We start from the raw sequence: 246,960 nt of genomic DNA on the forward strand, positions 1-246,960 counted from the left end.
CAAAGTAAATCACTGATTTCATGAAATGTTAGCTGTTGACACTTGGTACTTACACAAAAATCAAGCTGGTCATAAAAGGGCTTTACTAACACACGATTCATACACTCATTTTACTTTAAATCTGAAAATTATAGTGCACTATGTAAAGATAAAGAAGAACGAGGAACCAAATCATTTCTTATGATGTCAGAAATAAAATACTTTAAAAGGTCTAGACCTTGTTTTCAATCAAAGGCACTATCTGGAGAGTAACAAGCTGCATTACATTCCAGAGCTAAGAAAAAGTTGTTTTTTCCTTCCCCAAATAGCCAACCAGTTAGTTAGGACTTGATGTCTCAATTAGTCATCAAACATTGAATGCTTAATATCGATCAATAAAAAGGGTAGAAATTGTGTAAAGTTACATCTTTGACTTATTTTTCCAGGAAGAAAAAATTTACCACTAATTTTTTAAAAGGCTGTTGAAATATTTTCTTGATCTTTAAGGCCTCTGTTTCATCACCTCAACGCAATTTCCATTTTATTCAGGTGACCTGTAGCCTCTCTCAGCATTTCAACCCAGGATGGCAATGACACCAGAGAGTAACTATCCCAAGGGAGTAAGTTATCCTATTACATCCTAGAGGCCAGGAAGATTTTAAACCCTTCTAAGGAGTATTTGAATCAAAGATCTTGAATGAGAAGATTGTCGTTTCTAGTTTTTCATTATCCAAATTACAAGAGTCTCAACAGAGTAAGGTTTACTTACCATGATTCTTTTAACAACTCATTCCTAACCAGAAACAGTACTTAGGAAATTCTTTAAGAATATCTTTCAAAGTTTAGAATTGAAACATGGTTCTAGAAAGATGTTCTTACTTTTAAAGTCAAATTATAACACTGACTCAGTGAAGCATAAAGCATAAACCTAAAGGTCAATCAATGATGCATGCTTTCAAGAACAGTGCTAGGATTCTGGTATTCTTTCCTTTCTTTCTCCATTTCCAAAGGCACAGATACCCTTCCAAATTTGTCTATGGCTTCGAAGACTTTGTAATCTAAAATAGCTGGCACACTCTCCATGTTGAATAGTTATAAGTACAGGATCCACCAGGAAATTTTAGGTTTCCAAACCATTAGCTCAACAGCAAAAGCAAATGGTTCAGTCTTCTACTTGAGACAAACTGAAGAGGTAAACCTACATTTTAGAGTATCTAAATTAAGGTCTGCAAACTTTCTCTAAAGGGACAGATAATAGATATTTTAAGCTACTCAACTTTGCTACTGTGGCACAAAAGCAGCCACAGACAAAATGCAAGTGAATAAGCATGGGTATGCGCCAATAAAACTTAGACACTGAAATTTGAATGTCATGATTTTCATGTGACACAAAATATTATTATTTTGATTTTTTCCTCAACTCTTTAAAAAGGTAAAAATCATTCTTAGCTTGTGGGTCATGTGAAAACAGGATGTTGGCTGGAACTGGCTCATGGGCTGGATCATTCGGATTTCTTGATGTGGGGGGTCAAAGCAATCATGTGGCCATGAATCACCTCATTTCACTTGGGCATCAACAGCCTCTAGACTGACAGCAATGAACCCCAAGAGAGAATCTCAAAGGCACCAGTCAGACAATTCTAGGAGTAGTATCTATGTTCATGAGCTGCGTAAAGCTTATGAGTGTTGATACTTGCATATCTATACATATAGATACATATCTATATAATATATTCAGGAAACAATTTAAATCAAACTTATTTAAATCACATTAACTGTCAGAAAAGCAGGGAATTGAGAAATTCATTAGCTGAGCCTTTTCAAATGCTTTGGTGTCAGAGCAATTTGGATTAAAATCTTGGCTCTGATCACTTACTAACTTGTGACCACAGGTAAATTACTTAACCACTAGAATTTAGCCTGGAGCTATGGAGACAATAGGCATGTTTTCAATCTTGTTTCTCAAGCAAAACGGCTATAAAGGGTTTGCTGGGAAACTCTGGTCTACAATGCACCGTAAGCCTTAACTCCTTGGTTTAGACAGAAAACTATTTTTGTCTCTTCTGTTCCATTGTGTCATGTAATTTTTTTTTTCTCTGCATGCAACATATCGTGCAAAACTGTACCTCCATATTTATTGAATTCTACCTTCCTCTTATTCTTGAAGGTTATTTTTTTTTTTCCGTAGGCTGCTGTTGAAAATGAGAGTAGAAAGCATCCAGTCAACACATTTTTGTAGTCTTTCCATAGTACAAGTGTAGTTTGGGTGTTTCCTCTAATTTATCAATGAGAGGCATTCAGTTTTCTAGGGAAAAAAAGTCTAGATAATAAAGAATTGGTAGGAAAGGATTCTTATGGCTTGCTTTATCTATAGATTAGTAACTAGAGAATCTGAAGATAATGTTCATAGATTATTTGCAGATACAATTGCTGTGTATTGTGGACCTCAGTCCATTGATTAAATTATATTAAGTAGAATATTAGCACTAAGTAATGTGTGCTATTACCTCTCTAATCATGAAAAATTTATTAGTTACATACATATGAAGTAAAAGATTTCATCAATAGTGTCTTTGAACAAGCATCAGTTATGAATCTGCTAGTGTTGAATGCTAAGCAAAATTCTAAAGCTATTAAAATATTAGTGTTTGGTTTTATTTTCAATTTTCTTTTAACCTTTTACAGAGGTCCTTTTATAATGCTGAAGGCAGTCATCTTGCAACAGATACATTCTCCACATAAAATGTTCAATGTTGCATGGTGCAGATTTATAAATATGTACAAAAACCCACTATATTTGTAGTTAACTTACTACTCTGACTGGTAGGCAACATACAGAAGCATCAGGTGCACATAAAAATCTGAAATTAAAACAAAATTTAGAATTCTCAAGACAGATATAAAATGTTTATAAAATTATGTGAAAAAAAGGCTTTGCGTTTGGGAATTTTCAATGACCCATTAATAAAGCAATAATTTTAGTTGAAAAAAAAAATTCCCCAAACACAAAAAACCCAAGATAAATCTGATGTAAATCAGTCTTGGTCAAATGTGTGTAGACAGCCACCCTGAAAACAAACTGATAAACATAAATATACAATTTGTTCACTGAGCATAAAATATTGCACAAGAACAGTTTTGTCTGAAGAAAATTCAATTTTCCACAGTTCTGAACTTCAAAATGGTTCCCACATATAGATATAATTGCATTTTCTAAACAAGAAACATTAATATTTAGTAATACTGCTAGAACCTTATTTTTCCCATTAACCATATTCCACTCTACTTTATAGCAATGGTAAGTCAGTGGTGAAGATTTGGCAAAGATAAAAAGGCAGTTAAGATTGTAAAATATATATATTTATATATATATACATATGAAACAGATGTGTTCCAAAAACCCTTAGTCATGATAACTGATCCCTTAAAAAAATCCACAGTCTAGGTCACAGTGATGGTCAGACAGTGGTTGAGTACGACTCGCTTCTCAGGGGCCGCTCCTTTTGAACCACTTCACTGCTCTCTCTGGTCTTCAGCGCACTGTCTTCTGCTTCGCTTTCACTACCATCTGCCACAGTAGGGTCCAAAGACATCAGGCCAGATTTTCTGTGCAAAGGAAAACCAATGCCACTTTCCTGTAAGGAATTACCTATGAACTCTTCATCAGAGGAATGGAATGATTCATCATCTCCTATTAAATGGCTGACGATGTGGATTCCATCAAAAGGGGGTTGGCCGGAGAAGCCCCTCTGGCCTTTTAGGCACCTGAGCTGTTGAAACAAAATCCAAGTTAATATACTCAACTTGGGGAAATATACACACTCCAAGAAAGCAAACATTTCATGTTTAAGTAAGAAGATACCCTGATCTTTTTCCATTTATGGATATAAATAGTAACTACCAATTTTTTAGTGACTCTCACCTGTTATGCAATGAGCAGATAACTTATTTTAATTGAATCACCACAACAGTCCTGTGTGGTTGATTTTATTATCTTCATTTTAGACATTAGGAAATAGAGACTCAAGTAGTGTAGCTTGCTGAGGACACATAGCTAATACCCAAGTTTAGATTCAAACGGAACCTTTGTTATACTAGAGATAACATGAACTCCATGTGCCCATCACTTAATTTCAACATCTAACACATCATGGACAATCTTGTTACAATATGCCTCTCTTGTTCCTGGATTATTTTGAGGTAAATCCCAGCCATCCTATCAGTTCACCTGCAAATATTTCAATGTACATCTGTAGAAGATATGGACTTAATAAAGACAATACTCTGAACTATCACACACACTGTCTTAGAGCATGTCTCCATAATTTTGTGAACGATGATAATGGTTTACAAATCAATAAAATTTGCTAGGAGTCTCCATCCTGTTACAATATCCTAAAGACCACCATACCACTATCACTCAATTAGGGCAGAAATGCTTCTTCCCACTATTGATATGTCCTTCTGTGTAGAGGGAAGGCCAGGGATGTATAACATTTTTGCCTTCTCTCCCCTATTCCTCCCAGGGAGAAGGAGTGACTTCTTTCACCAGGGTTAGGGAAGAGGAATGGCACATATTGCTCAGCTCTTTTCCCTCTCTTTCCATCTTTGGGAACCAGGTTCTGTTTCTCTATCCCTGGAATTTTATAGGGCCATACCCTTGTGTGGGAAGGGCTATGCAGATCAAATGCCACCTATTACTCGGGGTGGGGGGGCAAGTCTGACAAATTCTAGAGTTCAGTATTGAAAAACCCATTGTTGCACACATCAAAACTACATTCTCCCAAACCAGTTTTATCAGTATTAAGGGTAATTTCTTTTCATCATCTGCCACTTCTTTGCCTAAATTCCCACAAATTCCCAAACCCACCACCATAGATACTACCACATCCACTATCATATAATTAAGACATCAGCTTCTCCTCAAGGGCTTATGTTTTAAATATAAAATTTAATTTTGATATCACCTGTTTAATTTCTCTCATACACCATGAATTTTCTCCTACGATAAAGTAGAAGAGTTAAAAAAAAAATCCAAAACAATAAAAACCATTAACTATCAAAATCTACCTTTATTATCAAGAATTTGCTAAAAATATACTCCATGTCTCTTGTCCTTATCATTACTATCAACCTGCAATTTTGTTTCTCCAGGACAAATTCCTGGTCACTATCTTTCGAATCTTGAGATAAAGACAATGTGAAATATTCAGGAAATATTACATACACTTTCAAAACTAACGGTTCTGAGAGTAAAGACATTACAGCTTTGCCATAACACCTCCTAGCTTTCCTGATAGACTTCCAGGAAGAAGTGAAGAAACGCTAGTACTTCCCTGTTGGTACGTGACAATGGGAAACAAGAGGGATGCTAGGACTCAACACAATGATGTCTGCCTCAGGTAAACCTTCAGCCACTAGGAAATTCCTGTGCCCTAGGCTAAGAGAACATCATAGTGAGGTACAATGTAACTTAAGTAAAACCTTCCTCTTTGGCATAGCAGAAGGGATACAAACTTGGATATAAACTTGGAGTTGAATCTTTAGGGAAAGGGCACAGAGCACCACAAAGACCTCTCTGTGGTTGTGATACACACTGCATTACTACAACTGCCACACTCTGATGCAACATCCTATCACCATATTGCAACACATGATTTAAAGCTCCAAGTGTAAAATTAAGTCAGTTGATTTCTTCCTTTTTCTTGTCCCCAAACCCTTTTTGAAGAAATAATATAGAGCACGTGTCTTCCTTCTTCCTGGCTATAAAGGAGGAGTATGGCAGAGGAACCACAGCTTCCCAATTGTTTGGAAAGCTACAGCTTTTCTTTGCTCTACCAAAATTTATTGCAATTAAAACATTGTACCCTCATAACAAATGTAATAATCGACCTCAAATATTATATAAAGTGGATTACAGATTGAAGGGTCATTTATTCAATGTCAAAGGAGATGCAATTATTGCTTCTTTGAGAACTGCTAATGTAGAACAACGAAGACATCGAGAAATTTTTTGGTGGAAAGAAGAAAACTGTGAAGGTAAGGGACGGTAAAACTGAAGCTATATCCTAGTTATCCCCTGGACCTAGGAGTGTGCATACTGGTTCTGAAAGGGAAGAGGCCTGTGGTAGGCCCTGAAGGTAGACATCTGGGCAAGGAATTCCAGGGTACTGAGTACGTAGAGTACGGTCTCAGAGGGGTTAGACTTCAGGTGCGATGTCCTCTGGGAGGGCATCCTGTGAAAAGGGGTTTGGCTGGGAGAGGACCAGAGCTGGGCCCTCTAAAGTGCTGTCTTGGTTGCCTGCATCTAAGAGCTGTACTGCTTACCCTTATTACTAGACTCTTGGGAACTAATTATATTTAAACAACAACAGAGACTTCCCTGGTGGTCCAGTGGTTAAGACGCTGTGCTTCCACTGCAGGGGGCATGGGTTTGATCCCTGGTTGGGGGGGAACTAGGATCCCGCATGCCGCATGGTGTGGCCAAATAAAAAGAAAGAAAGAAAAAAGAAAGAAAACAACAACAACAAAAAGCAGACAAGTAACCTTAACCCAACCCCCCTAGAAAAACTTTCAGGGATATTACCAATAACAAACTTAGATTAACATATCTCAAAACATGGCCCACTGATCATTAGCATTAGGATAACCAAGTATGCCTATTAAAAATGTAGAATCGCTCCCCAGATTTAAGGATCCCAAATATGGGGAGTAAAACCCCAGAAACTATATTTTTTACAAGCATCTCAGGAGACTTTGATGTATTCAGAGAATCACTGTGGCAGATCCTATGTTCAAACCAAATGGGGCTGACTCAAGAAAGGAGTTGATTTACCTGAAATGCAACTATCAATTATGCAGGACGAAAGTGCTCCTGAACTATGAACATCTACCTGTTTGTGCCTGGTATACACAAATGGACACCATCTTTCAGCAGTACAACCAAGCTGTTCTGGGCCAATTCTACTACCTGGTGGTTGAAACAAGGAGCGGTCTGTTGAAACCTCTTTTCCTGAAACTTTCTTCTGGTCTAAGGGTAGAGTCTACAAATGTGTATGTTCAAAAAAGCTGAGTAATTTTGATGTACATCCTAGGATAAGGACCACTCTTTAGGCAATGTTTTTTTGTTTGGTTTTGTTTGACATCTTTTTTGGGTCAATCACAGGATAAAGAATCTGACAAAAGCTACTGCCTTTTGTCTTGAAAAGTATACATACATACTAGATGGAGCATACCCTTTTGAGGCTCACTGTCTTTCTAATTTTAGGTTAAAGACTATAGGAATATCTTCGTGACACTGGGAACAGCAATGACAAAAACTTCAATTGTGAAATACACTCATATCGTGGAAAAGAAAAAAATGTATTATTTTTCTGGGTGAAATTAGACATAGGTTTTTAAAGTCAATGAATGTGCCTAGAAGTACTTTTGAGATTCACCAAGGAAAAAGAGGTACCAGGAGTCTCTGAATTGTATGTAAAGGGATTCAGGAATCTCTGGATTCCCCAAAGAAGAATATCAGCAGGACCATCCTACAATGATGGTCATAGTCAATGAATCCTACCCAGGCATTCAGAACTTCCTGTCAGATTTTTAAGTTCTTTAGTCTTTTTTATTTTTTTTATTTTTGGCTGCGTTGGGTCTTCGTTGCTGCGCGCCGGCTTTCTCTAGCTGTTGTGAGCAGGGGCTACTCTTCGTTGTGGTGCGCGGGCTTCTCATTTCAGTGGCTTCCCTTGTTGCGGAGCATGGGCTCCAGGCATGTGGGCTCAGTAGTTGTGGCCCATGGGCTCTAGAGCACAGGCTCAGTAGTCGTGGCACACGGGCTTAGTTGCTCCGCGGCATGTGGGATCTTCCGGGGCCAGGGCTCGAACCCGTGTACCCTGCATTGGCAGGCAGATTCTTAACCACTGTGCCACCAAGGAAGTCCTTAAGTTCTTTAGTCTTAAAGTTTGAGTAGAGAGTAAAGTATTATCAGACATTTGAGGAAAGCATCTAAGAGAAACCAGAAAAAAAGAAACTAGAAGTTAACAGACTATCTGTGGAGAAGAAAACTTGATGCTGCATCCATGTAAAAAAAAAAAAAAAAGTGATATTCTAAAAAAGGGTCTTAGACATAAATTTCTCTGACCTGAAAGACATGTGCTTTGAAATTGAAAAAGCTGTCAAGTGCCCAGGACAATGGATAAAAGTAGACCTATACTACAGTACATCACAATGAAATTTCAGGACACTGGGAACAAAGAAAAGATAAAGTAGCCAGCCCAAAACAACAAGTTTTACATAAAAGATTAAGAATCAGAATGGTATCAGACAATTACAGCAATGCCTTCAAAATTCTGAGAAAAACATTTCTAACCTATATTTTTTAAAGTTGTAATTACCTTAAAATTTTTTTTTATACCCATACAAACTATCAATTAAATGTGAGGCTAAAAAATGAGTTAAAAGCTTAAAGGACTTGAACCGGAATCAGATAAATCCTTTTTATAGTTTATATTCCATCGTTTTTCTCCCCCTCCCCCACACCGAAAGGTAGGTGATATGCTCCACCAAAATGAAGTACACCAAGAAAGACATCCTTTTGTTTTTGATCCAGGAAAAAGGAAGTCTAATACAAAAGTGAGGCAAAAGGAATTCCTAGAATAATAAAAAAAGCTCCCAAGATGACATCTGTGCAGGAGGCCTCCAGGCAGTCAGACCTCTTTGAAGAAGAACAGCAGGCCAGAGGAAAGATTTCTTCAAGAAGGTGAAATTAGTAGTACACGTAAATTGTTCGAAAAGAAAAGATTAATACATAACAGGAGATTTACACTGTATTAGAGGAGAGTTACGCATAAGAGACCACACCAAGAAAATGAAAAAACTAAGACAATCATTTGAATAAATGTACGCAGATAAAATGATCACAATAAGACACTATTTCCATACAACTGAATGCTATTTGGCAATAAAAAGGAATGAAGTAGTGATATATGAACGAACCTCAAAAACATTAAGCTGAGTCAAAGAAGCCAAATATAAAAGACGACATATTGCATGATTCCATTTATATGAAATGTCCAGAACAGGCAAGTCTACAGAGACAGAAAGTAGATTAGTGGCTGCCTGCGACTAGGGAAGTGGGGGGAGGACAAAGGGAATGGCTGAAAATGGACATGAGGTTTCTTTCTGGGGTGATAGAAATATTCCAAAATTAGATTGTGGTTATGGTCACACAACTCTATAAATATACTAAGAGCTACTGAATTTTTCACTTAAAATGGAAGAACTTTATGATATGTAAATTATATCTCAATAAACCTGCTTAAAATAACTAGAGCCAGAAAAACAAACTCTCCCCAAAACATTATTTTTCAAACTTCCCTGATAAGACCATCTTGGAAATTTGTTAAAAATAAGATTTTCCAGGCCTGTCTTTGGTCTACACTCTAGAGGAGAGGCCTCTAGGGAAACAACTCAGGAGCTTTAACACACACACACACACACACACACACACACACGAAATGTACCTTTCTTAGGAGTGGACCCCTTCCAAATCTTTGAGTAGGGTCCTGGTTTCTCTCCAAATGACTGAGCCTGTACCAGTAATTCTTTCTGGTTAGAAAATATCGCATGGTGTCACACACATTGGAAAGGTCCCATTAAAGAGATGAAGCGTGTACTAAAAGTATGGAGGCAAGAGAGAGGTCTGAAGAACTGTTAAACAGTTTAATATTAGGCTGCTAGGGGTGTTGGGCAGTGCAAATTGCTAAGTCAAAGAAGTCAATCTGAAAAGGCTAAATACTGTATGATTTCACCCATATAACATTTTGGAAAAGGCAAAATGATGGAGACAGTAAGTAGACCAGTGGTTGCTAGAGGTTCAAAGAGAGAGAAGGAAGAATAAATAGGTAGAGCACAAGAGATTGTTTGGCAGTGCAACGCTTCTGTATGATACTGTAATGGTAGATACAAGTCATCATACATTTGTAAAAACCCACAGAACGTATTGTACAACACAAAGAGTGCATCCTAAAGTAAATAAGGACTTTGGTTAATAATATATCATATATTAGCTTATGTATGACACTAACACAAGATGTGCATAGGGGAAACTGTGGAAAGGCATTGAGGGGGTGTACCTGTGCATTTTCTGATCAATTTTTCTGTAAGCCTAAGACTGTTCCCCAGGATAAATCTATCAATTAAAAAAAATGAGATGTTCTGTGGTATTCTTCTATGACCACAATGCTATAATATCAAAACTGCTTGAGAAAATTTTGAGAGTATGTTTGTTTCAAGGTAATGTTTAGGCTCGTGTTCTTTAACAAGATAAAACACAGTAAAAAGCACACAGATTTTAAGTGTACAGGCTGATAAACTTTTACTTATGTATATGCCCATGTAACTACCATCTGGATCAAGATACAGAATGCTTCCAACACCCCAGGAGGCTTCCTTGTATCCCTTCTTCTCTGAGTGATAACCCTACATTCCCTCAAAGGCAGCCACTACTCTGACATCTATCACCATAAAATAGTATTGCCTGTTCTCAGACTTAATATAAAGAAACATGTGGTATGTACTCATTTGTGTCTGGCCCGTTACTCGACATTATGTTTGTGAGATTCATCTATGTTGGCATGTATAGCAGCTGTTCACTCTTTTTCAGTGCCACGTTGTATTCCACTATGTGAACATATCAAAATTTAACTATCCATTATAATGTTAAAGGCTTTCTGGGTTGTCTCCAGCCTACTGCATATAAGACTGCTAGAAACATTCTTAAATATTTTTTTTTGGTGAATATAAGCACTCATTTCTCTTGAATATAATTGCTGGGTCATTGTGTTAAGCTCTAGTAAACTGCCAAGCCATTTTCCAAAGTGCTGTAACATAAGCTCTTTAATTTTTGCAAGAAAACTTTTGCCTTACCTTCTGCCAGGTTGGTCATTAAAGCAAATTAATGGTCCCTTAACGGATCATACTGATTAAATTCATTCCAGGTTCTTATTAGAAAATACAACACTGAATTTTCAGCTATCCAATCACATTAGCGAAGACATGGAATGTAAACTGGTGGTAGAAGTGTAAATCGGTAGAAGCACTTTTGAACATGGTTTGGCAGTATTTACTAAAGTTGACCATCTATCTACATACCCTACACCTAAAATAATCACAGGTTACAGTTTGCTTGGGACAAACTATTTTCATTCTCAAAAGTAGCCTGGTTTCAACGATAAATAATAAGTCACCCAGCAATTCCAATCTTAAGTATATGAACAATAGAAATAAGTATAATACACTAAAAAAATTTATAACAGGGTTCATAGCAATTTTATTCATAATAACCCCAAATGGAAATAACAGTAGAATGAGTAAATAAGTTATGGTATAGTCATATAATTGACACAATAGAGTAACAAAAATGAATGAACAATTACTGCTACATGGAACAACATAAATCTCACAGTACTGAGCAAAGGAAGCCAAACACAAAATAATTCATTCTGTATGATTTCATTAGTATAAGGTTAAAAACTAGGCAGTGAGTGGAAGAGTGACAAGGAGACGTTTGAAATGCTGGCAAGGTTCTAGTTCTTGACCTTGGTGGAAGGTTAAATGGGCATGTTCATTTTTGTGATAATTCATCAAGCTGGACACTTAGGATTTATGCATTTTTCTGTATATATCTTACACTTAAATTAAAATGTCTATTATTAAATAAAAGTCCAAGAACTAATTATTTTAACTGTTAGATTGAATCATATGATATTGTCATTTTTGTAAGTGAAAGTCAAGTATCAGCAATTTCATTTGGCTTAATTAACCTAATTTTTGGTTATTTTTGTATTATATGTATTCATGCAAACTGCCTCAAAATCTTTAGGGAACAAGGAGGGGTATAAATCTAAAAACAAACATTATCCACCATGCATATTAAGTTTCTTAGTTTCAATTATTTGTTTAGTTGTATCCCAAGACTAGGTGATCAATAAAGCCTCTCAAATATGCTTCCAAATTTATTTGTAGCTTGACCATTTTGATAATAAATTAGTTACATTCACCAGAACAAAACCCCCAAATAATCCTATAACAAAAAAATCAAAATTGCTTTTATTTTTGAAAGTATATTTTTGTTTTCCAGTATTATTTTGATATTAATACTTTAAAATATTAGCATTTTTACAAACCATTTTTATAACTTTTATAACGTTTTAAATAAATCAACAGGCCTAAGTATATTCACACACACCTTAATATTGTAGTGATTCACACACACATGTATATTTGACTTTTTATTATTATTACTATTATTATTATTATTGGCTGTGCTACACAGGCATGACGGATCTTAGTTCCCTGACCAGGAATCCAACCCTCACCCCGTCTAGTAGAAGCATGGAGTCTTTACCACTGGGCCGCCAGGGAAGTCCCTGAGTTTATATTAATAGATATGTTTTTTCCAAATGATATGATTTAACACTGGAATTAAATATTTAAAATCAGTACTGTCTGGAAAAATATGGAATGGTTGGTTGCTGTACATATATTTTACCTCTTGTTAGCTCCTGATGATGGGGATTATTTCTTAATCATTTTTGTATCCTAGAACTTAGCATTCTGACTTGACCAGAGTAGGCACCTAAGAATGTTGAAGAACTACACTGAAAAGACAGCAGGATTCTTGAAAAAACCCTGGGGTACTGATTATTCATCCTGTCCTTTTAAATGCTGAATGAGAATACTAATAAGCAGACAGATAAAAGTGCTAATATACAAAATCCAAATAATGTACTGTTTCTTACCTGATGTGGATTGCTTCATCATGTTATGCATTAAGAGACAGAGTAAAAAAAAAGTAAAAACATGTAGAATTTATTTAAATAATGCTTAAGACACTCCGATATACTCATTACAACTTAAAAAGTTAACAAAATCTTAACCTCTCACTATCAACAAAGAGTTTGGACTTAAGGATTTCTCTGCATGTATTAAGCAATGCTGACCCAAGAAAGTATTTAGTAATTAGAAAAGGAAAGTGATAAGCTAAGATATTATACAACTTATAAAGAATAAAGCACAAAATGCACTATAGGTAATAAGAAAACAGGAAACTGTCATGTTCATAGTCTGATGAACGTAGGTTTTGACAGGAAACAGCAGAGTTTCTAACTGTATGACAGTAAAAGTACAAACACTAAAAAAGAGTATTAAAAACTATTACAGTTGTTTCACAGAAAAGTTATATTAAAATTTTAAAGCAGGGAAAACCTGCAGGGGTGAATATTCTGAAGCCCCAAGGGACTTCATAATCATTAAGGATATAGAAGTATTTTCTGTAATTTTTCCTTAGTCTACTTCATTCGCTAAACAACTAAAGGTTAAGATAGAAGTTTCTTTTGTAAAACAGAGAAGTGTGATAGTTTTAGAGACATACAGCTTTTAAATATAACTTCTTAAGAAATAACAGGAAAATCTGTCCTAAGAAAACTTGATCATTTGGGCTAGTGACCATGTAAACAGAGGACACAACATGTTCTCTATGCGTTTCCTTTCTTTCTGCACATTATAGAACAGTGATAACTCGAAAAATGTTAGAGTTGATTTTATAGTTGATTTTAAAGAGACACAACAGGTTATTCTTCCTCCATTTTCAACATGTAGAGGTAACAGAATTAATAATGAACCCTTATATTTATATGATGCTTTACAGTTAAAACTGCTTCCATGTATATTATTTCAAGTTAAAAATTTTTCCCAGTGTGTATGCTTGGAGGTTGAATTGTGCAGGCAACTACTACTTTCTGAGACTCAGAAGAATAATAAGAAGGACTGCACTGAGTATTTTGAAAGACAATCAATCCACAACAAAGTGGAAAAAAGTCATCCACACACCAAAAAAACCCCTAACCAAATGAACTTTGATCGCTACTAGACAGGGTTTAAACCATTGAAGTGAGTCATGTGATACCAAGTGAACTGCAAAACAGTTGCAGTAAGTTTCCAAGACTGAGTCATATCAGATTATAAAAGCTCCTATTTGTACATTTGGGTTTGTATAATCAATCTTTGTAAAACACAGAGCTATAGCTTTTAAAGTTAAACGTAACATTTCTATAAGTGATGTATAATATATACATATATATATGGGCAGATGTACATAAAGTCCAATAACATAGATTTGTGTTTCTAAGTTATAAAGGCTTTACTCTTTTTTCCCAAAGTTTAATCAGTGATTTTGTTGGATTCCTTACAGAATATTTTAATAGTTTTCCTTATTTTCAAAATTTAAAATAAATGTCAATGGGAAATAATACACTACATTTATTCTCAATTAAACACACAACAAAGATTAAAACTAACGATAACGTGCCCGTCTGGGTAGCTCAGCTGGTGCTGGGGACGGAGGTAGGCTCCCACCCTCTGCCCGCGAGCTCGGGCACAGCGGGCAGCCCGCCCGGCCTCCCACGGGCTGAGGAGGCGACACTCCTAGCTTTAGGTCCAGAAGAGAGTGGCATTCAGAACACAGGTCACTCGTTCAGACAACAGAGCCAGTGTAGACCAAGTCCTAAATGTGACAGGGAATGACCTAGGAAACTTTGGGTTTTTGAAGTCAATTCTTAATGTTCTATATTGTTAATATCTTGAAAATTTGTTAAATGTTGAAAGCCTTATTACTATTTTCAGATCCTTTCAATAAACAGGCTTGTTTAAAAACAAAAACACCCAAAAAACTAGCGATAAACATAGACAACAGCCAAAATTCAGTAATTACCTACAGTAATTAAAAATCAGATTAAGTTTAAAAATTCAAGAATTTTATTGAAATAATATAAAACAGACAATGCTGAAAATGTATTTGGTTTTAATATATGTAAATCATTTTTTAAAAACTGATAAAACACTTAAAATTAAAAAAATATAGATTCTATGTTAAATGTATAAAATGCAATAGTTAAAACTTACATTATTAGAAGCAAAGAAAAAAAGTACATATCCACATTAATAAGTGAAAAAGGAGAAAAGTAAGGTTTGGAACTGAAGAAATTTATACCGTGCATTTGTTACCAGAGAAGGAGAGAGGGGGAAGAAATAAAAGTCATTTACAAAGAACTCTTAATCTTTCTGTAGCACATACTTAGATTTATCCAGTACACTTGGGCAAACAAAATGAAACTGCCATTGCCCTCTTCCTGGCAGCTGACACATCTTGATAAAATTGAAACCATTAACATTATTTAGAAGGTACTCTAATGTCAATGGTGATGAGGTTAGGAATATATGAGGTTCTATGTAAATTTATGACCAATTACAGGAAATAAATCACTTCACACTTGTTTCACTCTGAACTTTTAAAGCTACATCAAAGTACCACGTACATTTCATATGATTTAACCTTTAGCTGGAGCACTGAAAAAAATTCAAACCTTTAGCAAAACATCCTCATAAAAACGAAGCATTTCTTTTCTATCTGGATTGAATTCTTAAGAGGAATTATTCTTCTCTAAAGCTAAACCATGGGTTTTATCAGTCCATCCAATCAACCAAATTTTGAATCATTTATCTGATAAGGGATTAGTGTCTAGAATATATAAAGAATTCTTACAACTCAATTATAAAAAGACTACCCAATTTGAACTGGGCAAAGGGTCTGAGCAGATATTTCTCTAAAGAAGATATAAATGGCCAATAAACATAGGGAAAGATGCTCAATATCATAAACCATCAGGAGAATACAAATCAAAACCAAAATGATATGACATTTACACTTACTAGGATAGCTATAAAAAAAAAGAGAGAATAACAAGTATTGGCAAAGATGTGAAGAAACTAGAACCCTCATAAACAGCCAGCGGGAATATACAATGGTGCAGCTTCTTTGGAAAACAGTATGGCAGTTCCTCAAATGGTTAAGCATAGAGTTACCACATGACCCAGCAATTTCATTACTAAGTATACATTCAAGACAAATGAAAATATGCTCACAAAGAAACCTGTATATAAATGCTTGCAGCAGCATTATTTATAATAGCCCCAAAGTGGGAACAACCCAAATGTCCATCAACTGATGCATAGGTAAATAAATTATGGTATATCCATATGAAGGAATATTATTAGGCAATAAGAAGGAATGAAGTACTGATACATGCTACTATTTACATGGATGAACTTTGAAAACATTATGCTAAGTACCAGAAACCAGTCACAGATGACCACATATTGTATAATTCCATTAAATGAAATGTCCAGAATAGGGAAATCAATAAAGACAGAAAGTAGATTACTGTTTGCCTAGAGCTGGGGGACGGGAACTTGGGGGAAATGAGGAGTGACTGCTAATGGGAATGTGATTAATTTTTGAGTGATAAAAATGTTCTGAAATTTATTGTGGTGATGACTGCACAACTCTGTGAATATATAAAAAACTACTGGATTGCACATTTTAAATGGGTGAACTGTACTGTATGTGAATTAAAGCTCAATAAAGCTGTTATATATATATAAATATATTAAATATCTACATCTATATCTATATTTACATATATATCAGATAGCCATTTTGTGGATATGTTTTCAATGGAGATATTGCCAGACTGAAAAGAAATAATTTTCTATTTAGGAAATGCAGAAATTTTAATTGATTAAAAAAAGTCACCAACAATATTAACCTTTAACATCTAGTTTTTTTCTCAACAGAAAAAGAAATGATGGCTACCTTCTACAGTCTCATTTTAAACAGGCAGAAAATATTTGCAATAAAATGTTTAATCCTTTAGACTGAAGTTAAAGGAGATGAATGCATTTATAGTATTTATTTTCTTCAGAAACTAAAACTCCTGATGGAAAAATAATTTTAAATATATACTATATATATATGGCCACACACCCACACTATTTTATCACTGAACACAAAATAAGCTTTCAAACAGACAAGGTTAGTATCCCTTTCTTCCTCATTCGGAGGTGCTCACAGGCTGCTTAGTTAAGATTGGGTACTTGCAAACCACATGATCTCACGAATGCTATCTTATCATATCACAGGTTCCTCACACTGACCACAACAACTTAAATCAGACAGGCAGGAAAGGAGCACTGAGTCTTTGACAAGTATTATTGGTATGACATTTTCAGCTGTTCAGCTTGTGGGGAGTGAAAATCTGATTATCTCACGTCCAACTGCATCTGTGAGATATGGTCCATGAAAAGCACATGATTTACTGCACTAAAGACTTCCAACCACAATGTAAAACTTAGTTTTTGTAAATCAGAGAGAGTTAGCTATTCATCTTTTATCGATTTTCCTTTAATCGACACAGTAAATTTATGGAGCACATTTTCAAATGTTCCTAGTTTGAAAAACTGTCAATACTATGTTACTGTTTCTTTTTTTTTTTTTGCGGTACGCGGGCCTCTCACTATTGTGGCCTCTCCCGTTGCAGAGCACAGGCTCCAGATGCGCAGGCTCAGTGGCCATGGCTCATGGGCCCAGCCGCTCTGCGGCACGTGGGATCTTTCCGGACCGGGGCACGAACCCGTATCCCCTGCATTGGCAGGCTGACTCTCAACCACTGTGCCACCAGGGAAGCCCTGTTACTGTTTCTTTTAAAAACTAGCATTTTAAAATTGAATTACATGATGCAAAAAAAAAAAGTTTTTAAAAATGACTGACTATATTTCAAAATCTTAGTGTAGTTGAAGAAACTGGACTAATACTTAAGAATAGAGCACTAAAAAACAAGTGTGAAGTACTGGATAGCTTGGTGAATAGCACAAGAATACCTAAATTAGATTGAAAAGATTCAAATTGGCTCTGAAATGCATCATTTGAACCAAGGCCTTAAAAGGAAAATAACTCATAATCAAGGAAGAAGATTGTATTTTATGGATTTCCTCTTGTTTGATTAAGCTTTACCCTCAGCCATCAGATCAATCTCTACAAATGATTTTTTCACTACCACACACTAAAAACAGACTGATCAGGGGAAGGCTCTCTCTGGTTTCAGAGGTGTCCCTCTTTACTGATTTCCCTCCTACTTTTTTAGCTGTTCCTTCCTTACTTGCTCTCTACTTGTCTCCAAACCTTTGCATATGATGGCTTCTCTACCTGAAATATCCTTCTACTTTCCTTTTCCTGGTTATCTTCTATTCTTCCTTCAATACAGAGTTTAGGCAGCCCCACGCCCAGAGGCTTCCTCACGTTTCTGGGCCGTGGTACCATACGGTTCTACCACAGCACTGCCCATACTGACTGGCTCTCCCTACCAGTCTGAATTCCTTAACAATTGGGACTATGACTTTTCTACACCTAGCACAGGACTGGGATGGAAAGGACTTTAAAGATCATTTAGTATAACTGTTTTGGGATGTAGAAACTGAGGGAAAGCCTGAGGCATGCCTGGGAGCTAAAAGATGTCCAAATGTTCACTGAATGAATGTATGAAGTAAATTGGCATCCTAAGGTCACACAGTTAATCAGTGGCAGAACTAGGCCTACAATCCAGGATGACAGTTTCTCAACCACCTGCAGTAAGATGGAGAACAAAGACACAAAATTCAGAAACAAAACTAAACTTATCAAATGAAAAAACCCAAAGAACAACAAACAAAATCCGGAAATGCTATTAAGAACCTGATAAATTGCATGGGTATTTATTTTCCCCCTCTTCTCTATTTTATGAATGTGTTTAGCAGTAGTGACATGATAGTGAAGGAGAAAGTAAGAGGTGAAGAGTAGGGATAATCAGCTTTCAAATAAATGAAGGAAATTTAAAAACTGAATACTGAAGTCTTGAAACCTGAGTATATGAGTAAATTCACTGGATTTCAAAATCATAGCTCATTTTGGTTGCCCCATATCAGGTTGAATGAAATCTTCAAGCACACCTTATTAGTATCATTCTAAATGTCAACAAGTAATACTGTAGTCGTGCTAAAACCTTATTGGTATCATACATATGATTGAAATGGCTTTAGGCATTTATATCTTATTTTCCTCATGTCTTAGATCTATTAAATCATTTCTATTAGATCTTAGATACTATTAGATGGCCTCTTCGTGGGAAGGCTGAAAGCAAGTCTCTTCCACCCCTACTGAATTAAATCTGTTTAAGAACTGCTGTAAGTAACTATAAAAACTATCACTCTAGGCTTTATAGTTAGCTCCATTTCCTTTAAAAAAATGCTTATTCTCATCTACCTTTATTTCTCATAACCCAAGTGGTATTTGACATGCAGTTTCCCTTGAAGTGGTTTCTTGTGAGGTATGTTTCCAATCTAATAGTCATAAGAGTAATTTTTGGGACCATTTATTAAGCAATTTACAGATCAGTACAGTTGTCCCTCAGTGTCCAAGGGAGATTGGTTCCAGGACCCTATGGATACCAAAATCCACAGATGCTCAAGTCCCTCATAGAAAATGGTGTAGTATTTGCATATAACCTGTGCACATCCTCCTGTATAATTTAAGTAATCTCTAAATTAGCTATAATACCTAATACAATGTAAATGCTATGTAAATAGTTGTAAATACAATGTAAATACTATGTAAATAGTTGCATGTGTGACAAATTCAAGTTTTGCTTTTTGAAACTTTCTGGAATATTTCTTTTTCGAATATTTTCAATCTGAGGTTGGCGGGATCTGCGGATATGGAACCCGAGGATGGTGAGGGCCGACTATACTAATAAACACTGTTTCACTACCTTACATTTGAAAATCCAGCTATACTCATTTGATGTAAAGTACTATTAGTGCCAGAAAACGCAAAAATGCTCAAAGACTAATGGGTTTGTAAAGAAAAAAAAAGATACTGAAGCTAGCCTTAAAGAGCTCCCACTGGTCAAATTCAGGACAATCTGAACACCATGAGAACTAACTGAATCCATCAGTTTATGGTACTGCGTCAGGACTTTTGAAAGACTCTAAGAAATATAAGGTTGAATAAGACAACTTTTGCCATCAAGGAATGCACAGCTTAGCTTGCCCTGGAGGATCAAGGACAGTATAACAGCCACTAATTAAAATAAATGAAATTAAGTGCTGTGTTTGCTCCCATTTCTGAACTATCAAGTATTATCAGTACCAACCACATAGTCTTTATCAAATTAACTGTTCTGCTTCTTCCCATCAGACTGTAAATTCCTTGAGAGTAAGACTACACTGTACTTCCTATAGTGTCTGGCACAATATCAGAAAAAATTCCACCTGACACAGCTTAATATCCAAGTCTGACTTTACACTTCTAACGGGTTCTGTTCCTTGGCCAGTGTGATAATATCTCTTGAGGATATTTACTTGGTCCTTAATTCTGAGTACTTGGTCCTTAATTCAGATCTAAAACCCTAGTTCTAGATTGCTTCTGTACTCTCTAAATTGGCTGCTCACCCAGAGTTTATCCTAGAAATCTCATTACAAACCCTTCTAGAGGCATGTCCTACTTCAGTCAATATTCCTAAGAGTCTTCTTTCCTTGGTATCTCATCTTTTCTACGTTCTAATTTCTTTTCCTGCCTTGTTTTCTTTTTTTCTTTAATTTATATTGGAGTATAGTTGATTTACAATGTTGTGTTAGTTTCAGGTGTATAGCAAATTGTTTTATATTTTTAATTTTTCTTTCCTGAGTGATTTCAAAGGTCTCTCCTACCAGACCTTTTTTTTTCATATTCTCATGATTCAACTCCAATTCCTTAATGTAATTACCATTATTAGAAACACATTTTTCATTGACAAATTAAAAAAATCTCTTTTTACCTACAGTAGGAACAGGATACGCAGATGCATGTAATTAGGTAGAAAACACTCTTTTTATGAATGTAACATAAAACTAGAAAATGGTCTAAAAGTCTTGAATAAAAGTAAGGTATCCTGTGTGGGATTATTATAGATTTCTTTATATGAATGTGGTATCTCTTTTTGGAGGCAAAGAATGAATGGAAAGACATATATCCCTGGAGATTAAAAGAAAAATTAATCTAGAAACAATTGCTGGAAGTTTGGTCACCAGTTAAATATCAAACTCATATATATTTTCCTATATATGTATCTCTGAAAATCATATATATATGATTTTCAGATTATTTTCCATTATAGGTTATTACAAGATATTGAGTATAGTTCCCTTTGCTATACAGTAGATCCCTGTTGTTACCTAGTGTATATATAGTAATGTGTATATGTTAATTCCAAACTCCTAATTTCTCTCCCCCTTTCCCCTTTGGTAACCGTAAGTTTGTTTTCTATGTCTGTGAGTCTATTTCAGTTTTGTAAGTAAGTTCATTTGTATCATTTTTTAAGATTCCACATATAAGTGATATCATATATTTGTCTTTCTCTAAATAACAGACTCTTGAAACAGAATGTATTGAATAGCTAAGCTAATTTATGTCCTTGAGTAAGCTTGTATTTCTTAAATAATATGTATATATAAAATTGGGTTGACTATTTTTACCTGGTTTCTAGAAATGTCAGATTTGGCTAAAAAATCTCAGTTGCCTCTGTTTTCAGAAAATCATCTAATATTTAAAAGCTAAGATTTTAGTGGTAACCACTGGAAACTGAAGCAGAATCTGAAGAGTCAAGTCCCCAGTCTCAGATCAAATAAAAGTTCAGATCCTGAAGCTGAAGGAAAAGTAAAGAATACTAAGTGAGAGTAAATTTCTACTATCTAGACACTGGGTTCTCATCTGAGAGAGGTAGTTAATTTTAATTCAGTTAAACATCTATGAAACTCCTACTCTATCTACCATGAGACAGCTAAATTGGTCGGCAGGACTGGTAGGGCAGTGGGATGTAGTAAATCAGAGGCCAGAACTCCTGGGCAGTAGTTCCGTCTCTGCCACCAAAGAGCTGTGCAACTTTGGGTAAGTCCCTTTAAGTCTTGGGCCCTCAGCTTCCTCATTTACCAAGTGAAAAACTAGATAAACTTTAAGAACATGCCTGGTTTAAAAAAAACATAAATCTGAAATCTCAGCTTTAAGTCTTTTACATAGTGATATTATTCCAGACATAAAATATTGTACAGTAATTTTTTTAATCTTATGACTTCAAATAAGATAAGCTGCTTACCGAAGATAAAATGGAACATATAAGAGAAACAGGAGTAATAACACTCATTTAAATAAGTCATTAAGAATCAATTTTTTTATCAGTAAATGGAGGTTGTAAGATTAAAAACCACTGCTAAATGTTTCATTCAAGGGCCTTAAACCAATTTTCATAGGAGTACAATTATAATCTCTCATTATCTACATAGGACCTTTTTTGGGGGCAGCAGAGAAAAAGAATTTACTTGCACTGAGGCTTGTGTGAGCTCCTGCATGGTACTTCACATTGTTCTAACCAGAGAAAGAACAAGTTGAAGAAAATAATTTCTTTTATTAAGAAGCTTCTACACTGAGAAACCTAGCACTTTTCACTGTAAAAACATACATGAAGGCTTAAAATTCCACGTTTTGAAAAATTTCTTAAACAATAACCTTAAAATTAAAATTCAATTATCAGGGCTTCCCTGGTGGCACAGTGGTTAAGAATCCGCCTGCCAATGCAGGGGACACAGGTTCAAGCCCTGGTCCGGGAAGACCCCACATGCCGCGGAGCAACTAAGCCTGTGCGCCACAAGTACTGAGCCTGCGTTCTAGAGCCCACGAGCCACAACTACTGAGCCCGTGTGCCACAACTACTGAAGCCCACGTGCCTAGAGCCCATGCTCCTTAACAAGAGAAGCCACCACAATGAGAAGCCTGCACACTGCAATGAACAGTAGCCCTTGTTCGCCGCAACTAGAGAAAGCCCGCACGCAGCAACAAAGACCCAGTGCAGCCAAAAATAAATAAATTAAAAAGTAGTTGTATTTCTAAAAAAGATAATTCAATTATCAACAGCCATCAGTACAAACAGAAAACACTATTTTTGATTCTTATTTCTGCCTCCAGATACAGATTGTTGTTATCAAAGCTGTTTGTAAGAATGTAAATTTTATTCTAGGTTACCACTCTGTAAACTAGGTAATATACTCAGAGCTTTGCAAGATTTAAAAGGAAACAAACGCTGGTAGAAACAGTAGCATAGAATAAGCATCCAGTTAAGAAAACAAAACCAAAATCATTCAGTTGGACAAAAAGAGGAAAAAATAGCTGCCAATACCTACAGAGCCAAATGACTTAAGTTCTTTTCTACCTTTATTCTGGTTTTAATGCCTAGATGAAAATCAATGTTTATTGAGTCTTTAAAAAGCTTCTTCTTCTTCTTTTTTTTTGTTTAAATTCAAGTTCAAGTGGTTTTATTAACTATTTTTAAACTGAAAAATACAGGGAAGAAAAAAAGACTCAAACAGTACCAAAGGGTCATCTGTCATTTGACTCTTAAAGATCCTTATTTCAAAAATTCTAGCTTGATAACAAAATGAGTATACATATTAAACATATTAAGAATGTTTAGGACATTAAAAATACAGCTTGGTAGATATTTAATTAAATCCATAGCTCAGGTATATATAAACAGAGTTATCAGAATTTAAAAACTTAAATATTACATGTATAAATATTTCCTAAGCAAAACTGCAGTAAGGGCTTTGTTTAGATTTCTTTTTATTTACTCAAACTCCTAATTTCATACTTGGCTAGAAGAAAAAAAAGAAGATTCTAGTGACATACGACGGCTTAACTTAAAAAATCTGCCTCCCCAACAAAGGAGACAGGAAGACAGAAGACCTTTTGGAAACCAGCACAATGTCTATCCTTCGAGAGAAAGTTGGTTCCACTTACCCGGACTGTACGTTGTTTAGAGCATCCTGTAATAGTTCTTTCTTTTTTTTTTTGTCCTGAAATAGCTAACAGTTCTCTAATTTCTTCATGAAGGAGGTGTTAGTAACCGTTCAGTGATAGACCATAGATCGATCCTTCTCAAGTTCTTTCATAAATCATCCACCGTTTTCTGATAAATGGTGAAAAATGATGACAAAACCTCTTTACATAAATTCATTCTTCAGATGGATCAGGGAAGTTTAAAAATCTAATTAAAACAACTATGCTGAAATGCTTCTTTCTTGAAAGTCTCCTTTTGGGGGGTTCCTATATCTTCACACTTCCCAGTTCCCCTCCTATCCCACTGGTGGTTTTAGTCTCCTTTGCTGGCTCTCTTGACCTTAAAGGTCAGGAGCCCACAAACTTGCTACTGGATCTCCTTCTCTTTATCTACGAATGCCATTTATATGCCAATGACTAGTAAACCTATTTTTCCGCCCTGACCTCTTTTTTAGAACCTCATACTCACATACCCATTGTCTACCTGCTATTTTCATTTTAATGTTTAACAGGAAATCTCAATCTTAACATAAACAAAACAAAGCTTTGGATCTTCTACCCTTCCCTAACCTCAGTAAGTGGCACCAACCATTCACTCAACTATGAAGCCAAAAATCTCTGGAGTCACTGACTGCACTCTCATGTCCCTCATACAATCCATCTGCAAATTCTCTGCCTCTAAAACATATCTCTAATACATGCACGTTGCTAAGATTTCCACTTCTGCCATCCTTCTAAGTCACCTTTGCTCTTACCTTGACTATTTTATTTTAACAGCCTCCTAATGAGCTCCCCTATTTCCATTCTTACTTTCCTACAATCAATTCACCATATAGCAGGCAGGGCAAATCAAATCACATCATTCTTTGCTTAAGACCATTACCACTCAACCAAGAATAAAACTCAAATGATTTATCCTGGCTTACAAAACACCGTATGTGATTTGACTCTGTCTTCCTCTCTAATCTTACCTCATACCATTTTTTCCCGCCCTGTGCTACACTCCAGCCACATTAGTATGGTTTCTCAAAAAGTCCACTTCATTTTTGTCTAGGGTCTTTGTGCTAGGTGCTTCTTCTGCCAGGCATGATCTTTCCACTGCTTTTCACACATCAGGAAGCTTCTTAGCATTCCTATCACAACTTATATGTTATGTTATCAGCAAAGCCTTTCACAATCATTTCTTCATTAAAAACGTTTTCATGGAGTAACTACCACATGCCAATATTGTTCTGGATGCTGGGGGGAAGGTACCCAATCTTATTAGTAATTAGGGAAACACACATTAAAACCATAATGAGAATCCTCTTCACAGTCAGTGACTAAAATTAGATAAAGATTGACAATCCTACATGCTGATGAGGATGCAGAACAATAGAAACTATCTTTACTGCTCATGGGAGTATAAATAACAGTAATGTTCTTAAAAGGCCAAAACAGAAGTAATTCAAATATTCACGAACAGAATAGATAAACTGTGGTATATTTACACAAAGAAAAGTTACACAGCAATGAGAATGAATAACCTACAGATACATTTAAAAATAACATGGTTAAACTGCACAAACAACTTTGAGCAAAAGAAGACACCAAAGAAAATATACCATAAGAAGCCACTTATATAAAATTCAAAAACTTAAAACCACTGTATTAGAAGCTGATATTGTGGTTATTTTGGAGGAGGAGGTAGTAAGGAGAGGTTGTGACAGAATATGAATGGAGTTCTGGGGTCTATTTCTTGGACCGGATGGTGGTTACATGGGTGTGATTACTGTGATAATTTACTGAGCAACAAACTTGTCACCTGGGCACTTTTCTGTAAGTTTTACTTCTATAGAAAAGTTTTAAAACAGTTTGTGTTCTTTAGACTGTTCAGTTTTTATGATTATGAACCCATACTATTACAGAATGTTAAGGATAATAGCTGATGGACTCATACTAGAAGGTCTTCTTTATGAAAAGAGCCATGAAGAAACTGTTGTTTGGTCTTAGTATCAGGAATAGGTGTGACCTTGGACAAGTTATTTAGCCTTGGTGAGCCTATAATATGGGAATAATAATTTTCACAGGATAACTGTGAAGATTAAAATAATTATCCAAAAGATCTATACCTGGTTTAGCAACAACATAGAAAGCTTAATAAAAATGGGGAATACTTGCTTTACATTGAAAAGCTACTAAGTGAATAGAACTAGAATTACTTTTGTGAGACTTTATGGATATAAAGCACATTAAAAATATTTTATTAAGACATAAAAATTGAGCAAAGCTGTATAATGGGGAAATATTTTTTAGTATAAGTGAACTACCTTCAGTCTGGAATAAATTTACCTATTCCTAGAACATCCACTGGAACACATCACCATCAAGAACAAGTGAAAACATAAAATGTGTATTCCAAAAACATTTTCAAATCAGCTGTTTAGCGTGTATTTTCGCATGAAACAATACCGTAAATGGTAGCAAGGCTTCAAGGAACCCAGAGGAGCTTAGTCAACTGATAATTTGGGTGAACCATATGATTATACTTCTCAATATGTCAATACATAAATGAATTCTGAGTACATTTCCTTTGGCTTATAAATGAGATTAACTTTCTACCTCCTTCTATCTCCCTTTCCTGGCATTTAGAAAATATTCTTTGTCTTTAGTGGTCGGCAGCTGCAAGAAGACAGATCAGCATTGAAAAAGTAGATGGCTTATTCATTTCTGGAATCTACATTTTTGTTTTATGGCTCCGAATGAAATGTTCCTGATGTCCAATCTGCCTGAAAAAATTTCATTTTTCAAAACCCAGCCCAGATGCTGTTGCCATCTTATCCCTGTATGTTTCAAAGAAGGCTATATAGCATATGGTAGTTAAGTGCATGGATGGGCTTAAAGTTATATAATCTAACATTCTACCTCTATCACTGACTAGTGTATGACCATGGGGAGTTATTTAATACCCCAGAACCTCAGTTTTATGACAAGTAAAGCATGAATAATAATGATGCTACCTATTTCAGAGGACTGTTGTGAAGATTAAAAGAAATAAAGGAAGTATAATACTTAGTACAGTGTCTGACACAGAGCAGCTGTTGAATGAATGGTAGCTACTATAATGCTATACTTTTCATTATGTATTACAATTTGTTTATTTGTACGCCTATATCCTTTGTTAGACTGTGAGCCCCTTGAGGCTATGGATTGTGTTTCAATCTTCTTTCTCTTCAGTTCTAAACCCAGTGCCTAGTACAGAGTAGGTGATGTGAGGATAGATGGGTGAAAGGGCAGGAGGTGGGAAGATGGGATAACGAAAGCACTTAAATTGGGACCTTGGGTCTTTTCTATGTCTCCCATGAGGACAGAATGTAGGGTTAAGGGGAGGATTTAACCACAGCTCCTGCCAGGTCTGGGGCAGCAAGAGTTTCCACAGTGGCTTCTGTGAAGCTCTTGGCAGGGTAAAAGGCTTCAAATTAAAAGACTGCTATGGTAGGTAGGTAATACTAGGAGCAAAATTAGGTGGTGAGGGTAGGAATCGCAGGAGTTGGGAGTCATAGAAATCACATGGATGGATGACAGTAAGGTGCAGAAAGTGAAGATAAATCTCTATTTGCAATGTTAACAGAGAGAGCCCTTGTGGCTAGGTCAACTGCAGAATTTACTTACTGGATATATGCAGATTCATGTGTCAAGGAGGACAACACAGTTAAAATATTGTCATTAATTGACATTCTTAGGATTTTAAACATCGATGACATGTTTTCTAATCTAATGTCTCTGTAAGCAGCACAGAAAAGAACAGGCCAAACTGGATTAGATCCTGGCTCAACCATTTATTATTTGCATCATCTTGGGAAAAGTTACTTAATCACTGTGAGTCTGTTTCCACATCCATTCAACTGAGGATACCACCATCACATGGGATTATTATGAAGATGAGTAGTAATAAATATGAAGTATCTGACACAATGCTTGGCTGACAGACCAATGAATAGTATCTATTACTGTTATTTTATAGATTAACAATATATTCAGCCATTCATAAAAAATAACCTGCTTAATCCTCTTTACTATTTCATACAGCTAACTATGCTAAGTGGTCATAGCTGTTATAACATGTACAACATTGCTGTATCTTCAGGAAGATGAATCTACAAAGTTTGTCTCACTATTTCCTTCAATATTTAGAGAAGTACAAAGATCAGCTAACAAAGTGACTATTAACAGTCACATGCTCAAATACAACATTAACACTTAAAAGTCAATTCTTATGTTGAAAGCCAAAGATTCTGGCAAATTTTAGCATACAGACAAAAGTTAAGTTGGAGCAATTAGATTGACTTCAGTTATCTTTTTTTTTTTTTAACCACTGTGAAGTGCTATACACAAGAATGAAAAAAACACTAAAGAAGTGACAACTTGTTTAAACTTCTCAAGAACCTGGTCCAAAAAAGAGTAATTTTTATAGTAAGTTGACTACAACCATTTATCTCAGTTTAAACGTTCACTTGTTTTCACTTATCCTTTCTTTAGTTATAAAACTTTGAACAGGTGCATATATTAAAATCTGCTCAGAAAACATAATGAAAAGAAGTCTCCAACCGGAGACCTATAGTGGTTTCACATTATCTATAATAGTAAACTTAATCTCTTCTAGCTTTGAAGTTTCACCATAAGCTGGCTCTATTCAGTCTAACCTTATTTCCACAACGCAGTCGCGTTAATTCTTTTTTTACATAAATTTATTTTTTTATTTATTTATTTTTGGCTGTGTTGGGTCTTCGTTGCAGCATGTGGGCTTTCTCTAGTTGTGGCATGTAAGCGGGGGCTACTCTTTGTTGCGGCGCGCAGGTTTCTCACTGCGGTGGCTTCTCTTGTTGAGGAGCATGGGCTCTAGGAGCGTGGGCTTCAGTAGTTTGGCATGCGAGCTCAGCAGTTATGGCTCATGGGCTCTAGAGTGCAGGCTCAGCAGCTGTGGCGCACAGGCTTAGCTGCTCTGTGGCATACGGGCTTTTCCCGGACCAGGGCTCGAACCCGTGTCCCCTGTGTTGGTAGGTGGATTCTTAACCACTGAGCCACCAGGGAAGCCTAGTCACATTAATTCTTAATCAAATCTGGCCTCCTCTAAACTCCCAACCCCATACCCACTCTCACCTCTGTGTGCTTGTGTGGTCCCCAGCTGTACTCATTCTCCTCTCTACTATGCTTTCTAACTGGGACTCGGTTAAGCCCAGGACTCTGGCCTATTCTGAATCACCTAATTAGCATCTTATCACAAACTGTTCTAGTTTTTAATTTGCACAATCTAGCTCTCTATTTTAACAGAAGAAACTTCTACCTGTTAAGTAATTTTCTTTTCATGTTTGCATAAGATAAAAGATTGCTTTCACAAGCCACAGAAAAAACCCTACCTACATTAAAGTTAAACCTCATAACTATTATATTTTCTGCCATTCCTGATGAGGAGAATATCATTATTTATTTATTTATTTATTTTTTGCAGTACACGGGCCTCTCACTGTTGTGGCCTCTCCCACTGTGGAACACAGGCTCCAGACGCGCAGGCTCAGCGGCCATGGCTCATGGGCCCAGCCGCTCCACGGCATGTGGGATCTTCCCAGACCGGGGCACGAACCCATGTCCCTTGCATCGGCAGGCGGACTCTCAACCACTGTGCCACCAGGGATGCCCGAGAATATCATTATTTTTAGTTAAGGTACATTCCTTATCACTAGATGTCAAAATTATAAATGGGAGATTGCTTTATTTTAGTCATAATTTCGTTTGGGAAAATCTTTGAACATAAGGAATAATTCTTAGGGTTCTCAAAAGAATAAGGGTTTCTACAACATGCTTATTTGTAACTCGTTCTTTCATTCATGGCTACCAGATCAGAACAGATTATAAAAAATGCACACGAATAGGTAAAGATTATACATGATCCTGAATCCCTCAAATGTTATCAGAGCTGAAAATCAATATTTATAGGCATGACCTCCCAAATTTCAGGACAAATTAAATTAAACCACATCTAAGATTTATCATTTTTGTTAATGTTTTGTTTTTTCATTCAGAGTTTACTTAGATTGACTGCCTCCAGGAGGTATTACCCAAAACACTTAGACTTTCACTGAAGAGTGTAATACCAGGAAAGGGTAATATCCAAACTTTTTCCTTTGAGGTTTAAATTAATTTAGTGAAGAAAATGAGTTTCTTTCTTAACAAATGAGGTTTATGTTACCCATTCAAATCTCATCACTGTGAATAAACATTATTATATAAATAATTCAAGGTAAGAAACACACTTTTCCATTCATGTTTAGCCAGATATTTATCATTAAAATAAAAAGGAAACTGACCTAGAGCCACATTAATAAAAAGTGTCTCTCTAATCAAAACACATTATTTTAAATAATTTAAATTACCTAGTATAGTATCTAGTAAAACTATCTGAAAATTTCATGAGCTGACTCTCACAGATTCAAGGCAGTGCCAGTTTAAAAAGTATTCAGATACTAAGAAATCTGTTAACTGATATTAGGCAAGTATCCTTTTTTGCAATCTCGGTAATACCGCTTGGGAAAAAGAAGAGTAAAAAAAACTTCCCTCTATCCACAACGGTAAATACCACAAATCTACTATAGAAGTAAAAAGACAATTTTCGTTTAATTTAAGTAACTTTGACACCTAGACAAACTACCTTTTCAGATCACAATAAACAAGTGAAATATTTGCCATACAAATATTAATTGATCATTTCAGATCATGATTAAAGAGGTTTAAGGAAAATAAATCCTCAATATTGGAACAGAAAAATTCATGTTAAAAAGAAGGTAATCTTCCAAAATATTATTATTAATCATAATCAAAGATTCACAGAAAATACTTACCATGAAAGAGTCAGTCATAAGCAATAATAAAGTGCTGTGTCAATACAGAGGAAGGAAGAAAGAAATATGTGAAGATCAAAATTTATCACTTACCTCATGATTCAGCTCTGCTATCTGATCTTTCAGTTCCCTAATGTACTGGTTAGAATCAGACTTGTTAAGCTGTCCTTGAAGCTTTCCTTCTTCTTTCTGTTTTGTGACAATACAACAAAGCAAAATCAAGAGACAATTTTCACAGCATATACTCGAACATTTGAAGATACAGGACAGCACAAGGGTATATCCTTTAATCGGCTAAATTCTGAACAAATCTATTCTCAAACTATTTCTGTACAATAATTAATAGTAAACTATATTGAATATTTCTAAATAGTGCTTATTATATTAATACAATTTATAAAATGTACCTTTTGAGAAACTCTTAGAAATCAATAATCAAATGGGTCTACTAGTGAAAAAAATTACCCTAGAATTCAGAAGCCATTTATCCAGTTATTTTGAGGGCAAATGCTTTTCTATCCGTTCTATAAGAGATTCAATGCTTAGCTGAGAAGGTTGTAAGCCTCCTACAGCTACACTACAAACCTGCTTTTGCTGGGGAACAGAGAAGGAAATAAAACAGGTTCTCCAAACCACTCTTAAAAGGGGAGAACAGCTCTGAATCTCTTCTGTTTAATTAGTTCAGGAATGTGATTAAAAGGTGCTCCAATACTAAGAACTAGTTCTAGAATCATGCTGGGATCATTTTCCAGGGAAGTAGACTAGGAAGGGGAGGAGCTGCCTTTTTCTTATACCACCTGAAAACAAATGTACTTTGAAGGTAAAGAACTTATTAAAGAGTGAAAACAGGATTGTTTCTGTTATCTCCAGATTATTTGTTTAGGAAGTTGATGCTTAAAATGTTAAGAAGCTCTGATGCAGAAACAGCTACTGAAACTACTCATGCCAGAAAAGTACCAATTCACTTTCAACAGTCATCACTCAGTTTCCTTCCATGGAGACAACCACTGTTGACAGTTTTTTTAGTGTAGTCTTTCCATGGTATTTTCTACATATATAATCAAACACACATGTATACCCACATATTTTTACTCATATTATCGACACTATACAAGCTGTTCTACACTTGCTATTATCTCTCAAGAATACAACTTGAAGATCATTCAATATCAGTATACATAGAGCAGAAAGATAATACATTTTGATTTGGAAGAGCTCTGAAGTTCCTGTAAAAGTTATCTTAGTGGTATCTAAATATTTATAGGTTTTTTAAAAGTAGGTTTAAAAAGGTGCCTTAGGTTCTGTACAATTACCTTGTAATGGGTTGTAGTGAAGAGCATTTTCCAATGTGGAAAATGTTTCTTTCCACTCACAGTAAGAAGGGACCTTGGACATTATCCGGTTTGGACCTCTGAATGCAGCCAAATCCAGCCTCTACTTTTCTTCTACACACCTTCCCCTAACATCCTTGGCAGAAAGAAGAACTAGACAGAGCTGCTCCGGCAACAGAATGCCTCTGCAGAGTCAGGGCACCATGCCAACAGGATTGCTCTTCTGTGTTAAACTATCTTTGCCACCTTGATTTCATTCTTATGTACCCTTAGCGTTTTCTGCAAATCCTTTCATCAAGTTACTCCTATACATACCTTTTTTATTTTATTTTTTTCTTTTGGCAACCTGCCTTAAAATCCTTTTACTGGAATTTGGCCTGCTAAAGCAGTCTGATGTAACCAATGTTTGTATAGATTTAAAAGAAAAACTACTGTTTCTACAGGCTTTAAAACTTTTCTTATACATTTAAACACATGAATATCACATATAATCATCTAAGCAAAGAACTAACTTAACAATTACTATATTCCAAATATGCAGGGCTTCTTAAATATATACAAGAGACACCTTATGGTTTTCAGCCACATTCCCATATATATTTTTTTGCGGGGGGAGTTCGCGGGCCTCTCACTGTTGTGGCCTCTCCCGTTGCGGAGCACAGCCTCCGGACGCGCAGACTCAGCGGCCATGGCTCACGGGCCCAGCCGCTCCGCGGCATGTGGGATCTTCCCGGACCGGGGCACAAGCCCGTGTCCCCTGCATCGGCAGGCAGACTCTCAACCACTGCGCCACCAGGGAAGCCCCACATTCCCATATTTAAGAAAAAAATTTTTTTGAAGATTTAGTTAGAAGTATTAGTATGATGGCCAGAGAAATGATAGCAGAACCAATAGAACAGCAGGGATACCAAGTCAGGATCCTAATCAAACCATCTCTGAAGCCTTCCTTACCTGTTTTTTCAGGTATATGAACCAATAAAGTCTCTTTATTATTTAAACCAGTTCGAATATGGATTTGTCCCTTGCAACCAAAAAAAAAATAAAAGCTAACGTATCTTGAGCACTTATTAGACCTTCACAATTGAGGTTCCCCACAGGAATTAAGCCCTAATGCCTAAAGCATCATTGTATGTAATGATTTAACTTACCCCCATGCATCTAAAATCGTACTAGCTATGTACCATCCTTAGAAGAATCGAGAAAATAGTTACTCAGTTTTCTGTAGGACTTAATTCTCTTGTGGAGCTGTGGTGGAGAAAGACTGGGGCTTACAATGAGCTAGGAATTGTTCTAAGTCCTTTATATGTAATCATCACAACAACCCTGTGTAATAGGTATTATTTTTATTCATATTTCCTAGATAAGGAAACTTAAATGAAAGACTGAGTGAACTGTCTGTGTAAGAGTCACAGCAACATTTGACACATTTTTCACCTTAAATTTACTGCACTATGAGAAATAATGAGAAATAATGAAACATGAACATGAGAAATAATGAAACAGAAGAGAATATATGGAAATCTATGCAAAGGATCACACAAATTAGCTTTCTTGGATTTGTTACAAAAATCTTTATGTATTTATTTCAGCCTCTGCTGATTTAAACGGTAATTGCAATATCAAAAGAATTAAAGATAAAATGCTATAGCAGGGACTTCCCTGATGGCGCAGTGGTTAAGAATCCGCCTGCCAATGCAGGGAACATAGGTTTGATCCCTGGTCTGGGAAGATCCCACATGCCACGAAGCAACTAAGCCAGGACGCCACAACTACTGCGCCTGCGCTCTAGGGCCCATGTGCCGCAACTACTGAGCCCGCGTGCTGCAATTACTGAAGCCTGCGCACCTAGAGCCCATGCTCCGCAACAAGAGAAGCCCGCCCACCGCAAGGAAGAGTAGCCCCCGCTGCCCACAACTAGAGAAAGCCTGCACGCAGCAACAAAGACCCAATGCAGCCAAAAAAAAAAAAAAAAACTATAGCAACTTGCATTTATGGCCCTAAGCTAATGACCCATATTATCAATTTACAGTTGTCCAATACCACTTACATGTACTTATACCTGCATCTTACTTTTAATCACTCAACTTTTTAAATGAAATATTTCAAAGGCACAGAATAAGAACAAAAGAGTATTATAATAAAGACTAATGAACCCACCACCCAAATTCAACCTGTTTCATAACCATCTCATTCTAAGATTTTCCCTGGCTCTAGACTTCCTCTGCCTTAGTCCTGTATATCTCAAAGATGGCAAAGATGATGTTAAGCAGAACGGATTAAGTAGTGAGTGCATGAGAGAAGGAAGAGAAGGAATAATGTAGGAAAAAAATTTTTGGAAGAAGAATAGTCATTGACGTAAATAAATGAAGCCTTTATTCTTATAGAAAGTACTTTCTAAATCCCATGTGTGACATGAGAAATGGCAGCAGAAATTTAGTAAGTAAATATACTTCCAAAACAGAGTAATTTGATAAGAATTACTCATTTTAACATGTGTTCAGCTGTCCTTTTTGATGGCTTTAAATTTTAGTCTAATTTTACTATCATGTCATACTAATTCCCTTGAAATGGTTGATTAAATGTAAAGTGCAATCCACTACTAGGGAGAAATCCTTCTGAATGAAATAAGCTAAATGTTTATGGTTTGGAATCAGACTTGGAGAAAGGTGATTTTAAATCAGGTCCCCAATAAAGGCAAAGGTCTTGAGGATTTTGAACACTGCATAGCAATATCATCATGTGGGATAACATAAAATTTTCAGGGCAAATAAAATGACAAAGCCCAAGGTAAGCTCTAATATTGTAGGAAAGAAGCTCAAGAACGCAGAAATGCTTTCGGTCTGAATGGCTGTAGAATGACCAGTAACAATAATTAATACCATTTCTTCCCTACAGGAAAACTTGCATGAAAAAAATGCTTGGCAAGATAGAAATCATTAAATCTGTTTTACAGAAAGCGATCAAGGGACTTCCCTGGTGGTGCAGTGGTTAAGAATCCGGCTGCCAGTGCAGGGCACACAGGTTCCTTCCCTGATCCGGGAAGATCCCACATGCGGCGGAGCAACTAAGCTCGTGAGCCACAACTACTGAGCCTGCGCTCTAGAGCCCGTGAGGCACAACTACTGAGGCCGCGTGCCACAACTAATGAAGCCCACACACCTAGAGCCTGTGTTGCGCAACAAGAGAAGCCTCCGCAAGGAGCCCACACACCACAACGAAGAGTAGCCCCCCGCTCATCACAACTAGAGATAGCCCATGCGCAGCAACGAAGATCCAACGCAGCCAAAAATAAATAAATAAATTAATAAAAAAATTTTTTTTAAAGCGATCAAGTGACTCCAAAGATTTGTTTCTTCCAAAGGTGGGTCTTTGTAGGGTTTGGCTAAAAAGTTTGTTATAGCAGTTTGATTTCTTTGGAGGAAAGGTAGTGTTTAGTGAAAAACGGCAGTTAAGAAATTTCACAATAAAAAATGGAATGCTTTTAGCTTAAAAAAAAAGACTCCTGAAAGATATTTGTGAAAATCAAAGGAGCCCTCTTAGATTTTATGACTAAAAAAATGGTGTTCTTTGAATTTCTATTAACTGCAGAAGAAAAGCAGAATTTCAAAGAGAAACACTTTATATGTTTGATCAAATCTAATTGCATGTAGTTGTTCTTTTTAGATTTAAATACAAAGGTTACTATTGGGTTTTTTTTTTTTTTGCAAAATTTTTCCAAACAAAAAGATTCTGATGCCCATCAAACCACTGTTTCTGTGGACAGACAGACAGATACCCCAATAAACAAACCACTGTTTCTGTGGACAGACAGATACCCCAATAAACAACCTATAAGGCACACTGGCTAAACTGAAGAAAGAGGAAGGGTGATTAAGCAACTCCAGGCTCTAGCAGTGACCCCAGGAAAAGACAATTACCATCCTGGCACACTTGTCACACACTAGTAGCACACCAGTGTGACAGACACAACAGCTGGAAAGCTCTGCTTGGGGCATTTTGATTCAATAGTCTGCTTTAAAGGAATATAGCTGATATTTCAAAAATAGAAGTAAAAACTGAGAGATGTCCTAAATGCTATTTAATAAATTGAAATGTATAAAAATGACCTTTTATCTAAAAGTCTGTGATTTTTATGTTCTACAAATAGGGTCTCATTTAAATATGTTAATATAAAGCCTTTTAAGGATCCTTTTTAAATCTAAAAACTGAGTAACTGTATATTTCTAACATCCCAAAATACAATTAACTATTATATTCTAATAAGTGGATATCAATTTAATTTCACTTCTGAGGCAGTTCATTCAATTTTCTAATGTTTAAGATTTTTTTGCAAGTAGTTTTATAGCTTTCTATTTTCAAGCAATGTCCACATGGTTCTTTCTGATAAGCAGGTGGGAAAATGTCAGCTACGCTAATAAATTTACCAGGAACCTGCATTTTCTTGAGGTTTTCTTTTGGTCCAGCTGATAACAAAAACAGATTGCCAGTTAACTGGTTTCCTAAGCAAAACTAATAAGGTAAGTCACAAACTTAAAGAGATCCAACATATAAACAATTTTGGCAATTGTCAGTAATTTCAGTGAACAGATCTTAAATATATCTTTTTTCACACAGCAAAAGAAACTATATCAAGAGAGCACAAAGTAACTTTATGAAAGTTTTAAATGCATATTTCACTCTTAGATCTACCTTTGAATGATTATTTTAGGAATTACCATTATGAAGTCTAAAATAATCTAATTCATATTAAGGCCTTAAGCCATGAGCTTTATGTATGAGCCTCTTAGTCAAAAGGTCATTAATAACTCTAGTTAATAATACGTAAGCTTAAGTGACTGGGGTAAAGTATGACAACTTTAACTTACTCTGACATGCATCAAAAATATAAGTGAGCTAGAATGGTGGATGGGTAAGTATCTGATAAAGCAACATTTAAAACATATATCAAAATATTAGTTTTAGAATGGAGGTGGTGAGTTTATGATGTTCACTATACAATTCTTTCAACTTCTGTATGTTTGAAATTTTTCATAATAAAATATGGGGAGGAAGTCATCAATACAAAACAATTAATTTCCTCTCCCTCCCCAGCCTGCTAAAAAGTAAGCACTTGGTCCACACTGTTCTTCACTTACATATGTGAAAAGACACATATCTACCAAAGGTTACTTAATGTTTCTTCATTTAAAAATCCATGTTTTGGGCTTCCCTGGTGGCGCAGTGGTTGAGAGTCCGCCTGCCGATGCAGGGGACACGGGTTCGTGCCCCGGTCTGGGAGGATCCCACATGCCACGGAGCGGCTGGGCCCGTGAGCCATGGCCGCTGAGCCTGCGCGTCCGGAGCCTGTCCTCCGCAACGGGAGAGGCCACGACAGTGAGAGGCCCGCGTAACGCATTAAAAAAAAAAAAAAAAAAAAAAAAATAAATCCATGTTTTGCTCTAGAATGGATACTACTTTCTTCACATTTTACTAAAAACTTAAGAAACTAAAAAGCAATATGATTAAATCATACAATTAGTACTTCATTAAAACAATATAATTTTGGAGCAGGCTAAATTATAGTTCATCTCTATATTTTGTAGTAGATTTTATGGTTGTTACCTCAAGATCCATTCTCTCTCCCTCATTATGTAGTGGTGACAGAATTGGAATTATCCTGATCCTTAACTCCACAGGTATGCCCTGATTGGTGGGGTTTAACTCAAACAAGATGATCACATCTATTTTGCACAGTGATTGGTTCAGGGGTTTCTCAAAGTGTGACACTCAAAAGTTTTGCTGGAAAGTATGGGGTACAGTTTCTTATTCTGGATATTACGATATGTGGGTATAAAGCTCACTGGTAAGCCATTTTAGCACAATAAAGAAAACCTCCTGAAGATAAAAATGACGAGGGCTGAGCCTTAAGAATCATGGTTAAATACAACAAAATGGAGCTCAAACCAAACTTTTCACACCCTACTTCTGGACTTTTCAGGCATGTAAGCCAATAAATCCCCTTTATTATTTAAGCCATATTATTTATGCCATTAACAAATCCAGAATTGGGTTGCCTGCAATAAAAACATCCTAATAAATATTTTTAAAAATATGGCTAAGTAAATAAACACCATGATATAAAAAACATAATCTATGAAACGCTTAAAACAATGATTCCAAATGATGATTATGGAAAAAAAAAATCACTTTGGGAGTTCTGTAAACATATAGATTAAGAGAACCAATTTCTGACCTACTGAATTCTAAATGTCTGAGAATGGAGCTTGAAAATCAGTATACTTTGAAAGCTAAACAAGTGGTGATTCTGACATAACCAGTGTGACGTAAACTACACTTGAAACGCACTGGTTTGAACCATCTTTGAAAATTAACTATTTTTTTTAAACACAAATTCAAAATTCTATTTATATGCCAATTATAAAATGCTTAATTTTTACCCTATTTCTTAAGAATCTCTAATATTTTATGAGTTGACACTCATTACAGAATTTACTTAGTATAATTTTACATAAAAAAAGAGTTGTTTTTACAACTACCACAATGGTGAATGTGGTAAATGACCAAGACTGATAAACTTATCTACAAATAGTCGCTACATTTCCAGAGAGAATATATTTAAAAACAAAAATAGAGGAAAACTGTCAAGGGTTCTTTAATTTCTTTCAATTCTGCTATCAGTTTCACTTCACATTATTTCTGTGATAGTTTCAGCTGGTCAGTTCCCTGTTTGCAGAGGTTGGTTCAATTTTGAACTCAAATCCCTGTCTTGATTAACGCAGCTCTCAAACAGAAAATATGATTTAAAGTTTGGTAATGCATGATGAGGAACTAAATAAAATGTTTAGGATCTGAGAAAATTCCACATGTATGACCCCTATGACTGAAAACTAATTGTTCTAAAGAATGAAGAAAAACCAAAGATTTGGGGACCAACAAAATAATTCTTTTACAACTTAAAGTACCAATATTATGAGGAGATATGGCAATAAATAAGGCAAATATGGAGTCCAATTCTCTAAACTTTTTTTTATCAGGTAACAGACTGTTATAGCCCCAAAGCTATGTGCTTTAATATAACACATATAAATGTGTATAGAGGAATATTTTACTTAGAGCAGTGATTCGGTGTTCAACTACCTAGACGGTTGATTAACGACCTTCGGCATATACCTTCACCTGTTTTTGTCCCTGCAACATTTGGGAGCTCTAATCACAGAAAGGATGAGGTAGAGATGGACTGTGCTCAGGATATGTAAAATATTCTGTTGCCTGAATATTTTCAATCTGTTGATTGAAAAATCATAAATGCTGTGCTCAGCAGGAAATAAGTGAATTATGTATTTGTGTAAGTCACAGCAGAAAGTGGACATTTTAATTAGAAATACCTTCACCTACGTCTACTGTACTCCAACATACTATTTAAAAAGGTTGAACAATTAAGTATGGTAATGCATATCAAGCTAAAAGATTGAAGAGAAAACATGAAATGTTTACTGTATAGCTCTAAGCAGCATGTTTTTACATGTTATGTTGCAGCAAAACTGAGATAAATATGTTATTAAGTTGCTTTGAACAAGTGTTTGAGAGAAAAGTGTGGTTTAGCAGTGGACAACATTAAAAAATATTGTGGCAGTGAGAAAAGAGGAGGCAGGGGCCCTGGTTTGTTTAAGTTCATGAATTAGCCTCATTTTAAAAGAGAAATTGTAATAGGCATGCCTAAGAGTCCATTCTTGTTTGTTTGTTTCTTTATCTATGTTTTTAAGGCTGGTTATAACTTACCCCTATCCTGCCACAGGAAGGACACTTCCTTAGACAGGAAGATAGCAGATTTTAAAAAGCTGTGTTTCAAGCCATAGACTTTTTAATGCTCTACACAACCAGATAATTTGCTTAGAGGGTTGTTTTTTTTTTAAAAAGAATTTAACCAGTTAACACCCACTTAATATACTACATGTGTAGATGAAGGTAGCAGAAAGCACCCTATATGAAATATAAAAGCATCTAGTCTATCATTAACATCTTGCAAAATTTTTCTCTAGCTTTTTAATTTTTAAAATTTTCAAACCTACAGAAGAGCTGAAATAATAGTACAATACCCATATACCCCTTAGTTATAGTCACCAATTACTATTTTGCCACATTTGCTTTTGTTTTTCCTATTTGTGTATTTTCTGAAACATCTGAATGTAAATTGCAGATATGACATTTCACTACTATATATTTCAGCATGCATCTCCTAAAAGTAACCAAATGTCCTTACAACACCTAAATTAACAGTAATTTCACAGCATCATTAAACATGTACTTCCTATTCAAACTTTCCTAAAAGGGCCCAAAATGTTTTATTATTATCCACAATTGAACCAAGGTTCATGGTTACATTTGGTTATTATATCTCTTTAGCCTTTTTTAATCTAAAGTAGTACTTTTGCCTTTTTTCCCCATGATATTGTTGATATTTTAAGAGTCAAAGCTGAAATAGAAAAATTTCCCATTCGAACGAAAACAAGTACTGTTTTTATTCCTTTTTTCAAATCAAACAGGTAACAGAGTAAAACTAATATAATGTATATTTAATGGTTGGTTGGGTCAAGGGAGTAAATATAGAAGACATGGGCACAGAAATTTAAATATCTGAAGCCAAAGACTCAGAATATTTATAGGAATATAGCATTTTATATATTACCCTTGTAAATATTTATTCTATTATTTATATGTATTTGGTAAAAGATAAACATTATAAATATTAGCAGTTATGATTTCTTGCCTCTTATTAATAGATTAACGTGTTTAACATTTCACTCCTATGAGGTCCAAAAACTCTATTTTTTTTTACAGGCTCCTGATGCGCAGGCTCAGCAGCCATGGCTCACGGGCCCAGCTGCTCCGCGGCATGTGGGATCTTCCCGGACCGGGTCACGAACCCGCGTCCCCTGCATCGGCAGGCTGACTCTCAACCACTGCGCCACCAGGGAAGCCCAGAGCTCTCTATATTTAACATCACTTTAAACACACAAAACCCTTTGTAAAAATATTCTATAAAGTAGGTAGATGACTTTAAATTCTGGGAAAAGCATAGTGTTCATCACAAAGAAATCTCTAAGAAAGAGAAGACTTGTCATAAAAGAAAGCATAAAACAACCACTCATTAAGCTTTATCTTGCTCACTGAGAGAGTGCTCACAGCTGGAAAACTGTGTAACTGAAGAAAATGTGATTCACCTTCTGGAGAGGTGGAACTGTCGTATTTTAATACCCTTATACTCCATGTCATGGGGGCTATCATCTCAGTGAAAGATTTATCTCTATTTTTGTTTCTTGGTTTTGTTTTTTGTTTCTAATACCACAAACTTAAATTCCAAATAGGTACTCTTATGCACTGTAAAGCAGCTTCTGTCTCACTTGTTCCTTATGAGGAAAGGATATATGGTAATGTATCCCATTTACTAAGGATAAACATTGTTATGCCAGGCTGAGTAAACACCTGACAAACCCTTTGGGGGAGTACTGTCTTGGGAAACCCAAGACTTTCGAAGAATTAGTTACAAAAAGCCTTTCTAGATCTATGCAAACATCATTTCATCGCTTTGTCATTCTACTGCCCATCACTTTTATTTCTCTAGATTGTCTTCTCCCAGCTTGATGATGATTATGATCTAGGCCTGTTATTTCCATCCTCTGGATTCTTATCACCACTTCCTTCTCTTAGCCAGATTTTCTCCAGACTGACAGACTAATAATAAGCCCTCTCTTTTGGCCTGGTGCTTTACCTGATTATTGTCCTCACAGGTGGTTTGATCTAAGCACAGCCTGGCCTCACCAACACTAAAAGGTTAGACAGACTAGTGGCTTACCTGTCAAAGATCACATGGCTAGCCAGGGACAGAAACCAGATTTCATTCCTAGTGCCTTAATTGTAAGACAAATCACAACAGGATATGTGCTAGAATTATTTTCCCAAAATTGGTGTTGCTTATGTTACTCATTTATCTTTTTCTGGACCCTCTGTACAGAGTGTTAGTAAGCCAAAGTTGGGGAGTTCAGTCCTTAGCTGTCAAAATTTCTCATCTACCTTCCTTAGCATCAGATGACCATATACATGGCTCATTCACCTCATGGATAAAACATGTTTTTCTGTGCCCTGTTTAAAGAATCCATGCAGAGCTGATTTTGCCAAAAAGCATCTTTATCAACTTATTAGACTGTTAGAGTATTAAACCTTGATAGGGGGACTTTCCTGGAGGTCCAGTGGTTAAGAATTCGCCTTCCACTGCAGGGGGTATGGGTTGGGGAACTAAGATCCTGCATGCTGTGCCGCTCAGCGGAAAAACAAAACAAAACAAACAAACAAAAAGATAAATCAAAGACAGCCCATGTAAAGATAATATCAATAATACTTTATAAATTTCAAATTAGTAACTCATATATAAAATTAATTTCCTTTCCAACTATTTCAATGAGGTGGTCTGGCCTGGCTGTGATTAATACAGTAGAAAAAAATAGGAAAAATATTTTAATTGAAAGAAAAACATAAAGAGAGTAACAATCATTTCTATTCATACTCCTCAGAATTGATCAATGTTAACATCTTGGAATACATGCAGCCAGATTTTTTTTTAATAAAAGTAACTGTTTCTGTAAAATTATATATGTTTGCCTTAAGCAACTTGGACAGTGGTAAAAATACAAAAATGAAAATTAAACATTAAATATTAGCTAAAATTAATAGGAAAAGAAAGTACAGTGAATGCCAAGTGTTTCTTCAATATAAGAGAGGTAATTTCCTTTTTTTAAAAAAAAACCTCTAAATTTAAGGGATAACAAAAAAACATTAAGATGTTAGAAGTCTGCATTTTTATTACATGTTTTAAATGTATGTGGTATTGATTGACTATCTTGCTGGGATATGAGTGCATTTATACCTGCTTTCATATCCCCTCTCCCTCCACTTCCAGATTTTTGTTAGCTGTTATTTTTACACTGTCAAAGTTTATTTTAAAAAAACTCTCTCACTTGTAATCATTATTCCCATATTTGTTTAGTATTAGTTCTGTATTTAAACAGATTCAATATTTACCACCCGTCTTTTCAAATAGTGCCCACATTTCACAGTTCTTTATTTTGACTTGTTTTAAGCTGGATTTCACTATCCAGTAATTTTTTCAAGATTATGAGAGTAGTATCCTAGCAATCTTTTCACACTGGAAAATGACAATCTATTTCTTCAAAATATCTGGATGACACATTGTTTAGCTATAACATTTTTGGGTCAGCCAAACTCAGAATGTTGTAGACTAGTACTAAGATAACTTTCTGTGGTGATGGAAATGTTCTCCATCTGCACTGTCTAATATGTTAGCTAGGAGCTACTGTGCAAAATGAGGCTATGACCACATTGGCTGGCTAGTGGCTATCATACTGTAGAGTGCAGCACACCCATTGCTCTGTTGATTTCTGGCATTGAATATGCTGTGAGAAATCTGGAGGACAAGTCTTAATCTTCCCATACAACTTTGTAGGTAATTTGCTCTAAGTGTTTAAGGAGCATTCTGTGTCAAATTTTCCTAGAACAGTCACCTAGCCATGAGGTTTTCTTTTAATTTGCATCTTAGAATCTTCATTAATTTCAAGGACCTCTTCTTGCTTATTTTTGAATATATCTTCCTTCTATTTGTTGTGGGATACCAATTATTCTTAGTGTTAGATTATCTGTCTGTCATCCATAAGCATTAGCTAACATACTTGGTTTTCATTCTTAACCTCTATATTCATTGTGATTATTATCTCAAGCTTTTCTTCTATGCCAATATTCCAATTTTCAGCATTGTCCATTGAATAGGCTATTCTTTTGTGGTTTCTGCAATGGTGTATTGGGCTTCAATTTATTCCCTTAGTGGTACAATCCCCTCCTTCTTACCTCAGTGCACTTTTTAATTATCTTATCTTTTGATTTCTTAATTTTACTAAATTCACATTTAGTTGTTTTATAGTATGAAGTAATTGTAATTCCTCTTACCCTTGAATTACCTTTCTTCTTGGTTGGGATGTTTCTGAATAGTATTTCTTTCTCTTTTCTCTGCTATAATAATAGAAACCAAGTTGTTGTGCCATTTCTTCTCATCATGCTCATGGCTAGGTGACTGTCTAGATATTCTAAATGCTCTAATGATATGAGTTCCTTATTAACTCTCTTTCCATCATATTTAAAATCTATTTTCTGTGCCCTCCAAGCTCAAGTTTGTTCCCATATTTCTATGGCCTGAGGGACAGCATGGGGAAAAGAAGAACCTGGTTAAACAGGGGCACTCTTTATTCTTCTGAGATTCTGTTAGATATTTTGTATTACCTAACTGGGGGCATACATGCCAAAACCTGGGTTTTAGGATTCAGATCATTTCCCAAATAGAGTGTGTTGTCCCAGGGCCTTCACTTTAGTTAAGATTCAGATGTTCACTTTCTAATCTCCTTCACTGGGTTGTTCCTTCTAGAAGTTTCTACAACTTCTCAGTCAGACAAACTCATTTTCCTTCTCTCCACATTTGGGATATGACTGAATCTTCCGGGGGTTTTGCTGACTTACCTATATATACAGCGTGGTGACATAGGAGAGAGGGAGATAGTTGAGGTTAGAAGCCAAGCCCTGCTAGGCCTCTCTGCTCTTAAATAGTTTATTTCTTTCCTTAACTGTCACTTTTAAAGTTTATTGCATTAGGGTAAGATCCTTTTCCTCTCAGGCTGCTTTTAGTGGGAAAGTATTTGCCTTTAAAAAGAAATTTACTATTTTGTTAGACGGTTAAGGTAGGAAATTATGGGATCAATTTCAGTCCACCTCTGGGGCAGCATTTAAACAAATGAATCTTTACACCTGATATTTATGTAATATTGTACATCAACTATACTTCAATAAAAAAAAGGTACTTTGAACCTACCTGTTCTTATGGCATAATAATATTAAATTCTCATGTACATGGCTGCCGCCTAAGATTCATTCAACAATTATTTTTTGATCACCTGTTACATGCCAGGCACAAGGCATACAGCAGTATGTAAGACAAACCAAGTTCTAATATATTACATGTGGGTGTGAGTTGATTTTTAAAGTGAAGGTAATTTCAGACACTAATAAGAACTACAAATAATATGGAACACAATGATGAAATAGAGAGTTACGGCATTAGGGTCCTACTTTATAAAGGTGGTCAGGGAAAATCTCTATGAGTTGGTGACTTTTTTTTTTTTTTTTTTGCGGTACGCGGGCCTCTCACTGTTGTGGCCTCTCCCATTGCGGAGCACAGGCTCTGGACGCGCAAGGCTCAGCGGCCGTGGCTCACGGGCCCAGCCGCTCCGCGGCACATGGGATCTTCCCAGACCGGGGCACGAACCCGTGTCCCCTGCATCGGCAGGCGGACTCTCAACCACTGCGCCACCAGGGAAGCCCGAGTTGGTGACTTTTAAGTTGAGATATAAATGATGAAAAGGAACGAGCCATGGGAAGATCAAGGAGCATAGCATTCCAAATGCAGGGAAGAGCAAGAGCAAAAGCCTGTAGGAATGAATGAGCTTTGGTTCTAGAAACAAAAATAAAGTTGGTGTTGCTAGAGCATGACATGAAGGGGAGTGTGGTTTACGATGCAGTCAGAGAAGTAGGCAGGAGCCAGACAACTCAAAGACTTTAAGGCCAGAGAAGGAGGGTGGCATTTTTGCTAGGTTGACCAAGTTTTCTACATTGCTGTTTTCCAATGATTCTTATTTCCATTCTAGCAATGGTTACCTCAAGTTATTTTAATGTACGCACATTAAAAAATTATAATGGTAATCATATAAATTCATATGGTATAAAAACTGAAGTTTCCCTTTCTCTTTTGCACCAAGCCCTTTATGCTCCCCAGAGGGAGCTTTGATAGGTATCACAGCAGACATCCCAATCTACTTAAACACATACACACACACATATACTTTTTAATATACACAAATGGAATTATCACTACATTCTATAATTTTTCCCATTATTATGTCTTGCAGATCTTTCTTTATTCTTTCTTAAAGATACAGACTTTTCCAAATATGGATCTACTGTGGTTTAACCATTCTCCTAATAATGAGTAGTTATCCTTGTTTTTAAATAATAATGTTAGATTTATGCATCCATCTTAAGAAGTTATATAAAGAACACACACCAAAGCTAAAATAGACAAAAGGAAATAATAAAAGAACAGGAATAAAGCGGGAAAAAAAGTTGATTGTTAAAATTTGCAATTGTTTACTAGTACTGTGCTGGCCAGTGGTATTAGAAATATTGGCTACTGCAAGTACCATTGCTTTCTCCTTTCTTGAACACCCTACAGATGTCTAACATACCACCCAATTCTGAACTGAAACTTATCGTTAGTTATTAAACTTTTATATAGTAACTTTAGAATAGGAAATCAGTACTTAATATACTTTAACATTTTAAGCCTGACAAAGTAAAACTTAAAACATGGTTTACAAATAGACATCACACCCTTAAAGGAAATAACAGAAACAATTAGTAATCTCTCTGTGCGCTCTTCATAGAGATTTCAAAATAAATCTAAGGTTATACATAGGATGTGGGTTTTTCGCTGGGAGTAGTATTACAGAAGGTTTGTGGTATTAGAAGGGTCATGACACAATGCAGGTTGCTTAGTCTCAAATGCAAGTGTAAAGCTTACATTAAAAAAATATTTTAAATTACACCCACAGATGAGAAAATGTAACGAAAAGAGAGATTACGCTACAGAAAGATATATACAAGCTCTCTCTCTGCTTTGTAAAAGTTTAACTACTTTAGAGACCATTAAAAGGCATTATCTTGACTATTTTAAAGGTTAAATGATGCTTTTTTTCAAGGCTATATTATGAAACTATGTTCAACGGTCACAGAGGCAACCATATTAACTTGAGCAGCAGGAGCACAATTTCTAAGTTCTAATTTGATATTTCAATTAAAGCAAGCTATATTAAGCAAATTATAACTGCATATGAGATGACGATAGTAGCAGAAAACACAATGATTTGAGTAAGTCTGTGACAGTCGATAAGCAATCACCGTGATTAATCAACATAACCTTACTGAAACATCAATAGCAATCACTAAGCTTTAGTAAGTTTTTACTGATTTGTACTTTGCCTTAAGAAAAATTAATCAGAATAGTAAATGTGGTAAATGGTAGCCTCTCCATGACTTCAAGGTGACTCATTTGAAACATCTAAAACCAAATCGTACTCATATCACATACTATTGCTAAGTTTCTAAAACAGTTTCCTGTAATTTCAAGTCACAGACAAAAAGGTTTGACTATTCTTTATGTTTTAGTAACTAGAAAAAAAGTACATATAAATACTTTTAAGAAATAATAAGGTAAGTTGAAAAGTATGGAAGGGAGGAAATAAATCAAAATTTTTTCTCACTACTAAGACTGATTTAATTCCATTTCAGAAGAGAAGTACATCCCACACATCGTTAAAGTGATGTTTCTTACAGGATCAGCTAAATACACACATGATAAATCAGCATTTGTACAAGGTCCAAAAGCTAGAAAATATTTCTTATAAATCAGTTTAATTAAAAACAGATCAAATTTTGTGACCAATATTTAAAATTCTATCTAATTCCAGGGGTTCCTAAAAACCATGGAATTATATAAACTATTTTTTAATTTTTAAAAAAATTTTGTTTTTTTTTTTTTTTTGGCCACGCCACACAGTTTGTGGGATCTTAGTTCCTTGACCAGGGATTGAACCCAGGCCCCTGGCAGTGAAAGTGTGGAGTCCTAGCCACTGAGCCACCAGGAAATTCCCATAAACTATTTTTTATAACAGACGTTTTCTCAAATAGTTAGATTTACAGAAAAATTGAGAGGATAAGAGTACTATATACTCCCTTGCACTGTTTCCCCTGTTAATAATATCTTCCATGTTGTTACAATTAATGAACTAATATCGATACATTGTTACTAACTAAAGTCCAAAGTTTATTCAGATTTTCTTAGGGTTTTTTTTTTTTTAAACCCAATGTTCTTTTTCTGTTCTAGGATCCTATGCAGGATACCACATTACATTTAGTTGTCATGTCTCCTTAGGTTTCTCTTGGCTGGGACAGTTTCTCAGACTTTCTATGTTTTTGATGACCCTGACAGCTTAGAGGAGTACTGGTCAGGTGTTTTGCCAGATGCCCTACTATTGAAATTTGTCTGATATTCTTCTCATAGTAAGAATGTGATTATGGGCTACTGGAAGACCACAGAGGTAAAGTGCCATTTTGTCACATCCTATCAAGAGTATATTACTAGCAGTGTGATTTACAACTGGTGATGCTGATTTGATCATCTGGGTGAGGTAGTGTTTGTCAGGTTTCTCCAAAAAAGTTACTTTTTTTCCTTACCCTTTCCATATTGGACCCCTTGGAAGGAAGTCACTGTGCACAGGCTACACTTAAAAGAATAGAAATTTATGCTTCCCTTCTGAAGGCAGAGTATCTACAAAAGTTATATGGAATTCTTCTGCATAGAGATTTATCTCTTCCTCCTCATTTATTAATTTATTCAATCATTATTGATATCAGTATGGATTCATGGATATTTATTTTATACCTTGAATTATAATCCACTACTATGTTAATTATTTTTTCCTATTTTAAATATTGTTCCACCTTTGGCCACTGGGAGCTTTTTCAGTTGGCTCCTCTCTGTCCCTTTAACATATTCCTGTTAATGTAGGGTTTCGTTTTGTTTTGTTTTGGAACACTTCCATACTTTCTGACACTGCAAGATACTCCAGGCTCATCTTGTATATTTCCTGTTCTAGTCCTGGAATCAGCTATTTCTCTCAGGAACCTTGGTTTCTGTTATTGGAGAATGGTATTAGAAACCAAAATCTGTGTGCTAGGTGTACATAAACTAATTTTTATTTTTATTTTGAAAAGTTTTTGGCCACGCCACATGGCTTGAGGGATCTTAGTTCCCCTACCAGGGACTGAACCCGGGCCATAGCAGTGAAAGTGCCAAGTCCTCACCACTGGACCACCAGGGAATTCTCTAAACTAATTTTAATAACACCAAGATGATCACTGGTAGCATGGTACTTTAAGGGTCTAACCTATCTTCACTAATTCTTTAGATACTATTATGGACTGGTCTTGAGTAAGTGAATGATATCCTTCATTCCTAGATATAGCAAATTTAAAAACCTCTAGATACTTAATCTCTTTATATTTAACTGCATACTAAAGTTGGAGATCAGAGAATCATCTCTGAGCACTTCAGTAAAAAAAAAAAAAATTTTTTTTAAAGTTTTTAATACCTAATGACTAGATAGCAAGCTGAGTAAAATATTCTGTATACCTAACTCCCTTTGTTGAGAATCAGCATTAAGACTAGATAAGATTATAGAAGTTATTTTTCTAATTTAAAAATGCTTAAAATTTTGAGAAAAATCATTAAAGAAAAATGAAAAATATTTTAATGTTTAAATAAGTTGCTCAAAACAGAAACCACTGTACTTAAAGGGGGAAAAAAAAGTCCTCCAAAAATAAGTTTGTTAGTCAAGAGGTGGCATATAAACTACCACCTGCTGTGAAACTATTAACAAATGAGCTCAGGAAATCAGAAAGCACAAACTGATCACAAAGCTTCATGCTAAACTCCATCCTTTAGTAATGTCATTGTAATTTTACATTATTAAAATTTTATTTGTTAAATGGTAAAGATTTTTATCACTTCCTCTCTATCTCTGTCAAAACTGCATACTGAGCTGGGCACACTGATTTAAATCTAACTCCCTCATTTTATGTCAGAACAGAATTTTGAGTGGGTGTTTCTTAAGCCAAGAGCGGTTGGGGTATTGCCCATCTGAGGCATCCCTAGAGGTTATCTGTTGGGCAAAGTAATGAAAATGGGTAAATGTTACTGGGTACCAGGAAAAGAACACAAAGTTGGATTTGCGTAGAACTAAACTGTTTTAAACTTAAAACTTTTCATTATTTATAACAAAGCAGCATTAACTTTATAGATGTGCTCAGCCCACAGAAGCTTTTAATATGGTTATGACAAATTAATATGTTTACCTTTATAAAAATCAAAACACAAACTCAATTCCAGGTTAAATATCACAAGGCTTGGGTTCAATTTTCATCTATTTTCCTCAACTAACTGAGCAAAAATTAACTTTTCTGTGTTTTGTTCCACTACTTGGAAAATGGAGAAAGTGTGATTTAGCATTAACGTAAAAATAAAGTCCTCAACTAATAAATAACATTTGGATCAATAGAATAAAGGTGGAAAATTCCACTAAGAGGAGGAGGAAACAATTTTTAACCACCATTTCCTCCCATCTAAATACTATGAATTCCTACAAGCATTTTTTTCTGAATCAAGTTCAAATGAATCCTTTTTTTTTTTTTTTTTTTTTTTTTTTTTTAAATTTTATTTATTTATGGCTGTGTTGGGTCTTCGTTTCTGTGCGAGGGCTTTCTCTAGTTGTGGCAAGTGCGGGCCACTCTTCATCACGGTGCACGGGCCTCTCACTATCGCGGCCTCTCTTGTTGCGGAGCACAGGCTCCAGATGTGCAGGCTCAGTAATTGTGGCTCACGGGCCCAGTCGCTCTGCGGCATGTGGGATCTTCCCAGACCAGGGCTCGAACCCGTGTCCCCTGCATTGGCAGGCAGACTCTCAACCACTGCGCCACCAGGGAAGCCCCCAAATGAATCCTTTTAATAGGTTTAAATGTCATCTAACTGATGACTCCTATGCTCAAAACCCTCCCATGACTTTCTACCTTACTCAGAGAAGGGCCAAAGTTCTTAGGCCCTATGTAATCTGCCCTATTTACCTCTCATACTTCCTCTAACTTCCTCTCTTACTCCACTCAGGGTCTCAGAGATGCCCCTGGCTTTAGGCCCTTTGTCCTTACTATTCCCTTATCAGGGTATTTCTACCACAAATCTGCATGAATCTTTGTTTAAATATCCCCTTCTAGCGAGCTTGCCTGACCACATTATTTAAAATAGCAATGGTTCCCTACGCTCAACACCCCAACCCTCTCCTTTTCCTACATTTTTCTCTCCGTTGTATTCATCATCTTCTAAATTACACACTATACGATTCATTTATTTTGTTCATCCTACTTCTTCCTCTACCATTAAGCTTGATGAGGAAAGGGACTTTTCGTGTGTTTTGTTCACTAATTCTTATAAAGTGTGTAGAGTAGTGACTAGCACATAGTAGGTACCCCGTAAGTATCTGTTGAATTGAAATTGATACCACATTTAAATTAATAATTTAATCTGTTCTTCACATCTAGGCTTTTAAATGAGAATGATTAAAATAATGTGAGATGGTATAAGAGAGATCTATAACAAAGGGGGTTAAACAGCAGAGACACAACAAAATTGGCTGGATTGGCATCATCAGCGAAGGCTGATCACAGCATGTCAAACTTAATCTGACCTTTGAAATGATAAGCAAGAACAAAGGAGGAGAGAAGAAAAACAGAGTGAATCTCAATGACATATTTAAAGAGTTCTTAACTAGTTTATTATGGCTCAAGCACAGGTATATGCTGGGAAAAGTGGGAAATGAAGCTAGAAAGGGAGGCAAGAATCAGAGCAGGAAGGGGCTCGTGAGTACAGCCAGAATTTGAACTGTGTCCCGAAAGCCATGGGAAGCTACTGAAAGATTTAAGTGAGGAAAAGGGAACCAGTAGTAACAAAGTTATAGGAGGCAGTTGATCTACCAAGAAAATCCATATAACTAACATGACAGTACCTGTAATACTAAAGAAAAAAACTTTCATTTTAATCCTGGGAAGAATTTAAGTTAGAGGGGGTTCTTAAACATACAACAAAATCTCATTTAAAAATCTTCTTTATGCTTCAGTTTCCTCCACTATAAAATGGGGATACTAACAATAATGTCATATGTAAAGATTAAATAAGTGAATATATTTAAATGGCTAATAGTACTGCCTGGCATGTTTTAAGTATTCAATGATGCTAGCTATTAATACTTTAATTATTAGTATTCTGGAAGAAATAAAGTTACAGATAATATGGTAAAACATGATAAATACATAAAAAATGAAAAGTTAAATAGGGCTTACACTGGACAGAAACAAGTTCAATCAAAAAAAAAAAAAAACCAGCCAAAACAATTCTTAATTTCCAGCTATATCTAATTCTTGGAAAGGGATAAATTCATTATCTGGGGTGGGTAAACACTATCTTGAAGGGAACTCAAAAGACTTTCTGCACTTTCCATTCTGGTTGTAATTTTTGGAAGCCCTTACAATGCTGAGTGTGATCTTTTATAAAAGGTCATTGATAAACTGATTTGCTGGAAACTAGTTAGGGAGGAAAGAACACTTGACACATGCTTTCTCATTTAATACCAACTCTAAAGCAGATAACTTTAGGACCCTTAGTTTTGAACGAGTAAATTCAAAATCAGGTTAAATAACCTGTCAGACAAGACAGCTAATAAGTAGTTTGTCTTCAAAATCTACTCTCAACCAATCAACAAAATCTCTAGCAATTATAAGAAAATAGAAAGATAAAAGTTGTGACCACAGAGTTATTTAGGATTCTAAAATCCTCTTGTTCCCAATAATAATTAAATTTATTGACTTTCTATTCTGATCAGGGTATGTCATATATTTATTTTTGCAGGCTACTTATAGAAATTCCACTTAGCCTGAGCCATTCAATTAGCTTGTAAAGTATATGTACAGGTAGGAAGAAAAAAAATTCTCCTTTAAAAGACAACAATTGGCATCCTCTCACAGGTAATTAAAGCCATTAACACCAATAAATGTACATAAATTTTCAGAGGTTTAAATTCTACTCAATGATATTGCAAAGAAGGGACCCAGACTCAATCATTCCTTCTGTATAATGATAAATGCACTTAGGCAGAGTCTGAATTCATTTTATCCTTCCTTGTCAGTAGTGACCTAATGATTAAAAAAAAATGCAAATTGATGCATGTGTGAATACAGTGATAATCTCTGAATTTAAAAAATTTGGGGCTTCCCTGGTGGCTCAGTGGTTGAGAGTCCGCTTGCCGATGCAGGGGACACGGGTTCGTGCCCCAGTCCGGGAAGATCCCACATGCCACGGAGTGGCTGGGCCCGTGAGCCATGGCCACTGAGCCTGCACGTCCGGAGCCTGTGCTCCGCAACGGGAGAGGCCACAGCAGTGAGAGGCCCGCGTACCGCCAAAAAAAAAAAAAAAAAAATTGAATGCTCAAATTACATACATTAAAAATCACTTATTGTAAAAACAACAGATGAGCAAATTATTATATTAATTTCTTCAAATACAAATATTTGAATGATGGTTATATACTAAGCATTATATACCAACACTGAGAAATACAGCAACTGAATAAAACAGGCAAAAATTCCTCTCTTACGGAGCTTTCATTCTGGTGGGGGGATGTGGACAACAACAACGAACATGTATAATTTATGGCAAGAAATAACTGTTTTGAAGAAATATAAAGCAGCATAAGAGTACAGTGATTAGGATATGAATATTATTTTAGATAGAAATTTGGCCAAAGGAGCTTTATGTAAGAAAACAATAGAGATCTGAATGAAGTGAGATTATACAGTATTTGAAGTTCATAATGATAACTCTGAATTGTCAAAAAATATTAAAATGATATACATGATATATTTTTAAATATTTCATGGCACCTTGGAGTTCAACCTCTGAATTCTATTATAGGGGTATGATCTGCTCTAAATAAGTATTACAGTAGATGGTGACTAAAATCCATTAAGAAGTGTAATTCTGTTTGAGAAGGAGGAAACCTCAGCAATATAACTTTTACAAATAGTTCAGGAAAATGGCTAGAACCTGAAAGCTGTTACACTTTAAAAAAGGTTAAATTCACTCTGAGACACTAATATAAAACAGCTCCTCCAAAGATGGTGGGAAAGGCATTATTATAAAGAACATTAAGTATATTACAAATGTAGTTATCTCAGATTAACATGGGGAGGGTGGTGATTATGAACTTTAAACCAGACCTGAAAGTTTCAAGTTGACTGAAGGATCTTTGAAAATAAATTTAATAAACTTCAACCTCATAAGTATATCTACTACAGAATGCTACAGTGTGTATAAAAATGAGTATTTCCTCATCTAAATGAAACATTCACGAAAGTACAATTTTCATAACTACATTAAAAAAAGCAGGCTTTAATTTTATCAACAACTAATTACATAATTATGTAATTTATTAAATGAAGGGTTTGAAAGAATTTGGTTTGTGGGAAAAAGTTTTATTCACAAGAGAGCAGGAGTAATTGGAAGAGTTGGTCTGAAGAGATCTGAAGTACAAAAATATTTGACTGAGTTCTCCCCCTAGTGGAACTTGAAAATGATCTAAGATATTTCCATGAATAAAAATAACCTAAAATGTATTACTCTTACAATTGAAAAGGAGTTTCAGGTTTTAACAAAAGATCTATTTATGGATCTTAACCTGCATATAATAAATAAATGAATGAATGAAGTTTGAATCATTAAGATGTTTACTGAAAACACATTTATCAAATGTCTTAATGGCAAACTAGCCATGGAGAACTCAGTAAAAGCAGAAATACCTAAAAAGCAGAGGACTAGGGGATACAGAAAAACACAGCAATTTTTTGAAGACATAATAGCATGTAGAATGATACAGAATTTTAAAAGAATATAGAAACTTTGTAAAGAGGGGTGTGTGTGTGTGTGTGTGTGTGTGTGTGTGTAGGAGGTGGGGAGAGAGGATGGGGTGGTAATGGTCAAAGAAGAGGCTAGAAATGCAAGTCTGGACAATAATGAAAAGATAAGGTTTTTATGTTTTAGAAAGAAAATTCTGGTGGCTCTGTGGAAGAGCTCAGGGTGGAGAAAAAGAAGCTGGACAGGAAGTTGTGACGTTCAGGTGGGGACGAAGGCAGATGAATGAAGGGAGTGGCAGGGGGGAATAGAAAGGCCATGAAAGATTTTTTTTAAAGTTTCTGAAATGAGTAAAATTACCTTTGATTTAGTTTTAGATTTACTCACGACTTTTATCTTTTGAAGAAATTGAAGAGTTGGACATGGTACTTTAATCTGTACGAATTATCAAGAATTATCTGAAGGCAAATCTATATGAGTAGGTGAGCAGGTGAAACGCTGGTAGGCATGTTAGCTAGCAGAAGCACTTTGTAAAAATAATTTGGTACTCCCAAGTGAAGTTGAAAGTTTGCATACGTAGCCTTGATAAATATGGCATAACGTTAAGAAAAGCATAAGTGAAGTTCCTACTAAGCTGAATAATTCAAGACGAGATGATACCACTGAACAAGCCTTGAGATACAAAAGAATAAAAACATTTTGGCTGGAATAGGAACACATTTGATTTTAAACGTGTTGAATTTGAAGGTCCTGTACAAGTTCCAGGAGGAGTTCTCTACTGTCCATTAAACATACTGGTCTACTGATCAAAAGACACAATAAATTAAAAACAACAATGACAAATGACAAGTTACAAAGTGGGAGTAGCTATCTGTAAAACATAAAATCAACTTGGAAAGAACTACGCGTACATAAGAAAAAGATAATCCTAAAGAAAAGACATACACAAAAGACTTTAATAGGCACTTTATAAAAGATGAAATCCCAACTGCCAACCTCATTAGTAATCCAGCAAATACAAATTAAAACCATGATGAAATACCATTGCATACCCACCAGACTGGCACAAATTAAAGCATCTGACACCACCAAGTGTTGGGGAGGATGTGGAACAACAGGACTTTCGTAGGCTGTGGTTGGCAGTTAAAGTGGTACAAACACTTTGGAAAATAAAACTGAAGATCTGCATGCTTTATGACCCAGCCATTCCACACCCTGGCATCATGCTACAGAAACGTGTGCACACGTAGTCAGTATAGTGTACAAGATTGCTTCCGATCTCAGCATTGTGTATAACAGTCCCAATCTGGAAATTTACAAATGACCACTAATATCAGAGTGGATATGTACGCTGTGACATATTCATGAAATGGAACATGTTGCAACAATAAAAATCATGACTCATTAAAACAGTGCTGAACAAAGAAAGAAGAGAGACAAATGAAAATATTCAGCATGACTCTATACGAAATTCAGAAATAGGGAAAACTAAACTGTGTGGATGAGAGATGCATACAAAGATGACACCACTAAAAGGAAAAGCAGAGGAGTGACTGCTATAAAATTTGGCATAAGGGAAAAGGGTGTGATTGGGTAGACTTCTGGAATATAGGCAATATTCTGTATCTTGACCCAAGTAGTGGTTACATGGATACTGTTTTTATACATATTATAATGTAGCTTTGTTTTATGAACTTTTCTGTTTACTGTCTTCATAATTTTTTTTTAAAGGTGTAAGATTATTGATTAGGGGAAACATGCTAGGATGGAGATAGATTAGAATTCATTGTTATACACTGAGTAGTTTTTAAAAAGCCAAAAAACTTGGATGCTCAGAGGAATACAAACACTCAGAACTGAGGAAAAAAAGACTGAAAACAAAGTTCAACAAGAAAGAAGAAGAGAGTCAAAAGAGGGTGGTGCTAGGAAAATTCTGCAGCCCACAGAATGAGAGGAAATATCTGCAAAAATATCTCTTTATATCTGATATGGGATTGACACTGAGAATATATAAGAAACTTCCACAACTCAACAACAACCCATTTAAAAACTGGGCAAAAGACTTGAACTGCCATTTCTCTGAAGAAGACATAATGCCAAATAAGCACAATGAAAAGATGGTCAACATTATTAATCATTAGAGAAACTCAAATCAAAACCACAATGAGATACCACTTCATATCCATTAAGATGGGTGTTAAAAAAAAAACAAACAACAGAAAATTAACAAGTATTGGTGAGGCTGTGGAAAAACTAGTCCCTGCGCATTGCTGGTGGGAATGTAAAATGGTGCAGCTGCTGTGGAAAACAGTATAACAATTCCTCAGAAAATTAAACACAGAATTACCACCTGATTCAGCAATTCCACTTCTGGGTATGAATGAAAACAGAAATGAAAACAAGGATTCAAACAGCTATTTGTACGCTCACATTCATAGCAGCATTATTCACAATAGCCAAAAGGCAGAAGCAATCTAAGTGTTCGTCAATGAATGAATAAACAAAACGTAGTATGCACACACAACAGAATATTATTCAGCCTTTAAAATGAAGGAAATTCTGACACATATTACAACATAAATGAACCTTGATGACGTTATGCTAAGTGAAATAAGCCAGTCACAGAAAGACAAATATCCTATGATTTCATCAATACTTATATAAGATACTTAGAGTAGTCAAATTCAGAGACAGAAAGGACAATGGTGGTTTCCAGGGGTTGAGGAAAGAGGGGAATGGGGAGTTGTTTAATGGGTACAAAGTTTCAGTTTTGCAAGGTAAAGAGTTCTGGAAATTGGCTGCACAACAATGAGAATGCACTTAATGTCACAGACTGTATACATTAAAATTGTAAATTTTACAACAATACGTGAATTTTTACCACAATAGAAAAAAATGGACTTGGAAATGAATAAGTGTTGAAAATAGAAGCATAGTCATTAGGATGAAGACATAAGTCACTATTCAGGTGCAGAGGGAAGGGGAAATAACTGCATTATTTTTACATGTACTTTATTATTTTCATGTGTTACCTGGATTTCAAGCTCAGCAATGTGCTGCTGTAGTTCAGCCACAGCAGCTATGCTATCTGCTTCCCGGAGTCTCACAGCCATCACTTCTTCCTTGTTCTAGGGTGGTAAACAAACCAAACCAAAAATAAACCAAACCATTAATAAAACATAAACACTTGTAACATGCCTCAAATTTAGAAAGTGACAAATAAACCCATGATTAAATGAGAGAAAAAATGCCATTATATCCTGAACTTGGTATAAAATGAAGAATAAATGTACAGAATAACATTCCATCTCACTGTAGTGGCCTCTCCCGCTGTGGAGCACAGGCTCCGGATGCGCAGGCTCAGCAGCCATGGCTCACGGGCCCAGCCGCTCCGCGGCATGTGGGATCTTCCCGGACTGGGGCACGAACCCGTGTCCCCTGCATCGGCAGGCACACTCTCAACCACTGCGCCACCAGGGAAGCCCTGCTCAAACTTTTAAACTAAAAGTTAACTTAATTAAAACTGGTGACTGTGAAAGCTGTTAATTTTTTAACCAAGAACAATTACTGAGAACTTTCAAACACGTAACTAGGACAACAGATTAACAGGGAATATAAAAACTAAGAGTATGATAGCTAGATAATATTTTTTAAATTACATTTTTTCTGAGGCCATGAAAGTTAATGAGTATTTACGTTATACTACATTTTTTCTGAGGCAATGAACTTTAATGAGTATTTACATTACACTACAAAGGAAAGTAACAGAAATTAGATTATATCATAATTCTAATCTTCCTAGGAAAAGCATAATATCAATTCTACCACTTCAATATTTCACAAACAAAAAGCTCTAAAATTGTATTCTACAATATCCATGCTAAATAATAATGATCCAGCAGTAACAAAATATGAAGAAAGACAGAGGAAAATGGGGTATACAAAAATATTTTGCTCCTTCATTAACTTCAGTTGAAATTTAGCAATCATTTAGTATCAAAAATGTGCATCATGGTGACCATAGGAGAAATTTAGCACCTGACAGTAATATAATATCAAAAATTTAAAAATACTAAATTTAGTAAAAATATAATAATTAAACTTTTAAATTAAAAAAATAGGGCTTCCTTGGTGGCACAGTGGTTGAGAGTCCGCCCGCCGATGCAGGGGACGTGGGTTCGAGCCGGTCCGGGAAGATCCCACATGCCGCAGAGCAGTTGGGCCCGTGAGCCATGGCCGCTGAGCCTGCGCGTCCAGAGCCTGTGCTCCGCAACGGGAGAGGCCACAACAGTGAGAGGCCCGCGTACCACACACACACACACACACACACACACACACACACACACACACACACACACAAAAATATATATCTATTTTGCCGCGGAGCAACTAAGCTCGTGCACCGCAAGTACTGAGCCAGCACTCCAGAGCCCCCGCACCACAACCACTGAGCCCCCGCACCACAACCACTGAGCCCCCATACCACTACTGAAGCCCGTGCTCCGCAACAAGAGAAGCCACCTCAACGAGAAGCCTGCACACCGCAACAAAGAGTAGCCCCCGCTCGCCGCAACTAAAGAAAACCTGCACGCAGCAACAAAGACCCAATGCAGCCAAAAATAAATAAATTTAAAAAATATATAAATATATATATCAATCTTAGATATGATACCGGTACATCACTACAAGCAAATACTGCTTTAAATATTTTGCCATTTTGTACATGGCCAGAAAGTGTAGTCTCTGTACCCAGTGCTGTGATGGAAAGTGCTTAACGACCAGCTCTCAAGCAAGTGTGTGTATGTGTGCGTGTGTACACATGTGTTTGTATGTACATTTATTATATATTTTAATATAGACTGAAATAGAAGATGTATCATATACAACACACAGTTAATAAGATATATAATGCTATTATAAATTCTATGTAGTCAATATACTCTCAGAGAATGCTTTCACTAATTTTTGCAAAACTATTGTATCCATAGGTCATCTACCACTGAAAATGAGGAAAAGTGAAGTATGGATATGAATGTTGGTTAATTTTTGTTCAAGTTATCTATTCTGATAATAGAATTATTATCATTCTGATAACAGTAATCAAACACTGAAAGATGATTTCCTCAATATTTTTGTGCTATTCATAATGTAAAGACTAAAGATACAACAGATTTTTAAGCTTTAATCTGCATTAACAGTCTAGAGCAGGAGTCAAAAACTTTTCCTTAAAGGGCCAGATAGTAAATAATTTTAGACTTGTGGGTCGTACAGTCTATCACAACCACTCTATCTGCCACTGGAGTGTGAAAGTGGCCATATACAATATATAAATGAATGGGAAAGGTTGTATTCCAATAAAACTTTATTTACAAAAACAGGCAGCCAGACAGATTTGGGACATGGTCTATAGTTTGCCAACTTCTGGTCTTGATAATCCACAAAACAATAAATCAAGCCCTGATTTGTAGTTTGCCAATGTATGTGGTGTAAATACTCCCATCATGGCTCCTTTCAAGTTAACATAGCATTAGTGAACATTAATGAATATAACATGAGTAGCACACATTGGTATTTCCACTAAACAGATACAAATAGGTATAAATAATCTTAAAAGCACAGATAATAGTAAAATGTAAAAATAATTAGGAAATGATGACATTTGAGTATTTACTACCATAATTTGTCTAATCATGTTGAATAATTTAATTTTTAATATGGCTGTTTAACAAATTTGCCACTAAATTCCTGAAAATTTACTGGGGTGGCCAAAAAGTTCGTTCAGGTTTTTCCATAACATCTTGTAACAATCGGTTCTTGCAAGCCTTTACTAGCCAGCTCCAGCACACCTCTGTGTCTATGTTTAATAAAGTTCAAATCTCTTTCTGTCACTCTCTAACTTTAAACACTTTAATGGTACTCCACAGATCTTGAGATAACAGGTTCTTTTACTGGTGTCCAAGATTCTGTATGATTTGGCTCCCTATTTACTGCTCTAGCTTTATATCTCACCAGTATTCCTCACCACACACTTCCCTCCAACTAGAATGAACTTCCTCAGTTCAAGCAAAAAACCTATTGTTCCTTTTCACTTTTGCTCTTCACATGTGCTATTCCCTTTGTCTACTGAACTCTGCTGCCTTTCCTTGACTACTTCCTACATATCCTTAAGGTCTCAGCTTAATCATTCCTTAGTTAGCTTTGCTTGAACCATAACCGTAACACTAAATGCCCATTATAGTATTCTATATACCTCCTCAATCATAGCACTACTCATACTGCATTGTAACGGTGTGTTTGTCTATATCCTTTGCTAAGAGAAAGCCCCTTGAGGACAGTGATCTCTCTCCAACAGCCAGCACTACCTTGCAACCATGTGAGTGGGACACCTAAAAAACCTCATCCTTTAGCTTTAGCGAAGCCTTTAGATGACTGTAGCTTCATGAGACTCTCAATCATAACCACTTGATTAAACTGCTCCTGAATTTCTGATCCACAGAAACCCTAGGATATTAGTGGTTACTGCTATTTTAAGCCACTAAGTTTTAGAGGTAATTTGTTAAATAGCAATAGATAACTAATTATACTCTACAAATTTTAACATTGTATAAAAACATTATATCCATCAAGTAAAAAAACAAAAATCTGGGCATCAGTTTTCTCCCAATCTTCCCCCTCTCCAATCCAATCACCAAGTCTCTACAAAAATACTGAACTGATCTACTCTGCTTTAGTACCACTGCCAACACCTGAGCCCAGGCTAGCAACTCTGTCTTGTATTCAATACTATTACCTGATGATCTCATATCAAATCCCTCTCCAACCTCGCCTCAAATCCATCTCCACACACAGTGGCACGTGTGTTCTTTTAAAAAATAATTACAGGGCTTCCCTGGTGGCGCAGTGGTTGAGAATCTGCCTGACAATGCAGGGACACGGGTTCGGGCCCTGGTCTGGGAAGATCCCACATGCCGTGAAGCAACTAAGCCCATGAGCCACAACTACTGAGCCTGCGCATCTGGAGCTTGTGCTCCGCAACAAGAGAGGCCGCACAGTGAGAGGCCCGCGCACCGCGATGAAGAGTGGCCCCCACTCGCCGCAACTAGAGAAAGCCCTCACACAGAAACGAAGACCTAACACAGCCAAAAATAAAATAAAAATTTAAAAAGCTAAAAACAACAAAAAAATTATATTAATCGCTACAAGCATTATCCCCTAATAAATGCTAAAATTAGTTGCTGAGGGACTTCCCTGGTGGCGCAGTGGTTAAGAATCCACCTGCCAATGCCAGGGACACAGGTTAGATCCCTGATCCGGGAAGATCCCACATGCCGCAGAGCAACTAACCCCGTGTGCCACAACTACTGAGCCTGTGTGCCAGAACTACTGAAGCCCACGTGCCTAGAGCCCATGCTCCATAACAAGAGAAGCCACCGCAATGAGAAGCCCATGCACCGCAACGAAGAATAGCCCCTGCTCGCCACACCTACAGAAAGCCCTCATGCAGCAACGAAGACCCAACGCAGCCATAAATAAAATGAAATAGAATTAGTTGCTGAAACCTTAAGGATATTTGCATAAACTCAAAATAGTTCCTCCAAATACTTATTATTGTCCAACTCTGGTGGTCTTAACACATGCCCACAAGTTCTTTGATACTCTTTCCTTCAGGAGTTGTGGCTCAATGCCCTTTCCCCCACTCAGACCATTGTCTAGGCTCAGTAACTTGTTTGTAAGGACAGAATATGAGGGGAAAAAGCTTTGTAGTAGAGAAAGCTGACAGATAACCAACTTAATCAAATGACCAAAGTTAACACCACTAGATGTAAGATATATCAAGACAGTATGTCCCTGATATGATGCACTGGGAAAAACACTTCATCTCTGTATACTTTCCTAAAATACATAACCTTGGTCAAAGCATGAGAAAACATATGACAATCCCAAACTGAAAGATTTCTACAAAATACCTCACAAGTATTCTTCAATAGTCAAAGTAATGAGAGATAAGAAAACACTGAGAAACTGTTGCAGCTCAAAGAAGAATGAGACACGATGGGGAAATCTAAATAAAATCTGTAATTTAGTAATAACATTATACCAATGTGCATTTCTTAGTACTGATAAATGCATCATGGTTATGTAATATGTTAAAATTAGGAGGGGCTGATTAAAGGGTATATGGGAACTCTGTACTATCTTTGCCACTTCACTGTAAACATAAAATTACTTCAAAATTAAAAGTAAAAAAACTGAAGCAAATATAGCAAATCAAAAAATATATCATGTTTCTTTCCTGCTTAAGACCTTTTTAGTGGCCTCCCACAGCATTTAATAGTAAAACTCAAACTTGTTACCAAGGCCTATAAAAATCTACATAGTAAGAAGTGGAGTCCTAGCTTACCTCCCTGACTTTATCTCATTCAGCTCTGCATTATACATGAGACACAGCAACCAAGTTCTTTCCTGCTTTTGGGTCTTGAACTCTGACCCTTTTCATGCAAAGATCTTCCTCCAACTCTTCATATGGCTGCTTCCTTCTTATTCTTCAGGTCCCAGCTCTGCTACCATCTCCTGGCATTCAATCTTAATTGCCACTTCCCCTAACCTCCCATTCTATAGTACATCATTACCAATGATCTTTCCTATTTTTTACTTATTGTCTCACGAAACATTATGCCCACTTTCTCCATTACAGTATCCCCAATGCCTACAAGAAAAACTGACAAATAGAAGACACCCAAATATTTGACAAATATGTAAGTACTGATAGATGCCATCATTCTTTAAAGTCTCATAATCTCACCTCTTCCCATCCCTATTTGAAAATCACTGTCTTAGAACATATAAATTATATCTATTTAAAATGAAAAGATTTGGTTACACAATTTGCAAGTAACATGATGAAGAAACTGGTACTATCATGCCCTGCAGGTCAAAGTACAAAATGATACAACCCTAAGCGGGGTAATTTGACAAAATCTATGAAAGTACAATTGACCAAACAATCAAATTTACAGCAATTTATCCTACAGGAATGTGTAGATATACTTCTATACATCTGAAATTATGTATGTACAAAGTTATTCACTATATACTGCTTGTAGTAGCAAAACACTGGGAACAACCCATGTGCTCATCAGTAAGGACCTAGTTAAGTATACTATAGTATATGCATGAAATGGAAAACAATGTACCTTAGTAACTAATGAGGAGATTCTTTAAGCACTGATAATTGAAAGCTCTACAAAACATACCACCAAAAAAAAAGCAAAAAGTAGAATATATTACTGTCTGCTAACTTTCACATAAGAAAGTGAGGAGAAGTATACACTTTTAATTGTATAAAAGTGTATATTTCTAAAAGTATACATTTTAAATTGTTAGTATCTGCCTAAAAGAAACTCTAAAAGAACTTATCAGAAAGTAATAAAAGCAGTTACTTGGGAAAAAAATAAAAGGGTATCTGGTAGGGTCAGGAAGAAACTAAAAGGGGAATGCTTTCATTTATATTTTAGTTTAAAAATATCGAAGCATTATGAAAAAATGTGTAAGTATTAAGCTACTAAAATTTATATGAGGGACTTCCCTGGTGGTCCAGTAGCTAAGACTCTGTGCTCCCAATGCAGGGGGCCCAGGTTCGAACCCTGGTCAGGGAACTAGATCCCACATGCTGCAACCAAAGAGCCCGCATGCCGCAGCGAAGATCCCGCATGCGGCAACGAAGACCCCGTGTGCAGCAACAAAGACCCAATGCAGCCAAATAAATAAATATTTAAAAAATAAATAAGCAAATAAACTGTATATGAAATATAAGCAAGAGGTTTATTTCTTCTTTTTTTCTTCCTATGATTATTCCATATATGCACAGTATTATAATCATAGTATAATACTTCACTCAGCTTTCCTCTTAACATTATTTATTACACAATTTTATGTTTGTATATGAATAGAGACTAGAAAATCTTTCTATAATCTTCAAATTTAGATTTATGTAGGAATCCTACAATCTTATTACTAAAATCCTGAGGGCCAGGTGTGTTACGGAATTTCAGATTTTTTATACTTTCTAAGAGTAGTAAGGTGCATAAACCAAACATTAGTACTCTCCAGTGGGATCTGAGGCAGCATCCATAATGAAAGAGTATACTCAATGCTTAACACAATGAAGCAGTGAAGTATAAATACCCACACCAAGTGGGATAAATAAAAATTATAAATGGCTGTAAATTAATTCAAATCTGGTTTTGCTTCCAAATGGATTCGTGTGAAATTTATGAAAATGTTTAAATTTCAGTGTTTTGGATTTTCGTATTAGGGGTCTTAGACTTGTACTGTTTCATCTTTAAGTGGGAACATTCAAATTCAGTTAAAGAGGGAAAATAACACTAATATTAAAAACAGTATCCTGACATATTTTACATCAATGAAAATAATATGAGCTTTAATAATTACTTATCAGCAAATCACAAGCCATAATCATATAAAACTAAATGAAAATGAATCAGATTTATATAACTGAAGGACTAGTTCCCTTGAAAAAGTTAGGTTTGTTGCTGAATTGTTCCAACATGACAAAATAAAATACGTACACTTAACCAGAATGTACTAGATGCTAGGGTGACAATTAACACTGATCATTCTTGAAATCTGCAAAAGGCATTAAAAAGACTGAATATGTCAATATACACCTTAAACATGGGGGAGATCTCAGAGTCAGTATCTGTAACATACTTTACAAAGGTACTAATGAAAAGTTAAAACTAAATAAAATCTCATATCGGTTCTGAAAATTCTGAATCTGAGCCCATTACTTAGATAAATTCAAAGAAAACCATTATTTTCATCAGCAAACTCCCCAAATATTTATTTCCAAAGAATACTGTACTTTGATTAAAAGGTGCTAAGGCATTTGAGGAGCAATATTAAATCCAGTAACAGTGTTAACAACATGTTTAAAGGAAAACTTATACCAATAATAAAAAAGACTAAATTTAATTCTTTATTAAAAGTAAGTCAGCACAGACACTGTAGCACCAAAAAACTCAAACAGATAATTAGTATGATAAATCAAATTGATGTAACCTCATGTCACATCATTTTATTTTTAAATTAGTCTAGGGAATTCCCTGGCAGTCCAGTGGTTAGGATTTGGCACTTTCACTGCTGTGGCCCAGGTTCAATTCCTGGTCCAGGAACTAAGATCCCACAAGTTGCACGATGAGGCCAAAAATAAAAGCCTAGTCACATCCTTCAAGAGGGACTACTCTTATGTCAGTACAAACTTCAGTACTGCCTACAGATTTCTGTCAGTGTAAATTGTAAGAGCCATGCATATTTATTAGGATGTAATTTCATCTCTGGATTTCAGTGACACTGATAAACCACTCAAGCTTCACTCTTGGTTTTTAATGACACCAGAACAAGTTGATGGAATTACAGCTTTATATGTGCCATTGAAAGTCTTATTTCTTATCATAGAATAATAAGGCTGGAATCTTTAAAGGGCATCATTCCTACTATCTCACCATGGAAAGATGGATGTCTAGTTTATTTTTAAAATCCCATTACTTGTCCTCAGTAATCCATTCTAATGTTCACACCACAGTCTTCTCTTCAGTTACTTCACACACACACACACACACACAGTCCCTCTCCTTCCACCCCATTTCCCAACCTCCTCTTCTCTCTCACCATTACTATATTGTAAATTTATTAAAGGAAAAAACGTCTACTTGCATTCAAAAACTTTTACACGTTTTACGAATCTAAACACTTCACAAAAAATTTAAAAACTGATTAAAATAGCAATGTGAAATGTACACAATTTTCCCAACCCACTGGTACACGCACACCTCTTTTGCTCTCTAGCCAGAAAACATATATCAATATTGACAGCCTGCCAATAAGGTACCAAAAAAAGCAGAGTTGCCCCAACCCTTCTAAATTACCTATCTTTTTGGTTGAGACATTAAAAGCTTCGGTTTTAAAGGGCTATGGGTAAAAAGAGATACCAATCTTCAACCACTTGGTTAACTTAATTTCCTGCACTGGCATTTAACCAAGTGGTTGAAAATGAAGTTTCCTGACTGAAATCCACCCAGAGCAAGATGAGCTAACCTGGCCTGAAAGCAACTGCCAAAGTAACTTCAGGAAAAGTAGGAAATAAGACTAGCTTTTTTTTGGTTTTATGATAATGTACTCAAATGATGAGACAAAAACAAAAAAAGTATTATTATATTGACAAAAACATAAACTTGCTAAATGATATATTTACCTTGCATTCAATCTCTGCTTGTTTGCGCTTTGCTTCACTTAATTGGGTAAGTAGTCCTTTGTTCTGTGCAGAAAGATACTGCACCTTCTCCTGTAGATTGATCACCTCTTGTTCTGCTCTTCGAAGATGATTACTATTGATCTGGTTCTAATAATTAAAAATATAAAAACTCAGAGTATAGATAAAAGGCCTGAAAAAACTTATAAATTTCTACCTACGCATATTATGCCTCAATAATATTCTTAATATTATTATTAGTTATAGGCCTATTTTATTCAACAAATAGTTAAATACATTAAAAAAACTATAAAACTGCTTTAAGAATCAAATCATCCAAAAGGATGCATAAGGTTCATATTAGAAATTCTCATTAGAGGTCCATTTACCATTTATACAATAAATATCTATAAACTATAAGGATGTTTACATAGAACTTGTAGGTATTAATTTCTGAAATAGGCAATATGGTATAAAATAGATGTGATACGATGAATTTAACTCCCTTTTCCAGTTCCCAAAAGAAAACACAGACTAATCAAAAGGTATCATCACCACTTACTGGACTGTAAACTTTTTAATGTCACAAAATATATCACATGAACTTCTACATTCCTAAAATATATATAGCACAGTCTGTTTTTATGGAGGATGGACTGGTTTTGAATTCTGGCTTGCTATTTGGTGAGTAAGCAAACTAGTTAATATCTAGTTTCTATTTCCTCATTTGAAAAATGTACATAAAAATACTATCTATTTCTCATTTGGTTATCTTTAGAATTAAACAAGATAATAATACATGTTAACAGAGCTTAATATATAGTAAGAACTCAATACATGCTAGCTGCTTAGTGTATTATAACTATAGGACATGATAAAAAAATAGATCTTTTATTTATTTTTATTGAAGTATATAGTTGATTTACAATGTAGTTTTAGTTTCTGGTGTACAGCAAAGTGACTCAGTTTTTTACATATGTATTCTTTTTCATATTCTTTTCTATTATGGTTTATTACAGCATATTGAATATAGTTCCCTGTGTTGTACAATAGGATCTTGTTATAGATCTTGAATTTACTGACACGAGGCAGTTTTCACATTCAGGATTGACCCAGCTTGAATTCTCTCAAAGCTAAATTATTCTATTAGAGGACTGAAAGAAACAGTATGGATTTTCATAACCAAAGACAGGCAAAATTAGGCTCTTCATTTAACCGTTCTTCAAACTTGGTCAAGTTAACTAATGCCATCAAATTATAGTACACTGATAGAACCATAGATATTACTGCTTGTCTTTTAAGGCTGTGTTTTGAGAATTATGTGAGAAAAGTTTATGGAAGGAGTTCTCACCTAATGCCTGAAATTTAAGACATTTAATAAATACTCAGTTGTTACTATTATTAAACCTATTCTATCTCACTCTATGAAGATGATCCTGCCTCCAGTTTTAATTTTAAAATCTGGATCATCCAATAGATTTAAGCTCTAAAACTTTCTACTACTTCCAGGTTTCTTCATCTTCACCACTCATCTTCCTGACTCACAGAAGAAATGCCTCCTTCCTAAGACCATCCTCTATGTCACCCCCTTCTTTCTCACTTTCAATCAATGAACACTGTCTACAAAATTAAGAGTGAACTTCCTAGTACTGTATTCAAAATGTTCCACAACCTCTTTTTACTGTCTTACCTCCTACCATTGAGACAAATAACTATACTACAGAGGGACACAACTTCAACATAAGCTGCAAAGAATTCCCACAGACAAAACTCCTCCCTACACCCCTGAATACCATTCCACGATCCAAAATTACAAAACAAAACACTCACACATAAACAAAATCCAAGAACTGACTATGAGTGAGAAATGGTAGACAAAAAAATAAATAAATAGCAAGAATAGATTTTTAAGAACTCTAGATAGTAAAATAATCACATAAGGGCTTTATACAAAATAGTTTATGTTTAAAATTATTAGACATAGACATAAAAAGAGGAAGCAAAAACATAAACAAAGAACAGGTCACTGTCAAAAAAGCATTCAGCAAATTTGAAAAATAACCAAATATAATTTTTAAAATTAACAGACACTGCTGTTAAAAATTCAATTATGTTGAGACACAGAAAAGAGAATAAGGGGGTATAAAATACACCTATTAGGTGTTTCAGGATAAAATATACCTAACAGGTGTTGCAGAAAAAAAAGTGAGACACGATGGCCTAAGAAGATGGTAATAGTTGGGAATCTTTTACAACAACAACTACATATGAATCTACAGCTCAGGAAGCACAACTAGTCCCAAACAGGATAAATATCATCATAAATAAAGCCTCATCAAAATACATTATAACAAAACTTATAAAATGCTAAAGAGAAGAAGAGGCAAATCAAGGGGAAAATTGAGTATCTGTGAAGGCAGAAAGTGAAATAACCAGCAGACATCTCAACAGGAAAAATTGGTAGTGCTTAAAAAAAAATTCATTCTATAAAAGTATACTCAGCTAACAACATACAAGAGTGAGAGAAAAGTACATTTATTTTAAGAAAGTGAGAGAGTTTACAACTCATGATCGAAACTGGAAAGAAACTGTTTGATAAAAGTAAGAAGAGAGCAAAAAATTGGCATGCAGGTAGACAAATCCACAGGAGTACTGACTCCATAAAACAATAATAATGCCTAGGAATTTGGAGATATAAAAAAATGTACAATAATCGTAAGATGTAAGAAGAACACGTGGAGTTATTCTAAGGCCCTTATATAGTTTGGAAGAATGACAGAGATAATTACTAACTTTAGACTTTGTTCAGTCAGGCAAGCATTTTCTTCCTTTTTTTTTCCTTTAGGTAATAAACACTAATAGAAAAGAAAAGGAATTATAAAAGTCAAACTAATAGAAGGAGAAAGAAAACACTAAATCCAATAAAAAGCAAGAAAGGAAGAAAACACATAGAAAGAAAGAAGAAACAGAATACAAAATAAAATAATTTCAAATACATCATAATAAAGACTTTTTGGGCTTCCCTGGTGGCGCAGTGGTTGAGAATCTGCCTGCCAATGCAGGGGACACGGGTTCGAGCCCCGGTCTGGGAAGATCCCACATGCCGCGGAGCAACTAGGCCCTTGAGCCACAAGTACTGAGCCTGCGCGTCTGGAGCTTGTGCTCCACAACAAGAGAGGCCGCGACAGTGAGAGGCCCGCGCACCGCGATGAAGAGTGGCCCCCACTCGCCGCAACTAGAGAGAGCCCTCGCACAGAAATGAAGACCCAATACAGCCATAAATAAATAAATAAAATTAAAAAAAAAAGACTTTTGATTTCTGATTGGGGATATAGAGAATCAGAAAGAACATTGCTTCCACCTTTTCAATTAAAAAAAAAAAAAAAGCCAGCCAAACTCTAAGTTCACAACTAATGTGGAACCCAGAGAGGTGAGGTCACAGGACAACCAACTAGCTCAAAATCTAAGAGACAGGGCAGATGCTGCTAGAAGCTGTTAAGAATAATTCAGCTAGAATAAACATTGAATTGGTGGAGCTCAAGTGTGGGCTGGCTAGAGAGCATGGAGCCCGTGGGGAGAATAGAGTGCATAAACTCTTATACACTTTTCCCTCATGGACCCCAACAGGTACACACGAAAAAGACTGGTGGGAGTCCTGAGAAAGAGATCTCCATGGTACAGGCCGCAGGGAGGGGGAAAACAGCTGATATGTGAGGGGCACTAATCCTTGCTTATCTCCTCTACAGAACAAAAGGTTTAATCTGCTTGGAGCAGGGCAACAAATATTGTTGTCTCTGGGGCATGGGGAATATCAGTGCATCTGGGGAAGGGGCAGGACTATAGCTTGGGGGTAGGACAGGAGCACTAATGAGACCAAACACCCCAGATCCAGGGACATGATGCAGCCTAAGACTGAGGCTTTATCAGAACAATAGGGCAGAAGTGTTCTCTGACCCTCCAATTTCCTGCAACAAGTAACAGTGGAATACTGCTGGGGACCCTGAAGTACTGTATGAAGGGAAGACCTAAAGATATTAAGAAAACCCTTTGGCAAACCAACCCCTGATCTAAAAATAAGATATTGCTAGAGGAATCTGAAGCCCGTGGTGCAATGAGGGTAACCACAGAAACAACAAACCTCAAACCAGCCCAACTCCTGACTATATCAACTCAAATCCCCCACATTAAAGACCTAGTAGAAGGAAAGATGTACCCATTTCCAGGCAAGAAACTATTTACCTTAGTCTACTGCTCTACACAAGATACACATCTAGTTTTCAACAAAAAATTACACAGCATAGGAAAAGGTAAAAAACAAAACACTTCCAAGAGACAAAGTAATCAACAGAACCAGCCTCATATATGACACAGATATTGAAATTATCTGACAGGGAATTTAAAATAAGGGCTCTATGGGAAAGGTGAAAAATATGCAACATCAGATAGGTAATATCAGCAAAGAAATGAAAACTATAAGAATTAAACAGAAATACTAGAAGTAAAAAACACAGTTAACAGGTGTAAAGAATACCTTCAACAGCTCATCAGACAACTCACAAATTGGAGGAAAGAATCAGTGAACTTAGTGATAAATCAAGAGAAATATGTCAGTCAATAGAAACTGAAATACAAAGAGAAAAAATAATGGGAGGAAAAAGAGTAGAGCATCCAAGAGTTGCTGGACAACATCAAACAACCTAAGTGTAAATGGAATCCCTGAAGAAGAGAGTGTGGGAGAAGAAATATGTGATGAAATAATGACCCAGAAATTTCCAAATTTCATGGCAGTCACAAATTCACAGGTCCCAGAAGCTCAAGAAAAAAACCAAAGCAAAAATCACATCAAGTCAAATTATATTTCCCTAGGAAACTGCCCATTTCATCTAAATACTCAAATTTCAAATGTATCACTTAAACTTGTTCAGAGTATGTTTTTAAAAAATATTTTCACTGGATCTATATTTATGTCCCTTTTTCTCATTCCTAGTAGTGTTTATTTGTGCCTTCTTTCTTTTCTTAAAAAGTCTTGAAGAAGTTTAGCACATCTTACAGCACCAGACTCAAGAAGAAACAGAAAACCTGAAAAGATCTATAACCCTTCAACAACTAGGATCAATAATTATTACACCCACAAAACAAAAACAAAAACCAAGACTGTTTAAAGGAATGAATTCCAGGGACTTCCCTGGTGGTCCAGTAATCTCGTGCTTCCACTGCAGGGGGCACAGGTTCAATCCCTGGTCGAGAAACTAAGATCCCACATACCGCCTGGCCCAAAAAAAAAAAGGAATGAATTCCAGCAAATATTCAAGTAATGGGTAATTTCAATCTTACATAAAACTTCTGAGAACAGAAAAAGTTAAATACAACCCAACTCATTCCCCCAGCTTACCTTGGTGCCAAAACCAGATAAAAGGCTCCCCCAAAAGGAAAATTATAGCACAATCTAATTTAGGTACAAAAAAATCTAAATTATGAAAAACCTGATTCCTGCAATGGGAATATGTTGTGTATGTCTCTGTTTGCATTCCATATTACAAACTTGTTCTTCAGTATTTTGATAACTGTACCTCAATATAACTGGTTTTCTTTGAAATCCTATGTAGTTTATGCATCAAAAAACATTATTTTGAGATGGAGTCCATAGGTTTCAGACTGCCAAAGGGGTTCATGGCACACAAAAAAGATAAGAACCCCTGTACTAAAGAAACTCTTAGAGATATACACAAGAAAACATGCAAGAATGCTCATAGCAGCCCTGTGTGTAATAGCAAAAATCGGTACGAAAAGGAAAGTGGCTCCATAAACCAAGGTATACTTATCAGGTGGACTTTTCTAAAAGTCATTAAAATGAAAGAACTGGAGCTACATGTATCAACAAGGACCTATCTCTTAATCTGGATGCTGGATACATAGGTGTTTGATGTAATATTCTTTAGATGACTAATACAGCATTAACATCACATGACACTATCTGTTTTTATTTTCCTCACTTTGCAATGAGAAAACTTCATGGATCATCACCAGTACATGCACTGACATTTAGGAGCCATGATCATTAGTCAGGCACAGTGCAAAATACACATTCCTTAGGAAGCCTTTCTCCAAACCACCAAGTTGCAATTAACTGTCCTGCCCTATTCTCCATAGCAATTTCTATCTAACTCTCTACTTACAAATTTCTGAATTATATATTGCTTCCAGTTTTACTGAGATATAATTAACATATAGCATTTATAAGTCTAAGGTGTACAGCATAATAACTTGACTTACATATATTGCGAAATGATTACCACAGTAAATTTAGTTAACCTTGATTATCTCACATAGTTAATTATATTAAATACAGTTTGTGCTTGCCTGATTTCTCAAGTGTAAGTTTTTTTTTTTTTTTTTAAGTGTAAGATCTTTGATGGCTGCATACTGCTTTGTAGTCACAAGTTCCCAAAACCACATTTGCTGAGTTTGATCCATTCACCTATAGTCACTCTGAAATAAATCCTGAACACTGGCTTAAAAGTTGTGTTTGCATCTTTAATATCTATACTGGGATAAAATCTGATTATAAAAATAAAACTTACCATCACAAAGCTGGATTTCTACTTTTCATAATCTTACTGTTATTTTTATTTACAATGAACAATACAAGAAAATAACTTTGAACAATGTAAAACAAGATACGTTTAATCTAAAGGATTTACATATCCACATTACCATGTTCAAGTTGGGATAACCATTTCCATGTTCAAGTTGGGATAATCATTTTTTAAATATCTTCTATGTATTTTTAATTTTTTTATTAAGGCATAGTTGACATATTAGTTACAGGTATACAACGTAGTGACATATAAATGCCATATGGTATGGCATTTATATACACTGCAAATTGATCACCACAGTAAGTCTGATAACATCACTGTCCAAAGTTATTGCAATATTATTGACAATATTCCCTACACTGTATACTATATCTCCATGACAACTATTTTATAATTGGAAGTTTGTACCTTTTAATCCCCTTTACCTATTTCTACCAACCCCAATCCTTCACCCCTCTGATGAACATCAGTTTGTTCTCTCTATATATAAGTCTGTTTGGGATAATCATTTTGCAGTAAGTATACAGAATGATATATGAGTTAACTATGCCCCCTACTGACTGAATAAGTATTTTGAAAACTGAATAACATTACAGAGAATAAAGAATATAGTCCACACAGATGTACCACATAAAAACCAAATGTACCAAAGGTACTTTTATAATGTAAACGGGTTACATAAAAAGGACTTTGCAGATCTTAAGTCAAGCATATTTGAGATAAGATTTATTAGAGAAAATGGGACTTGAGAAGAAAGAAGTGTAATTTCGGAATTGACTGCTCAGAGTCACCACACTACACAACTTTAGGAAGCATCATTCACATTATATTCTACATCAGTGGTTCTCAACCAGGGGCAATTTTGCCCCCCAGGGTACATTTGGCAATGTGTGGAGATGCTTTCGGCCATCACAATGTGGCAGGGGCGTGGTGCTGAGTAGAGGGTAGAGGGATATAGTAGTAGGTAGAGAGGCCAGGGATGCTGCTAAACATACTACAATGCACAGGCCAGTCTCACAATAAAGAATTAACTGGTCCTGACTGTTAATATTGTTGAGGTTAAGAAATTTTACTCAACATGAGTATTCCCTTTCAGGTTGTACAACAATGAAACAAAGTCATATAGAGTTTTATGACTTGTTTAAACTTTGTTGAAAGAGTCAGAGAAGATATTAAATCTCTGCTGTCAAGGAATATACTTTTAGCCCTTTTTATCTGGGCTAGAAAACTGCAGTCTAGACAGTTTCATATGTCCACCTTTTGGCTCTGTTCTAAGGATGATACAATTTGTGCATAAACTTTTAATGGGCTAACAGTATTTTTTAAAGCTATTAGGCTTTCCCATTATACCTGTGTTTCCATTTCCATCATCCTTTGTTTTATTTCTCTTATTTCTGCCTGTGTTTCAGCTTCTCTAAGTCGAATGGTCATCAGTTCATCTTGTAACTCATTCACAGCATTTTTCTTAGGTGGGTCTTTCCATCTCCCAGTAGTACGAGCTAAGTGGCGCTGAAATACAAAAAAATTATATCGCAACAAATATTCCCAGTATTACAGTAAGAGCCAACTTAACGAAGCACTTATTTCAGGACCAGTACTGTATAAGGCACTTTATATGAATCATTTTATTTAACCCCCAGAAAATCTTAAAAGTTAAACACTATTATTTTAAATATAGAGGTGAGAAAATGGAAATTGTGAGTAAGTAACTTCAGAAAGGTCACACAGCCAGTAAGTGGTAGATGTGCGATATAAACTCAGATATAGTTCAATTTTTTTTATACTGTGGATTAATTATTGTAAAGAATACATTTTTCACCCTAATTTTTTCTGAGAGATTTTTACATTATTTTGTAATGAAATCCCAAGAAAAGGGGAAAATTGGGCCTTTCATGAATTAAGGAAACAATATTAGAAGTTGAGAGTAGTGTTCTCAAAATATCTGTGGTGAAGGACAGTTTTGTTTCATTTGTTTCTAATTTCTAATGCCACCTGATACTTCCTAAAAAAAAAAAAAAAAAAAGCCATGGCAACTTAAAGGACTAACTTCATTCTTTGCTAGATGCATCCCCCATCCCAAATTCATACCAAGATCACTATTCTGAAATGATGTGTAGTTTTTTTTTCTTCCTTCTCTCCCTTCTCTCTTATAGATTGCTTTGTTTTGTTTTATTGCTACTTATCAATAGTTTCCCTCATATGTGAATAAATTTGTGGGTGAATAAATCTGTGGGCATATAACTAACTGAATGTCTGTTTTATTTTGTGGGAAAACCATTTTCGAAAGAAGTTACAAATTCATAAACAAATTTATATTGGTGTCACCCTTCTGATGTTTCATACTGACCAATGAATTTAATATCAACAGGAGAAGAAATAAGTACTATATAAAGAAGTATTTTCTTTTAGTTCTTTAGAAAAAGTTACACAAATCACAATGGTATAACAACACAATAAAAATGACTTGATCTCTATTTTATCTTTTATTTACTTATAAGAATCAGAAAGGGAGAAAAAGCCTAAAGGTACTTTCAATTTATAAATGCTCTCAGTTTTGTATATTAAACAGGGTCTTTCTCACTTTAAACTCAGATCCTAGTGTTGGTCATTAACTACTTCAAATTCACACAAAATGGATATTCAGGTTTTACCTTTCTTTTTTAAAGCACACAAAATATTTTGATATACCTGCCAGTGTTCCTCTAAATCTTTGACTTGTTGTCTAAGTTCTTTTAAACCCGTAATAGCTTCTGCCTCTCTCAGTTTCACAGCAATGAGTTCCTCCTGAAGCCTTGCAATGTTATTCTCATCAGGAAACGAGTTGTTTCTCTAAAGCAAGAGAAAATTTAATTGGGGATTTTTTTAAATTTGAAGAATAAAATACAGCATATATAACAATAAAATACAACAAAATAATGAGCTGTTTTCTCCCATATGTAATTGTATTTAATTTTATTGAGATATAATTCACAAACCATAAAACTTACCCTTTTAATGAACACTAGTCAGTGGGTTTTGTTTTGTTTTGTTAATTAATTAATTATTTTATTTTTGGCTGTGTTGGATCTTCATTGCTGCACATGGGATTTCTCTAGTTGCAGCAAGTGGGGGCTACTCTTCGTTGCGGTGCGCAGGCTTCTCATTGCAGTGGCTTCTCTTGTTGCGGAGCATGGGCTCTAGGCATGCAGGTTTCAGTAGTTGCGGCGCGCGGGCTCAGTAATTGTGGTGCACAGGCTTAGTTGCTCTGCGGCATGTGGGATCCTCCTGGACCAGGGCTCAAACCCATGTCCTCTGCATTGGCAGGTAGATTCTTAACCACTGCACCACCAGGGAAGTCCCTAGTCAGTGGTTTTAAGAGTATTCACAGGGTTGTGCAATCAACATCACGAACTAATTTCAGAACATTTTAATCACCCCCAAAAGAAACCCTATACCATTAGCAGTCACTCTACTTTTCCCCTACCCCCAGCCCCTGGCAACCACTAATCTATGTCTCTATGAATTTGCCTATTCAGAATATTTCATATAAATGGAATCATAAAATACATGGCCTTTTATGACTAGCTTCTTTCACTTAGCATGTTTTCAAGTTTCATTTTTTTATTGCCAAATAATATTCCATGGTACAGATATACCACATTTTATTTACACGTTCATCAGTTGATGGAAATGTGGGTTGTTTCCACTTTGGGGTTACATGAATAACACTGCTATGAACATTTATGTAAAAGTTTTTGCGTGGATATATGTTTTTAACTCTCCTGAGTATATATGAAAGAACAGAGATGCTGGATCAGATGGTAATTCTAACATTTAACTTTTAAGAAATTGTCAAACTTTTCCAAAGCAGTTGCACGTTTTACATTCCCACCAGGAAGGTATAAGGGTAACTGCACTTAATGTTGAGGACACAGAAAGTCTAGCTCTGTTTTGTTTAATAAAATACTAATTATGGAGCAACAGGATTAAAAATGTTTTTCAATATGGCAGTGAACATACTAACCTCTGATTAGGACTACAAAGCATGAACATCATTTATGTTTTAAAGATTTATGGAAGAGAATAGTCCAAAATCTGTTTTGTTATATTTTCTCAGCATATCATTTTGAAAGGGGAGTGTAAAACATCTGTACCTTAGTCACTATTTATATCAATATTCAAGAAATAAGCACCAAGGTGACCTAAATATTTGCTTCAAGGGTACAAGATTTAATCTCCTACCATGCTGAAAGACCCACCACAGGATATAGGGTTGCCATATTAAACTGCTCTGGGGAATGACCAAAGAATCCTAAATTAGGCTCTAGTAAAAGCTCCTTAGGTAAACTGAAGTACTGTTGAAATATCAAGTCCTGAGTCTATGAAATTTTCTATCTGAAATATTTCATGAAGATTTTAGCCCACAGAGATGATGGAATAAAGTTATTCTTGCCAACTACACATTTTTATGATGGACTTGAAATATTTTCTCAATTGAAAACCAGAAATTTACTGTATATGCATTAAAAAAAGTATCTTGCATGAAGAAATTAACCACAGGAAGCATGAAACCTTCCAATTTCCTTTCTACTCTGTAACATGAATACCAACAAAGCTACTTAAAAATTTATTTTTAAATTGGACCCAAGGACATTTCTTTCTACCAAATATTCAAAACTAAAAGATCCAGGTTCTTACCTAAATCATGGAGCCCAGAATACTCTTAATTAGGCAATTTTTACAGCATTCTTGCCGGCTTTTTTCTCAGCAAACAGGAGAATAAGTTTTCCAAAAATAATATAAAAATAGCAAGTAGATTTCTAGCAAAATTATTCCACTATTGATTGTAGTTATACCCTATTCTAACAGTTAATGAGGTTATCTTTCATGTCCATTATTTATGAGTTTTTGACTCAATGGCTAGATACTACCCAAGGGCCAAAGAAACAAACGCAACACAGAGCCCAAATCATCTATGATTTTATAAATGAGAAAACAGAGATTCAGAGTTTGTGATTTGGAACAGAGACTCTCAAGTCGGAGGGTTGTAAGAAACCTAAAATCATTTCTATTTCCACTACTAATCTGTTCTTTAATAACTTTGAAAAAAGGTAAGTTAGCTTCTGTAAGTACACCTCCAGCTAAGATCTTCCTATGTATTCGGAGGTGGTTTTTTTGCAGCTTGGAAAGTTGTAACAGTTACACTCAGATGAAATTTTCGCTGAAATGTTTATGTATTGGTCTATTTCTACACCTCTTGCAGATGAAGGTATTATAATATTTGAAGATGATTTCTTTTTTCTCTTTAAAAAAATTATTTTTACATGAAAACAAGGTATATTTGCAATGTGTTTCAATCAAAATATTCACTCCTATATCTCAGATCTACATATTTCAAAGTAAAAATGTTCACTTGTCAGCTGAAATTTCTGATTAGACCTAATATTTGTGTACTTTTGTGCTTAGTCAGAATGCAAATTTCACAGTGGATTTTTTTTTTTTGAAATTTACCTTTTATTTGGATAAAAGCAACATGATGTATTTATATACTATAGGGATAAAAATGGTAATTTTCATTTTTTAAAAAAACTACCAATGTGATTATGTTTTTAGTTCTTTTTACTTGTGTTTAGCACAGGCTTTAAACTAAAAAATACACTATGGTCTGGATTGACCCAAAAAGTATTCCATAAATTAACAAATATATGGCAAGTTTTTCATAGCTAAATCTAATTCTTCTAGAAGTTGTTGTCTTCTGTTTAATTACATTAATTGAAATGTGCTTAAGACAAATACTTTCAGCATATTTTATATACTAAAAAACAAAACAAAAAGGGTTAGTACTGGGCCAATGGCCAAGAGGCAATATTACGACCTTGTAGACTGTTACAGTTCAAATTGTCCCACTTCCCCCACAATTTCAGAAACGAGAAGTCTGGGAGATACTGTACCAGCTGCATTTGGGTGATAGTCTAAATGCTGTAAGTACTATTCATCTTGACAATGGTTAATTTTTATCCCCTAAGTTTCTCTTCTCTGACACTTAAACATTATTCATATCAAAATTATCCTGGTTGTTTTCCTCTAAAAGGGCTCTAATCTCCATTTTTACCCTAAATATGGCAATTTGAGTAGTATGGCAACAACAAAGAATAAATGGGAATCATGTATTTTTTTCCTTTCCTCTCTTATAATACGTAAGATTTTTAATGTGCAAAAACACCAAGTCCAATTTCACTACTCAGTAAGTACTTAACAAGTATCTATCACATGTTCCATTCTAATTCGGGAATGAAAGCATTTATGTTGTTCTTACCTTTTCTATATCCAGAACTTTATCCTGCATTTCCTTTAGTGCACACTGAGACTCAGCTTCACTCAGTCGGGCTTGGACCAATTCCTTCTCTAGCTGTAGCACAAAATCTTCATTGTAGTTGGAACTGCATTTATGCTACAAGTTACAGACATACACTGAAATTTTTCATAAGTATGAACATGTATATATAATAAAAATAAGTGCAATTACACAATACAACTATTGAGGGCAACCAGACTGTAAAAGTTCCATCCACCTAATATTTCCAGCTTATCTCCTCCAATTAACTTTCCAATGAACAAAAAATTCCAGGTATGATATCTATAAAGATGATCATATTATTGGGTGTTCATAATCAGTTATTACACTAACTGAATCCAATTTATGGGAGATAAATATGTCTTTTTATCTGTCCATCCATCCAGATACTAAGAATTTGTTCCAGCTCTATAGACCTGAACTGGACAACAGTGTAACGACCAGCCATATATGGTTACAGAGCACTTGAAATGTGGTAAGTCCAAATTAAGAAAAGTTTTCAGTGTAAAATACAAACTGGATTTTGAAGGTTTAGTGTGAAATAAAAAGGCAAAATATCTCAGTAATTTGTATACTGATTATATGTTGAAATAATATTTCAAATGTCGAGTTAAACAAAATATTAATTTAATCAAATAAAATTTTTATTATTTATTAATTTCATTAATTATTAATTACTCCTTTTAACATGGCATTTTAAAATGCATCTCTGGCTCACATTATATTACTATTAGACAGCACCATTACAGACTACAGAAGTACGTATTTACTGAAAATTCTATTTTAACCTAATAGAAATAAAAACAAAGCATCCACAATTAACGTGAACCATCCTAAATCCCGAAAGAATAAAAATGTATTTGCTGTCAGAAATGTAGATCTATTTAAATATACTCATGAAAATGACTGCTGGAAGCAAAGAAAAAGAAGATGCTGCATAAAGAAATTAGCCATGGAAGCATGAAACCTTTCCATTTCCTTTCCTACTTTATACCAATACAGCTACTTTAGAAATCCCTTTTTTTAAACTAGTTTCTACACAAAGCTGTTCAAAACAGCAAAAAGATATTGAATTCACCATTATAAAAGACGTCCTAAAATAAACTATCACTTCACATTTAACTCACATAGTAAAAAAATAGCAACAACTCAAAATTCCAACATAGAGTCATAGGGAATAATCTCCCACTGAACTAGCACAAGTAAAGAATGGTTCCTTTTACTATTCAAGACATTAGGAACAAAATAGACATCAAATTAAAACTCTATTTAAAAACTATTAAATACTTAATTAAAACATATGGTACTCCCTTGCCCCAGTTACCCAAAAAGATATTTTTTAAAATGCACCATTCACTTATAAGGCAAATGAGAATTTTTTAATTCAGTGTACTACATGTTGTTTCTCCTAGTAATTTTCTGATACTATTAAAACAATATTTCAATACAAGAAGTACATCTGCAATAGGTATAACACCTTAGCAAATACTTACCTTACCAAATAGGAGAATGGCAATTTTGGAAAGACCACATCCAAAATGCAGGTGCCATAATTTTTGTTTAATTAGTCATAGTTACTTTATGAGTAATACTAGAATTTTTTGCTTTTAATCTAAAGCTCTATGTTACTTCACACTTATTTTCCAAGACTCTATCAGGAGAGCCCCAGGAGTACATCAAACCCAAATGGCCAAAATGAGAATGAAACCATTGATCTGGTATAATCCAACTGATCCAACCAAGTAAACAAAAAACTGTACTAATATTGGGAACAAATTTTTATCAATAAAATTTACAAAACTTCTAATCATCCTCTATTGTTAATGGGATACATTCTATAGTGTACATGCTATTTCTCTTCTCATATATCCCATTTGTTCCTCAACCCACTGCAAACTAGCTTTAGTCTTCATCCTTTGATGAAACTGCTCTAATCGCTAACAATATTAATACCCAATAAAATATAAAAACTCAATGGAAAGCCCTTTTGCTCAGCTCTTACCTTCACCAGAAGTCTATGGAATTTAAAACAACTGACAACTCAAAAACTTCTCCTCCCTCAGATTCTGAGGTATTACTGTTTCACGGTTCTACCTCATATCTTCTCTGTCTCCTCTGTCAGCTGAACTACTTAATTATAGGTATGTATGTCTACGTGTATCTGTGTGTGTATATGTCTGTGTGTATCAATCAGTAGGCCCCAGGGTTTCAATATTGTGTGTTTTTTCTCAATCTTCCTGTTAACTTTCTTATTTTGTAGATTCCTCCTATGTGATTTCATCCACTAATACAGTCTGTATAAAGACACTATCAGATACTGTGTACATGTAAATAGTAAAAAAAAAAAAAAAAAAGGAGGGAAAGAGGGACAGGAAGAGGGAGGAAGAAAGAACACAATAATGGAACTCTAGGGACAATAAATATATAGATATTGACAGATATACAGATACATAGAAAGCGATGACTCTCAAGTCCATATTCTCAGCTCTTTCTACTAAGCTACAGATTCATATTCACAACTTCCTACTGGTTTTGTTCATCTGTTTAGCCTCATACTCACCTCACATTCAACATGTCAAAACTGGACTCCCCATCTTTTCCTCCTCATGTATTTACTACTATATGCTAAGGATTCCACCATCTAACAACTGACCAAGTCAAAACTTCCCCTCTTATACTCAACCCATACCAAATCAATCACAAAGTCTTAGTAACTTGCACATCTCTTGAATTTGTCTGTTCCTTTCCATCTTCACAGTCATTGTTTTTATTTATGCTCTCACCTCTTTCTTTGAACCACCGCAATAGCCTTATATATCACCATCTGTTAATAGTGCTTACAGTGGGTATTATTTAATAGAGGCATACCTCATTTTATTGCTCCTCGCTTTATTGCACTTTGCAGATACAATTTTTACAAATTGTAAAGGTGTGTAGCAGCCCTACTTCAAGCAAGTTTATCAGTGCCATTTTTCCAACAATTTGCTCACTTCAAGTCAGTGTCACATTTTGGTAATTCTCACAATATTTCAAACTTTTTCATTATTATTATATTTGTTAGGATGATCTGTGACCAGTGACTTTTGGTGTTACTAATGTTGTTTGTGTTCTGACAGCTCCACAGACTGGCCATTCCCCCCATCCTTTTCCTCGGGCCTCCCTATTCCCTGAGATACAACACTACTGAAATCAGGCCATTTAATAAACCACAACGGCCTCCAAGTGTTCAAGAGAAAGAAGAGTTGCATGTCTCTCACTTTAAATCGAAAGGTAGAAATGATTAAATTTAGTGAGGAAGGCATGTCGAAAGCCAAGATAAGCCAAAAACTAGGGCTCTTGCACCGAACAGCCAAGTTGTGAATGTAAAGGAAAAATTCTTAAAGGAAATTTTTTTTTTCTTTGCGGTACGCGGGCCTCTCACCACTGTGGCCTCTCCCGTTGCAGAGCACAGGCTCCGGACACGCAGGCTCAGCGGCCATGGCTCACGGGCCCAGCCGCTCCGCGGCATGTGGGATCTTCCCGGACCGGGGCACGAACCCGTGTCCCCTGCATCAGCAGGTGGACTCTCAACCACTGCGCCACCAGGAAAGCCCCGGAAAAGTTTTTAATGTTTTTTTTTGACAATGATCCTGACTTTTAAAAAATATTTATTTATTTATTTATTTTTGGCGGCGTTGGGTCTTCACTGAGGCACGCGGGATCTCTGTTGCGGCATGCGGGATCCTTTTGTTGCGGTGGGCTGGCTCTTCACTGCAGCACGTGGGCTTCTCTCTAGTTGTGGCGCGCAGGCTTCTCTCTAGTTGTGGCGTGTGGGTTTTCTCTCTTTAGTTGTGGCACACAGGCTTCAGAGCGCATGGGCTCTGTAGTTTGCCGCATGTGGGGTCTCTACTTGAGGTGCGTGGACTCAGTAGTTCTGGAGCGTGGGCTTAGTTGCCCTGCAGCCTGTGGGATCTTAGTTCCCCAACCAGGGATTGAACCCGCGTCCCCTGCATTGAAAGGCGGATTCTGGACCACCAGGCAAGTCCCTCTTAAAGAAAATTAAAAGTGCTATTCCACTGAACATACAAATGATAAGAAAGCAAAACAGCCTTATTGCTGTTAATGGAAAAAGTTTTAGTGGTCTGGATTAAAGATCAAACCAGTCACAACACTCCCTTAAGCCAAAGCCTTATCCAGACCAAGGCCCTAACTTTCTTCAGTTCTATGAAGGCTGAGAGAAGTGAGGAAGCTGCAGAAGAAAAGTTTGAAGCTAAAACAGATTGGTTCATGAGGTTTAAGGACAGAGGCCTTTTCCATAACATAAATGTGCAAGGTGAAGCAGTAAGTTCTAACGTAGAAGCTGCAGCAAGTAATCCAGAAGCCCTAGCTAAAGTCATTAATGAAGGCAGCTACATTAAACAACAGATTTTTGATGTAAATGAAACAGTCTTCTATTGGAAGAAGATGCCATCTAAAACTTTCACAGCTATAAGAGAAGTCAATGCCTGGCTTCAAAACTTCAAAGAACAGGCTGATTTTCTTGTTAGGGGCTAATGAAGCTGGAAACTTGAAGCTGAAGCCAATGCTCACTTATCATTCTGAAAATCTTAGGGCCATTAAGAATTAGGCTAAAACTACTCTGCTTATGTTCTCTAAATGGTAACAAAGACTTGACGATAGCACATTTGTTTACAACATGGTTTATTGACTATTTTATGCCCACTGTTGAGACCTAATGCTCAGAAAAAGACTCCTTTCAAAATATTACTGCTCACTGACAATGTACCTGGTCACCCAAAAGCTCTGACGGAGATGTAAAATGAGATTAATGCTGTTTTCATGCCTGCTAACACAATATCCATTTTGCAGCCCATGGATCAAGGAATAATTCCAACTTTCAAGTCTTCAAAAAATTTAAGAAATACATTTCGTAAGGCAATAGTTGCCATAAATAGCAATTCCTTAGATGGATCTGGGAAAAGTAAATTGAAAACCTTCTGGAAAGGATTCACCATTCTAGATGCCATTAAGAACATTCATGAGGGCTTCCCTGGTGGTGCAGTGGTTGAGAGTCCGCCTGCCGATGCAGGGGACACGGGTTTGTGCCCCGGTCCGGGAAGATCCCACATGCCATGGAGCGGCTGGGCCCATGAGCCATGGCCGCTGAGCCTGCACGTCCGGAGCCTGTGCTCCGCAACAGGAGAGGCCACAACAGTGAGAGGTCCGCGTACCGCCAAAAAAACCCCAAAAAACAAAACAAAACAAAAAGAACATTCATGATTCATGGGAAAAGGTTAAAATATCAATATTAACAGGAGCTTGGAAGAAGCTGATTCCAACCCTCATGGATGACGTGGAGAGGTTCAAGTCAGTGCGAGAAGTAACTGCAGATGTGAAAACAGCAAGAGAACTAGAATTAGAAGTGGAGCCTAAAGATGAGACTGAATTGCTGTATTCTTCTCTCGTCGTACTAATTGCCACTCTAATTAAATAATTTTCACAATATCTATATAAATACTATACAATCAATGCCAAGGATAGTGTGATTTACCACTGTATTGCCAGAATTAAACCGTACTTTTCATAGTAAGTGAGAAACCTTATTTGCTGAATCAATTAGCTAGTCAACTCTTGGTTTAAAAAACAACAACAGACCCCCCCCCTGTATCATAAACCATATATTAAACAATGGGAGTGGAAATTCAATGCTGCAAAAATAACCCATAAGAATCTATTTGGGGGCTTCCCTGGTAGCGCAGTGGGTGAGGAGTCCGCCTGCCGATGCAGGGGACACGGGTTCGTGCCCCGGTCCAGGAAGATCCCACATGCCGCGGAGCGGCTGGGTCCGTGAGCCATGCCCACTGAGCCTGCGCATCCGGAGCCTGTGCTCCACAATGGGAGAGGCCACAACAGTGAGAGGCCCGAGTACCGGAAAAAAAAAAAAAAAAATCTATTTGTTTCAAAACGAAACAAAATTTGTAATAGTGTGGGGATATGGTACATTTCCACTGTTACATCCAAAGCATCTGAGAAAATGCCTGTACTATCAAAGAGTCCAGAATGATTCTATGCAAGACAATATTAAAGGAGAAAAAAACTTAAATAAAAAGTTGCTCTCCCACCCAGCATATGATCCCAAAAAAGATGTTTGTAATCCCCTCTACCACATGTTCCAATGAGTCTTTTTTTAAAAATCCAAGCAATATGGATGTACTATTTAAAGATTTGCCACACTAAACTTTTTTGAGAAATTGGGGGCTTTCCTGGTGGCACAGTGGTTAGGAATCCACCTGCCAATGCAGGGGACACAGGTTCCAGCCCCGGTCCAGGAAGATCCCAGATGCCGCGGAGCAACTAAGCCCGTGCGCCCCAACTACTGAGCCTAAGAGCCACTACTACTGAGCCTGCATGCCATAACTACTGAAGCCTGCATGCCTAGAGCCTGTGCTCTGCAATGAGAAGCCACCGCATTGAGAAGCCCACGCACCTCAACGAAGTGTAGCTCCCGCTCTCCGCAACTACAGAAAGCCCGTGCTCAGCAACGAAGACCCAATGCAGCCAAAAATAAATAAATTTATTTTTTAATTGGTATATCATTTTTAAATTATTTATTCCCAACATCTGAAAAATTACACACATCCTTTAAAAAGTGGAAGGTTATCTCTGATTATTTATACACACAAACTGCAAGATAGTTTGATGAAGAAAATGTTAACAATTATTTCCACTAAAATGAATGTTCACTTATTATTTAAGCTGAAAAGAGATGATTATATATGAATATAAAACATTTAATCTTAGACTAAGGCCAAAATTAGTTTGGAAGAAAGCTTCTGTTCAGATTTCTAGGCATACTGAGAGCTTACGAAGCTTAATGTGTTAAGTCATCAGTCTAGTTTGGATTTTTAGGAAGATGTACATAAACTTACCAATAATTACAAATTAAATGGCTTTTTCTTGAAATGTCACCAAAGTAGAGTTTAAGAGTGGTTATAATGCAGGAAGAAATATTAAACATTAATTTCCATATTCATAAAGAAAAACAAACCCACTAGGTAAATCAGGTGTGGGGCAATTCTAAATGCTGCTTAACAAACACACTTTCTAAAATAAATTATCTAGACGATTTCACAACTTGCACTAATGGATAGTTTTTAGTTTATTAATGTTTATTCATGTGTTTAATCTAAGTAAGATTAGTTTTTATTCCTCATATCAAATCCTTGGTTCTTAAAAGTATCACATAATTATTTCATATTTTCTTCTAGAATTATAGGAAGCGGAAGGAAGATCGAAAGAAATCTTGCCTAGCCTCCTGTTAAGTACTTCCTGGTACAAAGGTCCCAACAACCTCAAAAGGCAGTCATTTCAGTGCTCAGCAGCTTTAAGTGTTACAGTCCTTCTTGTATACGCTGATCCTAGCCAACAAACTGCTGGACAACAATTACTTATTCAGGACACCTGAATGATAAGCAGTCAGGTATAGGGCAAAAAGTTTATAAATAGATCAAGCAAGACTCAGACAGTTGGTCTCATCAGGAAAAATCATCCAATATAAACACATCTGTCCCCCATCACACTCAAAAAGGACAAAGTCAGACATGCAACTGTATGAAATATCATTGGAGGGCTTCCCTGGTGGCGCAGTGGTTGAGAGTCCGCCTGCTGATGCGGGGGACCCGGGTTCGTGCCCCGGTGCGGGAGGATCCCACATGCCGCAGGAGCGGCTGGGCCCGTGCTCCACAGCGGGAGGGACCACAGCAGTGAAAGCCCCGCGTACCGCAAAAAAAAAAAAAAAAAAAAAAAAAAAGAAGGAAATATCATTGGATCATTTCTACTTCTATGGGTTTCCTAGAAAAACTGGCATGCAACATGTATAACAAATACTTAAAGGGATAATTTAATCTCAATGCTTGGTTTATCTTGTGCTTAGTTTAATATTTATTATTTAATTTAAAATTACTAAATATAAGTAAATATTAAATTTTATTTAGTGTAAATACTAAATAATAAATTAACACAACATATTGTATAGCACAGGGAAATATAGCCATTACTTTGTAATAACTTTAAAGGAGTGTAAGCTCTGAATATATATGTTGTACACCCGAAACTAATATTGTAAATCAACTATACCTCAATTTAAAAAAATAATTAACACGATCGTTTTTGAAAACCAGCAATATCAGGTTCAAAGTATCAAGAGCCAGCATAAAATGCAATGATGTGTTAAAGACAATTACTCAATGATTGAGTACTGCACAAATGCTTTTTAAAGCATATCAATACTCAAAATTTATTAAAAATAAAATTTACCTTTTAAAAACTGCTCCTCAGAAGTTTAATATATATCATTGTACCAATAGCATTAAAATCATTAAATATGATATGAAACATCAAAACAAACAAAAGCCCATGAGTCTGGAGTGATAGAAAAGTATTCATAGTGAGTAAGAGAGAGAGATTGAAGGGGAAAGAGAAAAGTCTCTTTTACAGAGGAACATTAGCTAACAGTGTAGAAAAAAATGAGAAAATATGAAAATCTCAATTTTGGAAACCCAATCAGAGAATGCTAAAACCATAGGTAAAAGGTGAATAGAGGGCAAGATATTTATTTGGTACAGAAGTATTTCCCAATGTATTACTTAATCGTTGCAAAGAAGAAACCATACCTTTACAAGGGAAAGGCTGTGTGGTAACCAAACTTAGCATGGTGATCAAACTCAGCAGCATCACTAATAGTGGGAACTTACATAATGTGATTCCTGATTTAAAGCACAGCATCATCTATAATTTAAATGTTAAAAATGTTTAACTGAATCTAGTTTACAGGAAATATGACCCCATGAGAAAGGAATCAGACAAATCCAGGATATGAGACAAGACAACTTGGTTACATCTGTAAAAAGTCAATGTCACCCCTAAACTGGCTTTTGTTTTTTCTATCTTTAGTCAGTCTAGACAGAGTTTTATCAACTTTATTGATGATTTATAAGAACCAGCATTTAATTTCACAGATTTTCTCTATTTTTGTTTTATACTGTTTTCAATTTCATTAATTTCTACTCTATTACTTGTTCCTTCTTGCTTTAGGTTGAATTTTCTCTTACATGTCTAGTTTCTTAAAGTAGAAGCTTAGATTGTTGGTTTGAGACTTATTTCCTTTCCTAATATAAGCATTCAATGCTATAGTATTTCCACTAAGCACTGCTTTAGGCAGATCTCACAAATTTTGATAATGTTGTGTCTTCATTTTCATTTAATTCAAAACACATTCTAATTTCCCTTGAGATGTTCTCTTTGACACAGGGGTAAAAATGTGTTGTTTAATTTCCAAATATTTTAGGGATTTCCCAGATATCTATTATTAATTTCTAACTGCTGTTAGAGTCAAAGAAGATACTTCTTATGATTTCAGTTACTTTAAATTTGTCAAAATTTATTTTATGGTCCAGAATATGTTCTATCTTTGTAAATGTTCCATGTGCCCTTAAAAATAACATGTATTCTGTTATTAGGTGAAGTGTTCCATAAATGCCAACCAGGCCAAGCTGGTTGGTCTTTGATATCCATTCCATAATGATTTTCCACCTACTTGTTTCACCAGTTACTGAGACTGGGGTATTAAGGACTCCAACTGTACCTGTGGATTTGTCCACGTCACTTTTCAGTTCTATCAGTTCAGCTTCATGCTCCCCTATCATTAGGAGCATACACGTATTAGGAGACATATATTCCTAAATACATAACAATCCTAAGATTGTTATGTCTTCTTATGGAACTGACCATATTACCAACATGTAATGTACCGCTTTAGTCCAAGAAGTCTGAAGTCTACTTTATCTGATATTAATACAGTCACTCCAGCTTTCTTTTGCTTAGTGTTTGCATGGTATTTCTTATTTATCTTTTTACATTTTTTTCTAGTTGTAATTTAGTATACTGAAGACCACCTTGATCCTTTTCACTGTAGGAGTGTCACCCTCATTAGCTATCATACTATCCACATTCCCAATATTCATATAATAGCCTACTTGGCCTCTGTCACTTCCAGCCCTTTTAAGTGAGACCATCTCAGATTCACTGAGATTCTGGGAACAACCTTATTCCTAAGTAGAAGGACATAAAAAAAAATAAATAAAATATAAAAATATGTCTGCTCTACTCTGGCACATTAACAGAGATGGCCTATCCTAACACCACATCTTCCCAAATTACGTAAATCACAGCTATGGATAATAGCCTCCATGTTCAACACTTGCCCAAGCTGCTCTCTCATTAGCCCACTAAACTCCTGATAATCCAAATTCTTGTCTCTTTTATGTCTTAAACTCCCTTGCCTTGGGCTACAGTTCCTATAGGGTATTCATCTGACAACCTACTGTAAGTCACTTCTGTAGTTGCCAACCTTGACCTGCTCTGCGCTACTCCACATTGCATTCTCCTTTTAGTATCAATGCAACCACAATGCTGATTAAGACATGCCCAACTCCAGCTCTGAGGGCTCTTCCAATCCTCTCAGCCTCTTCATACAAGCTAGCTCACTTGCTTCTGGTCCTACCCTGAACTCAACCAATGGGTTTCAGCACTGGGATGTTATATGTTCTCCCTTATTTCCACCTTCTACCACAATTACTCAAACTAAATGCGTCATTTCCTTGAGCCATATACCCTTCAGTTCTGTAGCCTTCTTCTTTAGACAATTAGGCAAAATTCAAATAACACTTTTAAATGAACAATTCAGTGGCATTTAGGATATTCAGAATGTTGTACAACCACAAATTTTTATCTAGCTCTAAAACACTTCCATCAGTCCACAGTAAAACCTCTTAAGCAGTTTCTCACCCTTTTCCCATTCAACCTTCTGGCAACCACCAACCTCTGTTCTGTTTCTATGGATTTATCTATTATGGATATTTCATACAAATGGAATCATACAATATGTGATCTTTTGTGTCTGGCTTCTTTCACCTAGCTTAATGTTTTGGAGATTCATCCATATTATTCATAGCATGCATCAGTACTTCATTCCTTCTTATGGCTGAATATTTCATTGTATGTATATACCACAATTTGCCTATCTATTCTTCTGTTGATGAACTTTTGGGCTATGTCCACTCTTTTGTGAATGATGTTGCCACGAACATGTGTACACATACTTGTCTGAACATCAGTTTTCCATTCTTTTGGGCATACATCTAGGAATTGAACTGTGGGTCATATGATAATCCTATGTTTAAACTTCTGAGGAACCACCAGAGTGTTTTCCACAGTAGCTGACCATTTTATACTTCTACCAGCAATATACAAGGGTTCCAATTTCTCCATCTCCTTGCCAACACTCCTTTTCGTTTTTACTTATTATAGATATCCTAGTGAGTGTGGAAACCTCATAGTGGTTTTGATCTGCATTTCCCTAAAGCCTAATGATGTTGAGCATCCTTTCATATGTTTGTTGACATTTGTATATTTCTTTGGAGAAAGGTCTATTCGAGTCTTCTGCTTACTTAAAAAAAGTTTTATTGAAGTACAATTGACATATAACATTATATTAGTTTTTAGGTATACAGAATCATGATTCAGTATTTGCATATATCGTGAAATGATCACCACAATGTCTAGTTAATATCCATCATCATAGGTAGTTACAATCTTTTTTCTCAAGATGAGAACTTGCAGTATCTACCCTTTAGCAACTTTCAAACAGGAAATACAGTTGCCTATTGTTAACTATAGTAACCATGCTGTACATTACATCCCCATGACTTATCTATAACTGGAAATTTCTACCTCTTGACCCCCTTAACCACAATTCACTCACCTTCCCATCTTTTGCAACCACCAATCTGTTCTCTGTATCTATGAGCTCGGTGGGGTTTGTTGTTTGTTTTTAGGTTCACATATAAGTGGGTCATGTGATATGTGCCTTCTCTATCTGACTTATTTCATTTTGCCCAGCATAATGCCCTCAAGGTCCACCCATGTTGTTGCAAATGGCAAGATTTCATTCTTTTTATTGGCTGAATAATATTCCAGCATGTGCACTATGTGTGTGTGTATTCATGTGTATCATTTTCTTCAACCATTCATCCACTGGTGGACACTTAGGCTGTTTCCATGTCTTGGTTATGGTAAGTAATACTGCAATTCTCTGTTCATTTTTAAATTGAGTTGTTTGCCTTTTTGTTGAAAGAGTTCTTTATATATTCTGGATGCTAAACACTTAAATATGTGAGTTTCAAATATTTTCAACTCTGCAGGTTGCCCTTTCATTTTCTGGATAATGTCCTTTGATGCCCAAAAGGTTTGATTTTGAAGTCCAATTTATCTGTTTCTCGGTTGTTGTTGCTGCTGCTCATCCTTTTGGTGTCAAAGAATCCATATCTAAGAATCCACTGCCAAAAATCTAAGCTCATGAAAATTTATCCTTACGTGTTTTAAAACCATAAAGATCACTGATCCATTTTGAGTAATTTTTTTATGTGGTGTGTGGTAGGAGTCAAAGCTCATTTTTTCACATGGTGATGTCCTGTTTTTCAAGAACCATTTGTTGAAGAGAATATTCTTCCTTATCAAATGGTCTTGGTACGCTTGCTGAAAATCAGGTGGCCATACATGTATGGGTTTATTTCTGAACTCTCAATTTCTATTTCATTGATCTATATGTCTATCCTGTTGCCAGTACCACACATAGAATTTGATTATTCTATCTTTGTAGTCAGTTTTCAAATTGGGAAATGTGAGTCCTCCAACTCTGTTCTTTTTCAAGATTGTTTTCACTATTTAGGGCTCCCTGTAATCCCATATGAATTTCAGGATCAGCTTTCCCATTTCTGTAAAAGACTGACAGGGTTGATAGAATTAAACCTATACATCATATTAGGTAGTGTTGACATCTTAACAATATGAAGTCTTCCAATACAAGAACATGAGATCTTTCCATTTACTTAAATTTCTTTATACCACCTCACACCTACTACTAGCTACTAGGATGGTTTTTAATAAAAACACAGTAAAGAAAAAAGAAAAGAAAAGAACAAGAGTTGTTGAGGATGTGGAGAAATTAATTGGAACCCTGTACACTGGTGGGAACGTAAAATGGTGCAGCAGCTGTGGAAAATAGTCTGCTGAGTCTCCAAAAAGTTAAACATGAAATTACCATTTGATCCAGCAACTCTGCTTCCAGGTATATACTCAAAAGAAGGGACTCAAACAGATATGTGTATGTTAATGATCACAGCAGTATTATTCATGACAGCCAAAAGGTAGAAACAACCAAAATGACCATAAACAGATGAGTGGATAAACAAAATATATACATACAATGGAATATTATTCAGCCACAATAAAAACTAAGGAAATTCTGATATTAATGCAATGCTACGACAAGGATGAGCCTTGAAAGCATTATGCTAAGCGAAATAAGTCAGACACAAAAGGACAAATATTGTATGATTATTATACGAGTTACCTGGAAGAGGAAAATTCATAGAGACATAAAGTAGAACGGAGGTTACCAGGGGCAAAAAGGTGGAGGGGGGGAAGGAGAGTTATTTTTTTTAATGGGTACAAAGCTTCTGTTTGAGATGATGACAAAGTTCTAGAAATATAGTGGTTATTGTTGCAAAATATTATAAATGTACTTAGTGTCACTGAACTGTGAACTTAAATGGTAAATTTTATGTTGTGTCTATTTTACCACAGTAAAGAAAAAAAATTGCCAAGAAGAAGAAAATTGAGTGAATGCGTTAAGTGAATGAAGCCAGACACAAAAGCCTCATACCTTACAATTCCATTTATATGAAATTCTAGAAAAGGCAAAACTACAGTGACAGAAAGCAGAGAGGCTGCTGGGATAGAGAGGTGAACTGCAAAGGGACATGAGAGAAATCATGGGGGGTGATGGAAATACCCTACATTTTGATTGTGATAGTGATGGTTATACAACTAATATCAAAACATATCAAACCATACATTTTAATTTTAATTTGATGAATTCTATTACATGTAATTTATACCTTAATAAAGTTCATTTAAAATATCAAAAAGAGGGGCTTTCCTGTGGCGCAGTGGTTGAGAGTCCGCCTGCTGATGCAGGGGACACGGGTTCGTGCCTGGTCCAGGAGGATCCCACATGCCGCGGAGCGCCATGGGCCCGTGCGCCATGGCCGCTGAGCCTGCGCATCCGGAGCCTGTGCTCCACAACAGGAGAGGCCGCAACAGTGAGACGCCCGTGTACCGCAAAAAAAAAAAAAACCAAAAAGAAAGACTTGAGGTGATCTAGCCTTATGTAATCATTTTAGAGAAAAAAAGAAACCCAATCCTTGAGTATCCAAGGTCACAATGTTAGCAAAACAGGATTAGAATTTAGTTCTGTATATGAAATCCAAAGCTATTTATAGCATATAAAATGACACTACTGGCAGTAGAGGGTGGTGGTGGTGGTTGATTATACTGGTAATTCAATACCTCCTGCTGGAATAGACTTGAAACCCTTAGAGAATTCTGAAGACTTCATGTTGTTATATTGGAAGGCTGTAATCAAGACAATTAGCAATAGATGGTAACTTTCTAGCAGTAGTATGCTCACTACTTTGCAAAGAAACTACTCCATTTGTCAAAATTCCGATTGGTAAGATTTTGTATCTTTGGATCTTAAATACATTCTGCCCTCTGAAGCAATATCAAAAGAGACTAACCACTTTTCCATAAGATCACTTCACCTCTCAAATACTTTAAAATGACCATAACTGTGATGTTCTTATAAAAATCTTCTTTAGTAGAGTCTAAAAATATCCAGGGATTCCACATCTTCCTATACTTGCCGTAACACAGTCTGTAAACATTTCATATGAGTTTGGGTATTCAAACCAGATACAACACTACAAATTTTCTACAAGCTACTTAGAACTGAACTGGATTATTATACTTCTAGAAGACTATACTTGGGATAAGGAACACAGAGAGTCTCATTATATTATTGGTAATTCCTGATCCGCTGTCAATTTCTCAATTTTGCTACATAAAGCATCACTAAGATATATCTTTAAGTTTTAAACTTAGAGGCAAGGCTATAGATTTACTTCTATGAAATAATCTTTTATTTAGTTTCTTATTCTGAATAGACTGTTTAAATATTTTAAAATCTTGACTCACCATTAACATATTACCTACATTCCTAGGGGCTTCCCTGGTGGCGGAGTGGTTAAGAATCCATCTGCCAATGCAGGGGACATGGGTTCGAGCCCTGGTCTGGGAAGATCCCACATGCCATGGAGCAACTAAGCCCATGAACCACAACTACTGAGCCTGTGCTCTACAGCCCGCGAGCCACAACTACTGAGCCCGCGTGTCACAACTACTGAAGCCCGCGTGCCTAGAGCCCGTGCTCCGCAACAAGACACTGCAATGAGAAGCCCGCACACCACAAGGAAGAGTAGCCCCTGCTCACCACAACTAGAGAAAGCCCACGTGCAGCAATGAAGACTCAATGCAGCCAAAAAAAATAAATAAACAAATTTATATATATAAAAAATATTACCTACATTCCTGAAATACTTCATGTAGGAGACAAAGACCTCTGACACCTCTTTACTTCAGCATGAACAGCCATTTTGATAGTCACCTATAAAGCCACTTAAGTTTACTATTTTCATCTGTATTTCTCTACCTTGTCAAGAATATCATGAGAGACACTACCAACAACTTGTAAAAAATTTTTGTTTGTTATAGAAACAAAGTTAGTTTGTTATGACTTATGCATAGTCAATTAGCTTTTAGCAAGTAAAAGTTATCTTTCTAATTGTTCACAAACCAGATGTTCCAGGAATTTTTAATGAAGCATCAGCAAGGTCACTGATCCTCTTCTGAGATATCTAACCACTATTACCTAACTGCAGTTGCCAACCTCAAAGCCTTTAGCATCTCTTATTTTCTAAAATCCTTTTTAAAAAATAATATTCCTGGGCTTCCCTGGTGGTGCAGTGGTTGAGAGTCCGCCTGCTGATGCAGGGGACACGGGTTCGTGCCCCGGTCCGGGAAGATCCCACATGCCGCGGAGCGGCTAGGCCCGTGAGCCACGGCCACTGAGCTTGCGCGTCCGGAGCCTGTGCTCAGCAACGGGAGAGGCCACAGCAGTGAGAGGCCCGCGTACCGCAAAAAAAAAAAAATAATAATAATATTTCTATGATCATCTTGCAAGTTACTTTAATATCTAATATCACTTTACTCTGAAACTAGAAATTTAACGAAGACTCTGTTACTTCACCTATTTTTGTGCATTACTGCTTTATATGTCTGCTTTACAGTTTATTTCAGTTTAGGAGAATGTCTGCTTAGTGAGAAAAAAAAATGGAAGCAAAATCGAAGTAGAGATTTGATTTCTACTTGTTGTATCATAGCCCCACAATATGGGTCTATCTTGTCCTTTGAATTAGAGTACAAAGATTCTTTTTGTTATACTTAACTATTTTCAAAAGCTTCAGTTCATTCTGGCTGTTTTTGCTTGCCCACTTAGCTTTTTCATTATAAACCAACATTTTTTATCTTTGATACACATCTATACACAGGTCTTACTATATGAAAAACTATGCAAAGAAACTAATAATTTATGACTCCAATGTATTAAAGACTGTAGCTTATACTAAATGTAAATATAATACTTATCTTTTCCAATAACAAAATCACATTACACTGATAACTCAGTTCAGCTTAATTCTCAACATGACCCTCTAATTCTGCTTTTCCTATTTTTATGCTTTGATATTACTGACATTTCATACAAAGGCAAAACGAAACCCATCTCTTTAGTACAGTCAGCCCTCCACAGCCACAGCTTCTGCATTTGCAGATTCCACCAACCATGGATTGAAAATATTCAGGAAAAAAAAATCCAGAAAGTTCCAAAAAGCAAAATTCGAATTTGCCATACACAGACAACTATTTACCTAGCATTTACACAGTATTAGATATTATAAGTAACCTATAGATGATTTAAAGTATATGGGAGGCAGCATGAAGCACTAATGTAGTAGAGACTACAGCAACAATGTGTGTGAATATGAATTTTTAAATATTTAACATACAATATAAATGTTTATAATGAAATATTCATATACCAATAGCAATTCCAAGATTTAAAGGGAAAAAATACACAATCTCAATTTGTTTCACATTGTGCTACTCTTGTATATATGTTCAAAGCTATACTTCAAGAATTTTCATTATAAAAACATATTTACTAAGTGCAAAAAATTTTAAAAAAAGTATATGGGAGGATATATGCAGATTAAATGCAAATACTATGCCATTTTACAAAAGGGACTTGAGTATACAAGAATTTTGGTATCCTCAGGGGTCCTGGAACCAGTCCGCCACAGATAACAAGGGATGAATGTATTCTCTTACCACTCTGCTATTCATTTTTTGTAACCATATTCAATTAACATTAATAGGAAAAATTTTATGTTGTTTTTTCAAATACCAATTTCTTTTTGCTTTTAGTTTTCTGCTTTTCATACTCAGATGATAATGTTTCTTAGTTTTTCTGAATAAAAATAACATCCAACCTTGAAGTCATTCTATTTGCCTTTCAGACCTATATAGAATTCTAGGTTTACCACAACTTTTTCCACCTGTTACAATCCAACTCCTACTTGAAAACAGAAAACTGAAACAAGAAATATCTTTTCAAAGATAAACAGCTGGCTTTCTTTTTAACTCTCATATTCTTTATTAATATCACACTTGTCTGAATTTGCCAATGGAAAATAATATCTAAGTTACAAAAGATACCTGAGGATAGCTGTACAATCAGAAGCTGTTTAGTACTCTTAGTTAACATAATATTTTAAAAGTCCATTTTTTTCATTTTCACAACTTCTCTCTTCTTGAAAAAAATGTAAGCATATAACTGAACCCATAATTTAATGTCTTGATGTAAGAAGACTATAGTATTTCACAAGATATAAATCACCATATTATCAAAGACTTAAATGAGATAGTTACATATTTTCTGCATGTTGGGTAGTATCTCGTGTACACAATTAACAAAAACTATCAGAAGATTTAATAATTACCCATGGAAAAATATCTTTTGTAAATAAACAGATTTCTAAAACTAAAAAGCAGGTCTGACATACATCACTTATTTGCTGTGACTTAAAATATAATGTAAGGAAAGAAAACATTACCTAATTCTAACAAAACTGTGTAGACAGAAAAAAAAAAAATGTTAGAACAAGGAGTCTTTAGGCCACAATGAGACCTGTAAATATTACAGAACTTAAAATTGATTAAGAATTCAATTAAAGTAGAAAACAAAATTGTTTAAAATAAGAGCACACAAGTTGTGCTTTAAAAAAAAAGTTTAAAGGAAGGGGATGAGAAAGGTGAGAAAAACCACTACCAGACTCCTTACCCATTGCTGTTGGTGCTGGAGCTTCCTGATGGTATTTTCAGCTTGCTCCAGTTTAGCACTGGCCTCATCACTCTGCTGTTTGATGTTGGCCAACTCCCGTTTTATGAGGTAGTTTTCCTCAGCCTCCTGGGCTCTTGTCACTTGTCCCTTAGGACATAATTTTTTTGTGTGTAAAGCAATTTAGGATAGATTCAAGAAAGACTGCCTTTGTGAGGTTTAGTTACTTACTTTGACATGTTAAAAAAAAAAAAAAAAAGATCACCTCAGAGAACAGAACAGCCTGAGTAATTATTAGCCAGCAGCTCATTATTGCTCCAGCAAATTTTGGGAAACCAAATGAAAAATTCATCTGATAATCTTAAGAACAATTCTTCTTTCAGTCAATAAAAATTCAATTCATGCAATATTATTGTACATGCAGGACTAATGTTTTCAATGAATAGTGGTTAATTTCGCAGAATCCACTGATTGCCATTTTGGAATAAACTTTAAAATAAGGTTAGCTCTAAAACGTGCAAAAGATGGGTTTATTTTAATAAAGGTAACACACTATTATCAAAAATTAAGTTTACACCCATAGATACCACCCCAAAAATTATTTCTAGATAAATGCATGTAAAATTGCATGCATTAAAATATGAATTTCTAGGTTTAGGACTTTCCTTAGATGTTAGAGGAAATGCTTAAAAAAAAAAACTATACCTGTATCAATCTATCTGCCAAGGAAGCACTTTCCTACAAAAGGAAAAATTCAGATAGAAATATAAGAGAAAGAAACAAAATAAAGGTGATAAAATTAGGAATAAGAAGGAACAACACATACCCAAATTCCACCTACGTTTCACTGTAATTAAGATGGACATTTAGATTTTAAAATTATTTTGTATTGCATGTGTTTCCATTCTTAAAAAAGAATATATCAAAATAAGGATAAACTGCAGAAAATCATGTGCTTCTAGAAGAGATCAAACACAAATTCCAAGAGGGTTTTCATTATTTGGGACAAGCTAATATCTTCTTTTTAAAGCATACTTTAAGTATTTTTAGCGTCAGCCATACTGTCAAATCATTTATATGAAAGGGAGAAGGAATTTGAGTAAGCAATATCACTTATGAAGTGTGACAGCAATTTGTGCAACAGCCACTTCCAAAGAAGCAAAGCAAGGAAAATATGACAAATGAAATTAATGAGCTCAACCATAATAAACTCTAGCAATAACTGAGTAAGTAAACATTTCAGTTACAGACTTTAATTGGTATCTAAGTATTTACAGAATTCTAAGTGCTAAAGAACACACCTAGGCCATCTAAGCCAGTAAAAAGGTACTTAATTTTCTAGAAGCAAAATCCAAACTTAACTCTTTCAGACAGCACCTTTATTATTCTTAAGGTTCAATGAAATAAAAATGCTTTCTCTGTGAAAATGTCTTACTCCAAAGATAAAAGACCACCTAGGAAGATGTACATTTTACTATAAACTGAGTGTATAGTGGAAAAAATATATATTGATAAAATCAAAATGACTTAAAAACAATTAAGCTCAACCTTTTTGCAGTCACCAAAAAAGCAGAATTATCTTCAAACTCTAATAAGATGAAAGAAATATATCCTTAATATAATGTACCTGCAATTATTATATAACAAAAATATACATGTAACAAAGATCCTGTCCTTCTGCCATGCTATTTAATATGAAACCATCAATACTTTCAAACAAAAGATAAACATGCAAATAATCTATATCTTCATTCATTTAATTCCTAAATATTGACCTGTAGACTTTCAGGGAAGATTTTAAGATACTTGGCAATATCATGAGGACTATTTTTTAAACTACTAACTTTCATTTTTGGTAAAAAGAAACAAAAAAAAAAACCCAAAACAGTTTGTGAATTCAGATGTTTCTCCTTTAATAAACCAAAACTCTTAGGCTATACTTCTATTACTTAATACATTCTTATAGCATCAGGAACAAGACTACAAAAGACACTGCATCAAAAGCACAATAAGAAAAATAATGCAAGATTGACACATTTACCCAGTTATTTTATACGAAAGAGAGGAAGAGGTAACAAGCAGTATCAAAACAATTCTAAGAACCAAAAGTTTAGTCACAATTCCTGTGTTGAAAATCAACAAACATCATGGTGAATTTTTATATAAGAAATCAGTCAGTCATTTTGACTAAACTTAAAGCAATCCTAGGCCTTAAAGAAATCACTGCCACATTTAATATATGGCTCGACAGGGCAACATTTGAAATTCATCTTTAAAATACTACACAGAATGGATTCTCAATTAGGTTACCCCTAAAGAACACACTTTTCAGAGATTATGTAACAAAAACAAATGACATCACTATGTTACTCTAATAATCTCAGTTTGAAACTGTAACCTTAAGAGTTCAAGGACTAGTAATGATCAATTTTTATTGACAAGTTATTTAGTTAAGTAGTAAGTTATGCAAGCTAAGCAGTCAATACCACAACTTCAGAGACATGTGCCAGATTTCTTGAGCCTTTATTTAAAATAGAAAAATTATTGTGCATTCAACTGAAGTTTACATAAGTAGCAATTTACTTACTTTTTCTAATGTTTCAATGTGCTGTTTTAATAGTCTGTTTTCTGTGCGTAACCTCTGCAGAAAAAGAAAACAAACAAAGGTTTGCTTGCAAACATTCCTGAGAAGGAAAAATGACAGTCGATAAAATGTACCACCTTTTATAAGTAGGAAAGAGTCCAAGAAATGGCTACATTATCATCTGTGAAATTCTTAAAGGCTCAGAGTAAGAAATGCATGGCAAAGGAAATGACCACATTCATCATTCCAGCTGTGACTGAATTTTAAATATAAGCTAGAATACATACAAAATAACCCCTTCCTCTTCTGTACCTAGCATAATGACTCATAATCAGTATTTTCTTTTTTTTTTCCTGGCTGCGCCTCATCACTTGCAGGATCTTAGTTCCCTGACCAGGGATTGAACCCAAGCCCTTGGCAGTGAAAGCGCAGAGTCCTAATCACTGGATCGCCAGGGAATTCCCAGTATTTTCTTATATGTCTTAATATCCCTATTAGATAGAAAAGATTCTAACTCATTTATCTCCTACAAAGATTACACAAATAATATTCAAATGTCTATCAAATAAACAAGAAATCTGAAAAATGCATGTTCATAGGATAAATATCAAATTGTCAGTTTAGAACTAGATAAGCCTCCATTTATGTGTTATATATGCCAAGTTGCAAAGTTCCATTCTGAAAATATGAAGAATGAGTTATTTTCAGTGAATGAATTATTTATCATGAGTTGTTTTCAATTTAAGAAAATTACTAGCATTTTCTTGTAGTTAAAAGAGTAAAACCAGATTAAAAAAAAAACACTTCACCTAATTGCTCAATGCCCAACTCCTAAAACCCTGTCAAATTACTGCTATTAAGTATTAAATTTAAAACACCCTACATTATAAACTGGTGCAGCCACTATGTAAAACAGTATGGCAGTTCTCAAAAAAACTAAAAATTGAGCTGCCATATGATCTAGCAATCCCACTCCTGGGCATATATCAAGACAAAACTATGATTTGAAAAGATACACACATGCCTTTGTTCATAGCAGCACTATTTACAATAGCCAAGACATGGAAACAACCTAGATGCCCACTGATAGATGAATGGATAAAGAAGATGTGATACACACACACACACACACACACACACACACACACACACAATGGAATACTACTCATTCATAAAAAGAGAATGAAATAATGCCATCTGCAGCAACACAGATGGACCTAGATATTATCATACTAAGCAAAGTAAGTCAGAAAGAGAAAGACAAATACCATGATATTACTTATATGTGGAATCTAAAATATGACACAAATGAACATATCTATGAAACAGAAACAGACTCACAGACATAGAGAACAGACTTGTAGTTGCCAAGGGGGAAAGTGGGGTTGGGGAAGGATGGATTGGCAGTTTGGGATTAGCAGATGCAAACTACTATATATAGGATGGATAAACAACAAGGTCCTACTGTATAGCACAGGGAACTACAGTTCTTTCCTGTGACAACATAATGGAAAATAATATGAAAAAAACAAAACACGCTACGTTAAAAAATCATCTCCTTTTTGTATAGTTCACCAATATAAGTTATCCCTTCATTTTGCCATCATAATTTCAAACTCCCTCTGACCTTTTTGTACCAATTTGCTCTAGAGTGCAATCCAGCCTTCTTCCAACCCTGCCTTCCTCTAAATTCCTGCTAAAAATGTCTTCCTCAGAAAATTCTTCTATTAATTCAACCTATTATTTTGCCAGTAAAGACTAAAATATAGTTTATATGACATATAAAATCTCAGAACAAAGCAAATAAAAGACTATGAATTATTGTTGTCTTATTAAGTGGACCACAAATTGGAACAAATAAATCTTACTTATTACAAAGACAGTTTGCAAATTAAATATTTTTGCTCTATTCACTAGAATATATTTGGATGAATTGAAATAGATATTACTTTATGTGTGATCTCAAGCTACAAAATAGTTTGAGAAAAAGAAAATATTTCTCATTTTTTTGCTACTCACATTATGTATAGCATAATGGTCTACACAAATAAGCAATTATTAAATGCTCTTAAAGTCTGGAAAGCCAAAGAAATAAATGTGATTCTCAAAATCTTCTCAACATACTTCATGAAAAAAAAAGTAGCGTTTTGTTTTTCTAAAAGACTTAGGAAGTTAAGTTCAACCAGACAATTGAGTGAATAAAGTTAATATTTCAATAGAAATAATGCTTAAAATTTAAAACTAAAAACATTCACTTGGATTTCCCTCCCCACCCCTTTAAATCTTCTGAAATTTTGCTATAAAAACCTGAATTCATTTTCCCCCCAAACACCTACACAAATGTCTTAATACCACTTTTTAAATAAATCAATTCCTCATTTGTGTGATACCCACTTCATTATGAGTTGAAAAATATAATAGACTTTACAGTTTTTTGTTTTTTTTTTAATCAGCCCCTCCCCTCCCTGCTTTTACAGTTATTAAAGACTGTTTCAGGGTTACCTTCACAGTATTTTGGTAATTAGAGCTTTGTAATCTCTTTTAACATCTGTTATAGGTAATTTTCCCCCTTCTTATATTGTGTTTTTTATCCTCCGCAAACCTTTGCTAGTAGACTAGTAGTTTAGAGACTGGGTTTTGAAATGAGGTAGGTTTAGGTTCAAATCCTCACTGTACAATTAACACCTGTGGATATCATTCAGTGCCCTGGAATCTCCATTTCCTCAACTAGAAAATTACACTAACAAAACCTACAATGATGCTGCAAGAATTCAACGAGATAGCACACTGCCTAATATATACCAAATACTTGGTTAATGATAAGCATTGCTATAATATTTTTAAAGTTAGGGCATGAATATAATTTTATTACTTTTGTCTATTTTTTAAAATAATTATTCTTTAGATTGTTTTTATACAACACGTAGTTGTTTTTGTCTCTCCCCTTTACTCATCCTTTAAAAGCACCCTTTGCAGTTTTTTTGGTTTTCGTTAGGTTTTACGTTATTTTTCATTTAGGCTATTCTTAAATATGCTTTTTTAAAAAAATTAGTTTAATTAACTAATTAAATTTTGGCTGAATTGGGTCTTCATTGCTGCGCGAGGGCTTTTCTCTCTAGTTGTGGTGAGTAGGGGCTACTCTTCACTGCGGTGCACGGGCTTCTCATTGGGGTGGCTTCTCTTGTTGTGGAGCAGGGGGTCTAGGCACGCAGGCTCAGTAGTTGTGGCTCGCAGGCTCTAGAACGCAGGCTCAGTAGTTGTGGCTCACAGGCTCTAGAGAGCAGGCTCAGTAGTTGTGGTGCGTGGGCTTCGTTGCTCTGTGGCATGTGGGATTTTCCTGGACCAGGGCTTGAACCCATGTCCCCTGCACTGGCAGGCAGATTCTTAACCACTGTGTCACCAGGTAAGTCCCAAATATGCTTTTATCTTTATTTCAAATTGAATTTCTTTTTTTCCAAGATACTTTTGAAATGTTTATTGCTGCTATATAGGAAAGTTAATGACTAAAATCTATCACTTGACTGATTTCTAATTTTTTTTTTTTTTTTGCGGTACACGGGCCTCTCACTGTTGTGGCCTTTCCCATTGCGGAGTACAGGCTCCGGATGCGCAGGCTCAGCGGCCACGGCTCACAGGCCTAGCCGCTCTGCTGCATGTGGGATCTTCCCGGATCGGGGCACGAACCCGTGTCCCCTGCATCGGCAGGCGGACTCTCAACCACTGCGCCACCAGGGATGCCCTCTCATTAATTTTTTTTTTTTTTTTTTTGCGGTACGCGGGCCTCTCACTGTTGTGGCCTCTCCCGCTGCAGAGCACAGGCTCCGGACGTGTAGGCTCAGCGGCCGTAGCTCACGGGCCCAGCCGCTCTGCGGCATGTGGGATCCCCCCAGACCGGGGCACGAACCCGTGTTCCCTGCATTGGCAGGTGGACTCTCAACCACTAAGCCACCAGGGAAGCCCCCTCGCATTAATTTTTGAGTATCCTTACTTTTAATCACATTTCCTAGAATTAATTAAAAAGGTGTTTTCTAAACTTTAAAGTGAAAACCACAAAGAGAAAGAGCAACAGATACATACACTTAAAAAGAGAGACTTTTTTGACCTACCAAATTAGAAAAGAAAATGAGACTAAGGGTGAGAACAAGAATGAAATATCTAATGTACGCAAGGTATTAGTGAAATGGAAACGCTGCCAAGAACATATCCTGGAAATATTCTTTAGGAAATTTACTTAGTGCATATTGAATGTCATAAAAATACTAATATCCTATAATTCAGTAATTCTACTTTTTACAACTGACTACAGAAATAGAAGGTACCACAAAACTTTATATACAAAGATGTTAACATAAGCATTATTTTTTAATGATGAAAAACGAAAAACCACCTAAATATGCCAAAATAGGGGAATCTGTTTCAAACAAACCACTCTATTCTTTCCAGCTTACTCATTTCATGAAGAAACCCAAACTCAATAATCCTCCTTCTTGTTGAGAAAATCCATGGATCCTACCAACTTTTCACTGTCCCTCACTGCCTGATATCTTCTCTTCCCAAACAAAGTTTAATTTCCAATCATTGCAGACTTTCCCTTGCTTTTATCCCCCTTTCCCTTCTCTTCTTTAGTAGTGAGCATACTTGCCTGGGAAACCACTAGTCTGGGTCAACACACTGACAACTCTTGAGTCTGCACCTCAGCCAGTAAATATGACCAAAGAAAAATAAAACGGTAAAGTTTATTTCAATTAACAATCACTAAATTCAGTTGGACTCTTAATGCATCCTAGAGTAATGTGTTTCCTTAGTCCATTCCTTCTCCCACCTTCTTAGATCACTATTTCATACTTTCTCCTCTGTCTTCAAACCAGCAACCCTCCACCCTACTGTCACTCTCAGATGATAATCTTGTTTCTGATTTCAGTGAAAAAATTGAAGCAATCACAACAGAACTTCACAACATCCCACAACCAACATCTTACCTACAGTTTTGCCCATATATTTTACATTCTCTCTTGTTCTTTTTTAAAAATATATTTATTTTTGGCTGCATTGGGTCTTCGTTGCTGCACGCGGGCTCTCTCTAGTTGCAGTGTGCTCATAAGATGTGGTTGTTTTGGTATTGATTCTTTTTTTGAGCTGGGGATACTCTTCGTTGCGGTGCACAGGCTTCTCATTGCGGAGGCTTGTCTTGTTGTGGAGCATGGGCTCTAGGTGCGTGGGCTTCAGTAGTTGGGGCACGCAGGTTTCAGTAGTTGTGGCTCACTGGCTCTAGAGAGCAGGCTCAGTAGTTGTGGTGCACGGGCTTAGCTGCTCCATGGCATATGGGATCTTCCCAGACCAGGGCTCGAACCCGTGGCCCCTGCATTGGCAGGCGGATTCTTAACCACTGTGCCACCAGGGAAATCCCCTTTCTTTAGCATTTGACACAGTAAATGGCTCTCTTTCTGAAACACTCTTTTCTCTTGGCTTCTAGGACATTGTATTTCCCTGGTGTTCTACTTTGCTGATTGGCTCTTGGTCTTCCTAACTTTTAAATGTTGGCTTACTCTCGGGCTTAATTCTTGTACTCTTCTGTTTTATCTACATGCATTCTCCAGGTAATCTTATCTACTCTCATGGCTTTTAATATGATCATGTCAATAACTGTCAAATTTTTATGTCCAGCTTGTCCTCTCTTAACTCCAACTTTAAATAAGTCCCCTACATACGAACCTTCAAGTTGTGAACTTTCAAAGATTTGAACGTGTGTTCTTAAAACTGCAGTTTGCCCTCCGTCTCTTATTGCTGACAATCCTTCAGCTCTACCATCTTCCACCTCCTCTCCCTCCTCCAGTCAGTAATTCTTCTTGCCTGTTCACTCAAAGCCAGCCCCTGTATGCCAGCTGTGGTACTGTACTACTGGACTTTTCAGGGTACTGTACTATAAGATTAAAAATGTTTATTTTTTTGCTTGTTTCTTTATGTATCATTTGTGTGAAAAGCATTATAAACCTTTTACAGTACAGTACTATATAGCTGTGTTAGCTGGGTACCTAGGCTAACTCTGTTGGACTTTACAAACAAACTGAACTTACAAATGCACTCTCTGAACAGAACTCGTTCATACACAGGGGACTTACTGTATTTCGAGGAGCTACTTTAACAGCTCCTGGGCATCTCATACTTAATATAACCAAAACTGGGGCTCTTGGTATTCCTCCTGTAGACTTTCCCATTGCAGGTACTGGGAACTGCATTCTTCTAACTGCTCAGGCCAAAGTCCTTGATTTCTGTCCCTCTGACACCTCCACAATCAGCTATACCTTTAAAACCTATTCAGAATCTAATAATTTCTTAACACTTCAGTCCAAGCCACCACCACCCCTTGCCTGCATTACTTCACCAGCTTTCTACTTAATATCCCTGCTTCTGCTCTTACCCCCTGCAATATACTCTCAACACAGCAGCCAGAACATGCACTGAAAACTTAAGTCAGATCTTGTCCTTCTGTACTGAAAACCCCAGTGGCTCACCAGAGTTAAAGTCTTCACATGTTCAGCAACTCCCTACATTATCTGCAATGTGCAACACCTTACCTCCTTTCACTTCCCTCATCTTCATGTTGTCCCATCACTACTCCTCATCAGCATGCTCCTGACCAGACCCTGCTCTCCTTATATATCTATCTCCCTCACTTCCTTCAGGTCTTTATTCAAAGGTAACCTGGTCAACTTCTCTAAACTTTTAATCCGAACACTATCATTTTATTTTCCCGTCCCTATTTTTTTCCTCTGTTTAACACTTATCACCATCTAAAACACTGTACATTTTACTTATTGTCTGATTTCCATACTAGAGTATATAGTACCACAAGGGCAGGAATTGGTCTGTTTCATAAACACATATCAAGTGCCTAGAACAGTGTTTGGGCATGTAGCAGGCACTGTAAATATCTGTTAAATGAACGACTTCTTAAATAAATTAAGCTATTATATCCCCATTGGATTTTATTAAGTAGCTATTCATTTTTTAATGAAAAGTTTGTAATGCCACAAAAAATGGGCATCCAAATCCTTCCTACATCACAATACATTAAAGTCTCTCTTGCAAAGTGGTAGTGTGTATACACTGAAGAACATGTATGGGTCTAAGACTAACCCAAATCAGAGTTCAAACTCTTGACTTCTACCACTTTCTGTCAGTATGACCACTAGCTTATTATTTGAGCTTTCTGAACCTTAGTTTCTTCATAGAACGATAAACAACCCTTTCATAAGGTTACTGGAAGAATAAAAGGAGATAATGTACGTAAATTATCCTTCATATATTAAGTGTTGAATAAATGTGTCAGTACTAGTACTTTATATTGATTGTTCAATATAATTCCTGGATGACTTAGATTATACTTGTCATGTTTTTTTACGTTAGGCAGTGAAAACACAGATGTTTTTATATTACGCTCTAGTTTTCAGCATATCTGGAATATTCCATAATTTTTGAAATAAGAAAAAATATCCAAATTCTGACTAAAAACCAGTCAGAATTTCTAACTCCTCTTCACAGGGCTTAAATCTCTATACCCCAAAACATAAATTCATATGTCTATCTTAAATAGAGTAGGGGATAAAGGCTCTTCCTTTTTTAAAGATCTGTGGTTTATCCCAATATAAGCTAGAATCTTAATATTTCTTACCTCCTCCCCCTCAGGTGGAACATCAAGAGATTGGAAGAAGATACTGACAAAGGTGTTTCTATTAACAAAAAATTTCGCACAGTAAAATGTAAGATCTACCGTATGAAATCGTTATTATCAAAATCTTCCTGTAACACTTTCAGAGAAGGAATGGAAAATACTTGAAAGTCACCGTCTTGATTAGGGAGTTGACAGGTATAATTCCTAGCGTAAAGGTCACTGACCCGAAGGTCAAACCTTAAACACATGTCACAGCATCAAAGGCTGATTTTTACTTCTATATCAAAACATCACATAATTATGATCATACTACTTGCGTAAAGAACAGTGTAAGATTATCTCCCTGAAGGCTTTTGAGGAGAACCAAGGCAAGAAAGTACTAGTTTAACAGAATTCATTCCCTTGTAAAAGGGCCCTTGGGGGAGGGGAAGGGAATTGAATAAGGAAGTGACATTTCCCAAAGAAGAGAGAGGCTCCATTATACATGGCTAATTAATTGTAAATAAGGTGGTCTTCTGGTTGGGAATGAGATGAATTGCCAGGTCCAACTTAAAAATCAGACATATGCAAACATGAAGTTAAAAAAGTAGAGTTACACAAAAATTGTTTTGGCTTTGCCCTTCAGAGGGCAGGAGGAATGAAGAAAGGAATGAAAATGGTACAAGAGTAAAAAAAAGAACTATGTGGAAACAAGATTTTATAAAAGGAACTATCTCTGAGATCAGCGTATTTATTTACCCAATGCACTCCACTAACTTTTTAAACTTTTTCCCCCCCAGATTCTTCTCTATAAACAACTTTGTGCCATCTGTTTTTGCCTAAGACATACTCAAAAGTATTTTGTGAGGTATATGAACTATAACTTTCCCCAAAAAATCAAAATTTGAAAAAAACTGCAAATATAGGCTAATGTCTGCTAGATCTTTTTGAAAAGGGCTTTGCTATTCCTACATTCATGTGACTTAATTTAAAAAAACTTCTTCAAGAGCAAGGATTGTTCATAGAACTGTTATTTTTATTTTTTTTATTTTTTGCAACTACAAGCATGATGAAATGAATAGGATGGCTTCCCCATCCTCAGATTCTTGATTTGCAGTTCCAAATATTCGTGGTATGCAATAACCCATACTCTCTCCCCACTCATCAGGATGATGTACTTTTTACTTTCAGTAGGTTGAAGTGGAGGGTATGATTTAATATTACCCTTACTCATGGAACCTAAAAGAAAAGCAAATGGTAGAGCAGCAGGTGGGTGACAGAACAAAAAAAAAAGAGGGAAAAACATCCACAGGGATCTTTTCCTTCTCTCCTCCTCTCTCTCTCTGAAGAAAATGTATAAGTATCTATTTCCAACAGATAGTGAGTAGGTGATAGAAATGGAAATAAAACATCTATAAAAGGGAGACAGAGTTGATGAGGGAAGAGACTGTCTCCCAGGAGGCTTCTGAGCAGGATTATGGTAAGAAAGAGTAGTAATTTAACAGAACCCATTCCTAGTAAAAAGGCATGTGGGGTGTGAGTAATGAAGTGTTATTTTATAGCAAGGCAAAATAACACACAGGTAGAGAATTGTAAATAAGATGGTCATCAAATGTCTTGCCAGGTTGAAGTAAAAAATCAGACACATCCAAATATACAAAAGTGGAGTCATTCAAGAAATTTGTTTCTTTTTTTCTTTTTTTTTTTCTTTCAGGCAGCTGGGGGGAAAATAAAAGGTAAGGAATTGGATCTGCCACTCACTGAGTTCCTTCACTAACTTATGCTTCTACTCATTAGCCCCATCCTGAAATATCAGCATAAATGCCAATTCAATTTTCCTTAACACCCAGCTCACACAATGCCAAAGATCCTCAACAATTTCTGGCCTACAGGGATACAAACAAGAATTTTAAGGTACACGTGGGAATTTACATGTCCTTCAAATTGAAAATCTACCTGTTTCTCTGAACAGTAATTCAAAAATAATCTTTGGTTAGCGATGAGAAAATTTAATTAGTCAAAGCTTTCTGCATCTTTAAGGCAGCCATAATTAGTTCTAATGCAATGATCTACTCTATTAGGTCTCCTTTATACTATACTGCTGTTAGTCTCAGCATGTTACAGATTATATTCTCTATAACTTTTTAAAACATGCTTAAATGAAATGATAATTATCTTCCCCAAAGAAGTATGTTCTCCTGATGACCCACCAATAAATCCAGAAAAAGGAAGCTGCTTTCTTTCAAACTAGAACAAAAACCACTTCAGATCAGTTTTTGAAATGTCTGTTTTTAACTATAATCTAGTGGGATGGTAAATTTATCAATCAATAAATACAAACATCATTGTTAAATTTATAACAGGTAATAAATATATCAACATAACATCTACTGCCAAATAACTGACTTTAATGAATTTATGTTCAGTACTTTTAAAAGTCCTAAGATGCTTACTTTAATTTCAACTTGTTCTTCCATTTCTTTAGTTTTTATTGTAGTATATTCCTTTTCAAGCCTGAGAAAGAAAAAAAAAAAGTTAAAGGTATGCTTTCATTCCAAACTAGTTACGGAAATTATAAAATTTAAAACCATATATTAAGACAAAATACAATTTTGATATGTTCCCCCAACTTATGACTTGAGATACTTGAAATCAGAAACACCATCTCAATAGTTATACAAGCTACCACGAAAAAAAAAATTACTTCAAAAATAACAAATAGGGCTTCCCTGGTGGCGCAGTGGTTGGGAGTCCACCTGCCGATGCAGGGGGCGCGGGTTCGTGCCCCGGTCCGGGAGGATCCCGCGTGCCGCGGAGCGGCTGGGCCCGTGGGCCGTGGCCGCTGAGCCTGCGCGTCCGGAGCCTGTGCTCCGCGGCGGGAGAGGCCACAGCAGTGAGAGGCCCGCGTACCGCAAAAAAAAAAAAAAAAAAAAATAACAAATATAGGAACCACACAAAAGTAAACTTTAGAAAGTAAAATGCTATAAAGCACTAGAGAACTGAGTTTAGAGATTCTATTCAGCCCTTAACTTACAGAAGAAGCACAAACCCTTCCCTCTCAAATTAAAATACACTGATAAAGTTCAAATGGATCTTAACTAAACTTGACTAGAAATTTGTAAGGGGAGAAAAGGAACAACTCTTCCTAACAAAAAATTCCAGTTAATAAATGTAGAAAGAATGAGGCAAATATAAAAATCACCATTAGAACTCCACAATAAATAACTGCCAATAGGCAAGAAAAATGAATGAATGCTAAAATTAGTGGGTAAAAGTTTAAGCACAGTCTCAAAGTATCTCTCCCCAAATATTTACTAATTACAAAGGAAAAAATAGTAAATTTATAGTACAGGATCTTAGCAGACAGCATCTGAGCCAAATGATGAAGGTTAACATCACCGGTAATGCATACTGACATGACACACCCCCTGTTAAAAAGTACTGAAAAAGGCGGCACCTCACCTCTGTGGTATCCTTCCCAATAATGCATATCCTCAATCTAATCAAGAGAAATCATCAAACCCCAATTGAAGGACATTCTAAAAAATATTTGACCAGCTCGCATCAGAAGTGCCAAGGTCAGAAAAAACAAGAAAAGACTGAAGAGCTGTCACGGACTGTAGGAGAGTAAGAAATGACAAACAAATGCAAGGTACTATTTTTGCAACTCTACTATAAACACAAAATTATCTTAAAAAATTATCAGCCATCCAAAAATTAATCCTACCAAATTATTTTTATACCTTACTCTCAATCAAAAATGTTAATAACAAGTTAAACCCTCCAAATAATAACCAGGTCCCACAAAACTTATAGCTTCTTTTAAAAATCAAGTTCTCCCTCAAAGGACAAGAATCTATTATGTACTATGTATAATTTCATTTATCTCACAGAACATTTTTTTTATTGTGGTAAAATACACATAACAAACTTTACCATCTTAACTATTTTTAAATGTACAATTCAGTGGTATTAAATACATTTATAATGTTGTGCAGCCATCACCACCATCATGTCCACAGCTTTTTTCATCTTATAAAACTGAAACTCTGTACCTATGAAACAATAACACCCCATTTCCCCCTCTCACCAGGCCCTGGCTACAACCATTTTACATTCTGTCTGTGTGAGTCTGACAACACTAAGTATCTCATATAAGTGGAATCATACAGTATTTGTCCTATTGTGACTGGCTTATTTCACTTAGCATAATGTCCCCATAGTTCACCCATATTATACCATACATTGAGCATCTCTTTATGTGCTAACTGACCATTTATATCTCTTCTTTGGAGAAACGTCTATTCAAATCCATTGTCCATTTTTTAATCCAGCTGTTTTGGTTTTGGCTGTTGAGTTTTAAGAGTTCTCTATATATTCTAGATATTAATCTTTTATCAGATATGTGATTTGCAAACATTTTCTCCCATTCTGTGTGTTGCCTTTTTCTGTTGAATGTCTTAGAATACACAAAAATTTTCTCAAAGTACAGTAATACTTTATTTTTAAATTTTATGAGCCTCTAATGGATAGAACTTTTCTGAATTTTTTACTTTTATGTTTTCTCCCAGTTTTATTGAGATATAACTGACATACAGCGTCGTATAAGTTTAAGGTGTACAGCATAATAATTTGACTTATATACATCATGAATTATTACCACAATAAGTTTAGTGAACATCCATTACCGCATATAGATTTTAAAAATCAATTATTTATTTACTTTATTTATTTTTGGCTGCATTGGGTCTTCCTTGCTGCCTGCATGCTTTCTCTAGTTGCGGCAAGCAGGGGCTACTCTTCGTTGCAGTGCACAGGCTTCTCATTGTGTTGGCTTTTCTTGTTGCGGAGCACGGGCTCTAGGCACGCGGGCTTCCGTAGTTGTGGCTCGCGGGCTCTAGAGTGCAGGGTCAGTAGTTGTGTCACATGGGCTTTGTTGCTCTGTGACATGTGGGAACTTCCCGGACCAGGGCTTGAACCCTTGTCCACTGCATTGGCAGGCGGATTCTTAACCACTGCGCCACCAGGGAAGCCCCAACCTGTTACATTTTTAAATTAAAGTTGTTCCGCTCTAGGGCTTAAAATAGAAAAAAAATTTTTTTTTCCTTGTGATGAGAACTCAGAATTTACTCTCTTAACAACTTTCATATATAATGTACAGCAGTGTTACCTATCTTTATCATGTTATACATTACATCCCCAGTACTTACTTATCTAAAAACTGGAAGTTTGTGCCTTTTGACTGCCTTTATCATTTCCCCCTCTCTTGGCCCCCACCTCTAGTAACAACAAATCTGATCTCTTTTTCTATGAGCTTATTTGTTTCTGAAATATAACTGACCTACAACACTATGTTAGTTCCTGGTACACAACATAGTGATTTGACATTTCTATACATTTCAAAAGGATCACCTAACAAAGCTATTACATAACTACTGACCATACTCTCCACACTGTACACTTCACACTGAGGACTCATTTTGTAACTGAAAGTTTTTATCTCTTAATAACCAAATTTAAAATTTTTCATGAACTTTAGTTTGTCTATTTTTTCTTTTGTTGTCTGTGCCGTTGGTGTCATATGCAAGATATCATTGCCAAATCCAATGTCATGAAGCTTTTGCCCTATGTTTTCATCTAAGAGTTTTAGTTTTAGTCCTTAGATTTTTGATCCATTTTGACTTAAATTTTGCATATGGTATTAGGTGAGGGTCCAACTTCATATTTTCGCAGGTGGATATGCGGTTTTCTCTGCACCATTTGTTGAAAGACAGTCCTTTCCATGTTGAATGGTCTCAGCATCCTTGACAAAAATCATTTGATCATGTATGTAAGGGCTTATTTCTGTCTTTATTCCAGTGCCAACCTGTTTTGATTACTGTAGCTTTGCAGTAAGTTTAGAAATCAGGATGTGTGAGTCCTCCAGATTTGTTGTTCTTGTTCAAGATTATTTTGGCTATCTGGGGTCCTTTAAGGTTCCATATGAATTTTAGAATGGGGTTTTCTATCTGCAAAAAAAAATGTCATCAGTATTTTGATAAGGACTGCACTGAATCTGTAGATCATTTTGGGTAGTACTGACATCTTAAGATTAAGTCTTCCAATCCTTGAATATGGGATGTGTTTCCATTTGTTTATATATTTAATTTCTTGCAGTAATGTTTTGATGTTTTCATTGTACAAGTCTTTTGCCTCCTTGGTTAAGTTAATTCCTAAGTATTTATTTTGATGCTACTGAAAAATAAAACCTTTTCACTGATCCACTGGTTGTTTAAGAGTGTGTTGTTTAATTTCCAAAAAATTGCTGTTTCTGGTTTTACTTCTGTTATTGATATCTAACTTCAACTTGTTATAGCTGGAGAAGATATTTTGTACATCTCTTAAAATCAACTGAGACTTAATAGTGTTGTTGTTATTGGGTAAAGTGTTCTGTGTATCTCTATTAGATATAGTTGGTTTATTGTGTTGAGTCCTCTATTTCCTTACTTATATTCTCTGGTTGTTCTATCCATTACTGAGAGTGGGATACTGAAGTCTCCAACTACTACTGTAGAACTGTCCATTTCTCACTTCATCTGTCCATTTTTGCTTCATATATTTTGATAGTCTGTCATTGGTGTATAAATATTTATAATTGTGGCACCTATTGCTATATTGAACCTTTCATTAATATATATTATCTGTCTTTGTCTCTTGGAAACTTTTAAAATTTAAAGTCTGTTTTGTCTGATATTACTATAGCTACCTCTGCTCTCTTTTGTTTACTATTTGCATGGAATATCTTTTCCCAACCTTTCGCTTTCAATCTATTTGCATCTTTGGATCTAAAATGAGTCACCTGTAGATAACATGTAGTTGGATCATGTGGTTTTCCCCATTCTGCCAATCTATGTCTTTTGGAGAGTTTAATTCATTTACTTTTTTTTTTTTTTTTTTGCGGTATGTGGGCCTCTCACTGCTGTGGCCTCTCCCGTTGAGGAGCACAGGCTCCGGACGCGCAGGCTCAGCGGCCATGGCTTACGGGCCCAGCCGCTCCGCGGCATGTGGGATCTTCCCAGACCAGGGCACGAACCCGTGTCCCCTGCATCAGCAGGCGGACTCTCAACCACTGCGCCACCAGGGAAGCCCATTAATTCATTCACTTTTAAAGTAAGTACTGATAAGGAAGGACTTACTGTAATTTTGCTATTTGTTTGCTATATGCCTTGTAGCTTTTTTTGTCCCTCATTTCCTGCATTATTGTTGTCTTTAGTGTTTAGTTGGTTTTTTTGTAGTGAAATGCTTAAATTCCTTTCTAATTTCCTATTGTGTATATTCCATTGTTATTTTCTTTGTGGTTCCATGGAGATTATATTAACATTCTAAAGTTATAATACTCTAATTTGAATTTATAGCAGCTTAACTTCAATAATATACAAGAACTCTGCTCTTTTATAGCTTCTTTCCCACCCCTTTTGGTTACTGGTCACAGAAACATGTATTTATACATTGTGTGCCCCAAAACACAAACTAATGATTCTTTTAAATCTATTAGTCTCCTAAATAATGCAGAAAACAAGATTTGGAGCTATAAACAAAAATTACAATACTAGTAACTTTTAGACTAATAATTGCTTTTTAAAAAATGTATTAATTTATTAAATCATGTAGAAAACAAAAAGTGGAGTTACAATCCACTGTTATAATAATAATAGCTTTCATAATTGCCCATGTGTTTGCCTTAATTAAGAAGTTCATTTTGTGAGATGACTTTGAGTTACTGTTTCGTGAGTGTCCTTTCATTTCACCCTGCAGGAATGAGTATTTCCTGAAGGGCAGATCTAGTGATAAATGAGCTTAGCCTTCATTTACCTGGCAATGTCTCGATTTTCCCCTCACTTTTGAAAGACAGTTTTGCCAGATACAGGATTCCTGACTGTTTTTCCTTTTAGCACTTTGGATATAAAGGCCCACTTGTCTTCAGGCCTCCAAAGTGTCTGATGAGAAGTATGTTTATAATCTTATTGAGAACCCCTTGTACATAATGATTGGCTTCTCTTTTGCTGCCTTCAAGATTTGCTCTCTCTTTGCCTTTTGCAAGTCTGATTATAATGTGTCTTGGTGTGGGGTCTTTCTTACATCACTTTACTTGGAGTTAATGAGCTTCTTAAATGTTTATATTCATGTCTTTCAACAAATGTGTTAAGTTTTCAGCCATTATTTCTCCAAACATTCTATCCTGCCACCCCACCTTCTCAGATTCCCACAATATGTATGTTGGTCCACTTGATGGTATCCCACAGATCCCTTAGGCTCTGTTCACTTTTCTTAGGTCTTTTTTGTTGTTGCTATTCCTCGAACTCAGTTATTTCCAGTATCCTATCTTCAGGTTCACTTATTCTTCTACCTGCTCAAATCTGCCTTTCAATCACTCTAGTGAACTTTTCATTTCAGTTATTGTACTTTTCAGATCCAGAATTTCTTTTTGGTTTCTTTTTAGATTTTCTATCCCTTTACTGATATTTCCATTTTGTTCATACATCTTCTTTACTTTTCCCACAGCTTCCTTTATTTCTTTGAGCATCTTTTAAAGTTTCTATCTACCAAATATGCAAAGAAGTTTCCTTCAGATACAGTTTATTTTTTTCCTTTGAATGGGTCATATTTTCCTGTTTCTTCACATGCCTTGATTTTTTTGTTGTTGAAAACTAGACATTTGAATCTAGTAATGTGGTAACTCTGAAAATCAGATTCTCCCCCTCCCCAGGATTTGCTGGGGGGTTTTTTGTTTTTGTCTTTTTGATTGTTATAGGCTGTCTCTGTGTTGATGACCAACCTGAGCTGTAAACTTACGGTATCCACAGGTCTTTTCTGAGCCTCTCCCTTGGGCATACACAGTCACATTTTAATTTTCTCCATATACGCAGTTGTTTTTGAACGTTCTAGTCTTTTGTGTCTGGCTCCCAAAAGCGGAAAAAGAAAAAATTGAAGGGGAGAAAAAGGCACGAGCCCTTTAAATCTCTTGGCAGTCTCTTCAGCCAGATGAAGAGGTGCAACAACAGTGGAGAGAGGTGCGACATCAACGGGGAGATGTACAACAACAACTTCTTTGCACCTGTCCGATCAAAAACAGTGATCAGGAATCAGAGCACAGATCCCCAATATGTGGAGGACATGGTCTTTCTTGCCCACCCTGACTCCCATAAGCTGCATGCAGGCTGTTCCAGGAATACAAGCACAGCTGCCTGTCAGTGGCTAAGGGGTAGAGAATGGGTAATGTGCTAAGAGCTGAACTGATCAAATTAACTGCAATTTACCATGCCTACCCCTAGAAGTTACAAGTCTTCAATAGACTTCAGAGTTCCAAAACAGTTAACATCAGACAGATTCTGCCAGTGCAACTACTGTCTAGGTGACAGACAGATTCCTGGTGCTTCCTACTCTGCCATCTTTTCACAATCTTCTGTCCACAGTGCCTATGTAATTTGCCAATTTTGAGGCTTAGAAAGAAGGAGAAACTTGCCTAAGGTCACACCCTTAACTGCTACACTGCTATGTCTCTTACTTTGGTATGTCTAAAAGAATACAGGATATCCAAAAAATTTTTGATTCTAAAAAAGTGTGAAACATTTTGAGCAATGGCTGCACTGTTGAAATAACTTTATAGCCTTCACAAATGACTACTGTGAAGCAGATATTTTGTAATGTATTGTGATAAATGTCATCATTACTCATTCACAAACCTAAAACAAAACACTACGAGTTATCATTTAATCCTTGATTCCCAATTCAGTCACCAAGCATGTTCAATTCAACCACCTTAACACTGCTCTAAAATTCAATATTACTTTTTCATCTGCATTGATAATTTTTTTAAACAAACTTTATTTTTTAGAACTGTTTTAGATTTACAAAATAATTAGAAGAGTATAGAATTTCTATAAACCCCATCCCCAGTTTCTCCTAGGTTTAAACCTTACATTAGTATAGTACATTTATGACAATTAATGAACCAATATTAATATATTATTAACAACTAAAGTCCATACTTTATTCAGGTTTCTGAAGTTTTTGGCTCATGTCCTTTTTCTACTCTAGGATCCCATCCAGGATACCACACTACATTTAGCTGTCACGTCTTCTTAAAGTCCCATGGTTAGGACAGTCTCTCAGACTTGCCAAGTTTTTGATGACCCTGACAGTTTGAGGAGTACTGGTCATCAGGTGTTCTGTAGAATGTCCCTCAACTGGGATCTGTCTCATGCTTTGCTCATGATTATATTGGTAATATGGGTTTTGGGGGAGGAAGACCATAGAGGTAAGTCCCATTTTCATCAAAGGTATAAACTATCAACAGGATACCACTGTTGATGTTGACCTTGATCACCTGGCTGAGGTATGATCAGGTTTCTGCAAACCTACTTCCAAGTAGCTGCAAAGCTACCTCCCTCTCCCTTCACTGGTAGTATTTTTAGGCCTTTGTTATGGCTTATCTAAATTACTAGAGGAATCTTTTAATTGTTCTTGCTACTTGCCAGTTTCTTAACTCAATCTTTTCTAAACACTATTACCAGAGTGGTATTTTTGGGGGACTTCCCTGGTGGCACAGTGGTTAAGAATCGGCCTGTCAATGCAGGGGACACGGGTTCGAGCCCTGGTCCGGGAAGATCCCACATGCTGTGGAGCAACTAAGCCCATGCGCCACAACTACTGAGCCCGCGCTCTAGAGCCCGTGAGCCACAACTACTGAGCCAACGTGCGACAACTACTGAAGCCCGTGCACCTAGAGCCCGTGCTCCACAACAAGAGAAGCCACCACAATGAGAAGCCTGCGCACCACAATGAAGAGTAGCCCCCATTTCCCTCAACTAGAGAAAGCCCATGCGCAGCAACAAAGACCCAACACAGCCAAAAAATAAAAACAAATAAATTAATTAATTTTAAAAAATCAGGGCTTCTCAAAAACCAGTCTGAATACCACCTAGTAGTTCTTAATTAAAAAAAAAAAAAAGACGACTCAGTGGATTCACACAGATATAAATAAATAAGCAAGCAAGCAAGCAAAGAGATAAAAAGAGAAAGAAGGGAAACCTCTTACTTATGCTAGAATGCCAATTAATAAGGAAGGAATGAGGGAGTGAGACAATCATAAACAGAGCCAAATATGGGGAGGGAAAGTTTGGTAAGGAACAGGATATTATATAACCTCAAAGTAACTTGACACAAAGTACTTACTCATAAAAGACAAAATAATAACTTTATAGTAGTGAAATCTGGCAGACATCACCTTATTAACCAAGTGATCAAAGCTAACATCATCTTCCTTAAAAAAGTAAAAGTAGAGCTACCATATGATCCTGCAATCCCACTCCTGGGCATATATCTGGAGAAAAACATAAGCTGAAAAGATACATGCACCCCAATGTTCATAGCAGCACTATTTACAATACAAGACATGGAAGAAACCTAAGTGTCCATTAACAGCTAAATGGATAAAGAAGATGTAGTATATACACACTATGGCCTATTACTCAGCCTTAAAAAAGAATGGAATAATGCCATTTGCAGCAACATGGATGGACCTAAAGATTATCATACTAAGTGAATTGAAGTAAGCCAGAGAAAGAAAAACAGCATATGATATTGCTTATATGTGCAATATAAAAAAATGATACAAATGAACTTATTTATAAAACAGAAATAGACTCACAGACATAGAAAACAAACTTATGGTTACCAAAGCGGGGAGGATAAATTAGGAGTTTGGGATTAAAATATACACATTACTATACATAAAATAGATAACCAACATGGACCTACTGTATAGCACAGGGAACTATACTCAATATCTTGTAATAACCTATAATGGAAGAGACTGTAAAAAAAGAATATATATACACATATATATGTGTGTGTGCGTGTATATATATGTATCTATATCTATATATATATCTGAATCACTTTGCTGTACACCTGAAACTAACACAACATTGTAAATCAACTATATTTCAATAAAAATTTAAAAATAAATAATTGTTTTTTAAAAAAGGTAACATCATCAATATTGAGACAAGCCAAGACTGATGAGAAGATACAATATTATTGGTATACCTGCCAAAAATGCGCAACCTGAATCTAATAATGAGGAAATGTTAGATAAACCAAAATTGTGGGATCTTCTACAAAATAACTAGCCTGTACTCTTCAAATATATCAAGGTCGAGAAACACAAAGCATTGAGAGAGCATTTCAGATTAAAGGAGACTGAAATGACACTATTTACAATACAAACATGGAAGACCTAATGCAATACACAGTACTTTCCTGGTGGCGCAGTGGTTAAGAATCCACCTGCCAATGCAGGGGACATGGGTTCGAGCCCTGGTCTGGGAAGATCCCACATGCCGTGGAGCAACTAAGCCCGTGCACCACAACTACTGAGCCAGCGTGCTGCAACTACTGAAGCCAGCACGCCTAGAGCCCATGCTCCACAACACGAGAAGCCACCGCAAGAAGTCTGCGCACCACAACGAAGAGTAGCCCCCACTTGCTGCAACTAGAGAAAGCCCGCATGCAGCAATGAAGACCCAACACAGCCAAAAATAAACAAAATTAAATCTTTAAATAAATAAATAAACAAATTGCAATACATGATCCTGGAGAGTCTGGAGTGGATACAGGACCCAGGGGGGTAAGGGATTAAGGGTGAGGAGTGGGTAGAAGTTGGGGATGGGAGGAGGAGACTGTTGTAAGGAATATTATTGGGACAAATGATAAAATTTGAACTTCTTTTATGGATTAGAATACTATTGTATTTATAATTTCCTGATTTTGATTAACTGCTGACTTCGGTTTAAAGAAAAAAAAAAAACCTCTGTTCTTAGGAAGTACATATTCAAGTATTTAAGGAAAAAGGGCACAATATCTCAACTTACTCTAAAATGTGTCCTCCCAAAAATACTGGGTATGGATTTTACTTATACACACACACATATTATTTTATTTATATATATGCATGTGGGGGGGGAGGAAAATAAAACAAATGGGGCAAAATGTAAACAATTGGTGAATTTGGATAAGTGGCATAAGGGAGTTCCTTGTAGTATATTTGTAACTTTTTTGAAAAGTTTAAAAGTATACCAAAATAAAAATTACAACAAAAGAAGCCAAAGGCTAAGACTGCTTGCTTGCAACATTCATATCTTAAAGAAACCTCTAAACCACATGTGAGTGATTAGTGAGCAGTTGAAACATGGCTAATACAACTGATTTAATGAATCTTTAATTCTATTTAAATAGCCACATACAGGTAGTGGCTACCATACAGGACAGCACAGCTTTAAATACCCCTAGGTTCCCACCATGTTTCAAACTTCACTGCCTATTACACTCCCATTTGCCTACAGTACAGTCACACTGGCTTTTTACTGTTCTTAAATATATCAATCATTCTTATTTCATTACATTTACTGCTCTCTCAGCATGAAATAGATTTGCTCAGATAATCACATGGCTCCCTCTCTCACTTCCTTCAGCTGTCTGTTCAAATGGTGCTTTATCAGTCTGTGTGCCCTATCCTGAGTTCTTTATCTAAAAAAAGCACCCCATCACTTCCATGTCCTTCATCCTCCTTTACTTTTCCTTCATGGCACTGACACTGATGGACATGATACTTTATATTTGTTCAGAAGCTGCTCCATTTGATTTTTCTTGCTTTGCTCTCTCAGGGCACCCTCCTTCTGGGGCAAGTCATTCTGAAATTGTACCTTTCGTTTGGAACTCCAGAGGTTTTTATATCTCAAAGTCAGTCTTCTGCACTTCTGTAAGTTCCACAAAGGAGGAACTCCCTCTCTGTAGTCATCATTTAACCCCAGCAACTGGAAACATAAGTTTTTTAAAACTATACTCTGGTGCCCTCTCCTTCAGAAAACAACCTGAGGGCTTCCCTGGTGGTGCAGTGGTTGAGAATCTGCCTGCTAATGCAGGGGACACGGGTTCGAGCCCTGGTCTGGGAGGATCCCACATGCCGCGGAGCAACTGGGCCCATGAGCCACAACTACTGAGCCTGTGCGTCTGGAGCCTGTGCTCTGCAACAAGCAAGGCCGCGATAGTGAGAGGCCCCCGCGCACCGCAATGAAGAGTGGCCCCCCCCTTGCCACAACTAGAGAAAGCCCTCGCACAGAAACGAAGACCCAACACAGCAAAAATAAATTAATTAATAAACACCTACCCCCAACATCTTCTGTTAAAAAAAAAACAACCTGAATCTTCATCTTCTGCCATCCTCCTATCCAGCCATGTCAGTGGTCTTCAACTTTTTTTTCTCATGTACCTGATAAAAGAATGTTGCCCCTTATATACTTTAAAGAAGTCTAAAAAATTTTTGTTATCTAAGTGCATATAGTTGCAAAGGATGTGATTTATATATGCTTAAATTTTTTCACTAAAGCTTTAAATGAGACTTATTTGATTTATGGATGGCTACCCTATAACCTAAGCAGCAAAGGCAGTCACTGTTACTAAACCAATGAGTCAAATTATATTTACTTTCTCTATCACTAAAGTTCATGTTCTTTTTCAACTCAAATAAGTATATATGAATACATAACCCCATAACCACCATTCTATTTTTCAATTCTAACTATAAGCAAGATAAGGCAGCCTTGCCAAGCATTTGTCAGCTGGATGAAATAAGAAGCTGCTCCATTTGATTTTTCTTGCTTTGTTCTCTAAGGGCACACTCCTTCTGTAGCAAGGCATTCTGAAATTGTCCCTTTTGTTTGATACCCCAGAGATTTTTATATCCCAAAGTAATGTACCACAGTAAAAAAAGGAGTGACAGGTTTGCCTTACTTTTATAAAGTGGTAGAAGGCAGATTGTAAAAGGGGAGCTAGAAAGGAGAACAAAGATACTGTAACAAAGAAGAACAAACCTGACTCCATATTGGATCTATTCCTTTAGCTCTAACCTTTGAGCTCTGTTGCCTGTTTTTAGTTATGCTGGCTCTGCACCTTTGTAAAAGGATGTTGCCTATAGCCTAAAATATACATGAGAGCCCATTCTCAAGGCTCTGCCTCCCAGCCTTGATCTTTAAAAGTATCAGTATAACACTTTTCCATTCATACAGAGATAAAGAGTTGCAGAACAGAGAACAACATTTGTTTTGTTGAGGGTTGATAGGAACATTGCAGCTAGACTCAGGTGGACAGCTGGAAGAACAAAGGATTCTGGCACCAAGAAATCTGCAACAACCAGCTACACACTCTCCCCTTTTAGTATTAAAGAGACCTAAATCCTAACTCGGGGAAAATGGTTCACTGGGACACCAGTCCACCATCTTCCTGGTCTTCCGGCTTTGCAAATAAAGTCACTATTCCTTGCCCCAACACCATGTCTCTCGATTTATTGGCCTGTCATGTGGCGAGTACTACAAGCTTGAACTCAGTAAAAGTACCTCTACCATAGGAATATTATCAGGGCAGATAAAAGTTAGGAAAGAATGAAAATCTAGTTACCATGCTCTGAACATTTTCCTGGGCCCCAACAGACTAGACTGTGTATGCAGTTTAAAGACACATAGTTTAGGCATCTCTTACATGTTATATTAATAACATATTATATTGACATCTACCAGACTGTAATAGGCTATTTAATTCTGTTCTGCCACCATCCTACCCACAGGAAATTTGAACCTTCTTCAGAGCCAGGTCCAAGTCTAAGTTCATACATTCTGAGAGTGATACTTAGTAGAAATGGATGACACTCATCTTTTAATACTGATGAAGTATTATTCTCCAGAATATGCATAAACAACTAACCACTAAGAAGTAGTCAATGCAGTAAGAAGTAGATACTGCAACAGAAAAGGAAGGGAAGTACCAACAAAAGAAAAAAAAAGGAAGGGAAAGAAAACAGAAGCATATTTGTTACGGTGATCTATAATCAGTGATCTTTGATGTTACTATTGTAAAAAAGATTACAACTTGATGAAGGCTCAAATGATGATTAGCAATTTTTAGCAATAAAGTTTTTTCCTAATAAATTTATTTATTCATTTATTGATTTATTTCTGGCTGCACTGGGTCTTCTTTGCTGCACATGGGCTTTCTCTAGCTGCGGCGAGCAGGGGCTACTCTTCATGGCAGTGCATGGGCTTTCCATTGTGTTGGCTTCTCTTGTTGCAGAGCACAGGCTCTAGGCATGCAGGCTTCAGTAGTTGTGGCACACAGGCTCAGTAGTTGTGGCTTGTGAGCTCTAGAGCACAGGCTCAGTAGTTGTGGCACACAGGCTTAGTTGCTCCCCATGGCATGTGGGATCTTCCCAGACCAGGGATCGAACCTGTGTCCCCTGCATTGGCAGACGGATTCTTAACCACTGTGCCACCAGGGAAGTCCCAATGAAGTATTTTTAAATTAAAGTCAACAGGCAGAAATTGAGATGGTGCCTAAGATTTTATCAATTATAGAATAGAACAGCTTTTCGGTCAGTAATGTCTCAAAATGATGGTGTGATGTGACTGATTATTAGAAATTTCACAGGTAATTTATTAACAATAATAGTTGAATATGATAAATTGTCTTTTTTCAAATTAGAGCCAACTAATTTTAATAACATAATTCTTACTCATATTCTAATATACTTTCTGGAGTAGGAATCTCCATGGGAATAGTTGTACATGTTAATGTAATTTCACCTTGCAGCAGCAGAGATACTGAGAACAAGTGTCAGGAATGCTAACAATGACCTCAGGCTAAGATTTATTTAATTACTGGAACCTAGAAGAGTAAGAGCTGTTGTTCTTAATTAACACCTTTATCATATTTCAAAAATTAACCTTTACGGGCCAACACTGCATATCTTGAACTTTTATGAAATATATTCAAAGAAAAGTTTCACTAGAAAGTAATACACAGTAAACAAAATTTTAACTTAATGCATACTTCATGCCTATCTTGCTGGTTATGCTAATCTTGAACTTAAGTGATAAACTGGGATCAACTAAGAGGAAAAGAATGTCAGTGACTCAGACCACACCATAAAAGCAGTTTCTAAAATAACAGCACACTCACATATATACACTTACCAGGTTCCTAATTCTAATCAATGTGGAATGGAAAGGGGAGTTTTAAAAGTAATACACAATAATCCCATGCACCACTAGAGCACTATAAAATTCCAATATTAAATTTAGGTTATATTGAAACCAATACCAAATAAAACATTACAGCTCTATAAAATGAGGAGGAAATCTGCACTCATCACTAGAATGTTTTGCTTCTTCCATTTAATTTCCTAAATGCATCAAGAAACCCCCATAACTAAAAAAACAAAATATAAAATACTTACTTTTTCATTTTTTTTGAGTTATACTTGACTTGGTAAGCTGCCTGGATTAATTTGTCTGGACCACCATCAAACTGATGTGGAATGACCTTCTGAAAGTGCTAAAATACAATAGAAGAAAAACATAAGAATGACTTAGTACCGTTTATTATCAATTAATTAATAGTAAAATCTAGAGACATTCAAGAAATCATGGCCTGGCTTACCTGTAACATCCCTTCCATGTCGAGTTGCATCAGTTCTGCCTGATTCATTTGAAGAAGCGCTAATCCTACCCGAAACACTATTTCTAAACCCTGAGGAATCAAATTATAAAGTCAAATTTATCTTATTCTTTCAAACCAAAAACTAATCATTCAAAAGAATACTAAGGTAAACATTTAGGTATCTAAACAGAGGTGCGCACACATTTTCTGTAAAGAGTTGGAGAACAAATGTTTTAGGCTTTATGAGCCCTACCTATGGTTGCTGTCACAAATAATCAACCCTGCCATTGCAGCTCAAAAGCAGACACAGACATCACATCAACAAATGGTCACAGCTATGTTCCAAGAAACTTTATTTACAGAAGTAAGTGGAAGGACAGATTTGGCATGCAAACCAGAAGAGATTAGTACATGAATCATAGCTTGCTGGCTCCAGACTAACCTAACTTAGCTACATTATACAAACTGATCTTCCCAAGATGTAATTAATAACAATTAATAATATTCTTAGGTGCTCTCCATCACTGATCACCTATCCTTACCTTCCTACCTTCTCACTCAAAATATACAAGACAAAGGATCACTACTACATATCACTGACAATTAGAAGGACTGCCTGCAAGGTGTTCATGGGATAGAAGAAACTTAATTATACTCATTACTTCTTCCTCTTTGGGTAACAGATGCATTGCAACAATATTGACTGTAAGGTAGATTTTACCCCTCACTAATTCTCACTAAATCAAAAAGGAGGTGAAACAGAGGTCTGATTAAGAGTGTGGGCTCCAGATTTTGAATGCCTACATCTGAATCCTGGTTACTATACCACTTATGTGTCCATAGACGAGCTACTTAATCTTTCTCTAAATATTGGCTTCCTAATCTCTCATCTATCAAACGGGGAGATGAATAGTACTGATAGGGTTGTTAAAGGATTAAATGAGATTATCCAGGTAAGCAGTTTAGCATGGAACACATGGGTCTCCTTTGTCATTGGCCTCATTGCCCAGCTCTCATTAACCCAATGATTCCTTTGCTCAGTCTGCCCATTAACTCACCTCAGACATAAAGATATCAAATATCCTTGTTGCAATTGGTAGTGGAAAAGTCGTAAGGAAGATAGTCAGAAACCAAGATGATGCATACATTGAGGTATGAAAACTCTGAGACTGAAAATGCACAAAGAGCTCTGGAAGATGCTCCTAAAGAGATGAAAAGAATTTCTTAGTTAAAACATGGTAAAACTGAGTATTTTAAGCCAGACCATTGTATACATACTAAAGTAGCTGATAGCAAACATAAAATTTAGGCTTCATACGGAAGAGTTAAGAGGCAGAAACTGACACATTCTGGACAGTGGTTATTGTCTGGAAAAGAAAGAAGGGAAAAAGGATGTGGAGTTGGAACTTAAAAAGTTGGAACTGGGGGCTTCCCTGGTGGCACAGTGGTTGAGAGTCTGCCTGCCAATGCAGGGGACACGGGTTCATGCCCCAGTCGGGAAAGATCCCACATGCCGCGGAGTGGCGGGCTGGGCCCGTGAGCCACGGCCGCTGAGCCTGCGTGTCCGGAGCCTGTGCTCCACAACGGGAGAGGCCACAACAGTGAGAGGCCCGCATACCACAAAAAAAAAAAAAAAAAAAAGTTGGAACTTTTTAATGATTTATTAATAAAAAGAAAAATTACAATAAATAAGTAAAAATTTTATATTTCTTTAATCTTATTTGTGGGTACATGGGTATCTGATATTTTCTATACTTTTCTATAAACTATAATATTTCCAAAAAAATTTTTTCTTTTCTTTTTTTTTTTAATTTGCGGTATGCGGGCCTCTCACTGTTGTGGCCTCTCCCACTGCAGAGCACAAGCTCCGGATGCGCAGGCCCAGTGGCCATGGCTCAGGGGCCCAGCTGCTCTGCGGCATGTGGGATCTTCCCAGACTGGGGCACGAACCTGTGTCCCCTGTATCAGCAGGCGGACTCTCAACCACTGCGCCACCAGGGAAGCCCAAAAAAAATTTTTTAAAGGAAAGAAATGTTATCTTGAAATACTTTCAGTGCTATCTACCATTGGTCACCTATCCTAAGCTTCCTACCTTCTCACCCAAAATACAGATACTTCAACACTCCAGTAATTCAAAACATAAATGACACATTAACTGAAAATAAACCAAGGGAGTTTAAGGGTGATAAAAATAAGCTTACTAGTTCAAAAAGAAAAAAAATTAAGAATCACCAAGACCTACTTTGTCTTTTACTTTAAAATGTAAAAACATTTTGTATATCCCCTTCATCTCATCACACACAGAAAAGATAGAGAATTTTTAAATTGCTGTGGGTAAGGCTGCCAGGGAAAAGTAGACTTGTGAAAATGGCTCTTATGCCAGCTGAATGATTAACCTATATTCTTAAATTCTGCTTACCTAACTGAAATTTAAGTAATTGAAGAATATTTCTACCATTACATTACAGGACAAAATAGTAAATTGATTTATATATATAAATATAAAATTAAATCCAGAAAGATGAAATACTTCAAAGGTATTTTTTACTTGGTTTTGATTCCTCTCTTCCTCCTCTTCACCCTCACAGTCACTAAGACTCTGACTCTTAAACTAGTAACATAAAAGGATAGAAACAATATATTTTTTAAAAGATTACAGGCTAGCAAAAAAAGTGATGAAAAGGGAAAGGCAGGGGAGAGGACTGAAAGAGATAAAAGAGATAGTCTCAAAGGAAATGAATTGATATCAGTGTCCAAATGTCATGGGCTTCTGTAAGAGAGCAAAGTCTACATAAAATAATAGGATACAATATGGCATAATAAAGAAATTCATGCATCTAGGTTATGATATACTATATTTGGCACAAATGCTTAAGGTCTGAATATAAAAACTAGTCAAGTTCCAGACTGTGATCTACCTGCAGACAGCGCCTAACTGAGAAGTAGGTCTAAACTGTGGATTAACTGAACAACAAATGATGATGTGATTAAAACATTTTTTTTCTATTGCTTTAATGCTTTTAACATTAAATTTGCTTAGTTGTCACTCAAACCAAGATGACAAAAAATATAAAGGCAATATGTTTTTGGTTAACACCACACTTTTACCTGTATCATGCATTCAAACTGGTACATACAAAGGCCTAATTCTGCCATACTTGGTTTAAAAAGTTCACGAAGTCTATAATCTTGCATTAATTTAACAAATACACAGAAAGCTTCTTCTTCTGGCATCTGCATTAGGAGGAAAAAAGCAACATAGGTTAATGTTCTGTGATATGCAAATAAGCTAAACACATTTAAACTAAGTACCCATCCAACTATAAACAATGTTGTTATTTTGGTTTTTATTGTCATTAACTTTTTCTTCTACTGGAGCATAATTGCTTTACAATGTTGTGTTAGTTTCTGCTGTACAATGAAGTGAATCAGCTATATGTATATATATATCCCCTCCCTCTTGGACCTCCCTCCCACCCATCCCCACCCATCACCCCACCCATCTAGGTTGTCACAGAGCACCGATCTTAGCTTCCTGTGCATTATAGCATGTACCCACTAGCTATTTTACACATGGTAGTGTATATATGTCAATCCTGAGTGCCATGTGGTACAATATTAAGAGCAATGGACTAGAAATCAGAAGCTTCTAATTTCCCATTCTATCACCGACAATGAGAAGTTAGACAAATCTTACAGCCTCTGAGACCAGCTGCCTCACTTGCCTTACTCATGAATTCAACCAATGATTATTCATTTAAAGCCAGATACTTCTCTCTGAGTATATACCAGTGAACAAAATAAACAGTATCTACAAGGAGACTGAACCTTCTAGTTGGGGCAGACAGATAATACATGGAATAAATCAATTAACATATATGTCAGATGGTGAGAAGTGCTATGGAAATAAAGCAAAGTAGAGCAACAGGGAATCCCAGGGAGCTACAATGCTATTTATAATATATAGATAGGTCAGGGAAAGTCTCTTGATAAGGTAACATTTGAGCAAAATACTGAAGTAAGGGAACAACTGAAGAAAGAACAGTCCTGGGAGAATAATACAAAGGTCTTGAAATGGAATCACAATTGGCATGCTCAAGGAACAACGAATAGCGGACTACTAAATTAGTAGTAATGTTACAAATGCAAGTATGGTTATGGAGGAGAAATAAAGAGAACCAAATTACATAGGATTTTAGAAGCCACTGTAAGGATGTGGACTTTTACCTTAAGTAAGATAGGAAGCCTTTCAAGGGTTCCAAGCAGAAACAATATGGCGTAAGTGTTAAAAGAACTTGTAAAATAAGTTTTAAAAAAACCTATAATTAGAGTTTTAAAGGTTCCAATTTCACATTTTATGTGTAACTCACTAGATAATCATATCAACTAAGATAATGAACGTAAAAGCTCTGTAATAAGAATATGTAGGCACATAACACATATACAGATTATTTTGTGGTCTTTTTTTTTTTTGGCCTGCCACATGGCATGCGGGGATCTTAGTTCCCCAACCAGGGATGGAACGCATGCCCCCTGCAGTGGAAGCACGGAGTCCTAACCACTGGACAGCCAGGGAATTCCCCTGTGTGGCTTTTCTTAAAATAAAATTTTCTAATGTTCATTCACTCACATTATACCAGTGTGTTTCAAAAGACGAAACCTCAAAGGGTCTCTAGGCACTCTTCTTACTGAAGACTACTTTTATTAACAATACACTTTTCCTGGACTTGACACAGCCATGGACAGGAGCCAAGAGTTATTCTTGGCAAAACCCATGCTTCCTTCCTTCCTCCCAACACACAGCCACAGTTTTGCCTTGGAGGCCATCCTTATTAATCCTGTCAAGGTTTATAGCCCCACTGATTTTTGTATCAGTTACTGCAAGAAACCACACCTCCCAGAACTCTCATCCCATGTGCTTGGTTCTACTGCTCCCATAATTTAACACCATTTCCAATATTCCCGAAACCTTTTCCACAGTACTTTCTGAAACTGATAATACGCCATAAACAAAATATCCTACCTATACCCTCAATCTGTTTACCAAATATTCTTTCACTGTCTTTCTCTAAGTGAAACCTGATTCCCCCGAAGAATACTTCAACACCGAAACCTGGCTCTCTCCTGAGGTGGCTGTTTTCTCTCCCAGAGCACTGGAAGAGGCCTAGGGTAGAGAGGTTTATGTCCCTCCTTGGACCTTAATGCCTCACTGCCATTGCATTAACTGCCCCTTCTCTCTGAAACATATACCAGCAGATGTTATCCTTTACTCCTCTTTTTTTTTTTTGCAGTATCTACAAACCTCTGGATCAACCCCCAACCCCAAACTCCACTCATTTTCATGAGGATTAATTCCCTGGCCTAGCAGATCTTTGACTCCTTTCCTCCAATGATCCTGGCCGGTAGTTACTAGTGCACGCTCTAGGGCCACACCACCTGAGGTTCAAATCCCAGAGTGATACTTTTAAAGTATGAATCAGATCACATCACTCCACTGCTCAAAACACTCCAGTGCCTCCCCATATCCTCAGTAAAAGTCAAAATGCTTACAAGGTCCTACATGATGTGGCCCCTTACTACTTCTCCAAACTCATCTCCCACAACTACCTTCCACTTTCCACTTCTCCCCCCACCCCTCAACTCCAGTCACAGTGAGAATGAGTCAATTTATCTCCCTTTTTTGCCTTGTAAGAACTTCTTCTCCTCTGAACATATCAAATAATTCATTCCCTCTCTCCTCCGCAATAGCACTGATATAGAAATTGGGAGAAGGTTTTAAAAATGGTGATATTTTAAAAAATAAGTTGAAATGATTGAATAAAAGACCAAAAGGAGGTAGAAAAAATACTATTACTGGGTCCCTCTCAAAAAGATTGAAACGATAGTCACAAAATGAAAAAGTGACACCAAGTAAAATATAAATATGAAGAACAATCACCCAGTTGTTTTACAGTCATTCCTTTTATTATAAAGAAATCTGCACACTTGAGTCTTACAGCAATGTGTTGCTACATACTTTCTCTATGACAATGAGTTAATAAGAATCACTGAGTTCTGAACTCAGTGCAGAATTGAGTTGCAAAAACAAGCCTACATGACTCGAAGTTATCTTCAAGGTTTCTTTTCAGATCAAATTTTAGTCTGAGACTAAATATAGAGTATGATAGACTTTTTTTTTAAATTTCAATAAGGCTGGAGAGGTAACATAACATACTATTTCCCTTCAAAGTTATGACTGATTGTCCCTGTCTTTGACTTCTGAAAACACCCCACCCAAAATAAGTCACTGCCAATGGAAATACATGTTATATCCCCAGGGCAGTAAAAGTGACTGAGTACCTCTATTTTAGAGCCTATAGTAAAACAGGCATAACAAGTCCTCAGCTCTGTGACAAATAAAATTACTGTATAAATTTCCAAAGACGTTGTACATCATAAGTAAGATTTTCTTTTCTTTTCTTTCTTTTTTTTTTTTTTGTGGCTGTGCCGCACAGCACGTGCGATCTTAGTTCCCCAACCAGCGATAGAACCCACCAGGGAAGTTCCATAAATAAGATTTTCATACCAACACTTTAATCAGTCCTCCTTGGCTGGGAAAAGATTATTCCTCGTTAAATATTGACATATAAGTTAAGATTTAAAAGTAGATACAGGCTTTAGAGAATATTATGGTCCAAATGTGGATAAGGTGAAATTTGATTTAGTGGCAGCATATCTATTGTATGTTACTTTCAATACTTTTAATATTTTAAAATGCAAACTAAATGTTCCTATTTAGACTATGTTTAGGGGGAAATACCCAATATCCACTTACTAAAACAAGGATGATATTTAAGTTCTCCAACTTTAATAAAGAACTTAATTGGACATTTAATACTTGTACTAACTTACCTGCATAAGCAACAATCCAACTATAAAAGCACTTCCTTGACAGTAACCAACCTCACGATCCACTAAAGAATAGGCCTAAAAAGTAAAAAATGTTGTTCAAAATACTTTCACATGATATATCATACCTTCCTTCTCTAAAAGCCTAAAGACAGTAAGAAGGTAGATTAAAGACCATTTTTTTTAGAGAAGCTCTTGCTTGCTTTGCTGTAGATGTTATCCTATCCTGTAAGTATTTTAAAAGCAAATGATTTATTACATAAAATTTTATTTTGATGATTTCCCAATTAGGAACTGACAACTCCTAAGGACAAGAAAATAAAGGCATTTGTACTCAGGAAAGTGACAAAGCTTAAATATCATTAAAAATATATATCTGACAAAGATCAAAACTAGAGTAGGATGAAGGTAAAGCACTGACAAAATTGAAATGATTTAACAAGTAATCAATATTTCACGGAGGAAGCTAGAAGGAAAAGGAATTATGCAAAGGGAAAAAGCAACATTGGAGAAAAAATTACAATGGCACACACTTTTAAGGGCTAAGAGCCCTTAGCAATGCTGGCCACAGCAAGCGAAAAATTTGCTCCCAGATTGTGACTCATAGAAGGTGAATTATTCATTCTCATGGAAGATCTTCTCTATGGTATGTATAGTGATTTATAGGTTATTTGATTTCAGTCAACTAATACCAAGCAATGTGAGGAATTTTCTAAGAGTTCTCCAAAGTAGACAATAATCTAGCACCAGAATTAAAGCCAAAATTATGCTAAAGTCAAATTTATTGCCAAAGGCAACTGATTACTGGGGTGAGAGTTCATACTTCATTATGAGAAATGTTTAATTTCAACCTCCTGAGAATTCATTTCATCTCAAAAAATGAATAAATAGAACTTACCTTCATTACATTAAACAAAACCTCCTGTCCAAGACTATCTTTTTCCTTAAAAAAATTGTGTTCAGGATAAGTTCTAGCAATGTCCCTTCGGATCAATTTTTCACAAGGTGAGGTCATTTTCAGGAGTTCTGAATACTGATCCTTAATTGGCATACTTTGTGCACTGCACAAAAGTTGCCAAACTATTGCTCTAAAATGATGGGGTATCCCTTTACGAACAAGTTCCTACAAATAAAAATAAAAATAAAAATGTTTAAGTGACTTATTTAGGCTTCCTACCTTGAAAGCCAAAGAAGACTTATTGGAGATTGGAGTAGAGTAGATGACTTTCTCAAATTTATAATTCACAAAGCTACTTTTATAAAAATAAGACTAGGGAACTTTTTAACCAAGCCTAAGATTTGGCTAAGATACGGGTATATTCTGTTCTGATCAGAGGGACAACAATGCCATGGATAAATTCTTGTCATTTCACTCAGAGTATGGCCTCTAAAGGTATTAAGGACCTGATAATCTGCAGAGCTGTGAATGATGGCACTGTAACCATCATCTTTCAAAGGGCTGTTTTATGTTTTAAAATAAAAAAAGTAAAATACTGGTAACTGAAGGATGTAGGATGTCACAACTTCCATTTCTGAATCTATAAGAGAATTTAATGTCTAAAATAATTTTCAGCTATATATTTCTACAATTAGGAGACCTCTATAACAATTGATAGCTACAAACCAAAACTTCTACGGGCACAAATATATAAAGCAGACCTCTTCATCATAGTACTTGGGAAGTACTAGAATCTGATTTTTTTTAATCCTCTATTAATTGATGCCTCATGCCCTTTCAGATAAGAGGAAGGACTTAAGCAAAGAGTATGAATACCTTAACTTGCTTTTCCTTCTTTTTGCGCACATCTTCCCATTCATTCACAATTCTTCCCCAAAGAATCCAAGAGTCTTCTTCAAGGTGACTGAGGTTGCTGGAGGCTGATGAACTTGATACAAGGGAGGAGCCACTGTTTCTTCTTGATCCATTTACAGATCTTAAAGATTTACTATCTGTTTCTAACAATCTAAAACATAATTTAAAATTGCTCAACATCTCACTGTGACACTAGATGACATGATGATACTTAAGAGTTTCACTACTGCAATTTAGCCATGGTTTTAAAATATATATAATTTCAATAATATTTGGTCGGCATCTATAAAATTAACTGCTGTATTTTTTCTACTAAGCATAGCATTTTCAAAATTTGAAATAGTAAATTATGTTAAATATTTTACTATTAGTCCCCTCATAATTTCCCTTCATCACCACTAAAAATTCAAATTAAAAGAAATCTTCTGGTGAGAAAAGTGATTGGGAGGGCTTCAGGAAAAAAAAACTACTTGGAAGAGGTATAACCAAGTCTATGAAAGAACTAACCCTATCATGTTTACAATGTGTCTAGGGCTAAAAAAGTAAGGCAGACACACAAATTAATCAAATCCCTAGTCTTTTTTCATTTTGCTTTTACCGATGCGTAACTAACCTGCCCAAACAAAAAGTGTTTTGTTTGGCCCATGCAATGTTTGAGTAAAAAACTGAGTAATTACTAAAACTAAAATTAGAAGATTTCATTTATCTGTTTATATACACATATATTTATATTTATTTACAATTCTGGATTCTCTTGAAAAATAAAAAGATAGGGACTAGGCCCACATTCCTAAACAGAAACAACAGGATGTAGCAGAATAGGAGCTTCTCCGTTTAAATGAGAAAGGACTTTAATCCACTAACTCTCCATAATCCCTACTATCTCCCAAAAACTCAGGCCAACTAACAGCTGTCATTTATCATTGGACTTGCACTTTTAAACTGAAAAGTCTTTACTCTTAAGGCCCTGTTTAAGGCCTCTTCCTTATCTGTAGAATGATGGGTTAAGATAATTTCAGAGATCCATTCCATGACTCATTACAACATCAAATCCATTATTTCTTTCACATGTACACAGGCTATTAAAAAAAAAAAGGCTGGAAAAATGTGGCTCTATCATTATAAAGATGTAAATTATATGTCATTCAATAGATTATTAAAACATCTACTTGGGTATTTAACATGGCTACTATTTACTTCCAGTAACTCCTTCAGAAAATCATCTGCTTAGACAAGAAATGCTCCCAATACTAATTTATGATATATAAAAACTAATTAAGAAAAGAAACATATGAGTCAAATTATACCAAGCAGATTATAAAAACACCCTTTGTGAGCCATATTTATATCTTGCTCAACTTTATATCCCTTTATATCATTTTGTATTTAGCTCAATACAAAGTACACTGAACACTGACTGAGTCGAAATAAAGTCAAAATCCCCATATTAAAAAATACCATCAAATACCAGATAGTCATATTCAATAACACAGTAATATAAACAGTACTCATTCTATCCTTATTCATGGGATGATTTAATACATTTTTATGGCAACAATAAATTAAATAAAATGTCCCAAATATTTCTAGGAACAGAAAAACTTACAAAACAGCCAAATTCAGGGTCAACTCTTTGCTATAAATATTCTTTATCAGAAAAAACTAATTAGGACTTTTCCCTGGTGGCACACTGGTTAAGAATCCGCCTGCCACTGCAGGGGACATGGGTTTGAGCCCTGGTCCGGGAAGATCCCGCATGCCGTGGAGAAATTAGGTCCGTGCTCCACAACTACTGAGCCTGCGCTCTAAAGCCCGCGAGCCACGACTACTGAAGCCCGCGCGCCTAGAGCCCATGCTCTGCAACAAGAGAAGCCACCACAATGAGAAACCTGCCCACCGCAAGGAAGAGTAGCCCCCGCTTGCCGCAACTAGAGAAAGCTGGCATGCAGCAACGAAGACCCAATGCAGCCAAAAATAAATAAATAAAATAAATTTATATAAAAAAAGAAAAAACTAATTAATGATAATGTTTTGCTTTAAATACTATTTTTCCCATGTTATTTTAGTAAGTCCATAATATATCTTATGAAAAAATTAGTGTATGTATATAAATAATTTTATGTATGACTCTAAACCTTAAGAATTATAAATGGAATACAGAAACAAACTTTACAGAAATAACCTGAACCTAAGTTCTTCATTTCACTTATTCACTGAATGCTTGCTATATGCCAAATAATTAAATTGCACCACTACCATTAACAAAGAGACACGCAGTTAAAAAGAAAATAATGGTATTTCCTAAGCTAAACATAAATTTGAGATATAATGAAAGTATAGATGAAAAAGTACCCAAAGAGAAGTTTTCTTTTATTTTTTCTTTTAAGAGTCAGAAGGGTCTCAGAGATCCCCACGTTGTAACTTTAAGTTTAAGCAGGAAAGCCAAGTGAATTCATGGGTGGATTAGAGAAAAGGGTTAAGCAGTTCACCTTCAGAGGACAATGAAATAAGTAACATAAACAAATATACAAAACTGTGAAAAACATTTACAAATGAAATATTCCAAGTAAAGACATTACATTATATTGTCTCTGCCTTAATTCACATATTTAAAAAAATGACTCAAAATGGACAATAGGCCTGAATAAAAAACCTAAAACTATATAACTCCTAGAAGAAAACAGGAAAAAGTTTTCACAACCTTGGAATAGGCAAAATTTGTTAATGGGACACAAGGAAACACTAACAATAAAGGAAAAATCTGATTAAAAAAATACTAAATTGGACTTCAAAACTTAAAAAGCTCTGTTTTAAGAAAATGAAAAGGTACGTCACAAACTGAAAAAAAAAATCCTTAACATATGCATCTGACAAAAAGGACTGGTATCCAGAGTACATGAATAACACTTAAAATTGATAATTAAGAAGGCAAACAACACATTTTTTAAAAAATGAGTAAGAGACTTAAACTGACACTTTCCAAAACAAAATAGTCAAGTAGTCAATAAGCAACTGAAAAACATTCAACATCCTTAGTCACCAGGGAAACCCAGGGTAAAACCACACTATGTACACATTAGAATGGCTACAATTCTAAAGACTGGCCATACCAAGTGTTGCTAAAGATGGGAGCAGTTGTGACTTTCATATAACCATGTCAGAAGTATGTAAGAGTTCAACCACTTTGAAGAACTGTTTGGCAATTCTTTACAAAGTTAAACACATTTTTATATGACACAGCAAGAGAAATGAAAACCTACATCCACAAAAAGACTTGCAATTGAAAGTTCAGAAGAGCTTTATTTCTAGCCAAAGCCCAGAAACAACCCCAATATCCAGAAAAATAATCAAATTGTGATACATTCATTCACTGCAACACTATTCAGCAATAAAAAGAAACAAACTTTGATACATACATGAATCTTATAAACATTAGGTGAAAGAAGTCTGATGCAAACAAGTACATGCTATATGATTCTACTTATAAGAAGTTCAAGAACAAGCCTTCACATATTGTAGAAGAAAAGCCTTCCTAAACATAACACCAAAAGAACAAGTAACAATAAAGAGTATGTATAAATTGGACTCATCAAAATTTTAAATGTTTTGTACCTCACTGGATGCCATCAAGGAAGTGAAAAGAGGGACTTCCTTGGTGGTGCAGTGGTTAAGAATCCACCTGCCAATGCAGGGGACATGGGTTTAAGCCCTGGACCAGGAGGATCCCACATGCTGTGGAGCGACTAAGCCCGTGCGCCACAACTGCTAAGCCTATGCTCTAGAGCCCGTAAGCCACAATTACTGAGCCCATGCGCTGCATCTACTGAAGCCCGTGTGCCTAAAGCCCATGCACTGCAACTAGAGAAGCCACCGCAGTGAGAAGCCCGGGCACTGCAACAAAGAGTAGCCCCCGCTCGCCGCAACTAGAGAAAGCCCACGCGCAGCAACGAAGACCCAACACAGCCAAAAATAATAAATAAATTAAAAATTCAAAAAATAAATACATAAAAAAAATAAAAAGAAAGTGGAAAGAAAACCCACAGAATGGGAAAAATATTTGTAACCCATGAATCTTCTATCTAGACTACATAAATAACTCTTACAACTCAGTAAGAAAAAGACAAACAAACCAATTTAAAAATGGGCACAGGGACTTCCCTGGTGTTACAGTAGTTGAGAATCCACCTGCCAGTGCAGGGGCCACAGGTTCGATCCCTGGAAGATCCCACATGCTGCGGAGCAACTAAGCCTGTGCACCGCAACTACTGAGCCTGCACTCTAGAGCCCACAAGCCACAACTACTGAGCCTGTGTGCCACAACTACAGAAGCCCGTGAACCTAGAGCCCATGCTCCGCAACAAAGAGTAGTCACTGCTTGCCACAACTAGAGAAAGCCTGTGTGCGGCAATGAAGACCCAAGGCAGGCAAAAATTAATTAATTTTTTAAAAATAAAGCAATCATTTAAAAAAGTAAAAAATAAATAAAAACGGGCACAGAATAAGAAAAGACAAGTCTCCAAAGATATAGAAATGGCCAATAAACACATAAAAAGATGCTCAACATCACTAATGATTAGGGATATGCCAATCAAAACCGTAACAACACACCGCTTCACAACCACTAGTATGGCTATAATCAAAAAGACAAATAATAAGTGTTGGTGAAGATATGGAGACACAGGAACCCTCAGACCCTACTGATGGGAATATAAAGTGGTTAAAACCACTTCGGGAAATAGTCTGGCAATTCCTTAAATGGTTAAACAAAGAATTACCATACGAATCAGCCATTCCACTCTTAGGTATATATTCAAGAGAAATGAAAATCTATGTCCACACAAAACTTATACAATGAATGTTCAATGCAGCATTATCCATAATAGCCAAAAAGTGGAAACAATCCAAATGTCCATCAAGTGCTGAATGAATAAAAACACTGGTATATCCATAAGGTGTAATATCATTCAGTCTTGAAAATAAATGAAGTAGTGATACATGTTACAACATGGATGAACCTTGAAAACACTATGCTAAGTGAAAGAACCAGTCACAAAAGGAAACATATTGTATGATTCCATTTATAGGAAATAGCTAGAATTCAGAAAGTAGATTAGATGCTGCTGAGGACTGGAGTAGGAGTAAGGGGAACAAGAAGGAATGGGCAGTGGCTGCTAATGGATACAAAGTTTCTTTGGGGGGTGATGAAAATGTTCTAAAATTGATTGTGGTGACTGGTTGCACAACTCTGTGAATACATGAAAAAACACTCAGTTGTACACTTCATATGTGTGAATTGCAGTATATGAATTATAGCCCCCAAATGCTGTTATATCGAAAAAAGAACAAATGAAATATATCCATGGCAATAAAAATCAGATGAAAAGTTTCAGGTGGTGGGGTTGCTAAAAAGGGCACAAATGAATATTCTAAGATGACAGAAATTGTCTCCATGTTAATGGCCTGTGGGTTATACACAGGTGTATACATCTATCAAAGCTCTAACTGTACACTTAAGAACTGTGCATTTCTCTGTTGCAAATTATACATCAACTTTATAAAAATGTATTAAAAATACTGTCTCTGGTTAATGACATTAGGGGTAATGAGAATTAGGTGAGAAACTACTGCTTTTTATTACTAGAAGCCCTTCAGAATTGTTTTAAAAACCATGACTATTACTATCACAAAAAACAGTAACTGTTTTTGATATATTAAGTGTATCTATTTCATAAAGAAAGGGAAGTATGAACACTACTTCCTTTCTCTTTTTTCAAATTTGTTGGTCACTCTATCAAAATTTAGAATTTTCTAAGGAAAGATTTTATAATTTTTTTCCAGTGCTATGGATATAATGAAATCCTTCTGAGAGAACGTTAACATTTTCCAAAAGAAGTAACACTTGAATTGATACTATCAAGTCTCTCCCCACTAGCTACTTAGTCATGGTATGTAGAAGAATTTACATACTAAGAATATGTAGACCTTACAGAATGTGTAATTAGAATCAGATATTTTTATTTCTTTTTCCTAAAAGCAGTGATTTAAAAAAAAAAAAAAAAAAAAACCACCTCAGGAAGACTCCTAGACAGGTTGCCACCTAGTTTAAATTCAATTAAAATACTCCTGACATGGCAGTAGAGGCACAATGCCTGAAAATGCCAACAGTTTCCAAAGACTTTAGCCTGGCAACTGAGAAAGTGGTAATACAACAACATTACTCATGATCCATGGGCTAGTGAGAAGTCTATTCAAAACGTATTCAGTTATCTTCCTCTTCCCAGAGCACATGGGTTCACTGCCTTGCATGGATTTACTGTAATTTTTAAAAAAAAAAAAAAAAAAGGAAACTACCTTCCCACCCCAACATAATTTCCTTATGACTAATACAAGAAGAAATTTATCAAATTAAGGAAAAGAATACTGGCCTGGTAGGAATATTGTATGCGATAATCAAAGGCATTCCCCATAGGTATGTGTGGCCTGCTGCTATACAATAATTCAGAGGCCCAAATTTATTCATCCTCCTAGAATGCTGCCAGACTAAGACATCAGAGTTGAATCTCTACTGACTGGGGAATAAATACATAGTCCTCAGTCTCCTAGCTAAGCAATTCCAAATTTCTGTACCTCCAGCTCTAAGGGCAGCATTCAAAATGGCTACAGCTCCACATTATCTGAGGTGGAGGTGCTAAAGCCAATTATCAGTTGGACTTCAAATAGTATCAAGGATGGAAAAAGTCTAGGATTGTTTGCTTGCAGAAGCTTAGAATACTTGGCAGAGAGAAAGCATTTCCAGTTCCCTAATAGATAGGACTAGGGACTAAAGTGAGAACAAGGGAATATGCCAACAAAGAGAGTAATCAGGGTCTTTGGGTCTTATTTTAGAGAGATTACCTTCACCATATTCCTGCTACTGAGAAGTGAACTTTCACCTCACCAAGGGGTTACCTATCTGAGAAAAATGGTACTCTGTGCACTTCAATGATGGGTACATGAAAAAAAAAAAAGTAGCTTATGTATAGCAGGATATATTTGACAAACATGAAAGAAAAAAAAACCCTCTACTTACTACAATACTATGAAAAATACAAAGGAGGAGAAGATAAAGAATGGGTTCCCTTTTGGGTTATTTGGAATATGAAGTACTTGTGGGACTTATCCACGTAGATAAGAAGCCCAGAAGTTGAAAAGTCTACAAATGGAAACTGGGCAATTATTTGACAAACTTTTTGAATATCCTGCTGTACTCAGTATAATGCTTTCCTATGGATACCAGAAATAAGAGAGCAGGATACAAAAATGACAGGTCAACATGCCATTTGGGAATGTGTAAACTGCTAAGTTAATTTATAAAGAACTAAGGAAAGATCTAAGAAAGCTAAGGAAGAAAACTGCTATACAAGAAAAACACTTGGAAAGCTATATACACTGGCACTTTATTGCAGAGGGAGCAACCTTTCAAACATAAAGTCAAACACTCTTGTAATGTTACACCAAACAAACAGGATATGAAAGTGCATGGAGAAAGACAGCAGCTTGCTGGCTAAAAGAAAGGCAAATCAATAGCAACAAAATACACTTCTGACTCACAGGAGTCACACCCTTTCACAGCAACATCATCAAGCACATATACAAGTCTCAGAACAAGAGAAACAAGAAGGGACAATTAAGAGAAAAGACAAGAAATTAGCACAGGAAACAATTCAGAGACAACTCAGGAGGGAGGTGCCTAGACGACAACAATCTCTCCAGTTCTGAAAGCATAGGGGTTTTCTTTGGCTTTTGTTTCCTTAAGATGAGATCTCAGAGAAGGTGAATGCATGAGTCTTGCAGCCCACTCTCAAATATTCTGATCAGAAACTGATGGTTGGCAATCTGTATATCTTCTTGGGAGAAATGTCTATTTAGGTCTTCTACCCATTTTTGGTTTGCGTTGTTTGTTTTTTTTTGATATTGAGCTGCATGAGAGGCTTGTAAATTTTAGAGATTAATCCTTTGTCAGTTGCTTCATTTGCAAATATTTTCTCCCATTCTGAGGGTTATCTTTTTTCTTGTTTATGGTTTCCTTTGCTGTGCAAAAGCTTTGAAGTTTCATCAGGTCCCATGTGTTTATTTTTGTTTTTATTTCCGTTTCTCTACGAGGTGGGTCAAAAAGGATCTTGCTGTGATTTATGTCATAGAGTGTTCTGCCTATGTTTTCCCCTAAACTTTGATGGTGTCTGGCCTTACATTTAGGTCTTTAGTCCATTTTGAGTTTATTTTTGTGTATGGTGTTAGGGAGTGTTCTAATTTCATTCTTTTACATGTAGCTGTCCAGTTTTCCCAGAACCACTTATTGAAGAGGCTGTCTTTTCTCCATTGTATATTCTTGCCTCCTTTACCAAAAATAAGGTGACCATATGTGCATGGGTTTATCTCTGGGCTTTCTATCCTGTTCCACTGATCTATCTTTCTGTTTTTATGCCAGTACCATACTGTCTTAATTACTGCAGCTTTGTGGTATAGTCTGAAGTCTGGGATCCCGATTCCTCCAGCTCTGTTTTTCTTTCTCAAGATTGCTCTGGCTGTTCGGGATATTTTGTGTTTACATATAAATTGTGAAATTTTTTGTTCTAGTTCTGTGAAAAATGCCATTGGTAGTTTGATAGGGATTGCCTTGGGTAGTATAGTCACTTTCACAATGTTGATTCTTCCAATCCAAGAACATGGTATATCTATCCATCTGTTTGTATCATCTTTAATTTCTTTCATCAATGTTTTATAGTTTTCTGCATACAGGTCTTTTGTCTCCTTACGTAGGTTTATTCCTAGGTATTTTATTCTTTTTGTTGCAATGGGAAATGGGAGTGTTTCCTTAATTTCTCTTTCAGATTTTTCATCATTAGTGTATAGGAATGCAAGAGATTTCTGTGCATTAATTTTGTATTCTGCTACTTTACCAAATTCATGGATTAGAGAACAGTACGGAGGTTCCCTAAAAATCTAAAAACAGAATTACCATACGACCCAGCAATCCCACTACTGGGCATATACCCTGAGAAAACCATAATTCAAAAAGAAACATGTACCACAATGTTCACTGCAGCTCTATTTATAATAGTCAGGACATGGAAGCCACCTGAGTGTCCATCGACAGATGAATGGATAAAGAAGATGTGGCACATATATACAATGGAATATTACTCAGCCATAAAACGAAATGAAATTGAGTTATTTTTAGTGAGGTGGATGGACCTAGAGACTGTCATACAGAGTGAAGTAAGTCAGAACGAGAAAAATAAATACCGTATGCTAACACATATATATGGAATCTAAAAAAAAAAGGTTCTGAAGAGCCTAGGGGCAGGACAGGAATAAAGATGCAGACATAGAGAATGTACTTGAGGACACGGGGAGGGGAAGGGTAAGCTGTGACCAAGTGAGAGAATGGCATGGACTTATATATACTACCAAATGTAAAATAGATAGCTAGTGGGAAGCAGCCCCATAGCACAGGGAGATCAGCTCAGTGCTTTGTGACCACCTAGAAGGGTGGGATAGGGAGACTGGGAGGGAGATGCAAGAGGGAGGAGATATGGGGATATATGTATATATATAGCTGATTCACTTTGTTATAAAGCAGAAACTAACACACCATTGTAAAGCAATTATAATCCAATAAAGATGTTAAAAAAAATAAAAAAAAGAAACTGATGGTTTACTGATTGCTTTATGCAGACACTCCAGACAGAAAGCATAGACACTGCAGACTGAAGCTAAGCTAGCTGCAACAGAAATAGTACAATAAATTCTTTTAATTAATCATATCATCAATTCCTCAGGAAATCAGACAACCAATTAAAAATTTAAAACAATCCTATGAAAAGAAAAAGAATAAAGAGTTCGAGTGAAGATCTAAAGGCTTCTTCTATGATTAAAAATACATGAATTTTTAACGCAAAGACTTGAAAATACATGTTTTGTTCAGAAGCTTTTTACTACTTCCTTAAATGTTCATGGCTGTGTTATAGAGAGTATCCTTAGGAAAACTGAGGTAATGCTGTGGTGGTAAAATTATAAACATAGAAGTTAGATCACCTAGATCAGCACTGTCCAATAGAAATATAATGCAAGCCCCTACATAATTTAAAATATTCTAATAGCCAAGTTTAAAGTATAAAGAAATAGTTGCAATTAATTTTAATAATTTATTTGATCAAATATAGTCAAAATATTACATATTTTTAGTATGTAATCAAAAATTTTTAATTAATGAGACTTTTTCCCCCCCAAAATCAGCTCTTCAAAATCTAGAGTATATTTTACTCTTACAGCCCACCACAATTTAGACCAGCAACAATTCAGGAGCTCAACTGTCACATATGGCTAAAGGCTTCCATATTCGACAGTGTAGACTTAGATATTGGTAGGATACAAAGATATATAAATTAAGGTTTCAAAGATTCCTGCTTACCGTATTTTAAAAAATAAATAAAATACATTTACTTTAGTTTAGAAGAACCATTTCCTCATCCTCATATTTCACCCCCCAAAATCTGCTAAAAAGTAAAATCTGATTCTAAATAACAGAATGCAAAAGGAAATAAACATGGTTGCAATGCCAAACTTTTAAACCACACAAATAATGGCCCGTTTAAAATTTAAATTAGCACTATTCCCCTCCTTAATTAAAATGCATTGCTATTACACTTGAACCTTACCTTCTTAAATTCATCTCAGCCAAAGCCTTCGTATTTTTAAAATGAAAAACACACTTAACACAGAAAAAAAAATAGCTGTCCCATTTCAACTTCAAGGCTATCAATAATTAACTTTCATCAAACAGATCTTTGACATTGTATTGAACCATTTCTTCACATCTTCCTGGGGTTGCCAGATGCACTGATTTTTAAAAAGTGATAACTGCAGTAAAACTATGGGAAGGAAAAACAGTTTCTTTATAGAATTTGGTATTTTCATGTTTCCTCAATTTTAATTTTCTAAAATACTGCCAAAGTATTTTATACTTTCTTAATCAAAGATGGTTAAACAACACAAGAGATTCATCTACATTTGCAAAAGAGAAGAAAACATCCTAAATAAAAGCATTTCCCCTGTTAGAAGTAACAGTTGTGTCTCAGTTTTTACTTTAGATATATAACTTGCATATCTACATTACAAACCACAGAAGTGGTCAGAGAAAATTTAGTTTATTATTCTTGCAATTTTTTCTTGGACTTAATACATTGCTGGGGTACTAGAGCAGAACAGGGGAAGGTGAGCTAGATCTTAGTGTTTGTCATTTTATTCTTTATTAAAGTCAGAAAGATGTGTTTTTCCACCAGGACTGTTCTCCTAAGGCAAAACAAAATATTGCTACATTTACCCATTCTCTACACATAAATCCTTCCCATGGATTCTGGGTTTTAATGATTTTTTTAAAAAGAGTGAGAGACTCAAAATGTGAACTCAAAAAAGTACAAAGTTTTGAGTAACTCCACACAAGAACAAAGGGTGAAAACCTTCTGCTTCTTTTACTTCTTCGAAGTCTTGTCAAAATTTCTTTTCTAGACATCTTTAAACAATTCTAACAATTATTATTTAATTGTTAAGATATATGCCAAGCACATCTAGTATTCTGGAATAAATTGTGAATTACGTGAGAAAAAGTTCATCTATACACACATCACTTGCAACAATTTTTATATGGTGTTTTCTATATTTTAGTTATACAGTAATTATTGATCATAACCATAAAAATAAATTCAACTTTGGTCACTTACAAACTCAGGGCCAAAGTTATCTTTTGTGCGAACTACTTTTCCCTGTAAGAACCAATTCAAAACTTATAAATTCTTCACATCCTTTAGCACTATCTGTGTTTTACTTTGCCAGTCCTGCCCTGGTTTTATATTCCACTAAGTTTTCCACACCATACACCTCCTTTTGAGAGTCCCCGCCACTTTGTTTTCTGTGAGCATCTATTTGCTCATAACTGCCTTCATACAACCCAACACTCCACTCTGCTCTTTCATGAGCCTCTTCCAAATTCATCTTATCCAAGAAACTTTGCCAATCTACATATTATGCTAGAAAACTACCTCCTCCTAAAACCCCAACCAAGAGACTTTGCTCTAAATCTTTCAAATGTAATAAGCAAAGGGGCACAAAGTTAATACCAATACACACATAAAACTGACATAAAGTTATCATCACGTGGCACACCAAGTTTTCTATCTTACCCATCAAATGCTGAGAGCCAAAGAAAACGCTTTAAAAGCACTTTCTAGGAAACAATAATCAGAAGGGGACAATTTCTATTGCCAGGTTTGAATGGGCTAACATTAGGTCTTCTTCTAGTTGTTCATTTGGGCCAGGTTCAAAATCTCTAGCTTGTAAATTCTATTTCCAGGTAATTTCTTTCACGTCTCTATTTTCTGTCTCCATATCAACAGAAAGGGACCGAACCTGAGGACAGGTCATTTGAAAACAAAAATTTCAACAACTACCTCAGCAATAAATTTTTTTAAAGCTGAGCAGAGTTAATATTCAGAATATATAAGACTTTGGCCAACAGGCAACAATGGACAGCAATTTCTGAAACTCAGGAGATAAGTGAGGTAAGACCTATGACTGCCATCTTACCTCCCATGAGAGAGTTTCCAGATTCTGGCATGCGTAGGAAAAATTCAACAGATCCTAGTGAACTTTCTCAATTGAGTAGACAGAGCTGAGAGCATGAGGAGACCAAAGTGGCTAGAGTCCAAGGAAAAGAGTATCAGAGAGGTAAGAAGTACACAAACAAGACCTTCAGAGATTGACACAGGATACCCATTAAGTATTCAGCTGGGAACTGATCAGCACATGTATGTAAGGAAGCTACCCAAAGCTAGAGGGAAAAAAACACCAGAAAAGATTAGATTTAACAGTGGCCACCATTCACACAGGGCCAGGAATAGTATCTGTCCCCACCGGCCAGACTGGAAAACCTGTTTCAAGGCATATTGGGTAAAGTACACAAAAGGGTCGTGCCTCAGTAGGAGGGAATAATAGCCCTAGGCTGTGCACTACTCCAGAGCAAATTCTTTCCAAGTAACTTAACTGCATTCTTGAACAAACCTCAAGAATATTTATAGGAAAAAAGCCAAACCAAGTGAGGTAAAATTCACAATGTGAGACATCCAATCAAATATTATCAGGCATGCAAAGAAGCAGAAAAATATAACCAATGAGAAGAAAAAGCAATTAATCAAAAGCAAACTGGTATTGATAGAAATGTTAGAACTACCAGACAAGGCCATTAAAAGTTATTAAGACTATACTTCTGTATATTCAAAACTTAAGTAGAGACAACACAAACAACAATACAAACAACACTCAGCTCCACCTTCTAGAGATGAACAATGTGACAGATGGAAAAACACACTGGATAGGATTAATGGCAAATTAGACATGGCAGATCACAATACAGAGAACCTGAATACAAAGCAATAAAAATTTTCCAGAAAGTGAACACGATATCAGTGAGCTGTGGAACAACTTCGAGTGGCCCAATATTTATGTAATTAGAGTCACTGAGGAGGAGGAGAGAAAGGAACAAAAAAAATTTGAAGGGGCTTCCCTGGTGGTGCAATGGTTGAGAGTCCGCCTGCCAATGCAGGGGACACGGGTTCATGCCCCGGTCCGGGAAGATCCCACATGCAGCGGAGCGGCTAGGCCCGTGAGCCATGGCCGCTGAGCCTGCACGTCTGGAGCCTGTGCTCCACAATGGGAGAGGCCACAACAGTGAGAGGCCCACGTACCACACACACAAAAAAAGTTTGAAAAAAAAAATGGTTGAAAAGTTTCCAAATTTGAGGAAAATTATTAAGTCTACAAGAAGTTCAACAAAACCCCAAAGTAAGAAACATGCAGAAAACTACAATAAGGCGCCTCAGAATCACTGCTTAAAACCAGGGATAAAGGACTTCCCTGTGTGGCTCAGTGATTAAGAGTCTACCTGCCAATGCAGGGGACATGGGTTCGAGTCCTGGTCCAGGAAGATGCCACATGCCGCATAGCAACTAAGCCCGTGTGCCACAACTACTGAGCCTGTGCTCTAGAGTCCGCAACCCACAACTACTGAGCCTGCATGCCGCAACTACTGAAGCCCAGGAGCCTAGAGCCCATGCTCCACAACAAGAGAAGCCACCGCAGTGAGAAGCCCACGCTCCACAACAAAGAGTAGCTGCCGCTCACCACAACTAGAAAAAGCCCGTGCACAGCAATGAAGACCCAATGCAGCCAAAAATAAATACATTAATTAATTAATTAACAAAACCAGGGATAAAGAAAAACTCTAAAAGGAGACAGAGAGGAAAAATGGCACATTATATACACAGGAACAAAGATAAGGATTGCATCAGATTTCCTGATGTAAACAATACAAGAGTGAAGTCAATGACACATCATTACAGTACTGAAGGAAAACAAACAAACAAAAACAAACAAAAAGCCCTGTCAACCTAGAGGCCTATACTCAGAAAAAATATTTTTAAAAATCAAAGGCAAAATGAAGGCTCAGACATACAGGAGTAACCCACACTACATGAAATATAAAAGCAAGTCCTCCAGACAGAAGGAAAATTCTATCAGTTGGAAATCTGGAGCTAAAAAAGAACCAAAGAGGGCTTCCCTGGTGGTGCAGTGGTTGAGAGTCCGCCTACCGATGCAGGGGACGCGGGTTCGTGCCCCAGTCCAGGAAGATCCCACATGCCGCGGAGCGGCTGGGCCCGTGAGCCGTGGCTGCTGAGCCTGCGCGTCCGGAGCCTGTGCTCCACAACGGGAGAGGCCACAGCAGTGAGAGGCCCGCATACCACAAAAAAAAAAAAAGAACCAAAGAGCACCAGAAATGGAAGCTATGTAGGCAAATATTAAGATTTTTTTCTTATTATTTCAATCTCATTTAAAAGATAATTGACTACTGAAGCAAAAATAATAATGTAGTATGGGGTTTATAACATATACAAAAGCAAAATGCATGATAAAACTAGCACAAAGGATTGGAGAGGAGAAATGGAAATGTACTATTCTAAGTTCTTACACTACGTGTGAAATGGTATGAGATCTCTTGAAGGCATACCATGCTAAGTTAGTTAAGGATATATACTATGAACCATAAAGCAACCGCAAGAAGGAAGAGATATGGGAACATATGTATATGTATAACTGATTCACTTTGTTATAAAGCAGAAACTAACACACCATTGTAAAGCAATTATACCCCAATAAAGATGTTAAAAAAATAAAAATAAACAGTTATAGCCAATAAATCAACAAAAGATAAAACAGAATCATAAAGAACATTTCATTCAGTCAAAAGGCCAAAAAATTAAAAGATAAAGAACAGTAAAACAAGATGACAAATATAAACATAACCATATCAAGAATTACATTAAATGTAAATGATCTATTTTCCTCAAAACCTAGAAAATACTATGTTAAGTAAAAGAAGCTAGTCACAAAAGACTACCAATGAAATGTCCAGAATAGGCAAATCCATGGAGACAGAAATTAGATTAGTGGTTACCAGCAGCTGGAAGGAGGGAGAAAAGGGGAGACTAATGGGTACAAAGTTTCTTTTGGGAGTCATAAAAACGTTCTGAAATTGAATAGTGGTAATGTTTGCACAACTCTGTGAGTGTACTAAAAATACCACTAAATTGTACACTTTAAAGGGATGGATTTTATGGTATGTGAATAATTAAGAGCACAATAACAATACAATAAAAATACTGGAGAAGGTGCTGAAATAATAATAAGTATGTATTTTCTAAGATCCAGCAAGAAGATTTTAATCCTCACTTCACTCTATAAGGAGTGTGAGTATGTGATCTGCTTTGGCCAATAAAATGTGAGTTGAAGTTATGTGTATCACTCTCTAGCAGATGTTTTAAGATATATTTCCACTATTTGCCATGAGTCTGGTTTATCCTGCATAAGGGCTGGCCACTGTTCCAGAAATGAAGTGTGCAGCAAAAATGTACTCAGCCTGCAGTTTGGGATGAACGTTAACGTGAGCAAGAAATAAAATTTTGTCACAATTTTTTTAAAAAGTGATCTAATTACTGTAATTAAAAGGCGAAGATTGTCAGATTGTACTTTAAAAAGCAAGAGCCACTATATGCTAACTGACAAACTTTAAAGATAAAGAAAAAAATAGAATAAAAGGATGGAAAAATATATAAAATTTTAACATTATTCAAAAGAAAGCTACAGTGACTAGATGAGATAAAGTAGATTTCTAAGCAAACAATATTACTAGGGATAATGAGTGCATTTTACAACAGGACATAACAATTCTGAACGTTTATATACACAATAATAAAACTTCAAGTTACATGAAACAAAGACTGATAAAATTTAAACAGAAATAAATCCACAATTATAGTTGGAGATTTCAATACTCTTCTCTCAACATCTGAGATCAATATCTGATACAACAAGTAAACATAAAACCAGCAAAGATACAGTAGACTTGAACAACACTATCAATCAATTTGAATCAATTAACATTTATAGAATACGCCACCAAACAACAGCTAAATACACAATCTTCTCAAGTGCACATAAAATATTTATCAAAACAGACCACACTCAGGACCATAAAATTTAAAGGGATGTTGCTAAAGCAGAGCTTTAGGAGAAACGTACAGCACTAAACACTTATATTACAAAAGAGGAAAGATCACAAAGACATTACAAGGACACAAGACATTACAGATAAAGGTCAAAGACATCGGAAGACAACTACAGACCAATTTCCCTCCTGAAAATAGATGCAAAAATTCCAAACAAAATTTTAACACATCATATCCAACAATATTTTATAAAGACAGTAAACAATACTTTATAAAGACAGTATATAATGACTAAGTGGGGTTTATCCTAGGAACGCAAAGTTGGTTTAACATTTAAAAATCAATGTAATTTGCCATATTAAAATAAACTAAAAGAGGAAAACGATGTAATCATTTCAAAAGATTCAGGAAAAGCATTTGACAAAATCCAACTTCTGTTTCTTATAAACTCTCAGCAAATGAGAAATAAAAAGGAACTTCTTCAATTTGATAAAAGTCATCTACAGAAACCTACAATTAACTTCATATTTAATGCTTTCCCCTTAAGATCAGGAAAACAAGGCTATCTGTTCATCGCTTACACTCAAATTTGTACTGGAGGTACTAGTCAATTGCAATAAGGCAAGAAAAAGATATAAAAGGCATCCATATTATAAAGGAAGACACAAACATGCTTTTATTCACAGACCACATGCTCATCTATGTAGAAAATCTAATGGAATCTAAAGAAACAACAAAACCTACCAGAACAAATGAATTTATCAAGGCAGCAGGATACACGAATGACAAAAGAAAAATGATTGTATTTCTATATGGTAGCAATGAACAATCAAAAATTAAATTTACATAAACAATAGCATGCACAAGGAATAAGTAAATGAGAAATATATTGTGTTCATGGGTGGAAGGCAATACTGTTAGGAATTCAACAGCATTCTGATTAAAATCTCAGTAAGCATTTTTGTACAAATTACTTCATGTAAAATTCACAAGGGTATGATAAACAGCAAAAATAGTCAAAAGAACAAAGATGGAGGATTAACACTATCTGATTTCAAGACTTATTAGAAAGCTACAATAATCAAGACAGTGTCATACTAACATTAAAGTAGACAAATAGATCAGTGGAAAAGAATCCAGAAATAAGCACATAACGTATACAGACAACTGACTTTTGACAAAAGTGCAAAAGTAATTAAGTGGAGAAAGGACAGTCTTTTCAACAAATACAAAAACAATTAAACATGCATATTCAAAAACTGAACTTTGATCTATGCTCTGTTTCATACAAATAAATTAACTCAAATGTACGACAGTAAATCTGAAACTTAAAAATATAAACCTTCTCTAACACAGGAGTCTACCTGTGTGACCTTGAGCCATCAAAAGCAAAGTCCATAAAAGAACAACTTCAAATTGGACTTCATTACAATTTAAAACTTTTGCTCTTCAAAAGATAATGCTAAGAGAATAAGCCACAGACTGCAAAAAAATATTTGAAAAACATATATATGGATAAAGGACTTGCACCTGAAATATATAAAGAACTCTTAAAACACAATAATAAGAAAGCAAACAACCTAATTTTTTTTAATGGGCAAAAATTTCAGACAGACATTTAATCAAAGATGACATATCAATGGCAAATAAGCACATAAAAAGATGCTCAACACCATTAGGGAAATGAAAATTAAAACCACAAGATACAAATACCTATTAGAATGGCTAAAATTAAAAGACTGTACCAAGCATTGGTAAGGATGTAGAAGAACTGAAATGTTCATACATTGATGATGAGAATGTGGAAAACTATAGGCCCTCTGGAAAACAGTTCGACAATTAAATGTACACCTACCATATAAACCAGCCATTCCATTCCCAGGAGAAATGAGAGCATAAATCTATACAAAGGTTTGTACACAAATGTTTATAGCATTTCACAACAGGTGAGTAGGTAAACTGTGATATATCCATACAATGGAATACTACTAAGCAAAAAAAAGGAATGAAGTATTCATATGTGCTACAATATAAAAATTATGCTAGTGAAATAACCCATTAAAAAAGAGTACATACTGTATGATTCTATTTCTATAAAACTGTAGAAAATGCAAACTAATCTACAGTGACAAAAGGCAAATCAACGGCTATCTGGGGATAGAAAGGCAGATAACAGATATGTTCATTTTCTTGATTTGGTTGATAATTTCACAGGTATATACATATGTCAAAACTTATCAAATTGTATACCTTAAGTATGTGTACTTTATTATGTACATTATATATCAAAAGAGCTGTTAGAAATTATCTCTCTTATTACCCTTAAAGCCAGTGGTGGTATATATCTTGACTGAACGTAAAAGGACGCTCTTCCAATAACTCTTTAATAGCTGATGCCCTAGAGAAATTCTGATAGTAATATTAGTGAAGGGGTACCCAGGGTCCACAGTACACATTAATAACAGAGTAAACAAGTATTCTATATCACACCATTAAAAGAAAAGAATACTTTGCCTTCCATGAATAAATTTATGAAGAGATTTCCCACTCTAAATCACAAATCAGATATCCATCCTAAATTAAATAATTCTACAGCTTAACCAAAGGGGACTATTTAGAGAGTTTAAAAAACAAAAATGGTAGTTTTATTTGCCTTAAAAACCTTTTCTAAAATTCAGGAAAAATTTAGATAATTTGCTATATTAAGAAAACAAATCTCTACAGCTATCCAAGGCAGAAGAAAATTTTAGTCCAACTTTAGTTTTAAGACCAACTCCTCCAAAAAAGACTTGAATACTTTTGTTAAGTAGCTTTGATAAACAAGGAGCCAAAAACTAAACATTCTTCTTTTTTCTTTGGCCACGCCACACAGCTTGCAGCACCTCATTCCCTGACCAGGACTAGAACCCGGGCCACAGCAGTGAAAGCCCAGAATCCTAACCACTAGGCCACCAGGGAACTCCCCTAAACATTCTTAATTTGAACAAATATTTAAAATTTTGATTATGGCATATATACATATATGAATGGTTGACTCTGTATGATAATTAAAAGAAAGAAAACCCAAGCAACCTCACTTACCTATTTTGTTCCTCCAGTTTAGCCAGGAGTTCTAAGTCGTCTGGACTCAACTGTGACGGGGAAGATGGTGAAAGGGCTGGCGTTGACAGTGTGGTAGATGAGGATGTAGTGTGTAATGAAGCAGATGGACTTGCCACCTGACTGGCCATCTGACTGACTGTATGTGACACTGTGTTCTTCACCCATGAGAGAGTAGAACTCAACTTTTCTGCAACCTTGTCTGTCGCCACCTAAGGATAAAAATAATAGTTGCATACGTCAATTGTATTGTATGCATTACCAAGAATTTGATAATCCTGGTTAGTTTTACTTTATAACCACCATCAGAATATTTTCTTTGAGTTAATAAAGGTAAAACCTGTTTTAGCAATGATTGTCCTAACATACAGCTTTTGGAAACTCCTTATTTCAGTTCTGCAACATGAACAAATTAGAACAATGTTTTCCAAACTACAGGCTAAAATCCATCAGGGAGTGATAAAATCAATTTAATAGGTAACACCACCGTTTTTAAAAAATGAAAAAGAGCAGAAAGTGTCAATGTAAAGGTATGTTGTCTTATAAAATTTCTGTCTCAGTTGCATATATGTATTAAAACTACATACTACATGTATGTTGAGTTGGGATATGAAATATATTCTTTATTTGGGTTACAGTCAAAAACATTTGCAAGCCGAGGAACTAAAACATGTCCATTAGGTGATGAGGACAGGGAAATCCTATATGACCAACAATTCAACAAAAACTGGGCTTAGTATAAATAAGATGAAATGAGACTCATGATGTATCTTCAAACCACTAAAGAGTATTTTTATTGAAGAGGATTTAGCTCTAGAAGAACAAAATTATGATAAATGATTGATTTAACAGAGTAAGAGAGTTTCAGGTACAATTTTCAAATAGCTAGAACTAGTCAGAAATAGAATGGGATGCCTAGAAAGAGTAGACATTTCCTACCAATGGCTACAATTAAGAATCCATAACACAACATTGTAAAGCAACCATACTCCAATAAAAATTTTTTTTAAAAATTCATTATAAGAGTCAACATGGAAACCTAAATGTCCCCTGACAGATGAATGCATAAAGAAGATGTGGTACATATATACAATGGAATACTACTCAGCCATAAAAAGAATGAAATAATGCCATTTGCAGCAACATGGATGCAGCTACAGATTATCATATTAAGTGAAGTCAGAAAGAGAATAACAAATACCATATGACATCACTTATATGTGGAATCTAAAATATGACACAAATGAACATATCTATGAAACAGACTCAAGAACATAGAGAATAGACTGGTGGTTGCCAAGAGGGACAGGGTTAGGGGAGGGGTGAAGTAGAGTGGGAGTTTGGGATTAGCAGATGCAAACTGGTATATATAGAATGGATAAACAACAAGGTCTTACTGTATAGCACAGGGAACTATATTTAATATCCTGTGATAAACCATAATGGAAAAGAATATGAAAAAGAATGTTTAAAAAAATTAATGAGTCAAAAGTCAAGAGTTGGTTGAAGATGAGATTCTGTTTTAGATGGGCAACCAGGACTAAAAAAGCCTTTCAAATCCCTCCCATCTCTAAGATTCAATGAACTATACAAACGTCTATATATTCTTCATAAATCATGCCAAAGTCCTAAGCAGATATGCCTACAGCGAATTCATTTGAAACACAAAATATACATAAGTAATATTCAAACAGGCATTATCACTTCAGTAATGAAAAACAATGTGAACAATAACCATATTTGAATATCTATATAAAACTAAACATTCTTAATTTGAGTTTACAAAATAAGGTACAGTAGTTTTTTTAAGGGATTATACTTTTTTGAAACTATCACAAAAAGAGCTTTTTTTTTTTTTTTTAACAGATCTTTATAGGAGTACAGCTGCTTCACAATACTGTGTTAGTTTCTGTTGTACAACAAAGTGAATCAGCCATATGCATACATAAACCCCATATCCCCTCCCTCTTGAGCCTCCCTATCCCACCCCTCTAGGTCGTCAAAAAGCACCAAGCTGATCTCCCTGTGCTATGTGGCTGCTTCCCACTAGCTAACTATTTTATATTTGGTAGTGTATGTATGTCGATGCTACTCTCACTTCACCCCAGAGTGAAGATAAGTCAGAAAAAGAAAAAGAGCTTCTTGATTGTGAAGTTCTTAGACAAAAACTATGAAGTGCTTTTTTTTTTTTTCTGCTGTACGCGGGTCTTTCTCTGTTGTGGCCTCTCCCGTTGCGGAGCACAGGCTCCGGACGCGCAGGCTCAGCGGCCATGACTCACGGGGCCAGTAGCTCCGCGGCATGTGGGATCTTCTCAGACCCGGGCACGAACTCGCGTCCCCTGCATCGTCAGGCGGACTCTCAACCACTGCGCCACCAGGGAAGCCCCTATGAAGTGCTTTTACGTGCTTTGAGAAGATCTTAAATTTTATGCAACAGAAAATGACTAAAGCACTATAAAGTTGTTTTCTAGATAGACATATTCTCAGCTAACCCTGGTTACATACAGCAACTTATACACATAAAAATTAAACACCAACTTATATACACAAATAAAAATGCCACCTAGACTATCTTAGCAGATACTACTCTCTCCTCATGGGTTGTCCAAGTCTTTCCTTCTCACTTCATCAACACATACATGTCCCCAATTCCTCCACCTCACCCAGAAGCAGAAAAATTCAATGTAGGGAAAAGGAATTCTAAGGTCATAGTTATGCCACTCAATGTGAGGCTGAACTTCTGAGACAAAGATTTGATTACAAGTGAATAGGGGCAAGAGTTTCATTAACTTAAAGATACCTCTCATTTTCTTTTCATTTTCAGTAACTTTTTCATTTTAGAACTTACTTTCCTTGGAATGGCATTATAGAAGGGATCAGGGAGCTCTTACTGTTGAGGGAAGAACCCCCAAGAAAGACAAGCAGGATGAAGTAGGTGAACCAAGGAAAAGAAGTATGGGGACGATCATTTAGGCTTCCAGGCCAAAAGAAAAAGTCCTCGCCAATGAATAGACCAGCAGCACAGTTTATTAAGGCAAAAGGCCAGATAGTAACAAAATAATTTAGCCAGAACTTCCTTTGTACCAGGAAATGGTAAGAGCCATGGCAGACAACAAGACAGCCTGTTGTAGTTTGTTATCCTATTGATTTTCTCTACTCAGTTACAACTACAAATTCAATTGTGAAGATGGCACTAATTTGCATCCCACAAGCACACTATATTGTAAAACAGAAAACCTAACACATAAAATTTACAGAAAAATGTTACCCTTTACTAACACTGATGACAAATTTCAAATATACTCACAACTTTCAAAAATTAATGCTAAAAAAAAAAAATTAATGCTTACAACAAGGACCTACTGTATATATAGCACAGGGAACGATGTTCAGTATATTGTAATAATCTATAAGGGAAAAGAATCTGAAAAAAAAAGAATCAAAGGATCACTTTGATTTATACACCATAAACACTATAAATCAACTATACTTCAATCTTAAAATTGAAGTATATGGAAATAAATACGGAAAAAAATTTTTAAAGAAAGAATTAATGCTTTACATTTCCATTATATAAAAGTTCTCTACTCAAGCTAACTGTAGCTAAGCAAAAGACACCTATTATTTGCTTTAATTTGTTTTTAAAAATAAATTTATCACACCCTTTCTGCACACTGTAGCAACAGGCTTCCATTTAAAAAATTTTTATAACCCGGAGCACAATCCTGACATCCTTTCAACCTTGATGAAATGAGATTCAGTCTATAACTACTGAAGGCTCAACAACCCATCTTTACAATTTAAAATTCTTAAATATAACTGGAGTATTTAATTGCAGTTGCACTTTAATAAAGTTTAATTCTCATGGTTCTAGAAATCCCACAGGATGAGTTATTTTTCATATATCATCATGTCCTATTTTTCCTTTAACTCTACTTTTCCAAATCTCTAACCTGCCACCTCTAAACCTCTTTCCCTCATCCTATGGTAAACTGAGGTCATGAGGACACAATAAATCTGACAACGCAATTATGTCACAAAGGTTGTCACAAAGTTCCTGTCTACCTCATAGAGGTGTTATGCATTTATTTTTAAACATGAACATACTTTGGAAAGATTAAAACCATCATTAAAAAGGCTTAGTAATCAGACACAAAAGGCCATACATCGTATGATTCCATTTACATAAAATGTCCAGAATAGGCAAATCCAGAGACAGAAAGTAGTTGGGTGGCTTGGAGGGACTGTAGGAGGGGGGATGGGGAATGACTGCTAATGGGTACAGAGTTTCTTCCTAGAGTGATGAAAATGCTCTGGGATTGGACTGCAGTGACAGTTATATGAACCTGTGAATATACTAAATGCCACTGAACTGTACACTTGAAACGAGTGAATTTTATGGTATGTGAATTATATCTCAATTTTAAAAGAGCTTAGTCAATCTGAAAAATCTACATAATGTATAATTCCAACTATATGACATTCTGGAAAAGGCAAAATTATGGAGACAGTAAAAAGATCAGGATTTGGGCGAGGGAAGGGACAAACAAGCAGAACACAGAGGATTTTTAGGGTAGTGAAAATGCTCTGAATGATACAAAAATGGTAGATACATGTCATTATACATTTGTCCAAGCCCACAGAATGTAAACCATCAAGCGTGAACTATAATATAAACTATGGACTGGATGATTATAATGTGTCAACATAGTATCATCAATTGTAACACAGGTACCACCCTGGTAGTGAATGCTGATAATGGGGATGGGTCTGCATGTGTAGGGATAAGGGGTAGATGGGAAATCTCTGTGCTTTCCACTCAATTTTGCTGTGAACCAAAAACTGCTCTTAAAATATAAAATACTAATAAAATAAATTAAATAAGTTTAGTAAAAGCCTTAGATATTACTATAATATTTGAATAGGATCTCCCATGAGAAACAATCATGGTTCCTTTATCACTTTATATTTTATTAGAACTTATAAAGATGCTCTTAACTCCCCAAAAGGACTGTTTTTAAAGATTCCAATTTTAGATCCAAAATCTAAAATACTCTAAAGCAGGTATCACTACTTTCCCCATTGTAAAAGTGATGACACTTTTTAAATGATGACCCAGAGAGGTAACACAACTTTTATATTAGAAAGCTATTAAGAGTGGAACGTAGACAGTCTGGTTTGAGATTCTCTGCTCTTAACCACTGTCAAGAGTGAATAAGACCCGTGATTTCCCCGGTGGTCCAGTGGGTAAGACACCACACTCCCAATGCAGGGGACCCGGGTTTGATCCCTGGTCGGGGAACTAGATCCCGCATGCATACCCCAACTGAGATGTAGCATGCCACAATTAAGAGTCAGCGTGCTGCAACTAAGAAACGTGTGTGCTGCAACTACGAGCCTGCATGCTGCAACGAAGATCCTGCAATGCCTCAACTAAGACCCGGTGCCACCCAAAATAAATAAATAAATAAATGTTAAAACAACAACAACAAAATAAAGTGTACAATTCAATGGTTAAAAAAAAGAAAAAAAACAAGAGTGTATTAGACCAAAAGTTGGCAAGAGATGTAGTCACTAATGACCTCAATTAATCCCTTCCACAGTGAAGGAAGCAGAAACCAGATTACAGAAGGTTGAGGACCATCTTAGAGAATTAGGAGCTGCAAAATAATCCCATTTCTATCACCATGACCTTTATTCTTGAGACAGCTTGATTCAGTCTGATTCCTGAAGGCTGGAGGTTCCAGTAAGTTGGTCAGGATTTTACTATGTAACAAACCTTACTTTCCAAAAATGCCTTCAAACACACTAACTTCAGTTGATTTTATGAAACAAAGAAAAAATTGATACACTTCAGATAACTAGACTCTTTTTTTTTTTTTCTATCATTTTGCAGTTACTTTGTTTTATAGTATCAAGGCTGGGACTTCCCTGGCGGTCCAGTGGTTAAGACTCCGTGCTGCCAATTCAGGGGGCATGGGTTCGATCCCTGGTCGGAGAACTAAGATCTCACATGCCGTGTGGTGTGGCCAAAAAAAAAAAAGAAAAAAAAAAAAATCAAGGCTGATTCAACAATTTAGCATATTTTTTTAGGACTTTTCAAAACAACTAGTATTAACGCTTTTTTTTTTTGGCCATGCCAAATATATACATATATGTATATGTGTATATATAGATATATATATCTATATATACACATATATATGTATATATTTACATATATTCAGAATAGATAAGGAACTCCTAAAATCAACAACTCAAACAATCCCATGAAAAATGGGCAAAGGACATTTCTCCAAAGATATACAAATGGCCAATAAGCATAACAGGCATATGAAAAGATGCTCAACATCACTAATTAGGGAATGCAAACCAAAGCCACAATAAGATACCACTTCACACACATTAGGATAGCTGTTTTTTTATTTTATACTGGAGTATAGCTGATTAACAATGTCGTGTTAGTTTCAGTTGTACAGCAGAGTGATTCACTTACACATGATTACATATACATGTATCTATTCATGTACACACTGCTATATTTAAAATAGATAACCAACAAGGACTTACTGTACAGCACAGGGAACTCTGCTCAATACTCTGTATTAACCTAAATGGAAAAGGAATTTGAAAAAGAATAGGACAGCTACTATAAAAATTAAAATTAAAAAAATAAAAACGTAAAATAACAAGTATTGGCATTGCTGATAGGAATGTCAAGTGGTAAGAAAGTACAGCTGCTGTGGAAACAAATATGATGGTTTCTCAAAAAACTGAACATAGGATTACCATATAACCCAGCAATTCCACTTCTGGGTATGTACACAAAAGGATTAAAAGCAGGGATATTTGTATATCCAAGTTCGTAGCAGCATTATTCACAACATCCAAATGGCAGAAGCAACTCAAGTGCTCATCAATGAATAAATGGATTTTTTAAATGTACTATAGGGACTTCCCTGGTGGCGCAGTGGTTAAGAATCCACCTGCCAATGCAGGTGACACGGGTTCGAGCCCTGGTCCAGGAAGATCCCACATGCCACAGAGCAACTAAGCCCATGCGCCACTACTGAGCCTGCACTCTAGAGCCCATGAGCCACAACTACTGAGCCCGCGTGCCACAACTACTAAAGCCCGCACACCACCACGAAGAGTAGCCCCAGCTCGCAGCAACTTAAGAAAGCCCGCATGCAGCAATGAAGACCCAACACAGCCAAAAATAAATAAATAAATAAAATCAAAAAAAAAAAAAGTACTATATACACATTGTTACGTGTAATGGAGTATTATTTGGCCTTAAAAAGGAAGAAAATTCTGACATATGCTACATGAATGAACCCTTAAGGCATTATTTTAAGTGAAATAAGCCAGTCACAAAATGACAAATATTCTATGATTCCACTTACATGAGGTACCAAGAGTAGTCAAATTCATAGAGACAGAAAGTAGATTGGCTGCCAGGGAAGTGGGGAGTGGGGAGTTTAATGGGTACTCTGGAGATGGAGTGATGACGGTCATACAACAATGTGAATGTACTTAATGCCACTGAACTGTACACTTAAAAATGCTTAAAATGTGGAACTTCCCTGGTGGCGCAGTGGTTAAGAATCCGCCTTCCAATGCAGGGGTCACAGGTATGAACCCTGGTCCAGGGAGATCCCACATGCTGCAGAGCAACTAAGCCCATGCGCCATAACTACTGAGCCTGCGCTCTAGAGCCTGTGAGCCACAACTACTGACCCCGCGTGCCACTACTACTGAAGTCCGCGCGCCTAAAGCTGGTGCTCCACAACAAGAGAAGCCCATGCACCACAACGAAGAGTAGCCCCTGCTCACCACAACGAGAGAAAGCCTGCATGCAGCAACAAAGACCCAACGCAGCCAAAAATAAATAAATAAAATAAATTTATTTTTTAAAAAATGCTTAAAATGGTAACTTTTTTGTTATGTACAGTTGGTCCTTGAACAACATGGATTTGAACTGCATGGGTCCGCTTATACAGATTTTTTGCAATAAATATGTACTACAGTACTACAAGATCTGCGGTTGTTTGAATCCGAGGATGCAGAACCATGAATACAGAGTTCCAGCTGTAAAGTCATACATGGATTTTCAACTGTGGGAGGGTCGATGCCCTTAACTGCTGTGTTATTCAAGGGTCAACAGTGTATTTTATCATAATTAAATGAAAAAAAGAAATTTACATCTTTCATTCCTTATATTAGTAATCTGTGTCTTTCTCTCTTTTGGTCTTTGTTAGACTGGCTAGAGGTCTATCAATTTTATCAATCTTTTCAAAGAACCAGCTTTTAGTTTTGTTGATTTTCTGTTATTGTCTTCCTGTTTTTGGTTTTATTTATTTATGCTCTAATTTTTATTCCTTTCTTCCACTTGCTTAAGGCTTATATTGCTCTTTTTCTCTGGTGCTCTAAGCTGGAAGCTTAGAAACTCATTTTATATCTTTCTTCTTTTCTAACATATACATTCCACGCTCTAAACTAATCTCTAAGCACTGCTTTTGCTGCTTTCCATTTTCCTTTATTTCAAAATATTTTAAATTTTTCTTTGGACTTTTTTTTTGATCCATGTGTTATTTAAAAGTGTGTTGTTTAATCTCCAAATGTTTTCAGATTTTCCAACTAACTTTGTCTTATTTCTAACTTAATTCCATTGTGGTCTAAGAGCACATGTTCAGGTATGTTTTATGACCCAGAATATAGTGCATCTTGAAGACTGTTACATGTGAGCCTGAAAAGAATGTATATTCAGTGGTTGTCAGATAAACATCATTAAATACACTTGACTGATGGTACCGTTCAGCTATATCCTTACTGATTTTCTGCCTCTGCTGTATCTATAAATTACTGAAAGACAGGTGCTGAAGCCTCCAACCATAACAGTGAATGTATCTATTTCTCCTTGAAGTTCTATCAGTTTTTGCCTAATAAACCATGTCTTTTAGGAGACTTGACCCCTTTATCAATACATAATGTCTGAACATTTTCCTTCTCAAGTCTGCTTTGCCTGAAATTAATATAGCTACTCCAGCTTTCTATAGATTATACAAAAAAGTAAATAAATAATTCATACAATACATGGGTAGGTTTGAAGGCCATCTGGTTTCCAGTTTCTGGCTGTTTTTGCCTGGGTTATTTCCCTTACCTTCCTGGAAATACAATTTTGCATTTAAAAAGATGTTTGCATTTCTAGATGCTTTATATAGGAAGAGTTTTTCTAAGCTATGTAGTGAACCATACTGCTAAAAGCTGAAGTCCTATAGATTAGGTGAATTTTTTTTTTATTATAGAACTTCTCAGAGACATAACTATAGAAGGTAGAGGAATGTACTTTCCAAACTTAACTGCCCGTAAATCCTTTTTTCACCATTATCTGCAAAACATATTCTGAGAAATGCTGTTTCCAAACAGTATTCATTCTTTAAGGCATTTGTAACTTCGTGTTCTCACCTTTCCCTTCATTTCTATGGTACATTTTGTCTATATAGTCAGTCCTCTGTAAACGGTGGTCCCACATCCACCAATTCAACAAACCATGGATAGAAAATATTGAGGGGAAAAAAAATTCCAGAAAGTTCCAAACAGCAAAACTTGAATTTGCCCCTCACTGGCAACTATGTACACAGAATTTACATTTTATTAAGTATTATAAATAATCTATATAAGATTGAAAGTATTCAGAGATGTGCATAGGTTTTATGCAAATACTGCGCCAATGAGTATCCCAGAATTTTGGTCTACAGGGGTCCTGGAATCAATCCCCTGAAGATACTGAGAACGACTGTACTGAATATTTTGATATTCATTAGTAAAGTAATACCAGTTAATATTTACTGAGTGCTTATACTCAGATACTTGATGATATCACCTAATTTAACCTCCAACCCTATGGTATACGTGTCATATTGCCCTTATATTGTTACATTATTAACCATTTAGATGTACTGCCTCTTAGTTCCTTAAAAAATAAAAAGAATATTTCATATATATTCATATTGTCACCAAAAAGAGTATAATAGGTCAAAGAGACTACTCTCTACTTTTCATGAATCCTCTTGATGACTTAAGAACAAACCTATGTGTACAGTAATCAAAACAGAATGGTACTGGCACAAAAACAGATACATAGATCAATGGAATAGAATAGAGAGCCCAGAAATAAACCCATGCACCTACGGTCAATTAAACTATGACAAAGGAGGCAAGAATATACTATGGAGAAAAGACAGTTTGTTCAACAGTGATCCTGGGAAAACTGGACAGCCACATGTCAAACAATGAGGTTAGAACATTCCTTCATACCATACACAAAAACAAACTCAAATATAAGACCTGAAACCATAAAACTCCTAGAAGAAACACTCTTTGACATAAATCGTAGCAGTATTTTCTTGTGGCACTCTCCTAAGGCAAAAGAAATAAAAACAAAAATAAACAAATGTAACTTGATTAAACTTAGAAGCTTTTGCACAGCAAAGGAAACCACTGACCAAACAAAAAGAACACCTATGGAATGGGAGAAAGTATTTGCAAATGATGTGAAAGACAAGAGGTTAATATCCAAAATACACAAATAGCTTCATACAACTCAAAGTTGAAAAAAAAAAACCCAATCCAATCAAAAAATGAGCAGAAGATCTGATTAGACATTTCTCCAAAGAAGTCATACATATGGCTAACAGGCACATGAAAAGATGCTCAGCATTGCTAATTATTAGAGACATGCAAAGCAAAACCACGATGACATACATCATCAAAAAGTCTACAAATAGGGACTTCCCTGGTGGGCCAGAGGATAAGACTCCATGTGTCCAATGCAGGGGGCACGGGTTCGATCCCTGGTCTGTGAACTGAGATCCTACATGCCACACAGCACGGCCAAAAAATAAAACAAAAATTTTTTGTTAAATAGTTGAGTTGGGGGACGCCTTCAAGATGGCGGAGGAGTAAGACATGGAGATCACCTTCCTCCCCACAATACATCAAAACTACAGCTACATGTGGAACAACTCCTATAGAACACCTACTGAACGCTGGCAGAAGACCTCAGACTTCCCAAAAGTCAAGAAACTCCCCACCTACCTGGGTAAGGCAAAAGAAAAAAGGAAAAACAGGGACAAAAGAATAGGGATGGGACCTGCACCTCGGGGAGGGAGCTGTGAAAAAGGAAAAGTTTCCACACACTAGGAAGCCCCTTCACTGGCAGAGACAGGGGGTGGGCAAGGGGGAAGCTTCAGAGCCACGGAGGAGAGCACAGCAAGAGGGGTGCAAAGGACAAAGTGGAGAGATTCCTGCACAGAGGATCGCTGCGGACCAGCACTCACCAGCCTGAGAGGCTTGTCTGCTCACCCACCAGGGCAGGTGGGGGCTGGGAGCTGAGGCTCAGGCTTCAGAGGTCGGATCCCAGGGAGAGAACTGGGGTTGGCTGCGTGAAGACAGCCTGAATGAGGTTAGCACACCACAGCTAGCCAGGAGGGAGTCCGGGAAAAACTCTGGACCTGCCTAAGAGGCAAGAGGTGCACCTCGGGGTGCACGAGGAGAGGGAATCCAGAGCACTGCCAAAACAAGCTCCAGAGACGGGCGCGAGCCGTGGATATCAGCGTGGACACCAGAGACGGGCATGAGACCGTCTGCTTCTTGGTCTGCTGCAGCCACCAGGAAGCCTGTGTGCAAGCACAGGTCACTATCCACACCTCCCCTCCTGGGAGCAGGTGCAGCCTGCCACTGCCAGGGTCCCATGATCCAGGGACAACTTCCCTAGGAGAATCCACAGTGTGCCTCAGGCTGTTGCAACGTCACGCTGCCCTCTGCCACCGCCCTCGCCCAGGCCTGAGTGAGCCAGAGCCCCCTAATCAGCTGCTCCTTTAACCCCGTCCTGTCTGGGCGGGGAACAGATGCCAGCAGGCAACCTACACGCAGAGGTGGGGCCAAATCCAAAGGTGAACCACAGGAGCTGAGCAAACAAAGAAGAGAAAGGGAAATTTCTCCCAGCAACCTCAAGAGCAGTGGACTAAATGTCCACAGTCAACTCGATGTACCCTGCATCTGTGGAATACCTGAATAGACAATGAATCATCAAAAAATTAAGGCGGTGGACTTTGGAAGCAACTGTAGGCTTGCAGTTTCCTTTCTGAATATAATTTGTTTCTGGTTTTATGTTTATTTTAGTTTAGTATTTAGAGCTTATTATCACTGGTATATTTGTTTACTGATTTGGTTGCTCTCTGCCTTTTTAAAAATATATATATACATTTTTTTCCTTTTTCATTTTATGTGAGTGTGTTATGTGTATGCTTCTTTCTGAGGCTTTGTCTGTATAGCTTTGCTTTTGCCATTTGTCCTAGGGTTCTGACTATCATATTTTGTTTCTGTTTTTTTAGTACAGATTTTAGCGCTTGTTATCATTGGTGGATTTGTTTTTTGGTATGGTTGCTCTCTTCTCTCTTTTTTTAATTACTTTTTAATTTTAACAATTTTTTCCATTTTAATAACATATTATTTACTTATTTCTTCTTTCTTTCTTTCTTTTTCTCACTCTTCTTCTGAGCCGTGTGGCTGACAGGGTCTTGGTGCTCTGGCTGGGTGTCAGGCCTGAGCCCCTGAGGTGGGAGAACTAAGCCGAGTTCAGGACACTGGTCCACCAGAGACCTCCTAGCCCCATGTAATATCAAACGGCAAAAGATCTCCCCGAGATCTCCATCTCAACACTAAGACCCAGCTCCACTCAATGAGCAGCAAGCTCCAGTGCTGGACACCCCATGCCAAACAACTAGCAAGACAGGAACACAACCTCACCCATTAGCAGAAAGGCTGCCTAAAATCATAATAAGATCACAGACACCCCAAAACACACCACCAGACACGGTCCTGCCCAACAGAAAGACAAGATCCAGCTTCATCCAACAGAACACAGGCACCAGTCTCCCCCACACCAGGAAGCCTACACAACCCACTGAACCAACCTTAGCCACTGGAAGCAGACACCAGAAACAACAGGAACTACGAACCTGAAACCTGCGAAAAGGAGACCCCAAACACAGTAAGTTAAACAAAATGAGAAGACAGAGAAATACACAGCAGATGAAGGAGCAAGGTAAAAACCGACCACACCAAACAAATGAAGAGGAAACAGGCAGTCTACCTGAAAAAGAATTCAGAGTAATGATAGTAAAGATGATACAAAATCTTGGAAACAGAATGGAGAAAATACAAGAAACGTTTAACAAGGACCCAGAAGAACTAAACAGCAAACAAACAATGATGAACAACAAATAAATGAAATTAAAAATTCTCTAGAACAAATCAATAGCAGATACCCGAGGCAGAAGAAGGGATAAGTGACCTGGAAGATTAAATAGTGGAAATAACTACCACAGAGCAGAATAAAGAAAAAAGAATGAAAAGAATTGAGGACAATCTCAGAGACCTCTGGGACAACATTCAACGTACCAACATTCAAATTATAGGGGTCCCAGAAGAAGAGGAGAAAAAGAAAGGGACTGAGAAAATATTTCAAGAGATTATAGTTGAAAACTTCCCTAATATGGGAAAGGAAATAGTCAATCAAGTCCAGGAAGCACAGAGAGTTCCATACAGGATAAATCCAAGGAGAAGCACACCAAGACACATACTAATCAAACTATCAAAACTTAAATACAAAGAAAAATATTAAAAGCAGAAAGGGTAAAATAACAAATAATACACAAGGGAATCCCCATAAGCTTAACAGCTGATCTTTCAGCAGAAGCTCTGCAAGCCAGAAGAGAGTGGCAGGGCATATTTAAAGTGATGAAAGGGAAAAACCTACAAGCAAGATTACTCTACCCAGCAAGGATCTCATTCAGATTCCATGGAGAAGTTGAAACCTTTACAGACAAGCAAAAAGCTAAGAGAATTCAGCACCACCAAACCAGCTTTACAACAAATGCTAAAGGAACTTCTCTAGGCAGGAAACACAAGAGAAGGAAAAGACCTACAATAACGAACCCAAAACAATTAAGAAAATGGTAATAGGAACATACATATCAATAACTACCTTAAATATAAATGGATTAAATGCTCCAACCAAAAGACACAGACTGGCTAAATGGATACAAAAACAAGACCTGTATATAAGCTGTCTACAAGATACCCACTTCAGATCTAGGGACACATACAGACTGAAAGTGAGGGGATGGAAAAACATATTCCATGCAAATGGAAATCAAAAGAAAGCTGGAATACCAATCCTCGAATCAGACAAAACAAACTTTAAAATAAACACTATTACAAGAGACAAAGAAAGACACTACATAATGATAAAGGGATCAATCCAAGAGGAAGATATAACAATTGTAAATATTTATGCACCCAACATAGGAGCACCTCAATACATGAGGCAAATGCTAACAGCCATAAAAGGGGAAATCGACAGTAACACAATCATAGCAGGGGACTTTAACACCCCACTGTCACCAATGGACAGATCATCCAAAATGAAAATAAATAAGGAAAACACAAGCTTTAAATGATATATTAAACAAGATGGACTTAACTGATATTTATAGGACATTCCATCCAAAAACAACAGAATATACCTTCTTCTCAAGTGCTCATGGAACATTCTCCAGGACAGATCATACCTTGGGTCACAAATCAAGCCTTGGTAAATTTAAGAAAATTAAAATCTTATCAAGTATCTTTTCCGACCACAACACTTTGAGACTAGGTATCAATTACAGGAAAAAATTTGTAAAAAAATACAAACACATGGAGGCTACACAATACACTACTAAATAACCAAAAGATCACTGAGGAAATCAAAGAGGAAATCAAAAAATACCTAGAAACAAATGACAATGAAAACACAGTGACCCAAAACCTATGGGATGCAGCAAAAGCAGTTCTAAGAGGGAAATTTATAGCAATACAATCCTACCTCAAGAAACAAGAAACATCCCAAATAAGCAACCTAACCTTACACCTAAAGCAATTAGAGAAAGAAGAACCAAAAAAACCCAAAGTTGGCAGAAGGAAAGAAATCATAAAGATCAGATCAGAAATAAATGAAGAAGAAATTAAGGAAACAACAGCAAAGATCAATAAAACTAAAAGCTGGTTCTTTGAGAAGATAAACAAAATTTATAAACCATTAGCCAGACTCATCAATAAAAAAAGATAGAAGACTCAAATCAATAGAATTAGAAATGAAAAAGGAGAAGTAACAGCTGACACTGCAGAAATACAAAGGATCATGAGAGATTACTACAAACAACTATACGCCAATAAAATGGACAACCTGGAAGAAATGGACAAATTCTTAGAAAAGCACTACCTTCTGAGACTGAACCAGGAAGAAACAGAAAATATTAACAGACCAATCACAAGCACTTAAATTGAGACTGTGATTAAAATTCTTCCAACAAACCAAAGCCCAGGACCAGAAGGCTTCACAGCCACATTCTATCAAACATTGAGAGAAGAGCTAACACCTATCCTTCTCAAACTCTTCCAAACTACAGCAGAGGGAGGAACACTTCCAAACTCATTATACGAGGCCACCCTCACTCTGATACCAAAACCAGACAACAACGTCACAAAGAAAGAAAACTACAGGCCAATATCACTGATGAACAGAGATGCAAAAATCCTCAACAAAATACTAGCAAACAGAATCCAACAGCACATTAAAAGGATCATACACCATGATCAAGTGGGGTTTAACCCAGGAATGCAAGGATTCCTCAATATATGCAAATCAATCAATGTGATAAACCTTGTTAACAAACTGAAGGAGAAAAAAACATATGATCATCTCAACAGATGCAGAAAAAGCTTTTGACAAAATTCAACACCGATTTATGATAAAAACCCTCCAGAAAGTAGGCTAGAAGGAACTTACCTCAACATAATAAAGGCCATAGATGACAAACCCACAGCCAACATCATTCTCAATGGTGAAAAACTGAAACTGTTTCCTCTAAGATCAGGAACAAGACAAGGTTGTCCACTTTCACCACTATTATTCAACATGGTGTTGGAAGTTTTAGCCACAGCAATCAGAGAAGAAAAAGAAATAAAAGGAATCCAAATTGGAAAAGAAGAAGTAAAGCTGTCACTGTTTGCAGATGACATGATACTATACATAGAGAATCCTAAATATGCTACCAGAAAACTACTAGAGCTAATGAATTAATTTGGTAAAATAACAGGATACAAAATTAATGCACAGAAATCTCTGACATTCCTATACACTAATGATGAAAAATCTAAAAGAGAAATTAAGGAAACATTCCCATTTACCACTGCAACAAAAAGAATAAAATACCTAGGAATAAACCTACTTAAGGAGACAAAAGACCTGTATGCAGAAAACTATAAATACACTGATGAAAGATATTAAAGATGATAGAAACAGAGAGATATACCATGTTCTTGGATTGGAAGAATCAACACTGTGAAAATAACTATACTACCCAAAGCAATCTACAGATTCAATGCAATCCCTATCAAACTACCACCAACATTTTTCACAGAACTAGAACAAAAGAAATTCGTAATTTGTATGGAAACATAAAAGACACTGAGTAGCCAAAGCAATCTTGAGAAAGAAAAATGGAGCTGGAGGAATCAGGTTCCTGGACTTCAGACTATACTACAAAGCTACGGTAATCAAGTAATCAAGACAGTATGGTACTGGCACAAAAACAGAAATACAGATCAATGGAACAGAATAGAAAGTGCAGAGATAAACCCACGCACATATGGTCACCTTATTTTTAATAAAGGAGGCAAAAATATACAATGGAGAAAAGACAGCCTCTTCAATAAGTGGTGCTGGGAAAACTGGACAGCCACACATAAAGGAATGAAATTAGAACACTCCCTAACACCATACACAAAAATAAACTCAAAATAGATTAAAGACCTAAATGTAAGGCCAAACACTATAAAACTCTTAGAGAAAAACATAGGCAGAACCCTCTATGACATAAATCACAGCAAGATCCTCTTTGACCCCCCCTCCTAGAGAAATGGAAATAAAAACAAAAATAAACCAATGGGACTTAATGAAACTTCAAAGCTTTTGCACAGCAAAGGAAACCATAAACAAGACAAAAAGAAAACGTTCAGAATGGGAGAAAATATTTGCAAATGAAGCAACTGACAAAGGATTAATCTCCAAAATTTACAAGCAGCTCATGAAGCTCAATAACAAAAAAACAAACAACCCAAACCAAAAATGGGCAGAAGACTTAAACAGACATTTCTCCCAAGAAGATATACAGATTGCCAACAAACACATGAAAGGATGCTCAACATCACTAATCATTAGAGAAATGCAAATCAAAACTACAATGAGGTATCAACTCACACCAGTCAGAATGGCCATCATCAAAAAATCTACAAACAATAAATGCTGGAGAGGGTGTGGAGAAAAGGGAACCCTCTTGCACTCTTGGTGGGAATGTAAATTGATACAGCCACTATGGAGAAAAGTATGGAGGTTCCTTAAAAACTAAAAACAGAACTACCATACGACCCAGCAATCTCCCTACTGGGCATATAACCTAAGAAAACCATAATTCAAAAAGAGTCATGTACCACAATGTTCATTGCAGCTCTATTTACAATAGCCAGGACATGGAAGACTGCCATACAGAGTGAAGTAAGTCAGAAACAGAAAAACAAATACCGTATGCTAATACATATATATGGAATCTAAAAAAAAAAAAAAAAAAAAAGGGCTCTGAAGAACCTAGGGGCAGGACAGAAATAAAGACACAGACGTAGAGAATGGACTTGAGGCCACGAAAAGGCGCAAGGGTAAGCTGGGATGAAGTGAGAGAGTGGCATGGACATATATACACTACCAAATGTAAAATAGATAGCTAGTGGGAAGCAGCCACATTGCACAGGGAGATCAGCTCGGTGCTTTGTGACCACGTAGAGGGGTGGGATGGGGGAGTGGGAGGGAGATGCAAGAGGGAGGAGATATGGGGATATATGTATAGGTACAGCTGATTCACTTTGTTATAAAGCAGAAACTAACACACTATTGTAAATCAATTATATTCCAATAAAGATGTTTTTTAAAATTTATTTAACGAAGTCATTACTGAGGCTCAGTCTTGGAACCCAGACACCATGCTGTTGAGAAGCCTAAACTAGCCCACACAAAGACCATATGTAGTTATTCTGGCTAACAGCCCTGCCGAGGTCCCATCATCAACCACCAGACATGAGTGTGGATACATTATCAAATAATTCAAGGCCCTAGATGAAGGGTCTTCCCAGCTTCTCAGCTTCACAAGCATTATGAAGCAGAGACAAGCCCTCTCCATAAGGCTCTGTCCAAATTCCTGACCCAAAGAATCTACAGACATACTAAGATGACTGTTTCTAAGCCACTAGGTTTTATGGGGGCTTGTTACACAGCTATAACTCACAAAATAAAATTAAAATATTTAATAATGCTTAAAATAAAGCCAGGAAGTTGCAGTATAGTATATTATTAAAGACTTCTTACTGCACTTGTTTTTGTTTTTGAGAGAATGGAGGACACACATAATTGAGAAAAATCATCTTTTTACATGGCTGTAGTGTGCTGTGAGTAGGTACAAGGACAGTATACTAGGAAAATATAAGTAAATAGTAGAACCAGAAAATTATATTAATGCTCCAAAGGCCTGAGAGAACAGTATTTAATTAAGTTAGAAAAATGTATCATTGATTTACACCTCATAGTCAAATGCACTGAAATCATGTCATTACTTTTTCACTGCTATTAAAATGGCATTTTGATTAGTATGTTAAAGCAATGCCAAGAAATAAGATATTCAAGGAAGCCTTCTGTTTAACAAGTAGGCTATTCTCTTGAAATAGGAATCTTGTTTTTTTGAGTAATATAGGATATAATTAGTTTGAAGATTTAATTGTAAATATTTATATTTTAACTAAAACAAGTGAGTAAAATAGAAGAGAAATCTTTCAGTAAAAATATCCAAAAGAGGGCTTCCCTGGTGGCACAGTGGTTGAGAGTCCGCCTGCCAATGCAGGGGACACAGGTTCGTGCCCCAGTCCGGGAAGATCCCACATGCCGCGGAGTGGCTGGGCCCGTGAGCCATGGCCGCTGAGCCTGTGCATCCGGAGCCTGTGCTCCGCAACGGGAGAGGTCACAACAGTGAGAGGCCCGCGTACCACAAAAAAAAAATCCAAAAGAGCTTAGTTCAATGGCATCAGCAGATTTATTTATTTATTCATTCGTTCATTCACTTAGCTGCACCGGGTCTCAGTTGCAGCGCACAGGATCTTCTTTGGCGCGTGCGCGATATTTGTTGCAGCATGCGGGATCTTTTTACTTGCACCATGTGATCTCTTGGCTGCAGCATGCAGAATCGAGTTCCCTGACCAGGGATCATACCCAGGCCCCCTACATTGGGAGCACAGAGTCTTAGCCACTAGACCACCAGGAAGTCCGGGCATAAGCAATTTCAATTAAATTTACATTTAAAAAAATAGGTCGCAGACAGTGAGAGGCCCGCGCACCGCGATGAAGAGTGGCCCCCGCTCGCCACAACTAGAGAAAGCCGTCACACAGAAACGAAGACCCAACACAGCCAAAACTAAAATAAATTAATTAATAAAAAAAAAATAGGTTGCAGCTAAAAATGGAATGAAGTACTAATAGTCTATAACATAAATTAATCTTGAAAACATTATGCTAAGTAAAAGAAGCCAGTCACAAAATACCACATATAATGACTCCATTTATATGAGATGTCTAGGCATTACCTATAGACAGAAAGTTGATTAATGACTGCACAGTGCTGAGGAGGATGCAGGGACAGGGAGTAATGGCTAAAGGGCGCAAGGTTTCTTTTTGAGGTGATGAAAATGTTTCAAAATTGACTATGACAATGGTTGCACATACCTGTGAATACACTAAAAGCCATTGAATTGTACACTTTAAATGGGTGAATTGTATAGTATGTGAATTACATATGAAGAAAGTTGTTTTAAAAATTCAGGTCAGGGAATTCCCTGGTGCTGGAATTCCAGTGGTTAGGACTCTGTGTGCTCACTGCCAAGGGCCCAGGTTCAATCCCTGGTTCGGGAACTAAGATCCCACAGGCCACGCAGCACAGCCACACAAAAAAAATTCAGGTCAGTACTATTAATACTGGATATATTTTATTCCATACTTGATGTATTTTCAATAAAAATTAGTATTATATTGTATATAAAACAACAACAACAAAATTTAGGTCAGACAAATTTCTCCATAAAATAAAAAAGACCAGATTATGATGCAGACAATGCTTGACAACGTTCCTCACCTCTAATCAAATCTCCTATCTTCCTATCTTCATGTCTTTCCCCAGCTTGCCTCACCATCTGGTTCTTTAGACATTCCCAAGCAAATGGCCTCACCTTGATGAAGCAGAAGTGGTCTAATATTATGTTCCTCATTTACTTCTCTACACACCTCAAAACATCTTTGTCTCTTACTTTAGAACAAGGTACCCCTTCTATCTGCCAATACACCATATCATTTCTAACATTTTTTTAAAATAAATTTATTTGTTTTTATTTTTGGCTGTGTTGGGTCTTCGTTGCTGTGTGCGGGCTTTCTCTAGTTGCGGCAAGCAGGGGTTACTTTTTGTTGCAGCGCGCAGGCTTCTCATTGTCTTGGCTTCTCTTGTTGCAGAGCACAGGCTCTAGGCACACAGGCTTCAGTGGTTGTGGCAGGTGAGCTCAGTAGTTGTGGTTCGCAGTCTCTAGAGCGCAGGCTCGGTATTTGTGGCACACGGGCTTAGTTGCTCTGCGGCATGTGGGATCCTCCTGGGCCAGATCAAACTCATGTCCCCTGCACTGGCAGGCGTATTCTTAACCACCGCGCCGCCAGGGAAGCCCGATCATTTCCAACTTTTTAAAAGGCAACCATTCTATAATGCGAACAATGAAGCCTGAGCAGTCATAAGTTCTCAGTAAGGTTTTTCTCAGTTTCATCTGCTACTTGACTTCCCCCAAAATAGAGACTGTGTCTTGAATATCTCTATATCCCTAGTACCAAAGACTGTGTCTATCATAAAGAAGATATTCAAGAAATGTCTGTGCAGTAAAGAGTAAGTTATATATATAATAAATGGGAGAGTAATAACTAGTACATATAATGAGTATTCATTTTAATTAGCTAAATCATGCTGACGTCAGACAGCTACTAGGGGGAAACTCCCTCCCTATTTAGAGCACATGAAAGCATTAAGAAATAAAGTAGTTTGCTAATCACTCAAATTATCATTAAAATGCATATCCAAACTTACCATATGCCATATACCTCCTGGTAAAACTGGGCCCACAGCCTCAAATTTCCAAATACCCATACTAATTCAGGTTTACATAACTGCTCTTTAAGTGTCTTTACTTAAAATGCTCAATCAAGCGGACTTCCCTGGTGGCACAGTGGTTAAGAATCAGCCTGCCAATGCAGGGAACACAGGTTTGAGCCCTGGTCCGGGAAGATGTCACATGCCGCGGAGCAACTAAGCCCGGGCACCACAGCTACTGAGCCTGCGCTCTAGAGCCTGCAAGCCACAACTACTGAGCCCACGTGCCACAACTACTGAAGCCCACATGCCTAGAGCCCGTGCTCTGCAACAAGAGAAGCCACCACAACAAGAAGCCCGTGCTCTGCAACAAGAGAAGCCACCACAACAAGAAGCCCGTGCACTGCAACGATGAGTAGCCCCTGCTCGCCACAAGTAGAGAAAGCCCACACTCAGCAATGAAGACCCAATGCAGCCACAAACAAATAAATAAAAATCGTTTTTTTAAAAAAATGTTCAGTCAAGCCACCAAAGTCGACCCAGATGGAAATAAGCTCACAGCACGGCAACGAAGAGTAGCCCCGGCTCAAAAACAGAATCAGCACCAAAACAACCACATCTTATGAGCATGCTGAAGAATAACATCATCACCGTATCATCCCCTACACCTCTCTTACTAAGGCATAAGTTTGGACATTTTAGGGTCACAAATCCCTTTGAGAACTTCATGCTCATATAGACAAAATTTTGCAAATAGCTTTGAGGTTCACGTAATCCACAGACGCAGTAATAAGAATACCGGGTCTTCCTTCAGCTAATGTCTGCTTCATCACTGTTTTTTCCCCTTACTTAAAATTTTTTACCAGTTATATGAGGCCTATGACCAAAAAGTAACTTTTAAATAATTTATCTATTGACCTCTCACTATGAAAAAAGGACAATTTAGTTCTCTTCCGCTTCACCCATACCATCCATTCCTTGCCCACCATAACACACATACACTTCTTACATCTCACCATCCCTATATAATTAAAACATACTTTCGGTTGGATCAAGATTCTGTGTATACATTAACATGACTATGTAACTTAAGTCACAGCTATTCTATGAAGTATGCTGTGATTAGTTTTACTTTCTTAGCCCAACTTTTTACATTCCCTTGAGTTAACAAATGCTTTAATTTTATTTAGCTTTATATGTACATATTATTAATTCATGCCTAATTTGTTCCCCAATTCATCCAATTTTATAAGCCTCCACAACACATTTATCACGTGTTATCAATTTTTGAACATGTCCATTCTGAAACCTGACCTGCTCCATTCTGGACTGTTTGCTCTCACACCTGGTATACAATTGTCCTCCAGGGACTTCCCTTCAGTGTGATCCACCTTGCACTTGGCTTGGATAATCTGGTTCCTAAATCCTGTCTTCCTTTTTCTTGGTACATACTCTCATTTTGGTGGGTTAACGCCTTCAAAAGCTTCCTGAGAGGGATTGAGCGAGAGGTAAATTTGAGACACTGCATACATGAAAAAAATATATTCTACTCTCACACTTCAAAATCTGGCTGCACTGCAAACTACATTAGAAATAATTTTTTGAGATTTTTGAAGATATTGCCCTCAGTTGCCTTTTACCTTTCACTATTCTTATTGAAGAGTCTGTAATCACTCTAATTTTATTAATAACTCATTTTCCCTTCATCTCTGGGAACTTCTCCAACTCTTCTTTGGCTCCTTAGTTGTCAAAGTTTGCAATGAAATGCCTTGACACAAATCTTTTTTCCATCCATTGTGCTTAGCACTATGATGGGTCCTTTCAATTTTTTTTTAAAGATTTATTTTTTTAATCTATTTATTTATTTTTGTCTGCATCGGGTCTTAGTTGCGGCACGCGGGATCTTTGTTGAGGCATGCAGGATCTTCATTGTGGTGCGTGGGCTTCTCTCTAGTTGTGGTGTGAGGGTTTTCTCTTCTCTAGTTGTGACGCACAGGCTCCAGAGCATGTGGGCTCTGTAGTTTGCGGCTTGTGGGCTCTAGTTGAGGCGCGCAAGCTCAGTAGTTGTGGCACGCAGGCTTAGTTGCCCTGCAGCATGTAGAATCTTAGTTCCCTGACCAGGGATCGAACCCGCGTTCCCTGCATTGCAAGGCGGATTCTTTACCACTGGACCACCAGGGAAGTCCCAGATGGGCCCTTTTAATTTAGAAATTCATATCCTTCGTTCTGGGAAGTTTTCCTAATTTGTTTCTTTGACAATATCTTTCTTAAACTCTTATTATTCAGTTATTGTACTTCTTGGGCTGGCTTTCTAATTTTACCTTTCCTCCCAATTTAATCACTACTTTCTACAAACCCTCATATTGTTGCAAAGCAGGACGGCTTAGAGATTGGGCACCTGGGCTTTGAAGTTAAAGGCCTGGGTTCAACACCAGCTCCTCTACTTAATACTGACATAAGCCTCAGCTTCTTATCTATAAATAGGGATAATAGTAATAAATAAAATGTAAACAAAGCACTTGGCATATACCTAGCACTCAATAAATGCAGCTATTTTCATACTAACAATCTTTCTTTTTTTCTTCTCTCTCTTCCTATAGCTTTTATGACGGCATGTCCTTAGGTTTTTCCTTCTACTTCTCAGGTATCTTTTTTCCTGGATCCTTTTTATGCTTTATCCGATGTTGTCCTCTACAAATCCATCTTTGGCCACTTCTCTTTTTACTCTATGCTAGATCAAATACAAACTCTGTACCCAGGTGTTGCTGTGTGACCTTGGGCAATTTGTCTTACCACTTGATGCCTCAAACCCTCATCTGAAAAACTGGGTTAATAAGCATATCTCCTATGGTTTTCGTTATGTTTTTATAGACTTAGAAGGCTACCTGACATAGTAGGCACTCAAATTTTTGCCACTATTACTACATTAGTGCTACCTCTACTGCCTCTGCTGCTGCTGCTACCACTGCTATTACTGCTATTTAAAAGGCTCGTGATGTTCTCCCCACCTATATCCTAAGCTTTTACAGAGGTTTAAACTAACTACCTATATTGAAATTATACTTAAATCTTGCTTGTTTCCTTTCCCCATCTCTAAGAGTTTAAAAAGTAAGAATTATCATTCTTCTCCAGATCTCTGCTGCTATTCATGGGCTTATAATCAATATGTTACAAACTACGTTAGTTAACCTTTATTTTCTTAAATACAAATACATAGCTGTGAAATTACTGAAGAACAAAATCAAATTAAATTTTCTTTTTGACAAGAATTCTTCCTTTGGAAGTAATTTCTTAAAGAATTTTATTCTTAAGTTAGCAAAGGTGATACCTGTATACTGACTAAAATACTGAGTTGTATTCTGATAATCTCAGCACATTTAAGGACCAATTTCTTCCGCTTCTCTACATATAACACTGGTACAGCCCTTTACAAGATATTTTCACATATTTGATCTTACAACAGATCTGAGAAGAAGGTATTCCAGCATTACTCCTTTGACAAGTAATTATTTAGAACCTACTCTGAAAAAGCACTTTACTGGTTGATGAATATACATGGATATGTAGCCATAAACAAAAGAGACATGTTCTTTACCCTGATGGAACTAGTTAAGAAGTCAGACAAATAGTGAACAAACAAATACAGGGAAGGATATATGGCATGAAAGCAACAAACTAGAACTTAATTTGATAGAGCATTTAAAGACTGCCTTTCCTAGGAGGCAATATTTAAGTTAAGATCTTCTAGATGAGCAAGAAGCAGCCAGCTACACAGCGGGCTAGGCAAAGAAAGCAACGACATGTACAAAGGCCCTGAGTAATTTAAAAATTCAATGGGTTAGATAAGGGATATCTATCAACAGAAATATAAGGTGAGCCAAATGCAAGCCACATTAGTTATTTAAAATTTTCTAGTAGCTATACTTTAAAAAGTAAAAGCAAGTGAAATTATATCTTTTATTTAACCCAAATATATCTAAAACATTATTTCAACAGAAAATGAACATTTAATGAAATATTTTACATTCTTTCTTTAATACTAAGTCTGAAATTCAGTGTGTACTTTATATAGCACATCTCAATTCAGACTAGTCACAGTTCAAGTGCTCAACAGTTACACATGGCTAGTGGCCTCCATACTGAATAGCACAGGTTAGAACTAAGAGGAGATCATTATGGCTAATGCACAGTAGTTTAATGGGAAGTGCAGAAAGATGAAACTAGAAAAGTCAACCAGGGCCCAGTCAGTAAGGATCTTATAAGAAAGGAATTTGGACTCTATCTGGAGTATGACTGAGAGTCACTTAAGATTTTAAACATGTGAAGAATAATATGGTCTTTTCTATTTTATAAAAAAGTACTCTCCTGGGACTTCCCTGGCCGTCAAGTGGTTAACACTCCACGCACCCAATGCAGGGGGCACAGGTTCTATCCCTGGTCAGGGAACTAAGATCCCTCATGCCACACAGCATGGCTGGGAAAAAAAAAAAAAAAAAGGATTCTCCTATTTAAACAAATTATAGAGAAGCAAGAGCAGAAGTAGGGAGACTAGGCAGGAAACTGTTACAGAAATCTAGGTAAGAATTAAGATTTAAGTTATTATGGGATAGCAGAGACAAAGAAAATAGATGTATGCAAAATAATTTTGTGGAGGTGGAAACAAAATGACTTCCTGATGAAGTGGATAGAGAGAATGAGGGTGAAAGAAGAATCAAGAGTACATTCTATCCTGACTTGAGCAATTGATTGTACCATTTACTGAAACCAGAGAAACTGGCATTTTGTTGTTATTTGGCAGGGGGTGCTAGAGTTCATGAAAATGAAATCAGGAATTTTTCCAAAGAAGAAGATAAGTTCAGAGAGGCTCACACTTACAAATAAATACTAAAAGTGAAACTCAAACCCAGATGTCCTAAAATTAGGTATATTACTCTCTGTGGTAATATACTGTGTCTCCAAAATCTATAAATAAAAATACTCCATTAGGATGTAGCTAAGAACTGCCTCCTGTGACACCATCAGCAAAATCCTCAACTGAAAGGCCCCTTTGGGTCTTTTATAATTCTTTCATATTTTGAAAAATGAAAAGAAAAAATTTACCTTCAGTTTAATACGCCCAGAAGGAGTCTGAAATCAAAATCTTCTACAGAAAACATTTTCTCCTAACCCCAGCCCCAGAGAACAATAACAAAATAGAAGACAAATGCCAAGACTTCAAAATCAGTGCCAAACTCCTACAGACAAAGTAACAGTAGTTCAGAAGCTTACTGTGACTACTCTTCAGAAGAAACAGGGTGGTCTATACACGTTAACAATGACTCAAAAACCTGGCTATCTCAGCTTCAGGAATTTAATATTCCTTCTAAATTCTTTACCTCCACAAAAACCCTATCAATTTCACTCAACAAATATTTACTAAGCATAGGTATAGGGCTAGGCACTGAGGGGGAGAGGAATATGACATGTGGTTCCTGTCTTGCCCTGTCCTCAAGTAGCACCATCCATGGAGTGTGAGGAGACAAACATGGAAACAACTATAACACAATGTGACAAAGGCCACAGAAAAGTATATATAAGATAACACAGAAACAAGTAAGAGGGGCAGCTAATTCTGCAGCTTTGGGGAGAAGTAAAGGGTTCAAAGGTATTTTTGAATGGCTTTGGTCACACAGACAGAAGATCCTAGCTGATCTGTATTCCTCCCACTCCATTATTCCCATTCTTGTCATTCTCATCATTCACATTAGGGTACACTCTTGGTGTTGTACACTCTATTGGACAAATGCATAAAGATACGTTCGGTATCCACAGTGGACTGGTTCCAGGAACCCCGCATGGAAACCAAAATCCGTGGATGCTCAATTCCCTTATATAAAATGGCATACTATTTGGATATAACCTACACATATCGTCCCGTATACTTTACCATCTTTACATTATTTATAATACCTAATATAATGTAAAGGCTATGTAAACAGCTGCTGAGCTGGGGCAAATTCGAGTTTTGGTTTTTGGAACTTTCTGGAATTTTTTTCGAATATTTGTGATCTGTAGTTGGCCAAATCCATGAATGAGAAATCCAAGGATAAAGAAGTCCAACTGTATTATACAGAGTGGTTGCACTGCCCTAAAAGTCCTCTGTGCTCTGCCTCTTCATCTCATCCCTCCTTCCAATGCCTGGCAATCTCTGATCCTTTTACTGTCTCCATAGTTTTGCCTTTTCTAGAATGTCATATAGTTGGACTCCTACTGTGTGTAGCCTTTTCAGACTGGCTTCATTTACTCAGTAATAGGTATTTAAGTTTCCTCCATGTCTTTGCATGGCTTGATAGCTCATTTCTTTTTAATGCTGAATAATATTCCATTGTCTGGATGTACCATAGTTTACTTATCCATTCACCTACTAAGGGTATCTTGGTTGTTTGCAAGTTTTAGCAATTATGAATAAAGGTGCTATAAACATCTGTGTGCAGGTTTTGTGTGGACATTTTTCAACTTTTCAAATCCTTTGGGTAAACACTAAGGAGCATAACTTCTGGATTGTGTGGTAAGAGAATGTTTAAGTTTTGTAAAAACTGGACAAACTATTCCAAAGTGGCTGTACCGTTTTGCATTCCCACAATTTATGAATGAGAGTTCCTGTTGCTCCGTATCCTTGACAGCATTTGATGTTGTCAGTGTTCTAGATTTTTGGCTATTCCAATAGGAATATGGTAATATTTTATAGCTGTTTTAATTTGCATTTCCCGGATGACATATGATGTGGAACATCTTTTCATATGTGGTTTTTTTTTTTTTCATATGCTTTTTGCCATCTGTACATATGGTGACGTGTCTGATAAGGTCTTTGGTCCTTTTTTTAATCGTGTTGTATTCTTATTGTTGAGTTTTAAGAATCCTCTGAATGTTTGGGGTAACAGTCCATTAGTGATAGGGATAAAGTAGGGTAATTAAATAGCTCATTTAAAAATCCTGCTAGGCGGGGCTTCCCTGGTGGCGCAGTGGTTGAGAATCTGCCTGCCAATGTAGGGTACACAGGTTCGAGCCCTGGTCGGGGAAGATCCCACATGCCACAGGGCAACTAAGCCCGTGCACTACAACTGCTGAGCCTGTGCTCTAGAGCCCACGTGCCACAACTAATGAAGCCTGCACATCTAGAGCCTGTGCTCCACAACAAGAGAAGCCACCGCAATGAGAAGCCCACGCACCTCAACAAAGAGTAGCCCCCACTCGCCGCAACTAGAGAAAGCCTGCGCACAGCAACAAAGAGCCAACAACGAAGACCCAGTGCAGCCAAAAATAAATAAATAAATAAATTTTAAAAAATAAAAATCCCACTAGGGGATTAAAGACAGGGAATTTTAAGGGAGTTTTGGGAAACTCATGTAAGCTAATGACACTCAAGAATCCAGTAACCTAGCAACAATCTACACTACCTTGAAAGAAGACCAGGCACATTCAGGCCACAAATCCTGATGGTTAAAACAAAACACAATAGATAAGGGGTCTGAATCTCGTTACATGAAGTCAGAGTTAATGGTCCTTGAAGAGTAGCATCTCTGCATGTAGCCAGGACAGGAATATAGGTGAAAGGGGACATTATAATGAAACCTGAGATGAATTACCATATTTTAGTATATGTTACTACCCTTCTGCTAATACACATATGATTTAAATAGCGCCATGACTGTGTTGGTTAGACCATACAGGGTCAAAGGAGGAACTAATGATATAAGCCTTGATATAATTCCTTACCCAAGAATAAGGAAGAAAGTGGTCTTCTCCCCTCCCCACTTTTTCTTTGATTATAAAAACGTAGCCCTCGGGCTTCCCTGGTGGCGCAGTGGTTGAGAGTCCGCCTGCTGATGCAGGGGACACAGGTTCGTGCCCCGGTCCGGGAAGATCCCACATGCCGCGGAGCGGCTGGGCCCATGAGCCATGGCCGCTGAGCCTGCGCGTCCGGAGCCTGTGCTCTGCAATGGGAGAGGCCACAACAGTGAGAGGCCCGCGTACCACAAAAAAATAAAATTAAAAAAAAAAAAAAAAAAAAAAAAACGTAGCCCTCTTTGTTCTCCAGACTGCACTCCCTTGCTTGCAAAAGCGTCCTGTGCTAATAAACTCACTCTACTATCACTTTGCCTCTCGCCAAATTCTCTCTGCATAGAGACAAAAGAACCTGAGCTTCAGAAAGTCCTTACACCAGGTGAGCAGTTTTAATTAAAAGACAGTGGGTTCGAGTGCCAGCCCATGGGTTCAAGTTCCAATTTGAGTTTTGGCTAGGTTTGAGTCCCATCTGAGTAAGAGTGTAGTTTCACTATCGGATATGTCTTCAGAAAATATTTTCTCCCAGTCTGTGGCCTCCCTTTTCATTCTCTTTAAAGTGTCTTTCACAAGCAGAAATTTTTAATTTTAATGAAATTCAGGTATGAATTCTTTTTTTCATGGATTGTGCCTTTGGTGTTGCATCTAAAAAGTCACCAAACCCAAGGTCACCTACTTGGGTGACCTATTTTCTACCATGTTATCCTCTAGGAGTTTTATAGTTTTGCCTTTTACATTTAGGTCTGTGATCCATGTTGAATTAATTTTTGTGAAGGATGTAAGGTCTGTACATAGGTCTTTTTTATTTATTTATTTTTTGCATGTGGATGCCTAGTTGCTCCAACACCTTTTGTTGAAATGACTATCTTTTCTCCATTGTATTGCCTTTGTTCCCTTGTCAAAAATCGTTAACTATTGACTATATTTATGTGTGACTACTTCTGGGCTCTCTATTTCATTCCATTGAGCTATATATCTATTCTTTAATCAATATCATACTTTTTTTTAATTGAAGTATAGTTGATTTACAATGTTGTGGTAATTTCTCCTATACAGCAAAATGATTCAATCATACATATATATACTCTTTTTCATATTCTTTTCCATTATGGTTTATCACAGGATATTGAATACAGTTTCCTGGGCTATACAGTAGGACCTTGTTGTTTATCCATCATACTTTTTTTTCTCCCCCCAGTCATCATTTAGAGTTTGTCTGTATAACCCCATCACCTCCTTCCTTTCTCCCTTTAGAAAAAACAAATTTTTAAAATTTTTATTGGAGTATAGTTGATTTATAATGTGTGTCAGTTTCTGCTGTAGAGCAAAGTGAATCAGTTATACACACACATATATCCACTCTTTTTTAGATTCTTTACCCATATAAGGTCACTACAGAGTACTGAGTAGAGTTCCCTGTACTATACGGTAGGTCCTTATTAGTTATCTATTTTATATATAGTAGAGTGTATATGTCAATCCCAATCTCCCAATTTATCCCTCCCCCCTCCACCATACTGTCTTGATTACTGTAGCTTTATAGTATATCTTGAAGTTGAGTAGTGTTAGTCTTCCAGCTTTCTTCTTCTCCTTCAGCAGTGTTGACTATTCTGGATCTTTTGCCTCTCCCTATAAATTTTAGAATCAGTCTGTCAATATCAACAAGATAATTTGCTGGGATTTTGATTGGGATTGCACTGAATCTACAGATCAAGTTGGGAAGAGCTGACCTTCTTAAAATACTGGGTTTGGTAGAATTCACCAGTGAACCTGTCTGGGCCTAGTGCTTTCTGTTCTGGAAAGTTATTAATTATCGATTCAATTTCTTTAATAGAAATTGTCTATTCTTGGGACTTCCATGGCAGTCCAGTGGTTAAGACTCCGTGCTTCCACTGCAGGGGGCACGGGTTCAATCCCTGGTCAGAGAACTAAACTAAGATCCCGCATGCCGCGTGGCACGGCCAAAAAAGTAAAAAATGATAAATAATAATAAAAAAGAAATTGTCTATTCTGTGTGAGTTTGGGCAGATCATGTCTTTTAAGAAATTGGGGACTTCCCTGGCAACGCAGTGGTTAAGAATTCGCCTGCCAATGCAGGGGACATGGGTTCAAACCCTGGTCCAGGAAGATCCCACATGCCACAGAGCAACTAAGCCCATGCGCCACAACTACTGAGCCTGCACTCTAGAGCCTGTGAGCCAGAACTACTAAGCCTGCACACCACAACTACTGAAGCCCATGCACCCTAGAGCCTGCGCAGCGCTACTGAGCCCACGCACCACAACTACTGAAACCTGCACTCTAGGGCCCACGTGATGCGACTACTGAGCCTGCATGCTGCAACTACTGAAGCCCACACACCTAGAGCCCGTGCTCAGCAACAAGAGAAGCCACCGCATCGAGAAGTCCACGCACCACAACAAAGAGTAGCCCCCGCTTGCCACAACTAGAGGAAGCCCACACGCAGCAACGAAGACCCAATGCAGCCAAAAAAACAATAAAGAAAAAAATTGGTTTTATGATCTAGAATGCAGAATGTAGTCTGTCTTGATGAATATTCCATGTGACCTTCGGTAGACTATGCACTCTGTTGTTGGATGAAGTAGTCTAAGATGTCCATTCTATTTAGTTGATTGATGGTGCTGTTGAGTTCAATTGTGTCCTCACTGTCTGCTGAATGTGTCCATTTCTGATAGAAGGGTATTAAAGTCTCCAGCTGTGATAATGGATTCATCTACTTCTCCCTGCATTCTATCAGTTTCTGCCTCACATAGTCTGATGCCCTGTTTTAGGTGCATACATATTAAGGATTGGTATGTCTTCTTAACGAACTGATCCCTCTATCGTTATGTAATTCCCCTCACTCTTTATCCCTGAAGATATTCCTTGGTCTGAAATCTGCTGTCTGAAATTAATATAGCTATTCCTGCTTTAATTAGTGTTAGCAATGTTGTACCTTTTATATATTTCTCCATCCATTTACTCTTTTTTTTTTTTTTTTTTTTTTGGCGTTGGGTCTTCATTGCCGGGCGCGGGCTTTCTCTAGTTGCAGCGAGTGGGGGCTACTCTTCGTTGTGGTGCACGGGCTTCTCATTGCGGTGGCTTCTCTTGTTGCGGAGCACGGGCTCTAGGTGCGCAGGCTTCAGTAGTTGTGGCTTGAGGGTTCTAGAGTGCAGACTCAGTAGTTGTGGTGCACAGGCTTAGTTGCTCCACAGCATGTGGGATCTTCCTGGACCAGGCCTCGAACCCGTGTCCCCTGCATTGGCAGGCAGATTCTTAACCACTGTGCCACCAGGGAAGCCCACTCCATCCATTTACTTTTAATCTATGTTTTTTTTAATTGAGGTATAGTTGATTTACAATATTATATGAGTTCCAGGTATACAACAGTGATTCACAATTTTTAAAGGTTATACTCCACTTAGTTATTATAAAATATTGGCTGTAGTCATCCACTGTGCTGTATAATATATCCCTGTAGCTTATTTACTGTACACATAGTAGTCTGTACCTCTTAATTCCCTATCTATATGTGTCTTTATATTTTAAGGGGATTTCCTGTAGACAACATAGTTGAATCTTGTTGTTTGATCCACTCTACCAGTCTTTGTCTTTTAATTTGTGCATTTAGACCACTGATGTTCAAAGTGACTATTGACATAGTTGGACTAACATCTACCAAATTTGTCACTGTTTCCTATTTGTTGCCCTTCCTTGTTCTTCGTTCCTATTTTTGTCTTCCACTCTTTTTCTGCCTTCCATGGTTTTAAGAGATTTTATATGATTCTATTTTCTCTCCTTTCTTATATATTGGTTATACTTTTTTTTTACACTTTCCCTAGTGGTTGCCTTAGAGTCTGCAATATACAATTACAGGTAATCCAATTCCACTTTCAAATAACACTACACCACTTCATGGGTAGTGTAAGGTAAGTACCTTATAGTAACAAAATAATCATATATCCTCCCCCCTGTGCCCTTGTTTCACTGGTGTTATTCATTGAACTTATGCATAGCACACATACATACATAAGTATACATAATGAAATCACAGATGACATTACTATCTTGAACAAACTTATCTATTAGATCAATGAGAACAAAAAAACTAAAGTTTTTATTTTACCATCACTTATTCCTTTTTCCCATTTCCTTACTCTTCCTTACTTTACATAAGGAAGTAAGGTATGAGTTTCTGACCTATATTACGTCCCTTCTCTCTAAAGAATTTATTTTAACTTTTCTTGCAAGGCAGGTCTACTGGCAACAAGTTCTCTTAATTTTTGTTTGACTGAGAAAGTCTTTATTTCTCCCTCACTTTTGAAGGATAATACTGCAAGGCACAGATTTCTAGGCTGGTGTTTTTTCCTCTTCTCAGCACTTTAAGTATTTCACTCTACTCTCTTCTTGCTCACATGGCTTCTGAAAAGTTGGGTGTAACTCTTATAATTGCTTCTCTATAGGTAAGGTGTTATTTCCCTCTGGCTTCTTTCAGAATTTTTTTTTTAATCTTTGATTTTCTGTAGTTTGAAAATGGTGTGCTTAGGTGCAGTCTTTTGGGCACTTACCCTGCTTGGTTCTCTCTGAGCCTGCTGGATCTATGATTTGGTATCTGACGTTAATTTGGGGCAATTCTCAGTCATTAATGTTTCAACTATTTCTTCTGTTCTTTTCTTTCTTCTCCTTCTGGAATTCCCATTACTCATGTATTACACCTTTTGTAGTCCCACAGTTTTTGGATATTCTGTTCTGTTTTTTCAGTCTTTTTTCCTCTTTGCCTTTCAGTTTTGGTTGTTTCTATCTAGCTATTCTTAAGCTCAGAGATTCTTTCCTGAGGCATATCCAGTCTACTAATAAGCCCAACCAAAGGCATTCTTCATTTCTGTTACAATGCTTTTGATCTCTAGCATTTCTTTTTGGTTCTTTCTTAGAATGTCCACCCTCTACTAACATTGCCCATCTGTTCTTGTCAGCTACCTATTTTATCCATTAGAGTCCTTAGCATCTTAATCATAATTGCTTTAAATTCTTCTTTTGGGGCTTCCCTGGTGGCGCAGTGGTTGAGAGTCTGCCTGCCGATGCAGGGGACACAGGGTCGTGCCCCAGTCCAGGAAGATCCCACATGCGGCGGAGCAGCTGGGCCCGTGAGCCATGGCCACTGAGCTTGCGTGTCCAGAGCCTGTGCTCCGCAAGGGAAGAGGCCACACAGTGAGAGGCCCGCATACCGCAAAAAATAAATAAATAAATAAAATTCTTCTTTTGTCCGATAATTCCAACATCCCTACCATATCTGTGTCTGGTTCTGATGCTTGCACTCTCTCTTCAAACTGTTTTTTGTCTTTGAGTATGTCTTGTAATTTTTTTTTGATAGTCAGTTATGATGTACTGTGTAAAGGAACTACTGTAAATAGGCCTTTAATAATGCGGTAGTAAGGTGTGGAGGGCAGGGAAGCATTTTATAGTCCTATGATTAGATCTTAGTCTTTCAGTGAGCCTATATCTCTAAACTCTGAACTTTACATGTGCTTCTCAGTCATCAGCCTCTCCCATCACTCCACTCCCCTCTTGTGGCACAAAATGGCTATACTAGGCCAGAACTGCTTATTTCCCCCAGGTCAGTTAGGCTCTGATCAAACCCCAGCAGATGAGGCTCTGGTTAAGTAGTTTCTCCTAAGGGCAGACCTTGTTAAGAACAGAATACTCTGGAGTATTTCAAAATACTTCCTTTTCCTTCCCACAGCTGGACGCAAGAGGGGATTTTTCTCTGATATTCATTATGAGAACGTGGCCAAGTTCCTGGAGGCAAAATTCACAGAAGTGTGCGGGCATCCAATGACTGGGTCCCCCTGGACTTTTTATCTCTCAGACTTGTCCACACTGAGCCTGCAGCAATTCATCAGTAGTTCAGGTTTCCCTTCCCTACCACTAGTTCCCACAGCGGTTTCAACTCACAGGTTTCTCTCCACTAAGTTGTAATTCTCTGTATCTGCCGTCTGTCTTTCCAATTCAGGGGGAGGTGCTTTGTCCTGTGACCTCACCTCCCTGCTGAATCTAAGAACTGTTGATTTTTCAGTTTGTTCAGCTTTTTTACCTGTTGTTAATAGGAAGTGGCAACTTCCATGTTGGACTAGAAACTGGAAGTTGTAACTTTGTTTTAAAAAGATGGTTAGGAAGATAATAAGGCAGACCACATGCAGAAGGCTAATGCAGCAAAAAATGAAAAAAACTCAAATTATATATAAATTCTTATTAGAACAAAGATATAAGCAAGAAGAGAATAGAAAAAATACATTAAAATTAAAAACCAAGAAACTCAGTGTTATAGTAGTGAATTTGGGGATGGGAAGAATCCCTTCTTTTTCCAATTATCTCCAATTTGGTTATATTAAAAACTGTAAAATTAAGGAATGATACATACATGCAAAAAAAGTGAAAGATGATCAAGAAGAGATAAAGGATAAGAGAAAGAAAAGAATACTATATAGTAAGCCAAAGAAGATAAATATTTTCTGACTTGATTTTGTTTTTATTTATTTATTCATTTATTTATTTATTTATTGGCTGCATTGGGTCTTCGCTGCTGCATGCAGGCTTTCTCTAGTTGTGGCAAGCAGGGGCTACTCTTCGTAGCAGTGCACATGCTTCTCATTGCAGTGGCTTCTCTTGTGGCGGAGCACAGGCTCTAGGCGCGTGGGCTTCAGTAGTTGTGGTTCACGGGCTCTGGAGCGCAGGCTCAGTAGTTGTTGCGCACGGGCTTAGTTGCTCCACGCCATGTGGGATCTTCCCAGACCACGGATCGAACCTGTGTACCCTGCACTGGCAGGAGGATCCTTAACCACTATGCCACCAGGGAAGTCCCCTGATTTTGTTCTTAAAATAAGTCTTATTTATGGATATTTTCCTTATAAGTGATCCATATTTATGGAAAAAAGGAAAGAAAAAAGAAAATCATGAAGATAAATGAATCATCCAGAAACACCACTCAATCAGTGCTGGTCTTTTTTTTTCAAAAACAATGGAGCATGAACAAGGGAAGCATGAATGAGCAAGACCTCAGCCTCACTTAGAAGTAAAACTGTGAACTAGCCACAAGCCTCTTGCAGGTTCCAAACAGCCTGTTTCCTAATTGGGGTAAAATATATAGAACATAAAAACATGCCATTGTAACAATTTTTAAGTGTACAATTCGTTGGAATTAATTACATTCACAGTGATGTACAACCATCACCACTGTCAATTTCCAAAACATTTTCATCACCCCAAACAGAAACTTTGTATCCATTCCTTTCTCCACAGCCTCAGGTAACCTCTAAACTACTTTCTGATTTTTATGAATTTACCTATTCTAGATTTATAAGTAGAATCATACATACAATATTTGTCTTTTTGTGTCACGGCTTATTTCATTCAGCATAATGTTTTCAATGTTCATCCACACTGCACCATGTATCAGAACTTCATTCCTTTTTATGGTTAATTAAGATTCTATTATATACATATACTTCTCACATTCTTCAAGGTGCTAGAAACTCTGAGCCCATGAAAAACTTGGTATATTTAAGGCTGGAACACAGAAAGGAAAAAAAGAAGGAAGGAAGAACTCTACTCATCTGATGTTTATCCATTCATCTGTTGATGGACATTTTGGGTTGTTTCCAACTTTTGGCTGTGAATAATGCTGCTATGAACACCGGCATACAAATGCCAAATAGACTTTTAATAGTTTGCTCTGGCTGGAAAGCCAGAAAAGGACTACGAAAAAAACAGCAACAGAAGCTGCCAACAGCAATTACCACAATAGAACAGAATATAAGACATTAACTTCATGGGTTTTCCATGCAGCATGGGGGATCTTGGTTCCACCACCAGGGATCAAACCCGTGCCCCCTGCAGTGGAAGCACAGAGTCTTAACCACCGGACTGCTGGGGAAGTCCCAACTTTATGGTTTTTAAATTATTTATACTTCTGATTTTTCCAAATTTTGGAGTCCTTCATCATGACAGACTTCATATGTTCTAATCTGAAAAATATACAAGAAGGAAATAAAAGGGAGAAAGCAACAATGCTTAAGTAACATATTAACAAATCATTACTAAGGTCAGGATTGCAGGTTAGGAGCAATACTGAGAAGGGAGCAGAGTTATAGCCTGAAACAGTATCTTCTTTTTGTTCTGACCAAAGAGAAGGTATTACTTTGCCCTCCTTAATGCCTAGCACAGAACCCAGTGTATTCTAGAAACTCAACAACAAAAGTTGGCTGAAAAAAATAGATGGATAATTCTATAGGTATCTGAGTTCTTCCAAGTACATCATGTTTTTTTTAACTATTTATACTTAGTCTGAAACAGATTATTAGGAGCATCTCAAGTTTCACAGGAAGTTTTATACGAACCCATAAATTTATGGGGAAATTGGCCAGTAGATGAGTGACAGGAAATTGTATCTCTGGGACCATTATTTAAACTACAACTCTGACTGATTACACAAGATTACAAGCCCAGAAAACTCACCAACTTACAGCATCATACTTTTTTAGTGGCTACTTGCCTAAGTGTTTGTAATGCCAAATGGGTCCAGAGAGATCTTTTCTTATTTGCTTCCAAAATAAACAGCAAACGTATCAAACTTAGAAGTATATCTAAAATATATGATCAAATTTCAAAATGGTCTATGCCAATATAAATATAAAAAATAATTATCTGTACACACCGTTACTTCAACATTCTTCAAGGTGTTGGAAATTTTGAACCCATAAAAATCTTGGCATACAACTGAATAAACATGTAGAAAGCAAAAAAAAAAAAAAAATTATTTATACTCAACGTTGTCCCAGTAGGATTTAAGCTTGGGGCAAATGTAATATCTATTTTCAATCTTTTAAGCAGGTTATAAGGAAGTGTTATTCCAACTCTGCAAACATGGGAATAAACAACATTATTATATAAATAGCAGTGTCTTGCATGTTTTGAGTATTATCAATAAATATGGAGTGCAGATTTTAAAATACAGTCTATAAATATCCTCAAAGAAGAACTGCAAATTATGTCTTTCACTTTTTTTTTTCTTTTTTTTCCGGTACACAGGCCTCTCACTGTTGTGGCCTCTCCCGTTGCGGAGCACAGGCTCTGGACACGCAGGCTCAGCGGCCATGGTTCACGGGCCTAGCCGCTCCGCGGCATGTGGGATCCTCCTGGACCAGGGCATGAACCCGTGCCACCTGCCACTCAACCACTCTCAACCACTGCGCCACCAGGGAAGCCCTGTCTTTCACTTTTTAAGTTAACAGTTGTCAGATGGAAGAAGAGAAAGATACAGAGCACTGGCTTCAACAGGAATAGAAAAAACAGCAAACAGGAATTACACTGAAAGGGAAAAAAACAGGAAATAAGGGTAACACTGCTGACAAGTCTTCTTCCTTTAGATGTCTATGTAACAAATTTCTCTGAGTTAATTTATTTTCTATAGGCATACAGCATATATTCATCTCTCTCTGATCCTTCCTACCTCTAGAACAAAATTTCAGAAAAGGAAAACTTGCAACTAACACAACATTGTAAATCAACTACACTTTAATTTAAAAAAAAAAAAGAAAGAAAAGGAAAACTTTGTACACAGTGATATACTATTGCTGCTGCTACCACCATCATCTACTGTAAGTTTTACTATGTACCAGGCACTTCGACAACACTTACATTCATTATCTTATTTAATCCTCACAATAATCCTGAGACAGATTTTACTGAAGTTTATAGAGGTTAAACAACTTGCCCAAGAATCCATTAGCTAATAAACGATGGAACCAGGATACTAAACATTAAGCCCTAAAACAAAAACATCCTGACAAGTATAAATCATTGATAGGAAGGTGAGCTAAAACAGAAGAACACAAAAGTAAAAACACAGAACGTCAGAACATGTCATGACTCTAAGGATTCTGACAGACAGACAGGACCTGCCCAAAACCAATCTGATTACCTACTTAAGCAATTCAATTAACTAAAATAATGAGATGAAAATTATATTTGAAAATGAAGGACTTCCCTGGTGACACAGTGGTTAAGAATCTACCTGCCAATGCAGGGGACACGAGTTCAAACCCTGGTCCAGGAAGATCCTACATGCCGCGGAGCAACTAAGCCCGTGTGCCACAACTACTGAGCCTGCACTCTTGAGCCCAAGAGCCACAACTACTGAAGCCCGCACGCCTATAGCCCGTGCTCCACCACAGGAGAAGCCACTGCAATGAGAAACCCACACACCACAACGAAGAGTAGCCCCCGCTCACCGCAACTAAAGAAAGCTCCCATGCAGCAACGAAGACCCAACACAGCCAAAAATAAGTAAATAAACAAATAAATTTATTTAAAAATTTGATAATTTGAGCTGCACCTAAAATTGCTATAGCCAAGGTGTTCAAGTTCATGAATAAGGAGCTAATAAGCCTATCCCCTGACCTCAACCTTCCACTGTTACAAAGACAAAATTGTTTTTTTAAAAAAAAAAGGCATATCTACACAATTTTTTTCCTGGCAGCAGCAAGAGTACTAAAATACCTGTTTCCTTAGGTCTTAATCTAGTCCAAAAAAAGCACAAATTCTGAACAAGTACCTCTTAAAATATATCACATATTATGCAAATTTTTTATTTAATATACACAATACATCAAGCACTGTGTCAAGAAGTGTGTTAAGCACCATCACCCCATACCCAGTGTGAAATAAAAATGAACTGCCAGGCTTCCCTGGTGGCGCAGTGGTTGAGAGTCCGCCTGCTGATGCAGGGGACATGGGTTCGTGCCCCGGTCCGGGAAGATCCCACATGCCACGGAGCGGCTGGGCCCGTGAGCCGTGGCCGCTGAGCCTGCGCGTCCAGAGCCTGTGCTCTGCAACAGGAGAGGCCACAACAGTGAGAGGCCCACGTACCGCAAAAACAAAAACGAACAAACAAACAAAATGAACTGCCACAGTTCTGAAAAATCCTAAAATGTCAATAGGAATCTTCAACATAATTCTCCAAATAGGTAAATAATGCACAGATCATGGCAAGGCCTTAAAAACTGTATTTTAAATTGTCATTTTAATTAATTTAATTACACTGATACTGATGAAAGAAGAGTGATGAAATTAAGAGGTGGAAAATGTATGTTAATTGGAATTGGATAGAAGGACACATGAAAACTCAGGAAATCCTGGCAGAAATATAGTATCAATGAAATAATAATTTTTTGAAAGGTCCTCAGCATCTCAGCAAGGTAAAGTACCATGTTCTTTTGACAAGGTGCGTAAGGCCTTCACAAGTTATTTAAATTTTTTAAACCTTGTTTCCTTGTCAGGAACTTAAAAAAAGGTTGGAGTGAATGGTACCTCTAATGTTTTCCTGTTGTGACACTGTAGAGTCAAGAGAAAATTGATAAACTCATATAAGCAGATTTTTATGCAATGATTAGTTTCAATAATAACAGGGGGGGAGGAGTCCTCAGAACGTTGCACTAGAAAACTAAGGTCTCATTCCCTGAACCTCATATACTCATATACTATGAGGCTACAGGAATAATCAGAAACCAACAAAATGAGAGTACATTAGCAAGACTAAATTAACACAGGTACACAATAACTTTGGACTTTAACAAAATGCCAAAGAAGCATTTAGGACTACAAGAGTTTGTGGGTTTTTTTAATCTGATAATATTAAAGAAAACGAAAATGTTATAAACTTAACTACTGCCCATATCCACACCTCTCTAGTCTCACCTGCCACAGGTAAGTGGGTCTTCTGTCTGAAGTCAGAAGACAGGCCTCGTGCTCTGTGAATTATCCTGGAACTCAGGTGGTCTCTCTCTTCTTCCCAGTTTCTGCTCTCAACTTTTAAACAGGCTGCTCTGCCATATTTAGCGCTCTCACTGGATCTTACACCCCACTAAGTACCCCCTGTCTCACAGTATCGTCCCTCCCCCATAGCTAAGCAACTGGACAGATAGCTTTAGCTTTCATTCTTCCCTTCACCTCCCACTTTTTCACTGCAATGTGGCTTCTACCATACCATTTTACTAAAACCACACTTATCAAGGTCACTCACCAACAGCCTCTTTGTGCTAAATCCAGTAAATGCTTCATAGTCCTTATCTTACTTACAGACCTCTCTGTAACATGTGACCCATACAGTACTTTTCCTGTTATTTATTTTTTATTTTTCTGATTAGCAAATACATGTTAAGAATTGAAATATCACAGAAAAAAATGGAAAAGTTTGAGTACTCTGTAATCCCACTCTCAAAGACAGCCACTGTTAGCTGTACAGTATATATTAAGATTTCTATACATATGGTAATATACAGGTATATGTATTTTTTTTAAGTTCACAAAAATTAGATCATACTTGGGGACTTCCCTGGTGGCCCAGCGGTTAAGACTCCATGCTTCCACTGCAGGGGGCACAGGTTCAATCCCCGGTCAGGGAATTAAGATCCCGCATGCCCTGCCTGGTGCAGCCAAAAAAAATCAGATCATACTATACATTTTTGAGAATTTAATTTAATGTACTTTGATCTTCTGTCCTTGTATTATGTGGCAGACTAATTAATGGCCTCCTAAAGAGCACATCATAAAACACAGAACCTGTGAATGTTACCTTAAATTGTAAAGGGGACTTGGCAGAGGTGATTAAGGGAAGGATATTTTTTTTTTTTTGTGGTACGCGGGCCTCTCACTGTTGTGGCCTCTCCCGTTGCGGAGCACAGGCTCCGGACGCGCAGGCTCAGCGGCCATGGCTCATGGGCCCAGCCGCTCCGCGGCATGTGGGATCTTCCCGGACCGGGGCACGAACCCGTGTCCCCTGCATCGGCAGGCGGACTCTCAACCACTGCGCCACCAGGGAAGCCCTAAGGGAAGGATTTTGTGATGAGGAGATTATCCTGAACTATCTGGGTTGGGCCCATCGGAAGATGCTATGCAGTTGACTTTGAAAATGGAGGAAGGGATCAAGGAATGCAATGCAAGGAACACAAGGAATGCAACTGGAAAAGGCAAGGAAATAGATTCTACCCCAGGAACCAGCTGGGTCAATACCTTGACTTTAGCCCCATGAAACATTTGAGACTTCTGGCCTCCATAACTGTAAGAGACTATATTTTTGTTTTAAGCCACTAAGTTTGTACTAATTTGTTACAGCAGCAATAGAAAACTATATAATACTCTGTGTATGTGTGTGTGATACCTTTCCACATTTGTCTGTTTCTCTAGAAGTTATTCCACAAAGTGCAACTATTGGGTCAAATAATAAAAAAAAGTTAACCTCCAGAAAGGCTACACTTATTTTTTACTCACATTAACAACATTCAAGCCCCTCCCTCCTTTTTCAAAGTTCTATTCTTTCAGTTTGTTAAATCACTTCCCTGGTTTCCCTTCTGTGGTGGCTACTCACTCCTGCTCCTTTGCAGACTTCTCGTCATCAGCTAATTTCTTATATGTCAATGGTCCCCAAAATTCCAATTCCATCCTGGGCCTTCTCCTCACTATACACAGTTATTTAATCTACTTCCTTTTGCTACTTCCTTTTATTACTACTTACAAACATAACAGATTTACTTCTCCCTCTTCCCTCTAAAATCTACTCCTCCACTGTATTCTCTGTTAATGACTGACACACCAATATCCAACAGCCTATGGCAGATGCATGGGGATCACCTGACCCCTGCCTTATCCTCACCCCACATACCACAGGCTCCAGAATCTGTAAGTCTCTCCCTCCCTATCAATTCCTTAGAACAAGAATACATCAATTTTCAATTGTATTACTTAACTGTGTGTGTTCCCTATCTCAAGTCTCATACCCCACTGCACCAGCACAGTCTTTCTGAAACTCAATTCTGATTTGTCACTCAAGCAGACCTTTCACAGACTGCTGGTTGCAATGTAACATGATATATTCCCTTGGGAAAACCGTTTGGCAATGTCTTCTAAAGTTAAACATACATCTGCTCTATGAACGAGTAAGTCCACCACTAGTTATTTATCCAAGAGAAACGAAAATGTATGTCTATAAAAAGACTAATAGCTATGTGTTCATAACAGCTTTCATAATATCCTAATGGGAAAAGGGATAAACAAACTGTGTTATTGTTATACAATGTTATTACTATACACCAGTTAAAAAGAACTACTGAAAGGAGCATTAACATGGATGAATTTCAAAACATTATGTTGAACAAAAGAAGCCAGCCAGAAAAGAATACACACTAATTCTACTATTCTATTAGGTGAAGTTCAAGAACATGAAAAACGAATCTGTGGTAAAAGACAGCGGAACAGGAACTGACTAAAGGAATCATGTGGGATTACTGGGGAGGGAGAGATTAACACAGGAGTACACATTCGACAAAATTCATTCAATTGTAGAGTTAAGTCCATTTCACTATACGTAATCTTTACCTCAAAAATTTTTAAAGCAAATATTAAAATTTAAAACTTTTACTTCACTCAGCATTTTTCCATACTAATTATTTAAAAAGCCTCACACCTGTCAGAACAGCCATCACCAAAAAGTCTACAAATAACATGCTGGAGAGGGTGTGGAGAAAAGAGAACACTCCTGTACTGTTGGTGGGAATGTAAATTGGTACAGGCACTATGGAGAACAGTATGGAGGTTCCTTAAAAAACTGAAATAGAATTATCATATGAGGGACTTCCGTGGTGGCACAATGGTTAAGACTCCATGCTCCCTATGCAGAGGGCCCAGGTTCCATCCCTGGTCAGGGAACTAAATCCCATATGCATGCCACAAATAAGAGTTTGCATGCCACAACTAAGGAGCTGGCAAGCCACAACTAAGGAGCCAGCGAGCTGCAACTAAGACCCGGCACAACCAAATGAATAAATAAAAATTTAATTTAAAAAAAAGAATTACCATATGATCCAGCAATCCCACTTCTGGGCAAAAACTCTAATTTGAAATGATACATGCACCCCAATGTTCACAGCAGCACTATTTACAATAACCAAGATATGGAAGCAAACTAAATGTCCATCGACAAATGGATGGATAAAGATGTGGTATACACACATACAAAGGAATATTAGCCATAAAAAAGAATAAAATAACTTGCAGCAACATGGATGGACCTAGAAATAATCATAAGTGAAGTAAAATCAGACAAGGAAAGACAAATATAATATAATATCACTTACATGTGGAACCAAACAAATGATACAAATGAACTTATTTACAAAATAGAAACAGACTCACAAACATAGAGGAAAGCGGGGGAGTGATAAATAGGAGTTTGGGATTAACAGATACACACTACTGTATATAAAACAGATAAACAATAAAGACCTACTGTAGAGCACAGGGGACTATATTCAATATCTTGTAATAACCTATAAAGAAAAAGAATAGATTCAGTATAACTGAATCACTTCTCTGTACACCTGAAACTGACACATTGAAAATCAATTATACTTCAATTTAAACAAACAAACAAAAAAACCTCAAGATTTAAGACAAATTAATCACTTAATTACCCTGGTCTGCAGTGGTCCCTGGTGGTCCAGTGGTTAGGACTCAGTGCTTTCACTGCTGGAGCCAGGTTCAATCCCTGGTCAGGGAACTTAGATCCCACAAGCTGCACAGCATGGCCAGAAAAAAAAAAAAGTAAAGAAACAAGACTATACCAACTGTGTGTTCCCCTGGTTTATAAATTTTGTGAAAGCAAAGATTTTTGTCTATGTACTATTGATCACCGTTGTCTTCCCAGTACCTATCATTATGCTTGACACATAGGAGATGCTACATATGTGTTACCTTTGGTGGTTCTTACTGACTTACTGACAATGTTCATAACTTCATTAAATTTCTAGATCATTTACTGACTCAGTTTTCTGATCTCGTGTGTTAAATGCTTGACAACATTTATAACCTTGTTCATCCAGCAGCAGAAAAGAAGCTTCTCCACATTTTCAAAAAAGCAGCCAAGCTGAGTCTTTAACTTTGTGCTCCTCTCTTACATGTATTTTAAATTAAATGTTTAAAGGCATTACACTTTTCATGAGATTATTCCCTAAGATTCGTTCTCAATTTACTTCAAGGTCTACCTCCTCACCAGCAAATTCTGGCTCAGTCTTCTAAACTATCCTGATTCTGGTATACTTGAATATATTAAATTTTTCTTCTTTCTCTTATGTGTCTCATTCAAATATCATATTATACAGTGGTTCATTCAAGTGAAACTTTTATCCAGTATCTTTTTTTCTAATATTTATTTATTATTTGGCTGCGCCGGGTCTTAGCTGCAGCACGCAGGATCTTCATTGCCATGTGCGGGATCTTTAGTTGTGGCATGTGGGATCTAGTTTCCTGACCAGGGATCAAACCCAGGCCCCTGCACTGGGAGCATAGAGTCTTAACCTCTGGACCACCAGGGAAGTTCCTATCCAGTATCTGTTAACATTGTTCTAACAAACTTACTAGCATAATTTATGAGAATGCTGGATTCATTTTTAACATAGCAAAAGATCTGTATCAGGCCAAATACAGCAACTAATCATTTGAATACCAATTCAAAGGTAAGACAAAATCCCCATCTTCACTTCCCTATCAGTGCTTCCACTTTCTTATGAAAAACAAAAAGAGCAATGATCCATAATAAAACCATTCTGCTCCTATCTCTATCAAGATTCCTTCCAAGAACACAGGAGCTAGCAGTTCCTTAAGGAGAGAGCCCTAATCATGAACCCAAAAGACAATGAATAGCAAAACCAACAATGAAGACCCAGATAATGGCCAGTTTAACCAGCTTTAGGGAATATTTTTCAAAGTACAATTGTGAGCAGTTGGATTAGTACAAAGAACAATTAACAAGCACTAAACCCACATTCTCTGGCCATTTAAACAATAAACTGCCAACAGCACAGGCAGGGAATGCTCTCATGAAGTACAGAGACAGTAATAAACATCTGGGAATGGCAACAAATAAACACACCAGGCAACTTAGAATTATGAGAAATTGGATGACCCTTTCTGAGCAAACATATGAGGCCACAGTCAACAGCTTCTAGCCACAAAACACACATTAATTAACCTACATGTTTCCAATGAGGAAGGACTATCATACCGCCAAAACAGATAGTAATAACTGCCAATGTTATCTTTAATTGATAGCTTGAATTTTATATGCAAACATATAAAACTGTGTGCAGTGATAAGCAGACTTTTATATTTTATGTAACTTGTTCAAAATTAATTTGAAGAGTAACAAAGGGCTAAATAAGGGCATTACAGAAAATAACAAACAAAAAAACCCACTCACTATCTAGCATAAATCTCAAATGTAAAAGGATACTGTAACACAGAAAAGGATGGACACAATATAAAGGTAAACACATAAAATTTTATAAATTTAGCCTAAGAAAAAACAAATTATATTGAGAATAATATTTTCATTTCATCATGAACTTTATGATAAAAAACTCTTATCTCAAAGAGCATTTGGAAACATACTTAGTATTTTAAAGAAAAAAGGAATGCAAAGCATAACAAAGTTATCAGGAGCTTAACAGAGAGGCTTTAATGGGTGGTTCTAATTAATTTACCAGTTTACATTAACTATAAGATTTCTACAACTTTAGCAATACTTTTCAATTTTTTCTGGAATATAATCTTTTTCTCAAAACAAAAAATACTGGACAGCAGAATGGTCAGTCTCCCAGCGGTGTCTGGGTAGGGTCAGCATGAGGTCGCGGGCTCCAGGGACAGCGGAGGCGGCTGCTGCCGGCTGGGCTGGGGACCTGGGACTTGAGAGTCCACACCACCCACGCAGTGGGCACCTCGGGGTGAAGCTGAGGCTCACGGAGGCTCCACTGAGCACCTGGGGCCGCCGCCACACACAGACCTTGTTCCTGGTGTGCCTCACTTCCCAGCTGCTCAGGGCTGTTCCCGGTAGGCTGCAGTGGGTCTTGGCGGGTCTCAGGGGTGCTGGGCAGGCATGCCTGCAGGCCTCGCTACAGCACACAACCAACAGGCCCAAGTGGCGTTGCCTCTCTCCCTGGCAGACGGGTCCATCTGGAGCTTGAGGAGATGCTGCTGTTCAGGAATATATCCATCAGCCCCCTGGAGAGCTGGCTGACCTAGAGAGCTGGCTACCTCCTGCCCAGACTGGACGCTGGGGTCCTAGGGACTGTGTCTCCAGCCCAACTCTGAGTGTCCGCCCAGCCAGGTGGGGGAAGGGGTCGAGCAGTGGGGTAAGGAGGTCTGGGATGCACCCCAGATGCAGTGCAAAAACACACTCAAGATCTGCCAGTACAAGATGAATCATCGCAAGTACTGCAAGCTGGTCAAGAGGACCCAGCACCTACTGCGGAAAGTCAAGGAAGGACGCCTGAAACGGCAGCAAATCAAGTTCAAGAGAGACCTGAAGCGCATCTGGTGGAAGGCAGGCCTGAAGGAAACCCCCACAGGCTGGCAGACCCCCAAGATCTACCTGAGGGGCAAATGCATCTCCTATCTCTCTCCCGTACCCCTATTACTGCTGATGACCCGTTGTAATAAGTATTCAGAGAACTCAGCTAAAAACAAAAAAAAAACCCAAAAAACAAACAAACAAAAAAAATTCTAAGTATTACCTCCCACCCATGACAGTAGCTGGATTTAAGAATTATTGATTAAAATAACAAAACCACCACGACTTTTTGATAATTCCTGTATGTTACAAATATGCAAGATCTATTATTTGTTCTTTCAATATTAAATGTTTAACGCACATATTGATTTCCAGACCCACTGCAGAGATCCACAGCCCACTCTGTTTCTCCAGTCATTTCTCTCTTTATAGCGAGTTTCCCACTACAGAAAGTATCAAATAGCTCACTAAGCTGGCTTATCTTTAAAATCATTTCCAATCCTGAGATTATAAGATTCTGGGACAATGTAAACTTCTCAAAAGAATTTAGAGGTTTCTAGGGAAATTACAGTTTGATCCAACATTTAAGTGCTCTCCCTCCTAACATTCTATGTAGATAACAGTAAAGAAATTTTAACAGCTACAACCCCACAGGGAGGAGAAAACAGTGGTGGGCAGATGGCAGCACATTTTTGTATGATGAATGGAAAGCAGATGAGGGACTTGCACGTTAAGACTGCAGACTGAACCCACACATCTAATTTTGCTCCCTCACGAACCCACACATCTAATTTTGCTCCCTCACGAAACACTACTAAAACAAGATAAAGAAAATGTTGCTGTTGTTTTGTTCTGTTTTTAGGACACAAACCATAAGGATTGAGAGAATGGAAGAAACAACAGCAACAAAATTTTGGAAGCTGGAAAGATGGATGAGTGATAACTGATTTGGTCAAAGACAAATTATAAGACAGCAGTGCTGACAACTAAGAACAAACCCACTTTGCGCTAAAGAATCCTCAAAGGGTTCAGGAACTGCCAGAACACAGAGAGGGAAGGGAGACTAAAGAAAGAAAGGATCAGGTGAAAGCTGTTTGAACAGTTAGAAACCTAGAGCCCATGCCTCTCCCGAGGTGCTGAGTGACCCAACCTCAATGAGGCAGCAGGTTAGAGATTTATTCTCTAAAAAAGGTAAATCACACATGGTGGAAGATGAAGGTATCCTAACAAAAAGAGGCAAATTGTATGTCCCTTCATATTAAATGCTCTATGGCTCATTACCCAGCCCTCTTTTCCTGAGTTCCCAGACCACTGGCAACTAGACCTCTGGCCTCCAAGCAGAAAACTGGGATACTCTCTGGGAAATCTGACCAGGCCAAACGGAAAGACAGATACTGGAGAGAGCCTCAAACAGCCCACCCAAACCAATGATTTCAATCCTGACCACACAGTGGAATCACCTGGGCAACTTTAGAAAATACTGGTGCTAATCTATGCAGACAGAAATCAGAATAGTGGTTGCCTCTGGGCAAGGAGTGGGGAAGATAGAAGGGATACGAAGGAATTTTCTAGGGGTTTCACTATGCTCTCTACCTTGTGTTCATTACACAGGTGTACACACAGCAAAATCATCAAACTATACACTTAAAATCTATATATTTTACTGTGTGCAATCACACTTAAATTTTTAAAAAGTACTGCTACCTGATGTATTTGGTCCCTCAGTCACAAGCAAACAACCAAGGAGGATTATCAGACCTCTGAAGAGGGCCTCTACTGCTGAGACTATACCAAACAGAAAAAAAGTAACTTGGAGGAAACAAGCTATGCAAGGAAAAACAAAGCTTAAAGAAACTGTCTTTAACAATCTCAGGTAGGTAAGAGAGATACGGCATCTATGAAACAAGAAAAGAGACTTTTTCTTGTTTCATAGATGCCGTAAGTAACTGAGGAATAAGTAACTAAGTAGAGGATGGGAAGCTAAACCTACAGGCCTGCACAAGGGAATATGGTCAACGGGCTGATGTGCCTTGCTCACAGAGCCCCAGAAGGCTCAGCCCTTGAGAGTCTCGAGGGATATAGTCAGTGGGGAAGAAGTATGGGGCTGAAGAGCAGGTTAGTGGTTTAAAGTCTGGTAAAGTCTGTACATGGACCTCCAGTTTCCCTTCTCCACTATTCACATCCTCTCACAAATTTATTCTCTGGAAACAGTGACTTGGAGAGACTCCAGACTCAAGAAGAGTGGAGCAAGGCTCAAGGCTGAAAGCCAAGGAATAAAGCAGAAGTATGTGTGGTAATAGCAGCCCTCACCCCCAGCCCAATTCCTCCATGCAGCTCTCAGAACACCGGGAGCCAGGCACAGTACGTGCCCCACACTTGGATTTAAATGCCCCTTTTGCATGCAGCCAAACCAATTTTCATCACAGCACTTCTCCTAGTGGAGGATAAATAAAGGTCTTCTGAATTTCTACAACTCCTCTTAGACTCTCAACTTCTTCAAGGCAGGGGCAGCATCTTAATCAGCTTCATATCCCCAGAGCCTAACACAGTTACACTCCATGTTAAACACTCTATAAATCCTTAATTGGTCCCAGACACTGGAGATAACATACAAGAAGAGATTTTAAAACCTTGGAAAACTAGAGCATACAAGGTGTAATTTGGACTAGGTCTTGAAGGGACATTAAAGATTTAGGATTTATTGATGAAATGACGTCTGGGATTTGTTTTAAAATAATCCCAGAGCCACTCTCCCCACCCCTCAAAATCAGCTGTATTTCTGTATACTGGCCACAAATGTTTTAAAATATCACTTACAATAATATTTTAAAAATCAAATACCTAAGAATAAGAAGAAAAGATGTGGGACTTCCCTGGTGGCACAGTGCTTAAGAATCCGCCTGCCAATGCAGGGGACACGGGTTCGAGCCCTGGTCCGGGAAGATCCCTCATGCTGCGGAGCAACTAAGCCCGTGTGCCACAACTACTGAGCCTGCGCTCTAGAGCCCATGAGCCACAACTACTGAGCCCGCACGCCTAGAGCCTGTGCTCCGCAACAAGAGAAGCCACCTCAATGAGAAGACTGCACACCGCAACGTAGAGTAGCCCCTTCTCACGGCAACTAGTGAAAGCCCATGTGCAGCAATGAAGACCCAACGCAGCCAAAAATAAATAATTTTTTTAAAAGATGTGGAAGACTTTTATACAGAAAACTACAAAATATTAGAGAAATTTTAAAAGACATAAATAAGTGGAGAAATATACCATGTTCATAAACTGGAAAACTCAATATTGTTAAGATGTCAATTCTCTATTTCCAAAATTTGTAGCAATGGACAAGATTCTGAAATTTATGTGGAAACTCTAAGAACCAAGAACTGCCCAGACAATCTTAAAGAACAAAATAGGAACAACCATCGGGACTTCCCTGGTGGTCCAGTGGTTAAGAAGAATCCACCTTCCGATGCAGGGGATGCAGGTTCGATCCCTGATGGGGGAACTAAGATCCCACATGGCCACAGGGCAACTAAACCCACGCGCCGCACCTAGAGAGAAGCCCACAGCGAGGAGCCCGCGTGAGGAAACTAACACCCAGCATAGCCAAAAAAAAAAAAATATATATATATATATATATATATACACGAACAACAGATATCAGAGCTTATTATAAAGTTACATCAGTTGATAGTGATATTGGTGCAAGGATAACAAATAGACCAATGAAACAGAATATTGTCCAGAAACAGATCCACACTTATACAGTCACCTGATTTATGAAAAAGTGTCACACAGTGCAGAAGGGCAACGATGGTATATTCAGTAAATGGTGCTGGGTCAAATAGATACCCATATGGTATAAAGTGAAGCTGGACCCCTACAATCCATCTGGAATTTACTGTAAATTGTCCATCTTAAATACGAAAAGTAAAACAAAATAAAACTTCTGTACAGTAACATGGGGAAATATCTCCATATTCTTAGGCTAGGCAAAGATTTCTTAAATAGGGCACAAAAAGCAGTAATCATAAAGGGAAGGATTAAGTATATTTCATTAAAATTAACAATTTCCGGGCTTCCCTGGTGGCACAGTGGTTGAGAGTCCACCTGCCGATGCAGGGGACACAGGCTCATGCCCCGGTCGGGGAAGATCCCACGTGCCGCGAAGCGGCTGGGCCTGTGAGCCGTGGCCGCTGAGCCTGTGCGTCCAGAGCCTGTGCTCCGCAACGGGAGAGGCCACAACAGTGAGAGGCCCGTGTACCGCAAAAAAAAAAAAAAAAAAAAAAAAACCAATTTCCATTCATCAAAAAAAGGCCATTAAAAGAGTGAAAAGGCAACATACAGAGTGGAAAAAGATTAAGTCCAGAAAGGACTCATGGAAGACAGATGTGTATACACACACACACACACACACACACACACACACACAGAACTCATAAAGAATTACAGACCAATTAAAAAAATAATAGTGAGACTTGACAGGCACTTCACAAAAGACATATAAATGGCCAACAAAAGATACCCAACCACAATCAGAAAAATGTAAGTAAGACCACACATATATTACTACACTTTTACCAAAATAGCAAAAATTTTTAAAACTGACAAGCATTAGCAAGGATATGAGGTAAATGGAATACCATTCCCTGATAATTGGGAGAACACTGGGAAAATGTTCAACTGTATCTAATGCTAAAGTTTTATCATTTACATACCTCATAAACCAAGAGTTCCACTCCTAGACATAAACCTCAACCTAGCAATGTTCTGTTTCTTGATCTGTGATAGTATACTTAGTAAAAATTCTTTACCTGCATACTCAAGATTGTGCACTTTTTAAAATATATTATACTACAATAAGTTTTCTAAGATTTCTTTGACACAAATTTCTCAGAGACATTAATACTAGCATTTTAAAATAGAAAAGGAGCTTCTGGTAAACAGTCGAAAGTTTATTAATAAAATGTTTTTAAAAAACAAAACAAAGCTGCTAACACATTTCAACCCAGAACAAAGGTAAAAACTATGAACAGATAACTTTTCTTGATCTTCACGAAGCACCGGATTTCTTTCAGCAATAAAAGGAGTCTGTTATTCTACACTGTAACCCAAAGAAATCTTTGCAAGAAAATGCTACTTTTTGAAATCACCTCTAACAACAACAGATAGGAAAGTGAAGAAGCCATTCCAAAAGTTTTGGTTAACTCTTCGGTGAGAGAATGCCAGCTGAGTTGATCTGTGTAGCCCAAAAGACAAAAACGAAGCCACAAAGAAATCACAGCAACTCTAAAGCAAACACCAACACCACAATCCAACCTACCGGAAATACTGTGGTTAATTTGAGGCTTGCCCCGCTAGTCATAAGGTGATTCAGTGATGGCTACAAACGCTCCCCAAGTGCATCCTTGGGCATCATCTAGCACACCTGGCTCGCCCATCACCTGCCTGGAGACACGGCCTTGCGCAGAATCCCAGAGGCCAAATAAAGACGCCAACTTTGCAAGAGGCGCGGACGGTCTCGCCCCATCAGGTCACCCAGAAGGAACAGACTCCTGGCCTCGAGGGCGGGGGTGAAGAGTCAGTATTCCCCCACAGAGTTTACGAGGAAGCGCTCCCGAAGCTGCCTAGTCCCTCCACCTCGCCGGGACTCCACTGGAAGTCCCGCGGGAGAGTTTCTTCCCTTAGCGCCCACGGCAGGAGGGTCGCGGCGACCACAAGGAACTTAGGCCCCGGGGGGCTGGGCGCGCCCGCCCCGCTCGCGCCGCAAGTTTGGTTGGCGGCCCCCGCTCGCCGCGCCTCGGCCCGGCTGTGCGCCCCGCGGAACCCGGGCTCGCGGCCCGCCCGGCCTGGCGCGGCGCCCCTCACCTTGGAAACGCTGGGTGGACTCCGCCGTAAACATTAACTTCCCATCCAGCCGGCAGCCGCGCCGCCGCGTCTCAGCGCCTCGGCCTCTCTCCCGGCTCCGCCGGCCGCCGTTCGCGCCCCCACTTGAGCGCCGCGCTCACTCAGGAACTCGGGGCAGCCTCAGACGCTAACCCACTCCCCCCGCGCCGCCGCGGTTTCAACTACCACCCAACCCCTACTGTGCTCGCCGCCGGCTCCTCCCGGGTCCGGCCCGGCCGCGTCAGGAAGGCTCAAGGCGCAGGCGCGGCAGGGCCTTAAAGAGACCGGGCCGCCCTAGCGCTTAATGGGTTCGAGCAGGTTAGGGGACGGGCGGGCCGGCTGAGAAAAGAAGCCGAAGGGATTGGACCGTGGGGAACGGGGGCGGGGAACTCCCGCTTGTTCCTCCGCCTCTCTTTCAAAGTTCCAGCGGTCAGACCCACAAATTGCTGACTTCCCCAGTCTCTGGAACCGCCCCTTGCCTGTAAGAGCTGCACCAGACACTCCCCCCGCCCCGAAGCGACCCCGCGCTTAAGGCTGCGGGCCTCGCATTGCTGCACTGCTTATGCGCATGTCGCTTGGTCGCGGCCACGGGATGCAGACGCGCAACCTTCGAAAGGCCGTCCGTGCTTCCCCAAGAGGTGACCTGGTCACTCCCAAAAACAATAATTAACATGTAAATGGCACTTGTGATTGCAAATCACTCTACCATCAGTCGTCTCGACACATTGGATTTATGCGGAGTCCGGCAGGGACATGGGCACAAATATGTGAGGTCCAGCCGGGCAGTCATCCAATATCAACAAAGAAATTGTTAGAAGGAAAGTACTTAAGAACAGAAACAACCTACTAATTCCGGTCTAATCCCAGGAAAAACAGGCAAAAAATAACAATAATAATAACAAAGGCAATGTAAATTACTTTCATTATACATTTAGAAGTGACAAAATGATAGTAATTAGCACAAAAAAATTGCCTAGAAATTAAATAGTCCTGGTTATTACCTAATTTAAATTTATAATCTCCAGAGGGGGTTCCACTGTAATAAGTATTTCAGAAAAAGAAAAATCCTCTATTTTTTTTAAAAAACAAGATTAAGAAATACCAGAAAATAGGAAGTAGAGCCATGCTCTCCACCCAGCTAAAAACTTGAAATTGCATCTGAGGCAAAATTTTGCATAACTTCAGATTATGCCATTATTTAAAGTAATTTCAACTAACAGTTTCATTGCAACTGAATCCATCTTGTATAGGAAGCTAAGAGACATTTTGTTAATCTACCTTTCCTTCCTATATTCCATCTATCAGCAAATTCTATAGATTTTACGTCCCAAAATTTCCTTGAATCTGTCCTCTACCATCTCCTGCATCACCACCCTAGTCCAAACTCCCTTTGTCTGGGAGGGCCAGGGGCCTGGGAGGGCTACAAATTTAGTCTCTAATTGGTTTACCCTCATGCCCCCTAGCCCCTCTCTAATCTCTTCTCCACACAAATGGCCGTGCGATCCTTTATCTTCCCAGCATGTACCACTTCAATGGCCTCCCACTTCCTTAGACAAAACCTCTTAACTAACCTGCATGGTCTGGTGGCCTGCCCACCTCTCCACCTCTTCTCACTGCTCAGACCACATTCCATCCTTTCTCTGTTCCAGCCAGACTGGCCTCTTCCAATTCCTCAGTTTTCTCCCTGCACAGACCTGCATATGCTTTGCTTTGTGCCTGGAAGTCTCTTCCAATCCTCATCCTTCTAACCACACCTCTAGTCTCTACCTCTGAGAAGCATCTTCACACTTCCCTATCTTGGTCCATTCCTATCACATGACACTGAAACTGTAATTATATGATTATTTTGGTGAATTTTTGTTTCCCCTCCCCCACTGGACTACTTACATCAATAAGGCCAGGAGCTTGGTTTTCTTTGGTTCATGGTTGTATTTCCATATTTGTTCAATATTTTTTTGTTTCATCAATAAATGAGAATCATAGGATGCCAGAACTTGAACTAGATATGGCTTGAAGGTTACCTAAGTCATAGATAGGTAAAATGTCACAATCTGACATTCGGAATCAGAGTCTAAAAAGAACTCCAGTTATTTTTAAACTGATTTTATATTGTTTTAGCTGGGCTGTCAGAAGATCCTTTGGGTAACCTTTAAAACTGAGTTCTCAAAGTACCTGTGTAAAGCCCTGAATTAATAATGATAGCTATGGGATGGGCCCACATAAATCTAATAGTAATTTTTGCTTCAAGGGAGGAAGATTGAATGATTGGGAGTCAGGGCTGGGAAGGAGACTGCCTGCTCTTTTGTATACCTTCTTAACTTAAAGCCATGTGAATACATTACCTATGTGAAAATAAATAAGTGACACAAAAGAGTGCATACTCTATGATTCTATTTATTTGAAATTCTACGAAAAAAAATTGTAACTGGTTGCCTCTGGCCAGAAATTGGCTGGGAAAGTGTATGAGAGAAATTTCTGAGTCATAAAACCCTCCCGCACTTGAGCTAGGCTGGGACCTGGGACCCTTTACTAAAGTGCTTGCACCTGCACAAATGTTTCCTTGAGCAACAGAATACAAAGAAACTATAAGGGACTAAAAATAACTGTGCACATGTGCAGTTGGGGCAGTTAGGACACAATACAAAAAGGCCCCAAACGAACTGCTGTTTCTGAGATGCCAGGAGCAGAAGCAGGGTACTATTCAGGACCCCTGCACATAGCACCACCAAGGGGGTGGACAGACCACCTAAGCTATGCCTCCTGCCCAAGGGAACCAGCTTGCCCCCTGACCCCTAGGAGTGAGTAAGAGCACCTGTTACTTGGTTTTGCTCCCTCATGCTGCACCAGGAGCCCCAGTAACTTGCCTGAATTTCTTGTCTGGCCTCTTATCAATTTCTATTGATTAGAGAGTCCAAGTACTCAAATCAGTAGCACACTATTGGTGGGAATGTAAATTGGTGCAGCCATATGGAAAATCGTATGGAGATTCCTCAAAAAATTGAAAATAGAAATACATACAATCTAGCAATTTCACTTCTGGGTATTTATCTGAAGAAAATGAAAACACTAATTTTAAAAGATATGTGCAGGGAATTCCCTGGAGGTCCAGTGGTTAGGACTCCGTGCTTCCACTGCAGGGAGCATGGGTTCGATCCCTGGTCGGGGAACTAAGATACTGCAAGCCTTGCGGCATGGCCAAAAAAAAAAAGGTAAAAAAGATATGTGTACCCCAAAGTTTACTGCAGGATTATTTATAATAGCCAAGATACGGAAGCAACCTAAGAGTTCATCAGAAGGTGAATGGATAAAGATATTGTGTATATATACACAATGGAATATTAGGCATAAAAAAGAATGAAATCTTGCCATTTGCAACAACATGGAAGTACCTAGAGGGTATGTATGCTAAGTAAAATAAGTCAGGCAGAGAAAAACAAATATCATATGTTTTCTCTTACATGTGGACTCTGAAAAACAAAACAAACAACAAAATAGAAACAGACTCAAAGATACAGAGAACAAACTGGTGGTCACCAAGGGGGTGGAGGATTGGGTAAAATAGGTTAAGGGGATTAAGAGGTAAAAATGTCCAGTTATAAAATAGATAAGTCATGGCAATGTAATGTAGAGAATATAGTCAATAATGTTGTGATAACTTTGGTGACAGACTGTAACTAGACTTATTGTGGTGATCATTTCATAACATATAAAAATATCAAATTGCTATGCTGTACACCTGAAACTAATATAATATCCTGAGTCAATTATACTTCATTTTAAAACAAATAAGCTAACACACGGTTGAGCACTCTCTGTGTGTGAGTATTGGCTAAGGGCTATACATACATTATTTCTTTTAAGCCTCATACTATCCTCATGAGGCAGATATCATTATAACCCCCTTGCATATGAGAAAATTGACACTTAGTAAATACAATGTAACTTGCCCCCATTTATACCAATGGAAAATGGTGGGGCAGGGCTTTGAAACCAGTCTGTCTAATGTCAGAAGTGGTTTATATTACTTACCCACTAGATCAAGAGCTTTGCAATGACTGAAATCATATTTTGTCTTAGACTATTCAGTTGCCCCAGCACTTTGCATAGTAGCTGTTCAATGTATTTTGAATCAATGATAAAGAGCAAGCTTGGTGTTAATTTTATTGGTACAAATTACACATTTTTAATTGGTAAAAATTGTACATATATATAAAAAATATTCTAAATAATCCAAATAATCAGTACCATTGTGCTAAGTGCCTGAGATGTACTATCTCTAATGAGGTCATGGGCCTGAGGAGAGAAGCTTCTACCATTAGCTCTGACTTTCCAATTTATTTGATGAAAGAGCTTGCACATTTATTTTACTGAAAAATTAAAATTAATATTTTTATTTTTAATAAATAAAATTTGTATAAATTAACATTAAAGCTAATTCTAACTAGAGAAATAGCTAATTCTAACCTCTCCCAAGTGCTTGAGCACTCGCGTAAGTGAAATCCCACTGTGTGAATTCCACACCAACACCGCCTCTTCTCCAGCTTTCTGCCCTCGGCTGTTCACACCCTGAAACTAGAGTAGAAGATAGAGGAAGTATGGGGGCAGTGGGCAGGGGCACCGTCCTCAGAGACAGTTGAGTATGAGGCAAATTCAGTTAGCAATTCAAGATTCCCTATGTTCTAATACAACACACCCTTATCATTGATTTGTTTCACTGTCCAGGAGGGGAACAGAAGGAGGGTCTGAGCTCTAATCCCCTCTAAACCAGGCAAGGGTTAAGTATCAGAACACAGTGCTCTCAACTGCCAAGTGTTTTATAAGTCAGCCATGTGAGCCTCATTGCTCACAGAAAGGAAAGGCAAGGGAGGCATTCCCCTGAGAGGCAAAAACTACCCAGAGTACAGAAAAGGAACTCACCAGTGGAGTCAAACTCACTGCCCACTCTCACTTTGAGCAGCTGGCATCTGGAGCTTCCAGAGAGAACCAGGGCATCTCAGTTACATTCTAGGATTGCACTGTCCAATACATCAGCCACTGGTCACGTGTGACTATTTACATTTAAACTTAAATTAAAATTTCAGTTTCTCAGTCGCGCTCACACCTTTCAAGTGCTTAATAATAGCCACATGTGGCTGCTTGTTACTAGGGCAGCACACATAGACCATGTCCATCCATCAGAAAGTTCTCTTGGCAGAACTATTCTAGAAAAAGGAGAAACAACACTCCATTGTGACCTCCAGCTAATATTCAGATTTTTTTTGCCTTGAAAACTGAAGGCTCACAATGAAATAGTGAAAGCTTATTTCACTCGGCTCAATGCTTTCCACAGCACAAATCCAAAAGCCACTCAAGTGCAAAAACTGTGGCCTCTCCTTATACCGAGTTTAGAAGAATGGCTTTAACGTCACCACTTCACCTCCACTGCATTCTGTTGTTTGCAAGACACATTATCTTAGGAAAGAACATTGTTTGTTAAGAGGAACACAACTCTATTGCCATCTCTTGGCGTTTGTGTACAGGTAGGGACAATATCTGCCACAGTTGTGGTAAAGAACCTGCTCTCAGGCTCTAGAGGTTGGACATCATTTCTACGTGTGATATCAGACATTCACATTATCAACCCAACAACAGCTTTTGAAATTGTGCCACCAAAATGGGACATCAGTAGAGTGCTAATTTCCACCTCACCCACCAGAGGAGAAGTCTATTCTTTTCTTGACTGTCTGAAATATCTGTTTTACCGCAAGACAAAATTTAGTGCAACTATAGTAGCAATTCTAATCTATCCAATTATCTGGGAACTAGTAACCTCCAAATTAATGCATGTGACTAGACTGTGACCTAAAATTTCAAGTGTGCTTTCCAAAAGTGTGTTTAACCTCACTGAGCTCCAATCTTCTCGTCTATAAACTGGAGATAATAAAAGTATCTATGTAAGTGTTGAATTAAATGAAATAATATATGCAAGGCACAAAATAAGCATTCAACGAATGGTAATTGCTATTATCCAAAGCCACAAAGCACCAACACGCAAAAAATTTTAAACAGACTCTTAAATAGAAAACTCCTGACTCTACCACCTGCTAATTGTTTGGTCTTTGACCTCTGTAAGCTTCAGTTTCTTCATCAGACAAATAAGGATAAGAGTTGCCAACAATAGATGTGTTATTTCATGTGAAAATTGTCTAATAACAGTAAAGTACAAACTTTAGCTAATGTTAATTAGTACTCTGTCCCCACCTCTACCAAAAAGGAAATTGGGAAACTACATTAGGAAGGTGTTACTTTATGGTAAAATTAATTTAGTTTTTATTATGTCCTGTGCTCCTAAACAGGACTGGGAAGCAACCACTGCTGAAGTCATCACTGAAAGGCCATACAGCCATCAACATTAGGACCAAATGCTGGTAACCAGCATTTTCCTCAGCTAATCTTTTTCTCCACATGAGAAATTTGAAACCCATACAGACACATTGTCTCCTCTGAGAAAGCACATTCAAAAAAGATAACCAGCTGCCAATTACAGCAAGGAGAGAAATGGTATTGAATTACAAAAGGCACTTACTAAAATAATCTTTCTTACAGGTGTGGAATTAAACCTAACCCTTCATAAATTTTTGTTCCTCACTCAAATGGCCGCAATACAATGAGATAACATTCTCAAAATAAAACTGAAATGTTCACAGCTGTTCCTGTGATTTGAAGATTAAGGAAGGTATATTAACCCTAACTCAGTAACAAAATATCTTCTGCACAGTAACTACATTTTTATAAGTTTTAATGTAAAATCGAACATTGTTAGACATTTACCTGTTTCTTATTAGGGTTTCTAAAGGCAGAAGTCATTTTGGTGGTAACCATGATAAGCAAAGACAGGGAGACTGGGGATTTGAATTGAATTTATAGCTGACTCATAGGGAGTGTTTACAAGACATTGCCACTGGGATCCACCCACTTAACACCCTTTCAGTTCCACCCTGTACATTTGCTAGGTAGTATCCTTAGGTGAAGCTGAGAATGTGGAGGACTAGGAATGCAATAAACAAAGCTTTCTGGGCATGAGTGCTAATTGATTTTGTTTCTCTTCCACCTTTCCTTCTTTTATTCCTCCATCCCTCCCTTTTCTTTCTTTCACTTTCCTTCCTTCAATGAATTGATTGGTCTCAGAATGACAATTGTATACTAATTGTTACTGTGTTTGGGGGTGCCCAGTCTGAGGCATTAGTTAGAAGCTTCTATATATTAGGTGGTTTCAGCACTTGAATTTGACATTAGACAAAATTACTAACTTGGTAGAACTTACCCTTTTGGGTTTTTTTTTAACTCTTTAACTGAGGTTTTGGAATACTGTAGGCTTTTGTGTTCTATTAATCGGTATTGCATTTGTGTTATTCAGGACTATTAATTGAGAGTTTCTATGAAATACAAAGGCAAGTGATGCACCTTGTGAGAGAAATCTAAATGGAGATATTCCATTCTCCGTGAACTGGGCTATGGAAGCACTTTTTATCTATCATCTCACTTAATCTTCACCATAACCCTATTATTGTCCTCATTTACAAGTGAACCCAAGCAAATCACTAAGAATGCTTCATTTATTTATTCATTCAATCATTCATTCATAAAGGTATTAAGGACATACAATTGTGTCAGGCACTTTCCTAACAGGAAGGATAATAACTAACATTCTCAGCTCCTACAACATGTCAGCAATAATATAATGTGCTTCTTAATGAGGCAGCCATCATTAGACCCATTTAAAAGTTGAGGAAGCTCTGGCTGGTCCAAAGTCACAGTGACAGAAAAATGAAAAGCAAAAATACAAGCATAACTCTGTCTTCACTACAAAACCTGTGTCGTCTGGAGTTACAAAATGTAGTACCTGTGTTCAGACTTTAGTTTAAGAATATATGGTCTGGAGTAGAAGACAGACATGTGAACAAATAAATGGACAATACTGATATGTTCTATTATATGGACATATAGTATGGCGGGAACATACGGTATGGGGGTTACCTAACCTGGCCAGGGAGTTGTACTATTTTTATTTGTCCACATCCCCTTCCATCTTCTATGAACAATTATAGGCACCTGACACAAGCTAAACCAATCACATTACCTTAACCCTCTGACCATAGTAACTGGGTCAAGGAGGTAAGACTGGGAGAGTCCTCACCGAGAATTTTTCAAACCAGAGCTGCAAAAGTAAAGTCCCTTTGCCCTCTCATTATGAAGCTCTAGGGATTTGAACCCAGACATCCTGGCTATTCTCAGAAAACTAAAAATGAAATGGAGAGCATCCTGAAGATATACAATCCCTGGTTCCAGTCAATCCTGCCTTTCCTAAGCCTCTGTTGCTCTGATTTTTCTTTTTCTTTTTTTCCCCCTTCTAAATCTTTTTTGCCTTAATGCCTGGCCTGTTTTGGGGTTTTTTTTTTTGAATTTTATTTTATTTATTTTTTTATACAGCAGGTTCTTATTAGTCATCCATTTTATACACATCAGTGTATACATGTCAATCCTAATCTCCCAATTCATCACACCACCACCCCCCACCACTTTCCCCCCTTGGTGTCCATAGGTTTGTTCTCTGCATCTGTGTCTCAATTTCTGCCCTGCAAACTGGTTCATCTGTACCATTTTCCTAGGTTCCACATATATGCGTCAATATACGATATTTGTTTTTCTCTTTCTGACTTACTTCACTCTGTATGACAGTCTCTAGATCCATCCATGTCTCCACAAATGACCAAATTTTGTTCCTTTTTATGGCTGAGTAATATTCCATTGTATATATGTACCATATCTTCTTTATCCATTCGTCTGTCAATGGGCATTTATGTTGCTTCCATGACCTGGCTATTGTAAATAGTGCTGCAATGAACATTGGGGTGCGTGTGTCTTTTTGAATTATGGTTTTCTCTGGGTATATGCCCACTAGTGGGATTGCTGGGTCATATGGTAATTCTATTTTTAGTTTTTTAAGGAGCCTCCATACTGTTCTCCATAGTGGCTGTATCAATTTACATTCCCACCAACAGTGCAAGAGGGTTCCCTTTTCTCCACACCCTCTCCAGTATTTGTTGTTTGTAGATTTTCTGATGATGCTCATTCTAACTGGTGTGAGGTGATACCTCATTGTAGTTCTGATTTGCATTTCTCTAATAATTAGTGATGTTGAGCAGCTTTTCGTATGATTCTTGGCCACCTGTATGTCTTCTTTGGAGAAATGTCTATTTAGGTCTTCTGCCTATTTTTGGATTGGGATGTTTGTTTTTTTAATATTGAGTTGCATGAGCTGTTTACATATTTTGGAGATTAATCCTTTGTCCATTGATTCGTTTGCAAATATTTTCTCCCATTTTGAGGGTTACCTTTTCGTCTTGTTTATGGTTTCCTTTACTGTGCAAAAGCTTTTAAGTTTCATTAGGTCCCATTTGTTTATTTTTATTTCCATTTCTCTAGGAAGTGGATCAAAAAAGATCTTGCTGTGATTTATGTCAAAGAGTGTTCTTCCTATGTTTTCCTCTAAGAGTTTTATAGTGTCTGGTCTTACATTTAGGTCTCGAATCCATTTTGAGTTTATTTTTGTGTATGGTGTTAGGGCATGTTCTAATTTCATTCTTTTACATGTAGCTGTCCAGTTTTCCCAGTGCCACTTATTGAAGAGACTATCTTTTCTCCATTGTATATCCTTGCCTCCTTTGTCATAGACTAGTTGACCATAAGTGCATGGGTTTATCTCTGGGCTTTCTATCCTGTTCCATTGATCTATATTTCTGTTTTTGTGCCAGTACCGTATTGTCTTGATTCCTGTAGCTTTGTAGTATAGTCTGAAGTCAGGGAGTCTGATTCTTCCAGCTCCATGTTTTTCCCACAAGACCGCTTTGGCTATTCAGGGTCTTTTGTGTCTCCATACAAATTTTAAGATTTTTTGTTCTAGTTCTGTAAAAAATGCCATTAGTAATTTGATAGATATTCAATAGAATCTGTAGATTGCTTTTGGTAGTATAGTCATTTTCACAATATTGATTCTTCCAATCCAAGAACATGGTATATCTCTCCATCTGTTGGTATCATCCTTAATTTCTTTCATCAGTATCTTATAGTTTTCTGCATACAGGTCTTTTGTCTCCCTAGGTAGGTTTATTCCTAGGTATTTTATTCTTTTTGTTGCAGTGGTAAATGGGAGTGTTTCCTTAATTTCTCTTTCAGATTTTTCATCATTGGTGTATAGGAATGCAAGAGATTTCTGTGCATTAATTTTGTATCCTGCTACTTTACCAAATTCATTGATTAGCTCTAGTAGTTTTCTGGTGACATCTTTAGGATTCTCTATGTATAGTATCATGTCATCTGCAAACAGTGACGGTATTACTTCTTCTTTTCCAATTTGTATTCCTTTTATTTCTTTTTCTTCTCTGATTGCCATGGCTAGGACTTCCAAAACTATTTTGAATAATAGTGGTGAGAGTGGGCATCCTTGTCTTGTTCCTGGTCTTCGAGGAAATGCTTTCAGTTTTTCACCATTGAGAATGATGTTTGCTGTGGGTTTGTCATATATGGCCTTTATTATGTTGAGGTAGTTTCACTCTATGCCCACTTTCTGGAGAGTTTTTATCATAAATGGGTGTTGAATTTTGTCAAAAGCTTCCTCTCCATCTATTGAGATGGTCATATGGTTTTTGTTCTTCAATTTGTTAATACGGTGTGTCACACTGATTGATTTGCATATACTGAAGGATCCTTGCATCCCTGGGATAAATCCCACCTGATCATGGTGTATGATCCTCTTAATATGTTGTTGGATTCTGTTTGCTAGTATTTTGTTGAGGATTTTTGCATCTATATTCATCAGTGATATTGGTCTGTAATTTTCTTTTTTTGTAGTATCTTTGTCTGCTTTTGGTATCAGGGTGATGGTGGCCTCATAGAATGAGTTTGGGAGTATTCCTTCTTCTGCAATTTTTTTGGAAGAGTTTGAGAAGGATGGGTGTTAGCTCTTCCTAAATGTAAGATAGAATTCACCTGTGAAGCCATCTGGTCCTGGACTTATATTTGTTGGAAGATTTTTAATCACAGTTTCAATTTCATTACTTGTGATTGGTCGGTCATATTTTCTATTTCTTCCTGGTTCAGTCTTGGAAGGTTATACTTTTCTAAGAATTTGTCCATTTCTTCCAGGTTGTCCGTTTTATTGGCATAGAGTTGCTTGTAGTAGTCTCTTAGGATGCTTTGTATTTCTGCGGTGTCTGTTGTAACTTCTCCTTTTTCATTTCTAACTTTATTGATTTGAGTCCTTTCCTTCTTTTTCTTGATGAATCTGGCTAATGGTTTATTAATTTTGTTTATCTTCTCAAAGAACCAGCTTTTAGTTTTATTGATCTTTGCTATTGTTTTCTTTGTTTCTATTTCATTTATTTCTGCTCTGATCTTTATGATTTCTTTCCTTCTGCTAACTTTAGGTTTTGTTTGCTCTTCTTTCTCTAGTTCCTTTAGGTGTAAGGTTAGATTGTTTATTTGAGATTTTTCTTGTTTCTTGAGGTAGGCTTGTATAGCTATAAACTTCCCTCTTAGAACTCCTTTTGCTGCATCCCATACGTTTTGGATCATTGTGTTTTCATTGTCAATTTTCTCTAGGTATTTTTTAATTTCCTCTTTGATTTCTTCAGTGATCTCTTGGTTATTTAGTAACGTATTGTTTAGCCTCCATGTGTTTGTGTTTTTTATGGTTTTTTCCCTGTAATTGATTTCTAATCTCATAGCATTGTGGTCAGAAAAGATGCTTAATTTGATTTCAATTTTCCTAAATTTACTGAGGCTTGATTTGTGACCCAAGATGTAATCTATCCTGGAGAATGTTCCATGCGCACTTGAGAAGAAAGTGTAATCTGCTGTGTTTGAATGGAATGTCCTGTAAATACCAACTAAATCTATCTGGTCTATTGTGTCACCTAAAACTTGTGTTTCCTTATTAATTTTCTGTTTGGATGATCTGTCCATTGGTGTAAGTGAGGTGTTAAAGTCCCCCACTATTATTGTGTTACTGTCAATTTCGTCTTTTATAGCTGTTAGCAGTTGCCTTATGTATTGAGGTGCTCCTGTGTTGGGTGCATATATATTTATAATTGTTATATCTTCTTCTTGGATTGATCCCTTGATCATTATGTAGTGTCCTTCCTTGTCTCTTGTAACATTCTTTATTTTAAAGTCTATTTTATCTGATATGAGTATTACTACTCCAGCTTTCTTTTGATTTCCATTTGCATGGAATATCTTTTTCCATCCCCTCACTTTCAGTCTGTATGTGTCCCTAGGCCTGAAGTGGGTCTCTTGTAGACAGCATATAGGTGGGTCTTATTTTTGTATCCATTCAGCAAGCCTGTGTCTTTTGGTTAGAGCATTTAATCCATTCATGTTTAAGGTAATTATTGATATGTATGTTCCTATTATCATTTTCTTAATTGTTCTTTTTTTCGTTTTTAGTAAATTTATTTATTTTGGCTGTGTTGGGTCTTTGTTGCTGTGTACGCACTTTCTCTAGTTTCAGGGAGTGGGGACTACTCTTCATTGCTGTGCGTGGGCTTCTGGTTGTGGTAGCTTCTCTTGTTGTGGAGCATGGGCTCTAAGTGAGAAGGCTTCTGTAGTTGCAGCATGCGGGCTCAGTAGTTATGGCTCGTGGGCTCTAGAGCACAGGCTCAGTAGTTGTGGAGCATGGACTTAGTTGCTCCGCAGCATGTGGGATATTCCCGGACCAGGGATCAAACCCGTGTCCCCTGTGTTGGCAGGCAGATTCTTAACCACTGCACCACCAGGGAAGTCCCTTTGGGTTTGTTTTTGTAAGTCCTTTTCTTTTCTTGTGTGTCCCACTTAGAGAAGTTCCTTTAGCATTTGCTGTAGAGCTGGTTTGGTGGTGCTGAATTGTCTTAGCTTTTGCTTGTCTGCAAAGCGTTTGATTTCTCCATGGAATCTGAATGAGATCCTTGCTGGATAGAGCAATCATGGTTGTAGGTTCTTCCCTTTCATCACTTTAAATATATCATGCCACTCCCTTCTGGCTTGTAGAGTTTCTGCTGAGAAATCAGCTATTAACCTTATGGGAGTTCCCTTGTATGTTATTTGTCATTTTTCCCTTGCTGCTTTCAATAATTTTTCTTTGTCTTTAATTTTTGCCAATTTGATTACTATGTGTCTCAGTGTGTTTCTCCTTGGGTTTATCCTGTATGGGACTCTCTGTGCTTCCTGGACTTGGCTGGCTATTTCCTTTCCCATGTTAGGGAAGTTTTCAGCTATAATCTCTTCAAATATTTTCTCGGGTCCTTTCTCTCTCTCTTCTCCCTCTGGGACCCCTATAATGTGAATGTTGTTGCATTTAATGTTATCCCAGAGGTCTCTTAGGCTGTCTTCATTTTTTTTCATTCTTTGGTCTTTATTCTGTTCTGCAGCAGTGAATTCCACTATTCTGTCTTCCAGGTCACTTATCCATTCTTCCGCCTCAGTTATTCTGCTATTGATTCATTCTAGTATATTTTTCATTTAAGTTATTGTATTGTTCATCTCTGTTTGTTTGTTCTTTAATTCTTCTAGATCTTTGTTGAACATTTCTTGCATCTTCTCAATCTTTGTCTCCATCCTTTTTCTGAGGTCCTGGATCATATTCACTATCATTATTCTGAATTCTTTTTCTGGAAGGTTGCCTCTCTCCCTTCATTTAGTTGTTTTTCTTGGGTTTTATCTTGTACCTTCATCTGGTACATAGCCCTCTGCCTTTTCATCTTGTCTATCTGTCTGTGAATGTGGTTTTTGTTCCACAGTCTGCAGGATTGTAGTTCTTCTTGCTTCTGCTGTCTGCCCTCTGGTGGATGAGGTTATCTAAGAGGCTTGTAGAAGTTTCCTGATGGGAGAGACTGGTGGTGGGTAGAGCTGGCTGTTGCTCTGGTGGGCATAGCTCAGTAAAACTTTAATCTGCTTGTCTGCTGATGAGTGGGGCTGGGTCCCCGACCTGCTGGTTGTTTGGTCTGAGGCGACCCAACACTGGAGCCTACCCGGGCTCTTTGGTGGGGCTAATGGACGACTCTGGGAGGGCTCATGCCAAGGAGTACTTCCCAGAACTTCTGCTGCCAGTGTCCTTGTCCTCACGGTGAGACACAGCCACCCCTGCCTCTGCAGGAGACCCTCCAACACTAGCAGGTAGGTCTGGTTCAGTCTCTGTGGGGTCACTGCTCCTTCCTCTGGATCCCGATGAGCATACTACTTTGTGTTTGCCCTCCAAGAGTGGAGTCTCTGTTTCCCCCAGTCCTGTCAAAGTCCTGCAATCAAATCCCGCTAGCCTTCAAAGTCTGATTCTCTAGGAATTCCTCCTCCCATTGCCGGACTCCCAGGTTCGGAAGCCTGACGTGGGGCTCAGAACCTTCACTCCAGTGGGTAGACTTCTGTGGTACAAGTGTTCTCCAGTTTGTGAGTCACCCTCGCAGCAGTTATGGGATTGGATTTTATTGTGATTGCGCCCCTCCTACCGTCTCATTGTGGCTTCTTCTTTGTCTTTGGATGTGGGGTATCTTTTTTAGTGAGTTCCAATGTCTTTCTGTCAATGATTGTCACTCTGATTTTTCTTTAATGCTGTGACCTCACCAAGAACCTCCAAGTGACTCATTCATCATCAAGTATTTTCTGAACATTTACATATATATACTGCTTATATATAATATACTACTTATTATACCAGGTTATTATTCTAGGCACTGTTCTAGGTACTGGAGATATATACACATGGTAGCCGTCCTCTAATTTGGCCCCCAGTGATCCTTGCTGCCTGTTCTTTATGTCCTTGTATAGTCCCTCCCACACTGAGTAAGGGCTGGACTGTGTGATCTATAAAATACGGCAAAAATGATAGAGTATAACCTCTGAGACTTAGTCATTAGGACACCGTAGTCTTCCCCTTTTCTGTTAGATTGCATGCTTTGGGGGAAGCCAGCTGCTATATGTGAGCAGCTCTATTAAGAACAAATATAGGATTTCCCCGGTAGTCTAGTGGGTAAGACTCTGCACTCCCATTGCAGGGGGCCCACATTCGATCCCTGGTGGGGGAACTCGATCTCGCATGCATGCTGCAACTAAGACCCAGATCAGCCAAAATAAATAAATAAATAAATATTTTTAAAAAACGGGAAAATGTTTATGACATTGGATTTCTTAAATATGACACCAAAAACACAGGCAACAAAAGAAAAAATACATAAATTGGATTTCATCAAAATTAAAAATGTGTCTGGACTTCCCTACTGGCACAGTGGTTAGGAGTCTGCCTGCCACTGCAGGGGACACGGGTTCAAGCCCTGGTCTGGGAGGATTCCACATGCTGCAGAGCAGCTGGGCCCATGTGCCACAACGGCTGAGCCTGCGCTCTGGAGACTGTGAGCCACAACTGCTGAGGCCTGTGCACCTAGAGCCCATGCTCTTCAACAAGAGAAGCCACCTCAATGAGAAGCACGTGCACCACAAGGAAGAGTAGCCCCTGCTCGCTGCAACTAGAGAAAAGCCCACGCACAGCAACGAAGACCCGATGCAGCCAAAAATAAATAAATAAATAAATGTATTTTAAAAAATGTGTCTGCATCAAAGGACACTATCAAAAGAGTTAAAAAATAACTCATGGAATGAGAGAAAATATTTTCAAACCATATATTTGATCAAGAATAATATCTAAACTATATAAAGAACTGCTACAATTTAACAACTAAACACAAATAAGCCAATAAAAAAATGGGAAAAGAACTTGATCAGACATTTCACCAAAAAAGATATACAAAAACACACAAAAGGATGTATAATATTATTAGTCATTAGGAAAACGCAAATGAAAACCACAATGAAATACCACTTCACACTCACTATGATGGCTATCAAGAAAAAACCAGAAAATTACAAATGTTGCTGAGGACATTGGAGAAATTGGAACCCTTATACATTGCTGATGGAAATGTAAACTGATGCAGCCACTGTGGAAAACAGTTGGCAGTTCCTCAGAAAGTTAAATAGAATCACCATATGACCCTGCAATTCTACAACAAGCTATTTAAAGGAATTCAAAACAGGAATTCAAACATATACACCAATGTTCATAGCAGCATTATCTACAATAGCCAAAAAGGGAAACAACCCAAGTGTCTATCAACAAATGAATGGATAAACAAAATATGGTATATCCATACAATGGAATATTATTCAGCTGTAAAAGGCAATGAAGTTCTGATACATACAAGATGGATAAAGCTTGAAAATATTATGCTAAGTGAAATAAGCCAGATACAAAAAGAACAAATATTGTTTGATTTCACTTGTATGAGATATCTAGGTACTCACAGAGACAGAAAGTAGAATAGAGGTTACTAGTGTCCAGGGGAGGGGGACACGGAGAGTTAGTGCAAAATGGGTACAGAGTTTCTTTATTTTTTTTAAAATAATGTACACATACTTCCTTTCTTTCTTTTTTTGATTTAACTAAATTAATTAATTAATTTAGCTGCATTGGGTCTTCTTTGCTGTGCGCGGGCTTCCTCTTGTTGTGGTGAGCGAGGGCTGCTCTTTGTTGCAGTGCTCGGGCTTCTTATTGCAGTGGCTTCTGTTGTTGCGGAGCACGAGCTCTAGGCACGCAGGCTTCAGTAGTTATGGCACGTGGGCTCAGTAGTTGTGGCTTGCAGGCTCTAGAGCGCAGGCTCAGTAGTTGTGGAGCACGGGCTTAGTTGCTCCGTGGCATGTGGGATCTTCCCGGACCAGGGCTCGAACCTGTGTCCCCTGCATTGGCGGGTGGATTCTTAACCACTGCACCACCAGGGAAGCCTGAGAAAGAGAATCTTGATTTGACATAGTTGAAATAATAAATTGAACACATAAATAACCACCCCCCCAAAATATATAGTATATGAGATGGTGTAAGTATATGGAGAAAACAAACAGAAGTGAAGGGGTGTGGGGGAGGGTTATTACAATTTTAAATAGAATAGTCAGGGAAGACCTCACAAATAAGGTGGTAAGAGAGCAAGAGGTCTGGCAAAGAGCATTTCAGGCAGAGAGAGAAGCAAGTACAAAGGCTCTGAGGCAGGAATGTGCCTGGTATATCCAAGGAACAGCAAGGAGGCTTTGGTGTGGTTAGAATGGGAAGAGCAATATAGAAGATGCTAGGATATGAAATCAGGGAGAAAATGGAACCAGAATACATAGGGGACCCTGCCATCTTTAGGACTTTGGCTTTTACTCTAAGTGGGATGGATATGCAGAGTGACGTGATCTGATCCATGTTTTACATTTAAAATCATCAGCTGGCTGCTGTGCAGTGAATTGACTCTAGGGAAGGGTAGAAACGGGGAGACGAGTCAGAAGCTATTGAGAAAAGTGAGTGCTTGGACCAGAGTAGGAAGTGCAAGAGGGTGAGGAGTGATCAACGTGGATGTATTTTCAGTCAACATGATTTGTCTTCAGATTGGCTATGGGAAAAAAGAGAGAGAAATCAAAGATGACTCCAAGATTTGGGGGCCGGGCAACAGAAGGATGGAGTTGCCATTTACAAGACAGGGAAGACTGAAGGATGAGCAGCGTAAGTGGTGGTGGGGAACAAGTTAGAGTCGGGTTTTTGTCATGTGCAGTCAAGAGTCCTGACTAATACTGAGGTAGTCCGAAAAGTTTCCACAAAGTAAGCGATATCTGAGGCAGATCTTAGTGAACAAAAGTTCTGTTCTGTTAGGTAACTGAAGAGGGTGTAGATGTATTTAGTCAATGCTTATTGAGCTCACTTTCTTTGGAATCTCATCTATTGGGCTGTATTCTATATGTGCATATTATTGTATATGCTGTATCATCAGGCTTTTGCTGAGTTATGCAGTAACAAAACCCTCCAAATCTTGAGTAACAAAAGTCCCCCAAATTTTGGCAGCTTACACCAACAGAGATTTATTTTCCACTTATGTTTCCTTCCATGGCAGGCTCTGCTCCACACCAGCTTCATTTTATCTTTTAGATGGTGACATGTAATACTTGGAGAATTGTTGTATGGCATCACTATGTTCACTCATTCATTCAATCAGCAAATGTTTATTCAACACCTGTTTCATGCCAGGCAAGGTTAAGTACTAGGAATACAATAATGAACAAAACAGACAAAACCCTAGATATTTTGGAACACATATTGAAAATGAGCAATTAAACATATGAAATAACTATAATAATAAATATTGTATTCACAAATAAAAGCTGTAAGTACCTCATTTAAATTAGGCCAATATAAACATAATTAGAGGGCTTCCCTGGTGACGCAGTGGTTGGGAGTCCGCCTGCAGATGCAAGGGACGCAGGTTTGTGCCCTGGTCCGGGAAGATCCCACATGCCACGAGGCAGCTGGGCCCGTGAGCCATGGCCGCTGAGCCTGCGCATCCGGAGCCTGTGCTCCGCGGCGGGAGAGGCCACAGCAGTGAGAGGCCCGCGTACCGCAAAAAAAAAACAAAAAAAATTAGAACTGGGAATTCCCCAGTGATCCAGTGGTTAGGACTCCAGCTTTCACTGCCCAGGGCTAGGGTTCAATCCCTGGTCAGGGAACTAAGATCCCACAAACTGTGAGGCCAAAAAAAAAAAATTTTTTTTTAACTTTAAAGATAATAATAAAAATTAGAACTAAAATCTATTCAATTTGTAAACCTTACTTATTTATTGTTTCCCAGAAAGCTGAAAGTGGTTTCCCTGCCCCAATACTACTCATTCTGTAAAAACTGGGGAGGATGAAAAAGAACATTTTATCTTTGTTTGTAATTAAGTATAAGTTATGGGCAACACACAATTTACTAGTCTTGGATCCTAACTTGTGCTCATTTCAGCATTTAATATTTTTTTCTTTTATTGAAATATAGTTGATTTGCAATATTGTGTTAGTTTCAGGCATACAGCAAAGTGATTCAATTATATATACATATATTTTTTTCAGATTGTTTTACATTATAGGTTATTACAAGATGTTGGCTATAGTTCCCTGTGCTACACAATAAATCCTTATTTACTGTTGCTTATCTTTTTTATGTATAGTAGTTTGTATTTGTTAATGCCATATTCCTAATTTATCCCTCTCCCCCTGCCTTTCCCCTTTGGTAAACATAAGTTTGTTTTCTATGTCTGTGAGTCTGTTTCTGTTTCATATATAGATTCATTTGTATTATTTTTTAGATTCCACATATGTGATGTCATATAACATTTATCTTTGTCTGATTTACTTCACTTAGTACGGTATTCTCTAGGTCCATCCATGTTGTTGCAAATGGCAATATTTCTTTTTTTTATAGCTGAGTTCAAATTTTAAGACTTTAATCTTTTGAGGTAGACCTGAAACAATGGCACAGAATTCTATTTTCTCCATCATATTATCTTTTAAAGGGCTTAACTCCCGTTTAGTTATGATCCATAAAGTTTTTGTAATAATTAAGTATACTTAAGTATAAAAAAGGCAAAACTGTAGGTTTGTGAGTCTCAAATAATATCTAATTCAAGTCACAATTAACATCCAGCAATAAGAAAAACACTATGTAATTCACTTCTATTGTATATTTTTGCCTGAATGACAATCAGGTCTGATTTATTACCATCTATATGTAGCCAAGAAATTATCAATCATTTGTAAAACTATCACCTGTGACTCCATGAGCTCTATCCACTTATTTTTTTTATATAACTATTCACTCTAGATTTTTATCTTAGATATTCCCAAATCTATACCACAAGGAAAACTAATCTATCCAAAGCTGAAAACATTGTAGTGAAACAGAATAGTGTCAAAGAAAATATCTCAGTAGCAGCCAGAGAGAAATGAATGGTAATTAGATAAACAGCAAGTTTAAAAGCAAATAATTTAGAAGACAGAGAAATGAGGTCATTAAAAATGCTAAGAGAAAATGATTGTTAATGAAGAATTGTGCTCCCATTCAAGAAGAATGGTGAAATGAAGATCTTTTTGGACAAATAGGAACTGAGAATGTTTACCATAAGAGGCTTGCACTAACAGAATTTTGAAAGGGAATTCTTTGGGACAATGCTTCTCAAAATTTAACATGTATACAAATCACCCAGGGATTGTATTAAATGCAGATACTGATTCAGTAGCTCTTGAGGAGGAGCCTAAGAGTCTGCATTTCTCATAATTGCCCAGGTGATGCCAATGTTGCTGGTCTCAGACCAGGAGCAGGAAAAGAAAGAAGGAAAATAATCCTAGCTAAAAGGTGGGAGATGAACTACTGAGCAAAGATATAGGTAAGCAGGTAGTCAAATCTAAACAAATATCTGTATAACAATAAATATTGCTAATTTGAAAGACTAAAAAAAAGGGTAAAACAAAAACTGGAAAAAATAGCATTTAGGTTGGTAAGGTGATGACCAAAGTTAAAGAGTTCAAAGGTTCCTTATATTGTTTCGGAGGGAAGAATTAACTTGGGATATTGTTACGAATGCTTCAAGGGTGACCACTAAAAGAACAAAAATAGAATATGCAATTTCCAAGTTAGTAGAAGGGAGAAAATGGAATATGATAACATACTAGATAACAATAATTTTTAAACCTTAATATGAAAAAACAAAGGGTCATGAAGAAAAAAACAGGAGAAAAGAATAGAAAGTGGAAACAAGTAGAAATGTTAGTAATTTAATAAATGTAAATGGAATGAACTAGCCTGTTAAAGTAGATTGGATTAAAGAATAAATGAAACCTAACTATTTACAAGAGACATACCTAAAACATAAGAATATAGAAAGGTTTAAAGAGATAGAAAAAAGACAAATCATCAGTGTCTGTAACCTGGTGATGATATACCATAGTTTTGCAAAATGTAGGAGAAACTGGGCAAACTATACAAGAAATTTCCGTGTATTATTTCTTACAACTGCGTATAAATGTACAATTATCTTAATAGAATTTCAACTAGAAAAAGAAGTCAGGCAAATATCAACTAAACACAGCTGTGGTAAAATCTCAAACTTTAGTGTGCATCAGAAGCACCTGGAGAGTTTGTTAAAACAGATTGCTGTGTTCCATCCCCAGTTTCTAATTCAGTAGGTTAAGGGTGAGACCAATTTATAGCAGGTTCCCAGGTAGTGTTGATGCTACTGGCTGGAAGACCACGCTTTGTGGAACCTTGCTATGATGTAATGAACCTCTAAGTACTAAACCATTTGGGCAATTTTTTTCTTTTTTTTTTTGCCCGCACTGCGCGGCTTACAGGGGCCACCGCAGTGAAAGCGCTGGGTCCTAACCACTGGATCACCAGGGAATTCCCCATTTTGGGAATCTTGTTTAAGATATCTCTGCAATTTTTTTCTGAGGGAGTAAGAGGAACTGGAGTATTTTAAAACAAATTTTTTTAACTTTGTATTGTGTGCAATTAAAATAATATATTTATTTATTTTAGGCTACATCGGGTCTTAGTTGCAGCGTGTGGGCTCTCTAGTTGTGGCCCGCATGCTCAGTAGTTGTGGCACAGGCTTAGTTGCCCCGTGGCACGTGGGATCTTAGTTCCCCAACCAGGGATGGAACTCGCGTCCCCTGCATTGGAAGGTGGATTCTTAACCACAGGACCACCAGAAAAGCCCCGAAAGCAAATTCTTGCAGCAAGTCATTTCATCTGTAAACATTGTTTTAAACATTCTTAAAAAATCTTAACCTTGGCAGTGCAGTGGTTCAGACTCCGCACTTGCACTGCAGGGGGCGCAGGTTCCATCCCTGGTTGGGGAACTAAGATCCCACATGCCTCAAGGCGCCAGCAAAAAAAATAAATTAAAATTTTTTAAAAAGTAATTAACCTTGACTTATTATGGAAAAATAGAAACCTGTCTCCAGTAATTTTGAGAATACTCATATGTCTCAAGCACACACTGAACATTTCTAAAAATTGACATGGAACATTTCTAAACATTGACCACTTTTCAGACAATAAAGCAAGTCTCAACAAATTTCAAGCAATTGGTATCATATGGAATATTTTCTCTGACCAAAATGCAACTAAATTAGAAGTCACCAGCAAAAACTTTATCTATTTACCTTTCTATCTTAAAGATAAGAAGATAGATAAATCAATTTTTTTTTTTTTTTTTGCGGTACACGGGACTCTCACTGCTGTGGCCTCTGCCGTTGCGGAGCACAGGCTCCGAACGCGCAGGCTCAGCGGCATGGCTCACGGGCCCAGCCGCTCCGCGGCATGTGGAATCATCCCAGACCAGGGCACGAACCCATGTCCCCTGCATCGGCAGGCGGACTCTCAACCACTGCACCACCAGGGAAGCCCAGATAAATCAATTTTAATCCCTAGAGATCTCAATATTTGAAAATACACTTCTAAATAACTTCTGTTTTCCAGCAATAACTCTACACTATGGAAATGTATGAACCCCTAACCATCTGTGCCGTATAGGTGTACTGAACTGCAAAGGAAAATATACTTATTGCTTGGGTTGCAGTGAAAAAAGCCTGAAAGCTATTGGCCCAGAAAAACGCTTACACATGTATATTAGTTTCAAGAAAGTTCATAGCAGCATTGCTAGTAATAGAAAAAATTAAAAACAAACCAAATATCCATTGACAGGTGAATATGTATGGAATATTAACACAATGGGATATTATGTAACAGTGAAAATGAATGAGCTACAGCTCCACACAACAGTGTAGATGAACTTTAGAAACATAATATTGAGTTGCAAAATCACCTTGCAGAAAGCCTCATAAGATATACTATTTTTAGGAAGTTCTAAAAAGAACTAAATAATACATTGTTTAAGAAAGTATACATACCCAACAAAACTATTAAAATAGATATGAAAATGGCAACGACATCAGGTTAGTGGTTTTTTCTTCTGGGGAGAGAGGTAGGGGAATAGGATAGGAAAGGAGTGGCCCAGGTACATGCAAAGGTATTGGTGATGTATAGGGACCAGGTAAATTTCTGGGTTGTTCCAGGCCATCTGTTTTGTTGCTGAGTTTCATTACACACAGATATCCTTTTTTTGAGGAAATATTACATACCAAAACAATTTTAAAGAGGAAAACTCTGATTTAATAAACAAGAAGTAATACTATTAAAATTTTATTTGTAGGGAACAAAATATTCAGTGAATTTTTATTCTACATCAGAGGAAATTCTGGAGCCTAAGTACTCAAGGACTGGGATCCTCAAGCCTTCAGACTTTCCCATTGTCCTTCCCCAGGAGAATGACTGTGACTCTCAGTCATTCAGAGCTTGGGAAATATAAAAAGGTCCCGTCCTGGACAATGCAAGCAAGTTGGCATAGTTTTTGCTGACCAAGGCTTCTTTTCTCCCACTCTTAAAGAATCGCTTCAAATCTGCATGCCTCTCATTATTTCCAAAGCGTTCTGATGCTTAGGTTGGGAAAAGAATGTTTGAAAGTTTTTTGGGGTAAATCTCTCTGCATCCCTCCAGCCATGTATCCTTCTTTTTTTAAAATCTGATTACAGAAACATGTTAATTGTATAAAATGTGATTACAGAGATTAAAATCACTTGTAATCTCATCACCGAATGATAATCACCCTTGACTTTTTTGGTCTCTTTCCTTTCTGTCTCATTTCTGAGTAAATGAATACCTATAGTTGGTTAATTTATAAAAATGGGATCATAGTTACTGATACGATATGTGGAAAGCCATAAGATTGAACTGAGTGAGTATAGATGAAAAAAAGAAGAGGTTCAAAGACTGAGTCTTACCTAGGGCACAATTAGAAAGGTTGAAGAGAAGAGGAACTAACCAAAGAGACTGGGAAAGAGCAGCCAGTGAAGTGGAAGGGAAACCAGGAGAGTGTATAGTGTCTGGGAAGCCAAGAGAAAAAAGTATTTAAAGAATACTGAGTCAATTGCTATTGATGGGTAAAGAGAAATGACCATTTGATTTAGCAAAATGGAAATGATTGGTGACCATGAGATGTTTCCATGGAACAGTGTAGGCAAAAGCCTGACTGGAGTGGGACCAAGAAAAAAATAAGAGGAAAGAAAATGGAATCAGAGAAACAGACAAACCTTTGAAAGAGCTTTGCTGTAAAGGAAAGGTGAGGAATGGAGGAGTAGTTGTAAGAAAGTGTTTTTTGTTTGTTTTTAAAGTGAGATAAATAACATCTTGTTTGGATGCTAATGGGAAAGATCTATCAGAAAGGGGAAATTGAGGGTGCAGGAGAGAAGGGAGAGAATTACTGGAACAATATCACAGAGTAAGGTGCTGGCGTGGAAGAGTTAGCCTCAGATGGAATCATGGGCAATTCATCCACTGTTACAAGAGAAAAGGCAGGGTATCTGTACACAAAAGTGTTTAGTTGGGTAGAGATGCTGGGAATTTGTGCTTATTTCTCAGTGAAACAAGAGGAGAAGTCATCTTCTCTAAGCTAAGAGAATGCTTGCTTTGGCAGCACATATACTAAAATTGGAACAATACAGAGAGGATTAGCATAGTCCCTGTGCAAGGATTATATGCAAATTTGTGAAGCATCCATTAAAAAGGGGAAGGAGAAGAAGAAGAAGAAGGGGAAGGGGAAGGAGAAGAAGAAGAAAGAGGAGGAGGAGAAGAAGAAGAAGAAGGGGAAGAAGAAGGAGAAGAAGAAGTGGAAGATGTAGCTAATAGGAAAGTATGAAATAGTTGTCTAGGAGAGTGAAAAAATAAATTCACTAGAGAAATATAATATGATTGCCAGGCATCATCAATGGCCCACTTGATGTGCATAGTCACAAATTTAAAATGAGAGCAGTCAGTATGGTTGTGCTTTTACCTCAAACACACTGAGCCACCTGGATGTAGACACATAGTAGACAGAGATACAAATGAAATCAAAACTCAGATTTTGGTCAAATGAACAGCATTTTCTCTATGATTTTACAGCTTCATTCTTCGTCAAATTATTTCTTTCATGGAAAATAGGATGAAACATATTTCTACCAATACAAAATTTTATCAATATCTACTCAATACTTGCCTCTTCATTTTGGTCTTTCAGTTTCACGGACCTCAGTTTCACTGTCTACCCATTCTGACCCTTCAATTTGATTCTTCAGGTTAGTCATCCAAGATTTTATCAACAGTTTTCACACATTGATTAATTTCTCCTTCCTTATTACTTTCTTTTGTGCTTTTTGGCTTAGTAAATTCTTGAGTATCCTAAGGATCACATCTTTCCATGCTTAATCTTGTCCACAGACCCTTTTTCCCTATCCTTGATTAGGACCTGGGAAACATATGAACACCTGATGGGACGTAATTAGTTCCTAACTCAGCTAAAACTTTTTCAAAATTAGTTTGTCCAAACAATGACATAATTTCCAATAAATATCCACTGATATTGTAATGATCTTGATCTATCTTTGGAAACACTTTTTACAAGGGAAGAAAGTTTTATAGAATTTTAATTAGAAAATATAAATATTACTGTTTTATGTACCCAGGTTTAAATCAGAGGAAGCTCATTATTAATCATTATCTGATAAAGCTGGAATTTCAGAAAGGTGAAACAATGGAAGTAAGGAGAATAGATGGAGGTAGAAGATGCTAATGACAGGTTAGAAAGTTACCCATGGTGCAAGAAACTTAAGCGAGACAAAAGAGTGTGTATAATTGGCCATGTTTGATCAGCTAAGCATTTGATGTTTGTAATACAAAGAAAAGCTTCTCACTGAGACAGTCCACACTGGTACTGTGCCTCTTAGGTTTCCCTTTATTCAGATGGTCTTCAAAGCATAGTAATGCCTTGATGTTTAAGTAATTTTAAGCAGAGTATGAAATGAGTGGTTCCTGAGTCATTTGACAAGTTGAATTTTAAAAATCTGAATCTTTAATATGAGTATTATCTAAACAAATTCTGCTTAATTAACTGCTTCATTGCCCAGAAGCAGCAGTTATTTTATCTGAGTTCTAATTAATAGCTGGGTGCCCTTTGGGACTCTAAGAGAGGAATTTCCAACTCTGATTCCAATCACTATGTTATATCTGTAGTATTTTTGGAAACATATAACAGTAAGTAACACACAGCAGGAGAGAGTCCATCCTTGGAATCCTTAGGGGTTGGAGGAGATTTTTGTTCCCATCTGACTTTCTCCAGAGCCACTAAGGAATAGGAGGCTGAGAGGGCCAGTGTTCCTGCAATGACTGTGGTACAGCATCTTTCAGTCCTCAGTCCCTGAGCCAGGAGGAAAGAAGCACCTCTGACGGCTCCTCCCAGTGAATCCCATAGGACCACAGAGGAAGGGGTGTGGTTGAGCAAGCAACTCAGAGTGGAAGAAGATCCTCAGTAAGAGCGAGTAGAAGTTCCTCTGGGGGGACCAGGCCCAGCTTTGTGCAGCCACTTTGGGTTGCACACTAGTTGAGGGACTCCCACTTCCTGTGGAAATTCTAATTGGGTTTATGGAGCTGTTTAGAGGATCCTATTTTTCTTATAACCTCTCTTGCCCTCTCTCCTTCTTTCCACTCTCTCAACTGGATTTTCTAAGCCTCTTGTGTTGATCTGTGCCCATAGTATAACCCATGTATCAGTCAGTGTCCTCCAGAGAAACAGAACCAATAGAATACACAAACACACACAATTCCTTTATTTTAAGGAATTGGCTCATGTGATTGTGGGGAGTGGCTAATGTGAAATCTTGCAGGGCAGACTGGCAGACTAAAAACTCAAGCATGATTTTATGCTACATACTTGAGACAGAATTTCTTCTCCAAGAAATCTCAGTTTTTGCTATTAAGTTCTTCAACTTATTAGATGAGGGCTATTCACATTATCAGGATCATCTCCTTTACTTAAAGCCAACTGATTGTAGATGTTAACCATATCTATAAAATACCACTGCAGCAATACTTACATTAATGTTTGACTGAATAAATAGCATAGCCTAGCCAAGTAAGACAAACCATCATACCTCCATATAAAAGTGATTACAAAAATCCTCTACTTTTTTGGGCATTTACTATGCACCAAATATAATGCTAGGCACTTCACATAAACTGTATCATTTAATATTCACAGCCCGACTTCTGGGAAGATGGCGGAAGAGTAAGACGTGGACCTTCCTCCCCACAGATACACCAGAAATACATCTACACGTGGAACAACTCCTACAGAACACCTACTGAATGCTGGCAGAAGACCTCAGACCTCCCAAAAGGCAAAAAACCCCCCACATACCGGGGTAGGGGAAAAGAAAAAAGAATAAACACAGACAAAAGGATAGGGACGAGACCTGCACCAGTGGGAGGGAGCTGTGGAGGAGGAAAGGTTTCCACACACTAGAAGCCCCTTCGCGGGCGGAGACTGCGGGTGGCAAAGGGGGAAAGCTTCGGGGCCGCAGAGGAGAGCACAGCAACAGGGGTGCGGAGGGCAAAGCGGTGAGATTCCCGCACAGAGGATCGGGGCCGACCGGCACTCACCAGCCCGAGAGGCTTGTCTGCTCACCCGCCGGGGCGGGCGGGGCTGGGAGCTGAGGCTCGGGCTTCGGAGGTCGGATCCCAGGGAGAAGACTGGGGTTGGCTGTGTGAACACAGCCTGAAGGGAGCTAGTGCGCCACAGCTAGCCGGGGGCGGGGGGGGGGGGGGAAGTCCGGGAAAAAGTCTGGAACAGCCTGAGGCAAGAGACCATTGTTTCGGGCTGCACGAGGAGAGGGGATTCAGAGCACCACCTAAACGAGCTCCAGAGACGGGCACAAGCCGCGTCTATCAGCGCAGACCCCAGAGATAGGCATGAGATGCTAAGGCTGCTGCTGCTGCCACCACCAAGAAGCCTGTGTGCAAGCACAGGTCACTCTCCACACCTCCCCTCCCGGAAGCCTGTGCAGCCCGCCACTGCCAGGGTCCCATGATCCAGGGACAAGTTCCCCGGGAAAACACACGGCGCGCCTCAGGCTGGTGCAACGTCATGCTGGCCTCTGCCGCCACAGGATTGCCCCGCACTCCGTGCCCCTCCCTCCCCCCCGCCTGAGTGAGCCAGAGCCCCCGAATCAGCTGCTCCTTTAACCCCATCCTGAGTGAAGAACAGACGCCCTCAGGCAACTTACCTGCAGAGGTGGGGCCAAATCCAAAGCTGAACCCCAGGAGCTGTGTGAACAAAGAAGAGAAAGGGAAATCTCTCCCAGCAGCCTCAGCAGCAGCGGATTCAATCTCCACCATCAACGTGATGTACCCTGCATCTGTGGAATACATGAATAGACAACGAATCATCCCAAATTAAGGTGGACTTTGAAAGCAAGATTTATGATTTTTTCCCCTTTTCCTCTTTTTGTGAGTGTGTATGTGTACGCGTCTGTGTGAGATTTTTGTCTGTATAGCTTTGCTTCCACCATCTGTCACAGGGTTCTATCCGTCCGTTCTTTTTCTCTTAATAATTATTTTTTATTTTAATAACTTTATTATATTTTATCTTACTTTATTTTATTTTACTTTCTTTTTTTCCTTCCTTCCTTCCTTCCTTCCTTCCTCCCTCCCAACTTTCTTTCTTTCTTTCTTTCTACTTCTACTAATTCTTTCTTTCTACATTTTCTCTCTTTTCTTCTGAGCCGTGTGGATGAAAGGCTCTTAGTGATGCAGCCAGGAGTTAGTGCTGTGCCTCTGAGGTGGGAGACCCAACTTCAGGACACTGGTCCACAAGAGACCTCCCAGCCCACATAATATCAAACAGCGAAAATCTCCCAGAGCTCTCCATCTCAACACCACACCCAGCTTCACTCAACGACCAGCAAACTACAGTGCTGGACATCCTATGCCAAACAACTAGCAAGACAGGAACACAACTCTACCCATTAGCAGAGAAGCTGCCTAAAATCATAATAAGGCCTCAGACACCCCAAAACACACCACCAGATGTGGACCTGCCCACCAGAAAGACAAGATCCAGCCTCATCCACCAGAACACAGGCACTAGTCCCCTCCACCAGGAAGCCTACACAACCCACTGAACCAACCTTAGCCACTGGGGACAGACACTAAAAACAATGGGAACTACGAACCTGCAGCCTGCACAAAGGAGACCCCAAACACAGTAAGATAAGCAAAATGAAAAGACAGAAAAACACACAGAAGATGAAGGAGCAAGATAAAAACCCACCAGACCTAACAAATGAAGAGGAAATAGGCAGTCTACCTGAAAAAGAATTCAGAATAATGATAGTAAAGATGATCCAAAATCTTGGAAATAGAATAGACAAAATGCAAGAAACATTTAACAAGGACCTAGAAGAACTAAAGATGAAACAAACAATGATGAACAACACAATAAATGAAATGAAGAATACTCTAGATGGGATCAATAGCAGAATAACTGAGGCAGAAGAACGGATAAGTGACCTGGAAGATTAAATAGTGGAAATAACTACTGCAGAGCAGAATAAAGAAAAAAGAATGAAGAGAACTGAGGACAGTCTCAGAGACCTCTGGGACAACATTAAATGCACCAACATTTGAATTATAGGGGTTCCAGAAGAAGAAGAGAAAAAGAAAGGGACTGAGAAAATATTTGAAGAGATTATAGTTGAAAAGTTCCCTAATACGGGAAAGGAAATAGTTAATCAAATACAGGAAGCACAGAGAGTCCCATACAGGATAAATCCAAGGAGAAATACTCCAAGACACATATTAATCAAACTGTCAAAAATTCAATACAAAGAAAACATATTAAAAGCAACAAGGGAAAAACAACAAATAACACACAAGGGAATCCCCATAAGGTTAACAGCTGATCTTTCAGCAGAAACTCTGCAAGCCAGAACGGACTGGCAGGACATATTTAAAGTGATGAAGGAGAAAAACCTGCAACCAAGATTATGCTACCCAGCAAGGATCTCAATCAGATTTGATGGAGAAAATAAAACCTTTACAGACAAGCAAAAGCTGAGAGAGTTCAGCACCATCAAACTAGCTCTAAAACAACTGCTAAAGGAACTTCTCAAGGCAAGAAACACAAGAGAAGGAAAAGACCTACAGTAACGAACCCAAAACAATTAAGAAAATGGGAATAGGAACATACATATCTATAATTACCTTAAATGTAAATGGACTAAATGATCCCAGCAAAAGACACAGATTGGCTGATTGGATACAAAAACAAGACCCATATATTTGCTGTCTACACAAGAGACGCACTTCAGACCTAGAGACACATACAGACTGAAAGTAAGGGGATGGAAAAAGATATTTCATGCAAATGGAAACCAAAAGAATGCTGGAGTACCAATTCTCATATCAGACAAAATAGACTTTAAAATAAAAACTATTAGATGAAACAAAGAAGGACACTACATAGTGATCAAGGGATCGATCCAAGAAGATATAACAATTGTAAATATTTATGCACCCAACATAGCAGCACCTCAATACATAAGGCAAATACTAACAGCCATAAAAGGGGAAATCGACAGTAACACATTCATAGTAGGGGAATTTAACACCCCACTTTCACCAATAGACAGATCATCCAAAATGAAAATAAATAAGGAAACACAAGCTTTAAATGATACATTAAACAAGATGGACTTAATTGATATTTATAGGACATTCCATCCAAAAACAACAGAATACACATTTTTCTCTAGTGCTCATGGAATATTCTCCAGGATAGATCATATCTTGGGTCACAAATCAAGCTTTGGTAAATTTAAGAAAATTGAAATTGTATCAAGTATCTTTTCCGACCACAATGCTATGAGACTAGATATCAGTTACAGGAAAAGATCTGTAAAAAATACAAACACATGGAGGCTAAACAATACACTACTTAATAACGAAGTGATCACTGAAGAAATCAAAGAGGAAATAAAAAAATACCTAGAAACAAATGACAATGGAGATACGATGACCCAAAATCTCTGGGATGCAGCAAAAGCAGTTCTAAGAGGGAAGTTTATAGCAATACACTCCTACCTTAAGAAACAGGAAACATCTCGAATAAACAACCTAACCTTGCACATAAAGCAATTAGAGAAAGAAGAACAAAAAAACCCCAAAGTTAGCAGAAGGAAAGAAATCATAAAAATCAGATCAGAAATAAATGAAAATGAAATGAAGGAAACAATAGCAAAGATCAATAAAACTAAAAGCTGGTTCTTTGAGAAGATAAATAAAATTGATAAACCATTAGCCAGACTCATCAAGAAAAAAAAGGGAGAAGACTGAAATCAATAGAATTAGAAATGAAAAAGGAGAAGTAACAACTGACACTGCAGAAATACAAAAGATCATGAGAGATTACTACAAGCAACTCTATGCCAATAAATTGGACAACCTGGAAGAAATGGACAAATTCTTAGAAAGGCACAACCTGCCAAGACTGAATCAGGAAGAAATAGAAAATATGAACAGACCAATCACAAGCACTGAAATTGAAACTGTGATTAAAAATCTTCCAACAAACAAAAGGCCAGGACCAGATGGCTTCACAGGCGAATTCTATCAAACATTTAGAGAAGAGCTAACACCTATCTTTCTCAAACTCTTCCAAAATATAGCAGAGGGAGGAACACTCCCAAACTCATTCTATGAGGCCACCATCACCCTGATACCAAAACCAGACAAGGATGTCACAAAGAAAGAAAACTACAGGCCAATATCACTGATGAACATAGATGCAAAAATCCTCAACAAAATACTAGCAAACAGAATCCAACAGCACATTAAACGGATCATGCACCATGATCAAGTGGGGTTTATTCCAGGAATGCACGGATTCTTCAATATACGCAAATCAATCAAAGTGATACACGATATTAACAAACTGAAGGAGAAAAACCATATGATCATCTCAATAGATGCAGAGAAAGCTTTCAACAAAATTCAACACTGATTTATGATAAAAACCCTGCAGAAAGTAGGCATAGAGGGAACTTTCCTCAACATAATAAAGGCCATATATGACAAACCCACAGCCAACATCGCCCTCAATGGTGAAAAACTGAAAGCATTTCCACTAAGATCAGGAACAAGACAAGGTTGCCCACTCTCACCACTCTTATTCAACATAGTTTTGGAAGTTTTAGCCACAGCAATCAGAGAAGAAAAGGAAATAAAAGGAATCCAAATTGGAAAAGAAGTAAAGCTGTCACTCTTTGCAGATGACATGATACTATACATAGAGAATACTAAAGATGCTACCAGAAAACTACTAGAGCTAATCAATGAATTTGGTAAAGTAGTGGGATACAAAATTAATGCACAGAAATCTCTGGCATTCCTATATACTAATGATGAGAAATCTGAAAGTAAAATCAAGAAACTCTCCCATTTACCATTGCAACAAAAAGAATAAAATATCTAGGAATAAACCTACCTAAGGAGACAAAAGACCTGTATGCAGAAAACTATAATACACTGATGAAAGAAATTAAAGATGATACAAATAGATGGAGAGATATACCATGTTCTTGGATTGGAAGAATCAACATTGTGAAAATGACTCTACTACCCAAAGCAATCTACAGATTCAATGCAATCCCTATCAAACTACCACTGGCATTTTTCACAGAACTAGAACAAAACATTTCACAATTTGTATGGAAACACAAAAGACCCTGAATAGTCAAAGCAATCTTGAGAACGAAAAACAGAGCTGGAGGAATCAGGCTCCCTGACTTCAGCCTATACTACAAAGCTACAGTAATCAAGACAGTACGGTACTGGCACAAAAACAGAAAGATAGATCAATGGAACAGGATAGAAAGCCCAGAGATCAACCCACGCACATATGGTCACCTTATCTTTGATAAAGGAGGCAGGAATGTGCAGTGGAGAAAGGACAGCCTCTTCAATAAGTGGTGCTGGGAAAACTGGACAGGTACATGTAAAAGTATGAGATTAGATCACTCCCTAACACCATACACAAAAATAAGCTCAAAATGGATTACAGACCTAAATGTAAGGCCAGAAACTATCAAACTCTTAGAGGAAAATATAGGCAGGACACTCTATGACATAAATCACAGCAAGATCCTTTTTGACCCACCTCCTAGAGAAATGGAAATAAAAACAAAAATAAACAAATGGAACCTAATTAAACTTCAAAGCTTTTGCACAGCAAAGGAAACCATAAACAAGACCAAAAGACAACCTTCTGAATGGGAGAAAATATTTGCAAATGAAGCAACTGACAAAGGATTAATCTCCAAAATTTATAAGCAGCTCATGCAGCTTAATAACAAAAAAAAACCCAATCCAAAAATGGGCAGAAGACCTAAATAGACATTTCTCCAAAGAAGATATACAGACTGCCAACAAACACATGAAAGAATGCTCAACATCACTAATCATTAGAGAAATGCAAATCAAAAGTACAGTGAGATATCATTTCCCACCATTCAGAATGGCCATCATCAAAAAATCTAGAAACAATATATGCTGGAGAGGGTGTGGAGAAAAGGGAACCCTGTTGGTGGGATTGTAAATTGATACACAACTGTGGAGAACAGTATGGAGGTTCCTTAAAAGACTACAAATAGAACTACCATATGACCCAGCAATCCCACTACTGGGCATATACCGTGAGAAAACCATAATTCAAAAAGAGTCATGTACCACAATGTTCATTGCAGCTCTATTTACAATAGCCCAGAGATGGAAACAAGCTAAGTGTCCATCATCAGATGAATGGATAAAGAAGATGTGGCATTTATATACAATGGAATATTACTCAGCCATAAAAAGAAACGAAATTGAGCTATTTGTAATGAGGTGGATAGACCTAGAGTTTGTCATACAGAGTGAAGTAAGTCAGAAAGAGAGAGACAAATACCATATGCCAACCCGTATATATGGAATTTAAGAAAAAAAATGTCATGAAGAACCTAGGGGTAAAACAGGAATAAAGACACAGACCTACTAGAGAATGGACTTGAGGCTATGGGGAGGGGGAAGGGTAAGCTGTGACAAAGCGAGAGAGAGGCATGGACATATATACACTACCAAACGTAAGGTAGATAGCTAGTGGGAAGCAGCCGCATAGCACAGGGAGATCAGCTTGGTGCTTTGTGACCGCCTGGAGGGGTGGGATAAGGAGGGTGGGAGGGAGGGAGAGGCAAGAGATATGGCAACATATGTATATATATAACTGATTCATTTTGTTGTAAAGCAGAAACTAACACACCATTGTAAAGCAATTATACTCCAATAAAGATGTTAAAAAAATATTCACAACCCTATGAGGTAAGTATTATTAACCCTGTTTTACAGATGATGATACTGAGGTTTAGAGCAGTTAAGTAATTTGCTTAAAGTCACACACTGAGTAAGCCGTTGAGTCAGAATGCAAACCTAGGCTTGTCTGACTCCTGAGAAGTCCATGTTCTAGGGAATCTTTGTGGTCTCGAATAGATCTCCTGTGTATGCTTAGTCCCCAAGTCTCTGGTGAAATCACAGAAACTACCTCAAAGCCAAGAGCCCCAGGTCTGAGAGTGGCCAGCGCACTCACTGTTACCCTCAGTTCTAGCTCTCAATTTCCAAGACCACCTGATTTTCCAGAGAAATTAGCTCAGATAAATTCTGGTGGTGAGGTTAAGCAGTTTAAGAGTGAGAGGAAAGCAAACCTAACCACTCACTCTGGTTTCGAAGACAACACCCACAGACTGAAATATCCACTCTCCATGTTGGCTTGTCTAACACTGCCCACATTCATAATCTGCTACACTATCAGGATTTTGCAAACAGACTCTCTTAACTATTAACATTTGAATCACTAAATCCTTCAAGTTTGTCTTTGAGGCCCACCTCTTCTCAGTTTTCTAACTTTTTCTCTCTTTTTATGATTATCAGAAGTCTGTTCATTGCCCCCATATTTTCTCCTTCATAATCTCATTCAAAACCTCTTCTTAAGAAAGGAAGGTTTTAAATTATTCACTCCATGGTTATCTTTACCAGAAGTATTTGTATTTACATTTGAATAAAACATTTATTTATTTAATTTTTGCTGCTTGTGGTATCTTAATTCCCTGACCAGGGATCGAACCCTGGGGCCCAGCAGTGGAAAGTGCGGAGTCCTAACCACTGGACCATCAGGGAATTCAAGCCTTTACTTAAATGACTAGATCTCTTGTATGTGTGTGTATGTGTGTGTGTGTGTGTGTTTTAATTTATTTATTTTATTTATTTTACTTTTGGCTGCATTGGGTCTTTGTTGCTGACGCGGGCTTTCTCTAGTTGCAGCGAATAGGGGCTACTCTTCGTTGTGGTGCGCAGGCTTCTCATTGCGGTGGCCTCTCTTGTTGCAGAGCAAGGGCTCTAGGCACGTGGGCTTCAGTAGTTGTGGAAGCCCGAATGATTAGATTTCTGATCCCGGAATATTAGGCAAGAGCTGAGGAGGCATTTGGTAGTTATGGAGCCTTCAGGCTGTGGTGTTCTGAATAATTGCTTGTTATCATTTGCCTGCGCCTGCCTTGTTTATGTCTAGCTCTATTCAGGAGAAACTCCTTTTGTGTTCAGGTATACTGACACTTTCCTCCTATCCATTTCAAAAGATAAACCCGAACACTAAGAAGACTATGAAACATCAGCATAGAAACTGGGTTTATATGTATTTCCATTAATATTTCCATCAATACTGCTAATAAGAATGAACATTGAGTATTCATTTAATTCTCACTGTAACTCTGGGAGGTAGGTACTATTATTATTGCCATTTCTCAGATAAAGAATTTGGGGCTCAGAGTGAAGTAAGTCAGAAAGAGAAAAACAAATTCTGTATGCTGACAAATATATATGGAATCTAAAAAAAAGAATGGTTTTGAAGGACCTATGGGCAGGACAGGAATAAAGACGCAGACATAGGGAATGGACTTGAGGACATAGGGAGGGGGAAGGATAAGCTGGGACGAAGTGAGAGAGTGGCATGGACATATATACACTACCAAACGTAAGGTAGATAGCTAGTGGGAAGCAGCCGCATAGCACAGGGAGATCAGCTCCGTGCTTTGTGACCACCTAGAGGGGTGGGATAGGGAGGGTGGGAGGGAGACACAAGAGGGAGGAGATATGGGGATATATGTGTATGTATAGCTGATTCACTTTGATATAAAGTAGAAACTAACACACCATTGTAAAGCAATTATACTCTAATAAAGATGTTTAAAAGAAAAGAATGTGGGGCTCAGAGAGATAATAAGTGGTGGAGCCATGCTGAAATCTAGAAGCTGCTCACCCTAAAACCCAGGCTTTCACAGGTACAGCTTAACATTCATCCCAGAGAAACAAGGTGCAGACGAATACAGTAAATAATAATGGAGCAGAACATAAATCAGTTCTGGGGAGATTTACCAAAGTTGATACTTGGGCATATCAGAATTCCATTCTTAAGCCCCAGTTAACTGCTTAAAAATGAGATATATTTCTCCAAAATTTTGGAGATGGAAGAGAAAATTTAAAAAAACACAATTAGTAGATTATTTAAAGTAATACAAAAAAGCCAATTCTAGGGACTTCTCTGGTGGCACAGTGGTTAAGAATCTACCTGCCAATGCAGGGGACACGGGTTCGAGCCCTGGTCTGGGAAGATCCCACATGCTACGCAACGACTAAGACTGTGTGCCACAACTACTGAGCCTGTGCTCTAGAGCCCACGTGCCACAACTACTGAGCCCATGTGCCACAACTAATGAAGCCCGTGTGCCTAGAGCCCATACTCAGCAACAAGAGAAGCCACCAGCCCTTGCTCGCCGCAACTAGAGAAAGCCCGTGTGCAGCAAGGAAGACCCAGTGCAGCCAAAGATAAATAAGTAAATAAATTTATATTTTTTTAAAGCCAATTCTTATTACATGGGTTTAAATTTCCAAATTATGAAGTTAGGCAACAATTACCCTTCCTTCTGACAGGAACTGTCAGGTTTGACACTCCGTGTTAGGCAGTCCTCTACCTTCCATAAAAAAATTCTCTTCAAGGAGTAGTTCAGATTCAGCTGGGGAACCTCATTTCCTCTCAGAGAGCTCAATCCCTCAGTTTCTTTTATTTTATTTTATTTTTATTTTTATTTTTTTCATTTTAACATCTTTATTGGAGTATAATTGCTTTACAATGGTATGTTAGTTTCAGCTTCACAACAAAATGAATCAGTTATATATATACATGTGTTCCCATATCTCTTCCCGCTTGCGTCTCCCTCACTCCCACCCTCCCTATCCCACCCGTCCAGGCGGTCACAAACCACCGAGCTGATCTCCCTGTGCTATGCGGCTGCTTCTCACTAGCTATTTACCTTACGTTTGGTAGTGTATATATGTCCATGCCTCTCTCTCGCTTTATCACAGTTTACCCTTCCCCCTCCCCATAGCCTCAAGTCCATTCTCTAGTAAGTCTGTGTCTTTATTCCGGTTTCACCCCTAGGTTTTTCATGACATTTTTTTTCTTAAATTCCATATATATGTGTTAGCATACGGTATTTGTCTCTCTCTTTTTGACTTACTCCACTCTGTATGACAGACTCTAGGTCTATCCACCTCATTACAAATAGCACAATTTCGTTTCTTTTAATGGCTGAGTAATATTCCATTGTATATATGTGCCACATTTTCTTTATCCATTCATCCAATGATGGACATTTAGGTTGTTTCCATCTCTGGGCTATTGTAAATAGAGCTGCAATGAATATTTTGGTACATGACTCTTTTTGAATTATGGTTTTCTCACAGTATATGCCCAGTAGTGGGATTGCTAGGTCATATGGTAGTTCTATTTGTAGTCTTTTAAGGAACCTCCATACTGTTCTCCACAGTGGCTGTATCAATTTACATTCCCACCAACAGTGTAAGAGAGTTCCCTTTTCTCCACACCCTCTCCAGCATTTATTGTTTCTAGATTTTTGGATGATGGCCATTCTGAATGGTGGGAGATGATATCTCACTGTACTTTTGATTTGCATTTCTCTAATGATTAGTGATGTTGAGCATTCTTTCATGTGTTTGTTGGCAGTCTGTATATCTTCTTTGGAGAAATGTCTATTTAGGTCTTCTGCCCATTTTTGGATTGGGTTGTTTTTTTGTTATTAAGCTGCATGAGCTGCTTATAAATTTTGGAGATTAATCCTTTGTCAGTTGCTTCATTTGCAAATATTTTCTCCCATTGTGAGGGTTATCTTTTGGTCTTGTTTATGGTTTCCTTTGCTGTGCAAAAGCTTTGAAGTTTCATTAGGTCCCATTTGTTTATTTTTGTTTTTATTTCCATTTCTCTAGGAGGTGGGTCAAAAAGGATCTTGCTGTGATTTATGTCATAGAGTGTCCTGCCTATGTTTTCCTCTAAGAGTTTGATAGTTTCTGGCCTTACATTTAGGTCTGTAATCCATTTTGAGCTTATTTTTGTGTATGGTGTTAGGGAGTGATCTAATCTCATACTTTTACATGTACCTGTCCAGTTTTCCCAGCACCACTTACTGAAGAGGCTGTCCTTTCTCCACTGCACATTCCTGCCTCCTTTATCAAAGATAAGGTGACCATATGTGCGTGGGTTGATCTCTGGGCTTTCTATCCTGTTCCATTGATCTATCTTTCTGGTTTTGTGCCAGTACTGTACTATCTTGATTACTGTAGCTTTGTAGTATAGTCTGAAGTCAGGAAGCCTGATTCCTCCAGCTACGTGTTTCGTTCTCAAGATTGCTTTGGCTATTCGGGGTCTTTTGTGTTTCCATACAAATTGTGAAATGTTTTGTTCTAGCTCTGTGAAAAATGCCAGTGGTAGTTTGATAGGGATTGCACTGAATCTGTAGATTGCTTTGGGTAGTATAGTCATTTTCACAATGTTGATTCTTCCAATCCAAGAACATGGTATATCTCTCCATCTATTTGTATCATCTTTAATTTCTTTCATCAGTGTCTACTAATTCTTTGCATACAGGTCTTTTGTCTCCTCAGGTAGGTTTATTCCTAGATATTTTATTGTTTTTGTTGCAATGGTAAATGGGAGTGTTTTCTTGATTTCACTTTCAGAGTTTTCATCATTAGTGTATAGGAATGCCAGAGATTTCTGTGCATTAATTTTGTATCCTGCTATTTTACCAAATTCATTGATTAGCTCTAGTAGTTTTCTGGTAGCATCTTTAGTATTCTCTATGTATAGTATCATGTCATCTGCAAAGAGTGACAGCTTTACTTCTTTTCCAACTTGGATTCCTT

General features: G+C 37.2%; 1 protein-coding gene and 1 non-coding gene across 3 annotated transcripts; one reads left to right on the forward strand and one right to left on the reverse strand.

The window, feature by feature from the left end:
• Positions 1–3,437: 3,437 nt before the first annotated feature.
• On the reverse strand, positions 3,438–208,134 carry EVI5 (ecotropic viral integration site 5). 2 transcript variants are annotated; one of them, XM_065877096.1, is made up of 20 exons: positions 207,812–208,134; positions 154,391–154,620; positions 134,673–134,862; positions 133,797–134,021; positions 132,902–132,976; positions 129,119–129,244; positions 127,069–127,212; positions 126,011–126,100; positions 125,808–125,905; positions 110,935–110,995; positions 100,834–100,887; positions 98,952–98,984; positions 98,250–98,396; positions 79,814–79,948; positions 76,207–76,347; positions 74,869–75,027; positions 66,923–67,069; positions 57,681–57,776; positions 30,730–30,825; positions 3,438–3,749 (listed from the first exon to the last, which is right to left on the reverse strand). In XM_065877096.1, exons 2-20 carry the CDS (start codon positions 154,537–154,539, stop codon positions 3,438–3,440), a joined length of 2,478 nt encoding a protein of 825 aa, XP_065733168.1. In that variant the 5' UTR covers positions 154,540–154,620; positions 207,812–208,134. The 2 variants fall into 2 exon arrangements, with proteins under 2 accessions (XP_065733168.1, XP_065733169.1); XM_065877097.1 differs by lacking the exons at positions 98,250–98,396; positions 98,952–98,984; positions 207,812–208,134 and having other exon boundaries at positions 154,391–154,614.
• A 24,118-nt stretch (positions 208,135–232,252) lies between these two features.
• Positions 232,253–232,355, forward strand: LOC136140541 (U6 spliceosomal RNA). The gene has a single exon (XR_010657630.1). It is a non-coding gene; the product is annotated as a U6 spliceosomal RNA (small nuclear RNA).
• The last annotated feature ends 14,605 nt before the right edge of the window (positions 232,356–246,960 follow it).

This window comes from Phocoena phocoena, chromosome 1 (assembly GCF_963924675.1).
Source record: "Phocoena phocoena chromosome 1, mPhoPho1.1, whole genome shotgun sequence".
NCBI classification, from domain to species: Eukaryota; Metazoa; Chordata; class Mammalia; order Artiodactyla; family Phocoenidae; genus Phocoena; species Phocoena phocoena.

Coding starts and splice junctions, on each gene's coding strand:
- EVI5 (XM_065877096.1), bottom strand. CDS start 154,539: ATGGCCAGTCAGGTGGCAAGTCCATCTGCTTCATTACACACTACATCC. Junction 100,888..110,934: donor AAGAACAAGTTGAAATTAAA/GTAAGCATCTTA, acceptor CTTTTTCTGCAG/AGGTTACGCACAGAAAACAG. Junction 67,070..74,868: donor TGATGGAAATGGAAACACAG/GTATAATGGGAA, acceptor TTTAATTATTAG/AACCAGATCAATAGTAATCA.